This window comes from Lepisma saccharinum, chromosome 13 (genome assembly GCF_977018435.1).
Source record: "Lepisma saccharinum chromosome 13, izLepSacc3.1, whole genome shotgun sequence".
NCBI classification, from domain to species: Eukaryota; Metazoa; Arthropoda; class Insecta; order Zygentoma; family Lepismatidae; genus Lepisma; species Lepisma saccharinum.
Genome location: NC_139241.1, coordinates 80,238,805 through 80,451,828, shown reverse-complemented (window position 1 = coordinate 80,451,828; position 213,024 = coordinate 80,238,805). Strand labels below are relative to the sequence as shown.

The 213,024-nt window shown below is 38.7% G+C and overlaps 1 protein-coding gene and 1 long non-coding RNA gene across 2 annotated transcripts; one reads left to right on the top strand and one right to left on the bottom strand.

The window, feature by feature from the left end:
* Positions 1–9,918: 9,918 nt before the first annotated feature.
* run (segmentation protein runt) lies at positions 9,919–48,336 on the top strand. The gene is made up of 4 exons (XM_083133361.1): positions 9,919–10,222; positions 21,374–21,487; positions 37,048–37,209; positions 47,558–48,336. Exons 1-4 carry the CDS (start codon positions 9,919–9,921, stop codon positions 48,334–48,336), a joined length of 1,359 nt encoding a protein of 452 aa, XP_082989487.1.
* A 27,748-nt stretch (positions 48,337–76,084) lies between these two features.
* Positions 76,085–194,951, bottom strand: LOC145997075 (uncharacterized). Its single transcript, XR_014442864.1, has 3 exons — positions 194,845–194,951; positions 143,766–143,938; positions 76,085–76,191 (listed from the first exon to the last, which is right to left on the bottom strand). It is a non-coding gene; the product is annotated as an uncharacterized LOC145997075 (long non-coding RNA).
* Positions 194,952–213,024: the final 18,073 nt, after the last annotated feature.

Genomic DNA, 213,024 nt, shown 5'->3' with positions numbered 1-213,024 from the left:
ATTCGCTCCTCTCTCTTCTTCCTATCCTTCCTTATTCCCCCTCTCTCTTTTCTCCCAATTATTTTACTTATATATTCGTCTCTCTCTCTATCTCCCTCTTATCGATTATTTTATTTCTCGTCACCTGTCGTTATTTTCTTTTCTCTCTCTCTTTCTGTCTTTTCATCCACTTGTTTCTTTCCTCTCTGTACTTATTATTTCTCTTACCTCTCTCCCTGTCGTTGTTTGTATTTTTTCTCTTTCTTCACCTAATCGTTTCTTTCATTTCTCTTTCTTTATCGTCTTCCTTTCTTATTTCTATCTATTTTTCCTCGCTATCGTTCCTTTCCCTTCTCTCTCTTCTCCATATCGTTTCATTTCTCTCTCTCTCCCCTTTCTTTTTTGTATTCTCTCTACCGAGTTATATTTCTTTCTTTCTCTCTCTCTGTCTAACTCACATTTAATTCTGTCTCTTTTTCTCTCTCTCTCTTTCTCTATGATACATTTATTTCTCTATCTTCTTCTATGTCTCAGATACCCTACACACAAGCTTGATGCAGATAAATCGCAATCGCACAGACAAAAGTATGCCCTTTAATGCATTTATGTGTGTATTTTGATGCACCACAAAGTACTACATCATTATCACTGCAAAAAATCTGTTTGAATCGGGACTGGACCTACAGTTTTTAAAGTGGGATCCGAACCACTATGTGGCTCCACCTGGTATCGAACCCGGGACCCCTTCATTACAAGGCGAAGACGCTACCACTGCGCCATCTGGAAGGCCGCCAAAAAACTGGCATATTTTGTGGCAATCTACACATTTTGGGTTCTGTGTATACAACCATGATGTTCCCAGCAGGGAATTTTAATAATAGTATTTCCATGTGATGTGAAACATGTGCAATAATCGAATAGGCTACTAGTATTCAAATTTTACTACTAGTACTGCAACTAGGCCTATAACACGAAAAATCGTTATCCCAGAACATAATCCTTCTTCTGAAATAGAAAGGGTCATTGGCTATAAATCATAGCTATCAGTTGAATTTAAATCACAAAAATTCCAAAGAAAATGCTTGACCATGGTCTCTGACGTCAGAGCTTCGTAATCCTTTAAGTGAGTATTATTCGAACACACTTCTAAAAAGTTACTGAACACAGCCATGTTGAATCGCATTGAAAAGCAGTTTGTTTAGTCAATTTAGGGTTTAGCGCGTCTCAGTTAGCGACCAAACGCGTGCATTTATCAATCGTGTTCGGGTGGGCGATGCGAGAGCGTGGTTTTGACAGGTTCCCCGTGGGGGGTCTGAAGGGGCCACGCCCCCCTACGGAGTTTCCCTGACTGTCCGACGAACACGCCCGCAAACAGAGCATATACCGTGTAAAGAGGTAGAATGTTTCCATGTTGGGTTAAGTTGTTAACAGAAGGAAAAACCCGCGTAGCAGATTTTTTCGGTCGGCTCATTGTTTTACACGGGGACATTTAAACTGTTTTCGTGTTTCGTTTTGCGTCCCCTCGCGGTGGATGTGGGGAAAAATGGCGGGAGAGTAATTCTTCGCGTACTTTGACGTGGCGCAGTGTTGATCCAATACAAGCCAGATGCAATGTCCATGCTCGGCAAATTTTTTTCCGTTCACTACTTGGCTACACTGATCCGGGAACAAGGGAAATTGCATACTGGGAAGACTAGAGTTAAACATATATACAGCCCCAATCCCACCACTGACTCACTGACAAAAAATATTCTCCATGAAGGAAGCCCCAGAGGCAAAAAATGCTCCATTGCAAATCCCCACGAAATTATCTCAAAACCACGAGAAAATTTTAAAAATCACTAACTTAGCCCTCTTTTAAGGGTGAAAGTGTCCTTTTTATATGTCCCTAGCAATGTTCTTGTCCAGGCGCTCAAAATCCGACATTTTTTCATCATACTTTATACTCGAGATCAACAATACGCAGATGATTCAATTCGAAGTTAGAAACCGTGCATCAGACAAGAGTGACATCTACATAAGATTTCATAAACGTACTACTCAATACAAAAATAACTCCATCATGGATGTTTTAAAACATTTAGAGGTGTAACAATACATTCGTGTGTACCATGTTCTTTGTTGGCCATGGAAACGGATGTTGCTAGGGAACTTTAATAAAAAAAATAGTATTTTAACCAAGAAAATTACGGTGAGTGAATGATATTTTAATTGTCGTATTTTAAAACATTCGCCTATTGAATTCGTTTATATGAAACTGAGAGTACTTAGCCAGTTTATTATTAAGAAACAGACAACAATATTTCGAGTATTTGTAAAATATTAGAGAATATACACACATTGCGTTCTAAACTTTTCAAAGAAACGAAAGTATTCACTTTTTTCCAAAAATACATGTTTACATTTTCAAAATAATTATGAGCATTGAAGAACCCCATCTCTAACATGGAACGCACGAGTTCTAAATTTAAATTTAATCTGCAAATCAAAATACGCACAGAATCAAAAGTGTGTCAAATGTTTTGGCTTCAGTAATGCTGTACATTAACATGCACAAACTACTAAACGCAAAAAGGATACCATTTTCAACTGCTGTTCCTTATGACCAGGATCCGGATTTTGATGACATCATCTTTTGTTCCCTTATGTAGTAGCTATGCATTGCTCTTTAAGTTTTAAAATCTTACCTCTGGTAAAAAAAAATGTGAATTTTATTGTGCATTTCTTCATAATGTTTCCTATTTTTTAGTCTTAGATCACTTTTTTTCAAGCTTTACGTAATTGTTTGGTCATTTTTCGCGGTTTACATACTTTTCTCTGTTATTTTTGCATAATTGCAAAAAAAACGTAATGTAACTGCATTCCGTTTCATTCACTCCTTTTTAGCCATGAACTGACATATATCGCTTTGAGGTCGGCAACAATGAAAGCAAGACTTATATCGCAATGCCATTGTCGGGACAAAGCAGCATGCCGCTCGACATCACCTACTGCAAAAATTCTGAATAAGGTAAGAAACCATTGAAGAAAGATAAAGGTCTGCAAGAGCCATTCCTCCCTATCATTTCTACTGCTTTTCTCTCTCCATTTGCTCCCTGTCGTTTATTTTAGTTCTCTATCTTTGGCATTATCGCTTTTTTATTTCTCTCGTTCATTTTCCCCTATAGTTTCTTTAATTCTCCCCCTTTCATTCCTATAATTTCTTTTATTTTCCTCTCTCTCATCTCATTGTTTCATGTCTCTGTTTCCCCTGTCATTTCTTTCCCTTTTTTATAGTTTCTTTTATCATTCTTTCTACCAGACGTTTCTTTTATTTCTCTCTTCTTTCCTTATCGTTTCTTTATCTCTCTTTTTCTTTTCTCCCTATCGTTTCTATTTCTCTTTCTTTTAACCCTATCGTTATTTTATTTGTCTCTCTCCTTTTTCCTCCATATGTATCTGTATTTCACTCCCTCTTCTCCCCATTCTTTACATACATTCCTCTCTCCCTCTAGCCTTTTGCTTGTATTTCTCTCTCTCTCTCTCTCTTTTTTACACACACACAAACACACGCACTTCTTACAGACAGTGATTCATAGCGCAGACTGGTTGCTGCCCGAGTTCCGTATCTACTTATAATATGTTTATCTGTGCACACACACTCTGTCATTCACTTCTGTTTTTTTCTCTAACTGTAATTCCTCTTTCCCATTCTATATGGTAATTTCTTCACTTTTCTCGTTTATTTATCTATTTGTCTCTTATTTATTTGTGGCGGAGATTAAGGCTCATGCCTTTTCTTACACTCAACCACATACAAAAGTTCATAATATAGAACATATTCATAAATTATTCATATATAAACATTGCAAATAACGATCACACATATACCTTTCATGTCAAACCAACAGCGGTAAAAATGTGTAATTCAAAAAAATACATAAAACATATATATACATGTACATACACTCGTACATAGGTTTATATACATAACAGACCACTACAAATATTTATTAAACATGTTCTAATTTGACAAAAAAAAAGCCACTCTAGGCACAGAACTCTAAATGCATCAATCAAGGCACAGAGTATATCTGCCCTGTGGCAAAAATTGGAATATCTAGCTCCTGAAACACTTGCTTTTTGTATGGAGTTATGTGTATTGCCTAACTCTACGGCAACGGGCGAACTTCAATAGAATCTTATCCTGTCGCCGTACACTTATAGGCAACACACATAACGTGCCCCATTTTTATGTCACGTGGCTGCATCTAGGGACGATACTAGACGAGAACGACGCTGATTGGTTTTTTCGCACCCTCCCCCACCCCCAATTCAAATGGGGGTCCGGTACAGGAGGCACCGCACAGGTGACCAAGGCCAGAAGTGATTTCAACCCTCCTCCCTCCTCATTGAGCTGCCTCACATACCGCCCAGTCGGCCGAGGTGTCCTGCGGTCTATATGACCGCTACAACCTCACACACTCCGCGTTCGATCCGTCATCGCATACTCCTGAATCACGATAGGTATTTGTTAAATTATTACCAAGTTATTCAAAACAAATTCCTGCCCTCCGCGTAGGCCATTTTTCCCTCCCCCATGCGCTACGAGTGATTTTTTTTCTCCAATTAAAATGTTAAATTAATCCATTTCAGTGGCCGCTGGGGGTCCACAGGAATGAAGGGCAATGATTTCGCAATCTGGGTGTAATTATGTATGGCGTGTGATTGCCTGCAGCTAGGGGACAGAGAGGATCGAGTGGTCGACTCACGATCTCGGTACCGAAAGATTAGGATTTCAGTTTGTTTAAGTATTTATGCTCAGATAGAGTTTGTTTATGTACACTTTATGCTCAGGTAGAAAGAGTTTGTTTCCGTACACGTCATGCTCAGACACAGTACGTTTAAGTACACTTTATGCTCAGACACACACAGTATGTTTAAGTACGCTTTATGCTGAGATAGAGTTTGTTTATGTGCACTTCATGCCCAGGTAGAAATACTTTGTTTCCGTACACGTTATGCTCGGACAGACACATTATGTTTAAGTACACTTTATGCTCAGAAAGACACACTATGTTTAAGTACACTTTATGCTGAGATAGAGTTTGTTTATGTACACTTTATGCCCAGATAGAAAGACTTTGTTTCCGTACACGTAATGCTCAGACAGACACAGTATGTTTTAGTAGGCTACTCTTTATACTCAGGCAGACCGAGTTTCTTTATGAACACTTTATGCTGAGGAGTTTGATTATGTACACTTTATGCTAAGACAGACACTACGCTTTATACTCAGATAGACAGAGCTTGATTTAAGTACACTTATGCTTAGACAGATAGTGTTTCTTTTAATGCCTAGACAGACAGAGATTTTTTTAGTAAACGTTATTCTCAGCTAGATAGAGTTTATTTATATATACACCGTAAAAAAATACACTTTCTGCACACTTTTGGAACACTTCCTAGAAACTACTTTTGATCACTTCTTGTACACATTAAATGTGCACAAGAAGTGTACAGGAAGTGCTTCAATAGTGTACAGAAAGTGTACAAAAAGTGCAGCAAAAGAAGTGTACAGGAAGTGTGCAAGAAGTGCTTCCAATATAAATGTGTTCCAAAAGTGTGTAAGAAGTGTGCTGCAGAAACTACTTTTGATCACTTGTGGTACACTTTACGCATTTGGAACACTTGTGAAAATACTTGAGCGACACTTTCAGAACACATTGAAAACACTTCTTGCACACATGAGATATATCGCAATTCAGTACTCATACTTAGATTCTAGAATAAAAATACAGTTGACTCACATTTAACTTGACAATTGAAGGAGGAAAAAGCAACAACTTCAACTGTGAACCTTAAATTCCTCGGAACATTCAATTTATCCAATTATCAAATTGGTACATTAAACAAAAAAGTATTGATAGTTTCATGATGCAATGCGATTTCCATGTGTTCCAGGAAAAAAATAGTTATATTTTGTTATTGTTTAATGTTGCTTGCTTTCAAGTGTGTTACTGCTTTATATAATGAAATTGATTTATGTTCATAAGATATTCATTTGGCAAAAAAGTACAAAATAACAATCGATATGACCAACAACACAAAATGAAATCATGTGCTACAAAGTGTACAAGAAGTGTACAGACTTACTTTAAACAAAAGTGTACAGAAAGCGTTGAAGAAGTGCACACAACTTTGAATGTGTCCCCAAAGTGTGCAACAAGTGTACAGAATTTCGTCATTTCGGGTCGCACACATCTAGAACACTTTAAGTACACTTTTGCAACACCTTCAGTACACATCTTGTGCATATTATATGCAAGAAAGTGTACCAAAAGTGTACAAGAAGTGTATTTTTTTTTTACAGTGTACTTTACGTTTAGACAGACAGTTTGTTTAAGTACACTTTATGCTTAAGTGGGTAGAGTTTGTTTATGTCCATGTTTTGTTATCAAAGTTTGGGCCCAGCCAGAGAAAAACTCCCGGTTCTGGCCATGGATGTCCCTAATTTCAGTATGTGTAACAGCACGAACAAATCTGCGTCAATGTATTTCTTATCGACGACCATGTTTGAGCATGAATCAGCACTCAGCAATCAAAATTCGTCATCTGTGACGTCACGGGAGAATCCCCAACCTCAGCATCCTTTTCACAATGCCAAGACCAGGGTGCGGGAACCAAGACCGAGAGATGATTGGTGTGGAAAAGAAGACGAGCATCCCTTTGTGCATCCCCATTATCCAATTTTCTCCTTCACACCACCCCCCAGGAGGGAGGGTCCCACATTCTTGAGTCACGTGCAATGTTTCATTTGGACAGGGAAAGAAGTTTTGGAGGCAGACGTTCTCTTCCAATTAAATGGAACCACTGAAGGCCATGTTGGTTGAAAAGAAGCAATTATTTCTTAATGAAACACCGCTCTGACGTGTGTAAAAATATCACAAACTATGCCAATATTTAGAGATTTTCGTTTGGTAGGTACACATAGATCATTGGTTTCCAATTTTTTTCATGCAGCACTAAGCATGGGTACGAAAGAGTGCAACACTTCGAGACATGTCGAGACAACGCCGGAACTAGAGACAGACCTCGGCAAATTCGAGGCTCAACTGAGACTCATGGTCTGGTTCGAGACTTTAGTATTTGAATTTGCCCACCACTATGTCACTTACGCCACTGTGAAATTATATTTTCTCCTCCTGCAGTGAGTACAGGTGAGACCAATTGGCCAAAAAAAAAAAAAATGTTTGTGATCCTTCTCTCGTGGCGAAGTGGTTAGCACAGCGCGCTACGACACAAGAGGTCCCGGGTTCGAATCCCGCCCTGGGCATGAGTGTTCTCTGTGCGTATCCTGCTACAAACTAGATATTTGATATTGGAGAATCGGACAGGAGATGAAAAGAAAAAAGCTTCAGAGGAGAAAGAGAGATGGCAGCACGAGGTGAAATAATCTAAATATATTGTTGGAGAAGAAATGTCGATATAGTAAAAGCGATAATAAGATAGAGATATGCAAAATATATTAAGACTATGTATAAATACTATTAGATAGATGAAAAGGGAAATAGAAATATGATGTATAATTTAATAAGATCCAGCTCATAGCCAAGTGTTAGGTATATGTTAAGATGTATATAACGAAGTAAAACATTGCTGCTCGGTCAAACGCTTTCGTTTTCACTGTTTGTAGCTATCTTGTGGTGAGCGCGCATCAAATCGCGCCCCCCGAACACAGTGGCAAGCGTTACAGCCCGCAACGGTCAACCGTAGCCCCACTTGGCGTGCGCGTTCCAACCGACATCCCAAGTATACGAGAGTCGTTATCATAGTTGATAGGCGTCTTCCAACAAACACCCCGGGGGAGGAAGGAGGTAATAGTAGGTTCGAATCGTCTTATTAGTGACAATACTACTTTTGTTAGACTTAGTCGGAGGAAAACGAGCTGGAATATCGCAGCTACGACAACAAAGAGACATCGTAGGATTGGAGTAGGTCGCTACGCAGTATCATTTCCAGCTGATCCCTGTGAAGACGAAGAAAGTGCACGAGGAATTGCATGAGCAACTCACGCTCATCAGTATGAAAGTAAAACATAAAGTCATAATGGAGGAAGAAGCACGTTCAGTGAATAAATTTCATGACTAAACCGTATCATTAAGATTAGTGTTGCCCACGAGACGAGACTTTGGCCTGTCTCGTCTCGTGGAAATACTGTGAAATGCTGTCTCGTCTCGAAAATATTCGTTTGTCTCGGGACACATGATCAATCTCGCCTCGTCTCGAATTTTTAAAAGCTTGTCCTGTCTCGTCCCGTGGGCAACACTAATTAAGATATTAGAGACACGGTGTGGACTGTGAACTTAACATAAATATTATACTTACATAAGTATTATAGTGAAGTTAAGTTCGAGATAATACGTTTATGACGTAAACAGAATTTAGCGTCAAGACAACGCTCACTTAGCCATCAATAAAAATGGGACACGTAGATCCTGAAATACTGGTTTCCGTGCAATGCGTTTTGTGTGTTGCCTAACTTTACAGCGATGGGCAAATTTTGAATTGGAAGTTTTGCTAATCGCCACAGAGTTATACAACACACATAACGCATTGCAAAGAAGCTAGAATTTCAGAATCTAATTGTCCCATTTTTAGTGCCGGTGGTTGTTCATAGCCTAGTACAGAAAAGTAGAGAAACGTTTTTTCTATAATTGTTGTATCAAACTAATTAAATAACCCTGACCCATAACTAGCTGTGGCAGAAAAGCAAAGTAAAATATACCAAAACAATCAGTCCTGAATGGGTGTGGACCTACAGTTCTCTCAAGTCAACATGAATTAGCAACCATTGGTTGGCTACAAGGAAAGATGAGATGTTGTTGAAAGAATTCACATCACCATTTAACCTACGAAAATATCTCAAGTGCATCCGCAAAATTGTTGATTAAGAAACAGAAAAACGTAGCTGTAACGGCCTGCAGCAGTCCTCACTTCACATTCGATCGACGTGGCACTGTCACATTAACAAAAAAGAAAGAGAAACCATCTGGGTTCGAGACTGTAGGGCGGGTGGTGGGTGGGGTTTCCGTATGCTAATCTTTCCCCACCCCTCCACGCTCCCCGCGTCATCCTTGGAGGAGGGGAGGTGGACCGCCTGTTGGCCACAATATGCCCCCTCTCCTACCTCGCTCAAACCAGGATTGGAGAGTGTTTTGGGGGGGACCTGGGCGGTCTGCTGCGGGGGGAGAAAAGAATAAGGGGGTCAGATTAGAGGGGGGAGCGAGACTCAATTTCCGTTCTGGTGGACGTATTAAAACAGGTTTTAGGAGTAGCGTATCGACGGGGGAAAGATGTAACGCCAAGTATTGGCAGCTGATTCCACGTCAGTTCGGCTTCTGCCGCGACAGAGTTCGGTTCGAAGGCTTCGTGCGGTCTCGGCTCTTCCCGGCCAAGATCGGTTTCGCCAGCAGGACAGAAGTGACGGGATTGACAGCACTGGTTGGTGGCCCCCCGTAACGTCGTTGTCTGAGGAAAAATATCCCCACGCGCATCGTCGGGGAACCTCCTGCGCATAGGAGAAGCACAGAAGTTTGTAACAGTGTCCAAAAGTGTGTGGAACTGGGGGAATCGGCCAAAAAAAGAATCTGTACGCATAAACTTTAGCAGAACCTTCAAGAAGACATTGCAGAATGTGGTATTACGCGTGTGGACAGTGAGTTTTGAACCAGGAAGCGTGTTGTTAACCATCGCATCGGGCTAGATCACAAGAAAACCACCTTTGCAGCACCGAAACTCACCACGGTGCCCAAGACGAGGGCGCAACAAGGCTTTTGGACCGTAACCCATATACTTTCTCCCCCAATTGGACCCATCTGAGATCTCTCAATGCATCTCCTTCCCGAATTGGACCAAGGACACTTCGTGGCCCAATCGGGATTGTCAATTGAGGAGAGGATGGCCTCGGAATTAGCAGATATGGGTCTTCAAGATGCCCTCTCCGAGCACCACGGGGAGTTGGTCCAGACCGGAAGTCCGAACTTCCTGTGTACAGTGCTGCCGACTCACTGGCGGTCCAATAAGTCCCTGCCGGTGGCTTTTAAAGTTGTGGCCCTCGATGAGGTTATGGACGGGACCACGGTGACTGTGAAAGCCGGGAACGACGAGAACTATTGTGCGGAGTTGAGGAACTGCACCGCCGTCATGAAGAACCAAGTGGCCAAGTTCAACGACCTCAGGTTCGTCGGCAGAAGTGGCAGAGGTAAGCACGTTTCTAGTATACTTGCTTGATTTGATTCGATTTTTATTACTGCGTCACTTTTTGGCTAATCGCGACGATGAGGATGAGTGATTACGTGATGAAGGGACACTCACAAAGAACAACCATGCCCAGGCCGGGATTCGAACCCGAGACCCTTGACGTCGTAGCACGCTGTGATAACCACTCCGGCACTGCGGTCAGCAAGGGTAGTTCCTTCCAATCCATTTGATTAGAATACAGTAGTCCTTATTTACTACAGATCGAGATTGTTGTTCGAAAATTGTCTCTGGTACACCCGCGGGTAGAATTCACCTCCAGCAAAGTGAAAAAGGCGGTTTACTAAAGAAGAGATTATTTTGTACATAGGTTACATTTCCCATATACTTCAGAACAGGAAATATAATCTCTATGTGAAATTTGCATGTGATATGTCATCATATTTAACTGCTTCTAAGTTGAGTATAAATTTTTCACTAAATATTGTTCATTCCCTGTTTTATCACTGCACCCCATTATTTTTTTTGAGCCCATTTCATGCACAAATAGGCTAATTGGGACTGGGCCTACAGTTTAAAGTGTGAACTGACCCACTGTGTGCCTACATTGGGTATTAAACCCGAGACCACTTGATTACAAGGAGACGATATTACCACTACACCATCGGGGAGACCTTTATCACTGCACTCATTTACTTTACAATTAAAAATAATTTACATTGATACAAAATTCTGATATATATATATCGTGGTATCTCGTTTTCATTATTGTCATGAAAAATCGTCTGAAAGGGGGCATCGTTCCCCTCCCTCCTTTATCTGCTGTTTATATAAACGTCACTTGTGATGACAGGCCTAGATAGCAGTAATTAATAGTTCTTTGTGAATCCCAGCAAGAAAGTGAAGAAATGTATCACGTATGAAAAGCTAGGGATAGAGCTAGGCTGTGGGAGCTGCCCCCAACCCCCCCTCCTCATTATGGATAGTGGATTGATTGATTGTTGTTTTAAGTTCACTTTATGCACAGATAGGCTAATCGATATTAGGCTCATAGTATAGTATAACGTGGGTTTTGAACCAAGGGCGCCACAGGGAATCAATCAGGTTACCGGACAAGCAAGGTGACAGCGTTAACCACTAAGCTTCAGTTGTCAGTCTTATTTTGCGAAGATGTTAAACATCTAATATATGTTAGCCTATAGCAGATGCGATGTCGTCGCCTTGTAGTTAAAGGGGTCCCGGGATCGAAACCCGGTGGAGGCACATATTGGTTCAGATCAAAATTTAACAGTGCATGTCCAGACCCGATTAGCCTACGTGTGGATAACGTAAACTTAGCAAAGTACTCGAACACAATCCTTTCATAAATCAACTTTAGCTCTATGTCTGAATTAGGGATAGTCAAATCGGAATAAAATTTTATCCGGATATCAGGTATTCTCATATCCGAATCATCAGGATTATCCGAATTTTCACAGGCTATCCATATATTCTTTTCGATATTTTCGTATTTCAGTGTACGGATTATCTACAAATCCTTCATCAAATCTGTTCTATCCGGATATAATTATCCGGATTATTCGTTGCATTCGAAACAGACATCAGATAATTTCAAATCCGTTATCTGGATTTTACGACCATCCCTCTATGTCTGAACAAAATCAAACAGTAAAGTAATTTGGTTGCGGCGAAATTTCAATAATTCTACGTTTTGATTGCCGGGGTCTCGAATAGGACGAGATTCTCGGAGAGTAATTCCGTTCTCGGTGTTGCACGGGTTTTTCTCGTTCTCGTGTCGGATTAAAAAGGTGGTCTCGGTCTGTATTCGAGGCGAAACAAGACATCCGTGAATGGTAGTAAATGTCTTGTCAATCTTCGATCTAATTCTTATCATAGGAGTAACTCGTTACGAAGTCAAAGGTCGTGGATTCGGGTTCCGGTTAATAAGCGAACATTTTTATTATAATTCGGAACCAAATTTTCATTTAGTCTCACCGCGGTGAACAACACAGGAATTTCTCTTTTGTATTTTGCAATTTAACTAATCAGGATTCCCTGATAGTTTAGTGGGCCACTCACAGAGAACTAAATGCATCATACCGATTGATGCACCAGAACGCGTTGATTGATGCACTAAAGTGTGTTTTATGGCATCTGCGAAGAATCAGATTCAGACGAAAATATGCATTTCTACTAAAAATTCACCAGGCAATTAACACGCCCCACCACTTATTAAAGGACAAAGTAATGATATCTAGTAACATACATTATCCCAATCTGCGATCCAACAACACCAACAGTATCCGAGTACCAAAATGTAACAAGGCAAGATACGAATCAAAATCCCTGTCATCACTGGCAAGTAAAGCGTGGAATCAACTACTTGTAAATTGCAGAAAGGGGAGAAATTTGGCCAAATGTAAACAAGAGATTAGGACATTAATCTATGAATACTGACAGTGTGCCTCATCTACCACATTGCCTCCTTCATATAACGTAGCTGCAAAAATGTTTATTTTATTCTATTTCTTATATTTTTCAATTATATAAATTTATAATATTCCATTTTATGTATACTTATAAACAAATAGCATAACTGTATATTAATTTATGTAGGGCAAAAAGCTGTTTTTGTAGTTCAGAATCAATGTAAAGAAAATTCTGCGCTTAATTGTAACCCTACTTTAATAATAATAATAATAATAATAATAATAATAATAATAATTTGATGCATTTTAGTGCATTTTTGTATGTCGTAAAAGAAACACCAAAGTGCATCATGTGATGCAAGCGAGGATTTCTTTCAGTCGAGATGCATTATAATGTATCATTTGATGAGTTTTGATACACCGTCCTGCATCTTTTTCAATGATGCACTTAAACGTTTTGAGCTACAGATTTTATTTAGCACAGATGAAACGTCTAAGTGGATCATCGAGAAAGATGGAGGAAGGTGCACCAAAACGCATGAAGGTGCATCAAAATGCATCAAATGATGCATTATATTGCATCTCGACTGAAAGAAATCCTCACTTGCATCACATGATGCACTTTGGTGTTTCTTTTACGACATACAAAAATGCACTAAAATGCATCAAATGTGAATCTGATTCTTCGCAGATGCCATAAAACACACTTTAGTGCATCAATCAACGCGTTTTGGTGCATCAATCGGTATGATGCATTTAGTTTACTGCATGCATTTCTCATTGTTAGTGTATTTCCAGTCCTGATTACCCAGTCTCGGTATAAAAACGGGCATAAGTTACTTAAGATTCGAACTTATAACCATTAAAAAACACATGTGAATATTTCTTGGTTGTCAGAATTAGCTGTAAACTTTGCTGTTAAAACATGGGTACCGAACATGTCCTACGAGTCAAGTAACCTTAAAACATAATGTTCAATGCTTATTAATTTAGCAGGATTGTACATTGTTTAGCACATTCTCCTGCCTGATCTCATTGCTTTCCCCATTATTTCTTAAAAATTATTTAAATTAATTGCTAACTATGGTTTAATAATAAAAATTGTGCAATTTATACATTTTAATTAATTATGGAGTTACGTGAATTGGCGGATCCCGAAAAAAAAGATTAAATTATGACAAGTATATCATCCTTATATCCCAACAAAGCAAGTTGAAGCTGGGTTAACAAAGAAAATTAAATGCAACAGTTGAAACAAAATATGCATTAAGTACAGCTCGACATAGAAATACTCTCTTGCATCATATGATGTACGTTATCTATACAAACGATACACAATAATGCATCAATCTGGAGCATAAAATCGATTTGATGCATTTCATGATCCGTGAGTGTACAGTGTAAATGGCATATTGCATGTAAAAGCTTGCCGCGCGGGAAAATGATCGTCTAATAGGCGACAGAGTTGCATGTAGATAAGACTTGTTTCATATTTTTTTGAAAACCGCGCGCAAAGTTGATAAGATTGTAAATATTGCGCAGGCGCCACTCAATTGATTTTCCCACAGAAGCACCCATGCGGGTGGTCAGAAAGCCGCGCGGCAAGAGGATGGGATTTCTCCACTCATGCTGTTTACTGCGCAGGCGTCACTCGTTCTATACGAACAAAAGAACCTGTCCAAAGTGGCATCTAAATAGGATGTTTCCGTCCGGCAATCTGATTTGAGCTTTCTGTGCTGCAAGCTGTTATGTATAATACAGCCATAAATTCGATATGCTCCGTACATACTATTAGAACTTGGCAAGCCATATTCGAAAGAATAACAATATCATAATTTAAATTATGCCATAAATAACTGAAATAAGCCCTGAGCCTGAATATAGGCTTGCGTTGAATTATCCTCGTAAAGCCCTAATCGAAAATATAAACAGTCTAGAATTGTCATTTTGTGGAGCATCCAATATACATCACACGAAAATCCTCGAACATACAAGATTAACTTGCCAATCAATCATAACCATCAGCTTAATGACATACCTTTATTATGACAACTTCTGAATGTAATTTCGTTTACGATTAACGAACAACACAGAACTTATTTTAGGTCTTAAGAAACATGAAAATACGTTGTTCAAATAGAATAATAAAGGTAATACTGTATATCTACTAAGATATCATATCTTAGATATGTTGTTTTGACAAATGTAGAAAGTATTTAAATAGGAATGCAATTTATCATAATTTAGATGAATTAGATTTCTTGCTTACTTACATAATCTGCCCTCATTCATTCATTCCTTTATTTGGGACGTAACAGCTTTTATGCAGTTTTTTGTCCATAACAATACACATAAAATGTACACAATTGTTTTACATTAAAATTATCAGTTTTCCTCCCTATTTTACAGCTATTAGATTTTTTTTTTTTAAAAAAAAAGAACACTTTGCCTTTTACAATTGTATGTTACACTTCCTTAAAAATGATAACAAACTATAACCAATCCGCACATCTGGATTAACATCTAAACTTAACAAATTTGTTGGAAACTGAACCTTTAGATTTTTTAAAGTTTTATACAAGATATTTCTCTCTCTATTATATTTTGAGCATTCCAGTATTATATGTTGTGCGTCTGCACTTTCCCAGCCACATTCACATTTCTTATTGTTCGTTATTCCAATTTTGGATAAATGTTGCCTAGTACATAAATGGCCCTTTCTCAGTCTATTAATTAATACAATTACATTTTTTGTAGCACATCTTGTACCTTGCCCTTCAATCTTCTTCTGCATTTCTTCCATCAAAACAATTCTTATCATTGTTTGAAACGAGTCTTGCTGTCTTCTTACTTCAATTCATTCGTTTATAAGAACTAACTTCCCTTCAATCTTCTTCAGTTTTGAATACACTTTCTTTACTTCTTCTATCAAAACAATTGTTCTCATTTATCTTCGCTCGTTTCAAACCACAACTGTATGAAAGTCTTTCTTTCTTAATTAAATCCATTCATTGAAAACAACTAACTTCACTTTCCGATCAATGTTCTTCAGTTTTCACTATTCTTCCTTCATTTCTTCCATCAAAACAATTCTTATCACTGTTTGAAATTAGATTTGCTGTCTTATTTTAGAACAACTATAGCTTCCCTGCAACCTTCATCAATTTTGAATACACTTTCTTCACTTCTTCTATCAAAACAATTGTTCTCATTTGTCTTCTCTCGTTTCAAACAACAACTGTTTGAAAAGAGTTTGCTGTCGTCTTAGTTTAATCCAAACTTCATTTTCCCTTCAGTCTTCTTCAGTTTTGACTACTCTTTCATCTTTTCTTTCATCAAAATAATTGTTATATCTTGTCTTCGCTCGAACAACTGTTTGAAATTAGAGTCTTACTGTTTTCTTACTCAAATTCATTCTTTGAGAACAACTAACTTCATTTTACTTTCAATCTTCTTCAGCTTTGACAATTCTTTCATCAAAATAATTCTTATCAGTGTTTGAAACGAGTCTTGTTGCCTTCTGACTTTAAACCATTCTTAAGAAAAACTAACTTCATTTTCCCTTTAATCTTCTTCACTTTTGACTTCTCGTCCTTCATTTCTTCCATCCAAACAACTGTTATCTCTTCTCTTCCCTCGTTTCAAACAACAACTGTTCTCTCTCTCTCTGCCTTTTCCCAAGAGACTAACTATTTCCATGCATGCATTCAATATTGCTCTCGGCTCATTTATTCTCCTCTCCTCGTTTGCTAGTTGAACATTTTCCACTCATTTTAAACTGGAAGGAAGGAGACATTGGAGAGGAATCCGATCCTTAATACTGCTGCTGGATTGTTCTACATCATGTTCGCGAGCTATAGGGGGTTGGTTGGAAATGAACTAGGGGTTGGACATTCCTTGAAAATTTATTGCAGCCCTCCTCTGGGTTCATCGTGGCTATGTAGCGATGGTAAAAATGCCTTGATTTTTAGAGGAGAACTCCGTGGTGGGGGGGAGGGGTTCTAAAAGCTAACTTTTCGAGAGGGTAGGAAGTAATTTTCGCGAACAAATATGATTCTTGTCCTGGGAATGTAGTCGTGGGGGGGGGGGGGTCATTGGTCGAAGCGTAATAAAATGTGGTGCATTTCACGGGAACATTTTCGGCTACCCTTCGCCATGTAAATAAGAATGGAAGAGGGGGAAGGGGTGGTGGGGGTTGAGATCATAACTGGTGCAAAGCTATATGCGCGCAACAAAATTTTGCTTCAACCTTTTCAAGTGTTGTTTCTGGGTTCGTCGTTGATCGAAACGTCTGATCGTATGCATTTTTAATGCATCAATACAATTATGGGTATTATATATATTTTCTTGTAAGATAGCAAAGCAAAGTTTGCTTCAAGTTCATTTGATACTCGGCCTAATGAAGACTGGACCTACAGTTCAAAATTGCACCCGAATCACTATACGGGATCGAACCTCGGAACCCCTTGAATACAAAGCTACGGATTTAACATTACGTCATCTTGGAGGTTATTATTACAATACTCATATTTTATTGTGGCAACAGTAATAAAAATACGTAAAATTAATTGTGAACAGTGAATAATGGCCTAACGTTTCATTAACGATAAGTTTGCTCTGCACCGCACTAAATAGGTGCAACTTATATTCTGAGGTCAGACTCTGCCTTTACCAAACTGTTTCTATACTTCTTACGCACTTGAGATAAAGTGGAGGAGAATACAATATTTCACATAAGTACGTAGTTACACTGTCATAAATAACCGTAAATTTTACAGTATTCTACCGTTAAAACTTAACAGTCTGCCTATTAATTTTTAAAAAAGGGATGCAATCTTTTTTTTTTAATTTGAATATTTTGTCTATCATGCATAAGAATGTGTGTGCAACATTTTTTTCTCTGCCATCTTGTATTGTCTTGTTTCGTTGTTGTTGTTTTTGTTTTTTTGTTGCACAGTTTCAGTATAAAATGGCCTTTAAGCCAGGGCTCGAAAAATCCTGGTCGCCATGGCGACTAAAAATTTCAGCTTGGCGACTGTGATCTTTTGCTGTAATATTGCCGTTTTTTAAGTTTTAGTGTACGAAACTTTCAAGATTCTAAGTTCAAATTGCAGTACAGCGCGAGTTAGCAAATTATTTTTTTATCAACGTTGTAAACATTGTATAGAATCAGTAACAATTTCTTGCTCTTTGTCCCCCAACCCCCCTTTTCCAGCTTTCTCACATAATTTAGAGATTTTTTGAATACGGTGATGCTCAGCTTATAGACTGATTGATTTGCTTTATTTTACTTCGCTTTTTGTGCCACTTTTGGTTAATTTGCAAAGATGGTGATGAATGATGATATGATGAAATTGATGAATGGACACGTACAAGCATCCAAGCTCAGTCCGTCATTCGAAACCAGGACCCCTGGCGTCGTAGCGCGATGTGCTAACCACTCCGCCACAGGGGCTGGCTCAGCTTCTTATAGTATCCACAATTACTAGTAGGTGGTTTCCTGGCGCCTCATTTTCAGAACTGGCGCCTAGCTCTGAAGAAATTTTTTCGAGCACTGCTTTAAGCAATGTATCTGAAACTATAAGTAAATAAATAAATAAATAAAAATAAAGTCAAGTATTGATTATCAATTACAATTGGATGAACGAAAAATATGTCTTGAAAAACTGAATCATTTATATACATTAATTAGGACAATTACGTAATGGACATTAATTCTATTTTAACGGCCATAGTCATTTATTTGACGGTACTTTGATGGCAGCGGTCTTAGATCTTCAATTCTTCAGATTTTTGCAGTGTAGTTGGGTGACAGCGCAAATCCATTTTCATTAACGTAGAATTCCTTACATAGCAAACCTATTTTCTATCGTAGCAGACAACAGAGAAGCAAACCAACCAAAAGATTCACTAGAATGCTGTAAATGGAATTCTAAACGGGCGTAATTTTTCAGAATTTCGAATAACGTATAGTGGCTTTTTTTGCAAGGAGATATAATTTTTGAAAATGAATTTGCTGCAGCGGGCGGGCCTAGACGAGGCCCTCGTTGGAATTTTTACGCACAGAAACAAGTGAAATGTTGCATGCTGAAAATGAAAGCATTTCTCTTTACTTTCGAAACTATCTTTAAATAAAATAAATTAAGGAATGTTTACGAGCCAGGGGTAAACCATACTAAAACTATTTTTTTTTCTATTTCTTTTTAATACGGCTAGGAAAGCCACGAATATAACTAAGATAGGCTACGAAAATGTGATCTTAAAATATTTAATTTATTAATTAATACAAGATTGCATTAAAAGTAATTAATTCTTGCGCCGAAGTGGCCTTCCCAATGGAGGCTCTACCAGTAACAGCATACATTGCAAATTGTAATATATGACCGACTGTATACTATATCGCCGCAGATTTTAAAATTGCGCCAGGAATAGTGCAAAAATGTATAATTGCATGTTTATTATTCTGATTTAATGATACACCTGATACAGAAAACACATAAACATTAACCAACTCATACTGTACTCATTACAAAAAAAAAATGAAATTTCCGTAATAGAACTTGATTTTTTTAAAGAACTGGATGTAAAAATTGAGTCACCAGTGGCGACCTGTATTTTTCCACCCTTAGTTACGACCAAATTTTCATAATTACTGCGGCACGAAACCAACCTTTTGATGACCATAGTCCTGGTAGATCCGCGTGTGAGGACACTTGTCGCTAATCGCGGAGATGAGGATGATAGATGATATGAAATTGGTGAAAGGACAATCGCAAAACCACAATAGAAAGGGCAAAACAGGAGCCCCACACAGGGCTAATGACTGAAGGTCCAGACTCCAGAGCTTCGTTAGTCTGCGGTTCGAATTGTACAGTGGGATCCATGAGTATTACCGTGCAAAGTGTCCATCACCATGCTCGTGCACTTTATTTTACCCAATAAGAGCTTCAAGAATTAAAAGAAAATTAAAAACAAGCTGTTGACAATTTCTCCACCAGCATACATAAAAATCCATCGCTTAAAAACACATAGCATGTAAGAGAAAAATTAATGAAAATAGTAATGGACAATTTGCCGAGCAATACTAGTGGATCCCACTGTACTACGTGGAAGGTAAGTTGACGTATGGGTGTCTTCACAAAGAGTCGCCTTATCAAAAATCACAATACAATGGGAATTATGGGATATAGCTACAATATAAATGGCTCAGATAACATCAATGTTTTGAAACACGAGTACATTTGAACCTATGAAATTAAGAATTAATCTAAAAGATAGAATCGCGTTTAATGTTTGCTTAGATCAGTGGTTCTCAAACTGTGGTACGCGTACCTCCAGGGGTACGCGATCTGCTCGGAGGAGAAATGTCGAGAATCACACGATAACATTTTTTCTGCAGGTGTGTAGAGCATTGTTCCAGACTTCATAGCTTTAACACTCAACACGAAAATAAAGATTTTGTCACTGACACTTTTCGTTTCATATATTTTGAAATAAAATACTCGTTCAAAATATCGTCATTCCATTCTTCAACTCAAAAACCCACAAACAAAAGTGGAAAAACGTCACGAGTGCAACTGATAACAGTACCAAAGTAGATTAAATTTTGAGACGAATCTCAGCTTGAAACTTTGAAGTGCACAACCAGACATCAAGAAACTGTGTCAGGCTATGCAGGAACATCCTTCTCACTAGAAACTCTGAGATTTTACGACAAAAACTCTAAAATTGTGATTAACAGTTTCTTTACAAACTTATTTATGTTCTTTTGTTCAATAACTCTGGAAAAAATATATGAAAATTAAGTATTTTGTATGATTGTTAGCATACATGTGGTTTCACATTTTTATTTTTGTAACTAATCGTAAAGATTGTAAACGTGGAAACACCAAATAAAATAATAAACTTAGGATTCTAATCATGGACGTCCGCAGGATTTTTTCCAGGGAGGGGCAAGGTAGGTATTTCTTCCAGGGGGGCAAACAAGGCACATTTTCCCCAAAAATAGTGCTGTTCCAATGTAGCAATTTTTTAAACAAAAAGAATCCATTATATAATGGATGTTGTCAATGTTACATTGTTGTAATATAGCAACCTAACTGTGAAAAGAAGCAGTATGTTTTATTTTTTTTTCAGATAATTTTTTTGATCACATTATTTTTTATTTAAAATTATGAATCCCAAATATCATCAGGTAATTCAAAGTCATCATTGTTTTCACAAAGTCTCTTGATGTTTTCTGTTACATTAAATTTTAAAGATGGTGGCTTACTCCATTTGTGAAACGTACGTTACAAGAATGTAACATTATATAACGGATTCTTTTTGTTTACAAAATTGCTAACCATTGTTATAACTGTATCTTTAGTAAAAATGAAAATAAATGTCTGATGAAGGAGGCGTGCGTTCTCCTGAAACGTCACAACGAAAAACTGTTTTCTTATGCTTCTAATAACCGTAAACTACAGGAATATAAAATTAATGGGTTGTTGTTTGATAGAAATTTTCTTTCTCAATTCTCTTAACAGATATAGTTAACCTAACGATTTTAATTCTAATGGTTTCATTTTGAAAAATGTATTTTTGCTGCATTGTGTCCCGTTTTTATAAATTTTAACGGTAGAATATTGAAACTTTATGTAACATCTAACAATGTCTTGATTGTGCAATTTGGATAAATAGATAATGGCTTTTATTATGGATATTGTCTACTGTTTTTCTTGCAGGGAAAAGCTTCTCGCTGACCATCATAGTGAGCACTTCACCTTTCCAAATAGCCACGTACTCAAAGGCCATCAAAGTAACAGTGGACGGTCCACGAGAACCAAGAACTAAGTCAAGTGAGTATAAGCTTACTTATCTTACAAATAGTGCATTTCTGTGTGTTCCCTTCTCCCCTCTATGTTTATTAGGAGTTCACAACTATAACATTTTCCTTCCCTTGCTTTCACTACACGTTTACAACTGTCATTAATTTATTAAATAATTATTCTTGGTGGATTTGATAACCACTTACGTTCGTTTTCACTTTCCCCTCTCAATCCAGACATAGCTAAGAAAGTTCCCTGATTCTTTACTTCTGTCCCCCTTCGATATCTACCATGTTAGATTAAATTACGTCCATAATAAATTCTTGTCTAGCTTCCCCAAACACTGTAAAAAATTGACTGGTGAAATGTAGGTCTGAAACCGTCAATTTACGAAGCCATCCAACTACCGTACACACAGAGCCCAAAACGTGTCAATTGACACATATATTTTGATTTCAATAACACGTTAACGTGCATAAACTGCAAATGATGCACCTTTTAGTGTGTCAAAATACACATAGGAATGTATTAAAGGGTATTTTTATGAGATGAAGTCGTGTGATGCACTAAAATGCATCAATTTGGAACATCAGACAAGATCATTTCGAAGATAACAAACTTTCACTTTTAAAGCATCAATTGACACAGGTAAATGTGTATTTTGTTATCTTTGAAATGATCTTGTCTGATCTTCCAAATTGATGCATTTTAGTGCATCACAGGGAACTTCATCTCATAAAAATACCCTTTTATACATTCCTATGTGTATTTTGACACACTAAAAGGTGCATCATTTGCAGTTTATGCACGTTAACGTGTTATTGAAATTTATTGAAATCAAAATATAGGCTATGTGTCAATTGACACGTTTTGGGTTCTGTGTGTAAAATAAATTACACTCGCCGTTTTTCAGTTAACAGTCATTACAGGGTAAACCAAATTAATGTAATTTTAATGATTCAGTTATTTAAAATATATTCATGGTGCATTCATCTCCCATCTTTATGCATTATGTTCAAATTTAAATAAAAACGGTTGAGTTCCATTTTTGTAAAATAACACTCGGACTGTAAAATTTTAACGGTACAATACTCTAAATTTTATGATAAATTCTAACAGTGTCCGCAAAAATAAACATGGTCGTTTTTAAAAGTACCAACGGTCATTACATAGTTATTCTAATTAATGTAAGTTGAATGATTTAGTTTTTTAAAAGTATATTTATAGTGCACGAAATTAATTTGTAACTTATCGATCTTGATGCATGATAATATTCAAATTGAAATAAAAAGCACTCGTCTTTCGTTCTTGCAACAGGAAGACTATTATACGTATTTTAACAGTAGTAACAGGCTTTTGCGATTGGTCCGCGACCAACATCAAACTAAATTTCGCCAAATTATATTGTAGAGTTTATTACATTTTGTTTTGTGTTTGTATTGTAAAATATTGAAACAAAAAAGTCTTATTGTTAATTTTAAACACCGGGCAATATTTCATGTTATGTATATTAAGTACCATCAGTGTATTCAATTTATCTGAAGCCAGAAACTGTAAATGGGTTTATTGCTCATAAAGGAGAAAGCATCTTAAATCAGGAAATGTGATTTGTGTACTCGATTCAGTATGTTCAGTTTGTGACATTTTTTCCTATCTGTAGCTATATTGCAACACTAGAATATAGATTTCGTATTCGTTTCGTGGATAAATTGACCTTATAGTTGTTACGTCATCACGAAGAAAACAACCAACCTCTATATTTCTTATAAATAACCTTGATACATTCAAACACATCGTCGTCTTCGTTTTGTTGGCTCACACTGCCTATCAGGGCCGTATCAACCTATTGCCAACTTGGGCAATTGCCCCACCCAAAAGGAAGCTGTGAGGGGCCTCCACCAAAAAAAAAAAAAAATTAGCCAGCTGGCTATGCTTGTGAAAAATTACATAAGAAGTTGTACTTTAAAAATAAAAAAACTTCAATATTGTCGTATGTCTACACTCGTCTGGATCCAATTGTAGCACAGCTCTCAGTGGACCTGTTTGCAGATATCTGAAGCTCAGTATACTTTATACCAAGGATTGATTTGCCTGTGGTGCGGAAATAAGGCACACTTATTCAAACAATCAATTCTCAGATGCGATTAAGATAATAAATAATCCTACGAAGTACATAACTTTCTTTCGTTAATACGCCGTACCCTGTGGCCGAGTGGTTATCACATCGCGCTGCGACGCCAAGGGTCCCGGGTTCGAATCCCGCTAGGGCTTGGTTGTTTGTGAATGTCCATTCATCAATTTCATCATCTCATCACTCATCCCCATCTTCGCAAATTAGCCAAGAGGCACATAACGCGAAGTAAAATAAACTAAATCAACCAATCTTTCGTTAATAACATCGTATTGGAACTGTGAGTTTTTCTATGGAAAAAATTGTGGAGATATTACACTGTTTCCTTTCGGCTTTCGGCTATTGAGTACTTTTCTTAACAGTGTGTGACTTATGTGTTATTTTTGAGTACTCACGTGTTCGTAACTAGACATTTAGACGCATAATTTTACTGCTGCTATAGCGCTACAATTTTCGTCCTGTAACTTTATTTTACTGCGCTATTCTCCCTGCAAACATATCTGCGATATGTTCGATTGTGAATGACTACTGATTCTAAAATCATGTCTACCATTTCAACTGCTGAAAATTGGTGGTTAACATATTCAGCTAATAAAGCTCCTGGTAAGAAATAATAAAAAAACGGGGGCCCCACAAAACATTTTGCCCAGGGGCCTCCACAAACCTTGATACGGCCCTGCCGCCTATTAGCGATTTCTAACCAAAGGTGCCGAGATCTTGTATTATTTATAAGATAGCGATTGTTGCTACAACTGTTGCCATTGGCTGGTTGCTTTGTGGAGCCTGTGGAATGCGTTCGTTGGGTTTGGTTCTCTTAGAAGAAGAAGACGACAAAAAATGCTTCTAGCATGAAATGTTTCAACTCAACATATTGATATCGTTCGTTTTCTTCAGGAAGTTATGTCTATCATTATCACTTTTTTAATGTTGGTGTCCTCCAAATGTTCAAACACACATTCCATTCGTAACCGAAAACTACAGGTTAGTTCGTAACCACTATAGTGTAAATCACCAACACTGAGACCTTCTGTAAACAAACCGTCTCACCGATTCGATGTATCACTGAACACGGAGACCTTCCCGCACGCATAGAACTCGCCATGTTCAAAGTGGCACTACTTCCTTGCTGATCACATGATTATTTTTAAAAAATAACCAATGTTATAAAATATCATTATGTACACAAATCTCTAAGCTCAATGAAAGTTACAATGCATATTCGTAGAAAATGTTCACACTTATCTTGGCTTGCCATGTCACCAAGTTATTTTACGAAGTGCACTATATTTGGCGGAACAGAAATCGTTATTAGGATGCTTGTCAAAGTTTCCAACCGCAATAAATTTACGAACTTTCTTTGTCTTGTTTTGATCATCATCATCAATATATTTATTGGACTTACAGCATTGCATATGGCTGTTTATGCCCATTATATATTTTATTTACATAAGATACAATTTACATAAAATCTACAAACAAATTTCAAATACCCTCCTATCTATATCAAACCTTAGAAATATACATTACCATGTTATATCATTTTGTCTAAAAAAATGCAAGTAAAATATATTCAATTCGCATGCAAGAAAGAAGCCAAATTTATGGGAAATGATTACCGGTGCAAAGAGTTAACCATAAAGGTGCAGCAATAAGTACAAAAGAAAGAGCATTGAGTTTAAAGTGAGACGTCATTTGCGGCAGCGTATCCCATACTACAAATTGGCCGTTGTTTTACCTTACGTAATGAATCCTGTAACAACGCTGGATTTTCGTGTGGATTATTTTATTTCTATGAGTTTGCAATGCTTTCTGCATGCACGTGGTTTTGTTTACAGAAGGTCTCAGGGTTGGTGATTTGAACTTTAGAACTGACGTAACAACACTAGATGAGTGTAATATCTTAATCCTAACATTTTAAATGTCCAACTGTCCAATTATGTGGAGGTGTAACAACACATCCCATCTAAGGCTGAATGCTAACTTAAAGTTTTGGTACATGTTTGCGTGTTCATTATTAGCTTTTATGGCGCGCCTTCCCCGCAGACCATGGAGGAGACACAGAACAACGGAACCCAAGCATCATATTTCCATTCACAGAAACTTGAGCCAAGGAACCAAAGGGGTTGTAAGAAAGCTCTGTCATTTGAGCTTCCATCCACGCGCTGACCAACCAGTCCTCGGCTTCCTCTTGCAGCAAAAAAACCCGTTCTAATCCCGGGACCTCAAAGTCAATTACAAGTAATTCTTGTTTGGTTGAAGAGCGCCCCACCATTCACAGACCGAGGAAAAACCAACATGAGTAGCATCCACGCCTCCTCCTGGCTGCTATTCTCATGGTCTTCAGTGAACGGGGTCTGGTTGCACCCGGGTTTGCCATAATGAGGTATAATGCCATTAGCGTCAACGCAGAACATGTTGTTCAGCCCGAACATGTCTGACGGGTTTTCTGTTAAGAACATTCGTTGTACATGCTCGATTATGTAACCCCTCCTGCTTTTAAAACTTCTTGACTCCAGCGACCAAAAGAGGAGCTGAAAGCAAGTTGGAGGCTTTCAAATTCCAATGCTTTGGTATTGATGCTTTTAACGGTTGGAAGACCCTCCATTGCTCTTCTACCTTTGTGGGTCCACACATGGTCTCAGCAATGATAGCACTTACAAGCTAACTAAATCAATTTCTTGAATCTGGTGTCTCCTTGAGATATCATGAGTGAGGTCACCAAAGCTAAGTATATCTCATTCATTATGATTTATAATCTTAATCCTTTAATCATATTCTCCTCCATGTGGTTTAATTTGAACGTGGATATCAATTGCATACTCCACAAACTAATTTCAAAAAATGTCCACATGTTTTAACAATAAGTTATGCTATCTGTAAACAGCAAGAGTCATGTTGAGCTTCAGCTATGGGAAACAAAGCATATTGAGTTTCGGTTACACAAAACAAAGCCAAATTGAGCTTCAGCTATAGGAAACAAAGCATATTGAGTTTCGGTTACACAAAACAAAGCCAAATTTAGCTTCAGCTATGGAAAACAAAGCATATGAGTTTCGGTTTTACAGAAAACATAGCCAAATTGAGCTTCAGCTATGGGAAACAAAGCATATTGAATTTCGGTTACACAAAACAAAAACAAATTTAATTTCAGCTATGGGAAACAAAGCATATTGAGTTTCGGTTACACAAAACAAAGCCAAATTTAGCTTCAGCTATGGAAAACAAAGCATATTGAGTTTTGGTTACAGAAAACAAAGCCGAATGGAACTTCAGCTATGAGAAACCGGAAATTGAACTTCAAGTATAGGAAACAAAGCCAATTAATTTGCAGCTATGGTCACAAAGGCATTTTGACCTTCGGTTACATGAAACAAAATCATATCGAGTTTCAGTTACAGGGAACAAACCAAATTGCGCTTCAACTACGAGGAACAAAGTCATGTCGAGCCTCAGTTACAGGAAACGAAGTCAAATTGACCTTTGACTATGGTAAACAAAGCACATTGAGTTTCGGTTAAAATAAACACAACGAAATTGAACTTCAGCTATGGGAAACAAAGCATATTGAGTTTCGGTTACACAAAACAAAGCCAAATTGAGCTTCAGCTATAGGAAACAAAGCATATTGAGTTTCGGTTACACAAAACAAAGCCAAATTTAGCTTCAGCTATGGAAAACAAAGCATATGAGTTTCGGTTTTACAGAAAACATAGCCAAATTGAGCTTCAGCTATGGGAAACAAAGCATATTGAATTTCGGTTACACAAAACAAAAACAAATTTAATTTCAGCTATGGGAAACAAAGCATATTGAGTTTCGGTTACACAAAACAAAGCCAAATTTAGCTTCAGCTATGGAAAACAAAGCATATTGAGTTTTGGTTACAGAAAACAAAGCCGAATGGAACTTCAGCTATGAGAAACCGGAAATTGAACTTCAAGTATAGGAAACAAAGCCAATTAATTTGCAGCTATGGTCACAAAGGCATTTTGACCTTCGGTTACATGAAACAAAATCATATCGAGTTTCAGTTACAGGGAACAAACCAAATTGCGCTTCAACTACGAGGAACAAAGTCATGTCGAGCCTCAGTTACAGGAAACGAAGTCAAATTGACCTTTGACTATGGTAAACAAAGCACATTGAGTTTCGGTTAAAATAAACACAACGAAATTGAACTTCAGTTATGGGAAACAAAGCCCGATTAAGCTTCATGTGTGGGATAGGAAGCGATGCCATTTTAATCTTCAGTGATGGGAAACACTCAAATTGAGCTTCAGCTATGGGAAACAATGCAATATCGAGCTTGGGTTACAGGAAACAAAGGCGAACTGAGCTTCGGCTATGGGAAACAATGCAATATCGAGCTTGGGTTACAGGAAACAAAGGCAAATTGAGCTTCAGCTATGGAAAACAATGCAATATCGAGCTTGGGTTACAGGAAACAAAGGCAAATTGAGCTTCAGCTATGGGAAACAATGCAATATCGAACTTCGGTTAGAGTAAACGAAGTCAAATTGAGCTTCAGCTATTGGAAAGAAGATACAATTCAACTTAATTTTTGGGAAGCAAGGAAAACTTGTTCTTCAATTTTTATATACAAGAAGGCCATATTTAAGCTTGTCGAAAACCATCGGTCTATGGTGTAACATTTTCATTATTTTCAAGGTCCGAATCCATTTCTAGTGCACAATTCTTAGCTATACTGTTAACTTCCAGGCTAACCGCGAGGCAGAATGCACAAAAGCAACAGAAATAAATATTTATATGAATTATAATTTCGCATTTCTCCTCCCGTACAGACAGACGGCCATAACTCCAGATCACGGGATGCTGCGCTGCGACTTCTGCGGCTTCCGCGTGTGTTTCCAAAAGTCAGAGAAAACACCGCCCCCCTCTGAAAGGGACGAGTATTTATAAACCTTTGTGGAGGAATACGGCGTCGGCTCCTTTCTGCTATTCTCCTCCCACGGTGCGCAAGTGAAGAGACAAGAACCTTCAATAAAAACTCCGACTGTTTATGTTGGAGGAGTCTTTGAGTAAACGCCCCAGAGGCTGGACCCCATTGCCGTGTATCGGGTTCCATCCTCGACTGTTAAACTCTCCATCTTAATGACAGTCGGCAGCGGACTGAAAGGGGTGCCGCGTGAACTCATAACAAATACAGGCATCCTCTGTAGGCGCAGTCTGTCCGGCGTATTTATCGGATTCTCCCGGACAGTTGTGTCCGGACTGACGGATTTTTCTTTTAATGCTCGCTTACTTCGTACGTATTAATGATATTCTTAAGCGCAGAATAATAGCGCCTAACCTAAGGGCTAGCTCTTGTTGAGCTGGGTTTCATTGATATGTTTCAAGGTGTAGGTTTAGTACATGTTGTACCATGTTTGAAAGCTTCATGACAGTCAAACAGTCTTCAAAGATTCATCAGTCAAAAAGAAGTAATTCTTTGTCTCTCTGTCCTATCTCTTTCCCTACTCTCTAGATCATTTCCCTATCTTATCTGATTCTGATATAACCTAGGGTGACCAGATATTTGTTGACCAAAAAGAGTATAGTCGATAGGTTGAAGGTGCGCATGCATTTTGTTCCTTTTCATTTTACACTAATTTTGCACAAAAAACTATATTTTGTGACTACATAATATCTATTTTAATATTCTGATTCAATTCTTGAATATTCTAAAGCAAATTTCTTGGTATGTTGATGCATATAATTGGAGGAGAATATTTACACACCACCCAGTCAACAAGGTAATGTTACCACAACGTTGTGGCAACGTTAGCCCCTAACATACCTAACGTTGTTACAACGTTGAATGTATGTCGATACAACGTTGTGAAAACGTTGTGTCAACGTTTAAGGGTCATTTTTTTCAACGTTGCTGCAACGTTGGTTGACAACATTGTCACAACATATACTGAACATTATGTAGCAACGTTAGGTATGTCAGGGGTTAACGTTGCCACACCTTTTTTGCAACATTACCTTGCTGCCTGTGTAATTTATGAATATAACAATGCATATTTAAAATATGGTTATTTCGCATGGTAATCTATTAGCAATCTTGCCAAGCCATTTTTGTATATAATACATATGCGTCACAGTTTATCTTTACATATTATAAAAACTTTTCCTGCTCCACCACAATAGGCAATTGTTAGTCTGGAGAGTTGGATGAATTAACCAATCTCTACCTACACCTGGTAGTTTCTTTTTACAGTACTTAGCTCCTGATTATATAGTCTGGAATAAAAATATTTATCGTGGGAGTTTGACTTGTATTCAACACATTTCATTTTCTAACCTTCCTTACAACTTCAATATTCACACATCTTTTGAAGGATAATAAAACACATTTTTTCACTAATTACAATCGAAAGTATCCTTATTTGTGTTACTAAAAGTTATGTTTGTTTTGCTTTGAGTCGCACTGCCATCTAGTGTACGCTGTAGGAAATATAAGGTTTGGTGGTCAGTGCACACACAAATTCAGATTAAACAAAACACTCCGATCTGATGCTTGTGGCGCTCATGGTGGTGATCATCCAAACTAAAGCGTATTCAGTGGAATGTTTTTTGTAACGTTGATGCAACGTTATCACAAGGTTGTTCCCCTACATACAACATTCATCATAAATACAACATGCATACAACGTTGTGGCAACGTTAGTGTGTTGATTGGGCAATATTGTTCAATATTTTGAACAAATTTTAATTATTGCAATTTTCAAGTATCGGTATCGGTATCGGTGGGAATCGGTATCGGTATCGGATCAAAGTGGTATCGGCTCAACCCTAATCATTCTCATTAAATTCCAATGAATTTGAAATATGTTTTGCTTGTTGATGGAATATGAAAATGACACTTGAAATTGTTCATAGGAAATCCTTGAGTCAAGGAGTAAATACTTCAGTTTGTTGACATCTTGACGTTTTCCGTTCTGTGGATTTTAAGGCATTTTTAAGCGTAAAATAATGAATGAAATTAAATAGCAAGGAAAAGAGTATACTTGGGGATTCTTGCAAATTGAAAAGAGTATAGAGTACCTATATGAACCTCTAAAAGAGTATGTCTGGTCACCCTATATAACCCTTGGTGTGCGTGTGTGTGTCCGGGGTGGGGGGAGGGAGGGTTTACATTCTCCAAAGTCAGGTTTCGATCTTTTTTTTTTTTTTTAATTTACACAGGGTAGAAAAGAGCACCCAGTCGCCATGGTACCTGAAAATTTTCAAATTCGGTTCTATTTTTTTATTATTTCGAATTAGCTTACGGAAATTTCCATTATTTTTTTTAAAAAAAAGAATAACGAGTAAATTATGTGTTTCTTTAATGTTTGTGTGTATTCTGTATCAGGTGTATCATTAAATCAGAATAATGAATATGCCATTGTAAATTTCTGCATTGTCCCTAGCCGAATTTTAAAATCTGCAACGAAATGGTAAGAGCCAAACCATATATTAAATGTATTGGATAGTTATTCATGCTGTTACTGGTTCAGCGTACATTACGAAGGCCACCCCGGTGCAAGAATTAATTACTTTTAATCCAATGTTGAATTAATTAATAATTTAAATCCTTTAAGATCACATGTAGCTTCAATTTAGTTGGATTCGTGGCTTACAGAGCCCTTATTTGCAAACACACACACACACACACAAATAGGATATAAGGTGTCAAACTTTGGGCTCCGGCTACAGGACGCGCGATAGTTCAAAGTCTCCTGGGGGGGGGGGAGGAGCGTGACATCTTTTCTCCCGAGATTTCGGCCAGTGTATGGGACCGGTGGTCACCCACCATCGTGAGGTAATTAGGGAGTTACGAATGAGTAGCGTAACCCGGTCATAGAAAACTACAACGACTGGGGGGGGTTCGTCGTGCTGACCACACTTCACCCCGCAACTGGTTTGTTGATCGCCCACCTCTGCTGAGGCATGTGAGAATCAAGTCGGTAGGTGGGCTCTGGCCAGCAAGAGCTGTTGCACTATGTGTCTCCACCGGGTATCGAACCCGGGACCCCTTGATTACAAGGCGACGACGCTACCACTGCGCCGAGTAAGAGAGTAAGAATGCAACACTTAGTGTATTTTTCTGCGTTTAAAGCCTTAGTAAAATTATTATTTTTAAGTCAACTAATTGCTTATCGTTCTTATTGTAACAAAAGCATCACCTGACAATTTTTGGCGGGGGGAATTTTTTAGGACAAAATTATTGGTGGAGGAGAAATCCTCCCTGTCCCTATAGCTAGGATTTCGCGCCATGACATTATATCATTTCTGATAAAGACTAAATACATGCTTGTATGAGTAAGTAAATGAATAAAAAAAAGATGGACTAAATTGTTTGGAAAATGCTATTATTGGTGTTAGCTGGCGCAAGACCGTGGCTCTGCCTGAACCCGACTTCCCTGGGCTCCCAAAGACCGAAAACTCCAATAAAATGCTTTAATTGTCGGCGGCACGGGCTTTGATGTTGCCTCGGCCTACAGCTCCTAAACCCCTTGAGAATAAACATCATCTCGGCCCCCCTACTGCCTGGCGAGAAGATCTGCCTTCCCTCCGAGTACACAAACCCACGTGTGAGGAGTCCTCTGTCACATGCTCATATGCACACATTCACATATGCGTCTGCATTTTCTTCACGTAAAAGAATGCAAATATCCAATGCCTTGTATGTTTTCATGCTATTTTCGTCCCTTCTCTACCTTCTTTTTTTCTAATCGCGACGATGGGTATGAACTGATGACGTTCATTTGGCTATTGTACCGCTCAAACGCTGTAACTGTAGCTGCCTGAACCTGGCCGCTTGCCGGCGAAATCCAACGTGCGTAACCTCTTTTTGGAACAGGCAAAGCGAACTGCAGTTGCAGAAACTAAAATTTTATCCATGCATTAAAAATTTCATGCATTTTCCAAATTCAACAAAAATTTCATGTATTTTTCGAATGTATCAAAATTTAATGCATTTTCATGAATATAATGGCGAATCGCAGGGCAGCTATTTTCGAATTTTCCTCTCCTTTCGAAAAACCGCTGTGATATTTCAAAATCAGAAAAGAATACATAGCTTTGCTCAGAATTCCTTCAAGAACATATGTGAATCTTCATGTGGTTTGTTTTCGCTATTGTCTAGATATTCTCAATAGTTTAATAGACTTATGTAGAATCGAAACTATTCACAATATCTAGACAACAGTGAAAAAAAAACATATAAAGATTCACATGAATGATCTAGAAGCAGGGTATGTAATTTTTCGATTTGGAATATCACAGCAGTTTTTTGAAAGGAGAGGAAATTTCGAACGCAGCTGCCTTGCCATTGGCCAAAGATCCAGCCGAGACTTAACTGCACTAATTTTTATAAACATGAAAATGCATTAAATTTTGATGCATTCGAAAAATGCATACAATTTTTATGCATTCAAAATGCATATTTGTTTTAAAAACTGCATTGAATTTTTGTTCATTTGAAAATGCATTGAAATTTTGATGCATTTGGAAAATGCATGAAAATTTTGGTGCATTTCAAAAAATCATCAAATTTTTCATTTTTCATAAGCGCTAAGAATAGCTTCCAGTTCCGTCTTTATTCTTCTCGTAGCCACTAGGGATGATACCTGTGTCGGATGAGACATCTTTGTCCTCGCGGGAAACATTATAGGCCCGAAGGGGGTTTCGGTGCCGAAGCAGCGATAACATTATGTTTCACAGCCTCCTCGATGGATTTATCCGACAGCATTGATACACGCACAGTCCTCCTCTCTAACCCTCCCCCCATCCCCACTTAGGATCACACACGATGCCTCACGTGTGTGCATACATTTTCGGTCGGATCGACTCGTGAAAAATTCATCGATGGAAATTGATTGGCCGACGGTTTGGCCGGACAACCTCAAAGAGGAAGCAAAATTGGAATCCATCATCAAACTGGCGGCCGGACTTTAACACCATCGTGCCGAACCGACATGCATTTGGCCTCGCGAAATGGAAACAGAGTAGATTCTCTGGCCAGCCGGCAACAACCCCCTCCCCCTGTCCACCCCCCATGGCTGCAGAATGAGCCAGACGGAATGCAAATCTGTCCTCAACCTCCCCCTTGCCAATATCAAAGGTGTACCGTGTGCACAAGTTGAAAGAGTTTTCTTTAATTTACACACATATCTTTGGGCATTAGCCCCCCCCCCCCCGGTCCCCATAGACACCCCTCAAAAGTGTATGACGTACACTCACGTCCCATTTACATATTTATTTCAAAAAGTTCGATTCATCCAGGATGGTACTTCCCAATTTTTTTCAGGCCACCTCCCCTTTGTCCACAATATACCAGCGGCGTGTTGAATAGGGAGTATCGGCTCATGAGCTCCCGCGTGAAATGATTTAGACCTAAATAAATTTTATACTTATAGCCCTAAGCGGTTTACATGATCTGAAAATTGTAAAACTGTCTAAATATACAGTAGGGACACTGGCGGCAATTAGGGGGAAGGGGGCAATCCCCCACCCCACTTTTGCCCCCGCACTATGCTAAACCTTACCTACAAAGAGAAATATTATGTTTTTGCCCCCCTCCCCCCGGGTTTTAGAATTTAATCGGCGCACAGATTTATAGCTATAATTTCTGTGAATTTTCAAGTTATGAATATAAATTATTTAAGACAAGCAGAGAGAAGGTAATTAATTGACTTTTGAATATTATAGTGAAGTTGATGGGGAAATGTAACAATTAAAGGAGAAGTTAATTGTTTTTTTGGTGCCACGGGTCAGACACAATACAAAAGTAAATCAAAAAGTCAAAATAAACGAACAGCATGTCAATTACCTTCTACCATCTAACTTGATTATGTATAATATTTGAATGCAAATGTCATCTTCAGATTGTTCACTCACAAGAAAAAAATAAATAATAAGCGCATTGCATTTCATTTTAAAAATTAACCCCATTAAAATTTCAAAATATTCATGATTTTATTTAGACGTAAATGTCAATATGTTTTGAATCTACTAAACCCCAAAACGCAAGCAACCGTAGCCTCTATTTACGTGTACATGGTGTAATCCGTGTAAACCACATGCTCCTCAGTACTAAGATCCATTTAATTAAGTGAGGTCAGTTAATTGTTGACGAAGTATAATTGCAATGAATATGCTCGTCACTGATGAGGATGGCCAGCCATGATTGTCACGTAATTTTTCTTCTCGTACTTTCCCCCAAATTCATCCAATCTCATGGATAACTTTTCGATAGGAACAGACTCTCGTGAGGATTCGCAATAACTTTCGCAGAAGCAGTGCCATCTTGCGAGACAAAATCAAAGTATCTCCAACGACGGGCTAGCGTTAAATATGAAACCTACATTCTTTCTCCTGTAAACACCTTGTCCTCTAGCAAGGGGGGGAATGAAAATATCTTGACTTTCAAATTGTTTTACGGGCAATGTAGTACAAAATAGCATATAGAAGCGGATATAGCTATAGAAAGTTTTCTGAAGGGAAGATGTCAGAAATTGTCAACAGTACCTCCACTGATTCTCCCAGCACATTTCAAACTATCCGATATCCGTTTCTGATATCAAGAGAAAATATATCTGATGGAAGATTTTGTAAAAAATTCGTAGATTGAAATACGAATACACTCAGAGAACTAAATGCATCATATCGATTGATGCACCATAATGCATCGATTGATGCACTAAAGTGTGTTTTATGGCTTCTTCAAAGAATCAGATTCACATTTGATGCATTTGGGTGCATTTTTGTATGTCGTGAAAGAAACACCAAAGTGCATCATTTGATTCAAGTGAGGATTCCTTTCACTCGAGATGCACTTCAATGCATCAGTTGATGTTCCTTTATGCTCCTTCATGCATCTTTTTGGATGATGCACTTAAACGTTTGGTCTGAGCTACAGAGTTTATGTAGCTCAGACGAAACATTTAAGTGCATCATCAAATAAGATGCATTCTGGTGCATGAAAACGCATCAAGGTGCATCAAAACATATCAACTGATGCATTGAAGTGCATCTCGACTGAAAGAAATACTCACTTGAATCAAATGATGCACTTTGATGTTTCTTTCACAACATACAAAAATGCACCCAAATGCATCAAATGTGAATCTGATTCTTTGAAGAAGCCATAACATACTTTAGTGCATCAATCGAAGAATTCTCGTGCATCAATCGATATGATGCATTTAGTTTTCTGTCTGTATGACGAATAGGCTACAGAAATATATGGATAGCCCGTAAAACGGATAAACGATAAAACTGTCCGGATAATGCACCCATTCGGATAAAGGATATTTCGGATATCTGAAATCCTGATTTGGACATCCCTAATGTAGAGAGAAACATAGATTGGCGCTAGGTTTTCGGCGTCAGAAATTATCATAGCAAAGTGAATTCTCCACTGAGCACCACTCTCCTTTCCACGTAGGTGTACTCGGAAGAGTTGGCAACATCGCAAGGGCATGTGTTGCCATGCCAACAAGAGTGTGACGAGTATAAAGTCCGAGTTTAAGTTTGTCCACAGTATACATAATATGTCAAATGTTCCCGTAACAGATTATAAAAAAGTTGGATGTCCATTTAGGATGTAACCGATAGGCTATACGGGTACTTAATTATATCTTATCTGCATCTTACGCACAAATTCACTTATATTGTTGCGATAGGTTTTTGAAATGTTAATTGTTGTCAATTCTATAACTTCCATTGACTCAACCACACATTTTTTTTCTTCTTATGGATTCTTGTATGTCTACGTCCATCAATTGATGCGTTTTTAATGCATCTTTCTCGATGACGCACTTAAACATTTCGTCTATGTTACATATTTTATCAATTTTTTTTGTTTCAACCGATGCATTTACCGTACTTTTCCATGTGTGTAGGCAACCGAATTAACCGTTCTGTCGTGCAGGTATGCCTATGAACTAGGATAAGATGAATTTCTGGAGCGCAAAAGGAATTGAGTACAGTAAAACATCGTTAATCCGTACCCCCATAAGCCGGACTTCGCTTAATCCGGACAGGCAAAAAAAAAAAAAAAGACAGAATGCAAGGTTTTAAATGTGGCTAAAAGTCAACAAGAAAATTTCTCAAAGAAAAGACTGTCAACCATTGATAAAATTCTGTTTCCCGCAGTCTTTGTTCTGTACTGTATAGTGTATTTAGGTCTATGCTCTTTAAATACACCATAATAAACGTGTTTTGTTGCTATAAACGGAGTTTTTATGCACTTTCTACTGTTCTTGTAGGTTATTTCACTTAATCCGGACTTTCCTTAAACCGATCAACTTATCCCCCATTAGTCCGAATTAACGAGGTTTTACTGTGTTATTTTGCATGTAACCTTTTCATCACATTGTTTCATATCTTGTCTGATGCTATGCAACATACACTGTGGCCTAGAGTCACGGTAAAATATTCATTGGGATTATGACATGTTCTTCACCAGGTTTTCATCTTCTGCCAGGACAACACCCAGGGGCGTTTGGCCCCTTCGCCATGATGCCCCCCCAGTGGCTGGACGCTGCCTACATGACGTACAACTGGGACTACTTCAGGAGACCTGAGTTTGCCTGCAAGTTGCCTGGAATGTGTAGCAGCATCATGAAAGGTAAGGCATAGCTTTCGCTTGATTATTTCACTAGAACACTTTCAAGTTCATACCAAATGTGGTTACATTCACGATGCTTGTTAGCGAGGCTAGAATTGAACCTGCTGCGCAGAAATTAGTGCCATAATATGAGTTATAGCCTTCTGCGCATGCATCTGAAGCTCAAAAAGCGTTTGTGGGAGGAGTCTGCCGTGACGTCTCACGATGGACTCTCACCGAAGGTTTGCATACACATATCGAGAGATGTTCGTCACGAAAATAAAATAGCTCTACAGACTTGTAGGTAGCTAATATTGCTATTTACAGTGCTCAATTACAGATACCCTCTATTTACAGTACATTTATACCAATCTACACAGCAGAAAATACAGTAGACATCACGAAGAGGTTTTCTCGGGCAATCAACCAGGTGATTTCCGGATAGGCTTCCGAGCTTTCGAGAGCTAACGTCGCTCTCAGAGATGTGTCAGGATAAAACAACGTAGAAAATGATACAAATTGAAATTATAAAGATATAAAAATGAAATGGGCAAAAATTCGAATTGATGTCTGTGGATGTAAACAAAACTGTTCTTAAACATGAAATAATGTGCAAGGAAATGTGGCACAGAATTTGTATAATGCTTTGTGCATGTTGAGAGTTATGTGAGGCTATATAGTGACTCGCGCACTTTCGACGTGGCCTTTGGCCACGTCTTGTACGCTCGCATGCGTGACCTTCGGCCACGTTGTGGTCGCAATCATGTTAAAGATGGGGTTCTTCATAGATCTTAATGACTTTGAAAATGTTTGCATGTTGTATTGGATGATGGGGAACATATGTATAAGTTTGAAAAGTTTAGAAAGTAACTTTATGTGTGTATGGGCTCTAATAAGGTACAAATATTCAAACTATTATTGTCTATTTTCTTAATAATGAACTGAGTAAGTAATAACCGTTTCAAGATAATTAGTTGGATGTTTTGAATTTACGAATTAATTTGCGACACTAAATTGAAAATGTTGTATTTACTTCTTTTGTCATTTTCACATTTTTGAACGTAATTGGATAATAACTGTTTTCCGTCATTCCCCTCTTTTGCCTACCTTGCTTCTGTAATAAATTCTGATGCTCGCATTTTGAAATTCGAAGAGTCTAGCATAATTCCCTTACAGTAGTTTTCGGGGTGAATATAAACTTTTTTTATGTTCCCTAGCAACGTCCGTTTCCATGGACAACAAAAGGCACGGCAAGCTCTAAGGAATTGCATGTCATTATACCCCCTAAACATTTAAAACAAGCACGATGTAGATATTTACGCATTGAGTATAACAATATATACGTAATTGTATCTGGGCTGAAACTCCTCATTATGTAGTTGTCACCCTTGTTTCAGGCACCTTTTTAAAGTCATGAGTTCATTCATCTGTGAGAAATATAATGTAGCTAGACAATTAAGAATTGAAGGAAACAATGTGTGCTGCAAAAAAATTCCGTGGCAACGGTTGCTAAGGACGTGAGAAAAGGGCATTTTCACCCTTAAGGAAGGGCAAAGTGAGCGATTTTTTAATTTTCTCGGCCTTTTGGGACAATTTCATGGGGGGTCGTAATCGGGCATTTTTCGCCTCCGGGGCTTCCTTCATGGAGAACATTTATGTCAGTGAGTCAGTGGTGGGATTGGGGCTTTATATATATTGGATGTGATGTTGATAACGTGAACATAATCATCCGAACACACTAGTATACTGTTAATAAGCTTTATACATTTTATAATTGCATCAATATCATTTGAAACCTAAATAACATGCACATCACAACACCACTGCCGTTAAGCTTTCAAACTCAAGAGAATTCCAGCACGGAAAAACATAACAATCGTCCACTTTATTAACAGCTCATTGTTGGAGTTCTGGCATTGTTGAAGCACGGTGAGACTGCTTCAAATTGAATTTTTATCGCTGACAACATCACAATGTACGTTAAACTTCTTGACAGGGAGCTTGTGTCGCGACTAACATGGAAACTCAATGCAGGGGGAAAACATGTTTTTTTTTTCGTATGAGTACGTGGGACAAGACAGCAATAACTGCCGTGCAACTGACGGGACCTTCGCATGTTCCCGTGGGATGCGGTTTCCCGCAAAAATGGCGGGAACATCTCTTGTTCCACCGTCTGTTTGAGAGATACACTCTGCATCCCCCCCTTCCCTCTCAGTTTCTCGCCGACAATATTTAAAAAAAAAACGATGCTCCGTAGGTAACAGGGGCTGTATGCTTATGCAAATTGGAGCAGAACAACGGTCCCTCGCTGGATTAATTCAGATGTACAAGACAGTTGCTAACAACTCTATTAGAAAGGGTGCGAGCTGTTAAAAACTAGCAGGCGTTTCGACGTTTTAACACCATGATAACATTTCAATCACCTTTCTTTTGTTTTACATTTAGACAGACCTAATGCCGCACTGGTTTTAACTATTTTTCGTGTCCCGTAAAGTATTCACTGAACCATTAATTTCCGCAGCCATCCAATACCCTTTCTAAAAATATTAAGTTATTCATAATTATTGTAATTTTAATGAAGCCGTTCTTAAAAATATATTTCTGGTGCACATAATTGCAACTTATAACCATTTTCTATCTTTACACAAATTAAAAATTTTAAAAATACTTTAAATTTGCAAGTTTTTCTTGTGTAGCTCAATGTTGTACTGCAGGCTTGAATACAGTGCAACCGCAATTTTACGTTTCCGGATTTTACATTTCCCATATTTTTTTTGCCTTAGTCCCCTAAAAAACGTAAAATCAAGGTTCCACTGCATATACCATATGAGTGTTGTGACTGCTTAATATTCCAAGCAGTTACCGACAAAACAACATGTCAGTCAAGTGGAAGTGAAGTATTAACAAAACTGTTAATAATAATAATGACGGCAGGGCCCAAAACAAAGGATAGAAAAGGGACCCAATTTCTATAAGCCCCCCACCCCCTTCGCTTGTCGTTACATCTTGATTATGTTGACGATATGGGGATAATGTACATATGTCTACCATATCTCCACGCGCCCGCCTAAAAATTGAAACAAGTTTTCCAAATTGAAATAAATATTTATGTAGCGTTTATATAGAAAGCTTATTGTTATATTATATCTAAAGGCGGCGCACTGTATATAAAAAATGACGGTCTAAACCGTAAACAACCGTGAAAAAATTACCCATGAAGCATGAACGGCCATTATATAATTAATGTAATCCATATAATTAGCGATTCAGTTTTTGAAAATATATTTATGATGCTAGAAATTGCAATTTATAATCATTACCAATCTCTTTGTGCAAGATAAATTACTCAAATTTAACTAAACAACGGTCGATTCCCGTTTTTGTAAATTAACAGACCGTTAAAATTTTAACGGTAGCATATTGTAAACTGTACGGAATCTTCTAACACAGTGTAGTTTATTTAAAGTTACACACACACATTCTTCTTCTGTGCAGGTTTGAGATCTCCGGCCAGGATAAGTTGTGGAGATTCGCTTATCAGGGTACGTGATGAACGATAAAAAATTTAACATTTGTAAAGTGTTTTTTTTCCCCTTTAATTCGCAGACAGCATTTTTGATATTTGATTCACGTCAACGTATCATCACATAATTTCAGAAACCAATCACGATAATATAATTTTATGTTGTATTTCTTTACAACAATACCTGTAATTGCTCTGTATGCTAAATACATCTATTTGCAAATATAAACTAATATACACACAAACAGAAGTCTGTCTTTTTTGTAAATTTACAAGCAGATTGTAAAATTTTAACGGTAGAATACTGTAAGTTCTAATAGTATGGTTTTCTTTCACTATTGGTTAGATATCGGTGACAGAAAATAGGCTTACGGTACCACCAAACTATCACAGATAACTATTAACAGACAACAACCAAAGCTTATCGCACGAAGATTTATTTGAATGCTCCATAAATAATTCTAGGCAATGTAATTTTTTCAGATTTTGGAATATCATAGCTAAAATGTCTTTGTCACTAAAGCAGCACCTTATTAATCTACTGCATTCACTCACACAATGAAAAATGTATTTTTGAGTCCAAGGCATACACAGTAAAAACTTGAGCTCATCAAATGAACACATCAACCATTCGTCTTATTCGTTTGGTGATTGTGTCATAGCGATAAGTTGACACCGGTTCTTTTTCGTTTTCTGCAAAAAAATTCATGTAGATCTATAATATTTAAAAATTTGCTTTCATTTGTTTCATCACTAGTGATGTGCATGAATAATAACGATAGGCCTGTCTACAAATTGCTAATGTAATATGTAGAGCCCGGAATTTTATGAAATTACATATTTTTCCCTGTAATGGCATGCAAAAATAACAAATGTAGACTAATTACGATGTTAGGAACCATATGTATGAATTTCATGTTACATATTTTAACATATTTTGAACTTTCATTACATATTTCCCGTTTACATTACTTATTTTTACATAAAATGAAGTATTTGGGCCAGTGGCGTAGGCAGAGGGGGCTGATGGGGTTACAGCCCCTCTCGAAATTTTGAGAAAAATAAAAATTTTGAAATGAAAATACGTTACGAACTAAAAAAAATGGAAATGTGTAGATGCAAACTCCATTTAAAGTGCCCCCTGATTACCATTTTTGTCTTTGAGTACAATTTTCATAGACTGAAAACCTCCAAATATACGAAATATTTTATTATACCCCCACCAAAAATGAAGCCATGTACTATCCACCTTTACAATTCCAGCCACTCCCGAAAAAAATCCTGCGTACGCCAGTGATTTGGACCATCTTTCTGGCCTTTCATTGAGTAAGGAACTATAATTGTGGGACATACATTCAAACTTTCGTTTCTCCAAAAATCAGAAACCAAAACCAAGAAAAAAATCACTCAAAAATGTAATGTCATGCATTACCATGGTATGCACTGCAACAGAAGTACTTTTATTTCCTGAAGAAATAATGTATTGTTGCATTAAATGTACATTTTATTTCTTGCCTGACAACCAACCTTCGTTCATTTAATGAGAGTATTCTTTAACATTGTAGAAATTTGAATGCATCTTTCGCGGTAAAAAAAAAGTACCTGGCAACGCTGTACTCAACACTGTTGCCACTGTAATTTAGCACATTACAATTTTCTTAAATCAAAATTACTTCTTAAAATTTAACAGTATTAAGAAATTAATGTAGTTTAATTACATTTTTTACTGCAGGGAACCTAAAAACAGCACACAAATAAGAACACGCAAATTTAGATATTTTAATATACTTGGTCTACATATCGTTTACATGATTCAACGATTTGTACTACATATTTAGGTACATATTGCGCATATTTTGTCTACATGAAAAATACTCGCACAGAAACATGCATAAGCACTGCTATCTATGTCAGCACGTTATTTAACGTATATTAGCAGAAATTACACTCAAATCACAATTTTTTTTAGTTGTCAATTGTTGAAGTTACAAAGATTTAAGTCAATACGATTGTTATATACTTTTGCTTGTATTTTAATCTCAAATACTACATGCTTGTCAGAATTTTGCATGAAAAACAAGCCCGTTTTTTTTTTAAGAATTAGTGCCATCTTATGGTTGGAATTCAAAGTATCTCTCACGAGAATTGGATGTTAACTGGGATTGCCTTCAGATGAATAGGAAAAAAAATATTTCGAAACAGTATAAACAATTTATAAACAAAGCAGACGTCTCTATAAAAAAGATAAGACCGAGACCACTGGCGTACGCAGAGGGGGAGGGTCTGATGAGGCTACAGCCCCCTCCGAAATTTTGATAATTTTTTTTTCAAATAAAGGCAGTGTAGAACTGGAAAAACCAGAGTGCTAAATGCAAACCCCCCTAAAGTATTGTAAAGGAAAAAATATTTAATATCCACTATTCGTAAAATCATGAAGTGAAAATATAATTTTATATGAAACAATGTAAATTCACTACAGCGTGTAAATTGAATAAGGTGTTTAAAGAATAGAGGAAATACGATAGAGAATATTATTAGATATAAGTAAAATTTCCACTTAGAAAAATAATATTTTTATATTGAATACACCCAATTTTGCAATTCAATATAATGAAGGCGGCACATCGGAAATGAAAGGAAACAATAGTTTAACCTTCAACATGTTCTGCTTATTAATATTAATTGATAAGAGCAGGAAATATAAAATTGATTGTTTATTAATTGTAATAATGCTTATATTGTGATTATCATTATACATGTCAGGACACATGTCATTCAGATTAAGGAACTGATTTTTCAGACCTCTGAAGAACTTGGGTTATAAGCCCCGCAACCACATAGGGCCGGCCCTGGCCTTGTGACATGATCAGACATACCATGTGAGGGAGTGGGTGTTGGTTTTTGTGCAAAAACGTATGTTTTGTAGCTGTTGTTTGTTCTGTAGCACTTTTCAAAGTTTTTGCCTTGTAACTTTCGAACAAATTAAATGACAAATTTCCTAATTGTTTGGAGTAAAAGTTGTAGCCTAATTTATAATCTTTAAAACGATATCAGTTTTAATCTATTTTTATGAGAGATGCACCATAAAATGTGTCTGCAAATTGAGGATAGCACCAAAAAAAGTGTCTCTCTATGACAGTACGGCGAATGTCCCGAATCATTTACTTTTTGATCAAAGCAAGAGATCTAGTAGAGTTAATTGTTATACCACTTAATATATGAGAAATAGTCCGCCATATTGGATTTCTTTGTTTTGATATATCTCGGGAACGGTAGAATCTACCAACGTCCGGTTTTCTCAAAATTGCTCCAGAATGTGTAAACTTTCATAGTAAATCAACAAATCTATTTCTGAAGTAGTTTTGTTGAAAAATTCACTACTTGTAACATTTGATGTGAATAACTGCGAGTTGAAAGTCCTAATAATTCTCGAACCTAAGAATAGAGTTTGTAAAGTTATGAAATGTTTTGTTAGAAAACTTCGAACGAGTTGAACCCTTAAAATACTATTCGTTACATTTATAAATTTACCGCAAATAAAATGTTTAAGATAATTACATTTTATATGCAAGTCAATTTGATTTCTGAGGTCGGGAGTTTTCAGGTCTTGTCCCTACATAAAGCGGTTTTGGAGTTCACCCAGCCTGAAATAAATATATAATAATACCAATTGGGTAAAGGAAAAATGTGATATGGAAGTTTTGATTGCAGTATACATGCTATAGTAAATCATCAGGTGCATGTTTATTTGCATATTTTAGGTATTTAAGTGCATAACTATCCAGGCCCTAATCATCATCATCAGTATTCTAGCATCAATGGCATTACTGTAGAAGTTACATGATTTCATCCATATATTTAATGGAAGCACGGTTTCCCCTAAACGTTTCACGAAACTTAACGTATACACCCTACGAAAATTTTGGAACTACAGCACTGGCTGTCCATCTTGCAGAAACCTCGCAGTCTGACAAAACCGAAACCACCATCGACAAAGAACGGTCGCCATTTTGGTTCGCGGTGCAACTGTGGAAACCTAGATGGTTCGGTTCGGGAGCCGCAAGGCGTAAGATCTGATCCGTGCAACCCACATTTGATGACTCACACACAAGGGGGAGGGAAGAGAGAGCGTGGTCCATTTTGGGGGTGGTTGGCGGGGGAGAACAGGCTTCCTACAATGCTCACCCTCTTCCCAGAACCCTCATCTGCTCGCAAATCGGATTAGCCCTTGGAGAACGGAGCATAAAGCAAAAAAAGGACGAGCAAACAGCCATGTTTCCATTTTATTTGCATCCCCTGGTCTTGTATCATTTTTGCCTCCGGGCAAGGAAACAATACGGACATATGAGAGGATTTTTTTTTCCGCAAAGGCTTTCGTGAAGTCTAGCTCTGCTTGCAGTACATTCTACGTGTCTCCCTCCCATCCACAATCAAAGCCTAGGTCATCCTGGAAGACAGGATACAACTCTCACAAACAGCTAGCTACTCTTTACTTTACACTGTAAAAAATGTCCTTAACTTTACAGTGATAACACCGTAAAATTGATAGTATTGTACCGTTAAAATTTCAAAGACTGTTAACTTACACCTTTTTTTTCTCATTTATATTTGAATATTTCATCATGTATATAAATTGCAGTTGCGTGGCCCACAGACATTTCTGTCAAAACTAAACCATTAGAATTACATTAATTAGGGTAATATGTACTCACCATAAATACTTCAAAACGGGTCATTGCTATTTTTACGGTGGATAGTTGGCAGTGGAAATTGACAGTCTTATACCATCATTTCTACAGCCAACTTTTTACAGCGTACACTGCTACAAGTCACTGTAAAATGTACAATATTATGGAACGAGTTTACAATACCGGACCACTCTTCAATTTCTATGAAATTTCGCCTACTCACTAAATGTGAACTCCTAATCACGAATCTGCATGTAATAATTCGCGGTCGAGTATGGAAATCGAGAAAAAAAGAAATAAACGATGTTTCTTAACGTAACGTAACCCTACCATAAGAACAGTAGCTCCACGGAACACGCCATTTTACCCGAATGGGTGTCACTTATCGCACAACACTTTAGCAACCTTGTGTTCTGACGTCACGGGAGAGAGCTTTTACATGTTATGCAAGACAAGGTATAGTTCTCTTAGCGAAAATATTAATTTTTCTTTGCATTTATGCTAATGGAACCTAACCTAACCTCGTAGGTATTCCTCGTCTGACGTCAATATTCAAGGTAGCCAGATTGTTGTGCGTAAAGGAAGGAAGACCATTAACGAATTGCGAAAGAAAGATGGTTCCGAATTGCTGTGTATGGAGTTGTTCGGTATTGTAAACTCATGCCTTTGAATATTTATCATGCATAAAGATAGATAATAAACATTTCTAAAAAACTGAGTCCGTACTGAAATGGTCCATAAAAAAAAGTCATGGTCAGTTTTTATACTGTAGCTGGAAGATTCCGGTAATTGAGGTTCTTAGATCTAATTTCTGCAATCAACGTTTTACAGTGTACAGTGTTTTCAACATGAATAAAGCAACACGGAACCCAATTTCTAAATTCCGAACAGTACATGACGACAAACAATTAAAGATGCATTACACATTTTAAAAGGTCGAATGCAGGAATGACGGTCTAATAGTATTGTGACTAATTAATGTAATTTTAGTAATCCTGATATTAAATATTAATTTAATTCATGCAACTGTAATTTATGGCTATGCACGATACAATATTAAAATTAAAAAAAAAAGAAAATTGCGTCTCATTTATGTAAATCGAACGGCACACTGTGAAATTTTAAGTGTAAAATATTCTACATTTTACACGGTTACTTTGTAACAGTGCAGAGCTGTTGTAAAATGTTTATTGTTATCGTGAGGGGTGCAGCTTGAAACAAAACTGTTAAAAAACATGTAATTAAAGTAGCAGCTGCTTCAAGTTTCTACCACTGGAGGCACTGCACACAAACAAATCAAACTCTAAGAACGCTGAGGCATTTATTGTGTAGCGTTTATGACGCTGCTTGTTCTTGTTTCTGTAGTTAGTGTTTTTTACGATGAAACTACTGTAATTATACGGTACGTCCTATTTGCCTACTATTTCACTGCAAAATTATTGCTTTTTTTTTACAGTGGAGTTTTGTCAGATGTTTGCAATCGATAAAAATATATATCTCTCTCTCTTCTCTATCATCTCTACGTCTCAATCTCTCTCAGAGATAGAAAGGGAGACAGGAAGGAAGGGTGAATCAAAGAGATAGGAACAGAAGGATGAAGAAAGAAAGTTAGAGAAGAAGCAGGGAATAAAATTAGAAAGTATCGTATTTCACCGCATAATCGTCTTTCGCAAAAAAGTGAGGTGCGACCATTACGTGAAGCTTTTTTAAAAATATGTATAGGGCCTATATTACCGGTACTTGAAAATTATAATTATGTATTGCTTGGAAAACTGTCTGGTGCAAGATTATAGGATGCACGGAATTCTCGTTAATATGCGTTAAAATTGAGTAGTCTAAATCGACAATCATAATTTCTATAGCGGTCTGAAAAGAAAAGTCAACACGTCAGTTGATACTAATTTGTGCATTATAGTTGAAACATTGCACTTGATAAAATATATTACAGCAGCGTTTTGAAGTATGGACTAACAAAATTTAATCTGTGTCCGAAAATTATGCGAGGATTACACGATGGAAGATTATAAACCAACTTTTTGGACTGAAAAAGAATAGGGTGCGACGAATATGGCGGTAAAATACGGTATACAAAATTATAAAATTCTTGCTAGAGTTCTTACTGTTAATAGTACTAATGGGAATTATCATTTTCTTTCAGGTGTCGGTGGAGCATTGCCAACTGACGACACGAGACGCCCAGAACTGTACCTTGCCCAAAACGGAGCCGCAGCCTTCTCAACGTATCTCCCCTCTCCCGCTCACACCGCTTCCATGCTCTCCTACCACGCCGCTGCAGCCGCGAGCGAAGCCTCCGCCAGGAGCAACGGCCTGGCTCTCGGCCTGAGCCCGGTGTCGAACCCGGAACTGGTCGCCGACAAGTCAGCTCTGATGATAGGGTCCTGCGTTGGGCCTTCGTCGGGACCTAGCTCGTCTCTTGGTCTCGCCGGAAGCCTACTCTGCGGAACACCCAGGACATCGAGTTCTTCGGCAGCCAAAGACATTCACCTCGGTCACCTCCCGCCGCTTGGGCACGACCCTGCGTTCATGGGCGGACTGGGTACCTCTAGGGAGCACTCAGCCTCCGTGGCAGCGAAGTTGCCGACCTCGCCTCTCATCCAATCGCAACTGCTGAGCGGCGCAGGTTGCAGCAAAGTCACCACGTTTGCGGATCAGGAGGTCGACGTGAAATCGGCCTTTCAGCAAGTCAAACCCGCTTCCCTCCTCCAAAGTTTTGCAAGCCCCACCTCAACGTCTGCCAAATCTAGTCTACCCGTGGCTTCGAACGGTTCCTTGAACAGTGCAACTACGAACGGAAGCAGTACAAGGACAGAAACTACACACACCACCACAAGTTCTGCAATGGCAATACTGTCTTCCACACTCTCTAGTGCAAATATGCAGAACTTCTCTCAGAAAAGTGTCTGGCGACCATACTAACCTATCATCTTGACAGTTAGTACGTCAGGGTTACTTGTCAACTTCCATATTAGCGGGTATGGATGTACTCTTTCTACACCTCATGGACTGACAATGAAACAAAGGGCTGTGAATGAACTCTATTCATTGATGCAAGAGACTGTAATGGGGTGCTGGATATCTTCTTCAACATTGCTAGAAAACTGGTTATTATCTAGCATTGAGACACTTTCAAGAGTTGATCATAGCTGAGGAATATCAAGGTTGCAATAAAGAATCGTTCGAAAGTTTGTCTTCTTGAGCATTACTGGGTAACATCTAGTAGTGTGTCATGAAACTTCAAGAGCTGGTTTTCTTGAACTAGCTGAGGAATATCTAGGTTCCACTGAAACTCGTTCAAAGATTATGTCTTAGTCTTCTTGAACTGGGTAACATCAAGCAGTGTGTCATAAAACTTAAAGAGTTGGTGTCTTGAACATAGCCGAGGAATATCTAGGTTGCAATAAAAATCGTTCATAAGTTATGTCTTCTTGAGCATATCTGGGCAACATCTAGCAAGGTAGCATGAAACGTGTTCAAGAGTTGAAGTCTTCCTGAGCATAGCTGAGGAATATCTAGGTTTCACTGAAACTTGTTCAAAATTTGATTTCTTCTTGAGTATAGCTGAGTAACACAAGCAGTGTGTCATGAAACTTGAAAAGTTGGTGTCTTGGACATAACTGAGGAATATCTAGGTTGCACTCCTTAACTCCTTCAAAAGTTTGTCTTCTTGAGCATAGAATACGATCCAGCAAAGTAGTACTTGCAAGAAACTTGATCAAGAGTTGATGTCTACTGGAACATATATGGGTAACATCAGATAAGCTAGGACAGAAACCTTTTCAAGGGTTGATGTGTTCTTGAGAATAGCTGAGGAATATCTAGGTAGCACTTGAACAATTCTTTCAAAATTTGATGTATACTTGAGCATAAGTGGGAAATATCTAGCAAAGTAGAAGCGTATTCAGGAGTTGAAGTCTTCCTGAGTATAACTGAAGAATTTCTAAGTAGTATTAAAACTCGTTCAAGAGTTGATCAAAGTAGCTTGAAACTTGTTCAAGAGTTGAAGTCTTCTTGAGAATAGAATACAAAGAAAAGGAGACCTAAAGTTTGTTCGCGAGTTTCTTCAAACAATTTCCGTTTATACCTGAACAAAGTTGTCATAATTGTACATATATTGGGCACATGTAGATAAACGTTAAACAATGGAACTTGGGAGACAGATCTCCATTGCATATTAACATAATAAAACTGTCATAAGTGACTGAAAATGATTTACATAAACTTTTTCGAACCTGCGACTCACTAAAGAGTTGATTCGCTTATACTGTAGCCCCATCTTTTGCTAGAAATACCTAGAAGTAAATTTATTTCCTTTATCAACAAAGAAAATAAGTCAGTCATGTTTGAAAAGTGTATCTCTCATCTAAAATCTAGACTAAATGTTCCTAAGCCATTGGTAGTTTTTAGTGTTAATAAGATTTAGTACACTAAGCTACTGTATTACAATATTTGTAATAAAAATTATAATTACTGATATGACAACTGAGGACTGTGACAAATGTACATATGTTAAGCAACATAAAAGACATTCATTCTTCCAGTGATTTTTCTATATTGTATACGCGTGTTCGAACTGTCTAATAAGAGGCAATGCCTATGTAAGGGTTGCCAACTTGTACATATTTCTCTGAAAGGACAAAATTATTTTTAAATAAATTCTTACAAATGCTATAAATAGCTGTATATAGTGTATTTCATGTAAAATGTGATAAAATGAAAGTGTGTCTTGTACATATCTTGAGTGTGCGTATGTCTGTGTAACTTAATAGGAGATAGTTCAATATAAATGTCCATTTTTTTAGCATCTAATAGGCAAAATTATTGAAATCACCTGTCATTCATCCATCCATGGTTGTGAATGTTCATGTATTTTTGTATCATGTTAGTTCGTCATGGAATAGAGTACAAACTTAATTTAAAATAAAAAAATATATGACAAATTAATTCATTATATTATTATCCACACTTTTGCCTCTTGAACTCGTTCAGTCCTGGATGTTGGTCTGGTTGCGAAATCATGTGGGGAAATTTCCCCCATCACCAACAATCTTGTCCTAAAAACATCCCCCTACCAAATGCTTCTTGGGGGAGGAGCCTTTATTACAACAACAATGTCAAGCAATTAGTTTCAATTTCAAATATAGCCTACTTTGCTAAGGATAATACACAAAAAGAACGAAGGATGGTGTGTGTTCGTGGGGAGTATTTCATAACGTATCTACGCCAATAACAATTTCTGCACAATATAAGTAAAACAAGAATTTAAGATAAATATAAAATTTAATTCATTTATATTGATAGAAAGCAAAAACGTAAACATAATAAAACAATTTCAACTATTTTGTAATCAATTGGCCTTTTTGACGAGTTGGAATACAATTGCTTTTCTACTGTATAAATATGCCATAGAATTATATAAAATTAACGAAGGAATTCCTTTATGTATATTGAATAATATAAATGGGGCCTCCCAGATGGCATAGTGGTAACGTCGCCGCCTTGTAATCAAGGGATCCGGGGTTTGATACCTGGTGGAGGCACATAGTGTTTCGGATCACACTTTAAACTGTATGTCCAGTCCCGTTTGGCATATCTGTGCATAGAGTGGACTTAAACTCAATCGAACTAATAATATACTTGTGTGTTTTCAAATATTTATTGATTTATTTTTGGATGTAATTATATAATAAGTGCGTATATCGTAGTAATTCATATGTATGTATGTGCGTGTGTGTGTAAATTAAGATCTTCCTTGTTGTTGATTCTGAAGGAACAAAGCAAAATGCTGCCCATGTTCGAATCCTTATTAAAACATCTTTACATTTCGTGACGAGCTAAATAAATAGAGTGTTTCTTTTTTCCCTGATCTTATGCAAGAAGACAGCATGTGTGTGTGTGTGTGTGTGTGTGTGTGTGTGTGTGTGTGTGTGTGTGTGTGAAAAGGAAATGAGTAATTTGCATCTGGGAATAACTTTGGGAGATGACTGCACGACCTGAAACGACTTTGCACCGGGAAAGATGAAACCTTCTACACAATTATCGCAGAGACTATAAGCCTTTTAACTCTTCTCCCGAAACTCCCCAATTCCCAGTTCTCTGGGAAACTTTGTCCCCTCGTCCTTTTGCCTCATATTTACCTCTCTCTCCGATCCTGGTTCGCTGTTGGTTCATTAAGTTGCGGAAACGAAATGGGTCATAATTTCCCGAATTCACACGGGACGTTCAATTAGGTAAATGAGACCCAGAACTGAAGTGGCCAGGGAGAGAGGCCACTCTTCCAATGACAGATGTGGCCATTACATCAGCCAACCCTCTGCCCGCACTACACTTACATTCCCCTCCCCCCTCTGCACTCGAACCGACCCTCCTCCGCTCCAGACCTTCAAATTACGCTTTGGCTCACAGGTAGAGTACATAAAATCCCAATTACCAGGCGATGTTAATTCTACAACAAATACCCCGCAACTCGCTTCTTGCGTGTGCTGGACTTCTTTTGCGAGCTTAAATTGCAGTCTGCGCGAAACGTAAAACTTTAATTATTTTAAATTTTAAACCGCTGTGGAACTCTTGTGTCAATATTTCCCCTCTTTGAATTGATTTCCTGTGCTTGTGGCTATCGGCTCGTCAAATTGTTGATGAGGTCTTGGTGAGTATTCGGACCGACACTTTGGGCTAATCGCGATGAATAAGTATGAATACCCAAATGATTGATCGATTGATTTAGTTTATGTAGCCTCTTGGCTAATTTACAATTCATGATGGGTTAAAACAAGGAGATGCATTATCTCCATTGCTCTTTAATTTTGCCTTAGAATATGCTGTTAGGAAGGTAAAAGAAACTAAAGAAGGACTAAAATTAAATGGTATGACTCAGTTGTTAGCATATGCAGATGATGTAGACTTATTAGGGGATGATATAAATACAATTAAGAATAATGCTAAAATATTTTTCAAAACTGCTAAAGAGATAGGTTTGGAAGTTAACAAAGAGAAAACTAAATATATGCTTACAGGCCGAAACCAAGTGTTAGGTAATAATCAAAATCTAATTATTCATAACAACTCGTTTGAACCAGTTTCCAAACTCAAGTACTTAGGAGTAATATTAACGAATGAAAATTATATTAAAGAGGAAATAAAAAGGAGGCTTAATTCAGGAAATGCATGTTACTTCTCTCTTCATAAACTTTTGTCTTCTCGTTTCATATCTAAGAAACTAAAAGTTAAAATATACAAAACAGTAATTTTGCCTGTAGTATTATATGGATGTGAAACTTGGTCCCTTGCATTGAAAGAGGAACATAAATTGAGAGTATTTGAAAATAAGATCCTTAGGAAAATATTTGGACCTAAAAGGGATGAGGAGACAGGTGAGTGGAGAAGGTTACATAATTTAGAACTACATAATTTGTATTCATGTCCAGATATTATTAGAATAATTAAATCGAGAAGACTTAGGTGGGCAGGCCATGTGGCACGAATGGGAGAGGAAAGAGGAGTTCACAGGATTCTTGTTGGGAAACCTGATGGTAAGAGACCTCTAGGAAGGCCAAGACGAAGATGGAGGGACAACGTTGAGATGGACCTAAAGGAAATCGGTAGGGATGGAAAAGAGTATATAGATCTTGCTCAAGATAGGGACAGATGGAAGGCCTGTGTTGCTGCAGCCATGAACCTCCGGGTTTAAGAAGTTAGAGAGTTAGTTAGTTAGTTCTTGGCTAATTTGCGAAGATGGGGATGAGTGATGAATAGACATTCACAAACAACCAAGCCCGAACTGGATTCGAACCCGGGACCCTTACCGTGAATACCCAAATGAAGAGGAAATGTCGATGATAACTAGGGCCCGGAAGTTGAAGACCTATAAATTGCCTACAAAAAGACCTAAAAATGTCAAAAAAGGACCTAAAAACGGAAAAAAGGATGTATAAATATGATCCAAATTAATTAATATTTTCAGTTTTAATTACATATTTAATGAATATGCACGGCACTTCCTTATCTGACCGGCGCGTGCTGTCTGGTCGTATACACCATGCTGAAATCTTCAAAACAAGAGAAAGTTGCCACTTACAGCGCGACCTTCCAGACAAGTTACTGTTACAGGATCTTGTACCACCGTACCTGCTTCAGTCATCCAAAAATGTTTTTCTCTCGTTGCAGGGATGGTTCAAATATATCTATTTATCTCTTTTTCTTTATTTCTTTAATACAGAAAGGATGTTTAAGAGGTGATGAATTGACGATGATTCGAATTAAGAATGGGCAGTGAAAACGTAGTCGAAAGAAGGTGAATTTGCAAGAAAAGCTGTTAAGACCTAAAAGAATGCTAAAGAAGGACCAATAAGCCAAAAAACGCCGAAAAAGGCAAAAAGGACAAATAAAACCCACCTTTTTCTGGCCTACAATGACCCAAAATGAACATATATTATGTTTGGCCTCGTCTTCGGACACTAGGGAAAAAAAGGATTTTTCCTCAACTTCCGAGCACTAGTGATAACACTCGAACCTTGAACAGTCGGTGGCAAGATAGTCTAGCATTCAATACTCTCGGCACTGTAACATAATTTGTCGAAAACACAATTTAAGTATTATCTAAACGTTGTAAGAACATGGTGGTGTCACGGTATCCAGTGACATGTGAAACGCAGTTCGATATAAATTATTTTTGTTTATTGATTCATTTTATGTTCAAATATAAAAGTGTGAGGTTTGATTTATTTTGTGGATAAATTTGTATCCGAGCCAGACGTCGGGAGCTGGGAGACGGGTTTTCCTGAGTGACAGCCGAACTGTCATTGCGGCTTAAGAACATGACATATTTGCACCAACACGGAGAAAAGGAAGGATTACTGCGTCGGGACCGGGCTAGAAGTCACAGCGGGTGGGCGAACCCATTTTTCACGGATGACCAGGAAAATCAGCAGGAGCCCGAGCCTGCAAGAATCGAGGACGCGCTTGGTGACCGCGTTTCAAGACAATGGACAGAGGTCATTTCCATCTCCTCGGAAACCGAAGCCAAGCCACTTTAGCGTGCTTCTCAACGGACAATTTCGAAAGTGATATAAAAACAAGAGTACTACGAGTCCAGAGACAGTTTTTATCCGGATCTCATAGAAAGAGCATCTCCGCGCTACACTCTCGCGTGATTATTGTTTTGTGTCCGTGACCTTCGTTTTCTTACGTACCGTGAGTGAATTGCAGACAGAGAGTTACCAGTGTGCGCCTTATTTTGGTGAAGTATTACGCGGTGATTTGTTTTTGCCAAGCGTGGACTACATAATAATGGGCGGCTAAAGGAGATAGAGAAGGGAGTCCGTCGCCTTCCCTGACGCCTGCAACGATGCATCGCCATCTTCCGATGAAGCCAGCCAGCCAACGCCAAAAACGACACCAAAGCCAAACACTGCCCAAAGCCCGAAGGACGTTTCCAGATCGACGTCCAACCGAAGCCCGTTACCATAGAGAGAGAGAGAAGGACGACTATAGATCGACGTCCAATCGAAGCCCGTTACCAGAGAGAGATGATTCCAGATCGACGTCCAATTGATGTCCGACACTAGAGAGATTCCGGACCGGCGCGTGACCACGTACACCCGACGCTAGTGACAAGAGGAACGCCCGAAGTGCTAAGGAGGTGCAAGTACACCATATCGTCGCAATCATCCTTCGTCGCGATCGACCTCGGAGAACAATTTCGCCACAAAGGAACCGTGTGCAAGTCCCGCGTCCAGGAGAGATGAATGACCACGCAATGTAGCAGAGTCCGGTAGAGTATTGTTCAGATGGTCTATGTCCATGTAAACGCGCATTGTTAGTATCAACACCGTACTGTTAACGCCGAAGTCTCACTTATTTGCAAAGTGACTCTGGAACCCCGAACCTAATTTCCGTGTCTGTTAATTTTTTGGTATTGTCATTTCATGTTCAGATGTTCTAATTTAATTGTCTGCATTCAGAGTTAGAAGCTCCATTTCATTTCTTTAATATTTAGTGTAAATTGTCAAAGTGTGCTCCATTTTTTGCGTAACCGACCGCCCCGTCGCGCCATTTAACTTGTCAATACTTGACTGATGAGTCCTTTTTAATTGTGGAAAGTGTAATTTTATATTGCAAGGTCGTGCGCGTGAAGTAGTATTATTTGTTGCATAGTGGTTATTAATGTAATTTTTGCTCGCGCCGACGATTGATTTGTGTATTCCGGCAGCTGGAGCCGATTAAGTTTTGCATCACTATGTAATGGTGTAGTTGTTCTCATTGGACGAGAGAGGCTTATGTGTATTACCCCCGTCCGAGAAACTTGTTAAATGTCGTGCTTACGACTGGATGTATACGTTCCTTCGAACGAAAGATTTAACCACGCCGACCCAATTGTCTTAGCTAACCGCTTTCTGAGGACTGGCACGAGCACAGGAGCTGGCAGACAAATACCCTAAATTCACATAAAGGTTTAAAACTAAAAAGGAATGATATGTTAATGAGATCCATGATTTGTATCTATGCTTCACATGTAAAAATACCTCAGATGTGTGAAAGAGAGAGAGAGAGTGAATGAGTGAGAGATTGAGGAGGCTATGTAAACAGTTGTTGATTGCAATATTTTTTTTGTTGTTACAATAGATATTCACTTTTTACCGTTCGTCAGTGTTGTTATTTGACGTTTTTCAGGTATCGGATATTATGCTATTAGTGTGTTATGATTGTTCGAATCTACATATCCAAGGTAAACAAAGCAGTGTAACATTTCAAGGTATTTATCTCCGCCTCGCAATAGTACGAAAATAAACGACCGTCTCAGTACCGAACTTGAAAACCTGGACCGTAAGAGTCACGACCGGTTTCCCGTAAACAAAACGACGTTTGGCCCCGTGCCGGGGAATGAATGACAAGTCATTTCGGGGACCGTGAGTGCACTCGTTACAGTGGGGAGAACTAAATACGAATTGATTGATTGATTACGTCATCTTAGTCGCTTTTGTGCTACTTTTGGCTAATCGTGATGATGATTATGAGTGATGAACTAACTAACTAGCTCTCTAGCCAGCCATGGCTGCAGCAACACAAACCTTCCATCTGTCCCTATCCTGGGCAAGATCAATCCATCCTTTAGGTCCATCCCAACATTATCCCTCCATCTACGTCTTGGCCTTGCTACAGATCTCTTACCATCAGGTTTCCCAACAAGAATCCTGTAAACTCTTCTTTCCTCTCCAATTCGTGCCACACGGCCTGCCTATCTAAGTCTTAGTGATTTAATTATTCTAATAATATCTGGACAGGAATACAAATTGTGCAGTTCAACATTATGTAACCTTCTCCACTCACCTATCTCCTCATCCCTTTTAGGTCCAAATATTTTTCTAAGGAATTAATTTTCAAATACTCTTAATTTATGTTCCTCTTTTAATGTAAGGCACCAAGTTTCACATCCATATAATACTACTGGCAAAATCGCTGTTTTGTATATTTTAACATTTAGTTTCTTAGATATTATACGAGAAGATAAAAGTTTATGACGAGAAAAGTAACACGCATTTCTTGAATTAAATCTGGTTTAAATTTCCTCTTTAATATCATTTTCATTTGTTAGTATAACTCCTAAGTACTTGAATTTGGAAACTGATTCGAAAAAGTTGTTATCAATAATTAAATTTTGATTATTACCTAACACTTGGTTTCGACCTGCAAGCAAATATTTAGTTTTCTCTTTGCAAACTTCCAAACCGAATTCTTTAGCTGCTTTGAAAAATATTTTAGCATTATTCGTATTTATATCATCCCCTAATAAGTCTACATCATCTGCATATGCTAACACTCGTATGTATCATAATCAACGTATACAACAGCCATATGAAATCTTTCAGGTTGAATTAATTTTGAATAGGTCAGACACAACAGAGCTTATTTCATGTCCACTGTATGCACAGAAAGGCTAATCGGGACTGGACCTACAGTTTAAAGTGGGATCCGAAGCACTATGTGGCTCAAACGAAGATGGAAAGTGGGACCTCTTGATTACAAGCCGAAGACATCGGGAAGGCTCTAATCCTGAAAGACTCAATAAAGAGAAAATATTTCGGAAGAGATGAAAAAGGATTTCCGAGGAAAGACATCTCATTGATTCCCTTCTTAAAAGAAGCAGTCGAGAGTACGGGAAGGCTTACTCAACAAGTGGATCTCATTAGACGATCGACTTTTTTTTTACGGAACCCTACTTGGCAGTGTTTCCAACACCGAGAAGTGAAATGTCTCAATATGGAAGCCGTTTGGCTACTAAAACAGTTTCTAAATATGGTGTTTTTAGAACAGACGGGGCCAGTATCACAATGAATGGAACTTATTCGAATGTATGTATCTTTTTGTTCTTTAACGTTGGTTTTTGGCTAAAAACACGCAAAAAAGATCTATGTCCGCACAAAATTGCCCTTAGTAAAGTATATTTTGTTGTTTATGCACAAAAAGGGTAATCGGGACTGGACCTACAGTTTAAAGCAGGATCTGAACCACTATGTGCCTTCAACGGGTATCGAACCCGGGACCATTTGATTACAAGACGACAACGTTGCCATCACTCCATCGGGAGGCCCTACTGAAGGATACTTGAAAAAAAAAAATTGGCTTTGTTATTATTAGTGCTCGAAATGAGGATGGATGCAGGGGGATGCTATCCCCAGCTACTAACATTTTCACAAAGCATACCCCTTGCTAACCCCCAAGGCTCACCAAACATCCCTCAGAGCTAACATTTTTCACTGTGAGTGCTGGTTGTTATAACAAAAAATCCACCCTCCTGGAAATTTTTGGTGGGTAGATTTCTTTACGACGAGAATGTTGGTGGGGGAGTAATCCTCCCCTGTAACCCCCCCCCCCCCCAGGATTTTCGATCTCACCATCGCGGTTAGCCGAAACAGTGGCAGAAAAGCTAGTTTTACAGAAAAAGAAACAAAGTATGGATACTATACGATTACCAGGCTCACATCCATGGACGTCTGCAGGATTTTCCAGTTAGGGGCAAGCAAGGTAATTTTCTCCAGGGGGGTTGGGGGCAAAGGAAGCATATTTTTCCCCATAATAGTGACTCTCCCTTCAAAAACACCATTTCAGTCTGAAATTATCATGTTCCGTCAACGTATTTATAATAAATAACATACATTACTGTGGCTGAAATGAAATTATGTGTGAAATAATTCCGGATGTCCATGCTCCCATCTTACATCAATATTCTTACAATGAAGCGCCAGTGAGAAGCGTCATAAGAGGCCGGGCCTTCCCTAATAAATTTGTCTATTACGGATTATTTTATTACTAATAACTTCATTAAACCACGCTTAATACAAGAAAACTGAAATTCTAAATCTTACGATAATTACCGCAAATTTCCATCCCTGTCTGGTACCCGATCTTTGCATGCAGATCTCTGAGAGGTCCACAGCTGGACCCATAACATCCTGTGTGTTTCAAGCGGGAAAGTATAGTTTCAGGGGCACGTACGCCTGTAATGGACAAGATGAGGCCGACCTCACGATGCTTCCTACTAGGACGAATAGATTTGCAGCATTCCAAACAGGGATGGAAGGTAATTGTAAATTATCAAAATACACTATTGAGTTACTTTGAGTTTGAAGTTTAGTAATACCATTTTGTGGCTCAAAAGACATTACGGAGTCATTGTATATCCTTGTTACTCCGTATGGCAGATATGTGTAACCTTTCCCGTAACCAGGTGATTGGAGATTCCACTGTTGTGCATAGCTCATTCGGGTCTTGCAAGTTATCCACCACTGCAGTAACAATAAAACATACGGTCTCAGAATACGTTTTGACATGTCAGGCCCTTAGCTAGAATTGATCTCCAGGGGGGGAGGGCTCAAGGGTTATCAGAGGGGGGGGGTTGTAAACCAAGTCCAGTTTTCAAAAGTTTAACAGTATTAAATGAAGGTAAATTGGGAGGTGGCATTATATTATTATAAAACATAAAATTTAGAAATATCATGCAAATACTACAGTTTTTCCTATATCTTCTAAAATATCTATTGATGTGTTAATTGACTGCTACTGACACCATCCCTTAATACACACTCTATACTGTTTTTGATGATACAGGTATTTATATCATATATGTTTATATCACTTCAATCATAGTGCCTACCATGCCCCGACAGAAGCAATAAAACTCCTCTTCGTTCCCAAAACTATGGATCTGTTGGCATTTGATGCAGCTGTGGAAGGAATGTGGATGACGATGTTCAAGTCCCAGATATTTGTCAAACGAGAGGCTGCAATAGGGCCAGGGAAGTTACAGATTAAGAAGCACCACTATGAAAGAACTTTCTAAAGTCTACACAATCTTCTAAACACTTGCCGGGACTTACATTTCTGCTCACAAACAAGATGAACAAATCGAATAGCTGCTGTTTATGTTCTGTGAATTTATCCCTCGTGAACTTGTGAACAAAATAATATCTGCTGTCTACATTTTCACTCTTCACCTCAAAGAAATTAGAATACAAAATAGTTTTGCCTAATGTCAAGGGGGCTGGCGGCAGTGCGAGGGTGTGCTGAGGCCCCCCTGGCCCCTGCCTGGCTACGAGCCTGTGACAAGTGGACCTTTTTTATGGCGTTAAATAAAATGCAATGCTTCTTAAGGCCACTCTGTAAACTACCGGGTGTCCCATAAGTCTGTAACCCTCGGAGAAGAACAAAACAAGTTCATGTTACGAACTTATTATTGTACAACACAGTTCAAGAATGTGTTCAAAGTCCCCCACCAGGAAAATAACTTGCATGCCCTCCTCCTTAGTCAGTGCCAACGGTTTACCTGTAACAGTAAAAAGGGTAATATGAAAAATACCTATGGTTACGGACTTATGGTACACCCGGTACTTTGATTTCAACTCGGTAGGAAGATATTTACAGTCCGGCCAAGGGAAACGAAACTAGAAGGAAAGTACGATTCCAAACGCGAGAGGGGAAGCAGGTAGAACACTCACCACACCACCCAGTGGCATTTTGCTTGTATTGGTTCGCTTGTTGTGTGTTTGTGATGTTTCTTACAATTCGCAACAAACAGTTTCGAAGTGGAACAAAGAAAACTGTGACGTTTTCGTCCCTGTTGCACATTCTACAAAACGCCCTCGATATAATACCCAATGCCACAAACCATTCAGTTACTATATTTACTTTATTATATTTATTATACTATGTATAATAATACTATTATTAGTGAATACTATCCTGATTACTGCTGTGCACATTTGTGCTAATTATAAGATTTACTAAGGAGATCAATTTAATTGAATGATCCAAAATAAAATTACTGGTTTACAAACAAGTTTAGCTACTAATGTGACGTAAAGAATACTTTCCTGATATATTCTATTTGCTTATATGGTATATGGATGGTTATCTTTTTCATTCTGTACCATTATATAATTCGTAAACATCTCTACGTATTTTGGCGGCGATGTTACTACGTTTGAAACTTCATTGTTGTTTCCACAGCAGACAATTTTCACGGATCCCGCTTCCTAACCAGAGTGACATCACCCCTATTTTGCCAATGAACACGTCCAGTTGGCGCATGCGCACTTCCGTCCATGGTCTCAGCTAAGGCAGCCAGACAGTAAGTTATGTCATACTTCTGCACCTGCGTGTTATGCTGGCAGTCACGGGAAAAATTTGGACGAATGTATCACCGTTCATCAATCATCACCTATAATTTCCATGTATATTTGAACATTTACTATTAAAGTCTACATTTCGCCTTAGAGTTAGGCAACACACGCAACGCCTTGCAGGGAAACTAGTACTTCAGGATCAAGTTGTCCCATTTCTATTGTCGGTGAGTGTACCTATTATTCTTTTGTAATGAAATGGAGCCACTTTGCATCACAACCATAACAACACGCCTGTGTCTACCATTCCACGCTTCGCCACTGGAAAAGCCACAAATCTCTCCAGGATGGAAACACTGCCATGAAGTTTTTCCCGCTCTTCCTCAACCTGAAGGCTTAAAAGAGAGGGGAAGTTTTTCGCGGACCGAGCACTTAAAATTCTGCGGTTGGAAAGAAGCAAATTGGATTAATTTAAGTGAAAAGAAGGTCTCCTTAACGGTGCCTCGAGAATTCCACCGCAAAATTTGTTATGGCCTCCTATAATTGCGTGTATAAGTTCCGCTATGGGATTTCTTGGATTTCGGGAGAAGAAGAAGACGAAGAAAAAGAAAGAAGAAGAGGGGGAGGCATTGAAAACTTCCGAACGTCTCTGTGAATGGATGCTGCCAAGAGGGGGAGCAGCCTGCTCTTAAGATGAAGAAAAATCTTTAAGCAATTCGCGTGTGAATGTGTAAATCTCTATAAAAGCAGGAAAAATATTTCCCCTTCGGACAACCAGGGGAGGATTATCTGTTTCTTTTCGCTGTGCGACCTTACCTAAATCCCTAAGGTAGGTGTTCATAAGAAAGCGGAATTGTCAAATGCTTGATTGATAACGTACTGTCAGCTAGTTTCTTTAATAGGAATTTTTAATGTGTTGCCATCAGAACGTTTTCTACATGTTCTAATCGTGTGTTAAGAAATAATCCAAACAAAGATTTTAAAATGTGTTCAAGCGTTCGGGGAAAAAAAAAGTACTTGTTGTTGCTATACATAGCCTAGTAGGAACAATGATTGCAGTCCTTAACACTGTTCTGAAGTAAGCTAACCATTGTTCGACAAGAAGCGGGACGTATTCAAGAGCAGTCAAAATAATGATATCAGCCCTTAAAAGTATTCAGCTAGCCTGAACAATTGTTCCAGAACATAAAAACGTGCTCAGCAGTAGTCAAATAAATAATTCCTTTTAAAATGTTATCAAGAAGTCTAAACAATTGTTCCAGAGGAAACAGACCGTATTCGGGAATAGTGAAAACGATATTTTCACTTAAGTATTAAAACAATTGTTCTAGAAGGTAAGAAACGGGTCGTATTCAGGGGTAGTCAAATCAATTAAGTATAGCAGCCCTTAGAAGAAGTTCTCAAGCAGTCTAAACAATTATTTCAGAAGATCGAAAGAGATTCAAGGGTAGTCAAAACAATTATATTAGCCCTTAAAGAATGTTCTCAAGCAGTCTAAACAATTATTTCAGAAGATCGAAACGGATTCAGTTATATCAGCCCTTAGAAATAGTTCTCAAGTAGTCTCAACAATTGTTCCACGCGGTAAGGAACAAATTGAAGGGTAGTCTGAACAATTATATCAGCCCTTTAAAATGTTCTCAAGTAGTCTAAACAATTGTCCAGAAGATACGAAACGTCTACAAGGATAGTCAAATCAATTATAAAAGCCCTTAGAAGTTCTCAAGCAGTCTAAACAATTGTTCCTGAAGATCGAAACGGATTCGGGGTAGTCAAATCAATGTTAGCAACCCTCAAAAAATGTTCTCAAGTATAGTCTAAACAATTGTTCCAGAAGATACGAAACGTCTTCAAGGGTAGTCAAATCAATTTCAGTAGCCCTTAGAAGTAGTTCTCAAGCAATTTAAAGGCCTCCCCGATGGCGCAGTAGTAGCGTCGTCGCCTTGTAATCAAGGGGTCCCGGGTTCGATACCCAGTGGAGGCACATAGTGGTTCGGATCCCACTTTAAACTGTAGGTCCAGTCCCGGTTAGCCTTACTGTGCATAAAGTGGACTTAAAACACCAAATCAACCAACCAAATCAAGCAGTCTAAACAATTGAAGACTAAAATTTTAAACGCTGTAAGTGCCACAAGAATTCAAAACCGTTTTCCACGTTAAACTGTGAAATGTGCCATGCTTGATAAAGTGGTAAACGTGAAAAATGGCTGGTAGCCCTCTAAGCAGTTCAAAGGGCGTGTAAAAAGGCACTAGTGTGAACGTTCGTACGGGCTGATGTGCTGAACGATGCGATTTACCAACACTTTCGCTTTTGGCACTTACAACTTTTACCACTTTTAGTCCTCAATTGTTCCACGAGATCAGGAACGTATTCAAGAGTAGTCTAAACAATGATATCAACCCCTAAAATATTCTCAAGTAGTCTAAACAATTGTTGCATAAGATCGAAAAGGGTTCAGGGGTAGTCAAAACAATTACACTGATAAACAGTGAAATACTCCTTTAAATAAAACTAAGTGATCTTTATGTATTCAGATGTGCTGATAACGAATATCGCATCCGTTTTCCTGTATCACCTAAAGTTTTTTCAGAACACCCACATTTTATAGTTTTATGGTTTCAGGTCTCCACACCCTGCTCCGCATACGGCTTAACGTTTGGTTCCTAGCAAATGGATAAGAACTTTTCAGCGACCTTGTGTGTTTATGACTGGCACTTAATATTTCGTGGAGGAAACATCTGGCAGTAGAGTAATTTTGTGTTTCTCTGTTAAAATTTGTTCTTTTGTGGGTTAGTCGAGTCTTAACTTCCTTTCCGATAACTTCGCGAGTAGCCTTTGCGAGTAGCCGTATTTTATGTTTGTGTATGTTCGTGAAATTGTGAATGTAATATTGTGTATAATGAAGTGAAGTGTAAGTTGTATTTTAACAAAACGACAAGAGCATTCATAATTTTTTTTTTTTAAAGAAATATATTATAACTCAATTAAATGAGTTCGCCATGTCATGCAAATGTGTGAATAACCCGAACTTGTTTTGTTATGTTTGCGGGGAATTTACTCAGAAGTCACAGAGAAATACTATCACTCCTATAGTGAAAAAAGCATATGAGTTGTATTTTGGAAGTAAAGTAGACGAGGTAAAAAGCTGGGCACCAGGTAAGATTTGTTGTAATTGTTAGCGACACTCACAAATCAAAGTCCTTCGGAAAACCTGTAATATGGACAGAACAGAAAGATCATACTACGGATTGTTACTTCTGTTTAACAAACATAGTGGGATATAGTTCAAAATCAAAACATTCTATATTTTATCCTGATGTTCCTTCAGCCAAGAAACCTATGAGTCATATGATTTTATACCAATTCCTAAGCCTCCTAAAGAATGGACAGTGGATGAAACAGAACCAAGCAGTGCTTCTCCAGATGACGAACCTGGACCCTCATATTCAAACACTGATCCAAATTTTCCTGATCCAAATATACCTCGCTTTATTTCCCATTCCGAACTAAATGATCTAGTCAGAGACCTCAACCTTTCTAAAGTTCAAGCGGAATTATTAGGTTCTCGTCTCCGAGGGTGGAATTTATTACAAGATGGTGTTAATGTGTCATATCGGAAACGCCAACAATCACTGACACATTTTTTTTCTGTTACTAATGAGTTAACTTAGTGCAGTGATGTAGAAGGCCTTCTGCAAGAACTTGGAAGGAGTCGCAACCCAAACGAGTGGAGACTATTTTTAGATTCATCTAAGAATAGTTTAAAAGTAGTATTGTTGCATAATGGGAATATATTCCCATCAGTACCCCTTGCCTATTCTTCCACCATGAAGGAAACGTATGAAAATATGGATACAATATTAAAAGTGATAAATTATGAAAAATGTTGTCGGCAGATATGCGGAGACCTCAAAATGATTGGTATTCTGTTAGGCATGCAGTCTGGGTTTACAAAATTTTGTTGCTTTCTTTGCGAATGGGACAGCCGGGCAAAAGATAAACATTACAACATTGTGGATTGGCCCATACGAAAAAACTTAATTCCTGGAGAGAAGTGTGTTAGGAATCACCCTCTACTTGAGAAAGACAAGATTTTGTTACCACCGTTGCATATAAAGTTAGGCCTGATGAAAAATTTTGTTAAGGCTTTGGATAAACACGGTGAGGGTTTTGGGCACTTGAGAAAAACATTTCCTAAACTCAGTGATAGTAAGTTAAAAGAAGGCATATTTATTGGCCCGCTATCCGTGAGATCATTCATGATGACAACTTTGTGGAATTGCTAACAGAAAAAGAGAAATGCGCATGGTTAGCTTTCAGACAAGTATGCTGTAATTTTCTTGCAAATGTGAAAGCTGACAACTACAAGAAACTTGTTAAGAACTTGTTGAAGTGTTATCAGCGCATGGGGTGCAATATGTCCTTGAAATTCACTTTTTACTTTCGCATTTGTACGAATGCGGCGAGAGATTTCACCAGGATATTTCTGTCATGGAGAAATGATATGCAGGAAAATCGGTACAGAACATGTTAGCAGACTACTGTTGGAACCTCAAGGAAGAGGTTTCTGGTGGCAGTTACAAACGGCAGAGTTCAAGAAAAAAATTTGAAAATGTGAGTAAAAATGTGTTTTTTTCCTTTTTTTTTTGCATGAAATTTCTTAATTGAACAGTCAAAATCGGTCCTATATATATTTTTTATTTTTTTATATTTCATAGTTATTCACTTCAATATTTAAATCTTATTTCATGAGCAAACAAACAAAAATAATTTCAAATTTCGAAGTATTATTACAAAGGGAATTAAATTTTTATTAAAAACAAAATATGAAAATCCAGGGAAAACGATAGGTGATACAGCATTTCTACTTTCAGATTTGGATTCAGCTGGGTCGAATTATAAATAATCACCTATTTTCGTTCAAAGGAGCAAAAAAAGGTTTGAATTTGTTCATCAGTGTTATCAGCCCTTAAAGAATGTTCTCAATTACTTTGTCTAAACAATTGTTCCAGAAGATACGGAACGTATTCAAGGGTAGTCAAATCAATTATAGCAGCTCTTAGAATAAGTTCTCAAGTAGTCTAAACAATTGTTCCATGAGATACGAGATATATTCTGGTGTAGAGAATTGATTCATTGATTTGATACCTAATGAAAATGCACTGAAAGTAGTATAAAAATGACAAAGTGCGTTCACTTTAGAAGCAGTTTCTAGTATTTTACACGACACCTTCATCATTTGCAAAGACCTTAAGTTTTCCGGTGTAGAAAGTAGGTGAAAAAAGTGTGTCAAAACTCAACGGTGATTTGTCGGGAGGCAGGAACACGTCATTCTCATGCTGCTGCAAGGGTGTCGGTCGACAGGGATGACTGATGGACTTCTCTTATTGCCGCACTCAATGTGTTTGCAGATGTCACTCGCTTTTTCTAATTCACCGCTGTCAGATCTGCATGGTCGTCTGGGCTGACGCATTGTAAACAGAGGAGCCCATTCTTTTCGCCCCGCGGCATACATCAAATGGGGCCGGTGACAGCTTGGCCGAGGTTGAAGGTGGCGGGAAAGTACTTGCATATGAGCATATTCGGAGTCACAGTGTTGCCAGCCGTAGCATAAATGCACTGAGGTCAATGTCACCCTGCGGTGGAGAAGTATTTAATCTGAGGTTAGTTTGCTGATCCCAACACAGCACACGCACACACGAAAATTTACTTTCCTCCAATTATTCTCCTCTCCACTGTCCTATTTTTTCTCTCCTCTTCCTTTCTCCTCTCATCTCTTCCGTTAACTTTTCATTCTTCTCACTTGAATTCCCTCCTTTCTAGTTTCACTTCTTCTACTCCCATCTCTTTTCATATCTTCTCTTCCTTTCTTTTCTTTCTCTCCAATTCACTTTACATTCTCCTTTTCTTCTCTTCCTTTCTTTTCTTTCCCTTCAATTCACTTTACATTCTCCTTTTCTTCTCTTCCTTTCTTTTCTTTCCCTTCAATTCACTTTACATTCTCCTTTTCTTCTCTTCCTTTCTTTTCTTTCTCTCCAATTCACTTTACATTCTCCTTTCCTTCTCATCCTTTCTTTTCTTTCTTTTCAATTCACATTACATTCTCCTTTTCTTCTCATCCTTTCTTTTCTTTCTCTCCAATTCACTTTACATTCTCCTTTTCTTCTCATCCTTTCTTTTCTTTTCCTTCAATTTACTTTACATTCTCATTTTCTTCTCATCCTTTCTTTTCTTTCCCTTCAATTCACTTTACATTCTCCTTTTCTTCTCATCCTTTATTTTCTTTCTCTCCAATTCACTTTACATTCTCCTTTTCTTCTCATCATTTCTTTTCTTTTTTTTCAATTCACATTACATTCTCCTTTTCTTCTCATCCTTTCTTTTCTTTCTCTCCAATTCACTTTACATTCTCCTCTTCTTCTCATCCTTTCTTTTCTTTCCCTTCAATTCACTTTACATTCTCCTTTTCTGCTCATCCTTTCATTTCTTTCTCTCCAATTCACTTTACATTCTCCTTTTCTTCTCATCATTTCTTTTCTTTTCTTTCAATTCACTTTACATTCTCCTTTTCTTCTCATCCTTTCTTTTCTTTCTCTTCAATTTACTTTACATTCTCCTTTTCTTTTCATCCTTTCTTTTCTTTCCCTTCAATTCACTTTACATTCTCCTTTTCTTCTCATCCTTTCTTTTCTTTCTCTCCAATTCACTTTACATTCTCCTTTTCTTCTCTTCCTTTCTTTTCTTTCCCTTCAACTCACTTTACATTCTCCTTTTCTTCTCATCCTTTCTTTTCTTTCCCTTCAATTCACTTTACATTCTCCTTTTCTTCTCATCATTTCATTTCTTTCTTTTCAATTCACATTACATTCTCCTTTTCTTCTCATCCTTTCTTTTCTTTCTCTCCAATTCACTTTACATTCTCATTTTCTTCTCATCCTTTCTTTTCTTTCCCTTCAATTTACTTTACATTCTCATTTTCTTCTCATCCTTTCTTTTCTTTCCCTTCAATTCACTTTACATTCTCCTTTTCTTCTCATCCTTTATTTTCTTTCTCTCCAATTCACTTTACATTCTCCTTTTCTTCTCATCATTTCTTTTTTTTTCAATTCACATTACATTCTCCTTTTCTTCTCATCCTTTCTTTTCTTTCTCTCCAATTCACTTTACATTCTCCTTTTCTTCTCATCCTTTATTTTCTTTCCCTTCAATTCACTTTACATTCTCCTTTTCTTCTCATCCTTTCATTTCTTTCTCTCCAATTCACTTTACATTCTCCTTTTCTTGTCATCATTTCTTTTCTTTTCTTTCAATTCACATTACATTCTCCTTTTCTTCTCATCCTTTCTTTTCTTTCTCTTCAATTTACTTTACATTCTCCTTTTCTTCTCATCCTTTCTTTTCTTTCCCTTCAATTCACTTTACATTCTCCTTTTCTTCTCATCCTTTATTTTCTTTCTCTCCAATTCACTTTACATTCTCCTTTTCTTCTCTTCCTTTCTTTTCTTTCCCTTCAACTCACTTTACATTCTCCTTTTCTTCTCATCCTTTCTTTTCTTTCTCTCCAATTCACTTTACATTCTCCTTTCCTTCTCATCCTTTCTTTTCTTTTTTTTCAATTCACATTACATTATCCTTTTGTTCTCATCCTTTCTTTTCTTTCCCTTCAATTCACTTTACATTCTCCTTTTCTTCTCATCCTTTCTTTTCTTTCTCTCCAATTCACTTTACATTCTCCTTTTCTTCTCTTCCTTTCTCTTCTTCTAAAATTATTTTTCAGCTTCATTTCCTTCCACTACTCTTCCTTGCTCTTTCCATCTCTTTTCTTATCTTCATTTTCTGTGATTACTCTCCTCCTGTTTACCTCTCCCTCTCCTCTTCCCTTCTCTCCTTATCCCTTCTCTTCATCTACGTATATTCATATACATACCTCTCCCGACGGGGCTCGTGTGTCGTCCATATATGTTTGTGCTTGTCCCTTCATCCATTTCATCTTGTACATCCTCGAAGTATAAAATAAAGTAACTCAATCGATCAAGCTCTCCTTCCCATCTCTTCCCTTCCCCCCATCTTTTCTCTTCTATTCTCTTTTATTCTTCCTTTCTTTTTATTTCCTTCTGCCAATGTTTTCACTTCTCTACGACCTTCGCAAATCACATTCTATGTGTACAAATGTGGAATGATTCCAATATTCTGCTGCGTTACATTGTAATCACCCTTTCAAATGCCTTCATCCTGACGTTTGCTACACTGTTTAGGAGCAATTCCAGAGGTAACGGACTGAAACTTTAGAAGCAGTTTCATTTATACTTGATTTCTTTGCATATGATTCATGAAACAAAAAATATAATCCAGGAAATGTACAAGTTGTGCTCTTTCTTCTTGCATAAAAACATTTCTTCTAATGTATTCTGCCAGCACTATGTACAAAAAATTGAAGGTAACAAACTGACACAGTTGGCAACCTGTGAATCTGCATTTTCTAAATCAAAGTTAGAGGGATAGTACTTGATGAGGTATTTTTTTACAGACGAATTCGAGTTTAGAAGCGCGTGTATTGTATATTCGCAATCTGAAGATGTTCTCCTTGAAGACAATGTAAAGTGCATTGCTCTTGCAGTCAATTCAAAAATGTCTTCCTTGGATGGATGGTAGCAATGAAGACAAGGGCTATATTGAACTGCTTTCACTGATAAATACTTTTGACAATGAAGGTTGACATTTTTCTGGACTTCTTTGTCTCAGCTGAAACGTTGGAGATGTCTTGAGGATGCTAGAGTATGGTTTGCTGCACGATGTGGCAGAAACACCAGCTCACCTTTAGATGCACATTGCTGTTGAACGGCGGGACCCAGCAAGGAACGCCGAAATATGCGAATCCGTTACGGAGAGGGGTTATTGAGGATGCTGATCTCGTCATCTGGATGACTCGCGCCCTCTGAGATTCGGGCATCATCTTCTCTCCTTCTCTCCCCGGCGGTTCGATGTCTGGCCACATCACCGCACACAGAGGCCGGCCGCAAAACCTATCGGAGTTGCCTTCTGTTCGAGCCGACCTCCACCCCCCCCAGAATCGAAACCCAAAAACCCTCCTCGCGTTTGTCTCTCGCCTCCAAAATCTCTCTCCCCCCTCCAGAAAGAGCGGGGATCCAACATCCCAACCTGACCAAGGCTCCCTCCATAATGGCTTCCCTCTTCCTAGGCGGTGCGGTTTGGTGCTGCTGATGCATACAGGGGAAACCTCCGCACCAAGTCTCGAATCCATTAAGCACAGGGAGAGCGTACATAGCCCAAGAAAAACCGCAGCATTTCCATTTCTATACGCGCGTCCCTTCTGGGGATCGCACAATGGCGCAGGGTCGGCGGGAAAAAGAATAGATCCGACGCAGACACAGCTGGGTCGCAGTCATCTGCATATCCTAAATAACTGCCCCCACCCGATCCTCGTGATGTCACCGAGTATTACGTCGCATATGATTGAGCGGCAATATCTCTCCCCCAACCTTCCCTCAGATCCCAACGACCGCCGTGCAGTGTCGAATCATTACGTAACAAAGAGCGGCTGTTCCGGACGTTCTTTGTGTCCGTGCATGCGGCACGAGTTCTGAGATAAAGGAGACGCTTTTGGGGAGGGGGATTAAGTATATTCCCTCCCCCCCTGCACTCTCTCGAATCAGGATATCTCTATTTGCGAAGCGGCCAGATTCGGTGATGTCGTGTTCCAATTTCTAGTGTGTCTCCCTCGTAGCAAAGGGGAGGAAACCCCCTCGATTGTAGCCTGTTGGCGAATTCTCCATTTGATCGATTCGTCCGGGGGTGAAAAATCCTCAAATATAGACCTCACTATTGGTAATGTTAGATTTCTGTCCGGAGAGCGTACAGCTTTAAAAAAAGGATCAATGTATTCCACACTGATATAACGTTTGGAAGGAAGGAGTCACAATTTTGTACAACATCGCCAGAAACTTTTGTATGGTACTGTAGAAATTAATAACAATAAAAACTATTGTTATCATGGTTATAATTATTATTATACAACATTTAATTTAATAAAAATAAGCCAAAATTATTCCAAATTTATAATAATAATTATTCTTATATCTAAATTTCACACAGTTAGTGTAATGAAACGTATAGTTTATTTGTGTTGTTACTAACTTTTACACACCTCGTTCAAGAAAGAGCTTAAAAGTTAAGAGGAAATTTTATTCAAAGTTTAAATTGTTTAACATCTCACACAAAACTGCAATTTATGGAATTTTCAAAACTGTGGAACCATTTATTGTATAGATTATGTTTAAATGATAAAGTAGGATATAAAAACAACCAAATTTTATTTCTCTTATCTATCTATCTACCTACCTATATATATATATATATATATATATATATATATATATATATATATATATATATATATATATAATGGATGCATGTGTGGGTGTGTGTATTTGTTTGTTCCGGCATAACTCTCGAACGCCTGGAGCAATTTCAACCAAACTTGGTACACGTATCACTTGCAACCTGGAAAGAAATACTGTGGGGGTGACACACCTCCGCCACCCTTAGGGGTGGGGTGAAAAGGATTGACATGTAAAAATAATCGAGAACCACCGATATTAAAATCAGCACAAACAGACATCCGTGACTCTATGCAATCCGCACAACGATGGTGTTTCTCGGGTTGTCTAACATTCAGGCTGTGTTGCGAATGGAATCCATAGTTTTCGGAGTCGCTAAGTTAATTGGTGACATTCACGATGACATTTAAAATTAGTTACAGTTTACACTATAGTTAGAATTCATTATTTTCCTGTCTAATACAAGACTGGGATAAATAAATACCCGCGCAACGCCGGATAATCAGCTAGTTTACAATAAGAACAAGCTTTCTCTGTTTTTGTAACTTGAAATAAACTATGTTAATTTCCAGGGTGTTCGATCTGGGCTATCTCACTATGTCACGTAGTCGTAGGCTATGATAGAAATAAATTTACCAACTCCTAAGAAATCAGGTTGCCAACTCATAGGTAATCAGGTTGCCAACCCATAGGAAATCAGGTTGCCAACTCATAGAAAATCAGGTTGCAAACTCATAGAAAATCAGGTTGCCAAATCATAAGAAATCAGGTTGCCAACTCATAAGAAATCAGGTTGCCAACTCATAGAAAATCAGGTTGCCAACTCATAGGAAATCAGGTTGCAAACTCATAGAAAATCAGGTTGCCAACTCATAGGAAATCAGGTTGCCAACTCATAGAAAATCAGGTTGCCAACTCATAGAAAATCAGGTTGCAAACTCATAGAAAATCAGGTTGCCAAATCATAAGAAATCAGGTTGCCAACTCATAAGAAATCAGGTTGCCAACTCATAGAAAATCAGGTTGCCAACTCATAGGAAATCAGGTTGCAAACTCATAGAAAATCAGGTTGCCAACTCATAGGAAATCAGGTTGCCAACTCATAGGAAATCAGGTTGCCAACTCATATAAAATCAGGTTGCCAACTCCAGAATCAGCATCATCATCTCACTGATATGAATAATATTATTTACAATTTCTGATCGATTTTTCTCCTGAATTTTATTCTCTAGACTTCAGGCTTCACAGATATAGCCTAGCTAGCCTAGAATGTACGCTCCTGGTATATTATACGTGTAAAATATGCATCTAGTCCCCCTCGACCAGGACCAAAAATTTCCAAACAAATGGGAGGTGAAAAAAAAAGTAAGGTGCTCCCCTGTGCTTAGCACCACCCCATGAAGGCGTATAGGGGGTGTGGGGGTAACGCCCCACACTTTCTTGATCCGGATGCAAATACAACCACCCTGAAACTATATGTTAAAATAAACTGAGGCCGTTTTCGAAAGGTGCAAGAGCGTACTTGAAGCGAGCATCCTCCGAGTATGGTCTTGGAGTGCGGTCTTGAAGTCGTGGACTGGCAGGGAAAATCTTTCGAATTGCACATCGACTTCAGCGCCAAATACGATCAGTAGATAAAACTGAGTACTCGTTGTTTTCCACGCGTCTTAAACACTTGTTTTTCAACATAGAAATCACATAGCATTTTCAAATGTTCGTACACATACATTTCCACATATTAGAATAACTTTAACCAACAACTTGCTGGCTTTCTACCTCCGTGATTTTAAACAAATGAACAACGAGTGCGGAAATCACGTCACCTAGTAAGCAACCATCTGCCCTGCGAGCTGTGCACTTGCGTACTTCTTTTTTTTTTTATCTTTCGAGCTGTGTGACGTCACTTCCGTCAAAGACCATACTTCAAGTCTGTACAGAGCCTGAATGATTTCAAATGAAAATTCAATAACCGTTCAGAATCGGATTCAAAAGTAGTCTGTACAGATTAAAATTAGATGAATGTAGCATTCTCGAACGAGGTCGAGAATATCTGGAGCCGGTCTTGATAAAAATCTTCTCACCCTAGTCACCGTGCATTTTCAAAGATATTCATCTTCCATCCCTTGGATTCATGTTTTTTTTTGCCACCTCCAGGTAACGTTTCTAAGGTTAGTTCATTGACCGCCGAAGAGAATGCACAAGGAACCGAACAACGTAAGGACAGGCACAAAAAAAATCACAAGGATTGAAATGAAAGACAAGAAAGAGACACCCGAACAGAATATGCAATGTGAACCGATTTCGCCATTTGAGTCACACGGGCGACCTTTGAAATGGATCTACTTCATCACCAATCTCTGAAAAGACGACGATTCGTACCAAATGGAGACGCTCTATGGGGATATGTCATCACATACTTCATCATATCACTCGTGTGGTGGGATAGCTCAGAGCGGCGTCTCTCCTGTTTAGCAAGTCAAATTCATCCCCCCCTCCCCCCTACATCCAGGTGGCATTGGCTTCTCCCATACGACCCCCCAGGTACAACGTGGAACCAAGAGTAATCAAATATCATGGTGAGTGTGCTTTACATTGTGGAGGTCGTATAGTTTGAAATATGAGTCTTATCTTTGTTCTTCAGTCCGCCGCAGGACTGAGTGAGCGGAGACACTGAAAAAGGACCTCGTGTCGTTGCTCCAAATCCACGAATGTGCTAAACCTTACTTTGAGATACAAGCATTTTAATATTCAAGATCCTGGGGTAAAAATCGGTTTTATATTTGGATAAATGTTGTCATTGGTTGATTGCGTTTGCTGCCCGGTAGGACCCTGATTGTCTCCCTGGAACGGATTGTATCACTATAGAACTGAGTTCACCGCGATCTACTTAAGGTGTAAAGAAAATGAAGGCACTTACTAAAACTATAACGTTATATTAATAATAAATATGTGCACATAACACGTAATTGCACTTCATGCACTCCTGCCTCAGTAAACTGTTTATATGAAATTGGAAACCGGTTTTACAATAACACGTCACAACGTCCGGCTGCTGCCGGAGTGACTTCTGCACGAACACTGGCGGAAATAAGCTTCCGCGCAAAGATGGCGGCAACTAGGCACCGCACCCGATATGAACTGACCAATGGGAGTGCAGGTTTCTTAAAGCACTGGATATACACAAAATAAACAATTGGTTATATAAAAACAAATGCATAGCAAACTGAGCAAGAGAAAAGCTCTGTTATTTGCGAATACAAGAATATATAAAACGATATATCGTGGTTAGTTTTTAGAGATAATTCTCCAACATTGGTAAATAACTCTTTAATTGAATTAGGTTATTTCACGTCGCTTTTCGGCCACTTCTGGCTAATCCCGACGATGAGGACGCGTGACATGATGAAACTGATGGACACTCACAAAGAACAACCATGTCCAGGCCGCGATTCGAACCCTGGAACCCTAGTGTCGTAGCGCGCTGTTCATTCCGCCAGTCAAATTTTGCACACTCGTGGGTTTGGCATTGGTGCGACGGTGTGTAAACTCCGATATGTAAATGCCTACAACACTTGGATGAAGACTTATCATTACGTATAAACATACAAAAACTATAAACATATGATACGACAAACAGTGCTGTACTCCAGATATTTTCATAGGGTCTCCGCTAACTTTCATGAAACGTGGAGACTATGTTTTATTAAACATGTATATGAAATCAATTAACTTCCACAAACAAAATGTTATCCATTGTAGAATACCGATGATGATGCTGTACCATCATTGTCATAAATGGGGCACAGAAGGCATTTTAAAAATAAATTAATATGAAACGAGTATTATAAAGATAACATTTAAATATAAAGGCTGGTATGGTATGTTTTATTTTCTTTTGTTCATATTGCTTTTGTCAATCAGTTCGTAGAGTTTTGTTAATAACTCAAAATGAAAAACTTCGATAAATACTTTATCAGGAGCGTATATTCTAGACTAGCAAGGCTATCTGTGAAGCCTGAAGCGCAGAGAGTAAAATACATAAGAAAAATCGATTACAAACTGTGAATAAATTTACTCATTTCAATAAGAAAATAATGTTCTGAAGTTGGCAACCTGAATTCTTAGGAGTTGGCAACCAAATTCTTAGAAGCTTGCAACCTGGCTGCCTTTGGAATGGCCTCCATTGCCTAGGACCACGTGTCATAGTGAGCTAGTCCGGGTTTTGGACTCAGCATACGCCACTGATGTGTATATATATATATATATATATATATATATATATATATATCGTGAAAAGAAAAAGCAACAATTCTCGTTTATTCCCCTTCTCTCAGGGTTTGAGACTTTCGCTTGAATGATGGTTATATAAATGCTGACATGCATCATGTGTTCATGCATTCTTCCCTTCTAAACATTATGTTCCTGATCACGTGATACGGTAATAAGCTCACTGGAGTAACGGCCAAATTGCATATATAAAAACAAAAGAAACAAATGTAGAAGCTGCAAGGAGTGTAGCCCTCGACTACATCCCTGATGACAAGGAAAGAAGAAGAAGAGAAAATTATAAAATTAGTTTCCAATTTGGTTCTTTGAGTAGTACTAAGGAATATCAAAGCAACTGCATTCATAGCAATGCACAAAAGCTTGTAAGTCATCCCCGTGTAGAATTCAAGCAACTATGGTACACTCACCTTAGAATTTAGAAATAGAAGAATAATGGTAGCAACGCCGTGGAGTGGTTGGCGCAACCAGATTTGTAGTGGAATGACAGATCTGTCCAAGATTCGATCCCCACCACCTGCAAAAAGAAATGTGTTCAGTTGTAGACGACACAAGAGATGATTTATTGATGTTTAAATTATGGGCATTTCAGCACACTGGCTATTTTTGCCAGTTACTCAATACGGGGATATAAAACAAAATTGGAGACAGGCCCCTAAAAAGAAATAGGTCTGTGAAACACTTTCTAACTAAATTTCTAAATCTATTCAGTCATTACATAAATAACACTATACTATCTCTGAAGACCAAAATCTCCTTACCTAGGTTAAAATATGAGGCTAGAAGGACAAACACAGGATAACACAACTCCACATATGAATTTCCTGGTCGTGGATTCAGGCGCCAGAGCCTCGTTGGACTGCAAGAAGCAGTTACCAGGGTGTACTAGGGGGATTTAAGGTTGGTTTATTAATTGCAGCAAGATCCCTCTACACTAAATTTCTATATGAAATTCCGGGTGCCCACAAATGAAGTATACAATTTCAGATTGTAATAGAAATAAAAAAAAAATACAAGAAAGAATCAAAAAATTATATTTCAACAATACATATAACATGGTCAGTAGACCTCTGTTTGTTGCACGGACGATATTTAAACATTTAAGCTCTGACACGTCGTGACCAGTGGGGGACGCACTGACCAATGGCCTCTCGCGTCGGATGCTAACTGTTGTACTATCTTTTGGAATTTCGCTGCACTAAAGTTACAGAGTTTGTCTCTGCAAACCACAAGACACACACAGACACACACTACTTTTGTACTATGGAGACGCCACCAACTAGCGTCGCCACTCGCCAGTCTCTTGAACTAGCGCAATGTTGCCAGTCTACAAAGAAACTTCTACAGTTACCGACTACTCTAGTGTCCAAAATGAAAGCAACAAACAGAAATCCTTTCCTCGTGTGATTTTTTTTTTATAAATTTGCCAAGTTTAGCCTGTTGCTATCGTGATTTTTTTGTTGATACATCCTGGCACATTAAGGTTAGTTTATTTTCTATCTTAAATCAGTTGTCTATGACATCATAAATATCACCTGATCGTATTATGTGGTCAAATGGACACACGGGAAAGAATTTCCTTTTGTTGATTTAATTTTGGACATTTGTATATTTTCTCATGACAAACTATTTCCTATATATTGCAATTTATTTTTTATTACACTCAGAATAAAGTTATATACTTAATTTGTAGACACTCTGTATTAGGGGTGCATTGCCCCCTCTCCTCCTTGCCCTCCCGTTCGCATGCCTGTTCCTCTTCCTTCCAATTTCCTTGCAATGATTCCGCAGAAGTGTTTTCGAGACAGACACAGATTTGTCGGATTCATTGGTTATCGAATAATAACTATCACTGACTACACGCAAACAAACTCACAGCAAATGCATCTGGAAATTACCCCAACGTGTAAGGGTTGAAAGAAAAGGCACCCCGAGAAAGAAGTGTATGTATGATTTACCTCACCCTTGAGGTCTCGAGCATCCTCATGGGTGGCGAGTGCTTCCCTCCAGTGTAAACAAAGCTTTATTCCTCAAGAGGGGTGAGTCATCTAGTCCAGTGGCTCCATATGACGACCAGCTTTTTATCCGCATCCCCCAAGAGCCCCCCCCCCCCCCTTCATGCAAGCGACGAGTGCAAAGGGAAAGGCATTGTTCGGTTCTTTCTGCGTTTCTGGAGAGCACTTCTGTCCCCCTATGCACCAGCCATGGGCAATGGATATAGAGTTCTTTGTTGAGGATCTCTGTGGAGATTATATCTTCAACATCGCCATGATATCTAGTCTCAAGTGACATTAATGCCTGAATCACACGAGGCTAGATCACCTGCTGGATTTTCCAGTTCGACTTGGACTAGTTGTGTAGTACTTGCTCAACTCCTATTGTACGGACGCGATAAGAAGCGGCGTGCAATCAGAACGCAGAACGGCAGAATGTGACCAAACTCTGTCTCCTTGTTGGCTGCCATGTGGCTGGGGGGTTTCTACGTTGCCACGTTCGCACAAACACACGGACAGGCTAGTCAGCTGTTAGCAAGCTCGGGCATTCTGGCAAGCATGAAACATTTTATCTTCCTGCTCTACACAGCAACCGAAAACCTTCACTGAAAGAACCTTTGTTGTGTTTTTATTATGGTACATTGCAAGCATCAGCTACCGGCATCTTTTTACTTATGTTGTATCGTATCACAATTACCAACAAAAGAAAATGCGTCTTGTGTTATGAACAACACTGTGGCAAATCGTTCTCCTTTGATTTCATGCCGCCTCTCTTTGCCTTCTTTGTCACGCCGCGATTGTTGAAGCTTCAGAATGTACAAATGAAATGTATTTCTTGAAAATTAGGGCAAATTACGTATAAACAAATTACGTACAACTTCGTTTCGTTAGCACGTTTTTAAATTATATTTTGAGGAACCTACAAAAATTCACCTCCAAAACAGAATTTTACAGAACTGAGTTACTGTATTACGGAGAAGAATTTATCAAGAACAAATCAATTGTGTGTGAATTGATTGATTGAGTTGGTGTTTTAAAGTCCACTTTATGCACACTACGGCTAATCTGGAATGGACCACTATGTGCCTCGACAGGGTATCAAACCCAGGACTACTTGATTACAAGGCGACAACACTTACCCTACCACTGTGCCATCGGGGAGGCACATGTGGGTGTGTGACATCGGGGAGGCACATGTGGGTGTGTGAAGTGAGATAATTTGGGAGCTATATGAGAATACAGGCTCTGGCAATACAGAGTTCAATAAATTACAACGGAACGCTTGGCAATTGCTCGATTTCCTTAACATTAATGATACATTTGGTACATGTGTTATTAATGCTTTGAGCTACCTGTAGGTAAAACATAAAAAATGAATGAAAGAACAGAAGTAGTAGTTAAAGAATCAGTTGTTTTTGCTTACCGGCTACCATTGCAGTGGCGTTATCCCAAGATCATCTTCATTGTTGGTTGGTAAAGGAACATCTTCATCTGAGCTACTACTGTCACTGTTGTCTTCCCGCCCAAGTGAAATTACAAAATCCTCCATTTGCTGCTCCCATGCTTCGGAAATAATCTTCCTTGTGTGTTCTATAGCCGAACGCCACCTATTTGCTGTCACATCCCCGATAGCCTGGTCTGTCAATTGCAAAATTTTAGACGGTGTAAAAGGTGGCAAAGTGTTCCTCTGTGCTACCAGCCCTTTGACCTGTGCCCGAATAAGTTCGATTGCATTGTACATACAATGATAAGACGGGAGACGGACCACCGTATGTCCCGCTTCTTCTGCAAGCTTGTCTATTCGATATATGGGGAACTGGGGTTTGTGTAACATAAGGAGCTGCAGTAGTTCAGCCTTCCTCATGTTTCTGTGGGCTCGCAAAAATCCTGAAGTAGGTCAATCCGGCAACAGCGCGTCGCTACCAGAGTGGGTGGTTCCACGCCGCTTGCTAGCGCGTCCCGACTGTAGTATAAAGGCCGAAACACACTGGATATCCAGTTAGTTGGCGCTGAACTGGCTACCTGCCTGGATGTGATGGCTGCCTGGCTGGAAGCTCTACTGGCTTTCCTCCACTGGATTCTGTGGAACAGCCAATCAGAGTAAAGTTTGCCTATGTGAAGATAATATGTGAGTTTGCAAAGGGGAGTTTCTTGTCTGTCGTTTCCAAGTGTTGGCTGTTTTGGTTAGTTTCTCGATAAAAATAAGGATGACGTGCAGTGCATTCGTGTGTTTATTAATATTTAGGTATTTTAGATTTAGATTTAGATTTATTTTCTTTTTGTGCGAGCCATAGGCTGTACACACTACATAGTTTTTTTGTTACATTTAGTTTTCTTTTAAGCTGTCTCTTACTTTGTCCCCTATATACACATTCTTCCCCTCCCTCAACAGTTCTTCTTCCAGTCTTTCTTCCTTCTTCCTCGCCCCACTTCTCTTTTCCTGCACTCTCACCAAAACACGCATACATTTTACTTTACACACACTTACACTATAAAGATGTCTCGTCTGGAGCATGATCACTCATTTCGCTGCCTTCTCTAATAGCTTTCCACGCCGTTCTCTTACTTCACCCAGGTATTTCCCCACTTGCTGCCCCGCTTCCTTTATCTTTATTCTGTCGTCTACCACTTCTATCACCTCCCTCCCTGTTAAGTTTCTCATCCATTTGTCCCTTAGGTCACGTGTAGAAGGGCAGATCAGTAGGATATGCTCGTCCGTCTCCTCCCCCTCGCACAAAGGACATATCGTTTCCCCTGCTTCGTTTCTCATTCTTAGTTGTTTCCATCCCCCTAATCTGAACCATGACAGCGCGCCTCTTTCATTTTTTCCCACGACCTGGATATATTTCGCTTTCCCCCATTCTCTTACTCTTAGCTGTTCCCTGATTGAGGTCGTTGTTTGGCAGTCTGCTATTATTTCTTTTCTGTCTATGTCCAGTAAGCTATCTCTGATTTGATTTTCTGTTGCGCAAAGCGATGAGATGTGTACGTGACAAATATGATTAGCAGAAAATGAAAATCCTTATTATTACAAGTGTATTAAATTAAATGTTTGATGTTTTTAAACTAAGTGAATGAATCCTGCGAATCTCATGTACGAGTTAATTAAAAAGCTTGTTCGGTACGCATTGGTCCACATAATAAAAGCACAAAGCAGTAATTCTCCTACAACATTCTTCAAACAGCTCGTCCATTTTTAGAGATTGCGCATTGTCTTATGGGAACAAAAGTCTATCGACAAGTACGCGGTAACAAGCATCGTGTGATGCGAAAACTAGCAAATGGGTAGCCAGTCCAGCGCCAACTAGGGCATCCCTACTGGAAATCCAGTTCCTTGTGATTCGGGGTTTAGCCTCACATACTTGTTACAGTACTTGTTGATATACTTTTCTTCCCACAAGGCACTGCGCAGAGCAGACAAGATAAAAAGATGGACGAACGATTTGAAGAACGTTGTAGAAGAATAGCTACTTCCATTTATTGAAAATTAAAACAATTCAAAGAAAAGTGTGGGATAGAAATTGCCTAGAAAGACCATAATCAATGTGTACTGAACAATCTTTTTAATGAACACGGGTATGCATATTCATACAAGAGATTCGCAAGATTCAATTATGCCATACAAAAATATTTTGTTCAACTAAATATGTCATACATTTTAATACACTTGTAATATTAAAGATTTCCATTATCGGCTAATCACATTTGTTGCGTACAAATCTCATCGCTTTGAATAAATTCCTAAATATTAATGAACTGAACACGAATGCGCATCATCTCTGTTAATTATTCTTTTATCGAGAAGCGAACAAAAACAAAACACTCTGAAACCACAGACAAAAAACTTTCCTTTGCCAAAGTCACAGATTATCTTCACGTGGACAAACTTTCGTTCCGATTGGCTGTTCTACATAATCTAGCAAGTCAAGTAACCGAGCTGGCGGCCATGAATTCCAACCAGGTAGCCAGTCCAGCGCCAACTAGGGCATTCCTACTGGAAATCCAGGTCCGTGTGATTCGGCCTTAAGTATATCACCTATAATAAGTAGGGCTAGGATTGTGATGACTTTGTATCTTCCTTTCACGCCGCGATCAGTGAAAAAGTTGCAGAAATGCGACGTAAAATAACTTAATTCAATCGATCGATCTAAGCATCTTCTTTCTGGTAGCAGAAACGTTACTGCTTTAGCATTTATTTATTGAACTCAACACGTACATACCTACTTGTTTTGTGACAAGAAACCTACTTGAGGGGGAGGGGCTTAGAGGCCCACACATCAACCAATCAGAGAGAACGAACTGGAAAAGAGAGAGAGAAAACAGACTAAAAGAAGGGAGAGAAATACAAGGAAACAAAAAAGAGGGGGAGGGAGAAAACAGACGAAGCGAAGAGAGAGAAATACAAGGAAACAAAAAAGAGAGGGAGAGAGAAAACAGACGAAGCGAAGAGAGAGAAATACAAGGAAACAAAAAAGAGGGAGAGAGAGAATAGAATACAGAGTTCGAGAGAATGAAACCGGGGTAGAAAACACAAGGAAAGGGAAGACGTTGAAAGAGTGAACGAGATGAGGATGAGGGCAAGGAGTAAATAAAGAAAGAAAGATGAAAATAGAGAGAGGACTGGGGTGTAGAGAGAGTTTCTGCAGACACCTAAACGTCAACCTCCTTTTCCAGACTAGCGAGGCTGTGGCGTCTGGACACACAACCAGTAACAATCCTGCGTTGTGTCGTCTGCGTATGTTTGTGATTGTCCCCTTCATTCATCGCATCACCAGTCATCCTTATCTTCGCGATTAGCCAAAAGTTCCAGTAAAGTGGAGTAAAATAAACCAATTCAATCAAGCAATCAATCGGTTTCTAGCTTTGTGAAGGAACATTTATCCCACTCGCCTCGTAGATGAGATAAACACAACGATACATTCATGTTCTAACCATGGTTGGAACCTAGGACCTCTGGAACCATTGATTTGTTTCGTTTCTATCTAAATGCGTTTATTGGACATCCGTATTATTACAAGTACATAAACGAGCATTTTTATCTTAAAAAAGACATTGCTATATTACTGTCACTTAAATGAAATTATTTGTGTAAAGCAGGGGCGTATATTCCGGGCTACCTAGGCTATCTGCGAAGCCTGAAGCCTAGAAAGTAAAATACTGAAGAGAAATCTCTTAAACTGTGTGAAATAAGGTGATTTGAAAAAGAAGATAATGGCGATTCTGAAGTTGGCAACCTAAATTCTTAGGAGTTGGCAACCTGAAATCTTAGAAGTTGGCAACCTGGGTTCTTAGGAGTTGGCAACCCTGAATTCTTAGGAGTTGGCAACCTGGGTTCTTAGGAGTTGGCAACCTGAGTTCTTAGGAGTTGGCAACCTGAGTTCTTAGAAGTTGGAAACCTGCATCTTTATTTGCAACCCGACTACCGTTAGGATGGCAACGTGGCTTCCTTGAAGACGTCAAGAATTAGTCTAGTTTTCTCCCTTCCTAGGACCAGGTGTCATAGTGAGAAAGCCCAGGTCTTAGACTCAGCATACGCCACTGGTGTAAAGGTACCCCTGTGAATGTGCTCACATGCCTTGAATGCATATGAGGTAATGTGGACGCAGAGCCCCAAATATTCGTGATTTGGACCATAGTTGGGATGATGTGTTCAACATCTCACCGGCCGCCCTTACCTCCCAGGGTCCCCCCCCCCCCAGGTACCCACTGATACGAGGCTGGGTGGGCCTCAGAGCCGCGCAGAAACAGGGAAATGGCTGGAAAAGTTCCTGGTCCAACTTCCAGGACTCGAACCCAAGTCTTCCGCGTGCTAGCCACATGCTCTACCAACTGAGCTACCACGGTCCTTCAGTTACATGTGTGAAATATATAATTTTGGTTGACCGTTATTTTACAGGGGTATGGGCCCCCTCTTGCTTCCCTTCCGGACCTCCATGCCCCCTCCTCCACATTTCAGCTTGCTTCCTGAACCAAATCCTCCTCAAGCAAATATTTTCGTCTCCTAGTGAAAGATAGACGTCCTAACAATATAATTCACACCTGCACATGTTTGACTTGTAAAGGGGGAGAAAAAAGTTACGTTGATTTCCACCGGTCTTTATCATCCCCTCTTGACATCCTCCAAAGCCTCTCCTCGGGGGTGAATAGCACCCTCAGTTGTCTCCACGGATGCGGAAGAGTATTTCTCAACGGAGATCAGCCGAAAAATAAACCCCGGGTTGTCAACATCTTAGGAGGGAGCCTTGGATTCACCCCTGGCAAGACGCGCGCCCACTTCCTCCGCCCGCAAGGCTCTTCAAGGAGCCATTTGACGTCCACGGGGTGTTAAATGCGCCCTCAAGGGAACGGCATTCCACTCAAGACACGCTCCACGTCTCCTTTGCAGGATTTAGATGTCAAAGGCTTCGGCGAAAGAATGCAGGGGTCGCCCAGAAACCAGTGTGGTTTATGCCAATGGTTGAGAACACGCCGTGGCCATCGTTCACATGACGTAAGAAACAGATTATCGCTTCTAGGTTGCAAATGCCTGTCTCTTGTTCTCCATCTCGTCTCGATACCTGACGCATTTACAAAACCCACGTGGAAATCGCAACTGTGGACGTAGCGAATGGTAGCAACCAAAAGGCAATGGTCTGTCATGCATCGTGCAGAGAGTTATGTGGTGAAACTCCAAAAAGGTCATTCTAATGGTGGATCAACAGTGTTTCAAATTCAGTCCAGTATTGTAAATATATGTGCATTCAATTCGCAAGCCACGAATGTGTTTAGATTCTGCTTCCCTTACATAGAGTAAATACGAGATAAACCGCTGTTTTGCGGTGTAAGGGGGTTAACCCTTTCTCAACCTCTCTTCCACGTGGTACACCATTGACTGCATCTTGCAGAGTACCGAAGCTCTGGCGTCTGGACTCACATCCAGTATAATCCTCTTGGGGCTCGAGTTGTGTGGCCCATATATGTTTGTGACTGTCCCTTTATGCATATCATCTTATTACCATTCATTCTCACCTTCGCGATTAGCCTAAAGTGGCAGAAATGTGACTCTCATTCTTCATCCCGTCTCTATACCTAACGTCCTGGTTGCGGATTTACAAAACCCACGCGGGAATAGCAACTGTGGGCGTGGCTAATAGTGGCAGTCACTATAATAGTTGCGTAGCGGTCCGTCAGCGTCGCTCTGCTACTTTTGACTAATCTCGACGATGAGGATGAGTGAAGATATGATGAAATTGATGAAGATGATAACACACCCACCCTCCAAGGTGGGAGATTATTCAACCAGTTACAGAGCGAAGTATGGTCAGCACAACGAACCCCCAGTCGTTGCTGTAGATTTCCATGGCCGTGCTACGCTACTCATTCGTAGCTCCCCAATTTCCTCACGATGGTGGGTGGCCACCGGTCCCATACACATTTTTAATAACACAATAAAGGTGATTCTGAAGTTGGCAACCTGAATTCTTAGGAGTTGGCAACATGAATTCTTAGGAGTTGGCAACCTGAATTCTTAGGAGTTGGCAACCTGAATTCTTAGGATTGATTGATTGATTGATTTGGTGTTTTAAGTCCACTTTATGCACTGTAAGGCTAATCGGGACTGGACCTACAGTTTAAACTGGAATCCGAACCACTGTGTGCCTCCACCGGTTATCGAACCCGGGAACCTTTGATTATAAGGCAACCTGAATTCTTAGAAGTTGGCAACCTGAATTCTTAGGAGTTGGCAACCTGAATTCTTAGGAGTTGGCAACCTGAATTCTTAGGTGTTGGCAACTTGAATTCTTAGGTGTTGGCAACTTGAATTCTTAGGTGTTGGCAACCTGAATTCTTAGGTGTTGGCAACCTGAATTCTTAGGTGTTGGCTGGCAACTTGAATTCTTAGAAGTTGGCAACCTGAATTCTTAGGAGTTGGCAACTTGAATTCTTAGGAGTTGGCAACTTGAATTCTTAGGTGTTGGCAACCTGAATTCTTAGGTGTTGGCAACCTGAATTCTTAGGTGTTGGCTGGCAACTTGAATTCTTAGGAGTTGGCAACTTGAATTCTTAGGAGTTGGCAACTTGAATTCTTAGAGTTGGCAACTTGAATTCTTAGGTGTTGGCAACCTGAATTCTTAGGTGTTGGCTGGCAACTTGAATTCTTAGGTGTTGGCTGGCAACTTGAATTCTTAGGTGTTGGCAACTTGAATTCTTAGAAGTTGGCAACCTAAATTCTTAGGAGTTGGCAACTTGAATTCTTAGGAGTTGGCAACTTGAATTCTTAGGTGTTGGCAACCTGAATTCTTAGGTGTTGGCTGGCAACTTGAATTCTTAGGTGTTGGCAACCTGAATTCTTAGAAGTTGGCAACCTAAATTCTTAGGAGTTGGCAACCTGAATTCTTAGGTGTTGGCAACTTGAATTCTTAGGAGTTGGCAACCTGAATTCTTAGGTGTTGGCAACCTGAATTCTTAGGTGTTGGCTGGCAACTTGAATTCTTAGGTGTTGGCAACTTGAATTCTTAGAAGTTGGCAACCTAAATTCTTAGGAGTTGGCAACTTGAATTCTTAGGAGTTGGCAACTTGAATTCTTAGGTGTTGGCAACCTGAATTCTTAGGTGTTGGCTGGCAACTTGAATTCTTAGGTGTTGGCAACTTGAATTCTTAGAAGTTGGCAACCTAAATTCTTAGGAGTTGGCAACTTGAATTCTTAGGAGTTGGCAACTTGAATTCTTAGGTGTTGGCAACCTGAATTCTTAGGTGTTGGCAACCTAAATTCTTAGGAGTTGGCAACTTGAATTCTTAGGTGTTGGCAACCTGAATTCTTAGAAGTTGGCAACCTAAATTCTTAGGAGTTGGCAACCTGAATTCTTAGGTGTTGGCAACTTGAATTCTTAGGAGTTGGCAACCTGAATTCTTAGGTGTTGGCAACCTGAATTCTTAGGTGTTGGCTGGCAACTTGAATTCTTAGGTGTTGGCAACTTGAATTCTTAGAAGTTGGCAACCTAAATTCTTAGGAGTTGGCAACTTGAATTCTTAGGAGTTGGCAACTTGAATTCTTAGGTGTTGGCAACCTGAATTCTTAGGTGTTGGCTGGCAACTTGAATTCTTAGGTGTTGGCAACTTGAATTCTTAGAAGTTGGCAACCTAAATTCTTAGGAGTTGGCAACTTGAATTCTTAGGAGTTGGCAACTTGAATTCTTAGGTGTTGGCAACCTGAATTCTTAGGTGTTGGCAACCTAAATTCTTAGGAGTTGGCAACTTGAATTCTTAGGTGTTGGCAACCTGAATTCTTAGGTGTTGGCTGGCAACTTGAATTCTTAGGTGTTGGCAACTTGAATTCTTAGAAGTTGGCAACCTAAATTCTTAGGAGTTGGCAACTTGAATTCTTAGGAGTTGGCAACTTGAATTCTTAGGTGTTGGCAACCTGAATTCTTAGGTGTTGGCTGGCAACTTGAATTCTTAGGTGTTGGCAACTTGAATTCTTAGAAGTTGGCAACTTGAATTCTTAGGAGTTGGCAACTTGAATTCTTAGGAGTTGGCAACTTGAATTCTTAGGTGTTGGCAACCTGAATTCTTAGGTGTTGGCAACCTAAATTCTTAGGTGTTGGCAACCTAAATTCTTAGGAGTTGGCAACTTGAATTCTTAGGTGTTGGCAACTTGAATTCTTAGAAGTTTGCAGCTTGGCTGCCCTTGGGATGGCAATGTGGCTTCCTTTAAGACGCCAAGAACAAGCGAAACGGATGTGTCTGTGAGCATAGTCTTCTCTCTTCCTCATAGCCTAGATCCATGTGTCACAGTGAGCTAGTCCAGGTCTTGGACTCATCTCTAACCTTGCCTAACCTACAGTGACGGCGCCAGCCTGAAATAAGTGGGGGGGGGGGTAAAACAGGTTTCTGAGTCAAATTCTCGGGGGGCTAACTAATACCGGCTAAAATATACTTACTTCATACTTTTAGGGTATAATTTTACCGCTTGCATATTTTACAATCAGAACTCAAGAAAAATCAATGAGATGTTAATGAGATGGAAAATTAGCCACAGCAAGAAACTACGAGAAACTAATTCTTAACATTTAAGAATTAGTTACTTTGTGTACTCTTTGATTTCTTAACGTCCTATTTCTCCCTCTTGAATACTTGCAACGATAAGGATAGATATAACGATGATAACAATGAGAGAACATCGATAACACTCATACCATTGTCGGTACTCGAATGAGGAACTAACAAACAGAATAAACATTGACGGCTCTTTAGATGTTGAACGTTGTCCTACTTAAAAAATTTCATTTTACACATCTGTTACATTTATTCAGAAATATAGTAATACAATTTATGAGGCCTAATAATGTACACGTTTAGCTGCAAATGCCAACAATTAAAGAACAATCTCACAGCCACGGAATACGTTGTCCACCTACGAGGCAGGTAACAGATTTCGTAGTAAGTTTGACTGGCATTCATGATTGGCCATTACGTACCAAATGGTAGCCACTGCTATCCAGGCATATCTGCATATCCCCTTCCCTTGATTTTAGAACACATTGTATTAAAAGTAACTTTGCGATCTAACTGAACACGAAAATGTACTTGAACATTGTACTTGCCTCAATGGAATTTTAATAATGGAAAATGTAAACTTAAACTTTTTAAGGGGTCCCGGGTTCGATACCCGGTGGAGGCACATAGTGGTTCGGATCCAACTTTAAACTGTAGGTCCAGTCCCGGTTAGCCTTACTGTGCATAAAGTGGACTTAAAACACCAAATCAATCGTTAAAATTTTCATGTTTTCGGTCAAAATAAATCTATCGTACTACAAAAATCTTGGTGGTTGAGGCCGTTTTTGTGGGGGGGGGGGGTTCCTTTAGCGCCATCCTTGCTAACCTAATGCTTTTCTTCTTCTGTGAAATCACCTCTTTGTACATATTCTCTTTTCCCGCCCGAAAAGTCATAATGAAAACAACGGCGGTTAAAAGTACAAACTGCTGAACAACCACCAAGAACAGCAATTCATACTTTAAAAACGTCTCTGCATTCAGACAAATAGGATCAAGTTCAACTCGAAACCAGCAGTGAACGTGCTCTTAAACCCTCAGTGATTGTTGCACCCCCTTTTCCTTCCCCTATTGAAAGTAAACACATTTAATGCACAAAGAAAAAGAAGTGTAAAAGCTCCCGGTAAAAGCTGTAGGGGCGCTGCAGTCGCCTGCAGACAGCCAGATCTTGCAACACCAGCTACTAGCGACATCTCTATTCAGTTCCGGTCGTTGAAGTCGTGAAATTCGATTATTCTGTTGCCAAATTGACAACAATGAAGCTCAGAATTGCCATGGGGCTTCAACAAGCGAAGCTGTTGTCACTAGAACCCATTGCTGCTTGGGACTTTCCTCTTTTTTTGCTGTGGGACCTTTTCTTCGCTGTCGCCCGGTGCTTATGAATGCGATGCCTTTATTAGGGACGGTTGGTTCCGACACCCCCCTCCCCCCCGCTGCTGGAGGGGGTCGTGACGAGGAACGGGGTGAACCAGAACAATGGGGTCGGTTAGCAGCTACGTAACCAATGTGACAACAGTGCTGGTGTCGCCACCTAGGCTTCAGATGTTGCTGTGACGACTCTATTTGCAAGCTTGCAGGCTGCGAGGCTTCTTTTCAGGAGTATCCAGTGGCGATGCCGGTGGAGGGGCGACGGGGGCGGATTCCCGTTTATATTGTCTGCCTTAGCACGCATGAGCGCAGTGAAGAAACTTTTATTTCCACTGTAAATGTGGCATTTAAAACTACGAAGTCCATGAGACCAGGGGATGGGGAAGGTTCGTGCCCACCGAAATAGCCTAGGTGAGAAATTTGTAGATTCATTTTTTACATAGTGGCACACACATAAGGGGGATAAAGAGAGGGATGGAAATGCTAAGTAGAATTAAAGAAAGTGGGAGGGAGAGGGTGAGAAAAAAGAGATAAGACAACCCGAGGAAGAAAAGGCGTTAAATACAGGGAATATAAATATTTAGAAAGGAAGAAAAATTAGAGAGAAACGAAACGTGGGGAAATAGACAGAGAATACAGAAACAAAGGAAGTGAGATAAGAAAGAAGGAAATCAGACGGGGAAAAAGAGAATCAGCGGTAGAGAGAGAGAGAGAAATAGATAAAGTAAGTAAGAGAGAGAAGGAAAGTCAGACAGGCGAAGAAAGAAAGAGTTAATAGAGGAAGGTAGAGAAGAGAGAAAAAGAAGGAAAGACAGGGTTAGAGAAGAAGAACCTAAAGATGCACAAACAGAGGAAGTAGATAAGATACACAGAGATATACGTAATCTAACGGATAAGTCCTTTTCGACCTTATTCTTTAGCACAGGACTTTCTTTGTCTTTAGGTAGTGAGCATTCTGAAGACAAAATTGATATAATTTTTACTACGTACAAAAAAGTTTGTCATGACTCAATGCATGGACCCATGGACACAGAAATCTGAAATGTGGTGGCGACTTCCTCTTGTGTCGTAAGTATCCACTCAATCAGAAATTCAACACTGTGCAATCGCTTTTTGTTTTTACGAAGTTAACTTTTCGAATTTGGACAATTCTGTTTACGGTTGATTTGAACCAACTGGCCTGATTCGGCTTGTGAGCTCTGGGTTTACGGTACCAGACAAACCAGTCGCTCGTAAGTCTTAACTTAGTAAATAATCAATAAACTTGACAAAGCAGGAAATAAGCTACAAATAAGAAGTATTACTATGCAATGTCCACCAATGGCACTCAGTTTCTTACAAGCCTAGCAACAGCTCCTCTTTCGACACTAAAGAATGCCGAATCCATTGCTATTGCTCAACACTCGAAACTAAATACGCTCCTTGAAACCAAACACCCGTCCGTTCTACGCACAATTTCCGCGTGGCCAAAAAGTAACCGGTCATAACTGGGGAAGAGGGGAAATTAGATTAAACTTGTTTTCATACATTTACAGCCCGAACTCCTACAGTTTAGGAACATGTTCTCAACAGATGGTGCTGTGTTCACTATACATCTCCATATGGTTGCGTTTCGCTGAGATTTATATAATCGGATTAATGAATAAGCATATTACTGCTATGAATGCTAATTTCTGATACCAACTGATAATGTCCTAACCTAATGATCCACAATTATTAATAAGAATGCTAATTTCCGATACACACAGATATTGTACTAATTCATTCTTTCTTAATAAATGTGTCCTGAACATAATTAGGTATTGGATTTTTTGCGTTTAACCATTTAGCTTAGCATCTGACTTGTAATACGAGAAACCATATTTTCATGAAGGATAAACGGGGCGGCAAAATGAATACATTTAATATAATAACTGTTTTACCATAAATACTTGCTTGATAAATAAATAAATACTGAATAAATAAGTCAGCACATCAATTCCCTCTTATGCTTTCGTCTTATTTCGTCGGGCCTCCCCGATGGAGTACTGGTAACGTCGTCGCCTTATAATCAAGTGGTCCCAGGTTCGATACCCGGTGGCGTATTTACAAACCCGATAGTGCTGCAGAACCAGAGGTATATAACGCTTTGTTATTGGCTGTGTGCACCGGAAGTGTTTATGTTCCGTGTCCATTGTTTCTTCATACGGAAAAATAAGACTCGTGATTATATAGTAATAAAGTTTGTAATCAGATTGTCGCAATTATGTTAAGAAATATACGTTTATCTAATAAATATAATGTTTAAAATGACATACATAATTTTCTCAATAGTCATTGGTAGTTACAATGTTTGCACTGATGTGACTTTAAATAGAAAAATCATTCACTTCAAGAAGAGTTCTGATTTCTGTCTTCTAAAACATTAATTTAAATAATTTTGCTAAAAAATGGACCTTGGTATAAATGGGTTTCTTATCTTGTTGGGATGGATATCTGAAATCTAAACTGTTAATTTGAACCCTGCCATCTAGCGTTAACTTGAAGGAACGCTGCATTAACTTCCGGAATGGCAGCCAATCAGTAGCCAAATATCGCTGGAGGTTCTGCAGTACTATAGGCTTTGTAAATACGCTACCTGGTGGAGGCACATACTCGTTCTGATACAACTGTAGGTCCAGTCCCGATTAGCTTACGTGTGCATAAAGTAGACAAATAGTAACTCAAGAACTCTTACGCTCCTCATGTCCAGATATTATTTGAATAATTAAATCAAGAAGACTTAGATAGAAGAGGAAAGAAGAGTTTACAGGATTATTGTTGGGAAACCTGATGATAAGACGAAGATGGAGGGATATCGTTGAGATGGATCTAAAGGATGGGAAAGATTGGATTGATCTTGCCCAGGAGAGGGACAGATGGAAGGCTTGTGCTCCTACATAACTGCATCGGTGAAGACCTCTAGTATAAATCGCGCTGTAGTTAGATGTAAAATACTGAATGTTACTATGCTTATACCGCGTTTGTTACAACCTGTCCCGGTTCCCGCGCTAGTTGCTCCCTGGCTTTTCTCGGTGCTGGGGAAAGTCAAAGCCAGGCAGCCAATTAAAATACGCAACGTCGCAACAGCGTCTACGTAAGCGCCTCTCTTCTGGCTTCCATTCGCTCCTCGCTGCCCAGCAGACGATTTTTTCCTCGTTTCTCATTGGCACCGAAACTGTCGAGCGCTCCCTAGCGCGGGAAAGGGGACAGGTTGTAACAAACGCGGTATAGTGCAGTAAAATGCTGTCACAAAAAAGGGACATTTTGGGGTCCCGTTTTAAGTTTTAAAAATTTTAGGACAGAGACTCAAAAAAAGGGACTACCCCTGATAATACGGTACGTATAGTTACCTTAATCTTCTCATACTACGTGAGTAGTTGTATTTGTGCTATTACCAGCTCAGGAAAGTATGAACCCCCCCCCAAGCAGATTTGGCTACACTTAAAACAAGCTCAACATGCCTATATGAGTTTTTTGCTCAAGTGTGGAACTCTGTCTAATCCAAGATTTTTGTAAAAAAGCCCTCATGGACTCCATGAGAAAGTATGAGCCTCCTCAGATTGATGAGACTACACTTACAAAAGGTACTTCTGTGAGATTGTTGTCCATAAACTTGTCAAAAATATGCCCCTCTTGATATTTTTTTGGCCACACATAAAACTAGGCCACGACACCCACACACACCCACACCCACCCACACCCACCCACATACACCCACACACACCCACACCCACCCACACGACACCCACACACACCCACACCCACCCACACCCACCCACACCCACCCACACCCACCCACACACACATATCTACTTCCGGTCCACTTCCGGTCCACTTCCGGTCCACTTCCGGTCCACTTCCGGTCCACTTCCGGTCCACTTCCGGTTTGCCTACTTCCGGTCCACTTCCGGTCCAGCACAGCTTTGTTAGAGATAAGGATATTGAGTATAGATTTAATTATATTATTATTGAAACATCTAGAAATTATTCTTCAAACAAATCTCATCTAACAATTCTATAACAGTTCCATGCTCAGCTCTGTGTCTGTGCGAGGATTTGTACCTACAGCACAGCTCTGTTAGAGACAGAGTATATAGGTATAAATATTATTTTATTTAATTCTTCACATTTATATCCATAACATCTCTGTGTCTGTGGTACAGCACAGCTCTGTTAGAGATAGGGATATTGAGTATCTAGAAATTATTCTTCACAAACAAATCTCATCTAACAATTCCATGCTCACCTCTGTCTGTGTGGGGATTTGTACCTAATAACATCAAAACAACACAGCTCTGTTAGTTCAATTCTTCACAATTCCATAACAGTTCCATGCTCAGCTCTGTGTCTATGTAGAGCAGGGATATTAAGTATAAATTTAAAAATTATTTTATTCTTCACAAACAAATCTCATCTAACAATTCCATGCTCAGCTCTGTGTCTCTGTGTCTGTGTGGGGATTTGAGTTTATTCTATTCTTCACATCCATATCCATAACATCTCTGTGTAATTCCATAACAGTTCCATGCTTAGCTCTGTGTCTATGTAGAGCAGGGATATTAAGTATAAATTTAAAAATTATTTCATTCTTCTCATCTAACAATTCCATAACAATTCCATGCTCAGCTCTGTGTCTGTGTGGGATTTGTACAGCAACATAGCTTTGTTAGAGTTCACCTCCATATCAATTCTTCACATCTAACAATTCCCATAACAGTTTCATGCTCAGCAAAGCTCTGTGTCTGTGTAGATAGGGATATTAATATTTTATTTCTTCATAACAGTTCCTGTGTCTGTGTGGGATTTGTACAGAGGCATACTTGATGAGGCAGGAAAATTGGATGTAAATTCTGGTTTATATTTTAATGAGTTGATTATGTACCTGCTTAAAAACAATATCAATTCTGGCTTATTCAATACAAGATGGAGTTAAATAATTACACAAAATATTTTTTTGTAGATGGAACCTCTACCAGATTATAATCTATTCTATGGAGATTATGTTTATACAGGCCCATTGTTTGAGTATAAGAGTAATTTGCTCATCACACTTGACAGATAGGATATGAAAATTGCACAGAGACGTGCTAACAATATATTTTTGCTAACAATTTCAAGTTTCTTGAGTGGGAATATGTTGTTTCTAAGATCAGCATTGATTCTGTAGTACAGTATTGCTGTGGAAGGTGTTAAGTCCCTGGATTCTGTCACACATATTCTAATACAATTAATATCACAAGGCATGTACCGCATAAAATCATAATTCCAAGCGATGGCATGGATTCCACGATTCCATATCAAACATACTGCACTTGGAGCTTCAGCAATTCGGGACTGTGCAATATATTGTCTACAAATGTAGGAAAAATAATATTGTACGGGTTGCATACAAAACTCCCAAAGCTTATGTGTTTCAGGTTTCTGAAATTTGAAACAGAATCCAAACTGTCTGGAAGTTTATAAAAGTGAAGCCATTCTACAAGCGGGTCTATCTCAGCTTCTGCATGATATATTTGAGCAAGAGGTGATGTGTTTATAATATTTGTTGGGTTGTAATATGTTATTCCATAATTTGACCTATACTGGTGATACCTGGGAATGGATATAATTTTGGCTGAATGAAAATATAACAATGTTCTGTGTGAAGTCTTTCAATTCTCTAAATTGATCCAATCTTGTGCTTATAATTGTTGCTCTTACAAGTTTTGCATATTTACAATCTGTGCAAACATCTTAAACCTAATAGGACCTAGCTCTATTATATCATAGGTTAATGCGAGCAGGGATTCAATATTGTTTTTAGCAATAAATATGCTCTCTTCTATATCCATCATGTCCATAATTGATAAGGAGACACAAATTTACAACTATTGTAATTGATTGAAGCAATGCGGTGAAACTTGATTACATATTTGTTCTGATCAAAGGCACATCCAGATTGAATGGCTGCATATATTAAGTATAAGCCAAGAAAAACAATCATCTGTAAGAAAATGCACTGTATTAAACACAGACACCATATGTTCCATAATCCTCTGCTGTAATGCCGAGACTCATGGCCTCATGGTTGATTCATCATGCACAAATTTACACCTAGATTCTTCAAATTTTTACAGAAATCTGGAATATTGCAAATATCTTCTGGTGAGCACAAGCTGTGATACACAGTGACATATTTTAAATTTGGAAATTTCTCTCTGAGGATTTTCCTATCCTCATCTGTGGGGATACTATCAAAATGGATCCATGTGACTGTTTCTGTGTTTGGGATCATGTCATAATATGGGGAGAGAAGAAAAGTGTGACCCATATTTGTTACACATTGCAGGAATTTCTCACCGTACAAATTTAATCTGTATGCATTTTGATATTGTTTCACAACGGGCCTCCCATATTTCAGTGAGAGCTTCTTTCTCAATTCTGGCCTGAGCTGAGACCCGACTTTCTCAATATCAATTTTATCGTCAAAATAGAGATCAAATTTTTATCTGAATTTTCTTCTATTTTTTTCTAGATGCTCTAATCTCAACAAATTTTATGGACTGTGGTGGATCCTCTATTGCAAAACATACAAATTAAAAACTAAAAAATTGAACTACAGGCTCGTTGATATTATAGATGTTATACAAAATTGGATGTATTATCTTATAATGGAGCATGAGTCTCAACTGATCCCTAAGGCTCACATGTATTTTCCTATTATTCCCCCCAACAAACTGAACAATGTGCAGGCTTTTAAACACTCTTTTGAATTGCCTGCTTTCTGAAAAATCTGTATCTTGTAAAAGCCACTTGACCTTTGCACTTTCAGTTTTGGATCTCCCAATAGTGTCCAGATAATCATATGAGTATGCATATACAAATTGCTTGTCTGGTGAGGAATAATTGCGTTTGTAATCAGATCTGTCCCAGTACAAGTGATCACCCCTAAATATTTTCTTAATCCCATCTATAACATCTTGTTTTGCAGACAGATTATATATGCACACCAGATTTATGTTTGATATAAATTCCAGATCCTCCAGGGTTGCGTGAGGCATCATTTGACAGATTTTATTTCCAACATAATGGGGATGATAGAATATATACCTATGAGGATTTTAGATATTTGTTGTTTGGACTGAATGAAATGGTCCTGTACTTCATATGGCACAAATTTAAACACTGTGGCCTGGACTGTGTGGGAAGAATCATGGAGTGGGGATTTTTTAATGTGAGATGCAGATGCGGCATGCAAATTTGTGACTCAGAGTTGTTCTAATTTCAGATGCAAACATATTTTGATAGAAGATGCCTATCCCGATTTATTAGATCCAAGTCTGTACTTGATGATATCATGCCCAGATTCCACCAAATTACAGAGTTTGATTTGTTTTGTGTGAGAAATGAAACAGAGATTCAATGGGTTCTAGACTGTGGGAAGCAATTTAAATATTTGAGTCTGGGGGACATCACCCCATTTGAGGAATATCAATATATAAAGGGGGGAAGGATTAATGGCTTTTTTATTTTCTTCGATGTGGATTATACAAGAAGGTGGTACTCAAATTAAATGATTTCCGGATTCAAATTCAGTTTGTACCGATACGACATAACAGATAGAAACTATTTCAGTGAATTAGAATTTCACTAGGAGGATGACAATCTTATGTACAGGGGTAGTGATTTCAATCTTGAAACCTTTTACAATTTTGATAAGAATCTTATATCTATGAACAAACTATTTATGTGTTTTATGTGCAGAAAATTTCAAAAATGCAATGCCTCTTGCCTAGTGATTGTTCTGCAGAACGGCATATTTTATTCCCAGTGCAGTTGCGGGAAGCAGTTGTGTTAGACAGATCTCAAATCTATGCGTGAAGATTTAACAATTGGGAGCAATATCTGAGAACAATATAGAATCTATAAGATGCCAATTTAATTGTGACTCAATCAGTTGTTAATATGTATGAGTGCAGGTATGAATGTATTGATTCTGTTTTGGTATTTTGTTTTTATAGGGTGCCAAAATGCAAACATATTTTGACAGAAGAAATATTGCACGATACATTAAATCTGATATTCTTGTTGATTCTATAAGGCATGAATTTTCAACTCCATCAGAGTATGATTTTTTTGCAGTTAGGAATGAGATAGAGTTTAGGTGGTTGCTTGACAGGGATCATAGTTTTGGGTATGTAAGCATAGGGCTGGGTGATTGCATACATTACCATGAATCACAGGTATATCACTATAGAATAGATGCATTCATGCTTCACTGCTATTACAGATCCTATGTAATATGGTTCAGCAAGGCACAGGTTCTGCCCACAAAACTTATGTTGTGTTCAAGCAGAATCTCTACACACTGATGTGATAGGGGTGTAACACCATGGTCAAGATCTAGAATCCTATTCTTGCTGTGAATAGTGTTTTTGGAATTTTGAATGGAATCAACTATAAATGGTTGCTCTTTCTTATTAAGTACAATAAAAGATTTTTTATACTCGGACAATGGGCCCGTGTAGACATATGGTCTATAAAATGAATTATAATCAGGTGGGGGCGCCATATCTAAAAAAAATTATCAATATATTACTTTGCATACAATAGGTATTTCTATGTTAATAGCATATAATTCTACACACTAAGCATGTACATGAGTAACTTATTAAAACATGCAGCATAAGAAGAATTGTTGAATTTTATATTCATGAGGCATTTGCTGAATTGTACAATTAATTTTTTGTATTTTTCTACATACCCCAACTTTATATAAATAATAGGGGTTGGTTTAGATTTAATAGTGCAGATATTATAACAGATGGGGAGGGGAATATATTTCAACATACGTTGAAACGTTTATTTATATTATAAATAAATATATTTATAATATAATATAAATAAACGTTTCAACGTATGTTGAAATATATTCCCCTCCCCATCTGTTATAATATCTGCACTATTAAATCTAAACCAACCCCTATTATTTATATAAAGTTGGGGTATGTAGAAAAATACAAAAAATTAATTGTACAATTCAGCAAATGCCTCATGAATATAAAATTCAACAATTCTTCTTATGCTGCATGTTTTAATAAGTTACTCATGTACATGCTTAGTGTGTAGAATTATATGCTATTAACATAGAAATACCTATTGTATGCAAAGTAATATATTGATAATTTTTTTTAGATATGGCGCCCCCACCTGATTATAATTCATTTTATAGACCATATGTCTACACGGGCCCATTGTCCGAGTATAAAAAATCTTTTATTGTACTTAATAAGAAAGAGCAACCATTTATAGTTGATTCCATTCAAAATTCCAAAAACACTATTCACAGCAAGAATAGGATTCTAGATCTTGACCATGGTGTTACACCCCTATCACATCAGTGTGTAGAGATTCTGCTTGAACACAACATAAGTTTTGTGGGCAGAACCTGTGCCTTGCTGAACCATATTACATAGGATCTGTAATAGCAGTGAAGCATGAATGCATCTATTCTATAGTGATATACCTGTGATTCATGGTAATGTATGCAATCACCCAGCCCTATGCTTACATACCCAAAACTATGATCCCTGTCAAGCAACCACCTAAACTCTATCTCATTCCTAACTGCAAAAAAATCATACTCTGATGGAGTTGAAAATTCATGCCTTATAGAATCAACAAGAATATCAGATTTAATGTATCGTGCAATATTTCTTCTGTCAAAATATGTTTGCATTTTGGCACCCTATAAAAACAAAATACCAAAACAGAATCAATACATTCATACCTGCACTCATACATATTAACAACTGATTGAGTCACAATTAAATTGGCATCTTATAGATTCTATATTGTTCTCAGATATTGCTCCCAATTGTTAAATCTTCACGCATAGATTTGAGATCTGTCTAACACAACTGCTTCCCGCAACTGCACTGGGAATAAAATATGCCGTTCTGCAGAACAATCACTAGGCAAGAGGCATTGCATTTTTGAAATTTTCTGCACATAAAACACATAAATAGTTTGTTCATAGATATAAGATTCTTATCAAAATTGTAAAAGGTTTCAAGATTGAAATCACTACCCCTGTACATAAGATTGTCATCCTCCTAGTGAAATTCTAATTCACTGAAATAGTTTCTATCTGTTATGTCGTATCGGTACAAACTGAATTTGAATCCGGAAATCATTTAATTTGAGTACCACCTTCTTGTATAATCCACATCGAAGAAAATAAAAAAGCCATTAATCCTTCCCCCCTTTATATATTGATATTCCTCAAATGGGGTGATGTCCCCCAGACTCAAATATTTAAATTGCTTCCCACAGTCTAGAACCCATTGAATCTCTGTTTCATTTCTCACACAAAACAAATCAAACTCTGTAATTTGGTGGAATCTGGGCATGATATCATCAAGTACAGACTTGGATCTAATAAATCGGGATAGGCATCTTCTATCAAAATATGTTTGCATCTGAAATTAGAACAACTCTGAGTCACAAATTTGCATGCCGCATCTGCATCTCACATTAAAAAATCCCCACTCCATGATTCTTCCCACACAGTCCAGGCCACAGTGTTTAAATTTGTGCCATATGAAGTACAGGACCATTTCATTCAGTCCAAACAACAAATATCTAAAATCCTCATAGGTATATATTCTATCATCCCCATTATGTTGGAAATAAAATCTGTCAAATGATGCCTCACGCAACCCTGGAGGATCTGGAATTTATATCAAACATAAATCTGGTGTGCATATATAATCTGTCTGCAAAACAAGATGTTATAGATGGGATTAAGAAAATATTTAGGGGTGATCACTTGTACTGGGACAGATCTGATTACAAACGCAATTATTCCTCACCAGACAAGCAATTTGTATATGCATACTCATATGATTATCTGGACACTATTGGGAGATCCAAAACTGAAAGTGCAAAGGTCAAGTGGCTTTTACAAGATACAGATTTTTCAGAAAGCAGGCAATTCAAAAGAGTGTTTAAAAGCCTGCACATTGTTCAGTTTGTTGGGGGGAATAATAGGAAAATACATGTGAGCCTTAGGGATCAGTTGAGACTCATGCTCCATTATAAGATAATACATCCAATTTTGTATAACATCTATAATATCAACGAGCCTGTAGTTCAATTTTTTAGTTTTTAATTTGTATGTTTTGCAATAGAGGATCCACCACAGTCCATAAAATTTGTTGAGATTAGAGCATCTAGAAAAAAATAGAAGAAAATTCAGATAAAAATTTGATCTCTATTTTGACGATAAAATTGATATTGAGAAAGTCGGGTCTCAGCTCAGGCCAGAATTGAGAAAGAAGCTCTCACTGAAATATGGGAGGCCCGTTGTGAAACAATATCAAAATGCATACAGATTAAATTTGTACGGTGAGAAATTCCTGCAATGTGTAACAAATATGGGTCACACTTTTCTTCTCTCCCCATATTATGACATGATCCCAAACACAGAAACAGTCACATGGATCCATTTTGATAGTATCCCCACAGATGAGGATAGGAAAATCCTCAGAGAGAAATTTCCAAATTTAAAATATGTCACTGTGTATCACAGCTTGTGCTCACCAGAAGATATTTGCAATATTCCAGATTTCTGTAAAAATTTGAAGAATCTAGGTGTAAATTTGTGCATGATGAATCAACCATGAGGCCATGAGTCTCGGCATTACAGCAGAGGATTATGGAACATATGGTGTCTGTGTTTAATACAGTGCATTTTCTTACAGATGATTGTTTTTCTTGGCTTATACTTAATATATGCAGCCATTCAATCTGGATGTGCCTTTGATCAGAACAAATATGTAATCAAGTTTCACCGCATTGCTTCAATCAATTACAATAGTTGTAAATTTGTGTCTCCTTATCAATTATGGACATGATGGATATAGAAGAGAGCATATTTATTGCTAAAAACAATATTGAATCCCTGCTCGCATTAACCTATGATATAATAGAGCTAGGTCCTATTAGGTTTAAGATGTTTGCACAGATTGTAAATATGCAAAACTTGTAAGAGCAACAATTATAAGCACAAGATTGGATCAATTTAGAGAATTGAAAGACTTCACACAGAACATTGTTATATTTTCATTCAGCCAAAATTATATCCATTCCCAGGTATCACCAGTATAGGTCAAATTATGGAATAACATATTACAACCCAACAAATATTATAAACACATCACCTCTTGCTCAAATATATCATGCAGAAGCTGAGATAGACCCGCTTGTAGAATGGCTTCACTTTTATAAACTTCCAGACAGTTTGGATTCTGTTTCAAATTTCAGAAACCTGAAACACATAAGCTTTGGGAGTTTTGTATGCAACCCGTACAATATTATTTTTCCTACATTTGTAGACAATATATTGCACAGTCCCGAATTGCTGAAGCTCCAAGTGCAGTATGTTTGATATGGAATCGTGGAATCCATGCCATCGCTTGGAATTATGATTTTATGCGGTACATGCCTTGTGATATTAATTGTATTAGAATATGTGTGACAGAATCCAGGGACTTAACACCTTCCACAGCAATACTGTACTACAGAATCAATGCTGATCTTAGAAACAACATATTCCCACTCAAGAAACTTGAAATTGTTAGCAAAAATATATTGTTAGCACGTCTCTGTGCAATTTTCATATCCTATCTGTCAAGTGTGATGAGCAAATTACTCTTATACTCAAACAATGGGCCTGTATAAACATAATCTCCATAGAATAGATTATAATCTGGTAGAGGTTCCATCTACAAAAAAATATTTTGTGTAATTATTTAACTCCATCTTGTATTGAATAAGCCAGAATTGATATTGTTTTTAAGCAGGTACATAATCAACTCATTAAAATATAAACCAGAATTTACATCCAATTTTCCTGCCTCATCAAGTATGCCTCTGTACAAATCCCACACAGACACAGGAACTGTTATGAAGAAATAAAATATTAATATCCCTATCTACACAGACACAGAGCTTTGCTGAGCATGAAACTGTTATGGGAATTGTTAGATGTGAAGAATTGATATGGAGGTGAACTCTAACAAAGCTATGTTGCTGTACAAATCCCACACAGACACAGAGCTGAGCATGGAATTGTTATGGAATTGTTAGATGAGAAGAATGAAATAATTTTTAAATTTATACTTAATATCCCTGCTCTACATAGACACAGAGCTAAGCATGGAACTGTTATGGAATTACACAGAGATGTTATGGATATGGATGTGAAGAATAGAATAAACTCAAATCCCCACACAGACACAGAGACACAGAGCTGAGCATGGAATTGTTAGATGAGATTTGTTTGTGAAGAATAAAATAATTTTTAAATTTATACTTAATATCCCTGCTCTACATAGACACAGAGCTGAGCATGGAACTGTTATGGAATTGTGAAGAATTGAACTAACAGAGCTGTGTTGTTTTGATGTTATTAGGTACAAATCCCCACACAGACAGAGGTGAGCATGGAATTGTTAGATGAGATTTGTTTGTGAAGAATAATTTCTAGATACTCAATATCCCTATCTCTAACAGAGCTGTGCTGTACCACAGACACAGAGATGTTATGGATATAAATGTGAAGAATTAAATAAAATAATATTTATACCTATATACTCTGTCTCTAACAGAGCTGTGCTGTAGGTACAAATCCTCGCACAGACACAGAGCTGAGCATGGAACTGTTATAGAATTGTTAGATGAGATTTGTTTGAAGAATAATTTCTAGATGTTTCAATAATAATATAATTAAATCTATACTCAATATCCTTATCTCTAACAAAGCTGTGCTGGACCGGAAGTGGACCGGAAGTAGGCAAACCGGAAGTGGACCGGAAGTGGACCGGAAGTGGACCGGAAGTGGACCGGAAGTAGATATGTGTGTGTGGGTGGGTGTGGGTGGGTGTGGGTGTGTGTGGGTGTCGTGTGGGTGGGTGTGGGTGTGTGTGGGTGTATGTGGGTGGGTGTGGGTGGGTGTGGGTGTGTGTGGGTGTCGTGGCCTAGTTTTATGTGTGGCCAAAAAAATATCAAGAGGGGCATATTTTTGACAAGTTTATGGACAACAATCTCACAGAAGTACCTTTTGTAAGTGTAGTCTCATCAATCTGAGGAGGCTCATACTTTCTCATGGAGTCCATGAGGGCTTTTTTACAAAAATCTTGGATTAGACAGAGTTCCACACTTGAGCAAAAAACTCATATAGGCATGTTGAGCTTGTTTTAAGTGTAGCCAAATCTGCTTGGGGGGGTTCATACTTTCCTGAGCTGGTAATAGCACAAATACAACTACTTACGTGTTCACATGGACACAAAGGTTTATAGCAGGAAAGGCATTTGGCCCTTCTCCTTGTAATTATATCAAAAGGGCTTGTTCTGCAACTGTGGTCGGGCCCTTTGTACAGGACCCATTCTACCGGCGTTGACGTCCAACAAATATAGAATCCAGAAAGGAAATGTCAGATGTGTCCTTGGTACCACAAAGCGTAGAACATAAAAGGCCTGAATTCAATCCTGGTTTTAGGATCGCCTTTTACGTTCTCTAGAAGACAATTGTTGCCGGTCGAAGGACCTGTTTGACCCCTTTCTGCCGTCATTGTTGTGGAAGCTTGTGAATAACTGAATGGGGCACGGCTCGTTGTTAATCTGCCTATCTTTTCTCGTGAGGCAGGGATATTCCGGTCTTTCAGATTCTGCCAAACACAGTTGGTTAACCTCATCCTTTGCAGATATATATCCGTGATATTCTCTCAAAATCGGTACTGCATAAAAGTGACCACAGTGTCGTGCCCAGGATTTTCGAAATGGCGAAATGACCATGAAGGAAGGATACGTCCTACTAGTCTGTCAAATATCTTGCCATCTTTACCTACATTTGACGTTCATTTTTTAGGCATGATGGGACACAAGGGAGTGGGGATGATTTATGACCCCCTAACTATTTCATTCGGACACGCCAGTGCACATTCAAAAGAAATTCCTACAGAGATAGTGAAAAATTCCATTCACTCCGTAAAATAAAGAATGTTCAGTTAATTTCTCTTATTAGGAAAATATCCCGTTTATGAAACAAAAACATTTTAAAGAATAAACTCATAATTTCTAAGATTTTAATTTTAAAACAAAAAAAATCCGTTTTCATTTTTTAATTAATTACTATTTCAATAAAAAACCCATTACAGGAAACAATTCATCTCTTTTTCTTTTAAAAAATCCCTTTTTCAAAGAACTTTAATTTTTCCCTTCTGAGAAAAATTCCAGGAATTTCTATTTTTAAGTGAAATTTTGATTTTTCAGGAAGAACTCGGCACATTTTCAGATTGTTCCTTAAAGAAAATAAATTTTTGAAATTTTGAGGAAAATGAAAAATAACTGAAAAATTGGGAAAAACTCGTCACGTTTTCAGCTTTTTCCTGACAGATTTTTTTTTTTTTTTAATTTTGGGGAAAATAACATAGGGACAGATGGAAGGCTTGTGTTGCTGCAACTATAAACCTTCGGGTTTAAGAAGGCTAGAGATTTAGTTATTTAGTTGGGGGAAAATAACACAGAACATGGGGAAAATTCTGAACGTTTTCAAATATATTCCCTCATGATAATCTGTTTTTGAAATTTTGGCGAAAATATCACTGGGTAAAAACTCGGCATGTTTTGAGGTTTTTTGTCTTAGAGAATCAATTTTTGAAGTTTTGGGGAAAATGGCGCCAAAAATAAGGGTAAACAATACCGATCTACAGTATAAGCCACTTTGCATTTTCTCTCAGTTAAGACGTTGGAGATGAGGAGAAGATTCGAATGGTCCTGAGATCGTGTGTGTCTATTGAAGATGCTCAAAATATTCCGCCTTGGGTCCCATTCCCTCAGGGATCTGCATTATAGCCCCGGGGCGATAGCCCGTTCCTCAATGTCTGACCGCATGACACTTAGAGTCTGTCTCCCGGAGACCACCAATGTTTCTTTTTATCCAATTGCCTTCCGCGCAGGGAAAAGGGAGAGAACGTTTTCAGTCTCCCTCAAAGGAGAACTGCTCCATCGTCTACGAGACCAGAAAATCTCATCCCATATAAAAGTTTCAACTTAACTGCCTGGCGGATCCTCCTCCTTCGCTTTCGGTGTGCCTGGCTGATCCACCGCCAGGAATGAGGTTCAATCCCGGGAAGATGAACGCTTCGTGAAAGCCGCAATGACCTCTATCGCTGGCTGGAGGAAGGGATCAGTGCTGGTCTCCGAGGACCCCTCCCCGCGCTCATCTTCGGTTGCCCCCTGCAGGAGCGGTTCATCCTTCGGAACAGTTAGAATGAACCGTTCGAATGAACAATTCACGATCCGCTCATCTACTTCATCAAGCAGGAATAAATGCATCAAAACAAGCAGAAACTGTTTTTCAAAATTTTTGTCGCCATTCTGAATCGAGGAACGGTTCATTTTTGCCACCCGTTCATATGATCCGTTCGAATGATCCGTTCACATGCATCACGAACCGAAAATAAGAACTCGTACCCTTATTATTACCGACTCCTTCAAAACAAAATCTAATCGTTCTTGCATATGACCCGTTCATGATGCGTTCGACTGATCCGTTCATTTACATCAGCTACTTCTTCATGTCAGGAAGATTTGCTAAATGCATCACGAACCGAAAATAAGAACTCGCTACACTTATTTTTACTCCGGAAAAGAAAAAAAAAACAAATCGTTCTTGCTGATGACCCGTTCATGTATTTACCTCCCGAGAAGAGAAACGGTTCATCTTTGCGAACCTGTTCAACCCGTTCACGATCCTTAACATCGTTATAAACTATGTATTACACATTAATCTAAGTAAAATTTACAAAATATTTATAAAATCCGACTGATATCTCAAAGAAAATTAGAATCTAACTTTTCTTGCATTCAGTAAGCAAAATCGTCAATTTTCCTATCAAAATTGGCCATTTTTTGGAATTTACATTTCAATTGACAATATTGAAAGATTATTTGGCGCCCTAGGCTTCAGCCCCCTAGCTTCCCCTTCGCTACGGGCCTGACCGAACTATACTGCCTCAAGAACGAAGCCAGTCTATTAATACAAGCCATCTATTCTTGGAAAAGAATGCACAAACTATTGTAAAAATCCTGTGACACGTAGAATTGACGTCAATGAAGCGGTTTTGGGGCGCGGAGTGACTAATTGTTGCAGGGACTGCCTTCTGGTTGTCGCCTGCAAATCGCCTAAATGGTTCCTGAAGAAAGATGGACAGGTACAGGGGCTGCGTTGTTCATCGGTGCAACCCCACTGCGGAAGATGGATGGATCCAAGACAAGCGGGGTTCCTCAGTTTTACTTGTAAAGGAAGGGGGTGTTCCTCTTCCCTTACCAAGGAAATGAATATGTGGTACTTGAATGAAACAGTGTCGTACGGTGGGATCCATGAGTATTACCGTGCAAATTGTCCACTCACCATGTTCGTGCACTTTATTTGACCCAATAAGAGCTTCAAGAATTAAAAGAAAATCAGAAGAAGCTGTTGACAAATTCTGCACCAGCGCACATAAAAATCCATCGCTTAAAAACACAAAGAACGTATGAGAAAAATAATGAAAATAGTCGTGGACAATTTGCACGGTAATACTCATGGATCCCACTATACCAGGGGAGTACAGCCTCTTTCCAATTTAACTAAAACACAATAGCTATTCTTGGGGTGTTTATGACGTCACTTCTAATGGATGACGTGATTTTGAGGTTATGGACTAACCTGTATATTTTCAGTTACTAAGAGATTGTTACGTTTGAGGTAAAAGAACCAGATATTCGTATTGGATAAATTATACTTTGCTTTTTGAGACACGCTAACATGAAGTTGTAATCTTTTTATAATGAATGAGTGAAAGTAGTTATGTAAAAACAAGTTATTTAAGAATGTATTTGAACTAATATGTACAAATTTATCTCAACCAATGTATATTTATGTATGCTGGACTGGACGTAAACAGTAAGTCCAATAAAATTAAATGATGTTGAGGTAAAAAAAAATATGTGCGTGTATTTTGATTCAGTAAAGTTTGTTTTGTTTGTGGAATTTTGAGAATTGTACTTGAAAATGTTGTTCCATCAGGCTCGTTGAGTCATAGCCAGTAATTCTTAGTAGGGAGAAGGGGGCGGAGTAAATCTTCGAGGATTGTTTACCCATTGCTGGCGTGAAGCTGTCACTTTCAACAAATTTCTTGCAATTGTAGTGCAGAAAGGTTCGAGAACTAGCACCTTTAACATACGACCATCCAAATGTGACAACTGTTAGAAATTCCGTAAAATCGGGAAGTCATTTCCCAAAGTATGGATCTGTAAGGGATTTTATTAATCAATTCTGGTACGACATTACCAGATCACGCACACCATTATAAACAGTTGTCCGCCCCCTACGTTTTGCCTCAACAGACCTCATAATACTAACCTTGTCTACAAAGAGAAAGTAAATTGTTTTTGTCCACCCTCCCCATAATAGAAAGGAATCCTTGGTAAATTTCCCATATCCGGAAAACTGATTTCTTCAAATTTACAGGAGAAATTACTTACCGAATGCAGTTTCTTTAGACTTGTGGAAGTTCGGGGAAGTGTTTTCTCGCATCGTTCATTGAATTTTGCCGGTAAATCATGTATTTTTCGACATAAATGTGTAACCGATGCACGAAAGCTGTTGCATTCATTTCCTTCCAGCCGGATGTTGTCTGTGTGTGATGACGTAATCCCGGTCAGTGTTTCCAAACACGTGTTTTTGTAACTGAAGAAGGTACGTTTTCGCAAATGGTTTGTGAGGCTATGTGTCAATGGTTCGTGGGGCTTTGCGAGAATGGTGTGTGGGGCTACGCATTTTTTTTCTAAACCAATTTTTAACTATTCTAACCTAAACGTGACTCAACCTAACCTAACCTTACCGAAATGGTTCGTGGGGCTATGTATGAATGGTTCGTGGGGCTACGTAGGTATTTTTGGGTGGAGTGGGATGCAAACACTGCATGCCGACTACAGTAGTGAAACTGTGACCGCCATTTCGCGTGTTACGGAAGGGAAGAAACAACGAAGAAAACTTACTCGATATGTCGCAAATAGAGCTTATTTCCGTGAAATAAGCAAAATGCCACCTTCAACAATGTTTCTCAATGCGGAATACGTAAGTACGAATATTGAAATTAAATGAACTAGCAAATTTCAGCCGTTTTCCGGATATGGGAAATTTACCGAAACTGTCTTTCACACTTCAATCAAATGTACTTTAATATACAAGTCTGATATTTTCAACTTTTCGTGTATCCATATTTTTCTTATGAAATATATCTTGTCCTTCCTTCCCTAACACACTGTTTGAATTTCTCTGCGTCGACAGAAATTTCCGTCGATTGTCTGATTGATTTATTAATTTTTTCGCCTCTAGATAGCGATTGCTGATAAGGGATGAGCTCCCGGATGAGTACACTGTGTGTGAGCTCAGATGCCACAGCCTGTGCTCGTTGGTCTGCCAAATACAGTCCAGGGTGTCTCCAGAAAGAATTATCTCTTGCAATCTAGAAATTTCCTTTTCTCATTGATTTGGTTTATTTTGCTTCGCATTTCAGCCATTGGTGATGATATGATGAAATTGATGAACAAACGAACATACAAAGAAAATGATTGCACAGGTCGGGATTGGAACTCGGTATCTCTGACGTCGTAGCGCAGTGTGACACCTTTCTCAATGACGAGTGGCTGGTTGAGCTCCGGACCATGGAAATTGTCCGCAAAAAAACTCCCACAATAATACTAATACTGCGAGATGTTAGTTAATATGTATGCTGGCGTTCCTCGAGTATATTCCTAGATACGTGCCTTTCTCCTTCTGGCCATAGCACCTTGTTTAACCTTGAGGTACCCCATAAAGTTTAGTGGACATCAGCACAACATGAAGACCTCCATACAGTCAACAGCGAACAATCACGACCATGAAATATCTCTTCTTCCCGCTGCTACTTGTTTTCCATGTACCTGGCGCTGGAAGAAAGTATGTTAGCCCACGGCTATGACACTTAAACCCAGCAATAATGTCCAGTTTTCACTTGGTTCCCAGCGCATTTGGAAAGCAAGTTGTAAATCAGTCTTTCCGGGGTGTTTTTTTGGCGTCTTCTTGTCCCTCGGTTGAAAAAGCACCCTTTCGGCCCCCCCGCGAGGAATGGCCCCCGCGACCCCCATTTTCGGGAGTGGTCATCTTGTAAGAAGTCACTCTGACAGTAGCCAACAGTAATAAGTCTCCTCGCTTTGTCCACATTGACAGAGCGTTCGTCACGTCCATCACCATCCCGTCATTGTCATTCCAGCTTACCGTTACCAAATGTTTGACTTCCTTGGAGCACGGCAATGCCTTCTGGAAGGTACGTTTGCCTTCCAAGAACATTGCAAGTTTGTTTCCAGCTTTCGGAATTTTCTTTGTGGAAGTAACTCTTAACACCCGGACGAAAGCATTTTCCGTAGCACTTGTGCTATGACCAAAATGCTACCGTCGAAAGTGAAAATCTTGGTATATTTCATGAAAAATCTTGGCATACGAGTCTCTCTCTCTCTCTCTCTCTCTCTCTCTCTCTCTCTCTCTCTCTCTCTAAGCCTCTCTCTCTCTCTCTCAGCCTCTCTTCTCTCTCCCTCTCTCTCTCTCTCTAAGCTTCTCTCTCTCTCCCTCTCTCTCTCTCTCTCTCTCTCTCTCTCTCTCTCTCCCCTTTTTTTAGGTGTGGCTAGAAAAAAACCGGACTGATGCTACAAAATCTTTTATTGGTTATTTTGTACAATACGAACATTATCCCCTTCAAAGTACTCCCCTGCACTATCGATACACCCTTTCATACGAATCTTCCATTGTTGGTAGCAGTGCTGGAAATCATTTTCTGAAACCATGTCCATGACCTCCGTCGCTTTGTTTTCACAGATTCTACGGTCGTAAATCTAGTTCCTTTCAGTGCTGATTTGACCTTTGGGAATAATAAAAAAAAAAAGTCGCACGGAGCGAGATCCGGCGAATAGGGTGGATGTTCTAACACTGGGATCCCATACTTGGCCAAAAAAGCATTGACTGACAATGCCGTGTGGGCAGGAGCAATGTCCTGATGAAGAATCCATGACTTCCTTTTCCACAAATCACGTCGTCGTCTTCTTACTCGCTCACGAAGGGTCGACAGCACCGTAATTCAATAATGTTGGTTGACAGTTTTACCTTAGGGTACCCAATGCGAATCAATTCGCCGACATTTGCAATGTTTGATTCCGTTTTTGACGTGCAAGGCCGTCCAGGACGCGAGTCGTCCGCGATCACTTCTCGTCCCTCTTTAAACCTTTGAAAGCACTCAAAGACTTGAGTGAGTGATAAACACTTATCTCCGTACACTTCCTTCAACAAACCATAAGTTTCTGTGGCGGATTTTCCGAGTTTCATAAGAAACTTCACATTGATACGCTGTTCCACTTTCACACTTAACATTTTTCCGACGGAGCACAGATGTACGGTTCACTTCGTCTACAAGCTACAGCGGGACTGAGCGCCACGCACCCTGGGCAATCACACAGTCGATAGGCAGGATATCACGTTATACACTCATGCACCGCTTGACCTTGACGCGCTTGTCGTTTGTCGACAGCAACATCAATCCGGTTTTTTCTAGCCACACCTCGTATTTCATGGCATTTCTCAAGGATAGGATCGGTCCAATTTCCCTAGCATTGCTTTTCAGGGGTCCCCGGGTTCGAATACCGGCCTGGACAAGGATGTTTGTGACTGTCAATTCATCATATCATCACTCATCCCCATCTTTGCAAATTAGCCAAAAGTGGCATAAAAAGCGAAGTAAAATAAAGCAAATCAATCAATCAATCAAACCGTAGCATCTTTTGTAGCATAACCAATCAGAAGCGTGTTAATAAGGGTAGTATTTATTCTCATCTGATGTGCGAGCGATCGGCTCTGCGCACTACATCTATTTTATTACACTACTATGACCTCTAAGTCAGGAGTGCAGTTGTAATGGCGGCCGCGTGAGATGTAAACAATGTAGGTATCACTTCACATTTTTAAAAGCCGATATCTATTCAACTTAGATGAATAACGTTTCCTATAAAAAGGTTTTTGGTTCAAAGCAATGGCGCTGTTTAAATACATACTTTATAATGTATACAGTACATATGTATGAATACTTTAGTTGTTTCAATTGCAAACATCGTGCACTCTCCATAGATGATGTAACTCGACGTGCCTTTCGTGCTGTATGTATTATACATTATAATCGCAGTAGCTAACCCAACTGTTCCATGGAATGCTTCCGTATACTGTCTGCTAGAAGATTTTTGGAAGCATTTACGTAGCATTTATGTTAAAGAAAATGTTCCGTCTAAACCGGGCCTAAGGCTTTCGCGGATGTTGTAGTGGTAACATCGTCGCCTTGTAATTGAGAGGTTCCGGCTTCGATACCCGGCCCATTTCCGACTTACCTATCTCTGAACTCACACTATTTCTTTTTCTTTTAAAAATGACACTATTCGGTCCGGGAAGAATAAAGACAGCGGCGATGGGACTCGATGCGCTGCAGCTTCGCGACTCCTCGTCCTCAAAGAGCTGTTGTGCCATGGCGTTTGGTTTAGTTTAGTTTTACTAACTACTGACAGGCGCAGTAGTTACTAAGAAAAGTACTCAGAATTAGCAATTTTTTTCTTACAAAATGATCGATTGTTTGTAGAATTCTCTCAGCCAGGCACATATTATATACGAAATATTTTGAGAGGAGTTCTCGAAAACTGGATATCTGCTTCTGGGGTAAACAAAAACAGTTGTAACGCACATTATAAGTAGTTGTATTTACGATATAACCAGGACCGGAAAGGAAGAGCCCCTCCCAAGCAGATTTGTTTACACTTAAAACTAGCTCAACATGCCCATATGAGCTTTTTGCTCAAGTGTGGAACCCTGCCTAATCCAAGATTTTTGTAAAAATGCCCTCAGGAATTTTTCGGAAAGGAAGAGCCCCCTCAGATTGATGTGCCTATACTTACAAAAAGCACTTCTGTGAGATTGTTGTCCATAAACTTGTCAAAAATATGCCCCTCTTGATGGCCACACTTAAAATTAGGCCACACATACACTCACACACACCGACCCATACATATTTACTTCCGGTTTAAGTTCAATTGGATACCAGGCTCAATTTGTATATCTAATATTAAAACAATGTAATTCTTCTAGAATTGCTCTGTGAAAAAACCCTCGGGAAATTCTTGTAAAAAACAAAATTCACGGAAATTTCCCGGCTGATGCAATTTCTGAGTATTGAAGCTTTGCGTGCAAACAAAATTACATCAGCCGGGAAATTCTTGTAAAAAACAAAATTCACGGAAATTTCTCGGCTGATGCAATTTCTGAGTATTGAAGCTTTGCGTGCAAACAAAATTGCATCAGCCGAGAAATTTCCGTGAAAAATATGCCCCCTCGGAATTTCCTGTGAAAAAACCCTCGGGAAATTCTTGTAAAAAACAAAATTCACGGAAATTTCCCGGCTGATGTAATTTCTGAGTATTGAAGCTTTGCGTGCAAACAAAATTACATCAGCCGGGAAATTCCCGTGAATTTAGGGTATATAAAGAGATTTTGCATTGCATCAGCCAGTATTGTGAGAGTGGCTGAGAAGAACAGATGTGTTTTTACAGTGCTTCTCATACTTACAGGCCTGTTTGATTTAATATGAATATTGAACAATATTTTGCCTGATATTTGTTACATCTAGCTTATTTGTTGTAATCCACTCTTATTTAGAGTCAGGCCTATATCTGTCACAGCTTGTTATACAAAAATCAATACATAACACTCAGTGCTGGGTCATTGCCATTCAAGATATGCATGTTCGTGCAGGTATTTGCGGAAGGTCAGTGTGAATGAATATTCCACTTGTGGGCTATTGGCTTTACAACCTGTCATAAGATAAAGCATAGAGATTAGATTTAAAACCCAGGAAATTTTATATAAATACCAAATCCAAAAATATTAACACACACACACACACACACACACACACACATACACACGCACACACACACACAGTACAGTGCTGAACCCAACTGATCCAGCATAGAGTTTTGAATTGAAGCCCAGGAAATATATATAATAAACCAACAACAAAAATGCCGAATCAAAAATATTGTGACCAATGCAATAAAAATATATTTAGCTCTAATTGGGCCAGACACCAAAAGATTTGTAACCCAGACAAATACAGAACTCCCACAAAAATTTGCCCCAAATGCAATAGAAAATACAGCATGCAATACTTCACATATACACATAAAAATATTTGCTCTGCACAGTCATCAACATTGCCCCCACAACCATCCACATCTGGTCTGAAAAGGAAGCATGAAGCACCTGTTAATGCTGGACCTGCAAAGCAGCCACGCTATGAACCACCTATCCATAGCAGTTTTAATGGCCAATTAAGAGATCACCGGTTTGTATCAGAGCCAAGATGTGGTATTGAGAATTTTTTGAACAGTGTAAATCCTGATCTGCAGGCAATTCTAAATGCACAAAATAGCCCTTATAAGCTCTCCCTCAAATTGTATACTCAATATAAGAAACCAAATGGTACAAAATTTACACAGCCCCACATAACAGAAACTGTACCGGTATATTCAAATGCAAATTCAGACAGAATAATAAGCAGTTTGATAGATCAATTGAATATTAAACACTCTGAATTTGCGGGAAAAGAGTCTGGATGGAGCCTATGTGGCTCTTCACACAAGTTATATGTTAATATTTCTGAATTCAGCCCATTACAAGGATCTATATATTTGCAATTACCGTCCAATATCAAAAACAAAACAGCCGTGGTTAATATTAAAAATAATGATGAGAAATGCTTTTTGTGGTGTATATTAGCTGCTTTGTATCCAGTTTCAAGACATCCTGAGAGAATAACTTATTACAAACAACATGAACACAAATTTGATGATGCAATGGAGGGTTTGGAATATCCAATGTCTGTACAGAATATTGATAAATTTGAAAAAAAGGCCCGGGATATGAATGGCAAACAATTATCTATTAATGTATTTATTTGCTCCACTGGCAATTGCCTGATAGAACCTCTCAGAATCAGTACAATTGATGATGAATCTGCTATTCCAATTGATTTGCTCTTAATTGAAGAGGATGGCAAATATCATTACACTCTGATACATAATCTTCAAGCTTTAGTGAGAACACAACTAGACAAAACCAATAGAATATTCAAGTTGTGCAGAAGATGTTTAACTGTATTTGATGGTCAAAAAATGGTGAAGAGGGTTCCTGAAGAGAATACAGAAATTGCCAAAAACAAGTTAATTGAGCATCTGAAATACTGTGGGAACCATAAACCTGTTCATATGGTGATGCCCAATCCAAGTGAAAATTGCAAATTCAAAAAGTTTGAAGCCTTGTTGGAACACCCAGCATATATTGTCTATGATTTTGAATCAATCCTCAAATATCTTGCATTCTGCAATCCAGATCCTGAAGAATCTTCAGTTACACCATACCAGCTACATGAACCTTCCAGCTTTTGTTATGTGGTTGTACAGAATGGTGTTGTTAGTAAAGAATATTCATACATGGGGCCAGATGCCATCAAAATATTTGCACATAAAATAGAAAATGAGTGCCGTGACATAGCATCTAACATCTTATTAAAATCAAAACCCATGTTGCCTTTAACAGAGAAACAGATTGAAGATTTCAACAAAGCAGAAAAATGCCCGGTATGTGATTCTGAATTTTCAGATACAAATATCAAGGTGAAACACCATTCTCATACAGATGGTAAATTCTTAATGGCCCTGTGTAATAGCTGTAATATTAAGATCAAGAGACCAAAATTTGTCCCCATATTTTGCCATGGAGCATCCAATTATGATTTCCATCATCTAATCAGGTACGAGGGGTTTGAGAAGCAGAATTTAAATATTTTAGCTGAAAATGATGAAAAATATATATCTATTAGCAAAACAATTAAAGTTAATGGTGTTCCTATTCACATGAGATTTCTTGATTCTTACAGATTTTTATCTGCTAGCCTGGATACACTGGCCACTCAATTACCTGATAAACAATTCAAAATCACACGTGCCTTGTTTCCAAATCAGGATCTGAAATTAATTAGGCGGAAGGGCGTATATCCATATGATTATGTTACAGATTTTTCTAAATTTGATGAGTGTTCCCTGCCTCCACAAGAAGAGTTTTACAGCAAAATCAGAGGATCTGGAATCACTGATGAGGATTATCACCATGCCCAATTGGTGTGGAACAATTTAAAATGCCGGACATTTGGTGATTATCACATGGCATATTTGAAACTTGATGTGACCCTCTTAGCTGATATACTTCAAGCATTCAGAAAATCTTCTATGCAAAATTATGGACTGGACCCAGTGTATTTTTACAGTGCCCCGGGCCTAGCATGGGATGCAATGTTTTTAAATACCAAAAAGCAATTGGATCTGATCCAAGATCAAGATATGTATTTGTTCATGGAGCAATGTATAAGAGGAGGGATGGTGCAATGCTCTCAGAGATATGCCAGAGCAAATAACAAAGATATTTCTGATCATGATCCAGCACGGCCATCAAATTATATACTGTATGTAGATGCAAATAGCCTCTATGGTCACGCTATGATGGATAAACTGCCATATGCAGGGCTTGAGTGGGTTGAAGATTTCAATATTGAGGATCTTCAGGACTTTGATGACAGTGATTATGGCCTCTTCTTAGAGGTTGATCTGACAATTCCTGATGATTTGCACAACAAATTTTCTGATCTGCCCCCAATTCCTGAGGTTCAGTGCTCACCTGGCTCTAAACAGAAGAAGCTCATGATGACACTGGATCCAAAACAAGGCTATGTCATATATTACAAAAACCTCCAGTTCCTGATGAAACATGGTGTTCAAGTGACCAAAATTGGAAAAGTTTTGAGGTTCAGGCACTCAAAATGGTTGAAACCATATATTAATACAAATACAGAGCTTAGAACATCTGCAAAGAGCCAATTTGATAAGGCCTTGTTTAAATTAATGGTTAATTCAGTGTATGGCAAAACAATTGAAAATGTCAGAAAACATACCGATGTTAAAATAATTACTGACCCCAGCCTGAGCAAAAAATTGGTTGCAAAGCCTAATTTCAATTACAGAAGAATTTATGATGAAAATATGGCACTTTTCAACATGAAAAAAACAAAAATTAAGTTTGATAAACCTATTTATGTAGGGGCTGCAATATTGGATTTGGCCAAATTACATATGTTAATATTGTATTATGATGTGCTGAAACCTTTTTATGGTGATAGTGTAAAATTGATGTACATGGACACGGATAGTTTTGTTCTTGATATTAAAACAGAAAATGTTTATCAAGATATGGCACAGCCTGAATTGTTTAAATACTTTGATACCAGTGAACATACAGAGATTCAACACCACAACAAAAAGGTGCCTGGCAAGTTAAAAGATGAGACACTTGGTGATGTTATTGTTGCATTTGCTGGGTTAAGTGCCAAGATGTACAGTTTTATAACATGTAGTGGTGTTGCTGCCAAAAAGGCCAAGGGCATTGGCAAAGTGACTGTTGACAAAGAGCTTGAATTTGAAGATTATGAAAATTGCATCAAATCCCAGAATTTAATCAAAACATCAGAATCCAGAATCCAGAGTGTGGATCACTTATTGACTAGCAATATTGTAAGAAAAGTGGCTCTGGACCCACATGATGATAAGAGATGCATTTTATCATGTGGCATACATACTTTACCATGGGGTCATTGTGATTTGAAAAATGGGAATCAATGCACAAGCACAGAGCATGATTTGAATTAAATAAACATGCCTATGAACTTATTTGGGTTCAAAAAACAAGGTATTATGGAGCTGCCAGCACCACAACCCTCTTCTGATATACTGTCTAAACTGAGTGGCTTGTTAATTATTCATCTGAACAGCATATTTACAGATGTTGATGATGAAACAGGCAAAATATTGTACATATTTAACAATAATTTAAATCATTACCAATTACCTGTAGGTGGGCAATTGCAATTTATTACAACTCCTGAGGGTGATGTTAAAATTTCAGTAGGGAAAAATATTTACAGAATTAAGCACTCAAACATGATTTCTGGCACTGTTTATACTGTTTCTGCTGGTGACTGCTTATATATTGAGGTCCCTGGATCTTATGACAAGCTTATACCCTTTTTTATAGAATTAAGAATCAGATACTCTATAATAAATAACTACTAAACAAAATGCCTAATGATATTTTTGGCCATACAAGACATGAAGATCACAGTGATGAGATTCTGATGCTTGATGTCAGAGTCAAGAAATTAAGAAGTGATTTACAAGCTTTACAAACTACACTCAATGCCAGTCTTCAATTAGAAATTACAAATTTGCAATCACAATGCATGGACCCTCTTCTTAAAATTGATTCTGAACTTAAATTGCTGCTTCAGAAATATACTGACCTGGCTACATTAGATAATTTTCAAAGTTTAGAAGAAGCTGTTGCAGCTCTTCAAGCCAAATTTAAGACCCAGGCTAACAACTCTGAGCAATTGAAACAGCAATTGGAAGAGCAAATAAATAATGTCCAGACACAGCTCCAAACAATTGTCAAAAGCATAAAATCACAAGAAGATTTTGATCTCGTGATTTCCACTCTAAAAGAACAGATTCAGTCACTCCAAATACCTAATCTGGACCCTCTGAACAATGCCATAGCCGAGGTTAAAGAAAAAATTGAGACACTTGAAAATTTTATGAACAACTTGCCATCTTCTGATGCTTTGAATGCAATAACTCGGAGTGTTGCAAATATTAAGCTGCAACTTGAAACATATGAAGATTTTGGAAAAATTCAAAGTTCCATAACCCATCTTGAAGGTACAATAGCAGCAGTGCAAAGTGATTTGGCAAATGTACTAGAATCCAGATTGCCTGGGATTGTAGATACCCTTGTCAGTGTCCAGCAACAAATCACAAAGCTTGAAAACCTCAACACTGAATCTGAACTATCTCATTTTCATCACTTGATAGATGATATCCAAACAAAACTTGAAATTTTACAACAATCAACACCCTCTCAGGCAGATATAGCCCTGCTCCAAAATGCTATGCAAAATGTGGCTGATGCTTCTGAATTAAACACTGTGAAATTGGCACTTGAATCTTTGCAAAATACAGTCTCAAATCTTCCTACATCACAGGAACTTAAAAATATTAAGAGGGCAGTGAATAGGATATTGAAATCAGAAGATATCAAGAATATCCAAGCAGAGATCAAACATCTCACCCAGACAGTGGCCACTCTTCCAACCAATCAACATATTAATGAACTGCATGCCCTGTTTGAGGATATCAGAAGGCAGGTCCATGATCTTACAGCTCAAAATTCAAAATTGGCAATTGTTGAAAATTTGCAACAAATTGTAGCTAATATCAAGCAACAGCTAGGGACCATGGAATCCAATCAAGCAAATGCTCTGTCTGTTTTTGCCACCCAGCTACAAGAAATTGTGCAACAATACAAGAGACTTGTTGTGGACATAAAAATAAAGCCAGGCCATGATGATGTTGTTAGGACCATCAATGAGCACCTTGAATCTGTAACAAGCAGATTGCTCACAGCAGAAAAGGAAATAACAGGCATAATTGAAAATCCTAAACATACAGTAATTCTTGAATTGTACAGCATCCCCAACAAAGAATATGATTCTCCATTTACACCAGGTGGCAAAATATATATGCTGTCCCCTGCACAATTTTATTACCAATTTTTTGTTGGGGGCACATTGAGACCAATCAAGATCAAATATTGGCTTCAACCACAGGCACACCACTACCCTACCTTATCAATAACAAATGCTGATAACAAAGTGAAAATCACCAGTGTAGAATTGGAGGATTTTACAGACCCCAATACATTGGAAACAGCCTATACTGAAGATGATGGCTCTTTGGAATTTAAAATACAGATAGGGGACAAATTATATTTAGAAAATCCTGCAGTATCAGCTGCTGAACACCCCATAGTTGCAATATTCTTGTTTACATATTATGTCTAGACAAATTATTGTTGATGAATTACACAGACAGGCCCGACATAATTTTAAGAGACTCCCAGTAGTCACAAAAAGCATAGATGATTTATGGCAGAGCGACTTGATTGAAATGGCAAGTGGGCAGTTGAAAAACTTAGACAAAATCAACAAGGGCTACAAGTATCTACTCACTGTAATAGACACATTTTCAAAATTTGCCTGGGCTGTGCCACTCAAATCCAAGACTGGGGCATGTGTTACAGAAGCTTTTAGAACAATTATCAATCAGAGTGGAAGATCCCCGCGCTATTTGCAAACAGATAATGGCAAAGAATTTTATAATTCAGTGTTTCAACAATTTATTAAAAGCCAGGCAATACAACATTATTCGAGTTACAGTGATCTCAAGGCCTCAATTGTAGAGAGATTCAACAGAACCTTAAAAAATCTTATGTATAAACAATTTACACTGCAGGGTAATTATAAATGGATTAATATTCTTCCAGAACTTCTACATAAATATAACAATTCTGTCCATTCCACAATCAACATGAAACCCTCTGAAGTAACTTCATCTGATGAGCAAAAATTGATCAGCACTGTTTATTATCCTAGATATCAGCCAACAACAAGAAAAGCCAAATACAGGGTGGGGGATCAAGTAAGAATCAGCAAATATAGGCACTTATTCAAGAGAGGCTTTACAAGAAACTGGAGCACTGAATTATTTACAGTGGTTCAAGTTAAACCCGGGACTCTTAACACTTATATAATAAAGGATCACCGAGGAGAAATTCTCAAAGGCAGGTTCTATGAACAAGAGCTCAGCAAAACTAAACAGCCTGACACATATCTCATAGAAAAAATCATCCGCAGAAAAGGCAATAAGTTATTTGTCAAATGGCTAGGACTCCCAGAACACAGCTGGATCGATGCAAACAAAATAATAATATGAGCACCTGGGATGTTATAAAAAGGCTCCCAGAACCTGAAGAACAGAATAAGAGAAATGGCAAATTGCTACCTGATAATATTAGGTGTCTTATTGTTGGGCCATCTGCTTGTGGTAAAACTACACTAATGGTTGATAATTTTTTATTGGCACCCAACTGGTTAGACTGGAAAAACAGGCACTTGTATATTTTTTCTAAGAGCTTGGCACAATTAAAATATCAGGAGCTGATGAAGCTATATGATGGATTGGATATTGTCACTTTTGAACCAGATGTTAAGCCACTTCATGAATGTCTCGATAATTCTGTTGTTGTGTTTGATGATATTATATTGGATAATCAAAACAAGGTTAGGAATTTTTTTACACAGGGCCGGCACAAAAACATTGATTGCTTCTACCTGGCACAGACTTTTTCAAAAATACCCAAGCAACTGATCCGAGACAACAGCAATTTTATATGTGTGTTTCATCAAGACCATACCAACCTCAAACACATACATGATGAATATGTAGGTGGGGACTTGAGCTACAATGATTTTTCCAAGTTTTGCAGCAAGTGCTGGAGCCAGGACAGTTATGGGTTTGTCACAATTGATATGACAAGGAAACCCAATAGTGGGAAATATAGAAATAAAATTAACAATTTTCTAGACATTGAAACATATATAAATAACCATGAAAAGGCCAATCATTGATGATCTTAAATTAAGAGATTATCTTGTAAAAAGGTTTAAGGGATGGAAATCAGAGAACCGTGGAATTTATGAAAAACACAAACAAACAGAACAGCCTGTAATTGATGCTATTAATAATTTAGGTAAGAATATCAAAACTGTTACAGAGCAAAATCAAAATTTGCTCACAGAGCTTGTACCTGTAGCTGCAAGGAACATATTAGATTATCCATTCACTCCACTTTCAAGTATTCATACACCTAGTCCTATTGCTCCTAGAAGAATTGAGGCTAGTCAGGATCCTATTGAATTGGGTCTTCTTGCTCAAAAATATTTAACCACACCTAAAGACAATAAAGATGAGGTGTTTGGCTTATATGCTGACACAGAGCTTGATGGGAGCATCATACATAGAATTGGCAATTTCAGAGTAACATTTATGGGAGATGATATAATTGTATATTCAGAATCTCGACTTGGAGAAAAAGGTGCTTTTGTTAAGTACTCCGGAACACCTGGATTGTGGGAACTCATGACTAGGAAGAGACCTGGCAGCTATACAGATCAAGATTATGAGGATTACAAAGAAATATTAATAAAATCAGATGCTCTATACCAGAACAATGATCCCACACAAAAAAGAGTCAAGTCTAGCAGTGGGGCAAAATACAACAATTTAATCAAGCCCATATGGTCACAAATCAAGACTGGAAGTGGAATCAAACAATACAACACCCTGCCTAAAGAATTTGTATGGGTTGATGATGTCAGGAAACTTGTAGATAGGTTATTGGTGATAGCTGGGGAGGAAAATGCTGGCAACAACAATTTTTACAATGAAAAGGTTGGAATTATGGACATGATAAGCACCAAATTGTCTAATTTTATAGTGAATGACACTAAGGGGATTGGATATCTCATAAAAATTATTAATACTCTACCCCCCAAATTTTGGAATATTTCTGAGGGTCGGGGCCTTGTTAATGACATTATAAACAAGCTGCCATTTGAACTACATATTCCAGGCTATCAGTATTGTGGTCCAGGCACAAAACTGGATCATAGATTAAACAGAGGTGATCCTGGTATTAATCCTTTAGATGCTGCTTGTAGAGACCATGATATTGCATACAACACACATTCTGATCTTGACAAGAGACATGTTGCAGATAAGAAATTAGAAGAGGCTGCATTTGGCAGATTTGTAAGCAAAGATGCATCTTTGAGTGAAAAAATAGCAGCATTGGGAACCACCATAGCTATGAGCACCAAACAAAAACTGGGGTGGGGGTTGTGAATATGTATATAATAAACCTACAATGAAGGCCAAGGGTGTTATGTATCAAATACCTTATGCAGGTCTTAAATCTCTTAAAACTATTGACAGTCTTTTGACCAAAAAGCAGCGCAAGAAAAAAAATTCTTGTATTGCAAAGGGGCATGGTATGAAATTGTTGCTTAGCACCCCCCAATTAAAAAAATTACAGCAATCAAGAAAAAAATCACATGTGGGGGGATTCATATTTACCATCCCTGCCATCTTAGCTGCTCTCGGGGCTGTTGGGAGCTTGGCTGGGGGATCAGCTGCCATAGCAAAAACAGTAATAGATGCCAAGAAAAATAAGGCAGAATTAGATGAGCAGAAGCGCCATAACCTGGCCATGGAGAAACAAGGCAAAGGTGTTAAGAGAGCCATGAATAAGTTTAAAAAAAACAAGAGCCGCTTACAAACCAAGATATTGAAGCTTTAATCAAGCCACTGGGCATCAAACATTTTAGAGGTGTGTACATGTCTGATTCTTTGCCGGAACAACCACTCAACAAAGAGTGTGGTATTGTTAATTTGGATAAGTACAAAAATCAGGGCACTCACTGGATTTGTTATCTTAAATATTTAAAAAATAAGGCATTTGTGTTTGATTCATTTGGAGGTGTTCCACCTGAAAATTTAATAAAATATCTAAAATCACCTAATCTTTATTACAATAATGCCCGTGTTCAAAACTTCAGAGATGTTAATTGCGGACATTTGTGTTTATCTGTTCTTAGATATATGTCTCAAATAAATAAACCATCAATTGAAGATTTTCAAAAAGCCTTGTGGTATCTGAAACATCATGGGGGTATTCCATCTCACCAGCCAAAATTCAATATTGAAACTCAAATTACATGATGATATTGTATATCCCAAAACAATAGCTCTCAGGGCATTTTATGGCATGTACCTGATCCCTAATATTACACACCACAACAACACAATTGCAGTTGGGGATGAAAAAATTGTCATCACTCCAGGGCAGTATAATCTCTCCACTCTAAATGCTCAATTACCCAGAGGTGTAGTGTTAAGTCAAAATTCTGTCACTCACAGAGTAGAAATTGTATCTGCCACAGAAACAGTGGATCTGGCTACTATAGGAGAGCTGTTAGGATTTGAGAACAACACAAAACTTGAAGCAGGCATCAAACACACTGCTATGAATATACCTAAATTCTTAGCCATAGAGACTCTGAATATTCACTGTAATGTGGCTGAGGGTATGATCACCAAATCAAATGGCATAGGCACTCACAAACAAACAGGCATTATTGCAACATTCAAGCCTAATTCTGAATTTATGGAGCCTATTATCTACAATCCATCCCCAACATTATATTTTCCTGTGTGTCATAATAGAATAGATTATATTGAATTGATGGTCACTAATGAAAAAGAAGAATTAGTTGATTTTGCTGGAGCCACAACAACTGCAATCATAGAGATTAATATTTAAATAAAAATACATACAAGAAGAAAATGGAAAATATTGAGAGTTATGAGCTACAATCATTCCCCCCAAACAGGAGGACATTTGCAAATTTAAATCAACCCAACACACAGATTGAGGTTGATCTTGATGTAGGGGATGGATTTATACACCCCCACAGAGCAGATCTATACATCAAATTTGATGTTGTAAAGCTCGATGGTACAGATTATCCGGCAAATTCAAATATAAGACTTGTAGACAATTTTGTGCCTCATCTATTCTCTGAAATTGAGATCAGAAAGCATGGCGTTGTTATAAACAGAGTGGATTATCCCGGCATTACCTCCACAGCTTTGGCCACACTAAAATTATCCAAAACCGAGGCTTCATACTACAAAATAGGTGGATTTGAGGCTGGTGATAAGATATTATCTAAAAACCACACTGTGCTGTTCCCTATGCGCCTGTTGCCAGGATTCTTCTCAGATTACAAAAATATTATGTGGAAGGGTGGGTTAAGAATCACATTTAGAAGAGCTGCAAATGATAACAATGCTTTGATGAGGTACAGTGCATTAAACTCTGCAGGGGAAGCTCTGCCTAATACCCTGCCAGATGCAGGCAAATGCATTATTCAGACTATGGAGTTAAGAATCCCTGTTGTTGAATATGAGGCCAGTTATGCTCTTAAATACAAAGCTGATATAATAAAAAATCCACAGATTCCTCTACAATTTTATACATATCAATGTGTACAGAAGCCCGCAACTGGTACATATTATGAGTTTGATGCTACAAATTCATTCTCCAGTATTCAATATGACATGCCTGATTTTGTAGTGGTATTGTTTCAGACTGGGAGACACAACAATCAGGAAAAAATTCAAGTAAATTTGATAACTGCAACATCAAAAACATATATCTTAAAAATGGCAGAAATGAGGTATTTCCTAGAGAAAATTACAATTTAGACATGTCCAAGGATGATTTCCTCAAATTATATGAAGCATTTACATCCTTCAAAAGGGTCACTACTGGCAATACCGACATGTATTACACACCAGATGAATTCAAAACACAGAGACCCATGTTTGTAATCAATGCTTCAAAAAGGAAACAAGTTGTAGTAAATGACAGAACAAATATTAAAATTGTCTGTGAATTCCATGAGGCATTACCTGATGACACCATATGTAGTGTTATTCTCATAGGGGAAAAATCATATGTTTATGATGTAAGAAATGAGAGAGTCACGGAGCAATTCTAGAGGGTCTCTGCATATTGCATTGTTTTAATATACAAATTGAAGCTGGTATCCAATTGAACTTAAACCGGAAGTAAATATGTATGGGTGGGTGTGTGTGAGTGTATGTGTGGCCTAGTTTTAAGTGTGGCCATCAAGAGGGGCATATTTTTGACAAGTTTATGGACAACAATCTCACAGAAGTGCTTTTTGTAAGTATAGGCACATCAATCTGAGGGGGCTCTTCCTTTCCGAAAAATTCCTGAGGGCATTTTTACAAAAATCTTGGATTAGGCAGGGTTCCACACTTGAGCAAAAAGCTCATATGGGCATGTTGAGCTAGTTTTAAGTGTAAACAAATCTGCTTGGGAGGGGCTCTTCCTTTCCGGTCCTGGTTATATCGTAAATACAACTACTATTATAATATTAAATTTATTTTTTTGATATCTAGCGTTGCGTTTCTGCCACTTCTGGCTAATCGCGACGATGAGGATGAATGATGATATGGATGAAGGGATACTCACAAAGAACACCCAAGCTGTTCTTCCTCCAACCTGTCTTTTCCTTTCTACAGCTCTCTCTATTTATCTACATATCTATGTTTTTAGTTCTCTGTTTCCCCATCTCTCTTGTTCTCATATGCTTTCTTTCCCTGCTTCTCTATCTACATATATATTTTTCCATATGCGTATCTTGCTTTCTTCATTTCTCTGTCTATCAATTTCTTTCCTTAATTCTGTGTTCCTCTATCCATTTATTTCTTTATTTCTCTCTCTCTCGTCCTTTATCATTTTATTCTCTGGTTCCTTATTTCATTCCTTCCTTCTGTACATCTATCTATCTTTTGTGCTATCTTTCTCTGTTTCTGTATCCATTTCTTACTTTCTTTTCTTTGTTCCTCTCTCTCTTTGCATATCTATCTCTCTTTAATTCTCGGTTGTCTTCTTGTCTCATATCTTCTTCTCCCCCTTCCTCTACTCTCTTTCTTTCATCTTTATCTGCTTCTGCCACGTTCTCGTTCTTCCTACCTTCTATTCTCTTTCCTTATCCTTCTGCGTGTGGGATTTTTGCCATTTGGCCACACCGAGACCGAGTTCACGGTGGACTAGAGCGGTGACGACCGCCCCTGCTTCTATCGCCGACAAAGTCCCTGATTGGAAACTACGAAGGTTGAAAGAATTTGCGGCGGCGGCTTCCCGTTTATTGCGATGCGGTGGACGACTTGAAAAGAAAACTTTCCACTGCGGCTGCGATTGGAGAACCAAAAGCGCAACCAAAAGAAAAAAAAAGAGATAAAAATTCAGTGCAGAAACTCTAGAGGACTGCAGCGAAATCACTCTCTTGTGAGTCAATTCCCTTTTCTACTGAATCGCCCCGATATGGAGACTGGCGGGAATAAAAGGTATTTGGTGGCTTTCTCTGCTTTATCTTTATTGCCCTACGCTTCAGGCTGCTGGCTTTGGAGCGAGTCTTATCGCAGCTGACCAGGCTGGACATTGGCACAGTCCCCTTCGGTTATTTCTAGCACCGAGGCTCAAATTTCGTGCCTTTCAAACCATAAAGAAGAGTGGAATTACTTCAAGTTGTCCATGACGTTGAGTCTCATAATCTTGGTTAGATTATGTTGAGTCTCATAATCTTGCTTAGATCCACAATGGTCTTGCGTAAAATTACAGATAGCAACGAGACGAGATAACAATTTGGTAAAGCTCTTTCATTTTTATGTCTAATGTTTAGTCCATTTTATGCAGAGATAGGCCAATTAGGACTGGGCCTACAGTTTTAAGTGGGATCCGAAGCACAACGTACAGTCACCGGCAATATAAATGGGACATCTAGATCCTGAAATGCTCGCTTCTCTGCAATGTGCTGTGTGTGTTGCATAACCCTATGGCGATAAGTGGATCCTAATAGAAAATTTCCAATGTCAACTTCTACCACCGCCGTATAGTTAGGCAACAGACATAACGCCTTGCAGGGAAGCGAGTATTTCAGGACCTAGGTGTCATTTTCATTGCCGTGGACTGTACATTTCCTGGGTATCGAACCCGGGGCTCCTTGACTACAAGGCAATAATGTTACCACTACACTAGTGTCCGATATACGAATGGTGTTACCAGCCACAAGAGCAGAAAATTTAAATGGATGACAATAGATGGCATCACTATAAAGTAAAGTTTCTATAGTTATTGTACGGATAAATCAAACAGAATGAGCATAAATTTCAAATAGAAAGGTGATGAATGTTTATGGAAATATAAGAGAAAGGATAACAGTGCAAGAGAAGAAGAAATAAAAGTGATGTAAACAATAAAGGATAAGTACTCGCTTTCGTTCATTTAGCGTATTCTCATTTTAATATGATTAAGATAAGAGAGTCGTTTTGTGAACAGTGACGAGTGTGTTCAAGGATTTAATTAATTTAATTAATTAATTAATTTAATTTAATATTTGTGAGTAAATTAGATAATGAATTATCGGACATGTTATGGTTCTGTGCTGGCAGGTGAGTAAAGGAATTTCTACGATGACTTCGAAAGAGGAAGCCATTGGTCGCAATTTAAGAAGGATCCCCTTGGACCTCAAACTGAAATGAAGCAAGGACTCCTAAGTTCATACAAGTTAATGTGTTTGCGAAAAAAATCGATGGAAGTTGTAAGGATGATCCCAGAGGTACAGCGTCCCATGTTACAAAGTACACCTTGCAGCAGAGGCGCCAAATTAAGATACATGGGGGGGGGGGGGGCAAGATCGCCATAAACAATATACTTAAAATTTGTTCTACGTGAATTTGGGTGGAGCAGAATCTGTTCTTTATCTTTGGATGGTATAAAAGGAACCCGTTTGGGCCAACCTTCGTGGCTGACTGGTTAGAACAGCACGCCACGACACCAGAGGTCTCGGGTTCGAATCCCTGCCTGGGCAAGGATGTTCTTTGTGTAGCTTCATCAATTTCATCACTCATCCACATCTTCGCGATTAGCAAATAGTGGCAGAAAAGCGAAGTAAAATAAATCAAATCAAGCAATCAAAAGAACCTGTGTAGAATATTGCATGCCTACTGATAGCTGATGTCCTCCTCCGTAGTCGAGCGGGTTAAGGCGTTCACTCGTCTTGAGATCGTTCGCTGCGGGACGGCGTAGGTTCGAATCCGGCTCTGGTCGGAATTTATTCGGCCTACGTATAGGGCCGGTGGCAACCCACCATCGTGAGGAAATTGGGGAGCTCCGAGTGAGTGAGCGTAATCCGGTCGAGAAAACCTACTATAACGGCTGGGGATACGTCGGGCTGACCCCCCGACTATTCCAATACTGGTTGAAGATCTCCACGCTTAGAGGTGACGAAGGAAAGCGTGGGAGGGAGATCGGCAGTCGGTAGGTATGCCTAGGCTCTTCATGGGCTGTTGCGCAACGGATTATTATTATTACTGATAGCTGATAAGAGGTATAAATACTTAAGATCGGCCTCAACGTAGGTTGACTTTCTAAAGAAAGAGAATAGAAAAACAAAATAATGAAGAAAAGAAAAAAAAATCTTTTATATTCTGAGGTGAAGGAGATATGCAGGTATTACCGTATGCACAACCTGCAATGAAGATATTTTTATTGAATACGTATGTCAAGAAACAAGTAGAGAGAAGTTTCTAAAACAGCTAAAGAGAAGAAAATCCACAGATAAGAGTTGTAGGAAAGAAAAAAGTAAATAAAAGCAAAAACGAGATGGGGATAGGATCACGATGATGGAGATATTTCAGAAGATATCATTGCATATGGAAGTTAACCCAAAGCGAATGGAAGGGAATTAACTAAACTACTTTTGAAAATGGCAAAACGTGAAACTGCAACTGACATTAGTAACCGGCGCTCAGTTGAATATTAGGCAAGACAGCCCGAGAATGTGACTCGATCACAATTTACCAGCGATTTATTTCAGTAACTGAAAATCCAGTTGCCGAATCAACCTCACCTACATCTCTTGGCACTTCACAAACACGGACAGGAAAGAGCGGCGCAACCGTCCATTCAGAAACGTGAGTTCAAACATGATTAGAGGATTACCGTATGACGTCACGCCCAACCTTGCAACAAAGCGGTCACGCAACGCAGATATTAACAGACAAGTTAGGGGGGAAACGAGAAGCTTCGTATCAGTGTGTAACTGTGGCGCGTTCACATGTCTGCAGTTTATATCACCCACACGCACTCCAGTATGGACGATTACAGCACTTTTTGGCGTGTTCATTGACGTTCAAGTGGTCGATTCATAGAGTAATTGAGTTCAAGTCGTGGCAGGGGTGTGGTGGGCAAGGGTGGGCTCTTACCCACAACCCTCTACCCACCCAAATACCCCCCCTCCCCCATGGGAAATCTTTGAGAATAGAGAAGATTTACACGTACAGGGCAAGTCTGTAAAGAGTGAAATGGCCTCAGTGCTGACGCACCCATTATGATTTTTAATAAAAAAAACAACAACGTACATAAGATTATACAGAAGAGAGAACGAGAGAGAGAGAGAGAGAGACATGGGCGTCCGGAAGAGGGGGCAAGGGGGGCCGTGCCCCCCCCTGGAAAATAAAAGTCAATCAAAAATTATGTATTTCACACCTATAATTTCATTTTAGCCACAATAATATGTGTTAATTATTGCATTAACACCATAAATTCAAATTTAAGCAATGTTTTTTAGGGAACTACACTCTTTTTAGGGGAAAATGTGACTTGTTTGCCCTCCCTGGAAAAAATCCTGCGGACGTCCATGGAGAGAGACATGTATAAACTACAGATGAAAGTAGAGAGCAAGTAAGATAATAAAATAGAGAAATAGGAAGAATGAAAGACAAAGAGAAACAGAGGGAGAATTACAGACAGAATAATAGAAAGTAATGAACATGGAAAGGAAGAAATAAGAACGTATAAAGAGTTAAAGGGATGTGGATAGAAAGTAACAGAAGAAAACAGGAAGAAGAAAACACAAAGAGTTAGAGAAGCAGAGGGAAAGAAAGAAATAAGAACTGAAAGAGTGAGAGGGAACTTGATGGAAAGAAAGATGCCGAAAACAAAGACAAAGAGAGAAATACAGTTTGAGAGAGAGAGAAGCACAGACACAAAGAGAAAGAGAGAATAAAAGAAATAGGTAAGCAGAGGACGACAGAGAGTGCTGGCCGGCGTTCGTTTTACGTAAGATACTCTGCACAATTTGCATTTTTCTTTCAAAAAGTTACCACCTTTTCCCTATACGTGATTTCCTTCTAAAATCAATGAATATGTCATATGAACTAATATGGCTACGTTCCTTGTGTAGTGTTTTACTCAGCGTACGCACACTGGTGGCTATTGAAATTACATTACTTTTCTCTTTCATCGGTTCTCTTTATCTCCTATTCTTTCTCTCCATCATTTCTATCTCATCCTTTTTCTCTTTAATTACTCTTCTCTCTCTTATTTTCTATCTCTTTCCATTATCTCCCATTCTTTGTATGTACTTTTATCATTCACTATCTTTAGTCCTATGTCTTATTCATTCTCCTGCTTTACTATTGAAATCGCACAGACAGGCTCGACTGGACCTACAGTTTTAAGTGGGATCTGAAATAACATGAACCTCCACCGGGTATCGAACCCGTGAACCCTTGATGTTACACTACGCCACCGGGGAGGCACCTTTTACTCTATCTTCCCTTTCAATATCCCATTTTCTCCATTGTCATATCTCTTTCTATCTTATTATATATATATATATATATATATATATATATATATATATATATATATATATATATATATATATATATATACGTGGGTCGTTCAATATATAAGTTTCCGTATGCTGTAAAACATTTTAATTTTAAGATACATTAGAAAACTATACATACATGTGTAGGAGGATCCTTCCTCACTTCTCCACATAATCCCCATAGAGATTCAGGCATTTGTCCCACCGTTGCACCAATTTGTCCATACCCTTTGCAAGAAAATCAGGGCTCTGGCTACTGAGCACTATTCTCACATTCCGCTTCACTTCTTCATCTGTTTCGAAACGGTAACCTTGCAATTCAGACTTTAACACCGGAAAGATGAAAATCACTCGGCGTTAAATCGGGGCTGTATGGAGGGTGGAGCAGCCGTTCCCACCCCAATTCTTCAATTTTGTGCTGTGTTTGCACTGCTGAGTGGTGACGAACGTTATCGTCAAGAAGAATGACACCAGCTGACAGGAGACCTGGTCGCTTATGTCGAATTGCGTTTTTCAGTTTATCCAATGTTTGACAATAACGGTCAGCATTAATTGTTCTTCCTCGTTCCAAAAAGTCCATAAGCAGAACGCCCTTAGCATCCAGGCTTCTGAACTCCTTATGACGCGAGCCCGCGTTTTCCGAACAAGCATTTACTTTTCGCCCTTGAGCGCATGCGCCTTCACGTCTGATAACGAATCGATTGTTGTTCCTTGTAGACGAAGGATGGCGCTTGTCAACCATGTGCTTCTTTTTAATGGCATTGCTTTATACAATATTATATAGCACAGGGAAACTTATATATTGAACGTCCCTAGTATATATATACCGTATAACATATGACTGAATTGTAGACAAACCTGCAAAATGTTGTTTTAACAGCATGCGTATGATGAGAGGATGGTTTACCATTAAATCAGACCAATGACCACTATTTTCTCCAGAGGATCTGTGTGCACACCGCCATTTTTATGGCACAATATTATTTGCTTCCAGGTGCGATGTGAAATCCTCCGCAACATAAAATGTCAGATCTGGATTTCGGGGTGGCCATTTTAAGAGAATTCCTCAATGATGTGTTCAGAGACAAACGGATTGGACGAGGATCGCCAAATTTACCAGCACCTTTAAAATGATCACCCCGAAGTCCAAATGTGACATCTTGTGATAATGCGCTATGGGGGCACATCAAACAGAAAGTCGCCCATAATCGTTATCAGACAACTGGGGAACTTCAAGAAGCTGTTCGCAGTGCGTTTGCTTCCTTCGCGGCAGCCAAGTTATGGAGGATTTCACATCGCACCTGGAGGCGAATAATACTGTGCCATGAAAATGGCGGTCTGCACAGAGAGTAAATGGTGGCCATTGGTCTGATTTAATGGTATACCATCCTCTCATCATACGCATGCTGTTAAAATAACATTTTGCAGGTTTGTCTACAATTCAAAGAGGGGTTAATGGGACTTTTGGTACACCCTGTGTATGTATATATATATCCTCACACACACACACACACACACACTCTTTTCCCAGATGGCGCAGTGGTAGCGTCGTTGCCTTGTAATCAAGGGGTCCCGGGTTTGATGACCGGTGGAGGCACATAGTGGTTCGGATCCCACTTTAAACTGTAGGTCCAGTCCCGATTAGCCTTACTGTGCATAAGGTGGACTTAAAACAACAAATCAATCAATCAATCATCTCTTTCTTTCTCTCTCTCTTTTTCTCCATCTCCTTCTACCTTTGTTTTATCATTATTTTTCTACCTCTATCTTCCTCTCTCTCACTTTCTTTCCCTATAGTTCCCTCTTTCCCTATTCTATCACTATATCTTTCTCCACTTCTTACTCTATTTCCCCCTTCTTTCTCCCCTTCTTCCATCTCTTTATATCTACGTGTTTCACCCTTTCCTATCTCTCTTTTCCTCTCCTTCTCTCTTCTTATATTTCCGTATTTATCTTTCTGTTTTCTTTTTCTCTATATATGCCCCTCATTCTTCTATTTCTGTCTTTTTCTCCTCCTCTCTCTATTCCCAATTCTCTGTCTATCTATCTATTTTCTCTCTCTCTACTTTCCTCTCTGTTTCTTTCCTTATCTTCTCTCTGCCTTCCTCTTTCTACCTTCCTTCTCGCCCCTCCCTCTTTGTCGGCCTGTCAGGCTCTCTGAAGAACAGTCTAGCCTCCACAATCCTGATGGGACAAATTACTGACGCGACCGACAAATTGAGCCCAATTTGAAATATTCCTTTGCTTGCAATTCATAAAACATTCGCAGCCATTGAAACAATCACCCCCCACACCTAGCGCTCTCTCTCGTTGCCAAGGGTTAAGAAATGGATGATCGTCAATCCATACACGGACATCCATAATTAGGGAAGAGTGTGACAGATGTCCGAGCTTAGCTTTAAAAATCCCCGATGAGCTCTTCGCTCGCTTTCCTACAAATCTCCATCAGTTGACAGACTCGGCGCAGCGGTAACAAATGAGCATCGGAGTACAATAATTGTGGATTGGACAGTGATTGATCCATATTCCGTAGCGTTCGGAAATCTGCCGTCAATTGGATCAATCTGTCCACGTCACGTCATCCATCGGGCGTTATGCTTTCTCCCCCCACTTTTAACGCAACTATTTTGTGCCCCCCCCCCCCCCCCCGCAGTTTCGCACAGGCCTTGAAGGACCAGTGTCAAAATGAATGGTCCATGGTCGGCTTTGGCGTGTTCTGTACCTAAATGTCCCAACCTCTAATGATGCCCTTCTATTTGCACGGCTCCATTGTTTTCTGGATGGGAAAGTGGTTAAAAGGGACATTTGAGATAGAGACTGACTGTCCTTATTTTCCCCTTAAAGGGACAAGGTTACAACTAGGCGACCCGGACTATACAATCCACCTTGAGTAGGGCTAAAACCTTATTTCCGATTACATAAGCGTGGCATTTTGTTTGTTTAAGTTCATTTGAAAGTCCGTTTTACGCACAGAAGGCCAACCGGGACTGGACCTATAGTTTTAAGAAGAGTTGCATTTATTGTTTATAAGAATAAATTGAAGTTACTTCTGCATAAGAAAATAAGTACACCTTTTCCCAAAAGATACAGGGTGTCCCACGAACGGCGCAACTGGGAATTAAGAGTGGCGTTACTTTGTAACCGAAACCTGTACATACATAAGTCAAACACCAAATGTTAGCCCTGTCCAAGTAGATATTTGTAAACATAGAAACAACAAACGGGGTGCAGTGTTGTTCATGCAGTGTTGCCAAATGTAAGTGAAAGTGTAAATTTATTTTTCCACAAAGCATGGAAAATTGCATGTCAAACATTCGTACGGAAATTTGGACGTCAATTTCCACCTTGGGTAGGTGGACTATTTCGCCATCTATAGTTCAGAGAAGAAAACCGAACGTTTTCGCGTATAGCCAATCCTGAAATGCCTCGTAAAGGCGTACCGGTCCAGATGGGTGTTTTAAAAAAATTATGAGGTACAGTGGCAACACTCTTGATGTTTGAAGGCAACAAAAGGTGTGTGATAAAAATATCTACTTGGACAGGGCTAACATTTGGTGTATGATTTATGTATGTACAGGTTTCGGTTACAAAGTAACGCCACTCTTAATTCCCAGTTGCGCCGTTCGTGGGACACCCTGTACTTTACAACTTCGAAGTCATGCAGCACAACTTGCAATGGACATAGAGGAATATATTTTGTTGTAGGTGATTCACTAACTCCTAAAGTTTCTTGGTCAGCGAATAAGATGGTGCACCAGCAGACTGGGCCTTAGACGCGAGACAAGACATTTCCAGCACGTTTGATTGGAAGAGATTATCCAATTGCCTGGCCTCTTAGATCCTCTTGCATTCCACCCCTGGACTTCTTGTTGCGGGGCTATGTCAAAGACACAGTGTACAGCACTCCCGTCCTTAACCTTGACGATTTGAAGGCCAGAATAAGAGTTGGCATTGCCACAGTTCTCAGAGCGCTAGAGGGTATGGCATTTCTATTAGATGTTGTTCGCGCCACCAGAAGTGCACATGTTGAAGTAGACTAATACACAATAAAATTTCATCCGTTCGCCAATCAAATGGAACACCCTGCAAAATCTTGTATGGTGGAAAGAAGAAAGGCGCCAAAAATCCACCTCCTCGGGTGAAAATGTTATCTTGAAGGCGAATCATAGGCGCCGACTCCATGGGGCTTGGGGGGGGGGGCTCGAGCCCTCCCCCCAATGTTAACGATGTGGGGGCAGAGCCCTAATATAATATTGCTGTGGCCGAGTGGTTAGCACATCGCGCTGCGACGCGAAGGGTTCCGGGTTCGAATCCCGGTCGGGCTTGGTTGTTTGTGAATGTCCATTCATCAATTTCATCATTTCATCATTCATCCCCATCTTCGCAAATTAGCCAAGAGGCACAAAACGCGAAGTAAAATAAACTAAATCAATCAATCAACCAAATAATTTTGCTTAAGAGGATCTAATGTATTATTTTGTTTCTCTTGTAAAGTTTAGTCTGAATTGTGCCATATGAACTTAACTTTAAAAACACATTTGAAATGTTCTAGACCATCAATTTTGGGTGACTGAGACCGCTAAACCATCAACTTTGTGGGGGGGGGGGGCTAGGACCAGAGACAGCAAAACACATGACTTATTACTATATACTAAGTATATAATTGTGAGTATTGTTAACATTTTTACTAAAAATAGTTTCAAAAGAAGATGTGCATGAACTAGGAGAGTGGATGGGACATTCGGGGTACAAATGGCTCTCACATGACATTCAGAACGACGTCATTGATATATAAGGGAGATCTGTTTTGCGCTCCATGGTAGCAGATATTAAAAGTCGGGAATATTTTGCTATTATGGTTGACAAAACTTGTGACATATCCATCCGTGAACATTTGACATTCTGATTCGAACTGTAAATGAAAATTTTAATATTTTTGAGGAATACATGGACTTTTACGAGATTCCGAACACTGAGGCCAAAACTTAAAAAAGGGAGAGAGTGAGTCATTCATCAATTTATTTCAGTGATCGGAGCCCCCCCAATAATTATGACAAGTCGGCGTCCCTGAGGCGAATATATCAGTACTGCAAAAATGCAAATGATGAAAGTGGCTTTCAAGGGCATTTCAGATGGATAGTTAAGCCACCTCGATGGCTGATTGCGTTGGGAAGTCTTCACTCTATAGAGACATGTGAAACGGACCCTGGTGTATGCTACGCCCTCCCTTGCCCGGGAAAACAAATGCAACCACTACCTAGATAGAGGCGGCAAAATCTCCCTCGGACAAGCGAAATAGCGTTACGGTCCAGGTTAAGTTCGTGCACAGGAACCGGTGACCGACAGTGCATAGTGATAAGCCATATCGAATAAACACAAAGACATATGCAGTTTCAGATTACCACCTCTTTACCTGTAGCCGGGAAGCGGCTAGCTGCCTACCTGAAAATCACGGGTAGCGACATGCATACGAAAATGATATAGCCCAAAATTAACATGAAAATAAAAAGTATATTCTATTCATAACCAACAAAAATGGAATCATTACAGGTCCCCACACTTGCACTCTCACATTCTCTCTCAGATTCAATCCTCATGGGGTCATCGACACAAGAAATTATACATGACATGTACAGGTTTTATCACGACAAGCCCTAATTATTGCATTCTCGATTAATTTTATCTTACTTTTTATTTAATAAGGTCATTTGTGATTTTTTGCTCCAGTGCTACTTAAATCCTAGCCAGCCCTTACTTAAGTTCACCTTTTGTTTTTAAAAAGAAACTAGTCGGCTCGGTGACAATACATTACTTGACCAGTATAAACAAAGGCGTCTCAACGGCAATTACATTCACGTGGGCGGACGCTTTCCTTTTACAAGACCTCACGTGGTTCCAAACATAACAAATAACCTCCGTTGAGCGACGCAAACATATACTCTCTAGCAGGCGGGACTTAAACACTTCGCCGCGACGAGCAATTCACATTACCAGGCAAATACTTTTACTAAATGATCACACATGCGGCCTGACATAGCTAGCATTGACACATAAAAATGAACAAACCTCAAGTAGATTATGCAATTAAGCGGGCGGCGCTTTACTCTAATAGTACGCACTTTAAACAAATACAAAGGAGCACAAACAACAATGAATTTGAGATCATAAAAAAATATCACAAGGAATAAGAAAAATTGACCTGAGACGAATAGATTACAAATGACAAGCGCGACGGGAGTTTGATATAAAATTTCGAGTTGAGTGGGCGTTTTCAAAATGTCGACGAATTTCAAGGGCGTTCTCTAAATCAATCGGGCCGTCACGTGCTGACAATCACACACAGATGAATACATTACCAACTCTCAGCTTCCGAGGTGCATCCTGGCGTCGTTATGGGCGATTGAAAAACACATATTATTCACACGGAAGGTTTCCTTGGTCGCGACGATGGAGATGCGAAACGTGTTCAAACACCTAGTTCGCCGGCTGCTCTTCCTCTCGGGATCGGTGGATCTCCGTGGTATGGCGCGGTTCGGACGTCGCATCTGAGCGGTCGTTGTAGGCGTCGTCGGCGTCGTCGGGGCGTCAACATCTCTCTCTACGTCTCTCTGTCGCGGCTGGTAGGCGTCGTCGGCATCGTCGGGGCGTCAACGTGGCGGATGGTAGGCGTCGTCGGCATATCAATAGGGCGGCGTTCGGCGTTCTCTCTCTCTCCATGGCGGCGGATAGGCATCATCGGCGTAGTTTCTTCTGACATCTGGCGAATCGACGTAACGCCCTCATCTCTCTTCTTCTAGCCCGCCATAGTTTCCGGTGTTCCTCGTTTCTCAAAAATTATAAATGGCGTAAGGTAGTCACGGAAACACGGTTTCGCTTCAACTTCCCCCAGCGGTTGAGGTAGGCGCACTCGTGTAGACTTACTGCCTATCACACACACTGGTGTTCGCACAACACAACAAAGTCCACTGTACACGAAAGGTAGCGCCAAGGTGCTCTCGTTCCAAGAATCGCGGCAAAACTGTATATGGAGAGTTAGCACGGAGCTGCTCTCACTACAGGGATCGCGGTAAGACTGTGTGTCGAAAAACCATGTCCTTCGTTTTATTTGGATTTTGAAAAGAGACGCTAGGCGTTCGTTGAAGTGACGCTTCCGCAGAGGTTATTCCACCACGCTCTATTGTCTCCAAACTAGGACGGACCGTGTCCGAAGTTTACTCAGACGGATTAAGCTTCAGCCTCGCTGTCGCCATAGCTCAACTGCAACCGGTGTCCACAAACTGATCAATTACAACCGATTTGATCTGGCGTCCGTAATTGTTGCTTGATCGCGGCGAAACTCCACACATCCGTCCTTGCACACATGCCGCTGCGCTGGTATAAGTTTCACGTGAATCTGACCGTTGGAAACCGAGATATTTAAATGTTTGTCAATACGGTCGAATTTCCTAAGCTTTACACGCATAGCGTGATCCTTCAGGTGCTCACCCTTAACACAAGCGAATGTCTCGTTCCTCCCGCCGGCTTGGCAAAAATCAAATATGTAATCTTACAAATGAAAACACTCAACACTTTGAATCGACACGTCTTTTTACCGCTACATACATGAATAATAATGATAATAATAATAATGACGGTAAATCTGACTGTCACACTGGGGTGCGTATTTACAAACCCTATAGTGCTGCAGAACCAGAGGTATATAACGCTTTCTTATTGGCTGTGAGCACCGGAAGTGTTTATGTTCCGTGTCCATTGTTCCTTGCTTCTTCATTTACAGCAAAAGTATGGAGAAATAAGCCTTGTGATTGTATAGTAATAAAGTTTGTAATCAGATTGTCGAAATTATGTTAAGAAATATACGTTTATATAATAAAATATGTTTAAAATGCTATACGTTAGATATACATAATTTTCTCAATACTCATTGCATTGATGTGACTTTAAATAGAAAAATCATTCACTTAAAGAAGAGTTCTGATTTCTGTCTTCTAAAACATTAATTTAAATAATCTTGCTAAAAAATGAACCTTAGTGTAAGTGGGTTTCTTATCTAGTTGAGATGGATATATGAAATCTACACTGTTAATTTGAACCCTGCCATCTAGCGTTAACTTGAAGAAACGCTGCATCAACTTCCGGAATGGCAGCCAATCAGTAGCCAAATATCGCTGGAGGTTCTGCGATAGGCTTTGTAAATACGCACACGGGGTTCTCACGCCGAAGCCCTTGAGGACCAAGGCTGCTGGCCTCAATCCTACATGCCTCAGCAGAGGTAGGAGATCGTCCAACCAGTTACGGGGAGACGTGTGGTCGACACGACGAACTCCAAGTCGTTATAGGTTTCCGTGACCGGGTTACGCTGTTCATTCGCATCTCCTCAAATTTCCTCACGATGGTGGGTGTGGCCACCGGTCCTATACACAGCCCGAAATCTAGCCATCCCGCGTTTTGTAATGTGAGAGCAAAGTTTGACCGCACGGCCACATTAGTTCATGTCCCTGGATCAGAGTAAAATAATACAAAACCAGAGATCGCAGGTAGCGTGGAACTAGTTCAATCATAATCGTCGCGATTAACCTAAGAGGTGGAAATAGCGACGTAAAATAGGCGAAACTGATGGAAAGAAATTGTGTTGATAATGTCAGGCATCTTCCCTAATACTGCACATGCTCACTGTACCCAGGAGGCCAGAATCTTAACAGTGCCCCGGTCAGACGAGTAGACACCCCTTCTGGCTTCATTCGACCTCATATTCCTTTCGACAGCTCTTTCATGGTTGTTAATATCTCGGTGGTTCAACCGAGGGAGATGCCCAGCTTTCATCTGTGGATATTCATTGTAGATATCCGTTCACCCAGCCATTTCCTTCTGGGATAATCCATCTGTTCACCTCCTGCCCATTCCCTCCTTAAATCTCCTTTTTGAGAAAGGATTGTGGACAACTGGGCTGTTCCACAACCACGAGTCCTCTACTTTGTGTAGACCATCTTTGAAACCTTCATTTCTGTTACCAGGAAACAAACATGTCAGGTATCTTATACATTCAGTTCGGCGCACTCTCAAAGATCGTCACGTTTCATTTTCGTCATTATCAATGTATACGAACCGAAGTACGTACAGGGGTGGAGAAAGGTTACCTCTGGTGGACTATCCGTGCAATTAAAACAAGTGTTCTTTCGCTAAGAGGAGTTGTCAAATTTGAGTTTAAGTTCGCTTTATGCACAGATAGGCTAATCGGGACTGGACCTACAGTTTAAGTAGGCTAATCGGGACTGGACCTACAGTTTAAGGTGGGATAAGAAGAACCACTAAGTGCCTCCATCGAAGAACGAACCCGGGACCACTTGATTACAAGGCGACGACCTTGCCACTATGCCCCAGGATTAACGGAAAGGCTAATAAGAAGAAATATTAAAGGTGAAATGATTAATTGATTTGGTTCATTTTACCTCGCTTTCTGCCACTTTTTACTAATCGCGAAGATGAGGAAATGAGGATGATGAAATTGATGAAGGAACAGTCACAAAGAATCAGAGACTCTCGTAGCGCGCTGTATCCACCACGGAGGTCGAAGCCATACGAAAAAGAGCAAATGGTTTAACCTTGAAAAACGCAAGAAGTGATAGCAAAAAGCGAAAAGAATGCTAAATGTTCATTTTAATATCCAGCAACTTTTCGGTACAACCTTGAAAGATTAACTGCGAACGGAACAACCCTGAAAGAATAAGCTCTGAAAGATTAAGTGCGAACGGAACTATCTTGAAAGATTTAGCTCTGAAAGATTAAGTGCGAACGGAACTACCTTGAAAGATTAAGCTCTGGAAGATTAAGTGCGAACGGAACAACCTTAAAAGATTAAGCTCAGAAAGATTAAGTCCGAACGGAACAACCTTGAAAGAACAAGCTCTGAAAGATTAACTGCGAACGGAACAACCCTGAAAGAATAAGCTCTGAAAGATTAAGTGCGAAAGGAACAACCTTAAAAGATTAAGCTCAGAAAGATTAAGTGCGAACGGAACAACCTTGAAAGATTAAGCACAGAAAGATTAAGTGCGAACGGAACAACCTTAAAAGATTAAGCTCAGAAAGATTAAGTCCGAACGGAACAACCTTGAAAGAACAAGCTCTGAAAGATTAACTGCGAACAGAACAACCCTGAAAGAATAAGCTCTGAAAGATTAAGTGCGAACGGAACTATCTTGAAAGATTTAGCTCTGAAAGATTAAGTGCGAACGGAACTATCTTGAAAGATTTAGCTCTGAAAGATTAAGTGCGAACGGAACAACCCTGAAAGAATAAGCTCTGAAAGATTAAGTGCGAAAGGAACAACCTTAAAAGATTAAGCTCAGAAAGATTAAGTCCGAACGGAACAACCTTGAAAGAATAAGCTCTGAAAGATTAACTGCGAACGGAACAACCCTGAAAGAATAAGCTCTGAAAGATTAAGTGCGAACGGAACAACCTTGAAAGCATACGCTTGAAAGATTAAGTGCGAAAAGAACAACCTTGAAAGATTAAGTTCTGAAATATTAAGTGCGAACGGAACAACCTTGAAAGATTAAGCTCAGAAAGATTAAGTGCGAACGGAACAACCTTGAAAGAACAAGCTCTGAAAGATTAAGTGCGAACGGAACAACCTTGAAAGATTAAGCTCAGAAAGATTAAGTGCGAACGGAACAACCTTGAAAGAACAAGCTCTGAAAGATTAAGTGCGAACGGAACAACCTTGAAAGATTAAGCTCAGAAAGATTAAGTCCGAACGGAACAACCTTCAAAGAATAAGCTCTGAAAGATTAAGTGCGAACGGAACAACCTTGAGAGAATAAGCTCTGAAAGATTAAGTCCGAACGGAACAACCTTGAAAGAATAAGCTCTGAAAGATTAAGTGCGAACGGAACAACCTTGAGAGAATAATCTCTGAAAGATTAAGTGCGAACGGAACAACCTTGAGAGAATAAGCTCTGAAAGATTAAGTCCGAACGAAACAACTTTGAAAGATTAAGCTCAGAAAGATTAAGTCCGAACAGAACAACCTTGAAAGCATACGCTTGAAAGATTGAGTGCGAAAAGAACAATCTTGAAAGAATAAGCTCTGAAAGATTAAGTCCGAACGAAACAACTTTGAAAGATTAAGCTCAGAAAGATTAAGTCCGAACAGAACAACCTTGAAAGCATACGCTTGAAAGATTGAGTGCGAAAAGAACAATCTTGAAAGAATAAGCTCTGAAAGATTAAGTGCGAACGGAACAACCTTGAAAGAATACACGCGAGATGATTTTAAAAAATACCGAAAATACGAGCGACAAGATTAACCCTAAAACGCGACAGGTGATAGCGCGAATGGAAATAAATCCGAAATCTTCATTTTCGCTCCTTCTCCCTCTCAGCGTACAAAGCATTAAACCAATGACGTCCACTTCACCTCTCCAAAATAAAATGACAAGAGCTCGTGAACGCAGGGGGCACCACCATGCCGCCCGCGGCGATGCCAAGACCCCTACGATATGACCAACAAGACACGCGCTGCCTGCTCTCACCTCAACACAGATCCTACAGACCAGATTTCCTGTATCAACTCCCGGTTCCTTTCAACGCTCCTTAATATTTCCTCTCTCTCCTCAATAGGGCTCGGGACTCAATGGCCATTTATCCCTCCTTCCCCTCCACTGGGGGGCTTTCCACCTGGAAATGGGACACCAAAAGAGAAGGAAGAAGTGGGGATCTCTTTTCTATGACGCCGAGGGTTATTCTGACAGGTAGGCTGAAAGAAACTCACCAGGAATGGAAGACATGTTCAGAGCTTTTGCTTCAAAGCAGCAGTGTTGCCATCTAGGAGTCTTTTGTTTTCTCTAATCTCTGTCCCACTGCAAGACTAATGTAAACAAATCCATGTACTGATTATAATGTTATGGAATAAAGTATGAAGGGCTTGGTAAACAACATGACAAGTAACATCCAGAAAACATTTCAGTAGAGCGAAAAGTTACAATTCATTTTTATTAGGTATCCCCTTAATGTTCATCTATAATGGATGTATTACCTCCTCCCTGGTTCAAACGAAAGTATGTTTTAAGTGTTACTTAACTCACATTTGGGGTGTAAGTGGTGACCTTCCACGTAGTACACCCAAATGTCAACCTCACTTCTACGTTAGTGCACCCTGGACTGAAGACTAACGAGGCTCTGGCGACTGGCCCCATGGCCAGTATAATTTTGTTTGTATTGTCCTGTTCTTTTGTCCTTATGTGTGCTGAGTGCCCCTTTACAGCCTCAGCTTTTAACAGAAGTCAGAACATTTTAAATTTTTTAGTTATGCAACGTTAGAGTTGCTATTTGTAATGGTAAGGGGCTGGCCCCCGTATAATGTGACGGGAGCAAAATGGCCTAAGTGCTGACGCTCCCAAAATTTTAAATTCAAAATTCAAAATTAACTCACATTTAATTATTTTCTGAAATAATATAAACGATTTTGTGACTTGCCATATTCTTGCCCTCGCCAATTGCCTCATGATAAGCCACGTTCTTTAAATATGACGTCATCTTACACAGTGGTTTATGTTCTTCTCAAGAAAGAGAGGGAAATATTTCCTGCAACAATATGACAGTCTACATGGTGCTGCCATCTCTTTGAAATTTACGGAAATAACAAATAACAACAAGTTTTACTAAATTGAGGCTTGTCATGTTGTTGCACCAAGTCCTTCAATTATAGATAGCGAGATTAAAGAAACTGAGGTCCTTACCCACGAGCTTTCTGATGAATGGTGTGGTCATGACATTTATATGAATGTCTCTGGTATGTCCTTGCCTGCATCGATATTACCACTGTCACTGAAATAACTGGTCGGTACTTCACTAACGGTCCTTCTAAGGGCCACATCACTGGCAAGATCCATTTCGTCTTCGTCGAATGACTACAGCTATAATAAGGCTGGTGGCTCAGTCCCTGCGCTGGCAACCCTGCCTGCCTAGTAGGTAAACCAGTACAGACATCGAAGATTACCCATTCCTGGTATAAACGAACCAATTGATATTGTCGGTTTGGCGACAACTTACCTGGCGCTATGCGCATCAACAGATCATCAAATACATAAATGATCTACTGGACTAACAAAACATGAATACAGTATTCAACAAAAATGCAACATAAAAAGCAATCAAAAAACGCATGCAATGGTACATTACCATATGGCTATTCTGCACACATGTCGAAAGCGAGTTGGCAGAGACATCTAGCGTTTTTCTGTGAATCCCTGGTACCTTCTTTTTTTTGCATCAGTGTAGTGTCAGTTGAAAAAGTATGTTCAGTGTGGAATCCAGCAGATGCTTTCAATGGTTCTCGCTTTGCCTTAAATACCCTATAATAGAGCAGAACAGGTATTTAGCATTAAAAAGAGCAATTGCACAGGATGATCAATTTCCCTTCAATCATTTAAGGCCACGAGGAACAGTTTAAGTGTCCAGCCAGATATGAGGTTCTAGAAAGATCCTAAACCGTCCCTCCCCTACCGACCTTAGCTTGGAGAAGAGCCCTGTGCGCTGGATGGTTGTAGGAGGGGAGGAATACGTTTATGGGAGTATTGTTTTACTTGTTCTCTTGGTACTATCAAACTTCCGATGGCGTAGAAAACACATGAACGGAAAGAGGACAGATTGAAGATTTTGTTTTTGAATAACTGTAACTTGACCATCACATGTGTTACAGATTGTATCTAACTTAACAATTAACTTTAAAAACCGCTTCCACTTGTAACATGGGGAGAAATTCATGCTATCTTGTATAATCGGTTTTCTTCTTTAGTCGCATTGCCCATTCCGACGATATTGAAATAAATGCACACCTGGTGTGAAACTGTCACTCTTCGCCTTAATGTGCGAATAAAGAAACAGGGGGTCATCCATTAAATTAATACATCTTACTTAAACCAATAATACCAAACGCAAAGGCAGACTAGATCTCACCCTCTAAAAGATGATAATAATATAATTTAATTGAATTGTTTGTCAGGTGTTTCCTGTTGAAACAGTTCCACATCTCTTTTGGCGATAAAGGGTTTTCGACACATTATCACACGAATGAAAGCCATTACCCTTATTTATTTGTGAAAACAGGTCTTTTTATGGCCTTGTGTTCGCAACTAGGATATGGAATTATTTCTCACTTTATGTGTTCGCAATTAGGACGATTTAGGCCCTGTCCGTAATTAGGACTGTTCGCAATTAGGACACAACCAAGCCGCTAATATAGGAAAATTGACAAAAAAAAAGTTTCTACCTGGGAATCCTGGGAATATGCAACTCCGGAATCGAACCGTGGTCTCCCTCAAGAAAGTGAAACAACTTACCAATTACAGGAAAATTCGCCATCTTTAACCTTGCATCTTCGTTTCTTACTTACGTTTTTAAGAAAATAAACTCAAGGAAAGATTAATTTTCGGAGTCAACCGAATAAGAAACATGGAACTGCAGTGACGTGATATTTTCCTCAATCTAGTAAATTTCATTGTTAGTTGGCAACGACGTACTATATGAATGGAGGATGGGATAACGGTATTCGTGAATCCAGCACTCTCAAGTGACAAACCGCGACACGCAGGAGTGAGGGACACGGGTGTTAAACAGGGAAGAAAAGAAGAAAAGTGAAAAACCTTCCGATTTGACAGCTGGGCTGTCTATTTGTGAACAACAAGATTTTTCATTTTTACCCCCGAACTTCAGACCCATATATTTGGTCATTGTCACCATCTTCACGTCTTTTCAACCCGGCAAGGTAACTTACGATGCCGCTGTGCCTGTGACAAAGAAATTTACTCACCTTCCAAAAAAAAAAAACACAATGATTACTTTCTCGGCTAATTACATCTGCAAGATGCGTTTCTCAACCTCCGGGATGCAAAAGGTTCTCCGGAAGTTTGGGACTTGCAGCCCGAGCTGCCAACCACCTGGAAACATGGATTTACGTTTGGGTTTCACCAGCGATTACTATGAGAAAGACATAAAAGTAGACTGACCAATCGACCAATACCTAAGATATTCTAAATCTAGTTAACTTGTCTCAATCCAACTAAAGCGAGTAGTTATACTTTATTGATTATTTGATAATCCCACCTTCCTTTAGTATAATGTCATCTTTCTTGTATAAGTTTCTAATTATTTAGCTTATTTGTGTCTAAAACTTATTCTCATTGTGTTTGATTTGTCTCTTTAACAACTTTTAGAAACTTTGCTTTATGGTGCTGCCATCTATCGATATTCATTTAAGTTCGCTGCTCTTGTGGCTTGTAGAAGTCTATCCATTTATTGGAGGTACTACTTTCTCGACAAATAGGGCCAACAGCTTTTTTCTATTCACTCACAACTATCAAACCTCTATTCAACCGATTCTTCGACGAGTTGTCCAGAGTTTTACGTGGTACAATCCGAAAGTTCGAGGACTCGGCTCAGTTTCTTACTGTGGTGACTTCATAACACCGATGAACAACCACCTTCAAAGTAATTATCCTAGGCGACGATACGCTTTTTCCAGCGCTGGTAAAGCTGTTGGAAGCAATGTTTTGGACCCCCCCCCCCTCCCCGTAATCCCTCCTGCGATGCTTGTTCTACTTCGGTTTTTAACAAGGAACGACGTCCCTTTAGATAAGTTTCATTTGGAGAAAAAGGTATAAGTCGCAGGGGGCTAAGTCCGGCGAATAGACGGGATCTTCCAGCACAGACGTTCCATATGTGGCCATAAATATGAGCGACGCGTACGGACCAGTTGGCAGGCGCATTATCATCGAGAAGGTTCCACTTTGCCAAAACCTAGGCTGCCTGCGGCGGACAGACTGCCGCAAACGACCTAGAACTTGCACATAGAGACCCTTGTTTACTGTTCAGCCCTATGGAATGAATAATTCCTTGAGAATCAAAGAAAACCACGAGCAGGTCGACCAGAGCGTTAAATATCGACAAACACTTTTGAGTGCGCCATTGTAGACTCACCGTACACTGTCCTTAGCATAGTGCAAATCCTAAACGCTGACAAAATGTAATGTTCCTACGCTGTACTTGAAAATCTATGTTTCTTTCTTCGCAGGACAGTCTGCCCTATCCGCTACCTCGCTGTTTACGGGAGAATCCATTATAATAACAGAGGGGGAGGGATGGTAGAATGCATTTCAGTCACTTTCCCTGGATGCAGTCCACGAATTTATGGATTGTACCGCGCACAACCCTACCAGTTCTCCGGTAACTCCAATGCAAAGAGTAATTTAGTTCATTCACTAATTTAGGTAATCATATATGGCAGTGCGTAGAGGTGCATTTGGGGGAATCAAATTTCATGCACGCGTGCTGCGTTCACCTTTTAGCTTCCTCTCTACGCAATTCTGCATGCAAGGGAGGACGACAGTTTAGGAACAAGTTTCGGTTGACGCTAGTTAAGGCAAACTCCGCTCCTCTGATAGGCGCTCTCGGCAAATTTAAACTTGGAGGAATTTTAACGAGTTGGACGCCGGACATCAGGAAGGATTTCGCCCTGCCATTGGATGCCTGAAGGAAGTTCTCTCGCTAGCCAGCTTTATTTCAAACTTCTGGTGCGTACGCATAATTTAATAGGTACTGAATGATACTATGTGAAACTTCAAGTGCAAAATGTATAGTACTGTTGCGCAAAATGGACAGAGTAGTGAGACAAAAGTTGGGTTCATTTTGAGTTGATTCGTTTTCAGTGGCGTGATGGTACGGTAGAGTACTGCATGGGACCACTTTCGCTTGCACAGTTCAAGTCCTGATTCGAACGCCAGTACCTTTGACATACCTCGATAGGAAGCCGACGGGGACACACACACAAATATATATCCTCATACCAACTGAATTGGTAATATCTCATTTATTTCACGAGGACTTGACAATAGCTGTCAGTTTCTAAAACGGACGCTATTGGTGGGAAAGGTTTGACGGGAGTATACTTGACATGTGGTTGTCAGAGGGAAACCGGTCTTTCGGAACTTTCTCTGAAGTAAAGTGACGTTCGAATTAGAACTTGAACCATACTCTCTCGAGTCTCTCACCGATGAGCGTATACAATGGAATATCATATTTTTATGTGACAATAATCGTAGACACATCCGTCCTGGCAGTTTCAGCCCACAATCATGTTTCATTTTCATATATCACTGCGTATGGTAAGATATACTACAATTTAACATCGAGATGATAAATATGTTCACTTAAGTTTCAATTTCACCTCACGATCCATATATGAGAGCCTACTACTACAGAAAAATTGCGGTTACAGTGTACTGTTGGGCTTCCTTCAAGTGTATACCTAATACCGCTGTGCGAGCGTTATTCGCTCGAGCAAAGAGGCTCCCAATTCCCTACGCTATCTAGCGTCGTCCGTGCGAACTATTGGGCGCTCGAGCGAAATCCTGAGCCTGCAGCACTCTAGAAGAGAGGGTGCCCTAAGAAGGTAAAGGGCCTAATATATATATTAAAAACAACTGACTGCAGAAACGATGCTCCAAGACCTTCAAATTCAGGTGCAACAGTAAAAAACAAAACCAACATGACCGTTTTAAAAGTATAAACTGACATTATTTCGGTTTTCAAAATATATTTTTGCTGCACACAACTATAATTCATAATAATTATCTATCTCTATGCAAGATAAAGTATCTTTGCATATCTTAGTGCTGTAATAATATGAAGGCTCGAATTGCACTTTAAACTGTAAGTCCAGTCCCGATTAGTCTATATGTGCATAACGCAGACTTAAGAGAAAGCCCGAATTTAAAGTTTAATTCAAGCAATGACGATTGGATATTGATGACGTAGAAAAATTTAATGAATAACATTTTTAACCTTATGATTCTAGTAAGTTGATGAAAAATCATATTTTATTTCTGGACCTTGAAGACAATGCTAAACGCAGTCTGTTTTCTTTCTATTAGAACCAAGAAACATTGTGTTTATCTTGCAATTTCCGGTCATTTTCTAGGTTGCACTGTTTCTAAAACATAAGTAGCAGTCTTATTTGTCCTGAATCGAAGTAAGTCGAGCCCTTGACAATACTCTTAGTTCTTACGTTAGCAGGAATTCATAGCGCATCTTTATTGCGCATCCTCTATCTGACGTCGTAGAGCAGGCTTCTCCTATACACACGGTTTATTGTTCTTCACACGTTTGCAGAAATTTATAGCGCATCCTCTATCTGACGTCGTAGCAGGATTCTACTACACACACAATTTATCGTTCTTGACACGTTTGCAGAAATGTATAGCACATCTTTATTGCGCATCCTCTATCTGACGTCGTAGCAGGACTCAACTACACACACAATTTATCGTTCCTGACACGTGTGCAGAAATTTATAGCGCATCTTTATTGCGCATCCTCTATCTGACGTCGTAGAGCAGACGTCACAACATTACAAAAAATATGCATAATCTGATGTACGCGAAACAACAGATGCTGCATTACTGTATCGTGGAAGATCCACTCTGAAAGGAGGTGAATGCCATACAGAAAAACCTTGTGACGTATTTTTTGTAACCTTGAAGTGAAAATAAAGAGAGAGTTTAAACCACTAAACAATGAGTTTTATCGATTTTTTCAAGTACTCTCTTCTAATTTCTGATAAATAACTTCCACTTCAAGATCGAAAGTTATTTTTAGGTCATTTTTTAATAATTTTAAGGTCATTCTATAGGTAATTTAACTTCCGAGTGCTATTATGATAGAATATCAGCAGATGTAGCCTCGATCTATGGAGCGTAGAACCGAGTGGTTTTCGCCTTGAACATTACAAAACCTCCCACCTCAAAACACGCGGATAGAAAGCACGAAATATGAAACTCTGAGGGTACAAAGAAGGCATTCGTTCCATCCAAGGGGATTAGGTTACCGAGACGAATGCGTTTTTATCCCGGCAGCTTTCACATACACCCCAAAAACCAGGGTAGTTTTATAAGGAGGGCCAACTTTCGCCCGGCATTCCACCCCCTTTTGTGCTTATATCTCTGAAGGAAGGGAGATATCGCGTGGCGCGAGTTGTCCCTGAGCACAATACTACTCTTATCTGGCCAATCTCGGTATAGCGTTTGTCCCGTTCGCTATTGAGGTAGGCCTGAAGGCTAATGGCGGTCATCCTGCATGGTTTTCAATGCCTGCTCGCGAAGACAGGGATTTTTACTGCACCAGCCCCTGTTTTCAACTACCCCAGCGACCTCTGTGTCAAAGCGTTGGCAGTCAGTGTTGCCAGACAGTTTCTTAGTACTTCCACGTCTGTCAGTTGAGATTTTGCTGTCAAAACTCTTTGGATTGCTGTATGCTTGGCATTGGACCTTCTGTGCTTTTCTAGCGATATTTTCACCCAAGGAGCATTGAGGATATTATCACCAATGTGTGCCGGGGAATCTTCAAGTAAGGCCTTTAAATATCAACCTCTCTTCACACTGTAAAAAAATATCGGTGTTAAATCAACACAAACAGTGGTCCCAGGAAGTCTACACTCCATTTTGGTCAACGTTTCACCTCAGTGTTGTTGAAATAACGCATGGTAAAGTTTCACAAATGTTGATTGTTACCATTTGTCTGTTATTTCAACACCACTGAGGTGAAACGTAGACCAAAATGGGGTGCAGACTTCCTGGGAGCACTGTTTGTGTTGTTTTAACACCGATATTTTTTTACAGTGCAGGCCGTAGCCAGACAGGAGCCATGGGCGGCCGAGCCCCCTCTGGCACTGCTGTCAGCTTTCTTGACATTAGGTAATTGATTGAATTATTGTTTTAAGTTCACTTTATGCACAGAAAGCCTAATCGGGACTGGGCCTACAGTGTTTAAAGTGGGATCCGAAGTAATCGAACCCGGGACACCTTGATTACAAGGCGACGACGCTACCACTGCGCCATCGGGCAGCCAAGAGCGAAATTGTAGACATCAGGCTTTAGAAAGTTCTTTCATAGCGGAGTTTCTTTATCCGTGCATTCGCTGCCTCCCGTTTAGACAGAAATCTGTGACGTTGACGTCACCCACATTCATTTTACGTCAAAGGTCAACAGTTCACAAGTTTTGGGAACGAAGGGGAGTTTCATTGCTTCGGCCGGAGGTGGAATGTACGGCACTATGATTGAATATTGTCCATTTTTCTTGTATGATATAAATATCTGTATCATCAAGAGTAGTAGGGAGTGTGTATTATGGGATGATGCCAGTAGCAGTCAATTAACACTTCAAGTGAAGGTTTAAAAGGTATAGGAAAAACTGAAGTATTTGCATAATATTTCTAAGTTTTATATTAACTTAATAACAGCCCCCTCACACACACACACACAATTCACCTTAATTTATTACTGTTAAACTTTTGAAAAGGTCTTGGTTTACAAAGCCCCCCCCATGATAATCCGTGAGCCCCCTGGAGATCATTCTAGCTACGGGCCTGCCTCTCTTCCAACTGGCGTACGAAGGTTTTCTTTTTCGGGAGGGGCTGGAATTGTCAAGGTGGATAGGGGGCTGTAGCCCCATTAGCCTCCTCTGCATACGCCAGTGCATCCGGTAACTATAGACTTCAAGGGACTAACTTTTATGGGACTCAAATGGCGACCTTCTTACAAGCCACATAAACAGTGAACTTAAATAATTGAGGATAGATGGCAGCACCGTACAGATTAGTTCCCACAAGTTGCTACAGGGACAAATCAAACAGAATGAGAATAAATTTTATCTAGAAAACTGGTGAATAATTATGGAAATATAAAGGAAAGGATGACAGAGTAAAGAGGAAAGGAAGGTAAGTGATATACGAGTAAAAAGTTGTACAGACCTTTTATAAGTTTTTGTAAAGTTTTCTTTTCTTCATGCCGATTGATTTCATGTCTGCACTCGAAGTAGTTTTCATAAACATTGGAAGAGAGCATGAATTCTCAAACTATTACTACTTTGTACGTCGAGAGGAAGACAAAAGTTAAGAAATCGCACTCTCGTAATGTAGAGTCCAAGTGTATTCGAAACATCTCCAGCTGACTGCGCGAGTCTAGCCAGCGAGTCTACGAGCAGTGTACAGCGTGAGCAATAGAGTTAGCTATAGGCGCAGAGTAGAGATGACGTCAGCGGTTCACTTCTTGATTGGAGGCGTCGAGAGTTATGACTCGCTCCCAAGGTGCAAGCGCAGAACGGCCAGAGCTGTTACGGAAATAATCTCACTCTAACAAGGTTTCCCTTACAATATTCACATGAAAACACTGTTTCTTCCTATATACTTCATGGTTACACAGACTGAAATTAGTTTATTTCTGTGAAAAATCATCATCTTCACACTGTCTCGGGAATCTGTGGAGCAACGCCGCGTATAGCTATAGAGAAGGGGGGAAAGCGAGTGGACGGAGCAAAGCAGAGCGTGCTTCAGCCGGCTGGTAGCTGCAGTCTGGTTTGCACCCACAATCCCCTCTCAGACAATCACTATTTCGTTGCACGCTTGTTTTCGTTCGCTTGCTCCAGATTCCCAGAGTGTAGCTGTAATCTTCATAATTCCCTCCGGGGTTTCGAACATTTATAGTACTTGGAACTATAACACATACAGCAAAAATGTGCATATCAGTACACAAAGAATCTCTCCAAGTCTGTACTCGTAATAGGCCCCATCACGTAACTGTAGATGTAGCCGCTAGGTGGCAGTATAATACAGTTAACGCAAAAATTGCGGGCACTGGTGAACACAAAGCGTTCTGTGCCTTAGATTTCAATTAACACGAGTCGATTGTGACAGTTCAACGGAAATTTCGTACGAAACAGAAACATCTATACACAAGACAATTCGTGCATGGTACAAGTTCAAGGAGACTGGCTGCTCGTGCGACGATCGTGATATGTTGGGAATCTGTGGCAGGACCTTGATTTCAGGATTGATGTCTGCCGGGGGGTGCACATATCGAGCACCTGTAAGATAAGTACCAAACTTTGAGAGATTCTTTATGTACTGAATGCATCTCCTTTGCTGCAGTAGTTGTAGTTGTTGTACTTATAAACGTTCGAAACTCCGGAGGGAATTATGAATCACCCTGTACATAAACCATAATCAGTATATCCCATGATACATGATGAACCTGAAGGAAATTGGTAGGGATGGAAAAGAGTATATAGATCTTGCTCAGGATAGGGACAGATGGAAGGCCCTGTGTTGCTGCAGCCAAGAAGGCTAGAGAGTTAGTTAGTTAGATTACAATTGATGTATTTCTAGTAAACAAATTGCTTCTACCTATGAACTATATTGTTTACGTAGATTACAATTGGTGTGTATTTCTAGTAAATAAATTGTTTCTACCTGCAGACTATATTGTTTATGTAGATTATAATTGGTGTATTTCTAGTAAACAAATTGTTTCTACCTACAGACTGTATTGTCTACGTAGAATTGGTGAATTTCTAGTAAACAAATTGTTCCTACCTGCAGACTATATTGTCTACGTAGATTACAATTTGTGTATTTCTAGTAAACAAATTGTTTCTACCTACAGACTGTATTATCTACGTAGAATTGGTGAATTTCTAGTAAACAAATTACTTCTACCTATGAACTATATTGTCTACGTAGATTACAATTGGTGTATTTCTAGTAAACAAATTGTTCCTACCTGCAGAGTATATTATCTACGTATATTACAATTGGTGTATTTCTAGTAAACAAATTGTTTCTACCTACAGACTGTATTGTCTACGTAGAATTGGTGAATTTCTAGTAAACAAATTGTTCCTACCTGCAGACTATATTGTCTACGTAGATTACAATTTGTGTATTTCTAGTAAACAAATTGTTTCTACCTACAGACTGTATTGTCTACGTAGAATTGGTGAATTTCTAGTAAACAAATTACTTCTACCTATGAACTATATTGTCTACGTAGATTACAATTGGTGTATTTCTAGTAAACAAATTGTTTCTACCTGCAGAGTATATTATCTACGTATATTACAATTGGTGTATTTCTAGTAAACAAATTGTTTCTACCTACAGACTGTATGGTCTACGTAGAATTGGTGAATTTCTAGTAAACAAATTGTTCCTACCTACAGACTGTATTGTCTACGTAGATTACAATTTGTGTATTTCTAGTAAACAAATTGTTTCTACCTACAGACTGTATTGTCTACGTATATTACAATTGGTGTATTTCTAGTAAACAAATTGTTTCTACCTACAGACTGTATTGTCTACGTAGAATTGGTGAATTTCTAGTAAACAAATTGTTCCTACCTGCAGACTATATTGTCTACGTAGATTACAATTTGTGTATTTCTAGTAAACAAATTGTTTCTACCTACAGACTGTATTGTCTACGTAGAATTGGTGAATTTCTAGTAAACAAATTACTTCTACCTATGAACTATATTGTCTACGTAGATTACAATTGGTGTATTTCTAGTAAACAAATTGTTTCTACCTGCAGAGTATATTATCTACGTATATTACAATTGGTGTATTTCTAGTAAACAAATTGTTTCTACCTACAGACTGTATTGTCTACGTAGAATTGGTGAATTTCTAGTAAACAAATTGTTCCTACCTACAGACTGTATTGTCTACGTAGATTACAATTTGTGTATTTCTAGTAAACAAATTGTTTCTACCTACAGACTGTATTGTCTACGTATTTTACAATTGGTGTATTTCTAGTAAACAAATTGTTTCTACCTACAGACTGTATTGTCTACGTAGAATTGGTGAATTTCTAGTAAACAAATTGTTCCTACCTGCAGACTATATTGTCTACGTAGATTACAATTTGTGTATTTCTAGTAAACAAATTGTTTCTACCTACAGACTGTATTGTCTACGTAGAATTGGTGAATTTCTAGTAAACAAATTACTTCTACCTATGAACTATATTGTCTACGTAGATTACAATTGGTGTATTTCTAGTAAACAAATTGTTTCTACCTGCAGAGTATATTATCTACGTATATTACAATTGGTGTATTTCTAGTAAACAAATTGTTTCTACCTACAGACTGTATTGTCTACGTAGAATTGGTGAATTTCTAGTAAACAAATTGTTCCTACCTACAGACTGTATTGTCTACGTAGATTACAATTTGTGTATTTCTAGTAAACAAATTGTTTCTACCTACAGACTGTATTGTCTACGTAGAATTGGTGAATTTTCTAGTAAACAAATTGTTTCTACCCGCAGACTATGTTGTCTACGTAGATTATAATTGGTGTATTTCTAGCAAACAAATTGTTCCTACCTGCAGACTATATTGTCTACGTAGATTACAATTGGTGTATTTCTAGTAAACAAATTGTTCCTACCTACAGACTGTATTGTCTACGTAGAATTAGTGAATTTCTAGTACACAAATTGTTTCTACCTGCAGACTATGTTGTCTACGTAGATTATAATTGGTGTAGTTCTAGTAAACAAATTGTTCCTACCTGCAAACTATATTGTCTACGTAGATTACAATTGGTGTAGTTCTAGTAAACAAACTGTTCCTGCCTACAGACTATATTGTCTACGTAGATTACAATTGGTGTATTTCTAGTAAACAAATTCTTTCTACCTACAGACTGTTTTGTCTACGTAGAATTGGTGAATTTCTAGTAAACAAATTGTTTCTACCTGCAGACTGTATTGTCTACGTAGAATTGGTGAATTTCTAGTAAACATATTGTTCCTACCTGCAGACTATATTGTCTACGTAGATTACAATTTGTGTATTTCTAGTAAACAAATTGTGTCTAACAATAGACTATATTGTCTACGTAGATTACAATTGGTGTATTTCTAGTAAACAAATTGTTCCTACCTGCAGACTATATTGTCTACGTATATTACAATTGGTGTATTTCTAGTAAACATATTGTTCCTACCTGCAGACTATATTGTCTACGTAGATTACAATTTGTGTATTTCTAGTAAACAAATTGTTTCTAACAATAGACTATATTGTCTACGTAGACTATAATTAGTACATTGTTGAGACTGCATTATCTACGAAGACTATAATTGGTATACTTCCATCAAATTGCTTGTACCTACAGACACCGTAGACTATAATTAGTATTTCCCATGAAAATTCTTCTATCGTTAGACTAAGACTGTGCAAACTAGGTATATCAGACACTATAAACAAGACCCAATCCCTTGGGAGTTTCTCTGCAAGAGCAAACGCCTATGGTAAGCTAGAAATGCCAACAGAAGATATATATTGTTTTCATCCCAAACCAAAAATACACGATGCACAGCCACACTGCGCTCGCCAAAAGCTGCTTACCGCTTAATTTATCCCCTTCCTCCCCCTCTTCTTCTGCGAAATGGGGAGAAGGGGAGCGGGCAGGAAGAAGCAAAATTACTGTCCCTGCACTTAATAAAAGAAAGAAGCCTGGAGGTAGCCTCATCTGCGGGAGGGGGGAGAGGTTTCAATGGCGGGATTTGGACCTTGTTTCCAAACAAGTACTTTGCTCTTTGCAAAGATGGGATCGGCTGATAAGTTCAATGAGGACCCCTTGGTCTTTGTTGGTTATCGGCTTACAGCAAGGGGGGGTAAGAGGGCTGATAAACCTCCTTCACAAAAAAGAGGAGGAAAAATTGCAGAGAGGAAAGGAACAAACACCTGTGAGGGATGCTCTTGTGCTTGCATCCGGTCGATAGTTTCTCCGGTTTCAATGCCTGGTGAGGTCATCTTTCGCCCTGCCCGAGGATGCAGTCTTCCCTCTCTCTGTGCACTCATCTAACTGGGGTGGGGGGGGGGTGGGGGGGGGAGTAGTATGGATGGATTTGAGAAGTGACCCATTTCCAACTAAGATATGGAGTATTTAATTCATTTGGTTTACTTTACCTCGCATCTCTGCCACTCTTGGCGCAGGATGCCAAATCGCTGCAGATTGGTGGGGGTGGAAGGGAGGAGCAGGCAGACAGACACACACACACACACTATATATATATATACGTATATGTGTGTGTGCGCGCGTAATGTCTTTAGATAAACATGTGTCAATAATTGAACAATCAAATTATATTATAAAATATACAATATATTATATCGACTGTCCTTCATTCAAAATTCGATTCGAAATTGAAGATTTTTATTAATATGCTATGAACAATGATTCGCGTGGCTAAGGGCATGGGCGTCCGGAAGGGGGGGCAAGGGGGGCCGTGCCCCCCCTGGAAGATGAAAGTCAACCAAAAATTATGTATTTCACACATATAATTTCATTTTAGCCACAATAATATGTGCTAATTATTGCATGAACACCATAAATTCAAATTTAAGCAATGTTTATTTTAGGAAACAACACTATTTTTGGGGAAAATGTGCCTTGTTTGCCCCACTGGAAAAAAATACCTTCCTTGCCCCTCCCTGGAAAAAATCCTGGGGACATCCATGGCTAAGGGGGGCAAAAATTAAGACACATTAAAAAGATATTAATTTCCTGTATAAAATTCGCATCTAAAAGCTATTACGTATTTTATTAATATATTTATATACTAAGTGGTTGCTAAGGAAAGGCGATGAGAAGTGGAGATGAAATAACAAGTCGGTCTAATTTCTGTGTTCTGGGGATTGCTGGGTTTAGTGTCCTTAGAGATGAGGCTCTTTGTTGTCCGTTCTTTTTGTATGTGTTCGATATTATTCCAGTAAAGTATATTCGACTCAAAAACTAGTTTGGTAAGGGGGGGGGGATTCCCCCTGTTCCCCCCGGAATTTCGCACCCTGAGGATGAGTGATGATATGATCAAACCGATGAAGCGGCACTCTCATCAAAGAGCACCAATGCCCAGGCCGGGATTCGAACCCGGGACCTCTGGCGTCGTAGCGCGGTGCGAATAATCACTCCGCCACGGAGGCCAGCGGACTATACTCTGACCCGCCTATCTCTGGAGCAAGCGGACGAAAACAAGTTTCTGCGCAAGTAGCGACGCGAGATGGCTCCACCCACGAACACGCGAGAGGGAATGGGATTGCGTGGTGGGGGAAAGCGACTGCATATCAGCCTTCGCTCCCTCCTTCTACGCGCGTCCTTGCTCCGGAGAATACCGGGAGAGAGCATGGATATATACTAGTGAACAGTGGGAGGTGGAGCAGGTGAGATTGATTGATATTGGTTTATTTTACTTCGCTTTTCTACCACTTGGGTCTAATCCCGACTTTGAGGATGAGTCATGAATAGGGAGCGGAAGTTGATGAAATGTCATCTTTTTTCTGACATCTCTGACACGATGCCCATTAAATATACACAATAATACACTTCGTCTAGAACCCAAAAAAGGTAATTTTAAAGTGCATTTTTTTGCATTTTTTGCCAATTTTCAGGTTTTTAGGTCATTTTCCCCTATTTTCGGGATTTTCCCGTCATTTTTAGCAATATTCGGTATATTGTTTCGACATATTTTGTCACTTCTTTCGTTTGGTAATATTCTTGAGTCTTTTCCCTATATCTCGCAGGATTGCAATTTACCAGCAAAAGAAATGCTGAACTGGTGACAGTCTTTGTTGTGTCCGGGGAAACCACCAGGTGTCCGTCTGGGGCAAACTCAGACTTAAGATTAGATAAGGAGATTGTATTTTGTTTATGTTCCTTTTCATTTAAATTCTTAACCCGAAACTAACAAATTTAATGGTCATTTTTCCCATTTTTTAGCTCAAAGACCGGGACTCGAACCCGGCACCTCTGGCATCCTAGAGTGCTGTGGTAACCACTCCGTTAAGAAGGTTGGCTGGTCGCCTTCTTGTGTTGTTTTACACTTGTGCCTAAAGTTACACTGAGAAAGACTGCACAACAGAATTAAGGAGGGGGTGCGGGGATTCCCCCCTACAATAATTTGTATCCCCCGACAAAAAACAATAATTATTTTCTTAATGTTTCATCCTTCCCAAAAAAATGGAATTGTAGTGTAGTGTAGTCGCCCTGCCAGCCGGCGCGGTGACCGCAGTGTTGCCACAATATGAGGGCACAATTTCCCTTTCCAAGGGACAAAATTTCCCTTTTTGGACCAATTTTTCCCTTCACCTAAGCAAATTATATAATAATAATAATTTGTAGTAGTAGCACAGATAGTAGTGGTAGCAGCATTATTAGTGTTGGTTGTGGAATTATTCGTTAGAATAAAAAATATTTTTAAAAATTTTAGTTTGATCACTTCCTGACCAGATGTCGCAGGTTTGAATCCTGGTAAGGAATCTATTAAATCGTTAATCCTCATCGTTATTACTTATCCAAAGATGCATAAAAGCAACGTACAATAAACTTAAAGAACCAGAAACAAGTAGGAATAGAAAAATAAATAACTTAGAAAATGGGGATATGAAATTCGAAATTAACATAAACTGTAGTAACGCAGTCAGATGACTTTAAAACTTCCCTGCAATTGCGGTATTTTTAATCGAAATTCCCTTTTGGGTAAAATTTCGGTCCGAATTTCCCTGCAAAAGGGAAATTTCCCTTCATGTGGCAACACTGGTGGTGGCCGCCTTTATGGCAGTGACCCTCTGCTGCCTCGTTTCCTTACGAAGCAACTCGCGGTCAAACAACCACTTAGGCGTAGTGCTTGAGCAAGAAGAGGCAACCTTAAAATCCCTCCATCCCGAAGCAGCCAGTAGAGAAACAGGATTTTGTCAAAATAGCCGTGAATGGACACCGGTTGATACGGCGGCTCCACTATAGTTATACCCTTTCGTGACTATTAATGGCCGATCGTCAAAGATTTCCTTGCCGAAAAGTATGTGACCTTGTGCATTAAATACGACACCATTCTGCAACTGATCAATCTCACCGAGCCAACAACAGGCTGTTTTCCACTGAAGTTTTCATGGCATAGTGCTGATATTTTACATGTATGAAAGTAGATTGATTGATTTTGTGTTTTAAGTCTAAGGTTAATAGGGACTGGAGCTACAGTTTAAAGTGGGATCCGAACCACTATGTGCCTCCACCGGGTATCGAACCAGGGACCCCTTGATTACACACACACAGAACTGAATGCATCGTATCGATTGATGCACCAGAATGCATCGATTGATGCACTAAAGTGTGTTTTATGGATTCTTCAAAGAATCAGATTCACATTTGATGCATTTTGGTGCATTTTTGTGTCGTGAAAGAAACATCAAAGTCAATCATTTGATTCAAGTGAGGATTTATTACAGTCGAGATGCACTTCAATGCATCAGTTGATGCACCTTCCTGCATCATCAAAAAAGATGCATCCTGGTGCATCAAAACGCATCAGCTGATGCATTAAAGTGCATCTCGACTGAAAGAAATCCTCACTTGAATCAAATGATGCACTTCGGTGTTTCTTTCACGACATACAAAAATGCACCCAAATGCATCAAATGTGAATGCGATTCTTTGAAGAATCCATAAAACACACTTTAGTGCATCAATCGATGCATTATGGTGCATCAATCGATATGATGCATTTAGTTCTCTGTGTGCAAGGCGACGACGCTACCACTGCGCCATCGGGGAGGCACATATATGAAAGTTTTCACAAGAAACTTGTAGGTTAGATAAACGTTGAGTTTGAACTCGGGAATAGAAATTTGGTGAAGTTTTCCGTGCTATGAATCCGATAGCTTTCTTGCTGCATGAGTTTGGGTTTTCTTAGAATGTACATAGCATCATCATCATCCTTCGCCGTTTCCTGCCTCTGGCCTAGAAGTAAATCATCTCCATTTTCTTTCTTCTGGTTCTCCACCAATCCTCTCTTTCCGTGGTGTTCCAAACTTGTCCTCTTCTCCTAACACTCTCCACTGTCTGCTCTTTCCACACATATCTTGGTCTCCGCCTTGGCCTTATTCCCACTCCTTGTGCATTGTAAGCTCTTACTGGTAGCCTTTCTGCATCCATCCTCTTCATGTGTCCGAACCATCTCGTCTGTGCCTGATCTAGTCTGTCCTGAAGCTTCACCACACCCACGGTCTGTCGGATCTCCTCATTCCTTATTCTATTCCTTCTAGTCTTCTCCACTGCCTGCATCTTTCTTTTGTCTCTCTCTGTCATTGTCCAAGTCTCTGCTTCATACATAATTATTGGCACATAGTATGTGTTGTATATTACCTTCTTGCATTTCATAGGTACATTCCTATTCCATATTAATCTTCAAACGCTTTGATATAGTCCACCACCCATTTGTCCTCTTCTATTCTTCCACTTCTCTCAATTATGCTTCCTAGATATCTGAAGCTCTCCACTACCCTCAACTCTTCTGTGTCCATAGTAAATATAGTGTTCCACATAAACGTTATCAAAAGATTTAATGACCTGGTAAGAACATTGTTCTAAGGTACTTTGAACCGCAAGGCAATAGTTTTCTGACTGGTAATATAATACAAATTTGCATACACCCCCAAAGAAAAATACCCCCCAAATAAAATTACAAATACACCACTGAGTGGGCATCCCTCCCAGAGCAAAATCCGTAAATAGCGTGTAAACATTTAAAAGTTCTTTATTGCTCTGGAAGTAAAGTTACTTTTTTTAGTAACTTGCCCTACTCTGCAGTTTCTCATTTCAAAAATTAAGGGTTACTTCTAAGGGCGTTTCAAGTAACTCGTCGTTACTCCCAAACGTATTCGTCAACGTGAGGGACTGTGCCACGTTCTCCACGGAGTACGGCAAAGCGCCGCTAGATGGCAGGAGAGGGCGAACAGTTCGTTATACTTGAGCGGAATACTGCGCCATCTACGTGGAAGTTGGCGGAACGTCGCGCTTCATGCTGATGTTTGCAGGAGGGAATTTTTGGCAGAAACTGGGAATGTTGGAACCTATACTCTAAGGTTGGAACGAAAAGTTTCCGGACAGGGGAAAACAAAAGTGTGCAAGGAACAGGATTCCAAATACGTCATTCATTAAAGTTCCGCATCAACACTTATTCCTAAAACACGTTTGTTTGTTTCCATTTGTCCACTTAGTGAAGTATAAACTAGGAATGGCCACATCCGGATAATTTTCTGTCCGGATTTCAAATATCCAGATATTCTGATATCTGAATTGCCCGGATTATTAGGATATCAGAATTATCCAGATATCCGATATTCGGATTTTCCTAATTATCCGGATATTAGAATTATTCAGATATCCGGATTATCCACTGCATCCGAAGCGGTTATAGGATAATTTGAAATCCGGATATACGTATCTCGTAGCCATCCCTAGTAACTTCTGAAATATCTAGATTCTCTGTCTTTCCGAATTCAGATGATTGTAAACGGGCCAACAGTGTTTTAAATAGTGAAGATTGAAGATAAAGAAAATTTTCCAAATTTAATGTCAAATAAATTTATCATCATCAGTGATTTTTCCTCTTATCATCACCAGGAACATACAGAGACAGACAGAAAGAAAAACAAATAAAAATGTGAGGGACTGAGATACGGAGAAAGGAAAACAAATAAAAGAAGTGAGGTACTAAGACATAAAGAAAGGAAATTAAATAAAAGAAGTGAGGGACTAAGACACAGAGAAAGGAAAATAAATAAAAGAAGTGAGGGACTAAGACGAAGAAAGGAAAATAAAAGAAGTGAGGGACTAAGACCAAGAAAGGAAAATAAATAAAAGTGAAGGACTAAGTCACAAAGAAAGGAAAATAAATAAAAGTGAAGGACTAAGACACAAAGAAAGGAAAATAAATAAAAGAAGATACTAAGACGAAGAAAGGAAAATAAATAAAAGAAGTTAGGGACTAAGACGAAGAAAGGGAAATAAATAAAAGAAGTGAGGGACTAAGACGAAGAAAGGGAAATAAATAAAAGAAGTTAGGGACTAAGACGAAGAAAGGGAAATAAATAAAAGAAGTTAGGGACTAAGACGAAAAAAGGGAAATAAATAAAAGAAGTGAGTGACTAAGACGAAGAAAGGGAAATAAATAAAAGAAGTTAGGGACTAAGACGAAAAAAGGGAAATAAATAAAAGAAGTGAGTGACTAAGACGAAGAAAGGGAAATAAATAAAAGAAGTGAGTGACTAAGACGAAGAAAGGAAAATAAATAAAAGAAGTGAGGGACTAATACGAAGAAAGGGAAATTAATAAAAGAAGTGAGGGACTAAGAGATAAAGAAAGGAAAATAAATAAAAGAAGTGAGGGACTAAGACATGGAGAAATGAAAATAAATAAAAGAAGTGAAGGAGTAAGACATGAAAATACGAAAATAAATTGAAAGAAGTCAGGGACTAAGACATGGGGAAAGGAAAATAAATAAAAGTAGCGACGGGCTAAGGCATGGAGAAAGGAAAATAGATAAAAGAAGTGAGGGAATAAGATGCAGAAAGGAAAATAAATAAATGAAACGAGGAACGGAAGAGAAAGCAATATAAACAATAATTAATAAACAATAAAATAGGATAACTTTACGTCCATTGAAAATATGCTATTCAAATTCAATCATCGTCGTAGAATTATGCAACACGCATAACGTCTTGCAGGGAATCGAGCATCACAGGATCTAGGTGTCCCGTTTGTATTGCCGGTGACTGTACAACTGTAAAGACTCACACAAGGAGTGGTTCAAGATAAAATTTTCACCCGGACGAGGTGAAAGTTTCCACTCTGCCCTTCCAATCTTTCTACCTTAGTCCACTTACTTTTCACCTTCCTTCAATAAAAATCATGACTAAGGCTAGGATTTTGATCACCTTAAAATTGCCAAAACAATGACCTTTAAAAAAAAGGCATTTATGACCTAATACATGCAAGAAAATGCCCTATAAACTTAGAAAAATGACCTAAAAATTCTGAAAGATTTGTAGAACAAATTTATAAACTACCAAGAGAAATTCAAATTACTAATTAACGTTACAGTATCTATCACATGTTCATTGCGTATGGTAGTACAAGTAAGAAAGTTCACTTTTTGCCATCTTTTACACTTTAAGTACTGAGTTCCAGTCAGTGATGTGCCGTAGACTATAAGTTTACGTCCACATGCGTTGTCTACACGTAATCTACGCGTAGATTACATTGGGTTGTAGTTTACATAGACTACGTAGACAATCTAAAGTGCATTAACATTAATTTTCAAGGGTTTCATGAAAAGAAAGTGACATTTTCAACTATATTGGTTCCTAACGAACTGAAAAGAATCCTATTTACAACAAAATTTCTCTTCTCTTCTATTATCAACTATGGAAGAAGATAAATAGTATGCAAAAGAAACAACAGATGGCAGTCGTGAGGCAAAATTAGTCTTTTCCCCATAAAACACTACAATATTTCCTATGTTAGGTTTTTTTACTTGGTGAGAAATTGTTCAAATTTGGAAGGAAGCGTATGAAAGGTTCTCCTCACACATTAGCAACTGATACGCAGTATTGTTTTGTTTTACTTCCACGGCGCCCTTTGCTAAGTTATCACCTTTCGCCATGTTGTTTACATAGATTACGTCATCTACGTCTATAAAATTGTCTACGTGTAGAATGTAGACTATCGTTGTTTACGCCTAGACGCACAGCACTGGTTGCTGTACACAACTAAAATCATAAGAAAATTTTCAAAAGTGAATGATTGTCGGTTTTCGGATAGGAGAGCTTAAATTTCTCTCGACTTCCACCGACACAAGAGGAGCATACTTGAAATGAACAATAGCACTTGCTGTTAAGTCACTTTCAATTCCATAGAGTGCAAATTGCTTCCTTGACAAAATGTCCGATACAGAGCACAAAACTTTCTACCCCTTGTTTTATTAACAATAATCCGTCTGGCGACAATATATTTACTGATAAGAGGGGGAAATCACATTGTTTGAGCTGAATTGTTACACAACAGCTTGTGTCAACAGTACTGCACAGAATTTCTTTGTTTCTTCAAACACATCGTTCATAACTGCGCTCAAGGCAATGAGACGAGAGTCGGGAACTTCTCTCCTTCAAAGGGTTGCACTTGCATGTAAAATGCCCCTTCTTTCACCAAAATGTAGAAAAAATGCATAAAATGACGTTTAAAAGGACGAAAAATGATGTAAACGGTTTAAAAAGTTAAAAAATTATCTTTACTCCAAAAAGGGTCAAAAAATGCAAGAAAATGCCCTAACAAAGGCTTTCCAATTAATTCACTTACGTATAAAACACATTTCTGCAATGTTTCTGCCTTACCAAAAAATATGCATTTGCATCAAAATTCTAGCCCTGGACCATATTATATATTTATAAAATAACAGTAACCTCTTAGTTTAAATTGCTACGTGTTTTTGCAATATACCTATTAAGTTATTCAGTAGTAACTTCAATTAATTCTTGTCAACAATAATTCCAACTCATTTTAAAAGAAATAGTCACGCACCCAGTGCAGGCTGTTTCAGATCCCACTTTAAACTGTAGGTCCAGTCCCGATTAGCCTATCTGTGCATGAAGTGAATTAAAAAATGAACTCAAACCAACAGCAACGCTTATTTAATCAGAAATAAGGATTTGGATCTAATCGAGGAGGATGCCCCCGGTTTGGCGCCCCTACGAGGACGGCGCCGGCCCTGGCTCATACATGAAATAAATTCATTTTTACTTTCCGGGGAGAGGGGTGCGTGGAACCCAAAAAGCCACGATTAGCCCACCTGACCATGAAAAAGACTTCAAACAAATTTTATCAAAATAAACTTTTCTCCTGCTGACTAAAACGGGTTAAATAAATGTGAAACATATTAATAAAATTGAAACGAGGTAAACGAGCCGATGATAAATTCCAGCTCCAGATGCATTTATTCCATTACCCCTGGAACATAAAGGGCGCCTTCTCCAGTTGTCTCCGCTGGAGGGGAAGGGGGACAGGCCATGGAGAATTATGAGCGGCTGTGGTCGTGTTTACGGGTCTCGCATGAGTAATTGTTTAGTTTATGATTTATCAATGGCATTATGCAGCGATTCTCCCTCCTTCGGCCCGCCCCTGTTTCCAGGGCCTCGCTCCCATGGAGCCTCCAGCGGATTAACTTCCGCGCGTCCTTCGGGGCTGGAGAAATCAACGGTTTAACGGTGGGCTCTAAAGCAGAAGTTTCGTCGTTAGGGAACCCAATTAATTTTTACTTGTCTTCGAGATGTCTTTCCGTCCTGCGAATAGTGCGGGAAAGAGAGAAGAGAACAATTGGGGAGAATCAATCCAAAGAAGATCGAGAAAAGAGAGATAATAATGGGGAAAATCAATACAAAGAAGATCGAGAAAAGAGAGATAATAATGGGGAAAATCAATACAAAGAAGATTGAGAAAAGAGAGATGATAATGAGGAAAGTCAATACAAAGAAGATTGAGAAAAGAGAGATAATAATGGGGAAAATCAATACAAAGGAGATTGAGAAAAGAGAGATAATAATGGGGAAAATCAATACAAAGAAGATTGAGACAAGAGAGATAATAATGGGGAAAATCAATACAAAGAAGATTGAGAAAAGAGAGATAATAATAGGGAAAATCAATACAAAGAAGATTGAGAAAAGAGAGATAATAATGGGGAAAATCAATACAAAGAAGATTGAGAAAAGAGAGATAATAATGGGGAAAATCAATACAAAGAAGATTGAGAAAAGAGAGATAATAATGGGGAAAATCAATACAAAGTAGATTACAAAATGAGAGAAGAATGGGGAACATCAATACAAAGAAGATTGAGAAAAGAGAGATAATAATGGGGAATATCAATACAAAGAAGATTGAGAAAAGAGAGAAGAACAAGGAAAATGAATCCAAGGAAGACAGAAAAGATAGAAGAATGGAGAAAATTAGTCCAAAGAAGATTGACAAAAGGGAGAAAAGAATGGGGAACATCAATACAAAAAAGATTGAGACAAGAGAGATAATAATGGGGAAAATCAATACAAAGAAGATTGAGACAAGAGAGATAATAATGGGGAAAATCAATCCAAAGAAGATTGAGAAAAGAGAGATAATAATGGGGAAAATCAATCCAAAGAAGATTGAGAAAAGAGAGATAATAATGGGGAAAATCAATCCAAAGAAGATTGAGAAAAGAGAGATAATAATGGGGAAAATCAATCCAAAGAAGATTGAGAAAAGAGAGATAATAATGGGGAAAATCAATCCAAAGAAGATTGAGAAAATAGAGATAATAATGGGGAAAATCAATCCAAAGAAGATTGAGAAAATAGAGATAATAATGGGGAAAATCAATCCAAAGAAGATTGAGAAAAGAGAGATAATAATGGGGAAAATCAATCAAAAGAAGATTGAGAAAAGAGAGATAATAATGGGGAAAATCAATCCAAAGGAGATTGAGAAAAGAGAGAAGAATAGGGAAAATGAATCCAAGGAAGACTAAGAAAAGAGAGAAGAATGGAGAAAATCAATCCAAAGAAGATTGAGAAAAGAGAGAGAAGAATTGGGAAAATCAGAGGGACCGCACAAGAATGAGACTTTGAAGGGGCAGAAGCAGAAATGACAAGTACCATCGACTATTATAATTCCTCAATACTATTATAACAGCAAAATAAAAGCAAGGAGAAGAAGCGAAAAAATCTACATTGAAGTGTGTATGAATGGATCAAAAGTTAAAAATGGTCGCACAAGGGTTAAGAGTTCTGGTGTGAGCATCTGGCTCCTCCATGACAATCTATCAATATTTGTACAGACGCTCCATAAGGCAAAACAGTGTTTCCATACGGTGCTGAAAATCTCCGAACGATTTCAGTTTACTCATACGTCTTCACACGGCACAGTGGGCCAGAATTCTGAAAATGGGGACAAAAATCGAAATTCCTATTTTAAAGCAGAGCCTTTAAACCATTTGTTCCCTGTAGAACAATGACGAGGCTGCCTCAAAACGCAAATAGTTCCAGTGTTACCGTAAACTAGGATTTAAAGGTGGGCAAAACCCATACATTTGCCAAATGGCATTTCACAAGCGTCTCACATTGAGACTTGTGTTGCACTATCAGAACATTATCTGTGTGGTCTTCTGTTGCAGATATTCTACATATCGTCAAGGTATGCAGTTTCTGTGGATGGAGTATGGATTGATTTACTGACTTGTGGGCATTGTTATACAAGCAGGTTCATACGCTGCTTGTTTCAGCTGAATTGCAATGATGTGTGTCTCTTCCCTTTGACTTTCAAAATTTGTGGGACGATGCGGGATGAATATGTTTATGCCGAATGATTCAATGGGTCTTACAAATGCAACCAAGAGAAAACTACCTGCCAACTCGGGCCAATTCGCAGATACGAAAAGGAAAAGGAATGTCAGTTGCATGCGGCTTCACTCTGCAAGTAAGCCTGCATTGAAATAGAATGGCATTACAAGTAGAATGTAATATTTAACGTAAACCGACCAGGATCGGAATGCAGATCAGATGCAGCATCCTAGTCCTACATGCCTCTCAGCTGACATCCAGGAAGATTTTGACAGTTTTTCACACATTAGTTTACATCAAAGTGAGCGGTCCATCATATACTCAAGTGTGTGGCACTTGGCCGACAGAGATGAACAATTTTGACGAGGGCACTCAAAGAGCGACTGTCAATCCTACGTGCATAGATTTGGTTATTGAGTTCTTCCTTCACATGTCGTATTGACTCGAATTGAAGAGAATATCCAAGAGATATCCAAGAGAAATTCAAATGATCCATGACAAGCCTAAACATGGTTGTGGTGACACCTCCAATGATGGCAAGACAACCCACCAATTGTTTCAGGATCCTATAAAAAGTCAGTCGAAATCACAGACATCAACGAGGTGTTAATCAAACCACACAGCTATTTTGTAAACACTATCGTCAAGTTACCGTACTAAGGTCCACAGTTTCAGTGAACATTCGTTACAAACTGTTAAACTTCTTGTAGCAGAATATCTCTGGTATTAAATGCACGATGGCGTACACAAGATCTCGGTGCACGTTCCAGATGTCATAGCAGCAGCTGCTCTTGCAATCAGCAGCTCTCTGAGGAGGCTCAAGAAGCAAGGATCAAGAACATTAAGAGAAGTATTTCCACGAGAGCGCATAAATTTCTTCCAGCAAAGATCTTAACGCATCATCTGATCTCCTAAATCACTAATATCAAGTCTTCGGCTTTTGTCTGATAAGAAATCATGTACGCTATCGGAAAAGGTTCTTCGACAGCACAGATTCCAGATGTACCCCAACAATCTGCCCGACCAATGAAAATCTGTCTACTGAAAGTCTACTGGCGGTGAAAGTTTTTAGTTTTAGATTTATTTTCTTTCTGTGAGAGCCATAGGCTGTACGCACTAAATAGTTTTGATTTTTCTACAATATTTTGTTACATTTAGCTGTCTCTTACTTTGTCCCCTATATACACATTCTTCCCCTCCCTCGACAGTTCTTCTTCCAGTCTTTCTTCCTTCTTCCTCGCCCCACTTCTCTTTTCCTGCACTCTCACCAAAAAACGCACACATTTTACTTTACACACACTTATACTATAAAGATGTCTCGTCTGGAGCATGATCACTCATTTCGCTGCCTTCTCTAATAGCTTTCCCCCGCCGTTCTCTTACTTCCCCCAGGTATTTCCCCACTTGCTGCCCCGCTTCCTTTATCTTTATTCTGTCGTCTACCACTTCTATCACCTCCCTCCCTGTTAAGTTTTTCATCCATTTGTCCCTTAGGTCACGTGTAGACGGGCAGTTCAGTTGGATATGTTTGTCCGTCTCCTCCCCATCGCACAAAGGGGTTATCTCAGTCAGTATGTGAACACAGAGCACTCTAAAATGTATTTCATAGTGTAAGGTAGGTGAAATTTACTGTGCACTATGCCATTAAGGAATATAGGGGAGTGGAGGCTCCATAAATTCACGATCTCGGCCATTGGTGGAGGTACTATACTTCCCCATCCCCCCTCCCCGCACGACTTGCCTCCAGGTACCCATTTATTATATGCTGTGTAAATCTCAGATTAGTTTTTATGTACGAACAAGGCCGAAAAATTCCGACCGAAGATCGCCCACCCGAGAATCCAAACCGAGACCCCGCTTGGCCATCAGACGCTCTACCGACTGCGGCTCCATTTGGTAGTGTGGTCACGTCAACAAGCACAGGGTTTAACTGATTTCATGTGAAACTTCAAAATACAGTTTTTATCAGTATTACATGAGCATAAGGCATTTGCAAATTTGGCGTCACTTTATTATTTTCCAATGGCATCATGTGAATACGAGGGTCACTATTTATATTTTGAGCCTAACAATGAAAAAACAGGAATTTGGCATTGAAAACTGCTTTATTGTTTTTCGAAGTATTCTCCTTTATGGTCAATACACTTTTGCATTCGTTCGAACCATTTGTCAAAGCAGTTTTTCCAATCTTCTTGAGACACCTCCATAATATGGTTTTTGAACGCATCAACGACGTCTTCCGCCGACGAAAATCGTTGTCCACGCAATTTATTCTTGATATTCGGGAACAAGAAGAAGTCATTGGGTGCCAAATCAGGACTGTACGGCGGATTACCCATCAATTCGATTTTTTGACTGTTCATAAAGTCGGTTGTTAGAGGAGATGTGTGACAGCTGGCATTGTCTTGATGAAGAATGTTCCGACGGCGTTTGTTTGTTTTCCGTATTTGACCGAAGACCTCTGGCAAACAAATCGTTGTGTACCATTCAGAGTTGACCGTTCTACGTTCCTCTAAAGGCACAGTTGCCACATGACCAGTTTTCCCGAAAAAACAGGCGACCATTTGTTTCGATGTGCTTCGAGCGCGAACAACTTTTGTTGGATTGGGTTCATCTTGAAACACCAATACGGTCGACTGCTGTTTACGTTCCGGCTCATCTGCATATATCCATGATTCGTCACCTGTTACAATCTTATATACGTCTTTTGAAGCACCACGATTGTATTTATTGAGCATTTGTTTGCACCAATTGACGCGAGCGTCTTTTTGAGTTTTTGTCAAATTGTGTGGGATCCAACGAGAACATACCTTTCTCACAGCTAAATGATCACGTAATATTTTATATATGCTGGTGGAACTAATGCCCACGGTTGCCTCAATCTCACAGTATGTCACATGACGATCTTGAAGTATTAGGTTTTGCACAGCATCAATGTTTTCTTGAACAACTGATTTTGGACGACCTTCGCGAATCTCGTCGGTGAGCGAATGGCGGCCACGATTAAATTCGTTATACCAGCGTTTCACAGTGGCAAAGGATGGGGCTTCATTGCCAAATGTGGAAGCAAGTTGATCGATGCACTCTTGTCTTGATAATCCACGTCGAAAATCGTAAAAAAAAATCATCGCACGAAAATGTTCACGAGTTAATTCCATTTTATTGTTGTCGCGCAATCTCCAAGGCAACATAAACAACACAAATCGAGCTATTGACAAAACATTTGAAGTACGTTATGGTCAATAATGCCAGACGATTCCGTGCAAACGTCAAATCGCGCCTAACTTCAATCAGTGTTGCCAAGGCTCAAAATATAAATAGTGGCCCTCGTAACTACAAAATTTGAATCATTTTATGTTTTTTATGTATTATTTTCTGTTATTAGACAGCGTAAAGGATCTCTATTCACCAATTCAGATTTTTGTCCCCATTTTCAGAATTCTGGCCCACTTTGCACCGCAAACAAATCGATAACTAACTCTACGCCTGTACTCGGTGCAAATGGAGAACCATAGCCGAATGGTGCTGTTAAAGTCACGTCAGCTACAATCCAAACCGAAGAACTTAAAGCCTATGCAGCAGTGAGTAACGCACAAGATGCACGCACAACAACTGCAATCCTGCCAACGAGAACACAAATACAGGGTAATTCAAAATGACGACGTTACTATTTATGATAGAAAATCAGAAAGGCATCAACATGAAGGAAAACTGTGGAAGTTTTACTCGCATGACTCACATTACAAAGATTCAACATGGGAACCACGTGTAATGCGGTAAACGTCCAAACGAGACACCAAGTCGTTGTCCATGGTTTCGAAGACACTAACAATTCACAGTTGTAACTTTGGCAAGGGTGAAACATGTGCATTACTACCAAAACGCATCTGGAAATGTCTTTGCACCATTGTCAGTGAATCAGTTCTTGATAGCTCCAAAACACAATACACCTTGTACTGGTCACTAGCCATTTTGCAACACTGGCGATCCTGGTGGAACAGCAGCAAAGCAGCATAAGCCCACTCAGTGAGAAGAAAACTTCCAGAGTTCCAGTTTCTATCATACAGTTACGTCATAAGAACTGTGTAAAGTTACACCATTCATTTTGAATTATACTGTATAATTGTGGATAATTATTGACTGACCCTTGTATATTTTTCCATAATTTTGTATTGAAACTAGCGACGTAATGGAGAGAATATATCTACGAGAGCGAGATCAACACGATCTTTTTTTTTAAAAAAATCATCTTTTGTTCTTCATCGTCTCTTCTTGCCTCTTTTAGCTAATCGCGACGCTGATATTTTCAACTTCAGATCAAGAGTCGGCCACTCAACACGTTCAGCAGATGTCGAGATTAAACAGAGAACGGGGCATGTCTCATCTACAATACCTAAAGCTCATGTCAAAAAATTACAGCATACCTCTATGTGACGTGCGGTTTAGATTGGCATCTACCAACATTGAGATGGAAACCGAAAGAGCATTTCAGCTTTCAACATCTCGCATCACAAAAACGGTTAGGCTTTCGAAAAAAATCATATGATCAAAAAAAAAACCTTTATCTTATCTAGGAGAACATTTATGCCCGAGAATTTTTTTCGTATCTGCAACGGTTGCTGAAATATGGGCAAAATATCTCAAATTGGCAGCCATTTTCCAATATGGCGACCATACCACAGCTTCGACTTTAGAAAACTTTTATTATGTTCATTAGGGAGGTAAGTACAACATGTTTGCCAAATGTTATGCCTGTACTTATGTTATTTGAAAAGTTTACTTCACTAACAGCCATAACAGCAGGCCAGTGTGGTGGCATTTGATAAAAATTCCAGCGAGATGCAACAAAAAAGTAGCAAGCAGAGGGGTGTCCAAGAACCAGAGAGGGGAAGTACCCCCATTTCCCCTTCAAATACAAACCTGCCTGAGGTTAACTACAAATTACAGCATACCTGTACGTTCTCCCTCACTATACATTCCATCATTCCAATGACGGTCTCGAAATGAATTCAAGATGCATTTGAATACAAAGTCCTGCTTATGGCTATTAATTGTTCGTACGAATTCCTTAGCGATTTTCCTCAGTCCCTATATATCAGTCACTGGGGGGCATTAACACGTTAAGCATGGAAATCTCAGTCTTCACGCGAGACTCATAAACACCTGCGGAACACCGTTATTTTTAATTTATGCACCTATACGTTGTCTTATTTGGCGGTCCTTAATTTTTTATTGAGGAAGTTTAGCTTCGTTCCCAAGCCACGTGTTCCAGGTTTAATGGCCAATAAAAGAAGAAGCGATGGGAACGTATCGGTGAAAGTGAATGCGGCGGATTCACTTGTGTCTGTGGCACAAATAACACAAGCGACAAGGGTGGGGGGCCGCAGAAAAAAAATTCAGAGATGGTCAAAATTGAAAGTTAAGTATTTTCGTAAAAACAAAATTCCCTGATTTTTCCAGACCAAGAAGCAAAATTCTCCAAACTACTGTCGGATTAAAAATTATGGATACCCGAGTTTGGACTCTTAATTAAAAATTAACCAGTAGACTTACCTATAAACAAGTTGCACCAAAATTTAGCTTATTCAATTCTACGTTAATCTATGGTAAAAAAAAAAAATCGGGTGTGCCTTCGATTTTTTTTATCGTCGTGAGAACAAAAAAAGTGTTGGTTGTTTAGTGTTTTCCAATTTTCCTTTCAAATTCTATAAATAAAAACAACTTGTAGTCGTGATGACATTTAAATACAGTGCAGGTAGAAAGGTTTGAAACTATGCACGTTAAACTGGCTTGTTTAACTGCCGCATACAATTCGACAGAGAACCACGCTCTGCAACTGTATGCACGTTAAACTGGCTTGTGTAAAGCATACGAACCTTGAATTAAGCGCGCAGTGGAAATTTCCGCCTTAAAGGTCTACTTATTTGCTATGGGGCAGCGATGCTATTCAAATGTACAGATACAACACTGTTCCAGATTATGCGAGTTTATTTGCATAATGTGCAAGCACAATTAGACTACATAAAGAAAGAAAGATTGTTCGATGAAAAACTCCCTGAAATAAACATTGTCTTATCACTTGGGCCAGTTTGATGGATATTCGTTTAACTAATTAATAATAATTAACTAAATCTGTCTTTTGACTGTCAAGCGCCGTAGACTATAAGTTTATGTCTACATGCGTTGTCTACACGTAATCTACGCGTAGTAAGATTACATTGGGTTGTAGTTTACATAGACTACGTAGACAATCTAAAGTGCATTAAAATTAATTTTCAAGGGTTTCATGAAAGAAAAGTGACATTTTCAACTATATTGGTTCCTAACGAAATGAAAAGAATCCTATTTACAACAAAATTTTTCTCATCTTCTATTATCAACTATGGAAGAAGATAAATAGTATGCAAAAAACAACAACAGGTGGCAGTCGTGAGGCAAGAGTGGTCTTTTCCCATAAAACACTAGAATATTTCCTATATTAGTATTTTTTCTAGGTGAGAAATTGTTCGAATTTGGAAGAAAGGATATGAAATGTTCTCCTCACACATCAGCAACTGATAGGTAGTATAATTTTCTTTTAATTCCACGACGCCCTTTGCTAAGTTATCACCTTTCGCCATGTTGTTTACACAGATTACGTAATCTACGTGTATAAAATAGTCTACGTGTAGAATGTAGACTATCGTTGTTTACGCTTAGACGCACATCACTGCTGTCAAGTCACTTCTTCACGTAGTATAGACGAGAAAGATTATCAACAAAATATAATTGAGTGAGTGAGTGCAAGTTCGAAACTTAAAACATTACGGAAAGTACTTATCCTTCTCCTCCATATCGTGGTTCCTCGGACACCTTCACAAAGTGTCTACCTTGAGGGAAACAACTTCCTCTCTCTGGGTCAGAATCAGTGATGTGCGTCTACGCGTAAACAACGATAGTCTACATTTTACACGTAGACTATTTTATACATGTAGATGACGTAATCTATGTAAACAACATGGCGAAAGGTGATAACTTAGCAAAGGGCGCCGTGGAATTAAAAGAAAATTATACGCGTATCAGTTGCTGATGTGTGAGGAGAACTTTTCATACGCTCCCTTCCAAATCCCAACAATTTCTCACCTAGGAAAAAGTCCTAACATAGGAAATATTCTAGTGTTTTATGGAATAAAGACTAATTTTGCCTCACGACTGCCATCTGTTGTTGTTTCTTGCATACTATTTATCTTCTTCCATAGTTGATAATAGAAGAGAAGAGAAATTTTGTTGTAAATAGGATTCTTTTCAGTTCGTTAGGAACCAATATAGTTGAAAATGTCACTTTCCTTTCATGAAACCCTTGAAAATTAATTTTAATGCACTTTAGATTGTCTACGTAGTCTATGTAAACTACAACCCAATGTAATCTACGCGTAGATTACGTGTAGACAACGCATGTAGACGTAAACTTATAGTCTACGGCACATCACTGGTCAGAATCCAAAATGCGCTGCCTGAAGGGCTGCGAGGTTGCACCGAGGCTTCCTTATTACGTCATTGCGTAACCGATTCTATTGACCTCTGGTGGCAAAATTAATCTGGCACAAATGAAACAAATATAAGAAATTGACGGCTCCGCGCGCACTACGGCCCATACAACACAATTCTTAATTTTCACATTTTTTTTAAAAATCGTTGGCCAAAAAAAGTTTCTTACAAATTTTGTGAAAACTTTTTTTCTTGGTATTGGGTAGTCCAGTCCTACAAACACGATCTTGGCCTTGTTTTGAAGCTCTTTGCGGCTCTTCTCATTTTCACTGTCAATTCACATTGCGAAATCAATTTTATGCAACGGAACACCGCATGTGTTGTCACTATAGCAATGTCCGTTGTAAAACCTGGAAAGCGCGGGCTGTCACGGCGAGCGGTGTTGCCTTGTTCAACACACAGCCTCACTCCGTTCTTTTGGTATGAATGGACCATGAAGTTTTCCACAATGCCCAAAAAAAACGTAAAATTTTCGTTACAAAGAGTAAAAAAATAACATGGATTTCATTCTTTGTAGAGAAAGAGCATGTCTTTGCAATGATTTTCAACATCAAAAACTTTTCGTTCCATCATGCCCTCTTGCTGAAAATTCAGGTTCTCGGTACCTATAATTTCTTCACTATAAAAATTACGCTACAAGTACATTATTAATCTTTTTTGAGGATTTTATAAAATATTTTCAGTGCTGATATATTTTTTCCTGAAATCCTCATTATTTCATTGAGCTTTGTGTAAAATTTCAGAGATCAGTCATTAGCTAAGGAGAAATAAAATGTAAGTAAGGGCATCTTGTGCCGCAGGCCTCAAGCAAGAGTGACAGGCAATGCAGATTTAATGACATTTCGAAGTGTTGAGAAATTAAAACCAATCTGAGACAGTAAAAAAAATCACGGTATTTCTTTCAACCATAAGGAAAGGGTGTACACCAAATTTCATCAACATCAGAGACGGGAATGACATGGTCTTGTCGAAATGATGTGGGATGACCCTATGTGTGTAATTAGCCATAACATGCAACAAATTCTATTTTGCTTATTAATAGTGTATTCTAATACCATATCATATTATTCAATTATCATCTTCTCTAGTTCTTTGTTTTCTATACACATAAATTAAGAGTGGTTCTCTCAGATTCAGTCAACGACTGTGGACACCCAAAGTTTGGGTGGAACGCTAAGGATTGTTGACAAAGCTCTCCGCTTTCGTCAGATATATTTAAGGTACAGTTTGTTCCAAAGCTACAGACGATATCTGAAGAATTACTACAGGGGGATTTGAAATCCTGTTTCCATGGCTTTGAGCTCTCAATTAGGGATCCAGAGATTAAACAAGGGAACAGGCTGACAATGAACTGGTCCAGAGGAAGGAACAATCTCTGTCTGAGATTTCCGCGTCCACATTGAGGGATTTTGTTCTGTCCGCACGAAATCCTGTCAAAGGAACCGCTCGCCACCGACAAATGCTGCGACTTCATCATTATCTTCATTAACAGGAACGATTGAGCATGTGAAGCAAATATTCCTTTGTTGCTAAAACCAATTCCAGTCAGAGCGTAGGTAGGCAATGCATCCGTTCATTTCATAAGCCAGCCACGTGGAACTGAATGTTTTAAGGCTATTTAAGGATGGTCAAAATCATATCATCAGCATTCTCAACGACAATGTATTTCCATGTATTTTGTTCCTGCATTAACTTAAAGACTTCAGCACGAATGAAAGAATATTCGGAATATTTTGCAGCAACAAAAAAAGTTGACAACTACAATTTCAACAAAAAATGCATTCCATAAACATAATTAAATTATTGGCCGAATTTGTAAGAGTGTATTTTCGCAAATAATGAACAGAAATACATGATATTAGCATCATTTGAAAGAGGAAGTTTTACACAGACCTGAAATGCATTGGATGTGCTCCCAACGTGACAGGGCAGATGTCCAGGCAGCACTCCCACTCTCGCCAAACCCTCTCAAGCATGTTTTGCGTGATGTCTCCGATGGCGGTTTTCTCGGTCACTGGACATCACAGAGAGCAATTTCTTCCTGTGGGGTTTCATCAAACACAATGTTTACGTTCCTCAACTTCCACACACACTGTCAGCATTGCAACGCCGCCATCGGGAACGTCACATAACACATACTTGAGAGGGTTTGGCAAGAATGAGAGCACTGCCTGGACATCTGACATCTGGGGCACACATAGAATGTCTTTAAGGCCAGTACAAAATTTCAAACATCCCTCTTTCACATGGTGGCAATATCATGTATGTCTGCTCTATATTAGTGAAACTGTAGTATTATAAAATCGTCCAATAATTCGGGACACGGTGCATATTTATTATGTGCAAATGGTTTTAATTGAATGGACGATACCTTACTTGACCAATTTCCGCATTTACTTTCATGAAAAAGTGACAAGGTTCACGATTCTTCATAATTTTAGTATTATTACATCTTTATGAAAGTAGGAATTGAAAGTAATGTATTATTTACGATGAAAGGGTCACCGATGCGTCAGTCCGAATCCAACCATTGCGTTGCTTCTCCTCCCACGCGTGGGAATATCACCTTCTACAGAAACGTATTTTGTAATTTCATTTATTGTTGTTCAAATTACATTTTCATTGGTGGCTGTTCATTATTGATGCCGAAACTTGAAATTTGTGCATTTTCTTCCATATATGATTCCACGAAAAATGATATCTTGGAAACGAAGATACATAGCATACGACAAACGATTACCAAGTTCTAATTTTTAAGTTGCAACCGTGTGGAGGACATTCCTCCCTCTTCCCGAGGATGTCGACCATCACCGACTTAGACATGGTTTTTCACATTTCCCTATAGGCGGATGGTGTCAGATCCTTAAGTCAAATTATCCCAACTTTTCAGTGCATACTGTTATACCCCTGTCCCGACTTACTCTCTCTGGAGCAAGCGAACGAAAACAAGACTGCGCAAGTAGTGACGCGAGACGGCTCCACCAATGAACAAGTGAGAGGAAATGGGATTGCGTGGAGGGGGGAAAGCGACTGCAGTTACCAGCCTTCGCAGCAGCGCGTACTGCTTCGCTCTGCCACTCGATTTCCCCCCTTCTCGACCGCTATGCACGACCTTCCTCCAGAGATAACCGAGACAGAGTATACACAACACAAGCATTGTGTTTATAAATTTGAAACACGACCAGAGAGGATACAGTTGAAGGAACTGGTGCAATATCTTTCCTATGTTTTTTTCCAGTCACTGAACTCCAGTGACCTTAGCATAAGATAAAACTGGACGAATATTTTTAGAAGCTAATGACGAGAGAACAAAGATGAAAACTAATGTAGATGATGGAAATTTAGCTTTCCGCAAACGAAGAATGGTTTTGACAGGGTTAAACTTCATAAATGTTCCTTTGACACAAATATGCATTTTTGTATGATATTTGGTGGTATATACAATGTCATTATTTGGAATATTGCATTATATTGTAGCTTTAAGTCACTTTCTTCTCCTCCCACCCCTTCAGGGTAAATAACGATGAATGGTATAATATTTTATGTCCCGCAACGTGGCTGTGAAGTCTAACGGCGTCTTGCTTCGGGCTACGGGACACGCGCTGGTTCGAATCTCCGGGGGGAAGCGTACCAAGTTTTCTCCTGAGATTTCGGCCTGTGTATGGGACCGGTGGGCCACCCACCTTCGCGAGGAAATTGAGAAGCTACGAATGAGTACCGTAAGCCATGGAAAAGCTTCTACGACGAATGTGGGTTCGTCGTGCTGACCACACGTCACCTCGTGACTGGTTGGATGGTGTCCCACCTCTGGTGTGAGGAGACAATGTTTGGAAATACAGACAAGGGATGAAAACGTTTACAGCTGGGGTCTGGAAGAGAAAAATATCTTATATAATAGCGGAATGGGTTAGGTATGGGAAGAGGGAGGAAGGGGGGGGGGGCATCTCAACAGAAAATCAAATCAGAGACAGGTTACTGGACAAGAAATAATAGCAGACTGCCAAACAAAGACCTCAATCAGGGAACAGCTAAGGGTAAGAGAATGGGGGAAAGCGAAATATATCCAGGTTGTGGGAAAAATGAAAGAGGCGCACTGGCATGGTTCAGATTAGGGGGATGGAAACAACTAAGAAAGAAAAACGTAGCAGGGGAAACGATATGTCCTTTGTGCGATGGGGAGGAGACGGACGAGCATATCCTACTGAACTGCCCTTCTACACGTGACCTAAGGGACAAATGGATGGCAAACTTAACAGGGAGGGAGATGATAGAAATGGTAGACGACAGAATAGAGATAAAGGAAGCGGGGCAGCAAGTGGGGAAATACCTGGGGGAAGTAAGAGAACGGCGGGGGAAAGCTATTAGAGAAGGCAGCGAAATGAGTGATCATGCTCCAGACGAGCCATCTTTATAGTGTAAGTGTGTGTAAAGTAAAATGTATGCGTTTTTTGGTGAGAGTGCAGGAAAAGAGAAGTGGGGAGAGGAAGAAGGAAGAAAGACTGGAAGAAGAACTGTCGAGGGAGGGGAAGAATGTGTATATAGGGGACAAAGTAAGAGACAGCTTAAAAGAAAACTAAATGTAACAAAATATTGTAGAAATATCAAAACTATGTAGTGCGTACAGCCTATGGCTCGCACAAAAAAGAAAATAAATCTATGAGGCCGGAAGTCGGTAGGTAGTCCCTGACCCCCACGGGCTGTTATATACGTGTTCGCTCATAATAAATGGACGTAACATCGGCCGGAGCGTTGTGATGATCGCATCACCACCTCAACACTATACGTTGCAATGAACAATCGTTGGACTCCCCGGTGGCGTAGCGGTAACGACGTCGCCATGTAATCAAAAGGTACCGGGTTCGATACCTGGTGGGAGCCTTAAAACCAGTGGCCGAATTGGAAATAAATTACTGCCGGTATGAACAGACCTGTCTTTTGATACGATCTCTTTTTTAAGAGTTCCTAAATAATACATCGATTCACATTCTCCTCTTTTATCACAACAACACTGCAGAAGTTCCTAAGACAAGCTGCGTAATATGAGACACGGACGTGTCATGTTTTAGTAAATACGTAATAAACAAATAAATAAATACACTAATTAGTAAGTTTACTAACAAGGGAGGTTATCTAAGTGTCCCCCTCCGATTTTCATGAAACTTGGCAGGTCTATAGAGGGGCCGAAAGGAAGAAATACGTGTTTTTTTGTTTCAGCTAAAAAACTGTTTTAGGGGCAACCCCCCCCCCCCCCATCAAATGTCAAGATGAGGACAAATTGAAGTGAGGATCTGATTCCTGTGTCCCCCTCCGATTTTGATGAAACTTGGCAGGTGTATAGAGGGGCCGAAAGGAAGAAATATGTGTTTTTTGCTTCGGCAAAAAACTGTTTTAGGGGGGCAAACCCAGCCTCAAATGTCAAGATGAGGACAAATTGACGTGGCAATCTGACACCTGTGTCCCCCTCCGATTTCCATGAAATTTGGCAGGTGTATAGAGAGGCCCTATGCCCCCTGTTTCTTCCTATGCCATATTTACGTGGTTTCGGGGCCAGATCCCCACTTCAATTTCTCATCTTGACATTTGAGCGGGGGGTCCCCTAAAACCGTTTTTTAGCTGAAACACAAAAACACGTACTTCTTCCTTTGGGGCCCTCTATACACCTGCCAAAATTTACTGCCGGTATCCTTTTTGGCATCTTAATTTACTACCAGTATGCCATACGGCTCATACACGTGCACGGGGCATCCTTACCTTTTATATACATACCGGTATAAACATATATTGAGCTGTACCTTACCTCGAACTCTAACCCGGGACCCTCATCACTCCACCCCCCGTGGCTGAGTGGTTAACACATCGCGCTGCGACGTCAGGGGTCCCGGGTTCGAATCCCGCTCGGTCAGGATTGTTTGTAAATGTCCATTCATCAATTTCATCATTTCATCTCTCATCCCCATCTTCGCAAATTAGCCAAGAGGCACAAACCGTGAAGTAAAACAATCATCACTCCACCACGAAACTCTGAAGGAATATATTCTTATAAATACGGTCTTGGAAACAAATTAGGCACCTAACAATGCCACAAATGCCATTGTTGCGACGATAGGGGATTTGGAGCGCAACAAAAGTGTCTTGAAGTCGCCTGGTATAAATTCAGGCGACCCGCATCTATAATTAAGATTCTCCCCCGGCGGGGATTTTAATGCGTTGCTACTCGGGGTAGAGCGGGGTCTTGCACCAAGGCCGAAACAGGCGATAATTTATCTCGGATTGTTTTTGTTTTTTCCAGCCTTGACTACCGTCCAGCGATTTCCTCTCGCTGCAGGTGGAAAGTTCGCGTACAATTACACAGTGTTATCCAATCCCTAACATTCGCATGCAGCGCTGTTTCACAAGGTGGAAAGGGCTTCCCCGATGGCGTAATGGCAGGTCGTCGCTCAGTAGTAATCAAGGGGTCCCGGATCGATACCCGGTGGAGGCACATAGTGGTTGGGATCCCACTTTAATCTGTAGGTCCAGTCCCGACAGGCCTTACTGTGCATAATGTCGACTTAACAACAGTGCTGTAGTTTCGTGAAACCTTAAGTGCGTTAACTTCTACAAAAATTGCCATTGATGATAGAGTATGATATCGATATACTCATACGAGTAAAAGAGGCATGTTACATGCATTAAAAAAATAGAACACGTAAAGCTATGACGTTTTTTAAGCACTTGATGCGAAATATATGAATATTACACGTCACATTGCTTCGGTAAAACACAAACGCAACCTGGGATAAAGAAATAAGAAACTACTTACAATTTTACGATTTCAGGCTTCAGCCATCTTATTTCGTAGTGCCCATGATAATTTTTTACCTCATTCTTTATTGATATTTTTTCTTTCCAGAATCGAATACAAGTTGACATAATTTATACAAAGTTTTATATTAACAAATTTGAATGGTTTTTTACAATATTGTCTGATTTTAACTTATTGTTGAATAATTTTAAATAAAATAGGTTTTAAAAAAATCGCTACTATGTTGGGATATGGTTTGCTATGGTGAACAATAGATGGCTCTGGACTTATGAGTATTTTCTAACACTTTTCTTTATTGTTTCTGAATGTTTTACTGTGGTGAAAATGAGTTAATATCTTTATCTTCTTTACAGAATGTAGAATTTTATTTGAAATTGAGAAGATAAACCACATGTAGGAAGATAACGGTAACGGGACGATTCAACGATAAATCGAAGTGTTTAAAGTGAGTGTCTAAAGTGAGTGGTTTACTCTTAATGAGCAATAATGAGTCAGTGCCCGGTGTGTAAGAATTCGGTTGCCAGACAAGACGTAGAATCAAAAATACAATGTGTCCAATGCTTAAAATACTATCACACACAATGTGTAAATTTGACAGAACTTGATATTGAATATATGAATAAACAAAACAAGAAATGGCGTTGTAATACTTGTGAAAGGGAAAGAAGAAACAGTCTTTATGAAGACAATTTACCAGCTGGTAGCAGTGAGGGAAGTATTTCTATGCAAGATGTTTATAAGATGTTGATAAACTTACAGAAAGACTTCGAGGATTTGAAAAGAAGTAATCGAAATATTGAAAAAGAACTTGGCAAATCTCTAGATCTTGTACATGAAAAGTTAGATGAAAATAATGACATGTTAAAAAAACAAAATGAAGTAATAAGAGAATGTAAAGTGCAAATCGAAAAACTTAATGATGATAATTTGCGATTAAAGAAGCAGCTTAAAGAAACGCAAACTCAAATTGAAGAACTAGAACAGTACGGTAGGAGGAATATGGTAGAAATATATGGTATTCCTGAAACACAGAATGAAAATGTGTATGATATTGTAAAAGATATTGGTAGAGCCTTGGATGTTGAAATTAAGAATGAAGATATTGATATATGTCATAGACTAAAAAAATCTCCTCATCAACATGATAGTGGCATCATTGTGAAATTTGTTAGGAGAAGTGTAAAGGATAAATTTGTAGAGAAAAGGAAAGTTAAAAGAAATCTAAATATAAATCAAATAGGTTTTACTCATAATGGTACAATTTATGTAAATCATAGTATAACATACAGTAGGAGAAAGATATTTAATGAAGCACGTAAGATAAAAACTGAAAAAAGATATGCGTTTTTGTGGATAGACAATTCGGGTAGAATTCTATTGAGGAAAAGTAAGGATAGTACAGTAATACATTTAAAATCCATGGATGATGTAATAGCTATCCAGTAAAACTGGAAATTTTTGTTGGTTATGATTTTTCATGGAGAGATTAAAAACACTATCTATTTATTACCAAAATGTACGTGGTTTGAATACTAAAACTCATGAATTCTATACTAATAGTATTCAATGCGAATATGATATAGTGGTACTAACAGAAACTTGGCTACAGAATGGAGTGTATAATCAAGAATTGTTTAATGACAATTATGTGGTATATAGAAAAGATAGAGATAATAATAAAAGAGGGGGAGGAGTAATAATAGCTGTTCATCACAACATAGATTCCTGTATTATGGACATATGTAGTCAGGTAGAGTTTATATGTGTAAAGGTAATACTGGGTATCAATATATATTATATTTTTTCAGTATATTTTACTCCCCAAGCAAATTTGGAAACATATCGGTCTTTTTACAAAATATTCGAACAATATACATATCTTCAAAATAGTAATATTCTCATTATAGGAGATTTCAATTTATCTTTAATAAGTGATGCGTCATATAACCTATTAAATGGGGATAACACATGCATCAATCTAGCTAACTTTATAAATCTCTATGACTTATGTTCCATTAATAATATTAAAAATCAGAATAATAAAACCCTTGACTTGGTACTTACTAATAGCAATAATAACATATTAATACACAGAGAAGAATATCCCTTTGTAAAGGAAGATTTACATCACCCAGCTTTAAACATCACACTTCATCTGGGTTCTATTCATGATATAGTTTCAAAGGAGAAAGTGAATGTTTATAATTTTCAAAAAGCTGACTTTTTAAAATTATATCAAATGCTCAACTTAATAGATTGGACAGAATTAAAGAATTACAATAATGTAGATGATGCAGTAAAATGGTTTTACGATAAGTTTAATATAGTATTGAATAGTACCATACCAAGAAAGGAACGCACCTTCAATAGTAAATATCCTTACTGGTTTAATGCAGAAATTATTAATATTATAAAGGAGAAAGAATACTATAGGAAACGCAAGAAACATGATAGCAATAGTGAACATAGGTATAAAGAATTACGGAAGCGATCGAAAACTTTAATTACAAATGCTTATAATAATTATATTAAAAAATTAGAGGAAGACATTAAGATTGATATGAAAGGATTTTGGCGATTTGCAAAAAGTAAGAGGAACACTAAAAAAATTAATAATCAGAAAATGAAATCAGGTAGGAATATATTAGATTCAAATAAAAGTATCGCAGATGAATTTGCGAATTTTTTTAGCACTGTATATAGACAAAATGAACAAAATGAAGATAATTCTAGTGTAGTTGTAAATACAAAAGCTAATACACTTCTAACATTATCATTGAATAAAATTCATAAAGACGAATATTATAATGCAGTAAAGAATCTTAAAGCAAAGAAGTCATGTGGACCAGATGGGATTCCGCCGTATATCGTTAAGGCGTGTTCGGAAATATTAGAATATCCTTTATGCACAATTTACAATTTAATATTGAAGACGCAAACATTTCCTAGTATTTGGAAACTAACCAAGGTGTGTCCTATACCAAAAACGAATAAAATATCCGAAATAGAAAATTACAGACCAATCTCAATTTTATGCTCCCCTGTGAAGGTACTTGAGCAAATTCTTTATACTAGAATATATAATCATGTCAAATGTTGGATAACAGATTGTCAACACGGTTTTACAGCAAAAAGATCGACCATCACGAATCTATTAAATTATACACAAGAAGTTCATTTAATGTTACATAATAGATCCACAGTACATACTATTTATTTAGATTTTACCAAAGCATTTGATAAAATCAATCATAAAGTGCTTCTTCATAAACTAACATGGTATGGATTATCAGATGACTGGATATCACTGATTGAATCATATTTGAAAGATAGAAGACAATATGTAGATTTTAGGTTGACAAAATCTTTTAAATATGATGTAAATTCTGGAGTACCGCAAGGATCAAACTTAGGGCCTCTTTTTTTTGTACTGTATGTGAATGACTTACCACTAAGTATTAATAAATCTAGTTGTCTAATGTATGCAGATGACATCAAAATATATAAAGAAATTACAAAGTTACAAGATACTTGTCAATTGCAGGAAGATTTAAAGCGTGTTTATCAATGGAGTATTCAAAATAAACTTGATCTTAATATAAAAAAATGTTATTACATGGTATTATCTGCAAATAAATCCAACGTGCAATGTGAATACTTCATAAACAACCAAAAATTGGAAAGAGTCAATACTATGAAGGATCTTGGTATAATAATTGACAAGGATCTCTCGTACTCAACTCATATAATACAAATGGTAAATATTGCATACAAAAAATTAGGTTTTGTAATTAGAATGTCAAAATATTTAAAGGATTTGGACGCAATTACGTTATTATACAATGCAATGGTTAGGAGTACCTTGGAATATGCATCTATAATCTGGTCACCAATAGCTAAAATATATATAGAAAAAATAGAACAAATACAAAAACGCTTTCAACGTTATTTGTATTCCAAAAAACATGGTAAGAATTGTAATGTTCAAATGTTATCTACCAATACACTTCAACGAGAAATCGATATGCCATCATTAAGGTCAAGGAGAATTTTTATGCAACAGCTATTTTTGTATAAAATAATTAATGGCCTTATTGATAATGCTCACATTTTAGGCAAAATATCTTTTAATACTACATGTTGTCATCTTCGAAATAGAAACTTGCTGAATTGTCAAATGGCTAAAACTAAGAAGTATCAAAATTCTCCGTTACAGCAAATGTTAGATTTGTACAATAAGTTATCAATGATAGATAATGAGTTAGACTTTTCGTATTCCTTGAATATTTATAGAACAAAGTTGCAATCATTATGTTTTACACAAGAAATTATATATGCTAATGTTATTACATGGTATTATCTGCAAATAAATCCAACGTGCAATGTGAATACTTCATAAACAACCAAAAATTGGAAAGAGTCAATACTATGAAGGATCTTGGTATAATAATTGACAAGGATCTCTCGTACTCAACTCATATAATACAAATGGTAAATATTGCATACAAAAAATTAGGTTTTGTAATTAGAATGTCAAAATATTTAAAGGATTTGGACGCAATTACGTTATTATACAATGCAATGGTTAGGAGTACCTTGGAATATGCATCTATAATCTGGTCACCAATAGCTAAAATATATATAGAAAAAATAGAACAAATACAAAAACGCTTTCAACGTTATTTGTATTCCAAAAAACATGGTAAGAATTGTAATGTTCAAATGTTATCTACCAATACACTTCAACGAGAAATCGATATGCCATCATTAAGGTCAAGGAGAATTTTTATGCAACAGCTATTTTTGTATAAAATAATTAATGGCCTTATTGATAATGCTCACATTTTAGGCAAAATATCTTTTAATACTACATGTTGTCATCTTCGAAATAGAAACTTGCTGAATTGTCAAATGGCTAAAACTAAGAAGTATCAAAATTCTCCGTTACAGCAAATGTTAGATTTGTACAATAAGTTATCAATGATAGATAATGAGTTAGACTTTTCGTATTCCTTGAATATTTATAGAACAAAGTTGCAATCATTATGTTTTACACAAGAAATTATAGAAATTATTGTCTTATAAGTGCAAATATGTGGGATTTCTGAATATAAATATATGTTATAGGTGAGGTATTTATTTGTTATCATTTATTAGGAGTGTATGTAGAGCTTTGTATTGTTTTGTATTCCCTGAATGTTTGCAAGACAAAATTTCAATCATTATGGTTTGCGCAAGAAATTATAGAAATTATTGTCTTGTAAGTGCAGACATTTAGGGATTTCTAAACATGTATATATATCATGGGTGAGGTATGTTGTTACCATTTACTATGAGTGTATTGTATTGTGTTGTTTTGTCTTGTAAATATCTATTTGTGTGAAGTATCTCTTTATTTGTGTGTATGTGTGTTTTTATATATTATTAATTATGTATGTATATTTAAACTGTATGCAAGTCTCCCATAATTGGAGAAGCTTTCTCTGTTGGAGACAACTACAATTAAATAAATAAATAAATAAATAACAAAGTTTACTTTCTAATTGCCATAAAGAAAAATGTATGTAATTTCCTTTTATAGAAGTAATAAGAAAGTTAAATTTTTCTTGCCAAATGGCTTTCATATCAATATCATGATGATATTGATATAAAGTGTTTAAGCGTAAAGGCTACATCACAGCATATTAGCATATTTTATTTTTTGTTGATATTGCTTTGTGAATTGTCAGTTTGTTAATAACTTGAATATACTACTTGCACTGAGCAATAAAACCTTCTCATGAAGCTGTTTCTAACCGAAAACACTCCAAAGTGACTCTTTTGATACGTCACCACACTTGTCACTAGAACGTTTTGCACAAATTCTTGAATTAGTGTCATTTGCAGGATGATATTTTGCAGCCAGATGTTCACATATTTCTGAGTTGAAACTGATTAAGTGGTGGACCTTCTCGACATTAAGTTCCCGATCACATGAAACCAGAAGTATTTGACCGCAATAAGCTCCCTGGAGCAATGGCCAATGTTCAGTGGGATCCATGAGTATTACCGTGCAAATTGTCCATGATTATTTTCATTAATTTTTCTCTTACGTCCTAAGTGTGGCATGGATTCCGTTCTCAGCTTCTTTACCGCCATTGTTCGTCATAGAATTCATTCTCTGCGGCAGCTTCAGAAACCTGACATCCTGACTACTTTGAACATTCAGTTACTGCAGACCCGACGCGATATGGCAGATATGAAATTTTTCTATAAAATCATCAATGAAAAATTAAGATCTGAATTTCTGCTTACATAATTCAAATTCAGAGTTCCCTCTCGATAGACCCGAAACACTGAATTGTTCCACAACTCTACCGCTAGGCTTTCCCTTATACAGCGCTCCCTGTTCCACAGGTTGCCCCAGTTCTATAATAAACTACCCACAAATATTGACATTTTTGCCCCTGAAAGAATTTTCCGATCTTCTCTAAGAATTAATATGTAAATCTTTTGTTTGTTTCCTTGTTTATGTCTTATCATGTTTATATTTACTTTCTTATTTTTCCTTAAAACTATCTTGACTTGTCCTCAGTGTAAAATGGCCTTACAAGTGCTGTATCTGAAACTTGGAATAAATAAATAAGTGTTTTTATGTATGGTGGTGCAGAAGTTGTCAACAGCTTGTTTTGAGTTTTATTTTAATTCTTGAAGCTCTTACTGGATCAAATAAAGTGCACGAAGATGGTGATGGACAATTTGCTCGGTAATACTCATGGATCCCACTGTACATAAATACATATAAACGAAACTAAAGTTGAAGGCTCACAGTAGCAGTAATGAGTAAGGTCAACCAGAGGGTATACGGCGTATACCGCAGTATACCCCCTATAGACTCGACTACAGTATGCGGGGGGAGGGGGTTAGGGGGTTCTCGATCGACCCATTTACAAAAATGGGTACAACCGCTTTTTAAATTTGTTTTAAAATTGTATTATACAGTCAACATTTTACGGTGCATTTAGCGATAATGATAGATTAATCTTCATGTTATTTTGTGATCTGGTTTTAAAATTCAAGCTAATTGTGATGATTGGCATTGGAAATAATGGAAAAGAGATACTACTTAATAAAATTTAATACTTTCTATAGTAACGTTTCTAAAACATGATGTTCTAATGATATGTTATCTCCGATGGAGCCAGACTCGGGTGTGGAAAGATATAGGTACGTCACGTCTTCAAAGGAAAATGTGTAGTCTCTTCGTAATTATCTATACATGTTCGTTTGACTTTAATTGGGGAATTTACCTATTAAATATTGACTCGGAGGGTCACCCTGACTTTGGATAGACCGTCCATTCTGGCTCCACCCTTGGCGACCTCTTCAGAGCAACATACATCTTTATCATTGAACAATATCAGTGCTCGATATTGCAACACTTTCGTATCTGTCTCGCTGTCATCGTGTTACACAATGAGAGCATCTCACCAGCTAACATTTCCCACTTCAAGCCATGGACAATATTAAAAATAAACTTCCTTTGAAAAGAGAAAAATCCTTGTTCTTCCACGTATCGGAAATAGCGCACAACATCATGACGGAATCTGAAGAAAATTATCCCCGATTGCAAAAGAGCCACGAGAAGTGAATTATGACGAATAATGCATAGCAAAACGCCAAGCAGCGCGGAACGAAGAAGAAAAAAACTATGAAGAGAGAATTAAGAATTGTGCGACAGAAGCGACGCTCTTCTTACCAACATCCGCACTTCCGGTTTCTTTGTGGCGCACTCGCATCTCCGTGACACGGAGGAATAATTTTGTCCAGAAGCTTATTTCACGAGCGCCGTTGGTAGTCATTCTGACATTATGCCTGCCTAAGTAAGCATCGAGCACAAAAGAAGGGATGGGGTTGCTTGCTCTGTCTCTTACATCTTTCCAGTGGTTCTCGCAAGGGCAAACATAAAGGAACAAAATATTCCGTCCACTGATAACGACGCCCAAAGAGGTTTTTAAATAGATAAATTACATACATAAAGACAAATTCAATGCATTAGTGCCGTTTGCGCACTTAAGAATCCAGTTTTTGAGGTCTCGTAAAGCCGAAACGACGCGCCAAGTAGATAATTGATTGATTTTTGTTATTTAGCGTCGCTTTTCCGCCATTTTTGGCTAATCCCGACGACGAGGATGAGAAGATGAAATTGATGCAGGGAGAATCAGGAAGAACATTCATGCTCTGGCCGAATTTCGAACCCGAGACCTCTGGCCTGAGACAGGCATTTACATCTCGAGATGGGTTCCGTGTTCGATACCCGGTGGAGACACATAGCAGTTCGGATTCCACTTTAAACTGTAGGCCCAGTCCCGATTAGCCTATCTCTGTGCATAAAACGGGACTTAAAACAAAAACTCTTGATAACATTTTATCTTTCTAGATTGTGACGTCACCTTCATTTCAATTGGTCGCAATTAACAGTCCGTGTCGTTATTTAGATTGAAAGGACAACGATGAGCCATCTACAGGCGTGGTTATTCAGAAACAAGCTAATGTCATTGTATTTCTATTTATTCCAGTTACATCTCATACACTCTAGGAAATACTTCACTTGAAGTCATTCTGACCTTGTAATAACAATCACGTTCTTGTCTCAAAACCCCAGTTGTTTCTTGCCTTCGATTCAACAAATATTTCAGTTACCTACAGCTGTAAGAAGGAAAAGTAATGTTTCTTGTGTGTGGTTATTATTTTCTGAAACCCAGAAAATGATTGCGTCCCTCAGAAACTATACCCATTGGTTAATATACTGGTGCAAATGTATGCACAAACCTACACATCTACTAAATACACAATATTTCTACTACCGATCACACCCTCATTACATAGCAAAAACAAAGACAAAGAATTAATGGGTTATCAGACCATTCTGCACAATACAATCAAGCGATGCTAACATTCATTCACGTTGATGGATTCAGACGATATAACGGAAGAAGGCGTGGTCCAATTAACGCAGCAGAACAAAAACGTTACCTTCTCACCCCAACGTTTATTTCGATTTCAATCTCAGATCATAAAAAAGTCTAATTGATTTTCATCTTTCGTGCTTTATTTGTATAATGCTCCATGGTTTCTGACGATATGCTACTTTCAATCTTAATTCATTTCAAGTAACTCTTCTTTTTTGCCTGAAGATCTTACGCGTAATCCAGTTATACTCGTAGTTTCAAGACCCACCGCAGAGGCGTTAGTTACTGACCATCTTAAATTTGCTGACGTTGTCAAATGACACAGACATTTAGATACCAGAGTGGAAGTAGAATCAATGGTTTATTTTCCTGTAGTTTACGGTTATTACAAGCGTAAGAAAATAGTTTTTCTTTGTGACGTTTCAGGAGAACACACGCTCCTTTCATCAGACATTTATTTTCATTTTGACTAAAGATACAGTTATAACAATGGTTAGTAAATGAAAATAAATGTCTGATGAAAGGAGCGTGTTTTCTCCTGAAACGTCACAAAGAAAAACTATTTTCTTACGCTTGTAATAACCGTAAACTACAGGAAAATAATTCTATAATGCAAGCAATGCGTACATACAAGAAAAACTAGAATCAATGGTATTGTACGTAACCTCTTGTTCAACAGATAGTGGTGATGGTTATCAATACGAACTATTGTCCATCTGGAGTAAAAACATAACTTGGATGCACGAACAATTGGGGATCCTAGAGTCTAAAATTTAAAGTTACAGGAACAGTAGGAATGATAGAAACTTATGATAAAAACGTTGTTCGAATTGTTCAAAATCACGCATGATCGGAAAATAAAAATTTTGCTTTACAAGCATGGACACTTGTTCATTTGGAAATAGTTTCAGCTCACCATCATTCCCTTCGAAATACCTTGCATGACAAATTTTCAAAATCGTTTATAGAATAGGTAGAATCACAGAGAGAATGGAGGATAAAGGAAGAGAGAAATAAATAAATAAATATAAAAAGGACAAAGATAATGGAAGGAATGAGAGGAAAAGTAAGATAAAGAAAGGAAGAGAAAAAGAAAGAGGAGGATACATTAGGGATGGAAAAAGCAAGTATCACGCACAGAGTATAAAAGCACAAAAAGAGAGAGAAATAGAGGAAAAAGAGATACACACAGGAAACCAGAGAGAGAGAGAGAGAGAGAGAGAGACAGGAGAATGAAAAACAAAGGAAACTTGAGTGGAGAGAGAGAAAGGAAGAACGAAAACTGAATAAACAAAGGAAACCTGAGAGAGAGAGGAAAGAAGTAGGAGGGAAAAATAAAGAGAAGAAAACAGAGAAGTAGAGGAGAAATAAATAACAACGGATACCTGAGAGAAAGAAAGAAGTAGAAGAAAAATAAACAAACAGAGGAAAACTGAGAGAGAAGTAGAGGAGAAAAATAAACAAAGGAAACCTATGAGAAAGAAAAGTATAAGATAAAGAAATAAACAGAGGAAAACAGATAAGTTGAGGAAGTAAAAGATAAAAAAGGAAACTTGTGAGAAAGAAAGGTGAAGAAAAATAAATAGAGGAAAACAGAGTGAAGTAGAGGAAAAAGAAATAAACATAGGAAACCACAGAGAGAGAGGTACAAGAGAAAGATGAGAGAGAAAGAAAGAAGTATAAGAAAAATAAATAAACAGAGGAAAACAGAGAGAAGTAGAGGAAAAATAAATAAACATATGATGAGAGAGAGAAGGAGAGAAATAGAGGAATTGAGAGAGAAATAAAAATAGAAAGAAACAGACTGAGAAACAGACGATGAAAAATAAGAGGAACAGTAGAAGAACAGAGACTAAGAAAGAGAAGTCAGTAAGAGAAATTCAAGTACAGAAAGAAAGGAAAAAGAAGTTAATTGGAAAATAAGATTAGAGAAAAAATGAGAATCTTAGCAGAAATGACCGAACAGATCCTCCTGGAAAATCCATATTTTGTCCACCTGAACGAAGTCCTCTGGCGTCACAATTGACTCACAGTATCAATATTTGTTGCAACCTGAACTCAAAACAAGTTCATCAACATTTTCAGCGTGGGTGGACGCTAGCTGCTGGACTATAACTTCATGATTCGGAGACCAGCTCAGCCGAGAAATCTGATTCAGCCCATAAGCAAAAGACTCACACAGGTAATGAAGGCTTGCGGACATTAAACAACGCCGGACAAACAGTGGAAAAGCTCCCACCGTGGACGTAATGATACGTCTTCCTTTATTGCATCCATGAGGCAATTTACATGGTAGGCTGAAGTTGATTAGCAAAAAAGACAAGAAGCCGAAGACGAGGATTGAAAAGGCGAGTGGCATAAACTCGCTATCGCTGCTCGCCGTGTAATAAAGCCAATTAAGGTGTAGATGGCGTTGAAGTCGTGGGTTCCCCCTCCTGTTTGTGGATGTTTGCTTACGGAAAGCTCATTTACGATTGAATCCATTCTCTTGTGGGTGGAAGGGGGTTGGGAGACGAGTCGTGCACGAATTGCATTCGACTACCAATCTGTGTTCCTCTTGCCAGGACTAGACACCGATAAGACACGTGCAGGTGAAATACAGAGGCGTCTACTTTTTTATCCACCATAGTAACAAGGTGACATACTTTCCATAAAGCACGGGACATCTAATGTATGTGTTTTGCATATTTGTTGCGAAGTTCTGGATATCCAAAAATAGCATCCTTTGGAATCCGCCAGAAGACATTCATAGGATATTAGATTAGATTCATTCCATCCATGAATCACATATTTGCATTTACATGCTATGATATCGAACATGTCAATTTGTGTTTGCATTACAATATACTAAAACAATGAAATACAATGAAATGATACCTTAGCCTATTATAGTTTTATGCTGGAAGGAGTGTACTCGTGTAAGTGATACAGTCTACTACATAAAAGTAACACCAGTAAAACATGTTGAGGTTACAGTATAAAAATAATATGTGTATTCTGTAATGGATTAAAAGATTAAATTAAATATTGTGAGATAATATAAAGATAAAATGCTATTAAAAATTACACTCAAGTGACATAACATATATGACATGTGAGATGCCATCCAACCTATTGATGTTGAAACTATTGATTATATTTTCACTTGGACTATTGTAGATGAATCCATGAACCTAGAATCCATCAACCCACAAGTGGCTGATGGATTAGGTGTTAAATAAATTCACTCACAGTGATATCCATGAAGGATATTTCATGGATAATCTGTGGATTATTCTTTAATATGTTTTGGAAAATCAGTCTTTAAGTTGTTAATGAACAATGAGTCATTTGGACGTTTATAACTGACTGACGAAAAGAATGTTGGACTAGAAATGTTATGTCACTTGAGTGTAATTTTTAATAGCATTTTATCTTTATATTATCTCACAATATTTAATTTAATCTTTTAATCCATTACAGAATACACATATTATTTTTATACTGTAACCTCAACATTATAATTCGTTTGGATATTATCTGGATACTTTCACACATATTTTTGGGCACTAAAAATAGGCATTCCTGGGATTAGCTTTAAGCATATCAAGGATCTTGTGCGTGTATATGTTTCTCTCTATTTCTCTCTCTCAGCCCCCCCCCCCCCCCCCCCACACAAACACACACACGTATCTGCATCCATTCACAGAAACAAACATGCACAAGGGTGGACGAAATAAAGAATATGTTGGCTTTAAGATTGTAATGGCATACTATGCGTGCACGAAAAACATTAATAAAAAGGTGTCGTGTGTGTGACAAACATGTAGCGAAATGAGACTTCATTTTTCTATGAAGTACTACATCAATTACAGATGTTAATGTCATGCAAATTCACAAACATTGAAAAACAATAACTTTTAGATTGATTCATTTTGTTACTTACATGCAATGAATAGAATTCCCCATTATGTCAGTCTGGTCCTGCACTTGAAACAAATGACATATATTGTTACAACACAAAAAGTTGCACGATATAATAATTAGCTAAAATATCTTCAAAACTACTTAGTTTTTTAAATAAAACATATAGAACTTGCTCAAATGCTGAAGAAATGTCCATATAAGATTGTTCATTTGTTCCGAAAACTGATTTTATTAATAAGATATACAAGTAAAGGTAAATAATTGACTTGGCGGAGATTTCTAATTGGTAAATTAAACTACGTAGTTTGCATATTTGAGCTCCATTATTTCAGCAGATGAACAAAACGTTGACGCTCGAAAGTTGTATATCAGTGCACCATTGAATAACATTACTTGCCATCATAGTTTTAAGAAAAACTAAAAATCTTACTATTGTCCAAACAACGATATTAACCTATATCAATCTTAAAGGTACAATTATTGTACCTGCACTTATACATCATATAATGTATACATATGATGCCCCAACAATACGCTACTGATGACTTATTATACATATATTTATTTCACATTATAAATAAATAATCTTTGTACATATTCTATTTATTGTATTATCGTGATCATTACTTTTTTCCCTTTGCGTCATTGATTCATTGTATATGTGACAATGGGTTGGTTGTAAGAACGGCCCATTCTATTCTATTCTATTTGAGACACAGAGTACTTATTATTGAAGATTCAGCAGAGCTTTTGCATTGCAGTACACTGCCTGACAGAGTTCCAGACATGTGAAGGGTGGTAGTTCTTCGAAGATATAGAACCCAGGCAAAGTTTATTCGCATGCGGGAACACACATCAAGCAAGACATGCGAAGAGGCTCTTCACAGAAAGAAGCACAAACAGAAGCAACCGCAAAGTAATAATTGTTCCGTGAGAAACTCATTTTTTGCCCCGGCTAATGAGGAGACTCGGATCATACAGATTTCACGAAAGCCGAGGTTGCCGAATGTAATTTTTTACTTCGACAAAAAACATTTCAGTGTTTGTCCTCCGGCGAAAGTCTCAAAAACGGTTCCTTATTTGGAGACGGAAATCCCTAATCCGACTTCGGCACCCTTTTTTCACTTTCGCTTATGTCTCACTTTTTTTTTTTTTTTTTTTTAGATAGGTGTCGTCTGAGAGACAGATCTTTATAAAGGTCAGTGTCCATACAGCGGCCAGACTAAAATCTTCCGATTGTTATCTTCGTGTGGCCCTGAAAGGCACAAATAAAACTCAAATGCATTAAATCCAAGTTGATGCATTTTTGGTAAGAATAAAGTGTCGAAAGAAAGATACAGCGGAAGAGTAAAGTAGGAAAAGGTAAACATAGAGAATGAAAGAAAGCTAAAGAGGAAGAGAAAAATAGAGAAAAATGCAGAGGAAGAGAAAGTAGAGAGAAAAATACGAGGAAGAGAAAATAGAGATAGAGAGAAAGAGAAAAATAGATATAAAGAAACAGAGGAAGAGAAAAATAAATATAAAGAAACAGAGGAAGTGAAAATAATAAAAATTGAAAGATGCAGAGGAAGAGAAGAATATATAAAGATAGCGAGGAACAGAAAAATAGAGAGAAAGATACAGAGGAACAGAAAAATAAGAGACAAAGATACAGAGGAACAGAAAAAGACAAAGATACAGAGGAACAGAAAAATAGAGACAAAGATACAGAGGAACAGAAAAATAGAGAGAAAGATACAGAGGAACAGAAAAATAGAGACAAAGATACAGAGGAAGAGAAAATAGAGAGAAAGATACAGAGTAACAGAAAAATAGAGAGAAAGATACAGAAAAACAGAAAAATAGAGACAGAGGAAGAGAAAAATATAGAAAGATGCAGAGGAAGAGAAAAATAGAGAAAGAAAGATGCAGAAGAAGAGAAATATAGAAAGATGCAGAGGAAGAGTAAAATAGAGAGATATAAAGATTGAGAAAGCAAGATACAAAGAATGGAGGAGAAACAGAACAAGAAAAAGACCAAGTAAGGAGTTGATGGTTCCTTTAATCAGTTCTGGGAGGTGCCCCAAAGCCATTATTGATGTCACTACTTGATCTGTTTCTTTGTATAGTGACCAATCAACAGAAACTAAACAATCAATATTTGTTATACTGAGAGACCGAGAAAGTATAGGAAAACATCCAAACGTGGGCTACCAATTGCTTTCTGCAATTTTTTTGTCTAGGTGAAGCAAAACAATTATTACTTAAACCATCGGTGTTGACCCAGGATCATGTCCAGTGAGCCACACGCAGTGGTGATGGAACTCTGTGCACTGTTCAGGCAGGCATTTGCTGTCAAATTGCTGTTTAGGGTTGAAAGTGGGATCTGACTGAACCACTGTGCAGTGTACTGGGGATCGAACCTGGGACCCCTTGCTTACAAGGCGACAAAGCTATCGAGGAGTGCCTGCGAGGATGTTCAATGATAGATTGATTCAAAAATCTTCCAAAATGACGTTCTATTTATCCAGTTTAAACTGGAAACTGTTGTTGCCCATTCTGAGGGTGATGCTTCCTTGTGGGGTGTACAGAAAATTACCCAGTAACACCCTCAAAAGGTCAACACCCTACTGCCGTCCTAATCCCTCGGTGGAAAAACAAAGATGGACCGTTGTCAAAAGACGTAACCGGTCTGTTGTTGGGTATATTGTTGTCCCGTGATTACAAGTTGTTGAAAAGAGTGCAGGTGATGTGGGATTGTCGAAAAACGAAAGTTGACCTGACGTAGCGGCATCAACAATAACAGTCTGCGGTCGACGGAGACCTAAGGCTAATCAACGCCACCCACAGTGCCTGAGGCCAGTGTTGCCATAATCAGAATATAAAATTCCCTTTGGAAGGTGAAAATTATCCCTTTTTCGTCCAAATTTTCCCTTTCCCTAAGGACAAAGAATTTGAAACAAGATTATTATTACTGTTGTAGTAGTAGAATTATAAGTATTATTTCTACTGACTCTTTGAAATATTTATAGTATTTAATTTAATAATGAAGATTATAATCAAATTTACGAAAAATATACGAAATATCAAATTTTCAGTGAAATTAGATTTGCACTCATTGAATTATAATAATAATTTTAAAATTTGATATGATAATGGAAGATATTAATACCTCGAATGACGGATCTGAGTCAGAGGGGGGGAAAACAGGAAAGTCAACGCTCTTCAAAATCCATAAAAATGAACTTTTTATTCCTAAAGGTTACTGATCATGTAAAAAAAAATATACATGTGCAAAAAACATATGGTTTGATGATTGGAAGTGTCAAATGTATTAAACGAAAGAAAGCATGTTGTAAAATTTAAAATATTGAATATTATAAGATAAAGGTAAAGTTCTCCGGGCACTCTGCACTATGCCATGAAGCATACATAGGGGTATGTGGGAGTAGGGCCCCACGCATTGCCATTTCTGAAGGTGATGTGATCAGCACCACGTTCCGGCAACCTTTAACTCACAGCCTTATGTACCCATGTTTTGGTGGCTAGGTGTGCCCTAGAGTCGCTTTATGCGATGACAAGACCGGACAAATTCCGACCTTATGTCACCAACCCGGGAATCGAACCTGGGTTACCCGCGTGGCAGTCAGACGCCTTACCGACGAGACCACTGCGGCTTGTTATGGTATAAATTACTCGTAAAAATAAAGGAATGTATTTGTTTGACTATTATTATTTAGCTTCCACTTTTGGCTAACAAGGACCCCTTGCGTCATAACAGAAAATAAATTAAATTATTTCACACTTTAATCAGCTTGACCTTAATGCGTGAATCTTGTATCTTCAAATTTCTCAACAATCTCAATACTTTTCATAAAAATTCCCTTTTGCCCTAAAATTTAATATGAATTTCCCTGCACTGGGGAAATATCCCTTAGTGATGAAACGCAACACTGTCTGCGGTCTGTCAGCTGAAGCCGTTCACAGTTCTCTCCCACCCCTCCTTTCCTTTCCCCAAACTTTAAAATTGGTGGTGAGTTGGTCTTTTACGCAGAAAGTAAGAAAATATTGAGGTTTGAGACATTTTAGGAAGGTTTAATGGAGGGAGAGAGTACTTAAGGAGTGGCTGTAGGCGATGTGGCCCCCAATAGAAAAAATAATATTTTGAAAAAATAAGAGCGTTGAATGCTATTTATGATGTATGTAGCTATATATCTTCAGAAGTACGACATGACCGATGGCGCAGTGGTAGCGTCGCCGCCTTGTAATCAAGGTGTCCCGGGTTCGATACCCGGTGGAGGCACAAGTGGTTCGGATCCCACTTTAAAACTGTAGGTCCAGTCCCGATTAGCCTTACTGTGCATAAAGTGGACTTAAAACACCAATTCAACAACAACAACGACATGACCTTAAAGTAAAAAAATATAAATTTCGCGAAACCATGTTTTCTTGTCCCGCTTCATGGCCGCGGTCTAAGGCTTCAGGCTTTGAGCTCTGGTTACGGGACGGGCGCTGGTTCGAGTCTCTTGGGGGAAACGTAACAACTTTTCTCCTGACATTTCGACCAGTGTATGGGGCCGGTGGCCATCGTGAGGAAATTGGAGAGATATGAGTTAGTAGCGTAACCCGGTCATGAAAACCTACAACGACGACTGGGGTTCGTCGTGCTGACCACACGCCAGGCCGTAACTGGTTCAATGATCGCCCACCTCTGATGAGGCATGTGGGAGTGAGGCCGGCAGTCGGTACGTAGCCTTGACTCTCAAGAGCTGTTGCGCCACGTGTTGTTATTATAATTTCTCATACTTTCCTTTAAACCTATGATCTTGAATGTAACATGCATCGAGATAACCACAAGAGTTGCGAACCTTATTCTCTCAGGTATCTTTCTTCCCTTTTTCTATCTCTCTCTCTCTCTCCCTCCCTCTCTTCCTCAATTTCCTTTTCTTCTTTCTTTCTCTATCTGTATCTTTCTGCGTTTCAAAGAAAATGAGAGAGTGGGAGCAGGAATAGAAAAGAAAGAAAAGTCTTAACACCCTGTCTCGTTAATCTCTAGAGCAAACGAAGGACAACAACAAGTGTCTTCGCAAGAAGGTTCCATGAAAAGCCGACTGGGTTCTCTGCAGGGTTGCCCTGTCATGAAAAGTGAAAAAAATTACGAGATTTCAAGAGTAAAATTCATTAATATTGGGGACATCGATTCAATAAATGAAAACATCAAAAAGTGGTTTTCTAGAAACACCCTTTCTCAGTGTTCAGGTAAAATCTGATAACTTTCTGTCGATCGAATCTCGAGATAATCGTGACCAAGTTTACCCCATAAGATTATGCAGGCTTGTCAAGGTAAATGCTTAAAGATTCCTTGGGGTAAGATCACCTTAAGTGAGATGTTTAGACGAAGTGGAAAAGATGAGAATCAGAAGATACAGGTAGCAGAAGATGAGGAACAGAGAAGAATGGAAAGGGATGGTAGAGGACGTCAAAGCTCATATAGAGGTGTAGCGTTACATGGGAGGTATATCAGCCAGTGTCAACCTGTTCGTGCGTAGAAGGTATATGGGACGAGAGTTCCAGAACTCAAGAACACAATGCAAATGACACTCACATGGTCTCGAAGTAGCACCCACGTGGGTCGTAAAGAACACACCTCCCCCTCCGAACGTTAACACCCCCGCAAACACAATCTCGCCACGCCTAGACACGCCCCTTCGAGAGAAGGAGGTGCTGGGAAGGAGGCGGCACGTTGCAAGACCACGGCAAGACTTTCAAACAGACATCATGCACTCGCTCCCTCCTGCACAGTGTTGCTAACCCCCACGTGGAAAAAGTCACCATTTTAGGGAACTTTTCACCAAGAAGTAAAAAAGTTAACTTCATGTTGAAGCGTGCAGTCTTCAGTTGTCTGTATCTCGCAGACTGCTAAATGTAAAAATATGAAACTTAGTGTGCTGAGAAAACTTATACAAATTATGAGTTCAGTGCCACCCAATTTATAATGCCATACCATCTCTATGTGGAAACTATTTCCAGTTACAGTCTCGCCGCTCTTACAGCCGGCGCGGGGACCGCCTTTATGGCAGTGACCCTCTGTTGCTGCGTTTACCTACGAAGGAACTCGCGGTCAAACAACCAATTAGACCTACCCCGCTGTCCCCCTCCCCCTCTTTGGGCAACAAGCGGCAACCTTTGAAACACTCCTTCCCGAAGCAGCCAGCATGGAAACAGGAATTTGTGAAAATAGTCGTTCTGCGCTGTGATTGGGGACCGGTTCGTACGGCGGCACTATTATAGATCACATCGCATTTGTGATTGGCTCTTGTGTAGTATGGTAATCTCTAATTCGAAGCTTGACAAATCATTATTTCTGGCATGAATGGCACACGCACACGATCAGTTCTGCCTTGAACGGTTCAACCGGCAAACGTGGCATCTAGCTGGAATGGATGTTGTTAGAGGGAGATTATTTCCATAACATCTTTGGCTGTTATGCATTAGAAGCTTCGGAACGAGTCACAACTCTCGAAGCAGCCAATCAACGAAGCGAGCCGCTGACGTCATCTCAACCCAGAACCTATCGCTAAGCACCCTGCTCAGGCTCTACACGCCCACTAGGCTCGCTAGACACACTCGCGTAGTCCGCTGGAGATGTTCCGAAAGTAATTCGACTCTATTTGCCTAGCCCCCCACACTTTTACCTCCGCACTCAAGGTTCGGTGCACCCATACTCGGCTCTGATTTGTCTAGGGGTATCTTTTTTGTACGACAATGCACGCGGGTTGCAATAAGTCAACATACTGTAATTATATAATTACAAAGGCTGTCGTAGAGAAGGTGAGACAGATTTTTTTCCTGGCTTTGCAACCGTGCATATGGTTTCGGCACTAGTCGCGTCGTGTAGGATGACTCATTCTGTTTCTGTAGCAAGTTGTCACATGTTACGAAACCACGTTAGTGAGCAGCTGTGTTGATTTACGTGGAACGTGTTTCGTTTACCCCTCCAGGTTTTTCTGTATAACATTGCTTTTCGCGATGAGTATTCAAGATGAACAGCGACATGCCATAACATTTTGTTCACGTTTAGGGAAAAGTGCTGCGGAAACATATGCAATGTTTCAACAGGCATATGCGGATCAAGACAGACTGAGTAGAGCCACACTATTACCAAGGAGTCATTGAGACTCTGCGTCAGCATGTATCAAAAAAGAGGCCGCATTCGAAGAACTCCTTCATATTGCACCACAATAACGCACGCCCGCATACCGCGCAGGCTTTTCAGGATTACGCAACGAAGAGAAAAATAGAAATTTTCTTGCAGCATACAGCCCGGACCTTGCACTCTGCGACTTTGGGCTATTTCCACTTTTAAAGGCCGCTTTATGTGGTCGTCATTTCATGACGAACAAATAAGTGATCACCGCAGCGCAAGTTTTCTTCAGTTCGCTACCTGACGACGAATTTTCAAAGACATTCACAAAGTGGCAGGAGCGTATGGACGCTTGCTTAGCTGTCAATGGTGCCTATTTTGAAAAAGATGTACGTCTACTCGATATGGCTGATTCTGAATAAAAATTTTGTGGTTTGTAATTTTTTGTTTCATTTTAATGATTCTTGGAGGGGTCCATGTACATGCTTGTCTTTTAACTGCTACGCAGTCACGACTTTTTGACCTATTGCGCTCATTTTGGTCTCAATCGGCAGCTAATGAACCAAATTTTCACACTAGTACATTTGCTAGCCAATGGAGGTCGCTGTTTTCCTATACAGGAATTAGTCTCACCTTCTCTGAGACAGCCTTTGTAACTACAAAATAACAAGAGGGGCCTCCCCGATGGCGCAGTGGTAACGTCGCCGCCTTGTAATCAAGGGATCCCGGGTTCGATACCCGGTGGAGGCACAAGTGGCTCGGATCCAACTTTAAACTGTAGGTCCAGTCCCGATTAGCCTTACTGTGCATAAAGTGGACTTAAAACACAAACTAAACAAAAAAAAAACAATAACAAGAGACAACGGATAACCTTTTTGCGAAACCTTATTGTTATAGGGGATAAATTACCTTGTCCAGCAACTGTGAAATTAAGAACCGAAATGTTTTGGGTATTTTCTAAAGTTTAATTAACGTAAATTTAAATACATACAAATCGTATCCGAATGTTCGTTTCTCTAATTATCGGGCCAAAACTCTAATTTTGATGTTGGAATCTCTATTGTTTGTACCTGGATGCTTTATGTTTTATCAATTACATCGGGAGTACGCTTGTCACAAGGTAGACTCGTGTTACCCCAAGAAACGTCTTAACAGACGCAAGATCGCCCGACGTGTACATTTTACAACACTCCACAGTGACAAGGCACTAGGCTGCCCGGTGCACTGTAATTGCTTCAAAATAACATCCAGTACAAAGTACCATTTACCTGTAAATCGGACACCAAGGCACTAGCTTGCCCGGCAATCCAATTCCTTACAGCATCCGTTACGGAAGATCTGTCCTCCGATCCGAGGTGACCGAAGCAAAACAGCCTCTCCCTTCCAAGTCTCAGTTCCAACAGCCGAACTCCCCTACTCTCATCTGGGACTTTATATACATTTCGTTGGCGACTGTCGCCAACGGCCTTTCTTTCAAAAGTTTTTTATTTGTAACAGCTAAAAACGCCCGCATTTTCCTTGAACGTTCGAAACACGAAGAAAGAACAGAGTGCTACATAGAATGTACGAGAAGGACATTGTCTTTTCCTTTCTTAACATTTTCATACTTTGCGTGGTTCGATCCTTACCAAATTTTACAATCTGAAAGGAAACGTCCTGAATTAACAGAATCCCAAGTTTGGTGTTCCCCACTGTACATGGAATAGACGAACCTAAAAAAAAAATGCATAATAAAAAGATTTACACTAACCACATATACATATTTTTATACACGTAATTAACTAATACTAACTAACTAACTAACTCTCTAGCCTTCTTAAACCCGAAGGTTCATGGCTGCAGCAACACAGGCCTTCCATCTGTCCCTATCTTGAGCAAGATCTACATACTCTTGGTCTTGCTACAGGTCTCTTACCATCAGGTTTCCCAACAAGAATCCTGTAAACTCCTCTTTCCTCTCCCATTCGTGCCACATGGCCTGCCCACCTAAGTCTTCTTGATTTAATCATTCTAATAATATCTGGACATGAATACAAATTATGTAGTTCTAAATTATGTAACCTTCTCCACTCACCTGTCTCCTCATCCCTTTTAGGTCCAAAGATTTTCCTAAGGATCTTATTTTCAAATACTCTCAATTTATGTTCCTCTTTCAATGTAAGGGAACAAGTTTCACACCCATATAATACTACAGGCAAAATTACTGTTTTGTATATTTTAACTTTTAGTTTCTTAGATATTAAACGAGAAGACAAAAGTTTATGAAGAGAGAAGTAACATGCATTTCCTGAATTAAGCCTACTTTTTATTTCCTCTTTAATATAATTTTCATTTGTTAATATTACTCCTAAGTATTTGAATTTGGAAACTGGTTCAAACGAGTTGTTATCAATAATTAGATTTTGATTATTACCTAACACTTGGTTTCTGCCTGTAAGCATATATTTAGTTTTCTATTTGTTAACTTCCAAACCTATCTCTTTAGCAGTTTTGAAAAATATTTTAGCATTATTCTTAATTGTATTTATATCATCCCCTAATAAGTCTACATCATCTGCATATGCTAACAACTGAGTCATACCATTTAATTTTAGTCCTTCTTTAGTTTCTTTTACCTTCCTAACAGCATATTCTAAGGCAAAATTAAAGAGCAATGGAGATAATGCATCTCCTTGTTTTAACCCATCATGAAATTTGTCAGACACATTAATACCCACACGAATTTTACTTTCTGTTTCACTGGTGCATACTTTTATCATACTAACAAGCTTCTTAGGTATTCCAAACTCTACTAAAATATTATATAACTTATCCTTTTAACCGAATCATATGTTTTTTTGAAATAAATGAATAGCTGATGGACATTTTGATTATATTCCCACTTTTTTTCAAGTGTCTGTCTAATGTGAAAAATTTGATCTGTACTTGATCTGTTACGTTCATTAACATATTAATAAAATATTTCAATAAGAAAAAAAAACTGTTGCCCTGACACGGGAGCAGGGTAACAATGTGTAAAGGCGTTTAGGAAGAAAGCTGACATTGAAATTTGTCCTGCAGTAAGAGTGCATTGATTATACTGATTTTTTTAATTTCCGTGTCCTTCACTATGCTCTCCAGCACAAACACAATTCCATCCCCTAACAAGGAACGAAGAAGAAAAAAGCTAGTGATGAACAATTTGTTTCACAGTACCATCAGCCGAAAAGATAGTATAACTAAAGCGAGGATAAGCAACAAGACACCAAAAAGATATTTTTTAGACAAGTTTCTGCAAAATAGGCACAAAATCTACAAATAGACTTGCGTTCAGGCTCGAAAAAGAAAAAAAACGAACATAAATCGTTTACCAAAACGGAATAACAAAGGCAAGTAGACCAAAATTCACACTCTTATTAACACTATTATTATTATTTGCGAAGCACGTGTTAAGTCCGTGATGTACAAGTAGATTTCTACAATTCTGTAGCTGTGGTTACTCTTTCCTGTGTGTTATCACCTTCTTCAAACCGCTCGTTATGCTCTTTCCGTTTCTGCGATAAATTATGTCTGCCGTTGTGAAGGTAGAGTTGCAAGCAGTGATGTGCGTCTACGCGTAAACAACGATAGTCTACATTCTACACGTAGACTATTTTATACACGTAGATTACGTAATCTATGTAAACAACATGGCGAAAGGTGATAATTTAGCAAAGGGCGCCGTGGAATAAAAATAATATTATACTGCCTATCAGTTGCTGATGTGTGAGGAGAACTTTTCATACTCTTTCTTCCAAATTCGAACAATTTCTCACCTAGGAAGAAACCTAATATAGGAAATATTCTAGTGTTTTATGGGAAAAAGACCACTCTTGCCTCACGACTGCCATCTGTTGTTGTTTTTTGCATACTATTTATCTTCTCCCATTGTTGATGAGAGAAGAGAAGAGAAATTTTGTTGTAAATAGGATTCTTTTCAGTTTGTTAGGAACCAATATTGTTGAAAATGTCACTTTCCTTTCATGAAAGTCTTTAAAATTAATTTTAATGCACTTGAGATTGTCTACGTAGTCTATGTAAACTACAACCCAATGTAATCTACGCGTAGATTACGTGTAGACAACGCATGTAGACGTAAACTTATAGTCTACGGCACATCACTGGTTGCAAGTGTCTACAGAAAAGCATTCTTTGTATAGTGGGATCTGTCAGTATTGCCGTGCAAATTGTCCATGACTATTTTCATTAATTTGCATCCTGTGTGTTTTTAATCGATGGATTTTTATGTATGCTGGTGCAGAAGTTGTCAACAAGTTGTTTTGGGTTTTCTTTTAATTCTTGAGGCTCTTATTGGGTCGAATAAAGGCAATACTCAGTGGCGTATGCTGAGTCCTAGATCTGGGCTATGTCACTATGTCACGTGGTCCTAGTGTTACGTTTAGGCCGTTCGCCGGCTTAAACTGCTTGGCTGCAAGAGGATGTGTGTATGAAGAATGGAATAAATTACGCTCATTGTTCCATACCAATATTTAATAGAATCTCACAAGTGAGGGGGGGGAGAGATCACGCACGAGCCAACGAGATATGTAAACACTGACAATGATAAAACCCAAAGTGTCACCACTGTACCTGATTTCCTTCGCGGTTCCTCGGCTGGGTCACGACGCGGCGCTCTATCGGTCCATCGAAGGTGTCATCAGTGGGTTCGCCCAAACCTTTTAAATGGACCGACTTAACACTGTCACTCGCAACACACCTCGCGCTTCGCTCCCTCGACCAAGACTCCTCGGCGACGTCTCGTCACCCGGGGACTGCTGGCGTTTTTGATTACACAGCATTTTATTTCCGGCTCGTGACATGCCACCTCCCCCTGAAAAGAAATGGGATTGGCCAGGGGACAATCACATTTCTTTACTGACAAAAAATATTAAGATATGATTAAATATGTACAACGACCAGTTCCCTGAATAAATGATTACACCCCGTATATAACATGATTCGTCGTAGGGCAGTAGGCAAGTAGCCTATGTAGTGCACTGTAGAACATAACAATAATAATACACTAATTGAAGTGTAACACTTTTCTGTCATGTATTCCGAAGCGGATGAAACCAAAATTGGCAATTAAGGTAGTCTCAGCGGCATCTCATCGCACGACGTGCATGTACGTGACACTGTGAAAACACTTGAATAAATATATCACTGGTAACACTGATCCGAAGATAAGTTAGTAGGTCTCAAATGTTGAAAAGAATACACAAATAAGTTGATGGGAGACAAAATATGTTCACAAGAAAAGTTCAGGAACAATATTAATTCGATGCGAAATCTGCTTGCCACTTATGGATGACTTCTGGATGTACTCTGAAGAAATGACTTCACCTTATATCTATGAGAAGGTACATTAGTGATGACACAGCAAATGATGATCACTATCAGTGTTTAATATGTCATAAAATAAAATTTTGAGCGTGAACAGGAGCAATTGGTAAATTTCATCAGGGTGTAAATAATAAGATTAGATACATAGTATGCATTCAATTATAGCAAAACACAATGAAAAGTCTTCAGAAAAAATAAATGGAAGTGAGAGTATCAAATATGTAATAACAGTTAATGTAAATATGTGTCATAAAAATGGCAGATGTAATAATAAGAGGTAGGGACTTGATTTGGTATTTCTGTCCAAATCGTGTGAGTTGTGTGTGGTATCAGTAAAAAAAATGTGTTTCTGTGTGAGAGTTTGGTCGGTTTTTAACGATGCAGCGCTCTCAGTTCGCTTCATCGATAGCTGGGACACATCTGCACAATAAACATTTAGAAGTTAACATGCTGTCATATATTAATGAGATTGGTAATATTGCCGTTTATATGTAAGAAGTTATATGAATTGAAGAAATATGAAGAGAAAAGGTGGATAAGACGTTGGCCCATACATGCTCTGTAAAGGCTTTTGGCGTGTTGAAGGTAGTTATAAATTATTGAAAAGTCACAAAATGAGAATTTTACAGCGAATGGTGCATAGTATTGTCTCCGCCAACAGTGAGAACACGTGAGCTCTCTTCCCATATGCAGTAGCTATATTCATTGCGTTCGTGCTCTTTCTTTACGTACACAAAATGCTGCCGAAGCAGAAGGTCGTGTTGCTACGGTATCGTCTTCAGAATTCCATCCTACTCTGTGTGAAATCACATCATAAAGTGACGTCACGATGCCAAAAGGTCGGCACAATCTTGTATGAGAAAGAAAAAAAAATGTTGCGGCGAGTGCTGTCGCGTGTACGAGATATATTTAATTTTCTTCTTGTTCTGCGAGTTATTGGTGCAGAGAAAACGGCTCGTGACACTAGACTATGGAGTTAGGAAGAAAAGTAGGCTCGTGTAAACTCGATGTGTAAGTGGTTAGACACACCCATTTAATCATTTTCGGCGTCTCCAAGAAGTCACTTTGCCATGCAAGTGACAGCCAGGTTGCCGATTCGTAAGAAATCAGGTTGGGAACTCGTAAAGAATCAGGTTGCCAACTCGTAAAGAATCAGGTTGCCAACTCGTAAAGAATCAGGTTGCCAACTCGTAAAGAATCAGGTTGCCAACTCTTAAAATATCAGGTTGCCAACTCCAGAATCACCATTATCTTACTAAAAATTTAAGTGCATCATCAAAAAAGATGTATTCTGGTGCATCAAAACGCATCAACTGATGCTTTGAAGTGCATCTCGACTGAAAGGAATCCTCACTTGGAATCAAATGATGCCCTTTGGTGTTTCTTTCACTACATACAAAAATGCACCCAAATGCATCAAATGTGAATCTGATTCTTTGAAGAAGCCAAAGAACACACATTAATGCATTAATCAATGCATTCAGGTGCATCACCTCAAACTGCTCAATTAACACAAAGCAGTCGGCCTTCGTGGCGGAGTGGTTAGCGCACCGCGCTAAATTGGGCAACAAACAAATGATTGTTCAGCAGTGCCAAATTCCTTTTAGTGTGTCTTCCCCAAGACCAAACCCTTTTGATGCACATTTGTTTACAGTTATAAAAATAATGTTGGTGAAATTACCAAATTTAGTAAAGATTGATTGATTGATTGCTTTGGTATTATTTTACTTTGCTTTTCTGCCACTTTTGGCTAATCGCGATGATCAGGATAAATGGTTATTAGATGAAATAGATGAAGGGACAATCACAAACACACAAGGACAGGACACAACAGAGGATTATACTGGTTGTGAGTATAGACGACAGAGACTCGCTAGTTTCAGAAATGCAGTCCAGGGAAAGGCTGTTAACATTGGATATCTTCGCAAAGGGTCACTCCAAATTTAGTAAAGGACATATTAAAATTTCTGTTTACGGTTACCAAGAAGATTAATCCCGTTTGTTTTGTTAATTCGTGGTTTAAGGGGTTACCTTTTGAGAAATTAGGTAAAAATGGCAAAGGAAAAAATGGCAAAGGGAAAAAATGGCAAAGGCAAAACTGGGAAAGGGAAAAACTGGCAAAGGGAAAAACTGGCAAAAGGAAGAAATGGCAAAGGGGAAAAAAGGCAAAGGGAACAAATGGCAAAGGGGAAAAAAGGCAAAGGGAACAAATGGCAAAGGAAAAAAATGGCAAAGGGAAAAAATGGCAAAAGGAAAAAAAGGCAAAGGAAAAAATGGCAAAGGGAAAAAATGGCAAAAGGAAAAAATGGCAAGGGAAAAAATGGCAAAGGAAAAAATGGCAAAGGGAAAAAATGGCAAAAGGAAAAAATGGCAAAGGGAAAAAATGGCAAAGGGAAAAAATGGCAAAGGGAAAAAATGGCAAAAGGAAAAAAATGGCAAAAGGAAAAAAATGGCAAAGGGAAAAAATGGCAAAGGGAAAAAAATGGCAAAGGGAAAAAAATGGCAAAAGGAAAAATGGCAAAGAGAAAAAATGGCAAAAGGAAAAAATGGCAAAGGGAAAAAATGGCAAAAGGAAAAAATGGCAAAAGGAAAAAATGGCAAAAGGAAAAAATGGCAACGGTAGAAATGAAAAGAATAAAAATGGCAAATACAATATACAGTAAAAACTGCATATCACGGAACCTCTATAAGAAGGAAACCTGTAAATACGGGAAAAAAAGTCCCCAGAACGGACCGATTTTATACCTGAAAATGACCTGCTTAAGGCGGAAACCTCCTTAACGTGGAAACGGAACACCATTTAAAGACCAACGAGATAATTTTATTCTCAGTAAGACGGAAATTTCTTCCTTTATTTTTTTCTCGCTCGCAAGAAAACAATGCAATACTGTAAGTGGAACACGCCTCTGTTGCCACTCGCTTATCGGTAACATTGTCGATATGAAAGAATGCGCTACAATACTCATAGCTGTTACGATTCCGTTTCTTTCTTTCATCTCTCACCCTCTTCTCCACCTTTCTTTGTCTATTTCTCCTCTGTTCTTTCGTCATCTTTCTATTTTTCTTGTTATCTCTCTTTGTTTCTTTCCTTTTTCTTCACTTTTATCTCAATCTTTCTTCACCTCTCTTATTCCATCTTTCAATCTTTCTCTTTCCCTCTATGCACATCGCGCTACGACGCCAGGGGTCCCGTGTTCGAAAAGATACATAAGTACAACTGTACGTTCTTACAATACTGTAAAAAGTGTACCAACATGTTGTGTAGTTACATAATTGTAATATCTGCTATGCTTATTGCGACTGCAAAAAGGTAAAGTGTTCCCCTGTGCGTAGCACCACGCCATGAAGGCGTATAGGGGGTGTGGGGGTAACGCCTCACACTTTCTTGATCCGGTCGTGAGTGGGGTGATGTGATCAGCATCATGATGCTCGGAACCATCATGTTCTAGGATAGACACGATTTGCTGTATTACGATTTTACATGAAATATATGTCTTGCATTTCACAGTTTGAAATTAAAATTTAATATGATTTTGGTGTCTTTTAACATTGAATGGATACATTTTATTTGATGTTTCCAAAAATAATTATAATACCTTTTATTTCTTTTGGCAGGAGTTACTGCCGCTATAGAATCACATTTTAATAAAAGGTAACCTTTGTAAATAATTTGAAGCATGTGTGATTGATGAAACTTAGGGGGGCAGCATTGAATGGGTTTTCATCTTGACTGAAAACAAGTTTACGCCTTGCGCACACCTGCTGACCAATCGCATATGTTTGTTACTAGCAGGACTTCAAGGCAGCCCTTACCTAACCCCCTCGCACTAAGAGGGGCGAACTTGTTTACTTTTTTAAAATGAAAATGGTTAAATCTGGGAAAGCTGTGGAGAGAAGCTCTTCTTTCTACAACAGTCTGATCTGAAGAATGTTTTAAGGTGGAGAAACAAATTCAAGTGTTGAGGAATTCTAAAAACAAAATTATTGAAACAAAATCCTGTGTGTTCCTATGACCATAATCATCCACCTGATTATGATGCTGTAAAGATAGTCAAATGTCCTAATTTTGGACGGTATAAGAGAACATTGCATACAATATACTTGAAGATGCAAACAGAAACAACAAAATTTTCCATTTGGTGGTACCTAAACATCCTACACAGTACAGACTGTAGGCTATATTGTGGAAGCTAATCAGGTGCATCCAGCAAGAAAATGCAGCTGTGAAAGCAATCATTAGAGACCGGATGTTAGGCAAAATGCCTATTCTTTCCTGTTAGAGATATGATGAAAACAAATGTTGCGAAGGCCAGGGGGAGGGATTGGCTTCATTGAAAGGCAATTTAATTTTGCCTATTTTGCCTATTTCATACGATATTGCCTATATTATTTCATAAATGCCAGATATTGCCTATTTTAGGCATTTTCTTTAAAATTGGGACATGACTGAACTCGGTGCATACAATTTCCTGTTCCCAGGATTAGTTTCCGATGCTTCCAAGAAGTTTAAAATTAACAATTAGCGAGTTATTGCAGCTAATAAGGACTTGGACAAATTAAGGGCAATTCAACAAGTTCTGAAAGGTGAAAATATACAAACTGAGTTAGATCCACATGTTCTCGCGTGCTTTAAGTATGCTCCGGTAACATCTGTGAAGGTTGAAAGATCTTTTTCAATTCTAAAAAATGTGTTGTCCGATCGCAGACATAACTTGTTGGTTGATCACCTGAAGAAATACCTTGTGATGTGCAACCGCAATTAGTGCTTCTTATTCAGAGACTGCCAAACCGTACAGTACAAACTTGAAATGCATTTAAACAGTTTCTTAGTTCGAACTGCTGTGTGGAATATATAGTGTACATTTTTTAACTGAAATAACCCTGTGTGCAGTGATAAAGTGTATATTTAAATAATTTGCGTACTGGTTAGAAGTAGCCAACACTTTCTTTTGTCAGACTATTGTGTGTAGCCATTATACAATGGAAAATTTTGGGCTGACGTGACTCCTGTTTGCAGTGATTTATTAAGTACAATATTGGACTGATTAATTAAGTACAATATTGGACTGCTGTCTCTAATGATGAGCTCCTGGTTTATTTTAAGCAACTATAAAGAATGTACAGGTATGTTTCTATATTTTTCAAACACCTATTTCTTTTTGTATGCCTATCTTCATTATTTTGAGTTAAATTTCATTGCCTTTTTTATTGCCTATTTGTATTTTAATGCCTATTTTACTGCCTATTTTGAAAGTTATAAGTGCTTATTTGCCTGCCTATTTTATATGTTTTTAGTGCCTAACATCCGGTCTCTAGCGATCATTCTGCAGGCTGAGAGAGGTCAACTGCAAAAGAAGAAATATTACGTAGCACATAACCTAAAGTTGCAATGCATGTAAAGTGACGATATCAAAGGTGAATAAGTATTGCTTGCTAAATACAGTAAAAAGTGACGAAACTCAAGGTGAATAAATATTGATTTTGTTAAACACAGCATCAATATTTTTCTTCTTTACAATTTACATATGAATTATTTATATCAATTATTTATCATTTGCTGTTGCTTTCTGGCTGTGATTTTTACTTTCGCCATTTTTCCATTTGCCGTTTTCACTTTGGCAATTTTTTCCGTTTGCCATTTTTACCGCACACCCCTTTTGAGGGTGACCTTTCTGCCCTACAAAATGAGATAAGGCCAAGGCTATATGATTTTAT

What these genes read in the sequence shown, in the direction of transcription:
- run (XM_083133361.1), top strand. Translation starts at nt 9,919, where the DNA reads ATGGCCTCGGAATTAGCAGATATGGGTCTTCAAGATGCCCTCTCCGAG. An exon ending in AGAACCAAGAACTAAGTCAA is followed by an intron (nt 21,488 to 37,047) that starts GTGAGTATAAGC and finishes GTTCTTCACCAG; the next exon opens with GTTTTCATCTTCTGCCAGGA. An exon ending in GTGTAGCAGCATCATGAAAG is followed by an intron (nt 37,210 to 47,557) that starts GTAAGGCATAGC and finishes ATTTTCTTTCAG; the next exon opens with GTGTCGGTGGAGCATTGCCA.